General features: G+C 39.3%; 1 protein-coding gene and 1 pseudogene across 1 annotated transcript; one reads left to right on the top strand and one right to left on the bottom strand.

Moving 5' to 3' along the window:
- Positions 1–48,735: 48,735 nt before the first annotated feature.
- EFHC2 (EF-hand domain containing 2) lies at positions 48,736–226,913 on the top strand. Its single transcript, XM_015247248.3, has 15 exons — positions 48,736–48,806; positions 79,775–79,963; positions 118,132–118,282; positions 127,831–128,054; positions 130,917–131,168; positions 135,515–135,628; positions 136,011–136,149; positions 142,313–142,478; positions 150,568–150,710; positions 153,145–153,341; positions 155,980–156,110; positions 196,322–196,513; positions 198,218–198,310; positions 209,586–209,691; positions 226,423–226,913. Exons 1-15 carry the CDS (start codon positions 48,765–48,767, stop codon positions 226,522–226,524), a joined length of 2,241 nt encoding a protein of 746 aa, XP_015102734.2. The 5' UTR covers positions 48,736–48,764; the 3' UTR covers positions 226,525–226,913.
- LOC140692000 (putative deoxyribonuclease TATDN2 pseudogene) lies at positions 103,457–110,096 on the bottom strand (annotated as a pseudogene).
- Positions 226,914–244,968: the final 18,055 nt, after the last annotated feature.

Below are 244,968 nucleotides of genomic sequence, written 5' to 3'. Positions count from 1 at the left end.
TGGGATATTTATCTTTTTAATTGCTGTTAAATTATGAGTTCTTTGTACATTCTGAATATAAATTCCTTCAGAAGATATGATTTGCAGATGTTTGCTCCATTCTGTTTGGTTGTTTTTTCACTTTCTTGATAGTGTCCTTTGATGCACAAGTTTTAAATTCTGATGAAGTGTCACTTATCTATTTTTCCTTTTGTTGCTTTTGCTTTTGGTGTCATGTCTAAGAATTCATTGCCAAATGCAAGGTCATGAGAGAATTACTCCTACATTTACATCTAAGAGTTTTACAGTTTTAGCTATTGACTTTAGGTCTAGGATTCATTTTGAGTTAGTTTTTCTGTGTGATGAGAGGTAGAGATGCAACTTTATTCTTTTACATGTGTATATCCAGTTGTTCCATCACCATTTATTGGAAAGAATATTATTTCCCATTGAATTGTCATGGTACCCTTGTCAAAAATCAATTGACTATAAATGTGAATGTTTATTTCTGGACTGGTATTCCGTTGGTCTCTCCTTATGACAGTACCACATTGTCTTGATTACCGCAGCTTTGTGGTAAAATATTGAAATTGGGAAGTTTTGTTCCTCCAACTTCGGTCTTCTTTTTGAAAAATTGTTGTGGCTATTCTGCATCTGTTGAATTCCCATTTGAATTTTAGGATCAGCTTGTCAATTTCTGCTAAGAGGTCAGTTGGAATTTTGACAGGGATTACATTGAATCTGTAGATCAATTTGGGGAACTATTTTGATCATAACAATATTAAGTCTTCTGATCCATGAACCCAAGATGTCTTTTATTTAAATAGTCTTTCATTTCTTTCAATGATGTTTTGTAGTTTTTGGTGTATAAGCTGTGCACTTCTTTTGTTGAATGTATTCCTAAATATTTTGTTCTTTCTAATGCTATTGTGTGAACAGTACTCTTGAACCATAAACATAAGGGCTATATCCCAAGAATGGCAGACCAAGAGCTGGAAGGAGTCGAGGCATCCTACACAGTTGAGGACCAAAGAGCTTTGTTTCATCTACACAGACAGTTATGTAAGAGAAAAATAAACTTCTATCTCTGTGTCATTTTGTGTGATCTGTCACTCACAGATGAACTCATTTTAGTAAATCTAACCCATGATGCCAATCATTCATTTATTCACTCATTCAACAGTTATCTACTGAAGATATGAAATGTCATAACATTGTGCTAGGCCCTGAATGAGGTGAACAAGACATGTAAATACCAGCTTTTTGAGAACCTCTCAATGACACATAAACTCTAATAAAATTTTTTGAGTAATTACAAGGTGCCATTTGTCCACTCAAGTGAATAGCACAGACTGTGTTTGCCTCCACAAGTCAGAAAAGACAGGGGAGAGAGAGTGAGAAGAGAAGAGATCTCTAAGGACTGGAGTCTTAGAGGAAGATTTGAGGGAGGAGTCTTGAAGCAGTGGAATTTCAACAAACAGGAGAGGCATATAGATGCCTGAGCATTTCAAATGGAATATTGGGTGAGAGGGAGCAACGTTAACAAAGCCCAGAAATGGGAGTGAGGATGGCAGAAAAATTGAGGGGACAATGGAGAAAGGGGCAAGGACCCATTGAGAGAACCGTGAATACCCAACTGTGCAGTCTGTGGGCAAGGTGAGGACCCTCCTTTGGTGTGAGCTGGACTGGTTTATTTAGTGGCATATCAAGGGTAGAGTAGTGGGGGCATCAGGCCTTGAGTACAAGCAATAAGTGGGTACATTGTCTTTAGGGAATTTAAGAACAATATTAAAGTGGCCTAGAATTCGGTTTGCTTTCTATTTTCACCTTGCACTGACAACTCTAAATAACATCACTGTTAACACACTCCTCCTTCCCAAAATCTTTTGTCAGTCTAGGGCAAGCTGTCCAAAGAAATATAGTGTAAGCCACATATGTTGTTTTAAATTTCCCAGTATTTACATTAAAAATAAATAAGTGAATTTAATTTTAATAATATATTTTATTTAACCCGATATATCCAAAATAGTATTATTTCAACATATAATCAATATAAAAATTATTAAATATTTTATATAATTGTTTTCATGCTAAGTGTGTATTTTCCACTTACAGTACATCTCAGTGTGGACTAGCTACATTGCAAGTGCTCATCGTCACATGTGGCTAATGGCTACTGTACTGGACACATTTAAGGTATAAACAAAAGCTTTGGCTACAGTTGCATTGTAATAATAAGTTAAAAGCTCCAAATGAACACAGTGTTATTACTTATTTAATAAACATTGTATTCTACATGGAAGTCAGCTTGGAGGACTCCCCGTTATATAGTCAGTCCCAAAAACGTGTGGATTCACGTGTTTGTGTTTATTTCCCCTACTTAATCAGTAATGGTTTTTTAGAAAAAATAAAATTACATGAGAAAAAATACAAACTTTAACAATAATTATCTGTTAGCATAACGGTTCAGTATACTAGGATAAGCCTATCCTGGCGTGTCTAGCATGTATATTTGTCATCTTTATCTTCATATAAAAAAACTAGTGTTTTATTTTGTTGTTCCTTTTGATTTGGCGTGGTATTCTCCAAATCAATTTTTGTTCTTCCTTTAAAAAATTCTTTCCTTCTACTTGTTTCATTTCTAACTTCTTGAGTTACTTTTTAGCCTTTCATCTTTTCTTTTTCCCTCTGGCTTTATTGAGCTGTAATTGATATATAGTGTAAGTTTAAGGTGTATAATGTGTTGATTTGACAGGCTGATATATTGTAAAAATGATTAGCACCATAGCATTAGCTAACACTTCCATCCTGTCATATGATGACCATTTCTTTTTTATGATGAGAATATTTAAGTTTTAGTCTATTAGCAACATTCATGTATATGATATAATATCATTAGTTATAATCACCATGTTGTACCTTGGATCCTGAGAATTTGTTAATCTAATATCCAATATCTCTTCCCCCTCGCCTCCCGCCAGCCCCTGGCAACCACCATTCTACTCTCTGATTATATACGTTTGGCCTTTTTGGATTCCACATATAAGTGAGATCATATAGTATTTGTCTTTTTTTTTGTCTGACAGAAGAGTTAGTTTGTAATGGTTCATAATTATTAGAGCTGTTTTAGGAATAGATTTTGTCTCTAATTCCTGTGGTATTGCATATTTCTGAGAATAAATAGTAGACTAAAAATAAGGAATGATAATATCACAGTGATTGTAAACCAGAGGAAACAACACGAGATGCATCAATTTTATCATTCTGTGTTAACCACTTGGAGTTTGTATTTGTTTTTAAAATTTAAAACAGGGAAGCAGTGTGCAAACTGTGATATTTAATATTTTTGCTGGTAAGTGAAAATTTTACTTCATACATGAAAATTTTTTAGTTATTTGAATAACATTGTTAAGGTTGAAATGTGTTCTTTTAAATCATTAGTTGTTCATTTTAAAACTAAAGAAAGAATCAAGGAAATTATGATATTTTCTCATATAGAGATGAGTGTGCTAAAAGATGATCCACCCTGAGTATCAAATTCAGTACATGGCTGTATTAGTCTGAGTTCTCCAGGAAAACAGAATCAGTAGGCCATACACACACACACACTATATATATATAAATATAAAATTTATTATAAGGAATTGGATCATGTGACTATGGAGGCTGAGAAGTCCCAAGATCTGCAGTCAGCAAGCTGGAGACCCAGGAGAGGCAGTGGTGTGGCTCCAGTCCAAGTACCAAGTCTTGAGAACCAGGAATGCCACTGGAATAATTCCAGTGTGAGTCTGAGGTCTAAGGCAGGAGAAGACTGATGTCCCAATTTGAAGACAGTCAGCCAGAGAGAGAGAATTCTCCCCTACTCAGCCTTTTTGTTCTATTCGGGTCTTCAACTGATTGGGTGAGGCCCACCCACATTAGGGAGGGCAACCTGCTTTACTTAGTCTACCAGTTCAAATGTTGATCTCATCACAGACCCACCCAGAATAATGTTTAACCAAATATTTGGGCAGCCCGTGGCTCAGTCTAATTGACATATAAAATTAACCATCATAAGTGTAGGTTGCTGGTTTTACCAGAGAACATTTCTTTACACATTCCTCCTCTCCACCCTATGCATACCCCCCTGCCTTTTTTAAATAAACAATACTGTGATCTCCACCCACATCAAATTATGGGCTGTGTCCAAGTTAGTAAAGCACATTTCTTATTATTGCTCTCTAAAGCAGATTATCCACATTTGCTCTGAGAACCTTACTCTTGGTGAACTCACCCCATCCACCACAATTGTGACAACTCTCATTCGTATGTAAAGAGAAGACTTAATCAGAGCAAAGGCATGCATTTCAGTGCCCTACAGAAAATGTACAGTCTTAACGCGAATGTGTTCCAGTGAATGATTCTAGCCTAGAGAATGCTTCTATTGAAGCTAAGAAGATGAAAAGTAGATTAGGCCATTTGTCAGTTCTGTGACTTGAAGGACAGATACCATTTTGTGAATCAGGAGTTTGATAAAAGACATTCTGGTTATGTGAGCTTGGATATTTTAAAGGACAAATCTTTTGGCCTAAAACCAAAGCATATATAATAAAAACCTGCTATAACATGGTTAGTTTATGGGATGGATGTCACTCTTATCCTGTATCTATATTAATATGGAGGTGGTCCTGCTATATGACTGAATAAGCATATTCCCTCTGGAATAGAGTAAAGCCTATATGCTCTCCTGGAGTTTCCTTTCCATTCATGAACTGTTTCTTGGCTCTCAATAAACAATACAGGCTTTATTTTGTTTGTGTATATATCTGACTTTACTAGTTTCTTTTTTTTTTTTCATTTAGTTATCTTGCACCATCATTTATTATAGTCTTATATACCTATCTCGAGTGGCCTTTATTACGGTCTCTAACCTACAGATCTTTATATAGATCCTTCTCCCTCAAAAATTGCTGAAACCATAAAAAGCATCAGAGTGTAGGTACTCATATCACACCATAAATCTTTATTTTTTATTCCTAGGCAGATGGAATTCCAAACTATTTTAGATGACAGTTTGGTATCTGAAATGATTAATCTCCCCCTTCTTTACACATAGCTATTTGTATGAAGCGTAGTCTTTAAATAGACAAGGTTATCAATAGGTACAAACCTTAATGAAAGAAGAACTCATTGCAACATGACTCCCTTCTTTGGGTCTGTGATCTTATGATCTTTCAGATAACCACTCTCTTCAACCAGAAAAAAATTGTTCACTTGCAATAGGCCCTTGGGCATAATATGACATTTATGATGTATAGAGTGTGCATTTCATATTTATTTCTCATGTATTTCCTTTGGTTAAAAACTAATATGCAATCTACAATATCCAAATAAATGATTTGACATATTTTATACAACACATGTTCAAGCAATTAATTTTCTCATGGAAATGTCATACCATTTAACTCATAGTTATGAGCCAAATATTTGTGCAGTAGTTCGTAATGAATATATGCATAATCACAGATTGCCCTACTTTCTTTATTCTCAAATATAATTTAAAGGGACAGAATCAGGGTGCACTGGACTTCACATTATTTAATGCTTGATGCATATTAGGCTCTCAATAACTCCTTATTGGATGAATAAATACATGACTGGACAATTTGGCAGATTTTATCAAATCCTTTAAGTTTTGGGTTAGTCTTATTGGAGCCTTATTATATTACTAACATAATTAACTGTGTATGTTTTGAAAAGACTTGTTTGCCAAAGAGTACAGCAAAAAATAATTATGGATATATGTGAATAATGATGATGTAAAAACCAATTTATATGCATCAAGTAGGGAACATCTATATCAGTTAGATTATTTCCAATGGCAGGTGACAAAAAACAAGGCTCAAAATGGCTTAAAAATAAGGAAATCTATTACCATGCCGAAAAGTAATGCAAGCTCCAGGCACCGTTCGAGCAGAGATTTGCTTTCTTTCTTTCAATTCTCTTGGCGTTGTGTGTTTCCTTTGTCTTCAGTCTGACTTCCCTCATGGTTACGAAGTGGCTGCCAGTGCCAGCAACACCTAGGACAATGTGCTTTCTTGCTCATGTTCAGTGGGAGAGAGCAAGAAATTATCTTCCCCCAACCATAGCCTAAAAGTCTTTTCCTACAGTGTGATTGGGTGGAATGAGGTCATGTGACCACACTTGCTTGGGGAATGCCATGCCCTGATTGCCCTTAAACTTAGATTTCTGAACCAGTAGCTGGTAGGAATGATGGGATTACCTTGAATAGCTGAGACTAATCAAGACCTATTCCTTGAGCTGAGGAAGGAATCAGTTTCTCCTGAGTCAACTGGGCTCTGGGGAAGTGAGGAGGATGTGTAAACAGAATTGGGTTCTGTTAGGAAGGAAGAAGGGGGAGATGGATACTGTGTATGCAAATAACAGTGTCTACTCCAACATCACACTTTAGACATTGCTTACCATTATTATTTTTCTTTCTTTAAAATGCCTTTATTAAAGACTTGATTTTTCTACAGCAGTTTTGGGTTCACAGCAACACTGAGAGGAAGGTGCAAAGATTTTCCGTATACCAACTACCCCCACAGATGCCTAGTCTCTATTATCAACATCCCCCACCAGAGTGGTACATTTGTTACAACTGATGAGCCTACGTTGATACATCGTTATTCCCCAAAGACCATAGTTTACATTAGAATTCATTCTTCTTCTTGTACATTCTGTGCATTTGGACAAATGTGTAATGGCATGTGTCCATCATTTAGTATCATACAGAATAGTTTCACTGTCCTAATAATCCTCTGTCCTCCACCTATTCATCTCTGGCTCCATCTTCACCCCTGTGGCACCACCCTTCCTCAAAAGAGGAATTGAACTAGTCAATCAAGGAGAGATATTCCTATATCTCCACAAAAATGAGAATTGATTCTCTCCTAAAGATACATTCCTCAGTGAATTAAGAAAATGAAGACAGAATGGGAAAATGTAGTCAGTCTTTGCCAAATTTTTATTCTTTTTGAAAAAAAATTTACTTTGCTCTTGATTGGTATCTATCAAGACCCCATTATGCTTTCGTTCATTTTTACCTGCTTATTCTCTTTCTCTTTCTTTCAAAAGTGATCAGCTTCTTTGTATCATCTCTGAAAAAAAATAAGTCTAAGAATCACCAAGAGAAATCCATTATCACCTCTTATAGGTTTTGCACTTTCTTTCACAAAACTGATCTAGGGGAAAAAAGAGAGAGAGAGACCTGCCATCCCCGTTGATGCTTATTGAGAATAAGGTGGCATATCAGTGGCATTCTGTTTGGATCTCAGCTTTCTCACAGTTATTTAACTTTTTCTGAAATTACTTAGATTAATACCTCGGATAGAAAACTCTGCACCGACAGCTTGGATATCACGATTGATCAAATCTGGTTTAAGAGGTACAGAAGTGGTGGGTCATCGGCCCACAAAAGAGCAGGCTCATTGGCTCTGGCCACTTGGGACAAAGGGACAGAAACCAATTGAAAAGTCTGCTGAACCAAACACAGGGACTTTGGGAAGAAAACAAAACAGACTTCCAAGATCCATTCACTTTCTGAGCAACCCAGTACTAACTTGTGGGTGAACATACTAGAGAAATGGGTGTGGCCTGTGGCTTTCTGGAAGAATCATTGCCTTTTCTTTAAGGTCCTGCTTTACATAACCACTGTCAAACATTAGGGAAGGCAAAATCTCTTATGTGGAAAGAAGAGTGTGATTGCCTTTTAATTTTTTAAAAACTCCTCCATTTTATTCTATGCATATGCTGTATAAAACTTTACCTGTGAAAAAAGGGGCCATTCTTATGTATGATTTCACATCCTGCCTTTTTTTCACATTTAAGCGTTTCCCCCACATTATTAGTCTTCAGAAAAATAATTTTTGGGGGTGGGGGGGCAATAGTAGACATTTCTTTTTTTCTTCCAGTTATATTGAGATATATTTGACATAGAGTGCTGTATAAGTTTAAGGTGGGCAGCATAGTGATTTGACTTACATACATCATGAAACAATTATCACAAGGTTTAGTGAGCATCCATCATCTCATATAGATACACAATTAAAGAGAAAGAAAAAATTTTTTTCCTTATGATGAAAGCTCTTAGGGTTTATTCCCTTAACTTTCATATATAAAATTCTGCAGTGTTAATTATATTTACATTATGTTATATTATGTTATATATTACATCCCTAGTACTTATTTATCTTATAACTGGAAGTTTGTACTTTTTGACTACCTTCGTCCAATTCCACATCACCCCCCAAGCTCCCATCTCCAATAACCACAAATCTGAATTCTTTTTCTGTGAGTTCGTTTGTTTATTTGAAGTATAATTGACCTACAGCACTATGGTAGTTCCTGGTGCACAACAGAGTGAGTCAATATTTCTGCACATTTCCAAATGATCACCATGATACATCTAGTTACTATCTGTTCCCATGCAAAGATATTACATAGTTATTGACTATACTCTCCATGCTGTACATTTCATCCCTGTGACTCATTTATTTTGTAACTGAAAGTTTGCACCTCTTAATCCCTCCCACCTATTTCACTCATCCCCCCCACTCCCTCCTCTCTGGCAACCACCTGTTTGTTCTCTATATCTGACTCTATTTATGTTTGGTTATGTTTATACATTTGTTTTGTTTTTTAGATCTCACATATAAGTGACACACAGTATTTCTCTTTCTCTATCTGACTTATTTCACTTAGCATAGTAACTTTGGGAGACATCCATGTTGTTGCAAGTGGAAAGATTTCATTCCTTTTTATGGCTGAGTAATATTCCACCGCATCTTCTTTCCTATTCATCTGTTGATGATCTATTGATGATCTCTTAAGTTTGAACACATTCTAAAAACCATGCATTTTTACTCCCTTCAAACACTTAACTATTTTTGGTGTCCTACTTTACAGTGCTTTGTTTTGTGTATCCTTTAACTACTTATTGTGGGTGTAGATGGGTTTACTACTTTTGTCTTCTAACCTTCCTACTAGTTTATAAATGGTCGATCTGCTAACTTTACCATGTATGTGCCTTTACTAATGAGACTTTTCCTTTCATAATTTTCATATTTCTAGTTGTGGTCTTTTCAGCTTAGAGAAATATCTTTAACATTTCTTGTAAAGCCAGTTTAGTGGTGCTGAATTCTTTAGCTTTTGCTTGCCTGTAAAACTCTTTACCTGTCCTTCAAATCTGAATGAAAGCCTTGCCAGGTGGTATATTCTTGGTTTGTAGTTTTTTTCCTTTCATCACTCTAAATATATCATGCCACTCTGTTCTGGCCTGCAAAATTTATGCTGAAAAGTCAACTGATGTTCTTACGGGAGTTTTATTGTCCATAACTAGTTACTTTTCTTTTGCTGCTTTTAAGATTTTCTCTTTATCTTTAATTTTTTGCCATTTTAATTATAATATGTCTTGGTGTGGACCTCTTTGGGTTCATCTTGTTTGGGACTCTCTCTGCTTCCTGGAATTGGATGTCTCTTTTCTTTCCCAGATTAGAAAAGTTTTCAACTATTATCTCTTCAAATAACTTCTCCGATCCATTCTCTCTCTCTTCTCTTTCTGGGACTTCTGTGATATGAATGTTAGTATGCTTGATGTTGTACCAGAAGTCTCTTAAACTGTCCTCATTTTAAAAAATTCTTTTTTTTTTTCTTCTTAGCTTGGGTGATTTCCACTACTCTGTCTACCAGTTCCCTAATCCATTCCTCTGTATCATCTAATCTATTGCTAATTCTTTCTAGTGTATTTTTTATTTCAGTTATTGTATTCTTCAGCTCTGTTTGGTTCTTCTCTATATTTTCTAACTGTGCTCATCCATGTTTTCCCCTGTGTTCATTGAGCATTTTTATGATTATTGCCTTGAACTCCTTATCAGGTAGATTGATTATCTCCATTTTGCTTTGTTCTTCTGCTGGGATTTTATCTTGTTCCTTTGGAACATATTCCTTTGTCACCTCATTTTGTTTAAGTCTCTGTTCATTTGTATGTATTAGGTTGGTCAGTTACGTTTTCAGATCTTGGGGAAGTAGCCTTATGGATGACACATCCTATGTGGCCAAGCAGCACACCAGAGTTACATGGTTTAGTGGTGCCTGCCATGTGGGCTAAGGGGCCCTTCTGTTGAGGTGGGACTGAATACTGTGGGTGCATTGTTATGTGGGCCTGGCCTCCAGCTGGTTGGCCACCAGGCCCTGCTTTGTGCAGAGACTGCTGGCCACTGATGAGGCTGAGGCCTGGGTAGCATGGAGGGCCCCTGGACTGATGCTAACCAGCTGGTGGGCAGGTAAGCCCCTGGTGGTAATAAGCTAGAGGGAGGATTCCAAAATGGCACTTGCCAGCACCAGTGTCCTTGTGGTATAAGGAGCTCCCCAAATGGCTGCCACCAGTGTCTACGTCACAGGAGGAGTCCCAGTTGCCTCCTACCTCTCTGGGAGGCTCTTGAAGATCAGCAAGTGGGTCTGACCCAGGGTCCTTTCAAATTATGGCTTCTGCCCTGGGTCTTGGAGAGAGTGAGATTTTGCATGCCTCCTTTAATAACATCGTCTCTGTTTCATACAGCCCTCCAGCTCTCCCATATGTAAATCCCACTGGCCTTCAAAGCCAGGCGTTCTGGGGACTCGTCTTCCTGGTGCAGGACTCCCAGGCTGGGGAACCTGGTGTGGGACTTGGATCCCTCACTTCTTGGGGAGAACCTCGCAACTGTGATTATCCTCTTGTTTGTGGGTCACCTACCTGGGGGTGTGCATCTCTGCCCCTTCTACCCATCTCGTTGTGGTTCTTTATCTCTATCTTATCTCTCTTTTTTATTCTTTAAAGTATTTCTTTTAAAATATAGAAGGGAAGATATAGCTCAGTGGTAGAGGGCATGCCTAGCATGCCTGAGACCCTGGATTCAATCCCCAGTACCGCCATTAAAAAAAATTAAATAAATAAGCCTAATTACCTCCAACCTCCCCCCCCAAATAAATAAAAATGAGATATAATTTAGAGACTGTAAAATGCACATATCTAAAGAATACAGTTTGATGAATTTTGACAAATCTGAACACATCTTCTTCAAGACAAAGAAGATTTCCATCACCTCCAAAAGTGCCCTGCTGTCTCCTCTTATTCAATTCCCTATCTCCCCACAACCACTCTTCTGATTTCTATCACCATAGATTCATTTTGCCTATTCTTGAACTTCATATAAGTGGAATTATATAGTATATGCCCGTTTATGTCTGGCCTCTTTTTTACTCAGCAGTTATTTTGAAATTCACCTATGTTGTTGTGTTTATCAGTAGTTCATTCTTTATCATTGCTAGTAATATTTCATTGTATGGATATATGACAATTTGTTTATTCACCAGTTAGTGGATATTTGGGTTGTTTCCAATTTGGGTCTATTATGAATCATACTACTTGTAACATTTTTTTTCCAAACAAATTCTAGAAGGGGTGAGAAATGGTAAGAAATGATAGATGGGTCAGTGATTCTTCATTTTCTTTTTGAAGAGAAAATACAGAGAAGCAAGGAGATGCAGCTGAAAGACTGGGGATGGAGGGGTGATGACAAATGAAACAAATGGAGCTTTGAGAAAGAAAATCCACGGGGAAAGTTCATTTAAAAAGAGAAAAGAGAATTAAAATGAGCAAGGATAAGAAGAAGCAATCAATCAAGATTGCAAGCACCAATCAATCAATAAACGAGGAACAAGAAAAGCCTATAAAAATCAGAATAAGTAAAAAAGAAATCGAATCATGAAACTTCTATTTTTAATGCAGTTCTTTGAGAGCTCCTGAAATGAAGACAAACAAACTTTTGAGCTTTCTCCACATGGACTTCGGCCCCTCGTGTGTTCTTGATGCTCTAATGCTTTACATGAACGTTTTCTATGGGCAACACTCTTTCCCTTGCTTGCCGGAGCAGAAGAGCGTTCAAAGTGGCTTTGATCAGGGCAGCACACTCAGGGCAGTCTGTCAGGGAGGAAGCCAGGAGGCTTTTTAATTTAAAAATAAGTGCTGTTTTGTCTCCCCTGTTTCCTTAATTGAGGCAGAAGCTGAATCTAGGACACAGCCTGGTGGGAGATTGGCCATGGCCCAGTCACGTGGAGACTGGATTCTGAGCGAGAATGGGATGGTGAGGATTTCAATGCCTTCAACCAGAGACGGAGGAAAGCAAAGACAGGCAAGATGGTCCAAGATGGCTGCAACTCTTTTTTATCTTAAAGAGACTCTGCAGACCTGAGAGGTGAAAATTTCTTTTTTACTGTGATGTTGCTGACATTTTGACCTAGGAGATTTGTTTTCTCTTGAATCCAGAGAGGAAGCACAAAAGGAATGATAAGAAATGTCAGGCAAGAAGGAAGAGGAAACACACAAGGGATATTGAAGACATTGCTGATGGAGTTTTATAGTGCTTTATGGTACTCTTACCCTGCCCGCCCCACTCTCCCGGACTTTCAGATGGGTTTGAAGTGAATTTGATGGATAAAAGCATGAAAGGAGGGAGAGGAATGGGCTATGGCTGTGATCTACAGCTATTGAAAGGTGTTAACACAGAAGACGGATTTATTTGGTCTATAAATCCCAGGGGGACATAACCATGAGAAATACAGTGTGGTTTACAAAAATTCTGATTGAAAAAGAGGAACAATTTCTGGATGTGAGGACTATTGGAATACAAAATAAAACGAAATACTATATGTTAACACACTTAAAGGGGTGAAAATGCTATGCAGATTCAAAACATGATTTTTATTCAGCCCTTAAGGGAGATGGTGGTAACTCCACCATTAAAACACACCAGAGAAACACAGGCCACAAACACTCTGGGGACCAGATGAGACCACAGCATATGCAGGGATCCCTTGGGGGAAGTGAAATATTCTGTCTGCTTCCCCCAATTCCCAGAAGGTTACCACTTCTATTTGATGGGCTTTGTTTCTTCCCTGATGTAAATGGCTGCTTTTTTTGAAAAATCTCAAGTGATGTATGTGGCTGGGGACCATCTGCTTGGTGTCAGGTGATGTTAGGGCAGACATTAACCTTTCAGGAAACTTGGTGGATTTTCATCTCTTAGATGTTACAGCGTATTCCTTGCAGGAATCATTAGGGGGCATTTCCACATTCAGTGTTTGGGAGAAATTGGAACTGTGCTTATGAGTTTGAAAAAGAATTCTCTTTGGGAAGCCACTTTCAAACAGAAAATACAGTTTCCTGTTCCATTGTATAGCCTAGGGGTGGGAGTTGGGGGGCTCGCAGTAATAATAATCTCATCCACTGTCAAGTTCATCTTCTATTCTGGGCCCTTTGCACCTGTTATCTTGTTTAATACAATAACCCTCTGAAGAAGGATGTTATAAATGAGTAAACAGAGACCCTAAGATAGTATATAACTTGACCAGAGTTACCGAATTAGGATATAGACAGCTCAGGATTGGAATCCAGTCCTGTGCTCTGAAGCCTGTGCTTGCCTTCCCTCATCATAAGGCTGCAGGGAATATTGTTGCTTTTCTCCATGCACTCGATTTCAGTGTCTGTGTTTTCATGTGGATTCTCCCAGAAGCAATTCTGAGACAAGGATTTGGAGGCAGGTAGCTAATTCTAAAGGTGACCCCAGAAAACACTGGTAGGGACGTGGAAAAGGGAGACAGGGAAGGGAAGGTAGCCAATAAATGGTCCATTATTATTATTTTTTAAATAATTTTTAAAATAAATTCTTTCTTACTAATTAAATTTTTTTTTCCTCTTGACGGAGGCACTGGGGATTGAACCCAGGACCTTGTGCACACCAAGCCTGAGCTCTACCACTGAGCTATACCCTCCACCCACTAAATGGTCCATTATCGAGCAAGTTGCCACTGTAGGTGACTGGGGCTCAGTCCTGCAGGGGAATTTGGGAAAATGAGTTATCCTGCCTGGAAAGCAAGGAAGCTGGTGCATTTATGTATCCTCCACTCCTGAGTGTCTTTGGTTGAAGGTTGCCGTGGTAGGGGTGGGGCATGAATTCCTAGCAGGCAAAGCTGGCACTGATGGCCAAAGAATGCCCTCCGTCTACAAAAGGAAGGTGCTGGAAGTCAAGGTCAGGCTGGTGTGCATGGAAGTGTAAAAGATGAGGACAAGTGAGGAATAGATGCTTGGGGACCATGGACCTCCCTGGTGTCCGGAGTGCCAGCTAAATTGGTGTTCAGCACAGAGCCTTAAATGATGCTGATCTCCTGGCTCTTCAAGGGCTCAAGTATTCCCCTCTGCACTCCTGTATGAGAGTGGCAGAGAATCTGGACACCATCTTGCCAAGGGGGAGGGCCACTGTGTTGTGCCAAGAAGGAACAATGGCATGACTTTTCTTACCAGAGAAGTCTCTCTTAGACTCATGATTGCCCAGAAACCCAGTGATGTGCTCACCACCTATAGAGAAATTATAAAAACTAAATATATGACAGTTACTGGAGAGGCTGGAGATATGACAGAGGATCTGCTGATTCTTCTAGATGCTGTGTTCCAGCCATTTTTTTTCCCTGGATGTTGCATAACACCCTGCAAGGCTCTCTCAGATCTCTTAGCAATTAGCTTGTGTCATTAAAATCTTATCTACAATTTACTCTCCAGTCTAAATTCTGGCTTCAAGTTCTGCCTGATCTGTTCTTCTCTGGGCACCTGAGTAGTTCAGAGGCCTGTGATATAGATAAACCCCCATAGAGGACCTGATATCCCAAATCACACTGAATATTTTACCGAGCGGGTAAAACTTTTTTTTTTAAATTTATTTCTATTGAAATATAGTTGATTTACAATGTCGTGTTAGTTTCAGGTGTACAACAAAGTGATTCAGTTATATATATATGTATATACATACATATATATATACACACACACACACATATATATAGCCTTTTTCAGATTATTTTCCATGATAGGTTATTACAAGATATTGAATATAATTCCCTGTGCTAGTAGTGTGTATATGTTAATCCCAAACTCATAATTTATCCTTCTCCCCTACCCCTTTCCCCTTTGGTAACTATAGTTTGTTTTCTATGTCTATGAGTCTATTTCTGGTTTGTAAATAAGTTCATTTGTATCATTTTTTAAAGATTCCACAGATAAGTGATATCATATTATATTTGTCTTTCTCTGTGTGACTTACTTCACTTAATATGATCATCTCTAGGTCCATCCATGTTGCTGTAAATGACATTATTTCATTCTTTTTATGGCTGAGTAATATTCCATTGTGTGTGTGTGTGTGTGTGTGTGTGTGTGTGTGTACCACATCCTCTTTATACGTTCATCTGTTGATTGACATTGAGATTGTTGCCCTATCTTGGCAATTGTAAATAGTGCTGCTATGAATATTGGGGTGCATGTAGCTTTTCAAATTATACTTTTCTTTGGATATATGCCTGGGAGTGGGCTTGCTAGATCATATGGTAAGTCTATTTTTAGTTTTTTAAGGAATCTCTGTACTGTCCTCCATAGTGGCTGTACCAGCTCACAGTCCCACTAACAGTGTAGGAGGGTTCCCTTTTCTCTACACAAGAGGGTAGGACTTTAAAATGAATTCCTGAAAGCTAATGCTCCTTTACATTGAAGATCAACCTTAGAGGCTGATAAGCTGTTACTGTTAAATAGTTTGGTCAGCACTTCTATTTTAGCGACAGACACTTTGCCCTGAAAGGAGCCAAAGAAATAATGGGACTCAATGGCAGGACAAGAGGGTCTGCCTGAAGCCATCAGAGTCACCCTTGGGGCATAGACATAGGACACTTTGAGAAAAAACAAATTGTCTACGTTTCTTGGAATGTTAAAAAAAAAAACCCTGAGGATGCTAGCATTTGAATATGCAAATTAAAATTAACATTCCCTGTGGATAACTTTGTATGACTTGTCAAAAATGAGAAGTAGAGGAGGGTACAGCTCAGTGGTAAAACATGTGCTTAGCATACATAAGGTTCTGGGTTCAGTCCTCAGTACCTCCTCTAAAAATAAATAAATAAACCACCAACCCCTGGCAGATTAAAAAAAAAAGTTAAGGTGTGTTGCTTAAAGATCTGATTTTCTTCCTAATAAAAATTGAAATCCTTAACCGTACCGGGCATACTCATTGAGTCAAATACTCTTTGGAACTAAGTTATACAGTTGTAAACAAGGCATCCTGGTGATTTCTTAAATTCTTCCAGGACATTCAGGAAAAGTTTTAAGTCATTTCCTTAGGGAACAAAGTCAACTCTTGGTCTGAAAATGGCGCAAGGTTCACATGAGCAGGAAGTAGTTGTGGCCCTAGGAGAGATCTAATCTATGAAAATGATGTTTCTTTTTACACTATGTTCACTCCTACATGTATCATTTTGTATAACAAGGATCATGCTTTATGTATTGTCCTATAACTTGTTATATTTACTGAACAATATGTGGGAGATCTTTCAATGCCAATCATGATCAATTCACATGTTATTGGCTACCTAGTATTCCAGTTGGATCAGTGGAATGCTATAGACCAAATGTGTCTGTTGAAATCTAATCTCCAGTATGATAGTATTTGGAGGTGGGGTTTTGGGGAGATGATTAGGTCATGAGGGTGAAGCCCTCATGAATGAGATCAGTGCCTTTATAAAGACCTCAGAGAGCTCCCTGGTCCCTTCTGCCTTGTGAGGACAAAGGGAGAAGATAGCCATCTATGAACCAGGAAGCAGGCTCTTACCAGACACTGAATCTGCCAGCACCTTGATCTTGAACTTCCCAGCCCCCAGAACTATGAGAAATGAATTTCTCTTGTTTACAAGTCACCCATTCTATGATATTCTGTTGTATCAGCCCCAACAAAGACTGATTTATTTACGTAATTGATCCTGTTGTAATAAACATTTTGGTTGTTTGCTTTTCCTCTATGATAAATAATATCTACCAGAATTAAGGACTTACTATGTTCCAGGCACTGTTCTAAACATTCAAATGTAATAACTGATTTAATCCTCACAGCAAAACTTATGAAGTAAATTTTATTATTATACCCATTATTGATGAGAAAACTGAAGTGAGAGAGGGAAGTAACTTGCCCAAGACTGTCCAGGTAGTAAGTAGCTGTAGCATCTACATTGGTTATCAAACTCAACAGCCATTTCCAACACCATTTCCTTCTCCATCTCCATCGGTAGACTACAGAAGCCCAATTCTGCTTTCCCAGCTTTCTTTGCAGCTAGGAGAGGCCAATGAGGCATAAGCAGAGGTTTGGTGGTTGCTTCTGGCAAAGACTTTGCGTGGCTTATCATCTTCAATATGGAAGAGACGATTTAAGATTATGAAGCCATCTCACCATCTCTCAAGCATAAGTGAAAGGCAAAGGGAAATGCAGAGATGCCAGATCTGACATTGCAAAGCCTGCAAACCAATGCCAGGACTTGCCTGTTTTTAGACTTTATATAATGTGAGAAAAATGTACTAAATCTTTAAACCACTGCTGGTCTGCTTTTCTGTAATTGCAGCCTAAAGCATTCCTAGCTGATACAGTAGTGGGGCAGGAATTTGGGCCAGACAGGCTGAGTCCAGAGCCCATATTCTTAATATCTCCATGATTGTGTACAATTGTGTATCTAAATCATCTGGGACAAACATCTTTGCATGCACATATCACTTCTGCTGTTTTATTAAGGAACAAAAGTTGACAGAGTTACGTGTCTGATTTTCTGCTTGTGTCCAAAATCCAACAGATAAAGAATGGGGGAGGTGAGGCTCAGCAGCAGCACGCATGAGAATGATTGAAATAATTTAGTATAAAATACATTTCCTTGGCTTAGCCATGAGACACTGAAAATGTTGACCCAACCTGACGTGGACTTAGAGAATCATGATGTCTCCGTTGAAGTGTGGCATTTAGTTCTGACAACACTAATTAAGAAATATCGTGATGACAATATGCTGAGTGAAAGAACCCTAACACAAAAGGATACTATCAGAGCAGATCCTCTGAGAAGAAGACACCAAGGCAAGAGTAAATGTGTGAGGACTTTATTAGGGGAAATGACTACGACAGAAGCAGGGAGGGAGATGGGCAACCCTGGGAGATCCGTCAAGGGGCTGTGATGTCGCTGGTTTGATCTAAAGGAAGGCAAGAGGGCAGGGAAGTGGGCAAGAGCATCCTAGACTGTCTCTGGAAGTTTCTGCAGTCTCTGGAAGGTTCAGCAAGGCCCTTAGGATGTCCTCAGACCAAAGTCAGCTGTTTCTTGCAAGACTGGCCAGCCTTAGTGCCACGCCTGCATCAGTCATTGGCTGAGGCAGCCAGTGGGAGGCGTGGCCTCAGTGCAAACACCACGATGGATTCTGGGGCCCTTGGTCAGTGATGTGCTCCAGAGTTGGACATCTGCAAGGCGCATTCTTTCTCTTGCCTGCCATTAAGTACGTAATGTATGATCACATTTATACCAAGTTCTAGAATAAGCAGAACTAATAAATGATAGAAGAAAATCAGAAGAGTGGTTTATCCTAGGGGCAAGGACTAACTGGAGAAGTATAAAGAAACTTTCTGTCTTGTATCTTGACAGGGATTGGACCTACACTGGCATATCCATTTGTCAAAATTCAATAAATGTATGCTAAAATTTTGTGCATTTCATCATACATGAACTTTATATCAAAAGAAAGAAATCTGTAAATAAATTTTAGACTCTAGCTAATGATACGTACACTGAAGTATTTTGGGGAGGAAGTCTGCAATTTACTTTGAAATGCATCAAAAAATAAGCTAGAACTTCACACCCAGTAGGATGGCTACTACAAAAAAAAAGAAACTAACAAGTGTTGACAAGGATGTGGAGAAATAGGAACCGTTGTGCACTGTTGGTAGGAATGTAAAATGGTGCAGCTGCTATAGAAAATATTATGGAAGTTCCTCAAAAAATTAAAAATAGAATTACCATATGATCCAGCAATCCCACTTCTGGATATATACCCCAAAGAACTGAAAGCAGGATCTTGAAGAGATAATTGTACATCCATATTCATAGCAACTTTATTCACAGTAGCCAAGAGGTGGAAGCAACCCAAATGTCGATGGATGGATGAATAGATAAACAAAATATGATATATACATGCAACTGAATATTATTTAGCCTTCAAAAGGAAGGAAATCCTATCACATGCTACAACATAAATGAACTTTGAGTACATTATGTTAAGTCAAATAAACTCACAAAAAGACAAATACTATGTGATTCCATTTATATGAGGTACCTAGAGGAGTCAAATTCATAGAGACAGAAAGTAGAATGGTGATTGCCAGGGGCTGGGAGGAGGGGGACATGAGGCATGGTTTAATAGATGTGGAGTTTCAGTTTTGCAAGATGAAAAATTTCTGGATAGTGGCTGCACAACAATGTGAATACACAAAACCACTGAACTGCTAAACTCTGCACTTCAAAATTGTTAAGATGGTAAATCTTATGTATGTTTTCCACAATTGAATTTTTTTTAATTAAAAAAAGATGGAGCAGTGGTTTGAAAGAGGGATGAATAAATGGACGAAATACAGCTAAATGTTAATGGTAGAATATGGATGGTGGGTACATGAATGTTCACTGTAAAATGCCACTTTGCTCTATGTCTGAAATTTTTCATTAAAAAATATGGGAGAAATATTTTGTCAAACTGGACCATCTTTAGACAGGAAAGAGCATGATGAGGGAGGGGAAACAAAAGTATCATATGGGCAATAGCTGAAAGGACTGTAGATGTTTAACGTGAAGATGAGAAGACTGGAGGCCATGCGCCTTTCCTCCAGGTTGTGAAGGACTGGTGTATATAAGGGGGATTTGGCTTTTCAATCTGGCTCCAAGGGGTAGAATCAGAACCACTAGATAAAGGTCTCAGAAGGACAGAAGTATACAGTTGACCCTTGAGCAACACAGATCTGAACTGCATGTGTCCACTTATACGTGGATTTTTTTTCAGTAGTAATACTACAGTACTACATGGTCGTGGTTGAATCCAGGGATGTTGAACTGTGTATATTCAGGGCCAGCTATAAGTTATACTTGGATTTTCAACTGCATGGAGGGTCAGCACCCCAACTCCTGTATTAATCAAGGGTCAACTGTACTTATTAATTGTTCGATAGTAATTCTGTTTAAATATGGGATCGGGTAGTTCCGAGTCCTTGGCAGAGCTCAAGTATGTGTTGGTGAGGAGAGAGACAGAGCACAATTGAATAAGACAATTGTCTGCTAGAAATCCCCAGAGCAAACTGGGACAGTGGCTCCCCCTTCTCCCAAGGGAAGGTGATGTCACAATGGTATGCAAGTTCCCTAGTCAGCTGGCATCCAGCTGCAGGACGCTGTCTCTGTTAGGAAGGCCTTTCTCCTGATCATGAGGGTACCATAGTCACATGCTTGGTTAGATGCTCCCTGAGAGAACAGCAGGAAGGGGGGATTCCTGCCCTGGAGCACAACCTGTGATGTATCTAGCAGTTTCCTAGTGTCTGGACTGTGTTCCCACCTGTGCTATCAAGGTGGAGGAAGAATGTAAAAAATTGCACTCTCTAGTTCCTCCCACCTGGGAGAGAGTTCCAGCAGTCTCCCCGTCCATTTAGAGATGCTCTAGGATTAGTAAATAGATTTCCTTCCTGTATAGTCTAGGTGCCTTTCAAACCACTGTTTTTTCACTGTGCCCCAGGGTGGGCCCCTCAATGATATCCCTCTCTATGGCAGGTTGCAGTGTTGGAGGTGAGGTTCTCACTGATGCTCTGTCTCCATCTCTCCTATTTGTGTCTATGTGGTTCCTCTATTGCTTGTTGTGCTGAAGCTGTGCAATCATTCCTCATTTTTCCCTCAGGAGGAATTGCTCTGTCTATAGGTTTAGAGTCATTGTGCCTGTGGGAGGAGGTGAGTCTTCCTATGCCACGATCTTGGATGGGAGCTCAGCGCTCCATTTTCTGATTTGATGATGCCTGCACCCCCAGTGGAGGATGTGACCAGGAAAGAAAATAAACCAGGAGAGGGTAACATCTAGAGAAAGTTCATTTCAGAAGAGAGCTGGAGGGAGGAGGAAAATCTATTTATTCTTTAGATTAAATTGTATCCGTTCAATTAACTTGGTGGGGTTTCTGTTTCCTGTCTGGACCCTAAATGATACAGCCAACATGTTTAAAATTGCAGTACACTTATAGTACTCCTTATTTCCCTGGTTAATCATGCTCCTCCCACCAGAAGGTAAACTCCATGAGGACAGGGATTTTCTGTTTTCTTCATTGCTGTAGACATAATGCCTAGGTTGGTACCTAATACATGGTCAAAAAATATATGTTGAATGATGTCCATTATGTGTAGGAAAAGTAAGGTTTGCATGATTCACAAGTGTAACTGGAAGAATAGAATCATTCTTTTTCTTCCCACTGGACTGCAAATGCAGTCAAAGGCAACCTTTGGGTAAGAAGGTAAATAAATCTTTCTGATGGATTGTTCCAAACATTTTGATCAGGTCCTTGTGTAAGTAATTAAGGAAGCAGCAAGTAAGATGAGCCGCCAAGGACTCATCAGCAGGGTAGGGTGGCACTTCTTTGCTCCTCTTCCCCCTAGAGAGCAACAAATAAATGGAGAAGTTGTTGAGGGTCAAGGAATGTAACTAAGTATTACTACTAGTTACTACTGCTGAAGGGGAGCAGAATTTGTCAGTGCAAAAATGCCTCTTTGGATTATCTTGAGCTGGTTATTTTTAAGAAAGAGCAAACGTAGGAGAAAATCTGAAAACCAAATAGAATTTACTCTCTGAAAGAGACATTTACATTTGTGAGAGAAATCTCCATTTGTCAAGGTGTCTCCCTCTATATCAGGAAGAGAGGGATGAGTAAATCTCTAGGAACTCTTATCAATGGAGAAGGCAAGGACCTAAATCTGCATGACAAACTTATCCTTATTTACTGTGCTTTTCCTGATAGCTTCCCATGACCTTGTTAAAGATAGCAAGGAGGATGTTATATGTCAGGAACCCCTGCAATGTGGGTTTTCAATAGGGGTAAGAGATTGGGCTCAAATCTGAACACAATAGGACAAGTGGAGATTTATAATCAAGGAGCAGGGTAGGGGGTCAGTGGATGGAAAATTACTAAGAGGAAACATCAGGGGTACGGAGGATTCTGGCTAAACTGACTTGACAGGATTCTCACCTTCAAACAGGCCACAGTGGTAAGATATCGAGGGTGGGGGATGAGAAATTTGATCAGATGTTGGGAGTGGAGATTTTTGCTAAACTGACCCAGCAGGATTTTTGCTTCTTGAAGATTTGCTTTAAGAAATGTGGTTAATCTACCTTTATGTGTAATTCAAATCTAAGTCTAAGTGACACATTCCTGGTGAAAACAGAGGGCAGAGATTGATTATCCTCCATACTGCTGTGTTTCCTGTGCTTGGAAGCTATTTTAAACACACACACACACACACACACACACACACACACACACACACACAGGAATACTACTCAGCCATGAAAAAGAACAAAATTTTGCCATTTGCAGCAACATGGATGGACTGGGAGGGCATTATGCTAAGTAAAATAAGTCAGATAGAGAAAAAGAAATATTGTATGATATCACTTATATGTAGAATCTAAAAAATACAACAAATTCATGAATATAACAAAAAAGAAGCAGCCTCACAGATATAGCGAACAAACTAGTGGTGACCAGTGGGGAGGGGGAAGCAGGGAAGGACAATATAGGGACAGGGGAGTAGGAACTACAAACTATTAGGTATAAAATAAGCTACAAGGATGTATTGTACAACATGGGGAATATTTTATAATAACTGTAAATGGACAACAACCTTTAAAAATTGTGATCACTATGTTGCATACCTGTAACATATAATATTGTACAGCAACTATATTTCAATGTAAAAATCCCCAACTTCCATTTTTTCTTTCTTCTTAGATAATTAATCTCAGTTTCTAAAATTGGTCCTTTCTTTTAAATCTTTGGCCTTTGAATTCTAGTAAATTGTGTTGACCCTTTAGGTTAAAGTTTCTTTTTGAGGGAAGTTACAGAAAGATTCGATTGCTTGTCTGAAAGTTGTTAAAGGGGTTAAACAGTCTTTTCGCCTTTTATGTCCAATTCCAGGTTCCTATCTTACTGAGAACAACCTTACTGTATTGTCTATTTACTTTTTAAATTTTTTTCAAAAATATTAACATTCTTATTGATAAATTTTCAAGAAAGTCACCTGGAGTATGGGGTCAGGATGAGGAGGAAGCAAGTGAGGCATTTAGGCCCTAGGTGGTAAAATATGGTTTTGACTGGGGGCCTGGAGATGAAATAGAAAAACTCTTGGGTTCCCTTCTGCTTTGTACACCATCACTGACTTATTCTTTTGAACCAGAAATGTTCACATCACACGTGTTGACTCTGGGGAAGAAAAAAAAAAAAAAGAATTGCTTCTTGAAGACTACAGGGCCTGCGAATATTAAAGGAAGAGTTTCTCCCACAGATTGTGGCCGACACAGCTCTCTCCAGTAGAAAGTGAATTAACTCAGAGCATCAGTCTCCTAATTAGAAAAGCCAAAGCAATGGTCCTCAAGAGAGGAAGGCATGGAACAAAATCACCCAGGGAACTACACTTATCACTTCTGCCCATTTCTCTACTCTACCCTCCAGAGTCTGATGGGGGTGAGTATGTCAGGATGGCCCGCAGGAGTGGGTACAGGTGGTTTTGACAAGTCTCCGGCAACACAGAGGGGCAGCTCTCTCTCACCCAGTTGGGAATCACTGGGCAAAAGAGATCCAGTATTATTTATGAAAGTTTGAAATACATTTTATTTTTTTGTTGAAACAAATTCTTGTTTTAAGTGAAATATAGTTGATTTACAATGTTGTGTTAATTTCTGGTGTACAGAATAGTGATTCAGATATATATATTCTTTTCACATTCTTTTCATTATAGGCCATTATAAGATATTGAATATAGTTCCCTGTGTTATACAGTAGGACTTTGTTGTTTATCTTTTTTGTGTATAATAGTGTGTATCCACAAATCCTAAACTCCCAATTTATCTCTCCCCACCTCTTTTCCCCCCTGGTAACCATAGGTTTGTTTTCTATGTCTATGAGTCTATTTCTGTTTTGTGAAATACATATTATTGACTCTACTTCTAGGAACCTATTATTCAGAAATGTACACTCATTCGAAGATAAAATACAAGGATGGGAATTACAGCACTTTGTAAGAGCAATGATAGTAATAATAAAAATAATAATAGCAACAACAACTTAAAAGTCCATAGGTAGAGGACTGGTTCAAGGTATGATTTAGCCATACTATGAAATTCTATACCTTGGTTGGAAAGAACAAGGTAGTTCTTCATGCACTGACATGGAGTGGTGTCGGAGCCAGCCGACAATCGATCAGGTCCAGAAACCTGTGCTGCAGGACTGAGAAAAGGAAAGACGTAACAAAAAGACAGCAAGACAAGAAAAGTTGGGGTTGAGAGGGTCTCACTCTAGCCCGCAAGACGCTAGGTCAAGAGTGGACGACGAGTTTATTTCTTGCAGTTAATTTATATGATTTTAACCCATTAGCTCATACATTCCTGCATGTAGGTAAAGGTATTGTTTTAAGGCACATTAACAACGTGTACTAAAATCATTAACTTGTATATTGTTACAGACATCGTTATTGTTTACAGTTCTTGTAAAACTAAGATTAAGAGTTCCTGGAACCAAGATGATAAGCTAAGACATTGTTCCTCTAGGCTAACATCGTGACTCGTGTATATTTAGCTCAGGTGATTGTTTTCTAAGAAGATCACTGATTTGTGTGCCGATCATCTCTCTCCCTCTGAAGGTCCTTTGTGACTTAGTAAGTAGCTCAAGGATATTTCCTCAGGCATTAGCACACCTGGTGCATTCTTTAGTAAAAGGGGTGGCGGGACAGAGATTGTTCTGACTCAATTGACCTTTGAGCCGGGTGCCCCGCACTGTGGGAGTTTAGGCCCAAGTTTTGTGCTCGGCAGCCTCAATCTCAGAGCCTGGCGCCCTGCACTTTGGGGTTTTACGCCCAAGTTTTGTGCTCGGCAGCCCTCCGTCACGAGCGGCTCCCCACAGAGTGGTCTTCAAGGAATATATCTGGATGGAAAAAGCAAGTTGTACAGCACTATGTATAATGTGATATTTTTAAAAACAAAACACAGAGAACAACCAAATCGTGCATATATATGTTTATAAGTGTATAAAAAAATTCTAGAACAAGACACACACGTTCTTAACACTGGTTACTTACGAAGATGGGAGTAGAATAGAGTTGAATTTTCAGTTTTTTAAATAGACTTTGGCACTCGACCATCTTTTACAACTCACATTTATTCACAATTTTTTTCTTCTTTTTTTTTTTTTGTCCAATGAAAAAGTTCATTTAAAAAAAAATAGCTAAACAAGTCTCTTTTGCCTCCCATGGTCATAAATCTCCTCTCCATCGCGGACTCTTTAGTTATCTTCACCATCACTAGCTCTGTTCATTCACACCCACACCCACGCAGCCACCCTGAGCATTATGTGACACATGAATAAAGGGAAGTAAACAAAAGTTTTAGATGTTCCTTAGGAGAAGGAAAAAGGGAAGTGTTGGAAAGCACCTCTCGTGTGACTGGCCACTCTGCTTGACGATGTGTATGTATTCCTCAAGATGATCCTGAGAGATAGCATTTTATAGATGTTGTCCAAGCCAGTCAGAGTCTCTGTTCTGAATACAGCTTAAAATACGGTCTTGAGTTAGGGATCAGTAATTCTATCCTTAGGTTGGGCCCTCTTGAGTCTCCATTGGGATTAGTCAACATCTTCCTAATTGGACTTAATGACTTCTGCTTTAACCCCTTCAGTCTGCCCCAAGAGATGTCTATATTTTTTTTCTAGCATAAACCTTATATCTCTTTCTTACTTAATAATCTTCAAGGATCAAATATTGCCCACAAGACAGCATCAACATCTACAAGCATGGTTTCCAAGTCCCTTCATGATCTGCTCTCTGATAATCTTCTCACTTCTACCTCCTGTCACATGCCTCACCCTTCCGCAAGCTAGTTTTACTAAGCTACTGGCGATTCCTTGAACGTGCTATTTGTTTTCATTCTTTGGGTCTGATGGGATTCAGAGCAGGCCACCCCAAAATATGCCACTTTGGCATTTTCATTATTTTGAATTAAAGTTACTTAAAATACAGCTGGTACAAGAAGGCCACTCTAACTCTCCTTTGTCCCCTTGAAATCAGGAAATAAATCTCCCATGTGAAAAGTACCCTCCCTGTACCAGGAGGGGAGAACGCATCCTTATTACCAGAGACGGAATTCAGGGCCGAGAAGGTTGTATAAACAAAACTTGTTACCTTTTCACTAACTTACTACCTGAAACCCAGACTTCTTTGTCTTGTCAATTCTTCACACATTTATTATTTCTCTAAAAAGTGCAAAAGCTCACTGTTTTGGTCACTTCATTGAGTCTCATATTTGTATGAGCTCCAGTAAGTATGAATTAGATTTGTTTTTCTCCTGTTCATCTGTCTTATGTCAATTTAATGTTTAGACCAGCCAAAGACCTTAGAAAACAAGAAAGGAAAAGTTTCCCTCCCCTGTGGGTCCTTGTATATACAGAATATTGGAGGTTCTCTGATGAATTTCTACCTACCTTTCAAGACCTAATTCCTATGTCTGAAACCTTTTGTGACTCTCTTGAATTGCATCCACTCTACTTACTTCATGCTCTGTATACTTGATGTTTTATAGATATTTGTATGTTTTTAAACCGATTTGACTTTTCTATTAGACCTTTAAGTCCTTGAGGATAGTGACCTTATTTTCTTCATTATTTGTATACCGAACACCTAGAAGGCATGTCATATACATGAGGAAAATGTTTATTCCATGAATAAATAAAAATAAATGCATAATCTATTGGAACCAGTGTTGGAGGGATAAGAATTTGGAAAAGAACATATCCAGGAGGGTCATTATTTGAAATAATCTTCTAGGAGTGAAAAGTACAGGTAATTGATCTGTAAGATTCGGGCATCAGATGATATAGAAGAATTCTCAGGAAGTGAGGGTCTTATTTGAATAAAATGTGATTATCACTGATTGCAAATATTCCCCAGCTTGGGAAGCTTCGACTTTGCTTTGTATAGAATTGTGTGTTACATACATGTCATCCACACAGTAAACAAAGAAAGAGAAGAAAAAAACCAGATTAATAAGCAAACTCAGTACTAAAAATGTAATTCTTGTTTCATACCCAACAGACAAAGTGTGGACAGTAAAGAAAAAAATGTGACTGAAGTGAAGAAGAGTTGTTGCTCAGAGGTATATTTTTTGGTTCTCTCCCTGAGCACCTGCATAGAGAAAACTGATGTTAAGAGCAGGTGAAGTGGAGAGTGTATAGCTCAGTGGTAGAAAGCGTGCTTAGCATGCAGGAGGTCCTAGGTTCAATAATAAATAAAATAGATAAATAAATAAAACCTAATTACCTCCCCGCAAAATTAAAAAAAAATTCAAAGCTGCAGAGAGAATTAAATAATAATTAAAAAAAGAGCAAACCAAGCAGATTCCAATGGCTGAAGGATGATTTTGAAATAGAATATTGACAGTAGGCAACTATACTTTCTTGTAATGACTCATCCAGGTAAGGACTTCAAAATGTAGTAGCTGTAAAGGAAAGACTCCAGCCAACATTTGCAACTCAAAATGTTTAGGCTGACTCAGGTACGGTGATTATTTTAACACACACACACGCACATATACTCAAAACCCAAATATATGTTGATTCAGTTCTATTAATAGGGCTTGGCTTTAGGTCTTAAGAGAAAGGAATAGTGACACAGCCCAGGAAGAAAGGAAGAAGTACTTATGGGACAAATATTACCCTTAGCGCAGAAAACAGTTAACACAAAACGCCTCACTGCTCATCTTCAGAAAGGCCTGCTTACGGGACTGGCCCTTGGCTGGAGTCTGGGAACTTGGCTCTCAGGAGAGTTCCCACCATTTCCAGAACTGATAAGGGCGGCTCACGGTACCTAAACTGTTTGTGCAAACATTAAAGTTTATGCCGAACACCTGCTTGCCTTGTGGGAGTGTGGCATTTGGGTACGTGCCAGGTGAGGAATGCCTACATGTTCAGCCCCCAATAAAAACCCTGGGCACCGTATCTCTAATGAGCTTCCACAGTTGGCAACATTTCACGTGTGTGGTCACAACTCGTTGAGGACTCTTGGAAAGTTGCCCCCGGTCTCCCTTGGACTTGGTCCCATGCGCCTGTTCCCTGTGCTGATTTGTGCTTTGTGTCCGTTCACTGTGATAAATCTTTGCCGTGAGTACAACCATATGCCGAGGCCCGTGAGCCCTCCTGTGAATCATCGAACCTGGGGGTGATCTTGGGGACCCTTGATACGCCCTCAAACACCAAATGTGGATGTTTTATGACCTTACTTGAAAATCATTCTTAATACTCTCAAACCCTCTCCCGGTGTATCTCCGTCTTGGACGTGCCGCAAATAACCAGACAAAGCAGAGCCTGCTTTTCAGAACAATCTCATTGTTACATATATAGTTCTGGAAAATAAAATATAGTTAGAAGTTGAAATCCCCCCCCACAATTAAGCCAGCTGGTTCTCTCTAAACTTAAAGTGTCTGAATATGGTAACTGACAATGAAAAATTCTGTAGGCACGTGCAGCCCTCTGGGGATATTCTGTTTTGATGTCAAGGAGCCTGACTCACTTTTCCAAAATGTGAGATATCCTTTTCTTTCTTTTCCACCTGGCAAATCCTTGCTCAGCCTTCAAGATTGAGTTCAAATGTCACCTTCTTAGTGCAGCTTCTAAACTCTTCCAGGCTAAATGGGTCCTTCCCTTGTCAGTTTGCACATTGTATTTTGTGCCCACTGTTTCCATAGAATGATCACGTTACATTAAGTTTGTTTACCTCTTTCTCTCTTAAACTTTGAGGTTCAGGACTAGGTCTAACCAGCTACCAATTCCCAGAGCATACCTTAACGTGTGACAAAAAGCAGGTACCCAGAAACAACTTGTCACATAATATTAAATGAGTCACTCGGCATCTATTTGATTCATAGATGAATTTCACCGTATTTATGTTTGCAGGACCTTTCATTCATTGTGGTACTTCGAGCTATAATTGAGTGAGATCATGGTTTTGAAAAATTTCTGAGAAGTGTGTTTTACAGCCCTGCATTACTCTTATTATTGTTCGTCGTCAGCATCGTTGAGCATTTTTATTATTCTAAAAAAAAATATAAGTCCTGCCATTTTGAAAATGTGAAGTTAAGAATCAGTGTAGTATCTCTCGCTAGAGCCAGTATGGAGCCAGACAGGATCTCATTATAGACAGGATCTCATTTCTTATTTCATCTTATAAGAAACTGACAAGATACGATCACAGAGGAAGCGGCAAAGGACTAACAGTTGCACTACTTCAAAGCAAACCAGATAACAAGAAAGCGATATTGTCCAGTGTTGTTGGTCTCTTAAAGATCAGCAAGGACCTCCTACTTCCCAAATACAGTGGCCTTTTCCCCTTAAATTGTAGTGTCTGAAGCTGCTGCCTTCCTGTTTCTGGAGACTCTCTCTTTCCTTGCTTTCCAGGGCGCCACAATCTCTTATCACCCTTCCAGCTCTTCTGCCCTTTGTGCACTTTCCTCTTTAGCTTTCCATCCCCCTCCTACCCGTTAAGTGTGTTCTTTCACTCATATTCTCCCCATGGTGCACTTTTCTTTCTATTACCTCACTTGGAAAATAAGATAGTTCATAATTACTAAGCATTTGCTATTCAATTTAAGCTTCAAACTATTATTTAGGGAGTATTATTACCCCCATTTTAAAGATGAGGAAACTGAGGCACACAGATTTAGTAAGCAGTCCATGATCACATAGCTCGCCAGGCAGAGAGGCTGGGATTGAAACTCAGACAGCCTGGTTCCAGAGTCCAGACTCTTAACCTCTCCATCACTCTTTCTAGAAAGCATTAACAAAGCAGACCCTTAGGTTCAGGGTCTGGAAACCAATTGCAGTAGAATTCTGAGTCTGGAAGAACTGAGGATTGACTGTTTTCTCGTGAATTCCTCAAATGGATCTCAGAACCAGTTTACTTAAAATAGACACCACCATTTGCTCTGAGGTTGTGAGACCAGGTAACTGAAAACAATCTTGGTAACACGGACCCCAGCCTAGTTCCTCTTATGACTTTCCTATCTCTGGTACTGATGCTACTGTTGCCGGTGGATGCAACCTGTGTTCCAGGTTCTTGTACCGTCCCAGAAAGAATTCAGAGACAAGATGCAGTGATTAAATAAGTAAAGTGAGGATTTATTAAAGAATGGATGGTACACTCTCAAGGGGAGAGTGGGCAGGCTCAGCTGAGAGGCTGCCCTGTGTTTCTTTGGCAAGTGAGTTACACAGGGTGTGAAAATAATGGGCAGAATATTCATTGGGGAGGGAAGGGTTTGGGCTCGTATTCCCTGATTATCATCCCAACTCCACCTTCCCAAAGGGAGGAGGGATTTTTGTCCTTATTTAGTCTGGGTCGGAAGTGTCATGGCATCAGGGCATGATGGGTACTTCTGATCTGCAAGGCTAATTTTATTGAAATCGGGCATAATGAGCAAAAGGTTACATTGGGATACTGGGAATTCCTGCCTTTTCTCACCTTTCTTTGTCTGTCTCCAGGCCACTCATCATCTCCAAAGGGGTGACCACTTATCAGCCCAGAGGTTCCTGCTTTTCTTTCTCTGCCCAGGGACGCCTGTTGCTTACATGATGTGTGGTTTCCTGCATTTGGCTTGTGCCCCTCCTTTTTGCCCAGTTACTGCCATTTGGTCTGTGTCCCCCTTTCTCTGCTCATATCTAGCTATCTGCCTGCTCTGACACTACCATAATGGCGGAAGCTTCCCTGATGAATACCTGAGCTCTGTGAGTCAGTCCAAAGTGATCTCTTAACTGGTCATTTACCCCTAGTGTGACATAAACATCATGACCACTGTGTATTTCACTAATGCTGGACACATTGTCATCTTTTGTGAAAAATATTTGTGGAATGAATGAACACATTTCTATCAGATTGTAAGTTCCAGAAAAGTAGGGGCAGTGGCTCTTCTCTACTGTATTCTGTAGGTAAGTACAGAATCTCACTAAGTAATCCTTCAATTAGGTGCATCTATTAAATTCCATTGACTGGAATCAGTCTTTTCAGATGGGCACATTTTAGTGCAGTGAAAAGCTTATTTCAGGTTTTAAGAAATATTTGCATCACTTTGAAGGAGCTTATTAAATTCTAAAAAGAGCCAATTTAAAAGCCTTTTTATTGAACCAAGAGTGAAAGTAATGAAAACCAATTTTGCAAAGTTAAAAAAAAAACAGTGAAGCTCTTAATAATAATTGTTTTTGAAATCCCTGTTGCTTAACTCAATACATTTTGTTTCTGAGTCAAACTTTTCTTTCCTCTTGGGAACTCCTTAACCAGTCCCAAAGTTACATAGTAATTGAAGTTGTTAACTACTCTGCCAAATGCAGATCATCTACCTGGGAGTTTGAATCACTTTTAAAAGCTCACTAATGCTGCTCATGGTGCAGAAACATTCAGGGATGGTTCAGAAAATTCCTGCAGATTCACTTCAGTTTTTTATTTCCCTTCAGGTTAAATTAAAGTATTATTAAATTTCATACGTTTTATTAGATAGAGCATGTCTAGTCCAATTGTATTCTTAGGAAATTATTTCAGAATATCTGGACTGTTATATTCTCCATCACCATCATTGGCTTTATAGACACTAGATCTTGCTGTGTGGTGGGACTTTGGGGGATTTGCAGCTTTCTTCTTTGTAGTTTGATGTATTTCTTGACTTTTTTAAAAAAATAAAGAGCATTTCTCATTTTTATAAAAATCAATATGTCATTACTTGATTTAAAAAATTTACTTTCTGTGTTTCAGGTTCAGTTCAGACAATAAAGGCCTATTGAGCTTCTATGCTAAGATGCATCTGAGTCAGAGGCAGTCTCCTCCCTTATGGAGCTTTTAGCCCAGTTGGATGGAGGGAAAAACACATATATGGACAAAACCACGTCTGCAGGTGGTCCGCACAGGGGATTATGGGGGACAGAGGTGTTCTCTTGGAAGAGAGAGCCTGGGTATGACAAAGACAAGTAGTAACTGACCAGGAGGCTGGGGGCAGGAAAGGCAGAGGCCTAGAGATAAGAATCATCAGGGTTTGTGTGGCTCACGGCAAGTCTCACTGGGATTGCTGGTGAATAACGTGCTGTGCATGGTCGCTGTAGAAAGATCCTAGAAGGGTATCCACAGACCAGCTCAAGACAAGCTTCCTTCCCTCTTGCATTGTTGGTGAGAATGTAAATTGGTATAGCCACTATGGAGGACAATATGGAGTTTCCTTAAAAAACTCAAAATAGATTTAACCATATGATGCAGCAATCCTACTCCTGGGCATATATCTGGAGGGAACTCTTAATTTGAAAAGATACATGCACCCCAATATTCATAGCATCACTATATACAATAGGCAAGACATGGAAACAACATAAATGTCCATTGACAGATGATTGCATAAAGAAGATGTGTGTGTGTGTGTGTGTGTGTGTGTGTGTGTGTGTGTGATGGAATACTACTCAGCCTTAAAAAAGAATGAAATAATGCCTTTTGCAGCAACATGGATGGACCTAGAGATTATTACACTAAGTGAAGTAAATCAGACAGAGAAAGACAAGTACCATATGATATCACTTATATGTGGAATCTAAAAAAAATGATACAAATGAACTTATTTATAAATCAGAAAGAGACTCATAGACACAGAAAACAAACTTACGGTTACCAAAGGGGAAAGGGGAGTAGGGATAAATTAGGAGTTTGGGATTAGCAGATACTAACTACTATATATAAAATAGATAAACAACAAGGTCTTACTGTATACCAGAGGGGACTATATTCAGTATCTTGTAAGAACCTGTAATGGAAAAAAACCAAAAAAGACTGTGTGTGTATATATATATATATATACACACACACATACACACACACATATACACATACACAACTGAATCACTATGTTGTACACCTGAAGCTAACACAGCATTGTAAATCAACTATACTTCAATGAAACAATAAAAGAAAAAAAAAAGAAAAGCTTCCTTTCTATTCCAAGACATATATATATGTCCAGGCTTTATATAATTTCCCTAATAGTGGATTTCAAAGAATATCTACTGCCTAATATTGGCAGAAATGGAAACACAGATCTTTATCTGTACATTGAAATGCACTACAGGTACACAGTGTCTTCCCTTAGCCCCACAGCTATCTTATTTTGTTGCTTTGTCAATTTACCTTGAGCTTTCATTTTGCTGAGTTCTTCTAAAGCCTAAAATACTCTTTGGGAATTTTCTCCTATTCCTGGTCGTGATGTAGCATTCATTCAATATGTTGCTAGGTTCAATTTTCTAAGATTTTTTTTTTTTAGGATTTTAGCATCTATGTTCACAAGTGAGATTCACCCATAGATTTTTCTTACTTACTCTCTTGTCCTTTCCCTTCCTCCTTTCCTCTTTCTCTTCTTTCTTTCCTAGCATTCTTTTTGTCTGATATCAGTATTGGGGTTTTGCTAGTTAGCATAACAGAAAGTGAGTTGGAAACGATATTTTTATAAGCTCTTGAACAGTATAACAGGGACAACATCTGTTCTTTGAAGGGTTAGGAGACATCTCCTATTAAACCCACTGGGACTGGTGGCTTTTTAGCAGTAGATCTTAGATTATCGATTTTTTAAAACTGAAGTATAGTTGATTTACAATGTTGTGTTAGTTTCTGGTGTACAGCATATATATATATATATATTCTTTTTCATTATAGGTTATTACAAGTTATTGAATATAGTTCCCTGTGCTATATAGTAGGACCTTGTTGTTTATCTATTTTATATATACTAGTTAGTATCTGCTAATCCCAAACTCCTAATTTATGCCCCCACCCTTTTCCCTTTGGTAACCATAAATTTGTTTTCTATGTCTGTGAATTTCTTTCTGTTTTGTAAATCAGTTCATTTGTGTCATTTTTTTAGATTCCACATATAAGTGATGTCATGTGATATTTGTCTTTGTCTGACTTCCTTCACTTAGTATGATAACCTCTAGGTCCATCCATGTTGCTGCAAATGGCATTATTTCATTCTTTTTTATGGCTGAGTAGTATTCCTGTGTGTGTGTGTGTTTATGTGTATACACCACAACTTCTTTATTAGATTGTCATTTTTATTTCTTCCAAAGCTGTTGATTTATTCAGGTTTTCCACTTTTCATTTTTAAAGTTATCATATAGTAAGACTGACTTTTTCTTTTGGTTTATGGTTCTCTGAATTTCAGTATATGTAGATTTGTGTTACCCCTACCACTGTCAGCATACAGAACAGTTGTAATACTCCAAATTTTCTTGTGCTCCCCTTTATAGTCATACTCTGTCCACAACTCTAACCCCTGGCAAGCACAGATCTGTTCTCCATGACTAAAGTTTGGTCTTTTCAAGAAAGTCATATAAATGGAACCTTTGGTATGGAACCCTATACTACTTTCTCAGCCTCTGCTCTTCCTGTTTCTAACACAAAATTTCAAAATAAAGTGTCATTTACTGAGCACCAATTATGTGGCTGCTACAATATTAAGTGCTTTACACATATGTTCATGTAATTCTCACAACCATCTATTTTATAGATTAGAAACTACAACACAGAGAGTTTAAGGGGTTTCCCCCAAGATCACTCAGCTAGTAAGTAGCAGAGCTGGGGTTTGAATGCTTGTTTTTCTTGAAATCTTGTCATTTCTATCAAGTCACTTGACTTTGTTAAGAGCAGTAGTAAAGGGGTCTGTTTTCCAAGATTTATTCTTAGGTTCTCTGCTTTGCATTATTTATTTATTTATTTATTTATTTTAATATATTTTCATTGAAATATAGTCAATAGTATATAGCCTGCTTTGCATCATTTATAATCTCCTATCAGAGAACTCATTTTCAGTTTTAACCACCAATCTCTATGTAGTGTACTCCCAAATATTCTGTCCTCAGTAGTAACATAGCCTTGAAACTTCCCTGGCCACTAATATCAAAGATGTGGAACTGGACATTGCCTAATGGATTGTCAAGAGGTACAGTTGAATAGCAGTTAAGCGCAAAGACCTTGGATGTGGCCGGCCAGTGTTTGAATTCTACTTCTGCCACTTGTCAGCTGAGTAACGTGGACAAGTTGTTCAAATTCTTTGTGCCTATATTCTCATTTATAAAAAGAGAATATGGTAAGTTTGCTAGTATGTCTCAAACACACCATTTTTACTTCCCCCTAGAAGCACATCTTCCCTCTTTCTACCCCATCCCTTAGATTTAGGCTCTTTCTGGTCTTGTTGTCTGTAGAGACTTTTCATTAAGTGTTTTGTATCTATCTCTTTCTTTTCAATTCCTTGGCCACCACATTTTGTCCCATGTCTTGATTACTTTAAGAATCCCCCCTGCTCATTTTTGCTTTGCTCTCAAGCTTGGTCTCTTAATTTATCCAATCTTTTCTCTGTATAATATATTTTTGAATATTTCCTGCAAGTCTATGATTCTTTGCTATTAAAATTTTTTCTTTTTTCTTTTTTTCTGATGGTGAATCTCAAAAACTCCAACTCCTATACAACAGAGAAAATTAAAGACTGCCAAACCTCCTCTAGGACATAACCACTGTTAGCAATTTGGTGCACATTTTATTTGATATTATACATAACCATTATTAAAATTAGGTACATATTTTATTTAATATTATACATAACCTCTATTAACATTTTGGTGCTTATTTCCGCTATTAACAATTTGTGCATATTCCATGTAATATAATATTACATAGAATATTTTATATAGCCACTATTAACATTTTGGTACATATTTTATTTAATATTGTGTGTAAAGCTTTTCAGCATTATCACATAACCATATATGTTGTTGGCATATTTCCATGACATGGTAGTGTCATAGATGTATATCATTATTTTTTAATTGGTTTTTATTAAATATTGACTGAACACAAAGTAATATTTATGAAGCATATGTAAGGTATAAAGAATTTTCATACAGTGAACACTTATATTCAAATCACTCTGTTTCAGAAATAGAGCATTATTATCTTTGAATTCCTGTTCCCTTCCTCCTCAGTTGTAACCTTTATCGTGTATTTCCACTTATCACATTCTTGCTTTTTGTTATAGTTTGCATGTATGTTTGTATAGCTAAACAATATATTGTTCGCTTTTGTGTTTTTGAAATTGATATCAGTAGACCATTCTATATGTTGTCTTCTGCAGCTTGATTTTCCCCCTCCACTTTATAGCTCTTTTGGGATTGTGACTGGAATGACATTAAGGAGAATTGATATTTTCATGATACTGAATTTTCCAGCCCGTGAATGTAGTATATATCTCCATTTATTTAGGTCTTCTTTAATGCCTTTCAACGTAGTTTATCATTTTCTCCCTAAATGTCTTGCTTATCTTTTATTAGATTTATTTCTAGATATATATTACTTTTTGATGTTATTCTAAATAGTCTTTTAAAAAGTTCATTTTCTAGCTGTTTGCTGTTGGTAGATAGAAATGCAATTGATTTTTTAAAAAAATGAAACTGCTTATTTAAAATCTGGAAACAGTAAAGCAACACATTTATTGTTTATAAATATGTACAGCTGTAGTGATAGTCTATAAACGTGGTTGGAAAGATGGACACAAACCTCAGGATAGTGTTATTTGGACAGGCAGAGGGCATGGGATTAAGGAGAGGCAGAAAGGAAACATTAATGCTATCTATAATATTTTATTTCTTTTTGAAGCAAATATGGTTAAATATTAAGATTTGTTAAGGCTGCATAGCAGGTATAGGAGTGATCATTTTATTATTCTTTGTACCTTTTAGAAATGGGTCAGAATTTTTAAAATGAGATACACAATATTATATGCTCAAAATAAATCACTTTCATGATAGATGACCTCAGAATCCATTAATTCTATTGATTATTCTAAACTGGACCTTGTAGAGTGGGGGCTTTGTGCTGAACCCAAGCTCCTGATGTGATTGGTATGGTTTTTTTTTTTCCCAATGTGGTTGGGTTTTTTTTGTGTGTGTGTGCCCTATTATTAAACAGATGAATTAGCAATAAAGTGCCAAAGATTTTACATAAGAATCTGGATTTCTGAATTCTCTTAAAAAGTTAGAAAACCTAACAACATGATATTTTCATGAGGTAACAGTTGATTAGATATGAACACGCCTGTTTGTTTACTGACTGTTTATTATAAAAAATTTCAAACAAAGACATAGAGAAGAGACTAATGAGAGGCCAGACACTTATTGAAATTCAACAATTTATTGACTCAAGGCCAATTATGTTATATCTATTTTCGCTGATCTCCTGACCCCTGGATTATTTTGAACTCAATCCCAGACACCGTATCATTTCATCCATGAGTACTTTAGTATTTATCTCTAAAAGATAAGTACTTTCAGAAAAAAAAACCACGATATTATTGCCATTTCTAAAATTTTAAGAATAATTCCTTAATATCACCAAATGTCTAGTTGATATTCAAATTTCCCCCATTTTCTCAACTTTATTTTACTGTTTGTTCAAATAAGGCCCTTTCATGGAATGAGCTTGATATATTTCTTAAATCTCTGTGGTCTTGTAGTGAGACCTAGATCAGCACTGTCCACTAAAATTTTCTGTGATAACCAAAAATGTGCTATATCAGTGGTACCCAGCCTGGTAGCTACTAGCCATGTATGGCCATTGAGCACTTGAAGTGTGACTAGTGCAACTGAGGAAATGAATTTCTGATTTTATTTAATTTTAATAGTTAAAAACGTTTGCTTATAGCTTTATTGAAAGCAAATCCACATACCACAAATCTCACCTTTTAAAGTGTACAATTTGGTGGCTTTTAAGATATTCACAAGTTGTACACTGACCACCATTCATTCCAGAACATTTATGTCACCCCTAAAGGAAACCCGTTAGCAATCACTCCCATTTCCCCCAACCCCCAGCAACCACTTATCTACTGTCTTTCTCTATGGATTTGCCTATTTTGGATATTTCATATGAGGAAATTACATGATATATATATATAGCCTTTTGTATCTGGCATGTTTCACTTTGCATAATGTTTTCAAGTTTGATCAACTGATACATTAATATGTATCACTTAATTTATATAATTTTATGGCCAAATGATACTCCATTTTATGCATATACCATAGTTTGCTTGTCTATTCATGAATTGATGGACATTCGGGTTATCTACACTTTTTTAACTCTTAGGAATAATGTTACTATGAAAATTCATGTACATGTTTTTGTGTGGACATGTATTTTCAGTTCTCTTGAGCATACACCTATGGATGTAATTTCTGGATCATATGGTAACTCTGTCTTTAACTTTTTGAGAAACTGCCAAATGGTTTTCCAACTCAGATGCAATATTTTACATCCCCATCAGGAATGTATGCAGGTTCCAAATTTTCCCCATCTGCACCAACACTTGTTACTTTCCATCTTTTTGAGTATAACCAATCTAGGGGGTGTGAAGCAGTAGCCCATTGTGGTTTTGATGTCCATTTCCCAAATGACTAATGATATTAAACATCTTTTCATGTGTTTACTGGCCATTTATGTGTCTTCTTTTGAGAAATGTCTATTCACATCCTTTGTCCATTTTTAAATTGGGTTACTTGTCTTTTTTTGTTGAATTGTAGGAGTTCTTTATATATTCTAGATACAAGTCTCTTAGAAGGCAGATATATGATTTTCATATATTTTATCCCTTGCTCTGAGTTGTCTTTTCAGTTTCTTTTTTTTACTGAAGTATAGTTGGTTCACCATATTGTGTTAATTTCTGGTGTACAGCACAGTGATTAAGATATATATATATATATATATATATATATATATATATATCTTATACACACACACACACACACATATATATTCCTTTTCATATTGTTTTTCATTACAGGCTATGACAAGGTATTGAATATAGTTCCCTGTGCTCTACAGTAGGACCTTGCTGTTTATCTATTTTATGTATAGTAGTGTGTATCTGCAAATCCTGAACTCTCAGTTTATCCCTCCACTCCTTCCTTTCTCCCCTGGTAAATGTAAGTTTGTTTTCTATGTCTGTGAGTCTGTTTCTGTTTTGCAAATAAGTTCATTTGTGTCATTTTTTTTAGATTCCACATATAAGTGATATCATATGATATTTCTCTTTCTTTTTTTGGCTTACTTCAGTTAGTATGACAATCTCCAGGTCCACCCATGTTGCTGCATATGGCATTATTTTACTATTTTTATGGCTGTGTATTATTCCATTCTACCACAACTGTTTTATCCAATCATCTGTCAATGGACATTTAGGTTCCTTCCGAGTCTTAGCTATTGTAAATAGTGCTGCTGTGATTTCCACTTTCTTGATGATGCCCTCTGAAGCATAAAAGCTTTAGATTTTGATTAGATCAATTTATCTATTTTTCTTTTGTTGCTTGTGCGTTAGGTGTCATACCAAGAAAATCATTGCCTAAACCGGGTTCAAGAAGATTTACTCCTATATATTCTTCCAAGAGTTTCATAGCTTTAGCTCTTATATGTAGGTCTCTGGTCCATTTCAACTTAATTTTTGTATATAGTGTGATGACCATGTATTGGTGTGTAGCAGGGTTACAGATTCATTCTTTGAATATGGATATCCAGTTGTTTCAACACTATTTGTTGAAAAGATTACTCTTTTCCCCATTGAATTATCTTGGCACTCTTGTCAAAAATCAATTGCTCATAAATGTAAGAATTTACTTCTGGACTTTCAATTTTATTCCATTGATCTGTATGTGTATCTTTATACCACTGACACACTGTCTTGATTATTGTAGCTCTGTATTGTTTTGAAATTGAGAAGTATGAGTCCTCCAAATTTGTTCTTTTTCAAGATGGTTTTGAATACACTGGGTTGCTCACATTTTCATATGAATTTCAGATAGGCTTGCCCATTTCTGCAAAAAGGCATTTTAAATTATGATAGTGATTGCACTGAATTTTTAGATCAATTTAAAGAGTATTGTGATCGTACCAATATTAAGTTTTCCAATCTATGAAATAGATATCTTTCCATTTATTTAGGTCTTGTTTTAGTTTCTTTCACTGATGTCTTGTAGTTTTCAGTGTACAAGTCTCGCGCTTTTGTTAAATTCATTCTCCAGTATTTTATTCTTTTTGTAAATGTTAATTTAGTTTTCAAATAGTTCATTGTTAATGTATAGAAATACAATTGATTTCTGTATATTGATCATGTATCCTCCAGAGCAATGTTGAATAGAAGTGACAAGAGTGAACATTCTTGTCCTGTTTCTGATCTTATGGAGAGAGCATCCTATATTTCACTATCAGATGTGATGTTAGCTGTGTTTTTTCATGTAAGGCTTTTATTAGGTTGAGGAAATTCTCTTTTATTCTTAGTTTATTGAGTGTTTTTATCAAAAAAGACTATTGGATTTTATCAATGCTTTTCTGTGTCTTGAGATGATTATATGGTTTTTGTCCTTTTTTCTGTTAATATGGTGTATTACATCGATTCATTTTCAGATGCTAAACCAACTTTGCATTCTTAGAATAAATCGCACTTGGTCACGGTGTATAATCCTTTTTATATCTTGCTGGATTTGGTTTGCTAGTATTTTGTTGAGGATTTCTGTGTCTCTATTCATAAGGCATATTCACAGCTTTTCTTGTGAGACCTTTATCTGGCTTTGGTGTCACGGTCTAATAGAATGAGTTAGGAAGTGTTCCCTGCTCTTCTATTTTTTGGAAGAGTTGGTGAAGGATTGGTGCTAATTCTTTTAAATGCTCAGGATGAGGACTTGAAATGTGGATGTAACTCAAGTGAGCCCAAAATAATGAAGAGAGTCCATTTTCAGGAGCTCAGAGGAATGGGGCAGTGATATTCATGAGGGCATCGGGACAAGGGAGAGTTGAGAGGCAAGGCATCAATGGAGGAGAAAAGGAAGTTCCTGCAGAAATACTGTCAGAGGCACTCCCTCCTGCTGCCAAGGGCTCTTGCATCTTGTAGCAAGGCTCTAGATTGCAGGATGACCTCATTCCTCAAAAGAAATTCTCCAACTGGGCAACTGTTTCCTTTCTCAGAGGCTAGTGTGGGCTTGCTCAAAAGTGTTAGCTCTGTTGGCCTCCCCTGCGCTTTCTTCATCCACGGGTGTGTGTAACATGGATTCTTTGAACATCAATAACAGCGCTTCCCAGCGCTGGTCCTGACATGCCCCCAAGTGTCTTCAGTTATTGCAGGGGGTGTCTTGCAATTCTCAGAACTAGTTTACTTTCAATTTATTTTAAAAAGAGATCCATGCCATTTCAGATGTTTCTTTTGTGGTCGATGTATCAGGGGAGGAGGAATGGGAAGATAGGCGTCATGGGGGGGAAACAAAGCAAGAAGAAAAGTTGCAAGTTACAAGAGACTGAGAATCTCTGATCTGGGGTGTTTCGAAGTGTTCATCCTCTCCTAATCACTGATTTATCCCAATGTTTGGAAGTGGCCCTGGCACATCAGAGTAGATGCTTATAAATATTTGCTAAATGAAAAGCTATTGAATTAATGATTGTAAGATTCCATGTGTGTATGGGAGACAGTGCGTGGGGAGTATCTACAGAAGTATAAAACTGGAGGTATCGGGGTGCTCAAAGGAGATAGCATGTATGAACAGTCAGGGCAATAGATGGGTGTGTGGGGCAGAGTCAGGCCGTAGATTTTGCAGACAGCTCTAACTTAAGATAGTTCGTTCTGTTACTCCGTTAAAAAAAGTCATTCTTAGTAGAACTGCTCCCTGTAGAAGGCTAAAGCTTTCTGCATGTGGAGTGCAGCTGTGACGGGGCAGTGGCCAGTGTGTGAGCTGTGGCATATTGAAGAGGACACTGGACTTGGAATCAGAAGGTGGCAGTCCCAACTCTATTACTTGCCATATAGACAGGATCACCAGAAACATCTATAAACACACAAGGGAACAATCTGCCGTGAAGAGTTAGCCAACACAGGAAAGAATAGAATCGTTGATTAAGGACCCCAAACCAAGTACTTTACAAATGATCAAAGAGAAATTACAAGAGCAGATCCCACTTAAAAGAAAGAACATAAAGATTTAAAAAGAACAAATGAGACTTCTAGAAATAAAAGTGTATTTATTGAAATTAAAATGTCAAAGTATTGGCTGTAATCACTTTGAAAACATTTAATATTATTTGGTAACAGTGAAGATGTTCAGTTCCCTTAAAGGAGTTATAAGTACAAAAATATGTTAGAACAAAAATCCAAGCCTTCCTAAACACCAAAAGAAATTTATAAATTACAATAGAAAAGAAAACACATTGTGAAGAAAAAGAAACAGTAAATTTACATAGAATACACGATAACTACAGTATAAAATAATCTATCAGAGCTGAGATTAAAAAAAAATGTTTTATCAATAAATGTGAATGGGCTTAACCCACCTACTAAAAGAAAAATATTTTCAATACAGCTCACAAAGCAAGACCCAAATATGCAATGTATGGAGATACAGCTAAATGCAAATGATTCAGACAGGCTAAAAATAAAGGCATGGGCAAATGGAAATAACAAGTAAGTGGGAACTGTGATACTTGATAGCAAACAAATTAGAATTCAGGCCAAAAAATAATTAAACATGACAAAAAAGGATACCTTATAATGCTAAAATCCAATTTCACAACGTAGATATAACAGTTATGAAAATTTATGCACCAAATCTTTAAAAAGTAGAAACGACAGATGCAAGATGATACAGGTAGAAACAGATTGCTAACAGGAGACTTTGACAGGTCATTTTCAGTGCAGAACAGATCGAGTGGCAGGAATGTAAATAAGGATATAAGGAGTAAGCAGCATAATTAATACAATAGATCTCATTAATCTGTAATGAACTTTAGAACCTACTAATAAAGAGTACACCTTCCTTCTCAACTGCACATAGACTAGTTCCAAAAATCCATCAAATATTAGGTCACAAGGAAAGCATCAGAGAGTTCTATACAATGAAAATATTACAAGCTTTATTATCACAGTGCAATAAAACTAGAAAAAAAAAGTTTTTCCAACTAGAAATGTAAAAGTCTTGTATTAAACAGCTCTTGAGTGAAAGCAAAAATACAAGCCAACATTACAGAACATCTTTAAAACCAAACAAAGAAACAAGTAATGTAAACACTACATATGAGAGACTAGTGGTGTCTCTTTAGAGATCAGAGGAAAAAGTCATACACTTAAATACATATCAATAAAAATAAAATAAAAATGAGTGAATTGTATCAGCTTAAAAAGTGAGAGAAAAAACAGCAAAGGAGCCAAAAGAAAGCCCAAGGAAGGAAAAAATAAAGGTAAAAGCAGAAAAGAATGACAAGTAGGAATAGAAAACAGAAGGTCAGAGTAATAAATCAAAATTCTGGTTCTCTGAGAAAAGTAACAAAACATATAAACCACTAGCTAAATCAATCAAACAGCAAAAGGGAGAAACACAGCCACAACATAGGGAAGACAAAGAAAAAGTAGACAAGGATAGAGCAGAAAAAAAAATGCGGACTATAAATGGGAACAGAATGAACCAGACTGTTTTTCAAGTGAGTAGCATAAGTCACATAATCACTCAAAACAGGAAGGGAAGGCAAGAGCCGGGAAATAAACCTAAATCATTTTGGAACACAGTATTTTGACATTAAGACTAAAGAAAAAAAAAAAAACCTGAAAAGATACTCATCTCTAATGAGTAGGTTGTTTTCACAATGGCATGGGTTAGATATTCTGAAACTGCTTTTGGGCTTTTTTAGGATTGAGCAAATAAGTAAATATTTTGAGGTTAACTGGAATCAGGTTTCTTACTGTTTGAGAAGGGCATTGTAGATGTGGAAAGGGGGACTCGAGCACATAGTCTACTGTGTTGACTGGAATTGCATATATCAGTATAAACGCATGGGTTTTAATATATCTATTTCTACATATATCTACATCTTTATCTAGCTATCCAAAGACAGAAATGGAAAGAGATTTAACTATCTGTGCCTATCTATACCTACCTATGTCTATAGATACTTTGAATATCTTATAGTGACAGAGCACAAGGAAGTGCTTGAAAAATGGTGGAGACAATCAAAAGGACAGAGGAGTCAGCTTAGAGGGACTCCCACTGACCAAACATAGGACCATTTTAACATAAAAATAATTAATAGTAGTAACAGATTATAATCCACTGACTAAAACAAGAATCTGTACACCATTCTATATAAATGAATGAAGAAATAAATAAACAGAGAGAAAGAAAAGTTCTTCCTTGTAGTAGAATGCCAACTAATATATGTAAAAAGAATGATAAAATTAAGAAATCATCATTTGTTATAATGGGAAAGAATCTGGAAAAAAGTATGTATGTATTATGTATAACTGAATCGCTTTGCTGTACACCTGAAACTAACATTGTAAAATCAAGTACACTTTAATAAAAAACAAAATAAAAAAAGAAATCATCATTTGTTAATCCACACTACTATATATAAAATAGATAAACAACAAGGACCTACTGTGTAGCACAGGGAACTGTATTCAATATCTTGTAATGGCCTATAATGAAAAAGAATCTGAGAAAGGATGTGTATATATATATAAATATATATGAAACTGAATCACTTTGTTGTACACCTGAAACTAACACAACACTGTAAATCAACTGTACTTTAATAAAAAAAAAAAAGAAATCATCATTTGGCAACCACCATGGTAATGAATAATTTGGGCAAAATCATCAATTGAGGCTACTAGTTTAATGAGGAACTTGGTATTTACATAGTTCCAGATTATCTCCTCACAGAATTCTTTTGAATTTTACAGGCAAAAGAAGTCATTGCAGGGGAGAAACTTGACATACAGCACCTTAACCAGATGATCAAAGTTAACCTTACCGTTGATGGTTGAAATACACATTATGTACCCGCTCCCTTGATGAATGGGAAGGCCACAGCATTCATCTTGTGGTGCTCCTGCTAAAATGCTATGAGCAAAAAGTCATCAGGCTACTCAGGAGAAAACACTGGTCAAATCTAAATTGAAGAACATTCTACCAAAAATCTGGCCTAGTCCCTTCAACAATACCAAGGTCAGGGAAGATGAAGAAAGATGGAAGGACTATTACCCATCAAAGGAGAATGAAGGGATGTGACAACTAATCTGGGATGTTAGATGAGCTTCTGGACCAGGTTTTCTAAACTAATTTTATTCTTTGCTGAAAAGTACATTTTGGGGACAATTGACAATATTTGACTCAATAGTTTAGATTAGGAAATAGTACTTTATTACTACTAATTTTCTGATTTTGATGATCGTACTTCAATTATGTAAGAGAATGTCCTTGTTATTAGGAAATATACACTGTAATATTTAGTGGTAAAGAGCCATGACGTCTGCTTTTTCCTCTAAAATGGAAAAATTGGATCTATGAATGATAAAACACATCTGGTAAAATATGAAACAATTGGAGGAATCTGGGTGAGGGCTAGACAGGAGTTCTTTGTGCTATTCCTGCTATTTTTCAACTGGTTTGAAATTATTTCAATTTAAAAAGTAAGAAGAAAAGAAACATTTAGAAATATTTGTAAGAATATGAAGGATAATTTTTTTTTCTATAGGATTTTTTGGAATTCACATTCAAAGCACAAACTGTAATAGAAAAGAACAAATCTGACTTCATATTAGATCTGTTCCTTTTAACCCTGTGGTCTGTTTCCTAGGCTTAGTCTTGCTGGTTCTGCACCTTTTGTAAAAGAATGTTGCCTATAGCCTGAAACATACAGGACAGCCTATTCTCAAGGCTCTAACCTTTAAGAATATTAATACTTTCCCACTCATTCATATAGAGATAACAAGTTGCGGAATACAAAATAACATTTGTTTTGTTGGAGGTTTACAGAGACACCATGATCTGACCCATGTGGACAGCTGCAAGAACAAAGGCTTCCAAAAACAAAGAATTCCTGCACCAAGTAGTTTGCAACAACCAAGCATACCCTCTCTCCTTTTTCGTATAAAAGGAGCCTGAATTCTGACTTGGGGAAGATGGTTCTCCCGGACATTAGTCTGCCTTCTCCGAATAAAAGTCTGCTGGCTTTCTGAATAGTTGCTGTTCCTTGCCCCAACACCTCATCTCCCGATTTATAGGCCTGTCGTGTGGTGAGCAGAACGAGTTTTTACTCAGTAACAAATCCATAATGGGATAGAATGATCTATTTGATAGAGCAAAATGACATATTCATGTGCAAGAAAGAAATCTATAAATGGAAAAGACAAACCACAAACGATGAAGATGTAATTGCTATGCCTAGGAATATATTTTTAAAATTACAAATGATCACATAGAAAAACCAGCAAAAGAGATGAAGACAGGTCACAGAAGAAGGCAACAAGCATGTGAAAAGACAACCAACTGCACTAGGAATTAGGGAGAAACAAAATAACAATGGCATACCATTTCACATTTATTCAGATGACTGTTGAAAATTATACAATTTAATAATACCCATTGTTGAAAGGGTGAAGGTGAAAGGGAAAGTTCTTAATTGGTTCAAAGATTCTGGAGATTGTTTAGCAGATCTAGTGTAGTTGAAGCTGTGAACAATTCCACCTTTAGGTTTGTAGCCTAGATAATCTCCAGAGAAACAGAAGAGTTGTTCTCCGCAGCACTGTTGATAACTAGTGAAAAATTGAAAACAACCTCATTGTTATCAACAGACGACATCAACAGATGACAACAGATGGATCAGTAATTTGTGGTATAATCACACAACTGGTTTAAAATGAATGAAATAGATCTACATGTGTTAACATGCAGAAACCTCAAAAACAAAATCTTAGATGAAAAAAGCAGGTAGCAGAAATTTATAGTGTAAAATTTATAAACACAGAAAAACAATTATGTATGTTTTTTAAATTCTTTTTTTAAACTTCTTTTGGGGGTAATTAGGTTTGTTTATTTATTTACTTCTTCATTCATTCATTCATTGGAGGTACTAGGGATTGAACCCAGGACCTCATGTGTGCTAGGCACAGCACTCTACAACTGAGCTATAACTTCACCTGACCATGTTTGTTTTTTTTTTTTTAAGAATAAATGAGAAGATGGAGTCCCTGCCCTGGAAAAATCTAGGGGCATTTGAAGAGACCCAGGTAAAGGCATGATTACAATGCGGTACCACAAAAGCTACCATTAGAATGGACAACTAATACAGATAGGGGAGTAGAGAAGGTGGAGGAATATTTCCCCGTAATGGCAAAGCCTTCCACACCTCTCTCCCACAGTGAACCAAGTCCTGAAAGACAAGAAGGGGTTATCTAGGTGAAAGATAGAAAGGAAGGGTGTTTCTAGCAGACAGAGACATTTGCAAAATCCCAGAGGGGAGAAACCGCAGAGCCTGGTTTGGAAACTGCCAATAGTTTCTCAGAGCTGGAGTCGGGGTGGGGGGGCAAAGAAAGGGATGGAGAGCGTTCATCAGTGTCCCCTGAGACAGGCTCTGGTCCAGCTAAAAAGTTGGCCTGCTTCGTGAAGGTGGCTGGAAGGCTAAAGAATATTAAAGCAGAAGAGTAACAGGTGTATCATAAGTTATATAAGACAGTAGCTCTGGAGGCAAGATCAGTTAGTTGTTTTGTTTGTTTGTTTTAAAAGAAAACCAGACAAGCGATAATGGGATCTCGACTGAGACCGAGGAAGTGGGGCTGAGAGATACCAGTGTGTCCAACCAGTAGAGTAGGACTCAGGGAGGGATTAGTTGTTGGTGTAGTGAGAGGAGTCGAGGAGCTCCTCGCCTGGTCATCTTGGGTGCATGATGGAGCGACAGAGGCTGTATTTTGGGCCACTTGACCCAGTCCCTGGTCACCATGATTGGACCAGGAACAAGCATCTTACAAAGGTTTAGTTCAAATATAAAATGTGCAGAGGAAGGACTGAGGACGGTGGTAACCTCTGAATGGATTTTCTAGGTGGTGGTGATGGTGGTTGTGGGCGGAGATGGAACGGGTATGTGTGGCTTTGGATTCATCTCGAACGTTTTAATTACAAAATAAAAGCTTATGTAAATGTAACATTAACCGGTGTTACATTTCTGTGAGCACACGAGTGTCATATTATTTTCCGCACTTTTCTGTGTGTTTGAACTAAATTTAATAACCAAATGGCAAAAAAAGTGCAAGAATCGGAGGAGCTTAGTACATGAAAGGCTTTGAGCCCTATCAAAGGGTTAAACCGGAAAGCGGCGGGGGCGGGGGAATGGTGCGGTTGTCAGCCTTTGTGTATGCACAATGCGTGCGGATTGAAAAGCCTCGGGAGACCGGTACCCGGCAAAGTGGGTGGGGTGGGCGGGGGGAGGTGCGCGCGGGGAGCTTTCCGCCTAGCCCCGCCCCGGCCTCGCCCCGAGCCCCCGGCCCCGCCCCGGCCCCGGCCCCGCTCCGAGCCCCCGGCCCGCCGAAGCCCCTCCTCCTTCCGTGACACCGCCTCCCGTCTCTAGGTAACGTGAGGTGGGGGCGGGGGTCAAACAACGCGGCAGCTAGTTGGCCGCTGTTGGCAGGCTCCTCTTTTCGGAGCCTTGACCCTCGGACGCTCAGGGCCATGGCCCTGCCGCTGCTGCCCGGCAACCGCTTCAGCCGGAATGTGAGTAGTGAGGGCGCCCTAGGTCAGAGGTGCTGGCCGGAGTCTGGGGTCCCGGCGTAGCCACCTCCCCGGGCCCCTACTGGAGACCTGCTGCTACTTCGCCTTCCGTGGCTTGGGCTTAACTTGGACCAAACTTTGTAGGCTGACGGAACCCTTATTCTCTACCTCCCCTTCCCCCTCTCTCCAGCGGCGTCTGATGCTTTCCCTCCATTAGATGCATGAATAGAGTCCTTACAGGTGGCAGGACCCTGAAAGGTAGCCGATGGTAGTATTGATGCTAATAGTCATCTTTGAGAGTTTAAGGTGTGCCACCTGTGCTTTAATCACCTTAAACCGCATCAGATGCTCCCTGCCGCCCTTTGTATTAGGTATTGTTTTGATTCCCATTTTACAGTTGTGGAAACTGAGGCACAGAGCAATGAGTCACTCACTGACTGGAGCTAACACAATGTCAGTGGTAGGTTTGTCCCAGGCAGCCGGTCTTCACAGCCCAGAAGCCTAATCACTCCTAAATACCTGGCCTGAAAGACTTTCTGTTATTAAAGTGAAGAAACCTGGCTCTTTCAAGGCTTGTAGGGGGCAGATAAGTAAGGGTTCCACCTGCCTATAAAGTTTGATCCTAACTTTATGGAGAAAGGGACCCAAACTTGGAGGAGTTTTTTCTTCATTTAGAATTTGGGAGTGGTTCATTTCAAAACAAGATGAAGGTATAAAACAGCACAACAACATTCAGAATTCTTGAGCATGAAAGAACTTTTGCCAATAAGTAGCATCTTATTTAAACCACAGCAGACGGATGATTCAGGCTTTTGTTTGCACTGGCCTCTATTGGATTTTCCAGTTGTGTCTGTAGGAAGAAGGTAATTAATACACTGATGGGAAGGAACTAGATGCAACCACTCAAAGTATTTGTGTAAACCTGTGATAAATTTAGAAACAGGCAGCAAACTGAAACATCTCACTTTATGGATTCTGTCTGTATCCAAGTTGTTGGCCCTGAAGTATCAGTTTTCTTTGTAGCTTCAGGTACTGCATTCTGACCATCACAGGCTGGCTGACCACTCCAATTTGCTTCTTGAACACTGGTTTGTGCATTTCTTGGCTGATGAGTAGAGGTTGGCCTTCCAGCCTAGCGCTGCCCTTTGGTAAGATTAAGGCAGCCACACAAATAAGTAAGAAAGACCCCCGCCCCAAAAAAGGCAAGGAATACAAAATATTCCAGAAGTAAAGAAGCATGCTGTGTAAAAGTAATTGTAATAAAAATTGTACGTAGAGCCCACAGCTTTGGGCCCAGCAACACTTCAGATTACCGATGCCCACCTCCTATAGAAATACCACAGCTCTCACACGCAGTGATGAAGAGTGGGAAGGAAAAAACAGTGGTTGGATGAGATATTTTAAAATCTGCAAGGCTGTACTGAGTGTACTTTTGCTTTTTTTAGAAAAAAATTTTATTGTGAAGTATAACACATGTATAGAAAAATGCACAGTGGATGATCACAGAATGAACATTAAAAAAAATATTACCAAAGCATCGACCTTGACTATGGTTCCAGGATTTAGCAAGTGAAAATACATGTCCCAGATATTGCATGAGACCTACTTATATTAAAAGATTCTTTTGTTGTTTCTCTGAAATTCAGATCTAACTGAGCATCTTGTATTTTACCTGGCGATCCTACTTATGACTCTTTCTGGTCATTATCCCTTCCTTACTCTCCAAAGGCAACCACTATTGTTAGGTTTTGCTTGCTTTTGAACTTTGTATTGATGGAAATGGCTGCTGTTTATTCTTTTGTGACTTTTTTTTTTTAGCTCAACATTATGTTTGTGAGATTTGTTTGTGTGGCTGTCTGCAGAGAAAGTTTGTCCATTTTCATTGCTCTATAGTATTCCACTGTACGAGTATGACACTATTTATATACACATTTTACTCTTGACAGCGATTTTGTTTGGGGTTATTAAGAGTAGTTCACTGTGACTATTCTTGTTCATGCCTCTCAGTACAATTGTCAGATGCAATGGCATTTTTAAAAATAAAGTTCTTCTTTAACATACTAAAAATTTTTTAAATTTTTCAAATAGTATTTTTATATTCAGCATTGGTAGATGCTGTCACAGGGCTTATGCCCATTTAAGTTCCCACCAGCATTTTATGTTCCTGTTGCTCCGTATTCTAACACTTGATATTGTTAGTCCTTTAAATTTTAATTATTTTGATCAGTGGATGTAGTGAGAATCTTTATTTTTAATCTGCAATTGCCTGATTCCTAATGAAATTGAGCACATTTCACACATTGATTTGTCATTTGGATATTCTCTTTTGCGTCATGTCTATTTGTCTTTTGTCTAATTTCTATTGGGTTGCCTGCCTTTTTCTTCATGATTTGTAGGAGTTTGATATAGATTTTGAATACAACTCCTTTGTCACATGTTTTCTTGTAAATATCTTTTAGTCTGTGGTTGGCGTTTTTACTCTCTTAATGGTGTTTTTGAAGAATTTTTTCTCTAGATGAGTGCTTTTTGCTTCCTCTTTAAGAAATAGTTCCGTACACCAAGTTCATGACAGTATTTTCCTGTGTTATCTTCTGGAAGTTTTGTTGAAATTTTGTTATTTTTACCTTTCACATTTAGATCTATAAGTAGAATGCATTTTTTTTTTACTTTTTTGACTTTCCACGTTTTACTTTATTTTTGTGTATACATGTATTTTTAAATTGAAGTATAGTCAGTTTACAATGTGTCAATTTCTGGTGTACAGTATAATACTTCAGTTATACATGTACATAGATTTGTTTTCATATTCTTTTTCACCATAAATTACTACAAGATATTGAATATAGTTCCCTGTGAGTAGAATGCATTTGTGTGTGTGTGTGTGTGTGTATGTGTATGTGCGTGCATATATGAAAAGAGGTAGGAGTCAGGTTGTATTTTTTCCCATATGGATATTCAGTTAACCCAGAACCATTTGTTAAAGAACAAAATTCTGAATAAATTTGAAAGAGCTTATTAGCTTTATTCAGTGATTCAGGAATCAGGCTGCATCCATTCTAGCAGATAGAAAGGAGCTCTGAAGAGCTATACAAGGCAAGAGATTTTATAGGAAAGTTGTACTAGGCAAAAATCAGGTTGGTTATTTTAAGGTTACTTTCCTTACAGGGGATGTAGGGGTTTATCAAGCAGATTACCTAACTAAATGCAAATCAGGAGTTTATAGTTGACTGGTTTAAGATTCTATTTCTAGGAGAGCTGAAAATGTAACTAAGTTTCAGTTTGGTGACCTGAGGCTTAGCATAAGCAACTCTATTTGGGTCCTGTTGTCTTTAACACAGTTTTGGAAATGGCCATCCTTTCTCCACTTCTCTGCAGAGTTACCTTTGTCATAATTCAAACATCCAAAATATATGTGGGTCTGCTTCCAGACTCAAATGTATTTGTAAGATTATTCACTTACTTTATGCCTCAGACCAATAGGGGGGAGAGAGAGAGAGGAGAGAGAGAGAGAGAGTGTGTGTGTGTGTGTGTGTGTGAGTGTGAACGAGGGAATGACAGTATACTTATTAGATACCTTGGGCTGACATTCAACAAATCAGTATTTATATATTGAGTATCCTAGTATGTGTCCAAATCAGGTGGCTACATGAAAAAAATTTTTTACACTAGCTTGGTACTAAATCTGCTACGCGTTGCCAAAAATTAGCATTGTTTGAAAAACTTGCACTTAGTTAAAATATTGGATGCTCTCTGGCACAGAATGGTCAGAGTCAGTAAAGCCAAATCTGGCCTTTGTATCCCCACTTCCCTTCGGCCTATTTGCTTGCTGAATTAAATTATCAAGCGAGAAACCTTGGCCTCCTGGAGATAGCTTAATTACTGGCTGTTGGGGCTGAAAATTATAACATGAGCTAACAAACTTTTATTGCTTTTTCTTAGAAATTAAAAACAAACTTGCTTCTCCTCTTAATTAGCTTCTGGGAGTCAGTCATGAGCAATAGATTGTTTTTTGTCCACAGCTAGGTGAGGTGCAAACTCTACTTAGGTCTCTGAGATGCAAGAAGTGTTGTACTTTCTAAAATATAAGCATTTGTACCACTGATGACATTAAAATTATTTTGATGTGAATTAATTGAAAACCTTCAGGAAAGATCATAACTAAATTCCAGACACACAGTATCTTTTTCCAACGATTTACAGGCTGGATTTTATTGAGCTAAGAGAATCTCAGGCATATTGTCAAAAATGATAGGATATTAAAGTTAAATGGGACATTTCCAGCTAAAGCTGAAAATCCTTTCTGCAGCATTTTAGACAGATGGTTGTGTAGCTGATCCTGAATGCCTCTAATGAATAATGAGGAACACACTTTCTGTTTTTTATGGCGCTACCTTGCCACCATCTTAGGAGGGTTTGTTGTAAACAGCCCATCATCTAATTTATAGTGAAGCGACTGTTTCCTTAAGAAGATAAAGAAATTATTTGAATTCACAATGGTAGAATAAAATGAAAATGTAAAATCTGTCTCACAGAAATACCTTGGACTTTATTTTTTATCTAGACTAATATAAGTTTGCATATTAATATAGGAGAAATCGTTCTTTGGGAAATTTACCAGCAATTTAAATGATAAACAACTGAAAGAGAAAAACACTATGAGGAATACATAGTACACATCTTGACTTCATTATGTGATGTTAGATAAGTCAGTTTAAATCTGGCTCAATGACAAATATAATTATAAAACAATGATTTTATTCACAAGGTAGAGGGTTTCCCAACCTAAAATTCTGCCTATAGATTCCTGGCTGTGTTCTTGGTGGTCAATTACATGGCCTTAAAATAATTTGCACTGGGTCCAAACCCTTAACCTGACACCTGAGGCCAATGGAGTTTGCCATTCATTTTGTGAGATCAATTTAATGAATCACGACCAGCATTTAGAAAACAAACAAACAAACAAACAAACAAAACCGAGTGGAATAAAATGGAAAAAATCAGCGCATTATGCTTGGGAAGAGTAAGTATTGTTTCATGAACTTTTGTTTCCGTCACATGTACGTGAACTGGGTTGCCCTGAAGTCTACTTGTTCTCGTGGGTGTGGTCAGTATTTGAGAAGCACTCACTAGAGCCATGGCTACCAATTCTTGCCTCTGATTTAAGTTCTAATCTTCAACATCCTTCAAGGCCAAATCTAGTCTCTCACCCTTCAGGAAGCCTCAACAGAGCCTAGTTAGCCTTTCTCAGTGTTTATTTTGGTTATTGTTTTTGTTTTTTATTAAGGTAAAATTCACGTAACATTCAATGGACCATTAACCATTTAAAAGTGTACAGTTTAGTGGCTTTTAGTGTATTCACAGTGCTCTGCAACTATCTCTAACTAGTTTCAAGACATTTTCATCACTGCCCCAATCTTTTTACCCCAAAGGAAACTTTGAAATGATTTTCAGGTCTTGGGGAACTCCTGCAGAAAAATGATATTGATAGCCTATGGTAATTAGCATGATCTATAAGTTGTAGATATAATGATCCAATAAAAATGGTCTCTTGTGAGTAAAAATAATAGTTTTCTATGGGTTTGTAGATTTTGGCCAGTTTATTCACCTACTCTGTGTAGTTTCCCTTTTTCACAAAGGATATCAACTTTGATGCAAGAGGGAATGTACTAGAGGAAACCTCAGGGGTTTTTTTTTCTTATTGGAAAATTTCCTACTCGCTATTTCCCCCTCCTTTTCCATGATCCAAGTAGGCCTGAAAAATCTCTCATGGTTTCTACTATGGAGGGGGCTGGTAATGTATGCTATGTGGTGTATGGTATGAGCAAGAGTCGTTTTCTCCCTTATTTACAGCTAAAAAATGACTTTTAGCCATGTTTTCTTGAGAAACAGGTAGTTAAGCTTAGCTTACCTTTCTGTCCTTTTCATACATTTAAAAAATTCATAAGGCAGCATCATATATTAATGTTAAGTAACTTTTAATCCAAGGTGGAATTTACTTGTTCAGTAAGTGTCAGCAGCCTTAAGTGAGTAGGCTGTGGGGCCCAGGCCAAAGTTCACAATAGCTTGCACCTGGTAAGAGGTAAATGTGTGCATGTGCTAGTAGCGTGAGTACGCATTATGAACAATACGCATGCTCCAGCTGCGTGAGTCTGCATTATGAATACTACGCATGCGCCACTAGCATTCTATAAAAAGGACAAGTGCGCCACGCCTGGGGCGCGCCATCTTGTTGTACTAGAGTAAAGTATTGTTTCGCTCCGTGTCACCTCCTCGCACATTCTGTTTCGCGGCATGTCAGCTCCCCGCGCATTTTTCCAGTTGGGCAGCTCACGTCTTCAATCCTTCTCCAGCCCCCCGCGGCTGACAGTAGGCTCAGCTGATTTCATTTAAATAAAAGAGTGTAAGTTCATTTCAATTAGTGCTGTTTTCAACATGAAAATACAGACAATGTTAAGTAAGTAAAGCTACTAAAATCATTGATAGAGCAATATGAATAGAAATATAGCCTAAGACACAGTTTTACATGAGACTTAAGTGTTAATTTTTTTTTACTGACTGACATGATCAGGCTCAAATATAGGCAGTTATAAAATCATTATTTTTTTATTGAAGTATAGTCAGTTTACAATGTTGTGTCAATTTCTGGTGTACAGCATAATGCTTAAGTCATACATGAACATACATAGATTTGTTTTCTTATTCTTTTTCATTATAGGTTACTATAAGATATTGAATATAGTTCCCTGTGCCATACAGTAGGACCTTGTTGTTTATCTATTTTATATATAGTAGTTAGTATCTGCAAATCCCAAACTCCCAATTTACCCCTTCCCACCCCCTTCCCCCCGGTAACCATAAGTTTGTTTTCTCTGTCTGTGAGTCTGTTTCTGTTTTGTAGATAAGTTCATTTGTGTCATCTTTTTAAGATTCTATGTGTAAATAATATCATATGGTATTTGTGTGACTTACTTCACTCAATGTGATAATCGCTAGATCCATCTATGTTGCTGCAAATTGCATTATTTCATTCTTTTTTATGGCTGATTAATATTCCATTGTACACCACATCTTTATTCATCAGTCAGTGGACGTTTAGGTTGTTTCCCTGTCTTGGCTATTGTTAAGTAGTGCTGCTATGAACATTGGGTATATGTATCTTTTTGAATTGGAGTTTTATCCAGATATATGCCCAGGAGTGGGATTGCTGGATCACATGGTAAGTTTTTTTTTAGTTTTTTAAGGAATCTCCATACTGTTTTCCATAATGGCTGCACCAAATTACATTCCCACCAACAGTGTAGGAGGGTTTCCTTTTCTCCACACCCTCTCCAGCATTAAGAATGTGATTTTTTACTGCTTTGCTGTACACATGAAGCTAACATTGTAAATTGACTACACTTCAATAAAAAATAAGAAAAAAAAAGACTTTAAAAACTAAAAGTAAAGAATAAAAATTAGCTCTTCAGTATGAAACCTATGATTGTACTTTACCATATAAACACTCAATTCTGGGTCAAATTTGAGATAAGCACATACAGATTTCATTTTCAACTGAAATGAGAAGATTTCTGACCTTCCTCTTGATACCTATTAAATGAGGAAAGCTTTCCTCATACCTGTGAAAAGTTGAATACCACAGCAAAATGCTCATTGCATTCCTGTGAATGGCAAGATACTTGACTTTCACGTAAATTTGGAACTGGCCATAGGTGTATGTTTAACTTTAGAAGAAATTGCCAAACTGTCTTCCAGAGTGGCTATACCATTTTGCATTCCCCCCAGCAACAAATGAGTGTTTGTGTAATTTCGAATTCTTGAGAGCATTTGGCATGGGCATTGTTTTGGATTCTAGCCAGTCTCATAGGTGTGTAGTGGTATGTCATCTTGATTTAAATTTTTATTTCCCTAATGGCTGATGAGTGATGTTGAACATCTTTTCATGTGCTCATTTGCCATCCTTATATCCTCTTTGGTGAAATATCTGTTTGTGTCTTTAGTCCATCTTTAGTTGGGTTTTTCTTTCACTGTTGAATTTTGAGAGTTCTTTATGTATTCTGGATACAGGTCCATTGTTGGATATGTGGTTTACAAATATTTTTTCCCAGTCTGTGGCTTGGATTTTCATTCTCTTGAAAAAGGCTAGAAAATACGTATACATTTTTAAAGATAAAATACCATGTGAATCCAAATTGATATTTCAAATGCAAATTAAAGATTATAGGATTTTTATTTTACTCCTTTGATTCTATACTTAATTTTTACTTAGATTGAAAAAATTTTTTTATTTAAATTTTTAAAAATTGAAGTACAGTCAGTTACAATGTGTCAATTTCTGGTATATAGCACAATATCCCAGTCATGCATATACATACATATATTCATTTTTGTATTCTTTTTCATTAAAGGTCATTACAAGATATTGAGCATAGTTCCCTGTGCTATACAGAAGAAACTTTTTAAAAATCTATTTTTATATATAGTGGCTAACATTTGTAAATCTCAAACTCCTAAATTTATCCCTTCCCACCCCCTTCCCCCAGTAACCGTAAGATTGTATTATGTTTGCCAGTCTGTTTCTGCTTTGTAGATGAGTTCATAGTGTCCTTTTTTTCCTTTTTTTTTTGCATTCCACATGAGTGATATCACATGGTATTTTTCTTTCTCTGTCTGACATCACTTAGAATGACGATCTCTAGGTCCATCCATGTTGCTAAAAAATGGCATTATTTTATTCTTTTTTATGGCTGAGTAATATTCCATTGTATAAATATACCATAACTTTTTTATCTAGTCATCCGTCGAGAAAATCTTGAATCATAAGGACATTAGCATAATTACTTGCTTTATGTTACCATAAATAAAAATACATATCTGTATAATAGTTTTTGATTAATAATAATGACATCATTATTAACAATTTGAGTTTTGAAAATAGTTTAATATTTCTTTGCAGTTCTGTTTTCAAGATCTCTCTCCCTAGGATATATGGTCAAGTTATTGGGTTTTAATTTCATTTAAATGATTCCAGACAGTATAGTTAAGTCACCAAGTTGATACCCAGTTAAATTCATTCATTTCATTTTGCTTTTGCTTTTTAACTTAAAAAATTTTTGTTTTATTATAATGTAAAAGTAAAACATTTATGTGGTTTCAAAGTCAAATTTACAAAGTGAGGTGCAGACAAGTCTAGCTTTTCTTCCTATCCCTTCAATCTTGTTCCCTCCCTCTATAAATAAGAACCAAAAAAAAAAAACTATTTAGTTTAGGGTTATCCTTCCTTTTTTGTGTTTGTTTTTTAAAACAGCAAATTCTTAAATATGTTCACATGATCTCTTATTAAATAAATGGTAACATGCTCTGTTTAGTCTCGTGCACCTTTCATTTTTCCTTTTAACAGTTTATCTTGGAGATTTCTTCATAGTAGTTTACAGAGCTATCCTCATTCCATTGGTATGTGTATTCCATTTGTAGCTACATAGTACTCCATTGTGTGGACATAACATATTTTGTTTAACTCGTCCCCTTTTGATGTATAGTTGTGTTATTTCCAGTCCTTTGCTATTACAAATAATGCTGAAATAAATAGTCAAAGTTGTGCTTCAAAAGAAACCATCAAGAAAGTGAAAAGGGGGGAGGAGATAGCTGAAGTCGTAGAGTGCATACTTAGCATGCATGAGGTCCTGGGTTCAATCCCCAGTACTTCCATTAAAGAAAAATAATTAAATAAATAAACCCAATTACCTCCTCCCCCCATAAAAAAAACACAGTGAAAAGGCAGCTACAGTATTTTACAGGGAGAAAATATTTGCAAAGCATGTATACGATGAGGGATTTATATCTAGAACTCTCAAAACTCAACAATAGAAACACAAACAGTCCAATAAAAATGTGCAAAATGTCTGAGTACACATTACTCCAAAGAAACTACACATAGCCAATAAGCACATGAAAAGAGGCTTAACACCATTAGCTATTAGAGAAATGTAAATTAAAACCACGATGAGATATTACTTCACACCCCCTAGGATGGCTGTAACAAAAAAGACAATACCAGGTGTTGGCAGGGATGTGTAGTAATTGAAACCCTCACGCATTGCTGATAGGAATGTAAAATGGTGCTGCTGCTGTGGAAAAGTCTGCAGTTCCACAGAAGTTTAAACATAGAGTTAACTGTATGACATACCCAAGAGAAAAGAAAACATTTGTCCACAAAAGATGTATATGAATGTTCATAACAGCGTTATTTATAATAGCCAGAAAGTAGAAAAAGCCCAAATGTCCATCAGCTCATGAATGGATAAGCAAAATATGGTATATCCACACAATGGACTATTATTTGGTTGTAAAAAGGAATGAAACACTGATTCATGCTACAGCATAGATGAACCTCAAAAACATTATACCACAAGTGATAGACAAAAGATGACATATATACACACATATATATACACAAAAGACTGCATCATAAATATTTTGTGATCTCATTTATGTGATATGTGCAGAATAAGCAAATCTATAATGACAGAAAGACTAATGGTTGACTAGACTTGTGTAGGAGAAGGGAGGAAATGGGGAGTAAACTCCATGAAATCATATTTTAAAGGGATGAACTTTATGGTAGACACTTAGGTTGCTTCCATATGTTGGCAAGCATAAATAATGCTGCTATGAACATTGGGCATGTATCATTTTGAATTAGTGTTTCCATTTTCTTTGTATATATAGCCAGAAAAGGGGTTAATATCCATAATATATAAACAGCTCATGTAACTCAATATCAAAAAAACCCAAACAACCCAATTTGAAAATGGGCAGAAGACCTAAACAGACATTTTTCTAAAGAAGACATTAACAGATGACCAACAGGCAAATGAAAAGGTGCTCGATATCACTAATCATCAGAGAAATACAAATCAAAACCGAGAGATACCACCTCACACCTGTCAGAATGGCCATCGTCAAAAAGACCACAAATTACAAATCTTGGCGAGGATGTGAAGAAAAGTGAGTCCTTGTACATTGTTGGTGGGAATATAAATTGGTGCAGCCACTATGGAAAACAGTATGCGGTTTCCTCAAAAAAACTGAAACTAGAACTACCATATAATGTATAAATTATACCTCAATGAAACTGTTGAAAGAATAAATAGCCAAAGAAAGGAGTTGGTAGTGGGAAATTGCTGGACAGACAAGCAGTAAGTGATTACTGTGCCAGATCACGGGATGGTTTTGATTTAAAGTATTCCATTTCTTGTTCCCGGTAACTATTGAAATGTCCTTGAAATGACATGATTTCAGACTGGGTCACTTCTTGAAGCTGCCATTCGTACTTTGGATATGACATAAAACTCCTTTACTATTCCTCAATGTTAATTTGCATTTCAGAAATTAGAGTCACTTTGCCTATTCAAGGGTCAAACACCTAACTCTGGTCATTTTTGTATTCTGTCCTGAACTTTATAGCTGTGTCACTTAGGATACTTTTGCATATAAGTAACAGAATACCTAACAGTGGCTTAAGCCAAATTAATTATCTCATATGGTAAGAACTCTAGAGGTGTGGCAGTTTCAGGTTTAGACAGTGGCTGATGAATATCATAAAGGACTCAGATTATTTTTAATCTCTCCATTCTGCTGTCTTCAGAGTGTTGCTTTTCTTTCTTAGGCTTGTGACCTCATGGTTGCAAGATGGTTGCCTCAGTTCCAGACATCACAACTTCCTACAGTCATGTTCAAGACTAGCAGGAAGGCTCTTATATCAGAAAACAAAGTGTTTCCCAGTAGATTTCCGCCTTCCATCTTACTGGCTAAAATTGAGTCACATGGCTGTCCTTTGCTACAAGGGAGATTGGGAGCTTGATTTTTCACCATCTATTTTTGGAACTGAGACTGAGAAAAGGTTGCTAATAATGGGTGTTGGGAGCCAGCAAAGTTTGTTTGCCACGCTAGCCACAGACTCAATACCTGTGAGTCTAGATGCCCCCTCCTCAGCCTTAGCATGCCTTTCTTAAAATTTTTTGTTTGTGTTTTTTAATTATACAAGTAACACGAGTATATTATTGTAAAAAATTCAAACAATACCGTTCTTTCTTAATGATCTTCTTTGTCATAATGGAAAACAAACCTAACAGGTCCAATTAAACCAGCAAGCTCACTGCCTGTCGTTTGAATATCTCCACTCAGCCGTTGGTTTACTCGCCCCCTTCCCCAGCAGCATTCCCATACCTCTTCCTCTTCCCATTCAAATACTCTCCTTCCCTTGAACCTTGGCTCTAATCCCCCCTCATTAAAGCCTTTGCTGGTCATCTCAGCCGGAGCCATCTCTCTGGCTACATAACCCTGGACACTCATGTTGTACAGACCACTCATTGACTGCCTTATTGCCTGTGTTGTGTTTTGCATTCTTTATGTGTGATTATGACATTCCTCAGCTGACTGAGAAATTACAATTGATGCTGTTTGGGTCACCCTTCCTTAGCTGGGGCAGGCCCTTACTTAATAGGTGCCTGTCGATTGCCCCCATCTATCTGTAGCAGAGTTGCCTAAAAATTACTGGAGATAAACACAATTTGGGAGAATCATCTCCAGAATGCTTCTCACTGGTATCTTCTAGTGCTGCTGTGGAACAAAATATTTCTTATTTTAGCAACAGTGAATATAAAGGAGGAAGAAACTCATTTGCTTCTGTGGCTTAAATAGGTTAGAAGCCTCTCAGGATGCGTGGCTTATATGAAGCAGCCAGGACAGTGTGAAGATGTCACCGTGCAAATTGTGACAAAGCCTCTCTGTGGCCTATTGTGCCATGCAGTGAGACGTTTCTCTTTTCCCTCTTGGCATCCAGTTTGGCTTTTTCTGGAAGCAGCAGATTTCCCTGAGCTTTCATCAGGCAGGACCCTTTAAGAGACCAGTTTCCTGAGAACAAGATTCCACATATGCACTAGTGCAAATGTAAAGGATTTTCTTGTGCCATTTCCCGAGGGGTTTATCCCGTTCCTGCAGTTGTTGAAAGGCCAGATCCAAATTTGTGTGTGTCTGGGGAGGAATTCCCCAAAGCAAAAGAAAGAGAGAGGTGGGCATTTTCATTCCCTCATTATCCAGGCCCCGGGATGCCCAAGTTGACCTGGGAACTGCACTGTGACAAAGTGACAAGCTTGGCCAGTTGAAGGGCAAACAAATTCTTTACTTTCCTGTGTGTTTGGCATAGTCACAACTGCTAGAGGAGGGAATAGTCACAACTGCTAGCGTTTTGGGGGAGATCAGGTCAATTCACATGCCTTAATGGTTAATTTAGACCACCTTTGCTTCTTTGCATGAGTTTGGTAATTGAAACAGAGATGCTTGTTTTGCCATTTATAGGACCATTTCCAGCTCATCTCTGCGAGACTTTAGTGATTCATTGCTCATCTATATTCATGTTCATATGTAATACCTTATAAAAGGCACCTGAGTAGAACCTCTCCTAGTTACTGAGGAAATTAAACCCTCTCTTTCCTTTTATTGTTAATTGAAATTTTTATGGAGTTAATTGTAGATTTACATGCAGTTATAAGAAATTATACAGAGAGATCCGATGTACCCTTTACCCACTTTCCCATTGGTAACATATTGCAAAACTAGTGTAATAGCTCAACCGGGATATTAACATCAGTATAATCTATTGATCTTATTTAAATTTTCCTGATTTTACTTGTACTCATTTGTGTGTGTGTGTTTAGTCTGTACACTTACTTCATCAGTGTAGATTACTGTGACCATCATGATAGTAAAGATATAGAACATTTCCATTATCACAAGGATCCCTTGTATTGCCCTTTTATTACCACACCCACTTCCTTCCCATCAACTTCCACACCTGCCCCGACCCTGCCATCCCCCACAACATCCCTAAGTCCTGTTCTCCATTTCTAAAGTTTTATTACTTTGAAAATATTTATGGAGTCATAAAAGTATGTATCTCTTAGGATTTTTTTTTTCACTTGGCACAAATCCCTGGAGATTTATCCAGGTAGTTGTGTGGATCAATTGTTCATCCATTTTTATCGCTGAGTAGTATTCCGTGTATGTACCACAGTTTCTTTAACCATTTACCTGTTGAAGGATATCTGGGCTATTTCCCGTTTTTGGTTGTTATGCATAAAGCTGCTCCAAACATTCATGTACAGGTTTTTGTGTGGACATATGTTTTCATTTTCTGGGATAAATGCCCAAGAGTGCAATTGCTGGATCTTAAGATAATTGCTTGTTTAGTTTTATTAAAAAAAAAAAACTACTAAACTGTTTTTGAGAGCAAATGTACCATTTTATAATCCCAGCAACAGTGTATGAGTGATCTACTTTTTCTGCATCCTAGTCAGCAGTTAGTGTTGCCACTGTTTCTCATTTTAGCTGTCTGATAGGTGTGTAAGGATACCTCGTTGTGAATTTAATTGTCACTTCTCTGATGGCTAATGAGTTGAATATCTTTTCACGTGCTTATTTGCCATCTGTATATCCACCTTGGTGAAGTGCCTTTTTATGTCTTTTGCCTGTTTCTAATTGGATTGTTTTTTAAACTGTTGAGTTTCAAGAAATCTTTTTTGTTTTTTGAGTTTTGAGAATGCTTTATACATTCTAGATACTAGCCTTTTGTCTAAGATGTGTTTTCTCCCAATCTATAGCTTGTCTTTTTCTCCTGTTAACTATCTTTTGCAGAGCAAAAAAAAAAAGTCAAATTTTGATGAGCTCCAGTTTATCCATTTTTTTCCCCTTTTATGGATGATGCTTTGGTACTAAGTCTAAGAACTCTCGGCTCAGCCCTAGATCCTGAAGATTTTCTCCTGTGTTTTTTCCCTAAAATTTCTGTAGTTTTACATGTTCTATTCAACTCTGTGACCCATTTTGAGTTAATTTTTGTGTAAAGTGTGAGATTTAGGTCAAGGTTCATTTGATTTTGCCTATGAATAGCCAATTACTCCAGTACCATTTGTTGAAAAGGCTATCTTTCCTCCATTGAATTGCTTCTTTAAAAAAATGTTTATTGAAGTGTAGTTAACTTTAAATTTTGTTTTTTTTTTTTTCTTGGAGGAAGGAGGTAATTAGGTTTATGTATCTATTTATTTACTGGGAGGTACTGGAGATTGAACCCAGGACCTTGTGAATGCTAAGTACATGCTCTACCACTGAGCTATACCCTCCCCGTGAAGTGTAGTTGATTTACAATGTTGTGTTAGTTTCAGGTGCACAGCTAAGTGATTCTATTATGCATATAAATATATTCTTTTTCAGATTCCCTTCCATTATAGGTTATTACAAGGTATTGAATATAGTTCCCTGTGCTCTACAGTATGTCCTTGTTGTTTATCTGTTTTACAGTAGTGTGTATCTGTTAATCCCAAACCCCTAATTTATCCCTCCACTGGATTGCTTTTACACCTTTGGAAAAAGTCATTTGAACATATTTGTGTGTTTCCTTCTGCGCTCTCTATTCTGTTGCATTGATCTATGTCTATCCCTCTGCCAGTGCCACACTATTTTTATTACTGTAGTAATATAGTAAACCTTAGTATCAGGTATAGTGATTTTTCCTACTTTATTTTTCTTTGTTGAGATTCTTCCTTGTCTAGGGCCTGTACCTTTGTATACAAATTTTAGAATAAGTTTGTTTGTATCTACAAATAAGTTTGCTAGAAGTTTGATAGGATTGCATTAAGCCTCTAGATTAATTAGAGGAACATTGGCATCTTCACTATGTCTTGTCTTCCTATTCATGAACATGATATGTCTCTCCATTTCTTTAGGTCATCTTTGATTTTTTGTTCATCAGCATTTTGTATTTTTCAGCTTACGACCATGTACCTGGTTTGTATTTTATTTTCTTTGAGTGGTTGTAAATGACATTGTGTTTTAAATTTCAGTTTCCTATGCTCCTTGTTGGCATATAGAAGTCGGATTGATTTTTGTGTGTCGATCTTGTATCCTGTGGCCCTGCTGATCTCAATATTAGTTTTAGGATTTTTTTTCCGGTTAGTTCTGTGGGATTTTTAAAATATAGACAGTCTTGTCATCTACATGTAGAGACAGTTATATTTCTTCCATTCTAATCTATATCCTTTTAACTTCTTTTTCTTGCCTAATTGCAGTGAGTAGAACTTCTAGTAATATGTTGAATAAGAGTGATGAGAGCAGACATTCTTGTCTTGTTCCTGATCTTAGGGGAAGAATATTCAGTCTTTTGCTATTAAGTATAATGTTAGCTGTAGGTTTTTTGTAGATGCTCATTAACAAGTAATTCCCCTCTTTTCCTATCTTGCTGAGAGTTTTTTTAAAAAGTCTTGAATAGGTATTGGATTTTGTCAAATGCATTTACCTGTATCAATTGATATGATCATTTGAATTTTCTCATTTACTTGTTGATATGGTGGCTTACATTCGTTGCTTTTTGAATGTTGATCCAGCCTTGCATAATAAATCCCCCTTGGTCATAGCATGTAATTCTTTTTATACATAGCTGGACTCAATTTGCTAATTTTTTTGTGGAGGATTTTTGCATCTATGTTCATGAGAGATACTGGTCTGTAAGTTATTTTTGATTGAATTCTCTCATCTGGTTTTGGTATCAAGATAATACTGACCTAATGAAATGAGTTGGGAAGTGTTCCCTCCTCTTTTATTTTCTGGAAGAGATTACATAAAATTGGTGTTAATTCTTATTTAAATATTTGTTGAAATTCTCCAGTAAAGGCAGCCAAGTGTGGGGGTTTCTTTTTGACTGTTAGTTAAAAATTCAAGTTCTTTAAAAGTTATAGGACTATTCAGATTGTTTTATCTTGATTGAGTTTTGGTAGTTTGTGGTTTTGAGAAATTGGTCCATTTTCTCTAAGTTATTGAATTCATGTGTATAAAGTTGGTCAAAATGTTCCCTCATTATCTTTTTAATGACTGTGGGATCTGTGAGGATAACCCCTTTCATTTCTGGTATTGGTGATTTGTGTATTATCTCTTCAAAAATTTTTTTTGATCTTGGTAGAGATTTATCAATTTTATTGATTTTTTTTTGAAGAACAGGCTTTGTATTTGATTTTTCTCTATTTTCCTCAATTTCATTGATTTCTGCTGTGATCTTTTTCTTCTTTATGTTTGCTTTTAGTTTATTTTATACACCTTTTTCTAATTTATTGATGTAGGAACTTAGATTATTGATTTGAGACCTTTCCTCATTTCTAATATAAGTATTTAGTGTTATAAATTTCCCTCTCAACACTGCTTTAGCTGCATCCCACATATTTTGTTATGTCGTGTTTTCATGTTCTTTTAGTTCCATCTTTTTAAAAATTTCTTTTGAGATTTCCTCTTTAACCCATAGACTAGTTAAAAGTGTGTTGTTTAATTTCCAAGCATTTGGAGATTTTCCTGCTGTTTTTCTTTGTTGATTTCTAATGATTCTATTATCAAAAGAGAATATAATTGTATGAGTTTAATTCTTTTAAAGTTGTTGAAATTTCTTTTATGGCCCTATTAAATAAGGTCTGCCTTGGTGAATGTTTCATGCACATTTGAAAAGAATATATATTTTGCTGTTGTTGGGTGGAGTGTTCTGTGTATATCAGTTAGGTTTTGTTGGTTGCTGAGAGGATTGTTGAAGTCCCCAACTAAACTTGTGGCTTTGTCTAGTGCTCCTTTCAGTTCTGTCTGTTTTGCTTCATGTATTTTGAGGTTCTGTAGTTTGGTGCATACACATTTAAGTTTCGTTGTGTCCTCCTGGTGGATTGATTCTTTTATCATTATGTAGTATCCTTCTTTTCTCTAGTAATTTTCTTTGCTCTGAAGTCTAGTTTATGTGGTACAGATACAGCCATTACTGCTTCTTTAAAATTAGTGTTTTCCTGGTATATCTTTTTCCATCCTTTTACTTTCAACTGATCTATAGTATTGAATTTGAAATGAGTTTCCTGTGAATAGCATATAGTTTATCATGCTTTTAAAAATCCACTCTACAGATCTCTGTCTTTTGATTCATACATTTAGATCATTTACATTTAAGGTGATTACTGATTTGTTAATGCTTATGTCTGATATATTATTATATGTTTTCTGTTTGTTTCTGTTTTCTTACCTTCCTTTGGGTTCCTGGAACATTTTTTTTTTAAAGGCTTCTATCTTGATGTTTTTGAATATATCTCGTAGTATAGTTTTCATAGTGGTTGTTCAGTATATATTAATGACTTATATAGACTGTAGTCTGTTACTATCAGTGTTTTACCATGTCAAATGAAGTATAGAAACCTCACTTCCATTTAGATCCCTATATTTCCCCCTTTTAAACATCATTGTCATGAGCATCAGATTGTGTTATAATTTTTGTTTTAATTCTTGATCTTGTGGCATCAGGGACAATTGTTGCAGATGTTCAGATTCCAGTCCTAAAACACTCTCAGCACAAGTATGCAATCATCACCCCCTCCCACCCTTGGGCATCTAACATCTGCTGTCCTCACAGCTATTGGAAAACGCTGCCTCTGTCCCTGAAAGCCTTTAGCAATTCATGCAGTATGGTTGGAAGCTGCCCTTATATCTCACCCTTCCACTCTGACCCAGGAGTTTTTGAATCCATAGGTCTTACCCTGAGTGGGCCATGATTCCTACAGCCCGCAGATTCTTTGCTGGGGAAGAGGGAAGTCAGATGTGTTTGTTGTACTGTGTTGTAGGTGCTTTGTTTTTTTGGTGCCACTTTCTGTGACCATCAGCTTTCATCAGATGCCAGTGTGTTATTACAGGAGTGCTGAACTTGGGTGTTACAAGGAGCTTACTTCAGCCTATGTATGCCCGACACACACACCTCCATCTCATTGACAGTCTCTGGTTTTACCTTGATGTTGACTTTCCTCCATAATATCCATCAAGAAGGTACTGGGACAGATCATGAACTCCTGGTCTCCATCTTTAGATGTACTGTTCATGTGTATACAATTCACAGCTGCCTTTAAGCTTTTCCATTCTTCTAGTCTTATCAGTAGAATCAGTTACCCTTCTTCAGAAATTCTAGAATTAATTTCAAATAGAATCCCTTAAGTCAGTGAAAATGATACATTTTACTAATATTTGTTGTGCTCAAAGTTTGAGAAGATACTTATTTTTCTCAATATGTAAACAAATTACCCTTTAGATCACTTAATAATCTTATTCTGTTTTTAAAAAGGTATTAAAGCACAGGTTTAGAGACAAAATGCATTTATTTTTAATGGCTTTATACTGCAAGTAATGGAATACCTGACCAATAGAAGCTTAAACACGCAGGGATTTTTTTTTCACCAAGCAGGAAGTCTGGAGGTAGGTGGCTGCTGGCATACACTTTAAAGGCTCAATGCTGAGCCAGCATCTCTGCAGTCCTCCCCACCTTCCTGCCATGATCCCAAGGTGGCTGCTGCAGCTCCAGGCATTATGTATACATCTCAAGGCAAGAAGAGGTGAGTTAGGGGCAGCATCACCTGCATTTGTCCCTTGGCTCAAGAGGACAAAAGCCTTTTCCAGAATTCCAGAACAGACTTCTAAAAAGGAGGCTGAGGAAACAAGTGGAGTGTTTAGCCTTTTCTAGCTTCTAAATGCGGACTAGCAACAGAGAAGGAATTTGAGAATGGATGTACTAATCAGCTACAATGAACCAGTGATGTTAACTGACTTTGGGGAAAGTCTTTAGACTTCTTTTTATTGATTGGTGCTTTGAATTGAATTATTTAGTGAAAAAAAATCAGCACTTTCTGAGCAAGGGGCCGCACATCTTTCTAGATCTTATTGATTTAACTTTCGTTTTCACTCTCCTGATTTAAATACGTTATTTAATGTATAAAACCAATCTTGTTGTATTGAATTGATGGCTACGAACCATGAGCACCACATTTTTCCAGGTTAGGTTTGCAAAGAGAGGAAAATTAGCTTAAACGTGTTTGAAGTTTTCTTTGACATGACTTTTTTTATTTTTACATTTGGGGTTTCCTTTTGAGTGATTTAGCTTTATTAATAAGTAATGATAGCTTTCATGCTCTTACAGTCCTGAGCTCTAAGATCCCACTCTACCCAAGGCAATTTTGTTGTTATTTTCTCTGGGAGGTTCACAGTATTTGCTGAATGACTTCTTTTTCTCTATAAAAGTGCAGAAAAGAAGAAAAGAGAAAATGAATTTTTAAAATAAATACGCTGTGAAGGGAGGGAAAAAAAAAAAACTATTCACAGAACAGAAGCAAACTAGTCCCAAACCTGATCAGGCAGGAATATCTAAGAATGATAGTTTCAGGTAATTCTATATCGTATTTTCCATCAACCTCAAAAGGAGTTAGAAAAGTAAATGTTGTTAATATATATGGAAATATTAAATATTAACTGGCTCTCTTCAGGCACCAAATTCTTAGTAACTTCTGGTGACTGTAAAAGAGTTTCTGTGATATTCTCTAATACCTATTTTGCTTTTAAGGGATTGAGTTCAGGAGCAATTATTGGATTTGTTCCCTCCCTTCCAGATTATGGTGGTCATTTTCGTTATTTGTCAAAAGCAAAAGTAGTGATTCATCTCTGACGAGTTAAACAAGGGGAGAGCTATTTCTTTCTTCTAAGAGGGCACAAACAATGCAAGGCTTAATGGTTAAGGGCTCAGACTTTGAGTGTTCATCCTGGATTCGCTATTTATACTAGTTGACTGACCTTGGGCAAATTACTTGAACTCTCTGTGCCTGAGTATCCCCATCTATAAAGTGGGGATAATGACAAAGTGTACTCAGAGATTTTCTCTGAGAATTAAAAGAATTTAATGCTCCCTAAAGCACTTAGAGGAGTGCTAAACATGCCTGCTGTTATGGCTGGGGGAAGGATATTCACATCCAAAGATAGGCTTCTGGCTCATGGTGGCCCTAATGAGCTGTCAGCTTCCTAGCAGGCACCTTATTTTTCTTGCCTTTGTCATGTGGTTGTCAAGCATCTGGTCTTTGGAGCACAGTCTAGAAAGAAACAAAGGGCCTCTGATGTGCTGCAACTCTGAAAGAGAGATTATAAATGGGTAAACAACTCTAGATGCTTATGACTATAACCTGCTTCTCAGTTTGGGTTCGCTTTACGGTTTCTCTAATGGCCCTGACAACTTATTGATTATCCATTAATCAATCCAATCGTGTGATAAAATTACTCCTCTAATCTTTAGCAACAAGGAAGGGGCAGTGATACCAGCTATTAATTTGATGGGAAACATCAAGAAGAGTCTGGATTTGCTGTTGCATTTCCAGTAGTGGTGCTGTAAGTGGAACCCAAGGAGTTGAGATATCAAGGAACATTGGATCTGGGGTTAATATGTTCCTGATTTTATCATTTGCTAAGACATTTGCCTAGTTTCTTTGGACCGAGACTAAACACCATTTCATAGTCACTAGAGCAAAGGGCAGGTGGACCTGTGATCCTAAGAGATTATAACGGCAAATCTCAAGTTTGCATATGTGTGTGTGTGTGTATGTATGTAGGGGCAAACATTTGAAACAGGTGCCCTATGGACTTTTACATCATACCAAACAAATCCTCCAGCAATTAGTTTCTAAAGTATGGAATTTTGAATTGAAACTTCAGTCCATACCCTGATAGTGCATCAGTGGAATTTTACATGCTGTGCTGATGACAATAAGAATAGAAATTGACATTACTGAACTTTAAAGAAGTGTGTGTTGTTGTTTGTGGTTTGGGTTGTGTGAATTTACAACTCACAAACCAGGAGTTTTGGAAAGGTTTTGGTAATTGTTCTTGTTTCATGTTAAAAGTATTCAAGAATATGGTCTGGCTGACTTTATTTTATTTATCAAAGAATTGGAAATATTGAACTAGTATCTAGCTAATACTCTGTGTGGAGAAATTGCTTATCAATTTATCAGGAACTTGATTGAACTACCTTCTGAATTTTACACATTGTGGTTTCTCTTCAGTTTTCAGAACATTGGTAGATCATATGTTTAAAGGAAAAGGCCTCACTGTGTGGTATGGTTAGTCATTGTCACTAGCTAGATGAAAATGTACTGACAAGAGTTCATAACAGTTGTGTATGTGTATGGTTAGGGGAAGCAGGTGCACCACCTTTGTCCTTTGCTTCTTCCAGTCCCTTCTCTTTCCCTTTCTACTGTGGTGGTGACTGAGAAAGGATAGGCCAACCTTGCTGAGGGCACTTTTGGCTCAATCCACTGCTTTAGTTTCCTTCAGAAATCTCAGAAATGAGAAACTCAGCCTGTGCTGTTATAACCATACTTGGGAGCTGCAGCAGTATGTCAGCTAAGGAGCCAGGTGATGGAAGTACTTTGTCTTCCTTATTGCTTTTTCTGCCCCCCCCACCCCTCCCACCTTCCCAAGTGGAAGTGAGGCTGGCATGAAACTTTCAAGTCACCTCCCATCCCTCTTCCTTTCTTGATATGTCCAATCACTGATGTTGGTTTCTTTACCTGATGTCTGCTGGAACAGTGCTGCTCTAAGTGTGGTGTGTGTTTGTGATATTGGGAACTTACATAGCAATTTGACATTGCTGTGATATCTGAGGGTGTAATCAGTGAGCTTGTGAGCTTTTATGTCTTTGTTTTTATTTCAGTGTCTTTTTTTTCAAGGTTGCTAATTAGTTGACTTTATTTTTTAAATTATAAACTTACTCAATTTCTTATAGTTAATTTTTATTGTATATGACAAAAGTATCAGTCTCAAATGATTTGGGAAAAGAAGCTTTCAAACTTGCCCTTCCTCAATAGTTAGAAGGCCCCTGGCCTGTAGGACGTCCCTCCCTTCCTGTTCCCACTGTCTTCACCCTTCGTGCAGGCCTTTCTCACCCTAGGCCTGCTCAGCTGCACTAGCAACCTTGTCTGCCTACCTCTCACCTCTCATCCCAATCCATCATTTTTTAAAAACTGAAGCACAGTCAGTTACAGTGTGTCAATTTCTGGTGTACAGCACAATGTCCCAGTCATGCATATACATACATATATTCATTTTCATATTCATTTTCATTAAAGGTTATTACAAGATATTGAACATAGTTCCCTGTGGTATACAGAAGAAACTTTTTAAAAATCTATTTTTATATATAGTGGCTAACATTTGTAAATCTCAAACTCTCAAATTTATCCCTTCCTACCCCCTTTCCCCAGTAACCATAAGATTGTTTACAAAGTCTGAGAGTCTGTTTCTGTTTGTAGATGAGTTCATAGTGTCCTTTTTTTTTTTTTACATTCCACATATGAGTGATATATGGTATTTTTCTTTCTCTTTCTGGCTTACTTCACTTAGAATGACGAACTCTAGGTCTATCCATGTTGCTGTAAATGGCATTATTTTATTCTTTTTATGGCAGAGTAGTAGTCCATTTTATAAATATACCACAACTTCTTGATCCAGTCACCTGTCGATGCTCAGTATCATTAATTATCAGAGAAATGCAAGTCAAAAATACAATGAGGTGTCACCTCGCACCAGTCAGAATGACCATCATTCAAAAGTCCACAAACAATAAATGCTGGAGAGGCTGCGGGGAAAAGGGAACCCTCCTACACTGCTGGTAGGAATGCAGGTTGGTGCAGCCATTATGGAAAACAATACGGAGATTCCTAAAAAAACTAAAAATAGACTTACCATATGATCCACCAATCCCACTCTTGGGCATATATCAGGAGGGAACTCTAATGCGAAAAGATACATGTACCCCAATGTTCAAAGCAGCACTATATACAATAGGCAAGGCATGTAAGCACCCTAAATGTCCATCATTTTTTTAAATGTCAGGTGCAGAGAGGTGAATTAATTTTATTCCTCTGTTTCTGGTACAGTTTCACCGTTGATCTGTGCAAGGTCTCTCTCTTATGTATTTTTATTCTTCATCATTCCCAATCCCTAGTCTCATTCCCTTTCCACTTTGCATAGGCTTGCATACATGTGTCTTTGATGTACATTCTTGAATCTGTATATGTAAAATATGTAGCATTGTTTTTTGTATTTTTAAAAAAATACGTAAATGATACTGTGTGCTACAGATACCAGTTTCACCCAATAATATGTTTTAAGGATCTGTGTTGCTGTATGTACATCTGGTGATATGTGTCCTCCCCAAATCCATGTGTTGAAGCCTTGACCCCCCCCCCCCCTGCCAAATCCCTACCCACCCCTAACATGATGGTATTTGAAGATACGGCCTTGGGAGGTCGTTAGGTTTAGATGAGGTCATGTGGGTGGGGCCCCCATGATGAAATTCATGCCCTTATCTTGTGCTGTCTCTCTCTCTCACTGCCCTGTGAGGTCACAGTGAGAAATAGGCATTCTGCAAGCTAAGAATAGAAGCTTCACTGGGCAACTGAATTGGCCAGCATCTTCATCTTGGACTTCCCAGCCTCCAGAACTGTGAGAAATCAATTTCTGTTGTTTCAGCCACCTAGTCTGTGATATTTTGTTATGGCAGCCTGAGCTAATCCATCTGGTTTATTGCTTCAGAGCAGTGACATGAAGATCTGCCATAGTGTACTTACCCATTAAACCATATTTCCTTTTTTTTTCCTCACATATACATACATATATATTTTTTCTTTTCAGATTCTTTTCCACGGTAAGTCTATTTTTAGTTTTTTAAGGAACCTCCATCTGTCCTCCATAGTGGCTGCACCAATTTACATTCCCACCAGCAGTGTAGGAGGATTCCTTTTTCTCCACAGCCTCTCTACCATTTATCATTTGTGGACTTTTGAATGATGGCCATTCTGACTGGTATGAGGTGATACCTCATTGTAGTTTTGACTTGCATTTCTCTAATAATTAGTGATGTTGAGCATCTTTTCATGTGCTTATTGGCCATCTGGATATCTTCTTTGGAGAGATGTTTATTTAGGTATTCTGCCCACTTTTTAATTGGGTTGTTTGTTTTTTTGCTATTAAGCTGTATGAGTTGTTTGTATATTTTGAAAATTAGTCCCTTGTCAGTTGTGTCATTTGCAAATGTTTTCTCCCATTCTGTAGATTACCTTTTCCTTTTGTTTATGGTTTCCTTTGCTGTACAAAAGCTTTTAAGGTTAACTAGGTCCCATTTGTTTATTTTTGCTTTTATTTCCATTACTCTAGGAGCTGGTTCAAAAAAAATATTGCTGTGATTTATATCAAAGAGTCTTCTGCCTGTATTTTCCTCTAGGAGGTTTACAGTATCTGGTCTTGTATTTAGGCTTTTAATTCATTTTGAGTTTATTTTTGTATATGTTGTTAGAGAATATTCTCATTTCATCCTTTTACAGATAGCTGTCCAGTTTTCCCAGCACCACTTATTGAAGAGACTGTCTTTTCTCCATTGTATATTCTTGCCTCCTTTGTCATAGATTGACCATAAGTGCTTGGGTTTATTTCTGGACTTTCTATCCTGTTCCATTGATCTATGTGTCTGGTTTTGTGCCAGTACCATACCATTTTGATTGCTGTACCTTTGTAGTATAGTCTGAAATCAGGAAACATAATTCCTCCAGCTCCATTCTGCTTTCTTAAGGCTATTTTGGCTATTCGAGGTCTTTTGTGTTTCTATACAAATTAAAAATTTTTTTGTTCCAGTTCTGTGAAAAATGTCATTGGTGATTTGATAGGGATTGCATTGAATCTGTATATTACCTTGGGTAGTATCACCATTTTACCAATATTGATTCTTACAATCCAAGAACACAGTATATCTTTACATCTGTTTATGTCATCTTCAGTTTCTTTCATCAGTGTCTTTTAGTTTTCAGAGTACAGGTCCTTTGCCTCCTTAGATAGGTTTAGTCCTAGGTATTTTATTCTTTTTGATGTGATGGTAAATGGGATTATTTTCTTAATTTCTTTGTCTGCTATTTCATTGTTTGTGTATTGAAATGCCACTGATTTCGATACCAATCCACAAACCAATCAATGTGATACACCACATTAACAAACTAAAGAATAGAAACCATATGATCATCTCAATAGATGCAGAAAAAGCTTTTGATAAAGTTCAACATCCATTTGTGATAAAAACTCTCCGGAAAGTGGGCATAGAGGGAACAGAGGGAACATACCTCAACATAATAAAGGCCATACATGACAAACCCACAGCTAACATTATTCTCAGTGGTGAAAAGCTGGAAGTATTTCCTGTAGTATCAGGAATAAGACAAAGATGTCTACTCTTGTCGCTTTTATCCAATGTAGTATTGGAAGTCCTAGCCGCAGCAATCAGAAGAAAAAGAAATAAAAGGAATCCAGATTGGAAAAGAAGAAGTAAAACTGTCACTGTTTGCAGATGACATGATACTACACATAGAAAATCCTAAAGAGGCTACCAGAAAACTATTAGAGCTCATCAATAAATTTGGTAACATTGCAGCATAAACCATATTTTCTTATTCATTTCATCAACATAGATATCTAGGTTGCTGCCAACTTCCCCAAAATACCATTGCACATTCTCATATATATCCATTTATTGGCTACTATGAGATTTTCTCTGAGATATCTACCCATCTGTGAGATTCTTGAATCATAGGGAGTACACATGCCCTGTTTTGCTGAGTAGTACTGCATTGCTTTCCAGTATGACAGTTAACTCTCCCATCAGCAAAACATTAGATAGGGTTCCTATTTCCCCACGTTCTCTCCAACCTTTGATGTTGTCCAGGTTTCTAACTCTTGCCATTCTAAAGGCTATAAAATGGCTAGTTAGGCTTTTTTATAGCCTTTAGAATAGCCTAAATGTGTATCAACAGATGAGTGGATAAAGAAGATGTGGTATATTTATACAATGGAATACTATTCAGCCATAAAACCTGACAACATAATGCCATTTGCAGCAACATGGATGCTCCTGGAGAATGTCATTCTAAGTGAAGTAAACCAGAAAGAGAAAGAAAAATACCATATGAGATCACTCATATGTGGAATCTAAAAAAAAAAAAAAGAACATAACTACAAAACAGAAACAGACTCATAGACATAGAATACAAACTTGTGGTTGCCAAGGGGGCAGGGGGGAAGGGACAGACTGGGATTTTAAAATGTAGAATAGATAAATGAGATTATACTGTATAGCACATGGAAATATGTACAAGATCTTATGGTAGCTCACAGAGAAAAAAATGTGACAGTGAATATATATATGTTCATGTATAACTGAAAAATTGTGCTCTACACTGGAATTTGACACAACATTGTAAAATGATTATAACTCAATAAAAAATGTTAAAATTAAAAAAGGCTATAAAATGATTTTTAGTCTAAAACATTGCCACCCCAGACAGTCTTTTATTATATTTTATCCTTGTTCAAGGAGAACTTCAGATGTATATGGTAATTAAATATGAGGCTTTCCATAATATATACCTCCTTACATTTTCTACTCTATCTCACCCTCTTCCAAACATGAACTTGTCCCTTTTACTTAGACTTGCTCCTCTCTTGTCCCTCACACTAGGCACTGTCAGCTCAGCTGCAGTGCATCACTCGTAAACCTACCCAGAACACCCTTGGCTCTCCTCTAATTCATCCCATTCCTCCAGGCCTGCGACAGTATCCAGCTACCTGCAGGACCTCAACACAACTTCAGCCCATTGGTTTATGGCTCTGGGCAGATAAACTTACCAGAGCTTGGAGTCAATGAACTTAGGTTCAGATGCAGGCTCCACTAGTTACTGTATAACCGTGGATGTGCTAGTCTACCTGTCTCTACCTGTCTCTGCATTGGTTTCCTCATTGGTAAAATGGCAGTAATAAAGCCTATCAAATAGTTTTGTGATTGTGAAATTAGGTAGTGTATATAAAGCCCTTAGTAAAGGGTCTAGCATATAGTAAGTGATCAAAAATGGTAGCTGTCCTGCTTGCTTTATGTATCTAAATCTTGACTCATCAGCAAGATAGTGGGTTTCTTCTTCAGGGCAGGGGCTGAGTCTTATGCTTGTTTTAAGTGGTGTATCTGGCACAAAGCTAGGAATATAGTAAATGCTTAAGAAACATTTGTTGGTTTGACCTGAAGTAAGTTTGTGATTGTCCGAAGTTACTTGCTTTGAAAAAAGGAACATTGTTATGAAATTCTGTTATTCCACCGTTCATTTTAACCAGTCCAACTTGCGCTTTGTTATGGTGACTTGTGGTAAAGTGACTGTGTGTGTGTGTGTGTGTGTGTGTGTGTGTCAGGGGGGAGTAGGGTGGTGGTAGAGGTTGTGGCAGTGGATTCTCTATGGGGCAAGCCAGACTGCAGGTCACCATCCTAACCACAGCCTGTAGCTTTCCTTCCACTGCCTTTGACCTGAGCTGTTCATCTGCCTGGGGAAGCTGTTGTGGCCCTGGCTACCTTAGGCAAGGATGCTCAGGCCCTTCCCCATTCTTCCGGGCTGCATTCACTACATGAGGAAACGACGCCTTGCCTTTTCTTTTCTTTTAACAGTGAGTATTTAATTTTTATTGTTATTGAAATGTAACTCACATAAAACATCATGTTAGTTGCAGGTGTACAGTGCAATGATTGGATATTTGTATATATAGCAAAATGATCACAGTAAGTCTAGTTAGCATGCATCATCACACAGTTACAAGTTTTTTTTCTTGTGATGAGACTTTTCAGATTTCCTCAATTAGCAACTTTCAAATGTACAATACGGTATTATTAACTGTAGTCACCATGCTGTGCATTACATCACCAGGACTTATTTATCGTATAACTGGGAGTTTGTACCTTTTGACCTCCTTCACCCATTTTGCCCATCCACCCCCCCCCACATCCTCCACCTCTGGCAGCCACCAATCTGTTCTCTGTATCTGTGAGCTTGGTTTTTTAATTTTTATTTTAAGATTCCACATATAAATGAGATCATGTGATTTTTGTCCTTCTCTATCTGACTTATTTCACTTAGCATAATGCCCTCAAAGTCCATTCATGTTGTTGCAAGTGGCAGGATTTCATTCTTTTTTATGGCTGAAAAATATCCATTTTATATATATATATATATATATAAAAACATAAACACGCACATATATATATATATATAAAAACATAAACACGCACACCACATTTTCTTTATTCATTCTTCCATCAATGGCCACTTAGGTTGTTTCTGTGTTTCGGCTATTGTAAATAATACTGCAAATGAACATGGTGGGGTGCACATATCTTTTCAAGTTAGTGTTTTCATTTTCTTTAGATAAATACTGAGAAGTGGAATTGCTGGATCATATGGTAGTTCTACTTTTAATTTTTTGAGGAACCTCCATACTGTTTTCCATAGTGGTTACACCAATTTACATTTCCACCAGCAGTGCACGAGGGTTCTTTTCCCTTTTCTCCACGTCTTCACCAACACTTGTCATCTTTTGTCTTTTTGATGATAACCCTTCTAACAGGCGTTATGTGACATCTCATTGTGGTTTTGATGTGTATTTCCCTGATGATCAGTGATGTTGAGCACCTTTCATGTACCTGGTGGACATTTGTGTGTCTTCTTGGAAAAATGTCTATTCAGATCCTCTGTCCAGTTTTTAATCAGTTTTTTTTTTTTTGCTATTTGAGTTGTATGAATTCTTTATATATTTTGGAATATTAATGCTTTATCAGATATGTTATTTGCAAATGTTTTCTCCTATTTCCTAGGTTGCCTTGAAACAAAGTATTTTTGAACTTCCTTTCAGACTTCCCTGTTAATGCACCATACTTTGCAAGAGGTTATTGCCCTGGCTGTATACAATGTTGGCAAACTGTTAAAGTTCAAGCAGCAAATTCAGGGCTCTGGTTACCACTGGAGAGGGAGTCAAGGGGCAGGAACTCTAAGAGAGGGCTTTAATTGTATCTGAAATGTTCTTCTTTTTTTTTTTAATACAAGGCTGTGGCATTCATTATATGATATCATATATGATATTTATTGTATCATATATAGTATCATATTATCATGGATATTATATTATCTTGAATTTCCTGCTTATCATTTCCATGCTTATATTATCCATAAATAATAGTTTATTTTTGAATGTTTCCAGACTTTGTATATGTGAAATCATCAAATTTTATATGCCCTTTTTACTACCTTTTTTTTTTTTCCCCCTGCTGGACATTTTTTTGAGACTTGTCCATATCGATGCATGTCATTTTAGACCTCTGCATTAATATTCCATGGTATGAAGAGAACACAATTGAGGTATCTTTTCTGCCATTGATGGACATTGAGATTATTTCCTGGTTTTCACTCTTACAGACACTGCTGTAACAGAACCCGATCTATAGCTTTTCGTGCACAGGGGCCAAAGGTACTCAGAAGCAGACTTACTAGGTCTTGGGACATAGACACCTTTCACTTTGCTAGGTATTGCCATATTTTTCCTCAGAGGGATTTTTCTGCTTCACTTTCCTACTAGCTGCAGACGTGAGAAGGTGCGAGCCCACAATTTTACTGATCCTTGGTAGCATTATAGGGGTTTTGCTATCTCTGCGCAGATCTTCAGAGAAGATGCAAGGGGAGTGGGGAAGAGGGGAGGGCAAGGTTCTCCAATTAGGCGGAGAATGTCAGCACTGAGGAATTTCCCGTGACATTTACTTTAATGAGGCAAAGATTTTATTCTCTGTTTTGATGAAAATAATATTTAGACTTCTCTGGGAAAACTGTTACATTTGTGCTCTGATGTAGAGGAGTTTCTTTTTTTTCCCTGTTTGCATTCTTGGCAAATAAGTAGAATAGACCAATTAGCAAGCTAATGTCCTAAATGTTCACTTGCAGTAATAGTTATTTTTAAATGTTTTAAATAGCATGGAGCATTGGGTTTATTCTTACTGCTTTTCAAGGTTTTGAATTTATTAAAATGAATTTAAAATGAGACATAACTATGGTAACGGTTGATCATAATTCTTTGCCACTCTAATATGCATCTAGTAATGGAAAAATAAATGATGGGAAATGTGTTTACCTTTTAAAACAAATTAAGACAAATCATCAAGAGTAACTTTGGCCATTTTCTGTTGTCTCTTGTGTTCACAGGTGGGAAAGGAGAAATTCCACAAATCTCAACATTGGGGCTTTTGCAACAATGTTAGGATGCTGGTGAGTGAAGATAAACCAGGAATAGGTGGAGAACTGCTTTTTGGACAAAAGATAAAGCCAAAGTATAATGTATTTCCTGAAGAAATGGGAAATGACTTGCCATCCTGGGTGGCTTTTGATAAACAGGTAAGTCACATGACATTGGGAGACGTGCATCCTTAAAACGTTACATGTACTAAACATTAGATTTGAGAAAATAAGAGTCCTCTGTGTAAATAAATGTAAATGTGCTCATCTGAAATGACACATTCTAGAACAAAAGTACCCTAAACAGAGTTACCGCTGCTATTTCTGACCGGGCCTGTTGGTTGCAGGATGCCAGATGTTCATCGCCTTTCTTGGCTAGTGCTTATTAACCTTCCTCTCATTTCCTGCCCTGGACAGGAGGATTCTGTCCTTCTGGAGACAGTAGAGTCTGGTCATACTGCCACTTTTGTGTAGTGGTTGCCATTAACTAAGTGATTTTGTTTGATTCTGAATGTGCCATTGAATAGCAACAGAAAAATGCCTTCTCTTCTTTTCTCCGTCCTAATTATGGTTCCCTATCCCTGAGGACCAAAGGGTGACATGGCAGGAATTGTAGATGTGAAGGAAAGAGGTGCCGTTATTAGACAAGAGTCTGCACTTTTTAGTATGTGTGTTTGTACACGTAACACAGGCACATATACTGGCACATTGACAGTTGAAGAAGGCAATCCATTTGAATATCTTAAAAAGGGACTCAGATGATAGGGTTTGAAAAACCCAAGGTGACTAGTTATTTCCTATAAGGCAGCTAGATGGACACACTGTATCATGGCCCCATGGTCTGTTGTCCAAAAAAGAACTTGTTACTAGATTATTTAGGTCCTGTAAATTAAAAATAACTAAGATAAAGAATTCAAACTGTAGTATGCTAAATTTCCAGGTGATTTTTAGCAGCCTTAATAACATGGGTTGGTTGGCAATACTTTGACTCCAATTAAAATGTCTTCAGATTTAGCAGAAGTGACATATCCCATGTCATCTGAGTTAGGGTCAGCCAGTTAGAGCACACATTACTTTTGGAGCCCAGTTCTGACACTTACGGAAATCTAACAGACTGGGGAGAAGCGTCTTTCCTGGGAAACCATCTGTACTTTGAATATGAACCGTTCTCTCTCTTTTTTTGGATTATCTTCGGTACCTGGCTTAGTGTTGGACCCAGGGTTCAGTAACAGTTTCTGGACTGACTTACTTGGATGGATCATGCTCGGTGTCCTGTTAATGTCAGTCTTATAGGTGTTTGTACATCATCATTCGAGAGTATTTAATTTGCAAGGATTAATAAAGATTCTATTTTTACTTCTTCTGTCAAAAAGGATATTGACAATAGTTTAAACTAATCCACCATTGAATAAATAATGTAGGCCACAATATATTAAACTATTCTCTTGCATTTAAAGTTGAACATTTAATTTTATTTCATGTTTTTCTCAGTATTTAATATGTGCCTTTCAACCCTATTTTACAGCCCTTTAATTACTTATAAAATTATGTAGAATATTTCATGAAGTTGGGATAATTTTAGCTTCAAACTACTTGAGAAAATGAAGAGCTTGCTCATTTCAGGCCCAACTAAATACAACATAATTCTTTCAGTTATTTTGTTGGTCAACTTCAATTAAATATTCATTGAGCTTTAAATGAGACACTGAGACTATGAAATATTTACGTGCTCTGATGAGATTGGGAACTACAGACTGGATCCTGGTTAATACCCAGAGCAAATTATAAAGTGCTTTCTGCATTCGCAGTTCAACAAAATAAGTCAACACCTGTTAATCATTTTTCTTGAAAATGAGACACTTTCAACTCGTTGCCAGTTTTTCCAATAGCTTTTAATCATAGCAATATATCTAGGGTTACATTCTCAAGCAATACAAAGTAGAATTAAAGGCGGTCCCTTGGAAGGTGTATTAGTGTTACTCTTTGCACTAGATGCTGTTGGTGTGCACACAGATCCACGTTAGGGGTCAGGCGCCCATCCCCCACAGTGGCAGCAAGTGCTCTAGCCACCGCCTCACACCCACGACCCTCTATGGAGTGTTGCTCTTGGCCGTTGGGCATTGCATCACCCAGAGAGGTAACCTGGGAGGTTACATTGGCCCCTTCACCACAAGACGGGGTAGCAAATGGCCGACAATTTGTCAAGAGTGAAAGGCTGAGCTTCTTTAAGGTGGGACAACTCTGTGCTGTGATTTCGGCTCACAGCCCCTTGTGTGTTAGGCCTGCGCCGAACTTTGGGTGCGAATGCATTCCTGCTCGGATGATTTCCCTTCTCTTGGCTGTTTCCCTCACTCCCTTACAGGTTTCTCCCAAGAATGTGCCCTTAATCAATGACATGCGCTGAAATCCTTGTTGCAGGCTCTGCTTCTGTGGAGCCCAACCTGAGACAGCTTTCCAGTTTTTATCCCTAATTCTAAAAGTGACAAATCAGATCGCTCTGCTCAGGCAGACCATCTGACTACAAGCAGAGAAGGTGTCTGCAGTCCCCGCAAAGAGCCAGCGTTTATCATCCTGCACGGCCTTCGTGGCAGACGTTTCTAGCTGGGGATCTTTTCTTCACTCTCCCCTTCATTCTTAGGGAGAGAACGCCAGTTTTATTCAGGCTGGAGTTGTGTCTGCTACAAGGTGTTCACCTCCCCAGGGCTCCCTGCAGCTCGCTCGGCCACTTGACTCATTTCAGGCCAGTGACATGTGAATTAAGGTTTATCACATGGGGCCCCTGGGAAGGTTATTTTTCTAATTCAAAGAGTCAGACTCAGCTGATACGTTTTTCCTGCCCTTGGCCCTGCCTTCATTTTCCTGTCTGGATCTAGGACGTAGTTCCTTGGGGGCACAGTAGCCATCTTATGAGTCCAGCAGCGATAAAGGGGACCCAGGGCCCTGCGGGCACCATGCAGCCACTGTCTCCAACCTGGGCTCTCTCTCCCTCTCTGGACTTCTCATTCAGTGAGAAAAACCAGCCCCTATTTCAGAAGCTTTTAACCCAGGGAGGCCTTTGGAAATGTGTGGATGTGTTTTGGGTTGTCCCAATGACCGGAAGTGGCACTGGACTAGGGGAAAAGCCAGCGAGGCACTTGTCTTAGGTGCAGAATTTAAGGGGCACCCCAAAACTCAGTAATCAGCTAGATAGTATTTTAATGAAATATCTTAAAAACGAATGCCAAAATTCACGATGAATGAAATACCAATGTGTTAAATGAAGACAGGATCAGTCATTGCCATGTGGAGCCATATTGGAGCCCAAGGCAAAAAGCAAAATCAGTAGTACTGATTCCATCTTTGTTTAACGTGTTGATATTTTGTTCACCATGGATTTTTGGCTTAATTGTGATGTTTGAAAGTGACTGGACCAGGGTCAGATCGGATCCAGAGGTGCTGCTGCTGTCTGTTAGCTGAAGGCCGACCGTGTATTTTATGTCCTGCCACGTGGGGAGGGCAGCCCCACTGGGGAGAACATTCAACCTGAAATGCCAGTACTGCTCCCTTTGAGAAAACACAATCCTTAATTAAAACCCCTGGTATCGGGAGGATTTATACAAATAGCCAAACATAATTTTGCCTGATCCTGCACCTACCACCCAAAGACTAGTTATTTCATTGAATTCATTTAAATACAAGCAGGCACATGGTCACTCAGCCAGTTAGTTCCAGCCAGCCTCCCAGCACCTCTGTCAGGCGAAGCAAGCATGGGTCATTGTTCTCATTCTGTAAATGAGGAATCATTGGCAAGAAGTGGGGCAGGGGCCAGGGTTCTGAGGCTGCCTGCTGGAGGCACCGAAATGAATTATCTTTGTGATGGTGGTTCTGTCTCTCTACCTCTCTGAGCCTCAGTTTCCTTGACCTTAATGCAGGGCTTGATTGGCTGGTTGCTAATGCCCTTTTACCGCTAGCAGTCTATGCCTGAGACTTTAGTCTGTGACATTTAGACTAAAGGCACATTCAGCTTGTTTATCCTTGAACTGAGCCCAGACCCTGGATCTCCTGGCCTGGGGCTCTTTCTAATTACATCAGGCACCTACTGCTTCATTATTGATTGAAGTTTGGCATTTAGTAGTTTACGATATGCTGCTGTTGCTGTGGTATATAATCTATCATTAAGCTGCTTTTTTAGAAATTCAGACTAGTTAGAAATACTCAAAAACTCAAATGACTGAATGAATGTTTTTTAATGACTTTCATCTGGATGTTAAGCATCATTTGTATAGACTCTACAATTATGCTCTCATTTCTTTTCATTTGTCAATGGCTCCTAGTTAGCCTAATTTGTTTGCTGATTTGCAAATGACTCTATTATTGTAAGTGGCGGGATAAAGGTTGATCCTAGGGGGTATGCATGCATTTAAAAATATTATTTCATTTTTTCCATCTACTAGAAACATAATTATAATCAAAACTACTGACCACAGAATTAGAATTTTGATAACTTTGCATTCATTGACATTAGATTTGTGGTGAGCTGATTGTTTCTTTGGTGCTGTGCAGATCTCTATATTTTGAACAATATAAAAAGAAAAGTTTAAAATATAACTTGATTTCTTGAGTCACCTTGATTATTTTTTTTTAATTGAACAACTTGGTTTATTACTCATTGCAGTGAGAGAAAACAAATATCCTGAGTGACTGGGATGTCTAAGTAAGTAGGTGTTAGAGAAGTCTTACTATAAGATTTGGGCTTGTATTAGGTAATTTTGGAGAGAACTTAAGAAAGTGAGGCCTTACTCTGCATTGGGTGCTGTTGGGAAGTGGGGATACTTCTGTGATGGTCTATCTTTTTTTACTGAAGTATAGTTGATGTACAGTATTATGTAAGTTACAGGTGTACAATATAGAGATTCACAATTTTTAAAGGTTATACTACATTTATAATTACTATAAAATATTGGCTATATTTCCCATGTTGTACAATATATCCTTGTAACATTTTATACCTAATAGTTTCTACCTCCTACTCCCCTGTTCCTGTATTATCCCTCACTGGTTCCCTCTCCCCCCTGGTCACCACTAGTTTATTTGTATCTGTGAGTCTGCTTTTTTTTTTTTTTGTTACATTCACTAGTCTGTTGTGTTTTTTAGATTCCACATACAAGTGATATTATACAGTATTTATCTTTCTCTGTCTGACTTACTTCACTTAGCCTAATACCCTCCAAGTCCATCCATGTTGTTGCAAATGGCAAAATACCATTCTTTTTAATGACTGAGTAGTATTCCATTGTATATGTGCACCACTTCTTCTTTATCCATTTATCTGTTATGGACACTTAGGTTGTTTCCATGTCTTGGCTGTTGTAAATAATGCTTCTGTGAACATTGAAGTGCATGTGTCTTTTGGAATTAGAGTTTTCATCTTTTCCAGATATATGTCCAGGAGTGGGATTGCTGGATCATATGGTGACTCTATTTTTAGTTTTTTAAGGAACCTCCATACTGTTCTCCATAGTGGCTGCACCAGTTTACATTCCCACCAACAGTGTAGGAGGGTTCCATTTTCTCCACATCCTCGCCAACATTTGTTAAATTTGTGTTCTTTTTGATGATAGCCATTTTGACAGGTGTGAGGTAATATGGTAAGCATGTGCTCTACCACTGAGCTATACCCTCTGCTGCCCCCAGTAATATCTCACTGTGGTTTTGATTTGCATTTCCCTGATGATTAGTGATGTTGAGTATCTTTTCATGTGCCTATTGGTCATCTGCATTTCCTCTTAGGAAAAATGTCTATTTAGTCTTCTGCCCATTTTTTTTTTTTATGATTGTGAATTTATAGAGACGACAGACTAGAGTGAGGCTACAGCTGTAAGTGGGAGAGAAGCAGCCGTCACTCCTGTGAGCTAGGGTAGGGGATATTTGGCATTTTGTGGCCTGGACAATGTTGATGTTCTGTCTGTGTTCAGACGTAGCTATGGAGTGATCTTTTTTTTTTTTTTTTTGTCTTGATCCATTGTAGTCACAGAGTGGCCTTGTCTGAGGATAGTATTCTCTGAAAGTGTTAATTTTCAGCAGGAGAACACCAAGGCTTCGCTGTGGCTGCCAGACCAGCTTGTTGCAGCACCAAGGCCAGCTAATAGTGCCAGGCTGGCTCCTGATATCAGAGGCTGCTCTTCTCTTTCTTACCCAGTACCAGCTAAAATTTTGAATTTTCCCGCTGGGGGATCAAGGAGCGATCAAGTCTGGTAGAATTTCATATGATTGGCAAAGAGCAATACACGACTCTAGATCCCTGAAGTTTTGCCTAAAACCAATTAGGAATGTTACAAAATATAATCAGAGTATATAAAAAATACAATGAGAAATTTGAAAGTAACTTGAAAGTGTCAGATATTTATACCTTTAAATCATACCCAAAATGTCAAATGAAAAATTTTCCATAGGTTTATGTAATTTTCAGATTGTCTGAATCCTGTTAGAATCACTTCATGAAAGACACCAATATGTATAATTATAGCACAATGTAATTGCAATACATTGCCATTTAAATCCCATATTTTACGTCACAATTACATAATCTTTAGCTATTTAGTTTTAAATATGAAATCAGAAGGCTTGCTCGAAATCAAACACATCATATCCCAAATTCCCAACTCTGCATTCTGCATTTATCACTAAAACCCAAAATTACATTCTTTAAATTCATGTTAAACTGATAAAGTTTCTAATTTCATCATACATTATGGCTCTCTCTAATCTTTTGAAATTCAAAAGGCATTTAATTAAAAAAAATCCCCAAATTTGGAATGAGTGTTTTTGGAATAAAAAGAATGAGGTTCATAAATGAGTCTCTTACTGAAGGAGAGAGAGTTCTTCCTCCTCTCTTTTCTAAAACGAGAGTTTAGTTATTATGCAAAATTTTAAGACATTCCCCTCAAGGTTAAACTTCTTATGAATAATGAGACCTGTGGCTTATTCTCATTAGCCCAAAGTTAAAATTGTCTATTTGATCTTAAACTTGAGTAGATACCACTACACACTCATTAGAATGGCTATAACTTGAAAAGACTGACAATACCAAGTGTTGACAAGGATGTGGAGAAACTGAAACTTATACATTCCTGGTTGGAATGTAAAATAAGACTGCCATTTTGGAAGACAGTTTGGCAGTTTCTTAAATATATGCTACTATATGACTCAGTTAATTTCACTCCTACCTATATTTCTAAGAGAAAACATATGTTCACACAAAAACTTGTATGTGAATAACTGTAGCATCATTATTCAAATTGTTATTGGCCATTATTATTGGCCAAAACAGCCAGTACTCAAATGTCCATCAACTGATGAATGGATAAACAAAATGTGGTCTAGCCATACAGTGGAAATTGTTCATCAGTAAAAAGAAACTATACACTACAATGTGGATAAACCTCAAAAACATACTAAGTGAAAGAAAGCAGACACAGAAGACTTCATATGGTATGATTCCATTGCTCTGAAATCCTTAAAAAGGCGAATATATCACAGAAAGCAGATCAATAGTTGCCTGAGGCTGGCAGTGGGTGAGGGAATTTTTGAGGAGTGATGGAAATATTCTAAACTGGATCGTGGTGATGATTATGGAGCATTTATGAAAAGTCACTGAACTGTATACTAACAAGAGGTGAATTTTATGGCATATAAATTATAGTTTAATATGTTAGTCTTCTAGGACTGCCATAACAAAATACTGTAGACTGGGTGCCTTAAACCACAGAAATTAATTTTCTCACGGTTCTGGAGGTTAGAAATCCAAGATCATGGTGCTGGCGGGGTTGGTTTCTCTTAAGGCCTCTCTCATTGGCTGGCAGATGGCCACCCTCTTGCTGCCTCTTCATGTGGTTGTTCTCTGTGCACACCGATTTTTGTTTGACCGTAAAATCTCTTGTCATGTGTAACATTTTAGTTCACAAATTAGGAACTGATAATTACTGTTTGATTTGTTGAGTTGTATTTCAGGCTGATTTATATTTTGTTCTGAAGTTTTAATCTATAAGAGTGATGTTTGTTTATGTACTTCCCCCCTCTGAATTCAGACCAGCTGCTGCAGGCTTATTGGAAATATCTAAAAATCGTTTTACCTTACTGAATTTCGTGTTGGCAGGGATCTGTCCTATAGTTAAGCCCTGCCTTTTGTAACCCTGATGGTGGGTGATGGTCCAAATACTGACTATATAATCTGTGTTCTTTTTAAAGAAATATTTTTGGACTTACAAGAAATCACAGAAATGGTACAAGATAGTTCCTGTGTACTCTTTTCCCAGCTTTCCCCAACGATAACACCTTCTATAACTGTAGTACATTATCAAAACCAGGAATTTGACATTGGTATGTTACTAAACTTTCGGATCTTAATTGAATTTCTCCAGTTTTCACATACACTTGTATTTCTCCCTTAGTTTATGGTTCTGTGCAGTTTCATCACATGTACAGTTTTGTGTAACCACCACCACAATCAGGATACAGAATGACTGTATCCCTTTAGGATTTTACTGTTTGAGTCTTTATTGTAATCAACTGTACTGAGGTATAATTTGTATATGATAAAATGTGCCCATTTTAAGCATACAGTCCCGTGAGTTCTAACAAGTGTATACACAGGTAACCATCACCCTAGACGCCAATATGGAACATCTCTACCACGTTAGAAAGTTCCCTCATGACCCCTTCCATTCGCCCCTCTTCCATTGCTCTGACTTCCATCACCATAGATTGGCTTTGCCTGTTCTTGAACTTCATATAAATGGAAACTTACACTGTGTCCCCTCTGGAGTCTACCTCACTGGGATTTAAGATTTGAGGCACAGCTTTGATAATATGTATGCATATAAACAAAGTGCAGCCAACTCATGTAATAATTCACCTTGGTGGATTTCTGGGTATTTATGTAACCATTTTTTCATTCTCTGGATCGATATCCCTTTATTTTTAAACATGCCGGGTTTTTTTTTTTTTCAAATAAATTATCCTCCTAACCCCCTTTAGAGGTTTTTAAACGTTTAGAATTGTTAATTTCTAAATTTCAACATGCTAGAATTGTTCCTATCCTTCTACTTATTTTAATTATGCTCCCCTATTTAAATACCTGTTCTGACTATGAAATTCATTGTGCTGTTTTAGTGTGGTAATAGTTCTTTTAATAAAGAGGATTCTTCAGGGACACATGCCATTATCATAAACGTTTTATCAGAGGTATAAATAATTGAGGGCGCATGGCTGTTCATTCTAGGACATCAGAAATGAGGAGGTGGCGGGGAGGGCATGAACTCCACATTATTGAAGGGGAGGCAGAAATGCTTATCTTTGTCCAATGTTGTCCCATTTCCTTTTCTTACATCCCATCTCTCAACCTCCGTATCCCTTCCCCTGCCATTCGTTTGTCCTCTTTTTCTATTTCTTTTTCCCTTTCATTGAACTTGGTCTGTCTCTTCATCCTCATTCTCTTTACTTTCATCCATTTTTATTCATCTTACATCATGTGCACCCTGTTTAACTTTCTTCCCTTTCCCTGCTTTGTCTTCCTCTGTCCCAGGCCTTACAATTGGTGACTCTTCTTTTTAGGAAAGTAGAATCATCATCATAATCATTATCGTTGTTATTGCCTGGGTCTTCCCCCTTTCCTTTAAATCTAGGCTCGGCCTCAAGGTACATGTGTCTCCCCAAATGGAGTACTGTCTGAAATGAACTCTGTACATCGGTTGAGGTGTCCCTCGGGAACATGGTCCTCCTGCAACACTCCCCTGATGGGAGGCTCTCTGGTGTAGTGGAGAGAGTAAGGGTTTCAGTCAGACAGATGGGTTCAGAACCTGGATTTACCATTTATTAGCTGTTTCATCTGGGCTAGGTTCTTAATTCCCTCATCTGTCAAGTAAGAATAGCAAACCTATCTTAGAGTTGCTGTGAGCACCAGATGGACAACGCACATCAGGTACCTAGCTCATCATAGGTAGTCATGGAGAACGCTCCTCCTCTGCTTAAGACTTGGCTGATTTTCTTGCATGGGATAGGGAGGGCGGTGTTTGCTGGGAAAGTGAGGTATGAGCTGGGACTCTCCCAGACATCACCTGTGCTGCAGGATTCTTGTGTTTTTCTTTGGCACGAATTCTGCCATGTTCCAGAAGAATCAGTTTGAAGATGCTGCCATTGAGACCAGTGAGTTCTCAAAAGTAGCCATTGAGCTATCGATGCGTTGCTCTTTCCAGTTGTTCCTCAGTGTTCCATTTATGCTGTAGGTATTAATGTAGTTTTTAAAAAGTCTTCTATTGTTTAAATAAGAGATTTTTGTCATGTCTCTTATGTTTTAGCAAATTCACTTAATGGGCTTTTAGGGGAAAGGTGATAAATAACTACATTTATTATTTTTTCAGTATTCTGAACTAATAGCAGTCAGTAATAGACTACTACAATTGTATTTACATTCCAATTACTCTGAACTCAAAAGATTTTACATCATTATCATTTAGGTTTTAGAAACTTCACGTAGGCCCTTTTATGTTTAATCAAAATTTTATTTCCTTTGCACTATACCCTTTTGTTCCCCTCCTTTTTATCCTGAAATATGAAATCTGTTTTTGAGTATATTTCATTTTATGTCTGGCTCTACTTGTTGATTTTTTTCATCTACTATTTCAGGGCATTTAAAAAATTTTTAAGTTCTTTATCGAAGTATAGTTGATTTACAGTAGTGTATTAGTTCTAGGTGTATAACATAGTGATTCATTTTTTTGGATTGTATTCCATTTAAAGTTATTATAAAATAATGGCTATATTTCCCTGTGCTGTACAATCTATCATTGTTGCTTATTTATTTTATACATAGTAGTTTGTATCTCTGATCCCTTATCCCTCTTGCCCCTCCCCCTTCCCTATCCCTACTCTGAATCTGTGAGTCTGTGATATTCATTCATTTATTTTATTTTTTAGATTCCACATATAAGTAATAACATACAGGATTTTTCTCTGACTTATTTCACTAAGCATAATACCCTCTGGGTCCATCCATATTGTTGTAAACCACTGAATTTCATTTGTTTTTTTATGGCTGAGCGGTATTCCATTGTATATAGATACCACATCTTTATCCATTCATCTGTTGATGGACACTTGGATTGCTTCTATATTTTGGCTTTTGTAAATAATGCTAGTATGAACATTGGGGTGCATGTGTCTTTTAGAATTAGTGCTTTCATTCTTTTTAGATATATACCCAGGAGTGGAATTTCTGGATCATGTGGTAGTTCTATTTTTAGCTTTTTGAGGAACCTCTGTACTGTTTTCCACAGTGGCTGCACCAGTTTACATTCCCACCAACAGTGCACAAGGGTTCCCTTTTCTCCACATCCTCACCCACATTTGTTATTTGTAGACTTTTTGATGACAGCCATTCTGACTGGCATGAGGTGACATCTCCTTTGTGGTTTTGGTTTGCATTGCTCCAGTGATTATCTGGACACATTTTTACATTTGTGTTTAAATGTCAAAAATAAAACTATTTTCAGTTCTGGTCTAGTCGGCTTTTACAATCAGCTTTATTCATTGAAGCTTCCTTCGATTCTTACTGATAATGTAATAAGGATAGTATTATTCATGTGTGTTCCCAGCTTGCTTCTTTTCCCCACGCCCTGCCTGCTGAACAAAAATTTGTCTTTGCTCATTCCATTTTCCCCCTCCTTCATCCTCTAAGGACTCTACTGAATTTTTCAGTTGGATTCTCAGGCTTTTGGAGGTATAGGAAAGGGAGAAGGGCTGGACGGAGTTGGCGGGAAGGGAGAGAGGGAGAGAGATGTCACGGCCAGAGCTGATGGTGAGGAAATGTAAGGGTTGTAAGACTTGAAAAAGGGAGGAAAGGCATTTTTTGGGAAATGGAGATGTCGAGCATAAATTGGATCACCTTTAGAGTTTCTTCAGAGATCTAAGATGAGACGGACTTTTTAATTGCTGTTGGTTGCTCAGTCTTTTCTTTGAATATATTACCAAGCTGAGCCTGGTCCACATTGGCTTATTTGAGTTACATCTAAATGTTAACTCACTCGATATATTTTTGTTTATATTTAAATAAGTAAGAGAACCACCATTATCCTCTGTCACCAGTTGACCCAAGTCCTCTCTTGTTTCCCTCTGAAATGCCCTTTCCTCAGTCTCCTTTCCAAGGCCACTCTGCTCTCCTAATTCATATCTTTCACCCAGAGAGCAGCCTCTTCAGCGCCTTCCTTGCCTTCAATCTGATTCCCTTCCTCAACTGCCCACTCGGATACAGAGTTAACTTTATAAAATGTTTAGACTCCTTTGACCTAACTTTGCCTGGCTGGGGGACCACCTGTCTCATTTCGTCTGCTCCCCCTTCCCCACGCAGCCCCCAGCCACACAGAACGACTCACAGGGCCCACATCCTGTGCTCTTGTAACTCCGCACGTGCTGTTCCCTCTGCAGAGAATGCCCTTTCCCATGTGTCTGCCTGTGCAGTTCTTCCTTCATCTCAGCCTTGAAGACTCATTTTGACACGTCACCTCCGCTGTGATGCCTTCTTCTCGATGCTCTCAGGTGGTTTGGCACTTGCCCCTCTACTGGAGCATTTTCAACCCCCTGTTAGAATAGCCCTGTTACTCTTTGTGCCCTTCACTGAGCAAGAATGTGGTGGAGATTTTGTGGCAGTTCAAGAGATTATGGTTAACCTGTGGCCTCTGAAGCCAGGCAGCATGACTTCTAATCCCAACTGTGTTAGTCTTTTACCTTGAGACCTTACCCAAATTATTTAACTTCCTAAACCTTGACTTCTGTTAAAAAAAAAAAAAAGGACCACAAGATTTCCTATTTTATAGATGTGTTGTGAGAAGTAGATAAGATAGAATGTGAAAACACATTGCCTGACCCATTATAGCTACTTAATCAATGCTGGCTATTTTCATTTTTTTTAACATTTTTTATTGATTTGTAATCATTTTACAATGTTGTGTCAAATTCCAGTGTTCAGCACAATTTTTCAGTCATTCATGGACATATACTCACTCATTGTCACATTTTTTTCTCTGTGATTTATCATAACATTTTGTGTATATTTCCCTGTGCTATACAGTGTAATCTTGTTCATCTATTCTACAATTTTGAAATCCCAGTCTATCCCTTCCCACCCTCTACCCCCCTGGTAACCACAAGTCTGTATTCTCTGTCCATGAGTCTATTTCTGTCCTGTATTTATGCTTTGTTTTTGTTTGTTTGTTTTTGTTTTTTAGATTCCACATATGAGCGATCTCATATGGTATTTTTCTTTCTCTTTCTGGCTTACTTCACTTAGAATGACATTCTCTAGGAGCATCCATGTTGCTGCAAATGGCATTATGTTGTCGGTTTTTATGGCTGAGTAGTATTCCATTGTATAAATATACCACCTCTTCTTTATCCAGTCACCTGTTGATGGACATTTAGGCTGTTTCCATGTTTTGGCTATTTTAAATAGTGCTGCTATGAACATTGGGGTGCAGGTGTCATCCTGAAGTAGATTTCCTTCTGGATACAAGCCCAGGAGTGGGATTCCTGGGTCATATGGTAAGTCTATTCCTAGTCTTTTGAGGAATCTCCACACTGTTTTCCATAGTGGCTGCACCAAACTGCATTCCCACCAGCAGTGTAGGAGGGTTCCCCTTTCTCCACAGCCTCTCCAGCATTTGTCATTTGTGGATTTTTGAATGACGGCCATTCTGACTGGTGTGAGGTGATACCTCATTGTAGTTTTGATTTGCATTTCTCTGATAATTAGTGATATTGAGCATTTTTTCATGTGCTTTTTGATCATTTGTATGTCTTCCTTGGAGAATTGCTTGTTTAGGTCTTCTGCCCATTTTTGGATTGGGTTGTTTATTTTTTTCTTACTGAGTCATATGAGCTGCTTATATATTTTGGAGATCAAGCCTTTGTCGGTTTCACTTGCAAAAATTTTCTCCCATTCCGTAGGTTTTCTTCTTGTTTTATTTCTGGTTTCCTTTGCTCTGCAGAAGCTTGTAAGTTTCATCAGGTCCCATTTGTTTATTCTTGCTTTTATTTCTTCTAGGAGAAAATTTTTGAAATGTATGTCAGATAATGTTTTGCCTATGTTTTCCTCTAGGAGGTTTATTGTATCTTGTCTTATGTTTAAGTCTTTAATCCATTTTGAGTTGATTTTTGTATATGGTGTAAGGGTGTGTTCTAGCTTCATTGTTTTACATGCTGCTGTCCAGTTTTCCCAACACCATTTGCTGAAGAGACTGTCTTTATTCCATTGTATATTCTTGCCTCCTTTGTCGAAGATGAGTTGACCAAAGGTTTGTGGGTTCATTTCTGGGCTCTCTATTCTGTTCCATTGGTCCATATGTCTGTTTTGGTACCAATACCATGCTGTCTTGATGACTGTAGCTCTATAGTATTGTCTGAAGTCTGGGAGAGTTATTCCTCCAGCCTCTTTCTTTCTCTTCAGTAATGCTTTAGCAATTCTAGGTCTTTGATGGTTCCATATAAATTTTATTATGGTTTGTTCTAGTTCTGTGAAATATGTCCTGGGTAATTGGATAGGGATTGCATTAAATCTGTAGATTGCCTTGGGCATTGTGACCATTTTAACAATACTGATTCTTCCAATCCAAGAGCATGGAATATCTTTCCATTTTTTAAAGTCTTCTTTAATTTCCTTCATCAATGGTTTATAGTTTTCTGTGTATAATTCTTTCGCCTCCTTGGTTAGATTTATTCCCAGATATTTTACTACTTTGGGTGCTATTTTAAAGGGGATTGTTTCTTTACTTTCTTTTTCTGTTGATTCATCATTAGTGTAAAGAAATGCAACTGATTTTTGAACATTAATTTTGTAACCTGCTACCTTGCTGAATTCTTCAATCAGCTCTAGTAGCTTTTTTGTGGACCTTTTAGGGTTTTCTATATATAGTAACATGTCGTCAGCATATAATGACACTTTTACCTCTTCTTTTCCAATTTGGATCCCTTTTATTTCTTTCTCTTGCCTGATTGCTGTGGCTAGGACTTCCAGGACTATGTTGAATAGGAGTGGTGATAGTGGGCATCCTTGTCTTGTCCCAGATTTTAGTGGGAAGCTTTTGAGTTTTTCACCGTTGAGAACTATGCTGACTGTAGGTTTGTCATATATAGCTTTTATTATGTTGAGATATGTTCCCTCTATACCCACTTTGGTGAGAGTTTTTATCATAAATGGGTGTTGAATTTTATCAAATGCTTTTTCTGCATCGATTGAGATGATCATGTGGTTTTTGTCCTTTCTCTTGTTGATGTGATGTATTACATTGATTGATTTGCGTATGTTGAACCAGCCTTGTGTCCCTGGGATGAACCCCACTTGGTCATGATGTATAATCTTTTTATGTGTTGTTGGATTCTATTTGCTAAAATTTTGGTGAGGATTTTGGCGTCTATGTTCATCAGTGATATTGGCCTATAATTCTCTTTTTTTGTAGTATCTTTGCCTGGTTTTGGTATCAGGGTGATGGTGGCTTCATAGAATGAGTTTGGGAGTATTCCCTCCTTTTCAATCGTCTGGAAGAGTTTGAGAAGGACTGGTATGAGTTCTTCTTTGTATGTTTGGTAGAATTCCCCAGTGAAGCCATCCGGTCCTGGACTTTTATTTGTAGGGAGGTTTTTAATTGCTATTTCTATTTCCTTTCTAGTGATCGGATTGTTCAAGTGTTCAGTTTCTTCTTGATTCAGTTTTGGTGGACAGTATGTTTCCAGAAACTTGTCCATCTCCTCTAGGTTATCCAGTTTGGTTCCATGTAGTTTTTCATAATATTCTCGTATGATATTCTGTATTTCTATTTTGTTTGTTGTAATTTCTCCATTTTCCTTTCTTATTTTGCTAATTTGTGCTCTCTCTTTTTTCTTCTTTGTGAGTTTGGCCAGAGGTTTGTCGATTTTATTTACTTTTTGAAAAAACCAGCTTTTGGTTTTGTTGATTTTTTCTATGGTCTTGTTAATCTCTATTGTATTTAATTCCTCTCTGATCTTTATTATTTCCTTCCTTCTGCTGCTTTTTGGGGCTTTTTGTTCTTCTTTTTCTAATTGATTCAGGTGGTGGGTTAACTTGTTTATTTGAGATTGTTCTTCTTTTTTGAGGAAGGCCTGTATCGCTATAAACTTCCCTCTTAGCACTGCCTTTGCTGTGTCCCATAGGTTTTGAGTGGTTGTGCTTTCATTATCATTTGTCTCAAGGTATTTTTTAATTTCAGCTTTGATTTCCTCATTGATCCATTGTTTTTTCAATAACATATTGTTTAATCTCCATGCTTTTCTTTTTTTCTCCTTTGTTTCTCTGTTGTTGATTTCCAGTTTCATGGCATTGTGGTCAGTAAAGATGCTTGAGATAATTTCTATCTTCTTAAATTTGTTGAGGTTTCTTTTGTGTCCAAGGGCATGATCGATCCTGGAAAATGTTCCATGTGCACTTGAAAAGAATGTATATTCTATTTTTTGGGGGTGTAATGCTCTGAAAATATCCACCAAATCTAGTTTTTCTATTGTAGTATTTAATTTCTCTGTTGCCTTGTTTATTTTCTGTCTGGAAGATCTGTCTAGTGATGTTAATGCAGTGTTAAAATCTCCAACTATGATTGTATTTCCCATCAATAACCCCCTTTATCTCTATTAGTAATTCTTGTATGTACTTAGGTGCTCCTATATTGGGTGCATATATATTAACGAGTGTAATATCTTCATCTTGTATCACTCCTTTAATCATTATAAAATGTCCCTCTTTATCTTTCTTTATGGCCTTTGTTTTAAAGTCTATTTTGTCTGAAATCAGTACTGCAACACCTGCTTTTTTGGCTTTTCCATTTGCATGGAATATCCTTTTCCATCCTTTCACTCTCAATCTATATGTGTCCTTCTCCCTAAAGTGGGTCTCTTGTATGCAGCATATTGAAGGTTCTTGCTTTATTATCCAGTCTGCCACTCTATGTCTTTTGACTGGAGCATTTAGTCCATTAACATTTACAGTAATTAATGATAGATGTGTGTTTATTGCCATTTTGAACTTATCTTTGCAGTTGAATTGGTATATCCTTTGTTCCTTTCTTCTTCCTTTTGTGGTTTGGTAATTTTCCTTTGTATTATCATGGATTTTATTTAATTTTTGTGACTCCCTTGTAAATTTTTGACTTGTGGTTACCCTTTTTTGTAAATCTATTAACCTATTACTATAACTGTTTTTATTAAACTGATAATAACATGATCTCAAACCCATCCTACTGTTAAAAAAATTTTAAAAAGAAAGAAAAAGAAATTCTATATTTCCCTGCCTCCCTCTCCCACTCTCAGTGATTTGTATGCCTTCTTTTATAATTTCGTGTTTTCTTTATTTGTAATTCATGAGTTATCACCTTTCCAGTTGTGAGTTTCTCATTTCTGTAGCATCCTGCTGCTTTTCTATTTAGAATAGCCCTTTCAATATTTCTTTTAGCATGGGTTTAGTGTTGCTAAACTCCTGCAGCTTTTTTTTGTCTGTGAAACTCTTTATTTCTCCTTCTATCCTAAAGGATAGCCTTGCTGGATAAAGTATCCTAGGCTGCATCTTTTTTTCATTCAGGGCTTTGAATATATCTTGCCACTCCCTTCTGGCCTGTAGTGTTTGTGTAGAGAAATCAGCTGAGAGCCTTATGGGGGTTCCCTTGTAATTCACTCTTTGCTTTTCTCTTGCCGCCTTTAGAATCATTTCTTTATCCTTGACTCTGGCCATCTTGATTATGATATGTCTTGGTGTGGGTCTATTTGGATTCTTCCTGTTTGGGGCCCTCTGAGCTTCGTGTACTTGGATATCTGATTCCTTCTTTAAGTTTGGGAAGTTTTCAGTCATGATTTCTTCAAAAACCTTTTCAATCCCCTTTGATATTTCTTCCCCTTCTGGGACCCCTATTATGCGAAGATTGGGACGCTTTATATTATCCCATAGGTCCCTTATGCTATTATCATTATTTTTTATTTGCTTATCTTGTAGTTCTTCTGAATGGGTGCTTTCTATTGCCCTGTCTTCTAGATCACTAATTCGTTCCTCTGCATTAACTAGTCGGCTTTGCACAGCTATTAGATCATTCCTCATCTCTGTCAATGAGTTTACCCATTCTACTTGGCTCTTCTTTATAGCTTCAATTTCATTTTTGACATATTTTATCTCTCTAAGCACTATCTCTTTTAATTCCTTTAGCAATTTGATCACTCCTTTTTTAAAATCTTGATCTAGTAGGCTATCGATGTCTATTTCATTGATCTTTCTTTCAGGGGATTCCTCTTGTTCTTTTATTTGGGAAAGGTTTCTCTGCTTCTTCATCTTGCTCATACCTCTCTGGCACTGTGGTTTATGGAGTATCAGTTGTGTATTTTGGATCTTAAGGATTTTATCTATCTAATGCCTATTTAGGAATTGAACTTAGGAAAAAAAAGAAAAAAAGAAAAAATAGATTTTTAAAAGAAGGGAGAAAGAGGGTTTGAAAACAGTGTATAATGAATAATAGAAGAGCGAGTTGAAGCAGAGTGTTAATCGGGTTGAGACGTCTTTTTAAAACTTTTTTTAAAAAAAAAGGGGTGGGGAGATGAATAGATGTGTTTGAAACCTGTGTCTAATCAATAACAGGACATCAAAACCCAAGAGAAATAGAAATGAATTAAGAAGTAAAAATTAAGAGAGTAATTGAAAAATAGAACAGGTAAAAACAGATTTAAAAAAAAAAAAAAGGGGTTGTCGGTGTTCTCCTGGAGTCTGTGTGCTTTTAATGTGAAGTCCTTCTTTCTGTCTTCATCCTGTTTTGGAAGCTCAGCTTGTTTTCATAGGCCCTCCGCTGGCGCCCTCTTCTGTGCTGCTCCCAGCACCTGTCGGCAAGCAGATCGCGCCTCCTCCTAACACGGGGTCAGATGCAGCTCTCCTCTGCTGCGGGCGGGCGGGTCACTGCCCCTCCAGATGCCGCAGTCAGATGTTGCAGACTGGCCAGGCAGGAGGGTGGGTCGTGCCCCCTCCCAGCACCTCGGTCAGGGGCTGTGTTCCCGCCTGACAGGCGGGGGGCTGCTCTCCCTCCGCCTGCGCGCCGGTAGCTTCGCTGCTCTGTGCGGCTGCGCGCTCCGCCCTGGCCGGCGCTCCGCCCTGGCCGGCGCTCCGCCCTGGCCGGCGCTCCGCCCTGGCCGGCGCTCCGCCCTGGCCGGCGCTCCGCCCTGGCCGGCGCTCCGCCCTGGCCGGCGCTCCGCCCTGGCCGGCGCTCCGCCCTGGCCGGCGCTCCGCCCTGGCCGGCGCTCCGCCCTGGCCGGCGCTCCGCCCTGGCCGGCGCTCCGCGGGTGGGCTCGGGGAAGACCGAGGGGCAGCCTAGTCCCTGCTCGGAGCCAAGACCCAGCTCCTTGTTTGTCTTTGTGGAGCAAGTTCTCTGAGGGACCAGGATGGAAGGATCCTATCTTCCCCGGGCTGTAGGCCCGTCTCAGTCTGGCCCTTGAGGCTGCTGAGCCCTTCGGTGCGGATGCAGGTTTCGCCCCTGCCCCTGCCTGGGTGCTCAGCGCCGGAGAATATGGCGGCTGTGCCTGGGCCCCGCCTCTCTTCCCCTGAAAAGTTTCCGCGGGTTTTCAGAGATGGGGGTATGCACCCTTCCCCCGAGAGCACATCAACCTTGCTGTTTTATGGAGGGCCCAGGTTGTTCTGCCCTGTGCACCCACAGCCACGGCGCCCAGCCCCTACCAGTCCCCCGGGGCTGCCTCTGTGCAGCCGCCCCCGTCCTCCGCCCGGCTTGTGCAGCCTGGCCCTGCCCACCGCTGCCGGCCGGCGTCTCAGGCTGGGTGTCGGGGGGATACTCTGTGCCCGTTTAACTTAGTTCTGTCAGACAAGGGCTGCTCTGTACAGATCCGAGCCTCGGAGGCTCCCCCTCCGTCCCGCTGGCCTCTCAGTTGGAGAGGGGAGACCCAGCGAGCGAGCGCCAGTCCTCCTTTGCCGCTCCCTCCCCGCGGGACCCGTCCCGCGCTGCTTTGCCTTTTGTTCTTTCTTCTTTCCTTTTCTCCTACCAGATTTTTGGCGTCTTTATCTTTTGAAGAGGGCGATGTTCTGTCGGAGTTCCGCAGGTGCTCTGGTTGGCTGAGTGGGTCTGTAGATGTGGGTCTTGGTGTATTTGTGGGAGAGGGTGATTTACGAGCGTCCTTCTACTCCTCCATCTTGCCTCTTCTCTCCCTATTTTCATTTATTTTTGAATTTTCAGAGCCTAGCACAGTGCCTGACAGATAGCAGGTGCTCAGCAATGTATACTGAGTGGATTTGTAAGAATATTATTGAGTCTTTCCTAAAGACTTTTTGCTTTAGTGCCAGTACATTATAATTCTTTGGAGGTACCCTACCCCGTTTTGCAATTATTTGCATATAGTCTCCCTTACTTGACTGTGTAATCCTTGTAGCTGGATAGATATTTTATTGAATGTTGTGCCCTCCACATAGAGCTTTGAACTTAGCAGGTGCTCTGTAACTGGGTTGGTCTGTGTTACTTTGCTTTTGATAAAGGAGCCTTTCTGTATCAAGTATCCATTTTGTGATCTCAGCTGTTGATGCACTTGTGGGAAGTAAATAATATACTTTGAAACCAGTAGGATAATCCAGTGTACAGGGGAGTCCTGTTTATTGAGTAATTATTAGATTTACAGAATAGATTCTTTTGATTGGAGGAGAACAGAAAAGGCATCGTATCTAAGCATTTTCTTCTGACTTTTAGGTGGAGTCCAGCCTTTTAAAATACGTAATATTTAAAAATGATGGCATGAGAGAGTGTTTTTGCCTCAGTTCTCATATTATTCCCTCCAAATATATATATATATATATATATATATATATATATATATATATAATATTTGGTAAATTATGTATGTGTGTGTACATACATATATTTACCAAATATTTTTCCTTTATCTTTTATAGGTGCTGTTTTTCTTTTGCATCTTTAATATTGAATATTTGAATATTCATTTTTCTTTATTCAGTTTATGAAACCCCATGATTAGCAACATGACTTTGGTTGGATAGGTTGACCCCTTCTTCTAGACCTAATTATTTTTCCGAGAAGTCTGATTTTAAGCGGTGGGTCTGAAGCTCCTCTCTTAGTAATATCAAGTGTTTTTAAATTGCCTTGCTCAATAGATTCCATAAGGATGTGAAAAGACAATTTTAGACGTGGCTTTGACAGTATTTTTAAGCTTCCAGCTTTGCATCCTACACTGATTTATATATTATTCAGTATTTTTATACATTCATTTTCTCTCCAAAGTGCTGTTATATATACATAATTGTCTTAATCCTTTAAATAGTGCTGCACTGTCCTGTGGTTAGCAAGTGTTGATTTTCTGATTTTTGCTAAAAGGTTAACCAGGGAACAAAGAGTTTAAGTGGTTTGTACCAGTTATATGGTTAATTAGTGATAAAGCTGCAAGAAGAATATTCTAGCATGCCAGTCACATCTTTTTCCCCTTTTATACATCATAAAATCAGGTCTTTAGAAGCAGCAGACAAGTAAACATAAATTTGATGAATGCCTTTGTTGTCCATATAGGTGCATTCATCTTAAACCCTAGATTTAGTTATGAAAATTGGAGCATAAATTATAAATAGATTTATGAGGGTAATATTTTTATTATACAAAAAATTTCTAGAAATCATCTTTCTGTAATTTGTATTTTTTGTCATTTATTAATTGAACTTAACTTTATTGACCATCTCTTGTGTGCAAAAAGCTAAATGAGATTCAGATTCATATAACTTGAATTTTCTAAAATAAGATGTGCCTATTTAAACCCAGTATCCATAGGAACATAAATTTATCAAAAAAAAAAAGTGAGGGAAAAAAAGGAGAATTTGGAGTGAGATTAAACTTAGGCATTGATATTTAGATGAACCTCTCCACCTTCACAATCCCAATTAAAATGATTGCAACATTTTTAAATATGGAGAAAGCATATTAGTGTTGAAGGCCAGGGAGGAGGTCCATCTTCATGCTACAAACTGAAGAATTTCCACTAGATATGGTGCAGCTGAAATCACATTGACAAAATATCTCAAAACCAACTTGCAACTTCCCTTCCAGGGAAAGTGACAAGAATCGAGTTGGGGGGTTAGGACAACCTGTAGGGGCTTGCACTTGGCTTCCTTTCGCAGCTCTTGATGGATGAGGAGTGTCACTAGGTGGCCCAGGAATAGTCACACTGGGGGAAAAAGCAGGCCCCACACGAGGGCATTTGTCTGACGCGACAGGCAAGGCACACGAAGGGCTGGCTGTACATGCTCTGTTCCTGGAGTGGAGGTCAGGTCAGTTTATAAAATGTCTGTATGGCCAGATTTGAAGTTTTTCCTGCAGGGGACTCTCCATGGCTCCAGCTCCCTCCCTGCTTCTCTTAACTCGCTGTGTATGAATTTCTATCAACCAGCTTCCCACTGAGAGGGGAAATCAGAACATTTGAGTGGACAGTGACTGAAGGGGAAGAAGACCTGCCCACCCTATTTTTAGAAAACCACCAGCCTGGATAGACTGTTCTTTGTTCAAGAATGAACAAAGAAACCCAACATGAGGTTTCTGAAAAGGCTCTGCAGCATAAATGGAGGAGAATATAGTATTTAAGAGACAGAGGAAGAAAAATATTTATTTTAGAAGTATGTTTTCTAGAGGAAAATGAAGATTTGGGAGAACAGTTTGCTTGATGCTTTCTGTTGAGTGCAAGAGAGGATACAAAACAAAGTAAGCAGTTAAAGCAAACTGATGTAAAGGCTGGAAGGAGAAAAGAGAACAAGAGAAGACATTTCAAATATTGCTGAATGAGACTGCAGGGGAAAAGGTGACAGGAGCTCGCTGAAGGCAGAAACGTGAGGAAACTAAAAAAGAAATGCATTATATGTAGTAAAGAAAAACACTGAAACTGGAGATGAGTGATAGAAAAGGCAAACTTGAGAAATTCTCCCCAAATGCAGAGGACAAGATCAGATATAAAAGCAGTGAGCTAGGTAATGAAAGGCTGGGCAGAGGCTGGAGCTCTAATACATAGACAATTGTTCCTCAAAAATGAGAAGCTAGATTAAAAGCAATCGAATCAGTTAAGCATGCCATAAGAAAATAATAAAAACAACTTTCTCCGCTATGAAAAGACCTATCTGCAGACCAAATGCTTCCTGTGTACCAAAGAAAATAACAAAAAAAGAGACCAATAATTAGATAAGAGTCTGGCAATTTTTATGTTAATTTCAAGGAGAAAGTAAACCAGGCATCCTGACAGAAAAAGTAGTTTAACCCCCAAAGAAGGAGACGTTGACATCAGAAGTCTGCAGTGTTAAATGCCAGAAGACAATGAAGCAGTGTCTATAACTTTTAGGGGGAAATGTTTGTGACCCAGAAATTGTAGACTCAGCCAAGGTGTTATTTATTAGTGAAAGCACCGGAAAGATATTCTCAAATACATACTTTCTCACAAATATGCCATCCACATACCTTTCCTGAGAAAGTCGCTCGAACATGTACTCCATCCAATTATAAAGCAAATTAAACAGTTCAGTCATGAAATAAAAGGATTAGTGGTGAGCAATGGAAACAAACTTATAAATAATTACAAAATATAAATAAAGTTGAAAGCAGAATGTAAGCATTTAAAATATTTATTGGAAGATAAAAGAATAACAAACAATGATAACCTGCCAAATACAAGATAGGGATATAAAAATGAAAATACATTCTTTGTGTCTATTCAGGTGAGTTCCAGTAGATGTTGATTTTGAGAACTGAGCCTTGAACTGACAATGCTTTACAAATTAAAAATAACAATGAATATGGTTGACATCTTTCTCAATCAAGAGGAAGAAAAGCTCATTATATCATCTTTCTCTAGGACCCGTAAAAATTGCTTAACTCTGCTTCATATATATATAATACTTGGTGTTTTTAACTAGGTTTTTTTTTAAAAAAAGACTTTAAGTCTAAAAATAAAATAAAATAAAAAAAAGACTTTTAAGTCAAAATACTCCAGAACATGAACATTGGCTATAGATGGGTGGTGGGATTTTGTGGCATATAAATCTTCAGTGAGTATGGGCATGAAAACATATGCATTTTTAAGAAGGATATATAATTTGACATAGTCAGGAAAACATGACTTTTTAAAATATATGTAATTTGACATAGAATCGCAATTATGTTAAGGAAAGACTTTAACAGGACAGTGGGTTCTAGGTAGTAGAGATACTCTACACTCCTTTCTGTTCCTATTTTCATATTTTTGAAATGCATATGTATTAATTTTTACAATGAGAAAGTAAATTCATTAAAAGAAAAAATCCTATAGATACAGCAGAGTTATAATTAAGGCAGATTTATAGCACTGAATGCTTTGTTCTTTCCTTCCAAATTAAAAATAAACCAAGCATTTAACTTTAAGGCATTTAGAGAAGGCACCTAAGGGGGAAAAAAAACCGCACATCTGAGAGATGAAGGAAAAAATTAATACACTTAAAAGCAGGATTTTTATAAATCAGTAAACAGATAGATTTGAACAAGTATTCAAAGAGCTGAGTCTAATAAACAACAGAATTAACACACTTCTAGCTTGTTTGCTCGGGAAAGCAAACAAAATTACACAATATATTTAAATCAAATTCAGACGAAGTAAAATGTACTACTTATGCTACTTATGAAGTGAATATTATAGTAAATATTAATTAACAAAATTTTTTCAAGGTGTACAATGCTGGAATTGGCTAATAACTATGGAAGTATTAGAGAAAACTTCCAAAGAACTACTACAGTTGTTAAAGTATGGTCTCTAAGTAGTAGGACTGTGAACTTTTTTCCTCCACTTTGTGCTCTTTAGTAGTCTCAAAACTTCTACAATAAGCAGGTACTCATTTTGAAGTCAGATGTGAATAAAGACCAACTAAAAAAAGCAGAATCCCCCATCTCCCAAGACAAAGTGGGCAGTTTGTTCCTTTTGAGCTTTAAAGGTAGAAATAAGCTGCCTTTCTCAAGTTTAAGTGAGGCGAGATACTGACGTGCAGTGAAAGGACCGCCAAGGTTCAGGGAGCCCGTTAATGGGCCTGAGAGGTCCGGTGACTCTGGGCTGACCGATGGCCCGGGGACCACTAACGGCAAATTGAATTTTTAGATCACCGGCTGCCTTCACGGCTCTCTGATGCCTCCAGAACGGGAGAGTAGACGCACCAATTGCCATACAGACACACGGATTCTTGGATGCTAAGTAATTATTCTTTGAGATTCTGTGGAGTATCTATCACTATAGTAGAAAACTGTTGACAAAATGCTCAAACTTTACACATCTGGATCACAACTTTTGTTTTTGTTTTATGGGGTTTTTTGGTGTGTTTTTGTTTTTTGTTTGTTTGTTTTTTACTAGTAACATGAATAGATGAAATGTTCTTTACTTCATGAAATAAGTCAAGGAAGATGGTAATTTTTGCCTTAGGCCACTCTGGATATTACTACACTCAGAGGAGACTATATTTGCTCACTCCCATTCCTGAAGAAATAAAGCTAAATGATGGCAGGGCTCTCTCCTGCAGGTCAGAAGCTCTGCAGAGGATGGTCTGTGCATCTGCCATCAAAACTGTAGGGTGAGAGGAGCAGGTAAGAAGTGTTTCTCCATATGAAAAGGAGATCTTTACTTTTTTGGAAAGGAAACTTACTTTAATTATACTATGTGTAACTTACTTTAATTATAATATGTGTATCTCCTGTTTATCTTATTGATCGTGCACTTTAAAAGGCAACCGTTCGTTCACATCCGTTTTTAAAATGCCCACTTGGTGATGTCACTCTGCTCCGATCAGATTAATAACGTTTTGTTCTCCATGGATCTTAGGTTGTGAGAACAGTAAATGAAAGAGGATGTCAGAAGGTGACCAGTAGAGATAGGTACCACATGTGATGAGGGCATTGCAAAAGCAAGAGTGTGACTAAGGTCACGTTTCCCAAGCTCGTGTTTCCAGAGAACTTGAGTGCATTGAATTGTGCCTCAAGTTAATCAAACTAATCTAGAAGTAACTTTGAGAAACACCTTCTTGGGTATTTGTGGCACACATTAGCATATCACAGGACATAAGAGATTAAAAAAAAATCTGTGGAACTTTGTACAACTCATTACTTACCAAAAATGTGCCCAGGAACCCTCTTTTCTAAAATCCTTTCTTGAAAGTCCAGGTCTCCAGGGACACGCTATGAGCAAGGTCTATTTAAAATGTACATTAAATGGAAAAAAAACTTTCTTAACTCAGAACATTGGCTTAATTCTTAAAGATTTTCTGTCTTGGAAAATATAATCAAATCGCATCTTCCACATTGTATCAACTTCCCTTGTTCTACTAAGGAAAGTGAAGCAGTTCAGCTACAGCTTTCTCAGACTTTACTCTTCTCAAAAGACTGGATTCCCAGCAAAGGGGCAAACCTATGGTCTACTCAGTGTTATTTATAGGAAATAGGAACTGTCAAGTTCCTGGTGGGGCTTGATCTTTTTTCCCCCCTTTCTTTTATTACAGATCACATCTCAGGGCAGAGTATTGGTGGCCTTTAAACCTTCCTTTGCCTTATAAATTAAAGAAGAGTGCTAGAACTGTGATGGCTTATTATCTGTTCTCTTACTAATATCTGCCCCCTTGCCCCAATATTATCATTTACTGCCAGATGTCAGTGAAGTCAAGTATCCATGCATATGTTAATTCAAGAAATCTTTGCTGAGCGCCTGCTCTGTTCCAGGCACTCTTCTAACTTCGGGTGTATGTACAGTATAAACAAGTATGACAAGCTTATAAACTTACAATCTAAGAGGAAGAGATAACGAATGAACACATGTATCAGTTCACAACACAGTCTCTGACAGGCCTAAGCAATATGATTAAATCAATCTAACAGGCCAGGGATTTTTCTTCCTCCCAGGTGAGCGAGCCCTGCAGACTGGTGGTCAGGGAGGGCTGCTCTGTGGAGTCGGCTTTTGAGCTGAGACCCAAATGGTGAGGAAGCAGTTGATTTTTGTAGATCCACATAAATGGGCACAGAAGAAACTAGAGAAGTCTGGAAGATTCTAGGCTTCTTTTCATCAGTTTAGTTTTCGAGAGTAAAAGAGATTTCCCATTTTGAAAGTGGAATGTCTCCTCCAGCAGTGAGACTCCGGGATTTTAGTGTGTGCTTTGGCTGGCAAAGTCAAATTTCCTCACTTGAATGTCTTCCTTAAGATGTGGGTTCATTTTAATTTCTCAAGGAGGACGGCTGTTTGCCAAGTGGGCAGCTGAAGCTCTTCTGTTTCCATCCTTCTGGAGAATGGTATTTCTAAGTGTATACATTTGAGCCTTGTTAAGAATTAGAGCATTCTGAATGAAGAGTTGCTATTACGTGCTAGTTAGCGGAAGAGCTTTGGAATTATACGAGTCTTAGGAGTTGAGTTCAGTTCAGATTCAAAACTCGTCTCAGTGGTTCTAAAATTCAACAGATTTGGCTCCTATCACACTAAACTCCCCCAGACACCTCCCCCCTGCCCTGGCACATTATGACTATTAACTAATTCTTCTCGAAATTGGTTTCTTCTTAGATGAAAAGCTACTGTTGGTTTATCTTTAGAAATACAAATTTACAAGTTGAACAGTCACTGACTTTACAAACTTAACAACAAACTATATGAGTTATAGAATTCCTATAATAACAAAAACATTTGGGGAATAAACGGAACAAATCACCTAGCTCACTTTCAAAATTCAACATTCCTTGCTGTCTTTTTTCTTTAAAAGACAGATAGGAGGGTGACTTTATTTGCTAACTACTCAAAAATGCAGGCTGCAGAGAACGGGGTTTGGATTAGCAAACTTGAGCCCGATGGAACTCTTTCTTATTTTACCGGCTATGCTGGCTGGCACAATCGGGCTTGGAAGGCAAACCCCTGATGACATCAACCAGCAGTTCCCCTCAGCCCTCCTCCCATCCCAGTGCACCGCAGCCTACCAGTCACAAGAAGTCTTCTGAAGAGGTTTTGAGGAAAACATCTTGTCCTGGTTTTCTCTGTTCCACGGGGCTTGCCGAACATATCCTTGACAGGCAGAGTTCAAACCGAGTCTGTTGTCAGGCTGCTGGTCTCCCTTTCCTGGAAGACTCCTGACTGTGCCCTCTGTTTAAATATTATAGAGGTGAGTAGTGTTCTTGCGTAAGGTGGCCAAGATGTGGGAGACTGGCTGATCTTTGATTTTGGCAATCTCCCGAATGGTATGCAGGGCCAGGCCTGGGTGGGCAAACTGGCACAGGCTCTTGGGAACACCACGAGGGAGGAAGTAGGGAGCATCTGTCTCCACGATGATTCTCTCCAGCGGGATCTTCTTCAGAGCCTCCCGTACGTCCCAGGCAGAAGAGTAAGTCAGGACAGCCGTGAAGCCCACAGACATGTTGGGGAAGTACTCCAGAAGGGGCTCGATGACTGAGTAACTGCCAGTGAAGCAATGCCTGTGGATCTTGTAATCAGGGGGCACAATTTTTTTCATGATGCTCAGCAGATCTTTGTCAGCTTCTCGGCAGTGGATCACCATGGGCTTCTTTAGAGACATGGCCAGCTGCAGCTGTCTCTCAAATATCTTGTGCTGCTGAGGGACAGGTGTGGTGCACTTGTAAGAGTAATCCAAGCCAATTTCTCCAAAGGCTATAGCCTTGGGGTGCTGTAGGGCTTGCAAAATGCTTCTCTCTTGATTCTCATTGTAGTAACGTGCAAAATGAGGGTGACAGCCGAAGGCCCCCCAGATCAGATCCTCTTTCAGCAGCTCCTCCCATAGGCCATCCCTTAGTGTGCGAGGATCACAGAAATCAGAGATGCAGCCGTGAAATTCCTTAGGGAAGGAACGGCTATAAATTTTTCTGAACTTTTCAAAGGTTCCTTTGAAAGACAGCTTGGAGTAGAGCATGTCCAAGTGACAGTGGGTGTCGATGAAACCCTCCTGCCGGCTCTGCTCCCATTGGCTTTTTGGCCGGGAATAAGACTTAGAATCTCCCCAAGGACTTGACGGTAGCTCCTCTCGGAGTTGCTGTGTCCACTCCTTCACCTTTGCTTTTGAACTTCTGGAGAAGCAAAGTGAATGAGGATTTGGAGACTGATCTTCCCCTGCCGCCTTCAGGTCTCTGGACCAGTCTGGGGAGCGCACTGTAGACCTGAAGGAAAAATCCCTCCAGAGGCTCTGGCTGCTCGACACTGCGTGGAAGCTGCTGCCGCTGCTGCTGCCCAAGGACGGATATAAAGGAAGCGTGGAGCTGCTGGTCCAGGAGCTGCCAGGGTTCTGCCAAGGACCACCGTACAAATTAGGCCAGTACGTGGCCTGGTCAATTGTGAAGGATGAAGGCGCTGAAATACTGGAGAAGCTGGGTGGGAGTGGCTTCTCCTGAGGTAATGTGAATGAGAAAACGTCACCCACATCAGGCCAGCCACTTCCTGAAGAAGCGCGCTCAGTTACCACACTCCTTTCTGTGTGCTTTTGGTTTTCTGAAGGATAGTCATGTCTATCTGGAAATTGCAGGGCTGGAGAGACTTTTTCAAAAAGGGATACCCTTCGGCCACCGAGTAGCGTCTCGTGGGGTTTGTCCCCGGGATATGTCTTTGCTCTGCTGTCAGAGAAATCGCTGATTCTGATCTTCTCCGCTGTGACCTCTGGGGCTGACGTTTCCTTTATTTGAGGAGAAGCAGAGAAGGGAAGAGCCCAGGCCGGTCCATCAGGGCTGGGATGCTGCCCTGTGCTCCATGTTGTACTAGTGGCCTCCTCTTCTGGCCTCGATATTTCCAGGATGCCCTCAATCGCCTTCACTAAGCTCATTGAAGAGTCTTCATCTTGCTGTCCATTGCTCTTTCTCCAGCCCTTGCTTGCTTCCTCAGTCATATTATTTTGACCCTCGGCTGTGGCTACAAATTCAGAGTCTGTGGAGTCACAGGAACTTTGTTGGAAATGAACCTTAAATCTGTAGGCGTTCTCGTGAGAAGCCATTTCTTCTAGAAAGAGGTTGGCGGAGCACGAAGGGGATGGCGCTGAGGGGATTCCACAGACGACAGGAACCCCGAGTGCTCAGAATCAGGCAGTCTTGGGAGGCTGCTCCACCCACACCCGAGCCTGAAATGGGAGGAGGAGGAGCGGGAGGAGGACGAGGAGCAGGACGAGGGCGAGGAGCAGGAGGAGGGCGAGGACGAATTTTCCTGTCAGGATGAGCCCTAGGAAACCTCGGCTTGAAAGTCAGAAGGTCCTCTTTCTGGGCTTTCAGGCACCTGGGGACGCCAGTCCCTCCCGATGCAGAGCTGTAAGATGGCCGACTGAGGGGAGGAGGGGCGCGTCACCGGACTCCCCAGACGCTTCCGCGTTTGCTAGGGGCCCGTACCGAAGTGCCGCTCCTGTGGTAAGCGGCCTTGCGCCGCCCACACGGCTGAGGGACCCTCCTCCTTTCTTTCACTCACCCATCGCCGTTCTCAGTGTTTCAGAGATGTCAAAAGTCCGTCCACTGGGTTTGTGACCCCAAAGCGACTCGGAAAAGTCACAGAGATCCAAGGCGTACTAACGCTCGGTATGGCGTCCGAGCCCTCAGTGAGCTTCTGCGACTACCGAGCACTTTCTTTGAGGGCACAGGTCTACTTCCGGGCCATCAAGCTGCTTCCGGGACTAGAAATGTCGATTCGGTTTGGACTATACGGCCCTCGTGAGATGTCACGACAGGCTTTGAAAAGGCTGCCAGGTGCTTTAGGGACCCCACACAGGGTCCCCTGAGGTGGACCGCTGGTCTAGAGGTCCAGGCTGCCGAGGGTGTGCAGGAGGGCAGGGCCGAACCCAGCCATGGAAGGGGAGGGGGCAGATGCCGCTCACCACGCCCACCAGCCCAGGCCACCGGAAGCATCCGCCCCCCGCCCCCCACCCCCCAACCTGGAAGCACCCACCACAGGCCGTGGCCCCCCCTTCTGCCTTTACCTCAGGTCGGTGTCTGCTTACCCACAGCTGCCCCCCGCCCCTCGCGATCCTACATCCCGACCAGCCCGCCACTGGAACCGCCACCATGGCTTTCTTTTTGTTCCTTTATTCTCCTTAGTCTTTTTGGAAAACATAGTTATGGTTTTTAAAACATAGTTTAAGTATACATGCTTTTGAAAACATAGTTATAACTGTAGTATATTACCATTTTCAGTCCTGTGTTTTTTTTTTCTCTCTTCGCATTTCTGTGTATCCTAAGCATTTTTCTTATTGCCGCGTAGTTTTTCAAAAATACCATACTACTGTCTTCGTCATATTCCACGGAATACATGGATGTGCCGTAATTCACCAAGCCCTTCCCTTGTTAGATCTTTTAATTACACTCACGCTAGTTTTTTTCCGTAATAAAAAAAAAATGCTGCAAAGAACATCTTTGCACATATGTTTCTCCATATTTTGGTTTGTTTCTTTGGGCTACATGCCCAGAAATGGAGTTCCTGAGAAGTATAGGAATTTTAGAATGGCTTCTCATAGCACCACATTACCTCAGAAGAACTGTAATAATTCAAACTCCCGTTGGTAATGAATAATCCTACCAGGCTTATTTCTTAGGAGAAACAAACAAAACTGGTGCCTTACTGTTATTTTAATTTTCAGTTATCTGATTATTTTTTACAGCAGACATTTTCCTTTTTCTATCGACCTTCTCATGCATTTTAAGTTCTGTTTTCATTTCTTCTAAAGGATCTTTTCAAAATTAATTAAAACTTTTTTATAAAATAAATTAAAACTTTTGTCATCTTTTCTAACATTTTTTATTTGCATGTTTCTTGTTTTAATTTATATTTCAGTGTATTGAAGTTGTAACTTGTTTTTGTAGTTAAATTTTAATATTTTTCTTCCATAATTGTCTCTTTTTCTCCTAAGCCTAGAATGGTCATCCTCCCTTTCAAAGCTCTGACACATATATAATTTTTGCGGCGGAAGGTAAAATGAATTGATTTGTTTTATTTAAGTGTAAGTTGGAGTTCACCTTTGTGGCTTTCCATCTTTTTTAATATCCTGTGGGGGGAGTTATATAAAGTGGTGATTTTCTTACCTTGAAAGTTTGAAAGAATCCATTAGTAAATCATCTTGGTTGGAGCATTTGTTGGGGCAATTCTTTGGTAATTTTTTTTCACTTTTACTTGGTTATTTATTCATTGTGTTTTGATAATTTACAGTTCTTACAGAAAATTGCTTGTTTGTGGTTTTAGATTTTATTTTCATAAAAGCTTGAATAATTTATTATAATAAGAAAATTTATAACATAATTTGCTACATCTCTATGCTATGCACTATCTCATTTCTGGTTTTATTTACTTATATTCTTTCTTGATTATCTTTGCTAGTGTAGGGGAGCAAAACTTGCCACCTCAAAACTTTTCTCTTTGGCATGCAGATTATTTTGAGCCGAAAGCAATCACAGCCCAAAAGAGTGAGGAATAACCTTTGACCTTCCCCCTAATTGCCTAAAAGAATTTAAATAGATTTAAAAAAAAGATAAAAAGAAAAAAGAATTTAGATAGAGGACCTGTTCTAGGAAGGGAGCCATCACCATAGATAACTATAGCATAATATGAACTAGGTGTGGTAGACAGGGAGGAACTTAGCAAAGTGTTTTTTAAATTCCTTTCTGTGTCCCATTGTTTCTGCCTGGTCCAGCCAAACATTTGTTTACCAAACATTTGCTCTTTTTCATCTTCCTGTGTATTGCCTTCCTCCCCTTTGAAGTCCCAAACCCCTATCCCCTTCTCCTCTCAGACAGCATATAAGCTTCAATTGCCTGACTTTTCCTTAGGCCTCATATTCTTACGGAGCCTCTATATGTACATAATGAAATTTGTTTTTTCTCGTGTTAACCTGCCTGATGTCAGTTTTAATTCTTTAGGCCAGCCAGAAGAATCTAGAAAGGTAGAGGAAAAACGTTTTTCCTCCCCGACACTAGAATCTTATCTATTTTATTTATTAAAAAAAAAAACTATTGGATTTATTTATTGCAGTTTTTTCTCCTTTCAAATTTATCTACTTGTGCTTTTATTCTTTTTTGCTTTTGACTTGTTTTCCTTATGACAAATTTTTGCACTTTCAAAAATTTTTGTTCAACCCCTTGCTCACTGTGACTGCATTGCAGAATTACTCGTGAAGCTTTAAAAAAAACCATACTAATGCCTCTCTTAACTGCCTCCAAGATTCTGATTTAATGTATTTAGGCTTGGGTATGGTCTTTTTTGTTTTTGTTGTTTTGGGGAAGTTCCTAATGAGAAGCCAAGTCTGAGAGTCACTGAGTTAGTACATTTACCTGAGTTAGCTCTCTTTAAATTATCTTGTGTAATAATTGAGATCTAGTGATCTACCCAAGATTACAGATTTGCCCCTATCTTTAAATTTTATTAGATTCTACATTTATCTTTTGTATTTTAAAATTTATTTTCATCACAATGATTATTAGGGGGGACAATATTTGTTTATAGTTACATGATACATTTTTAGTTGTATTACTTTGTGATCAGTGACTGATTTCTGTATTTTAAATTTATTAGAATTTTTTAATAAATTAGTCTAGGCAGGGAAGGAAAAGTAATTTTCCCTTTTCCCATCTCAGTTCTTAGCTGAGATGTCCCCTGTGATGAAAGACAGCTTAGCAGGAGAAAAGCAAACAGAAGTTTACTAGCATGTATACCTCCTGTATACATGGGAGATACCCAGGAAGACTGAGTAACTCTTCAAAATAGCCCAAGCCACCACCTTAAACACTAGCTCCAGCTAAAGGCAAAAGATGCTGGGGGTGGGGAGAGCCAGTTATGGGAGGTTATCAGGCAAAGCATGGGAAAGGAGGGTATAGTTGTTATGCAGATTTAATTCCATGCTTTCTCCATTGATAAGTTTCTAGAGATTTAGTCATCCTCCTCTTCCTGGTGTAGAGAGACACAAGTGGAGATTTTCCTTGTAAGAATAAATGTCTCTTAGAAAAGGGTAACTTCTACTCAGATTTCAGAGCTTCTTTCTCTGCTATTTCTTAAAAATAATTAGCTCAAGATAATTCTTATGCCAGAGAGGCATATTTTGCGGTGTTATATTCTGCTTTATATTATTTATATATTTTTTATTATTTATATTTTATATTAAATATTATTTGTTGTATTATTTATTTTATATTATTGATGTTCATTATTTTACTATATAATATCTAGTATAAAATAATTTTATTATTACTTATATAGTATAAGTAACTTATTTACATTCTGTTTAAATGATAAATTTCTTTAACTATACCATTGTCATGTATAAAGGAACCATCCTCTTTATGCAATACAAAATTCATTATGGTTTATTTCCTTAATTCTAAGATTCTATAATTATAAGAGAAACCATTAATTTAATAACAGCTTTTTCAGGAAGAATAAACAACACTGCATTAAATGTACACAAATTGTTATTGTCTACTAACCTATAAGAGCATGTATTTATCCTTACTATTATGTACCTTCTTCTTTAGTACCTCACAATTTAAGTCTGAGCCTTTTTCATCAAATAGAACCTCAACGTTTTAAACGTAGACTTACGATACTGACCTCTTTATAAAATGTTGAGCTTTATTGAACATCACTGGTGCTTCTTTCTTTCCTAACAGCTGCTTTAGAAATTCAGCCATGAGGTTTTGGCACTTAGATGTTTGGTTCCTGAGTAATAGTCTTTATGACTCATGCGTTGGTCATACCAACTTCACTATCTTTTAAAATTCTGTGATTTATTCTGAGAGATTAGGCTTTTGTTTTTGCCTTATGATTGCATCGCCTAGCCTGTGATGGACAGTCTTCTATACACAATTATTTCCGTGTCAGTGCTGCATCAGACAGTAATCATTTTGAAAACATTCTAAGTGAAAGTTGGGAATCCAAAATGATTTGTTAAAATCTAGCTATTTGGGATATGCACTGCAAAGCAAAGCACTCAATTGACATGAAAATAGAATTAACTCCTTCCCCACAAGGCTAAATTTGCACCTTCCATCAAGTCACAACTTCTTCCTTCAGATGCATTCCTGACTGTTTCGAGCTTCTTTTGGCTTTAATTATAAAAAGATTCTGATTTCAGAAATATTCACATTAAAAAATTTCCTTTCTAATGAGGGAATATCATATATCTATTATTTAATGCTAATTGATTTCACATTTCCGGTCCTCTTGGCTAGCATCAAAAATCCAAATGCCTCGGGGCTCAGGCAGGTTACCTCATATAATACAGTAGGGCTTGTAGAGGCCTGTGGGGAATAGAAGATCACACAACCTGCCAAATGACATTTACATCCCGCTCGCAAGAAAATTACAGCTTGTTACATCCTCTAGGACCTTATTTATCTAGTCTCTGCTTGACATCATAAATTATGATGAAACCTTGTATCATAGTTATGTTTCTATAAATTTTCATTTTTAGCAATTTTGTTTTTAGATCTTTCTCTCTGGATTCTCTGGTACATCAAGTTCCATTGCAATTACTTCTTTCATCTTTGTGAGATCACTTTTAGTCTATTTGGTATCTCTTCCTTTGCATTCTACTTTGCCCCGTTTCACAGTTTCCCCTCCCTCTTCCTTTTCTGTCTTTCTGTCTCTACCACTCTGACTTGCTCTCTGCCTTTCATGCTGAAGTTCGTCAGCCCTGTATTCTCGGGGGACCAGAACGTGAACTATCAGTCTGTCCCTCTTCTAGAAATATTGAAGCCTAGACTAAAATAATGTCTTTCTTTCTCCTTGTTCCCATTTAGCATCTTTATTTTCTTTGAATGCATCATTTCTTTTTGATAAATATTTAATGATTACATACATGACAGTGTTGTCCACTGATCCGTGGCAGTTTGGTCATGCATCAATTTATATCAGTGGCATTCAGTGCATAGAGGTAGGTGAGAGATATGAATATTCTCACCACACTTTCCTACCCAATTAAAAAGAAAAAAAGTTTCAGATAGACTACTATTGTAGGAACAGAAAACTATTCCCTTCTTCCCTTCTAGAGTCTTTGGCTGGTCTAATAATTAAATTGACATAAGACAGATTAACAGGAGAAAAGCAAATTTTATGCATATGGGAACCCCATACACATATGAGACTCTTTGGCAGTCAGGAATGGAGGCTTATATACCAATCTGAGCTAAGGAGAAGTGGGTAGGGGTCCAGGGCTTCAAAGGGTAGGAAGATGAGAAGAGCAAGTGTTTGGTAAACACATGTTTGCCCTGTGATGCTGGTAAGTCTTTCTGATATAAAACGTTTTCTCCGGTAATATATCTCTCTTCCTGGTGCAGGTTTCCTATGTAAATTCTTTTAGGCAGTTAAGTGGGAGGTAAGAAAGTTCTTCCTGCCTCTGCTGGGCTCTGACTGTCTTTAGCTCAGAATAATCCACATGTCAAAGTGGCACATTCTAGGGTGGCACATTTTGCTCCAACTCACTACTGTTACTGAAAGCTTGATGAAGCCCAGCTCTCTTGTCCTCTGAGATGTTCCAACATCATCTTTCCCCCCCTACTTTTAAAAATTGAGGTATAATTCAGATAACATAAAATTTACCATTTTAGTGTTCAGTACAATTCAGTGATCAATATCTTTTTTAAAAACGAGGTAAAATTTACATAACATAAAATTAATGATTAGCCATTTTAAAGCATGCAATTCAAAGGCATCTGGTGTATTCACAGTGTTGTACAACCATCACCTCTGTCTAGTTCCAGGACATTTTCATCACGTCAGAGGGAAACCCTGTACCCATCCAGTGGCATCTTACCTGGAATGTTCACTCAACACAAATATGACAACATTCTCGTAGTGGATTTAGCTAACTTTCTACCTGGAATCAGGCCAGATACATTCCCCAAGAGAGCAGCTGAAGATAGGACCATTTTGGAATGAAGCCCCAAGGTGCCATTTTGAAGGGTATAGATCTCTGGGCTCACTAGATTCCTAGAAGCTGTTCTGGTAAAGTCAGAGCCTGGTCAATATTTGTAATTGATCCATTCATTTTGAATACAATTATTTCACTAACTAAAGCTCATTTCTCATATTCTTTATGGTGATGAATAAATCCTCTTCTGTTGATCAGAGATAAATGACTGAGGCATTTTTGTCAGCCACTTCTGAAGTGTGGGCTTCCGACAGAAATTTGCTAAACAATCCTGGAGCGTGTGTTTCTAATTAGGGTAACTGGCCACCCCTAGAGGGTAGATTGCACCTAACAGACTTACTCACATTAATCATGTTGTCTGTGTTGCTTTAACATGGTGTTACAACATATGCACAATTAACTTTTGCAACTTGAATTATAAAAATTGAACCAAAAGGAGAGCCAAGGAAATGTTAAAATGGAGCTCTTATGAAGCCTGTGCCCCAGGTCCAGCTTGAAATGGTAGCCTAAATCTACTGTTCCCTCCATTGTCCTTAATTACCATGTCTTTCTAAGTGTGTGTGAGCAGGTCGCTGTGTTGAAAGTGATTCTAAAGGTTAAAGATATGTATTATTCATACAACATGGCACCCGAACCTATGGAAGCTAATTCAGCTGATCTTCAGCTGAAGTTGCAGTCTTCTGGTTCAACATGGGAGAAAAATGCACTGTGTTATACATACCGAGAGGCACGGTTTTCCAAAGTAGTTAAGGAATTTTCAAGGATATCTTTGACTCTGATTTTTTTACTGTAACTACTTTAGAATCCACCTCTCCTAATGTCTACCCCTCTCCCACACCAACACACCCAATAAGATAAGACTGGGTCTAGCACTGAGCTAGGCTTTTTGAGGTTACTGAAGAAGTATAGGGTGGGGTCTCCAGTGCATTGGAAGAATTTCAGCCCTGCGTGTTTCAATTGCCTCAAGGCAAGCAGTCAGCAGGACCAGAAGTCAGAATAATTTTGTCGGAGAACCAGGGTAGCTTTGTGTTATTTTTAATGAGAAAAAAATGACAGACTCATATTTGTCTTCTGGAAAAGAATATTATTTTCTCTCTTAACACATACAGAATCCCACTGTGAAATTCCAAGGACAGGCGCTAGTTCAATTTATGGTAGAGCTGAATGATGGATTTATTGCTTGAATATAATTTCCTCATTCTGACCAGAGTGATGAAAATATAAAATGATCTTTATATATTGTAACCTAGATTGTATATCCATTCTCACAGCTGATGTGTAGAATGTCTTCTTGCAAAAATTTCCTCAATTTTTTCTTTACATTAACAAAACATATACAGGCAGTAGCTTTATTGATTTTAAGTTTGCTGAATTTTTTTTCACTTCTTACTTTCTGTGATTCCAACAGGTATTATCTTTTGATGCCTATTTGGAAGATGAAGTGCCTGATAAAAGGCAAGAAAACTATAGAATTAGACGCTATAAAATCTACTTCTACCTTGAAGATGACACAATTCAAGTAAATGAACCAGCATTGAAAAACAGCGGATTGCCTCGAGGTATCTAAAGCAGAGTTATAGTTCTTTTACTTCTAACTCCTGCCTGTATATACTGTCTTTCTCTGGCTTTTTAAAAGACCCCATACTCCTTTTGGCAATGGTGAGTATAAATGTATTGTTAGCTCGTAGTTATTGAAGGTGACTTATCAGCTTTCTACCCCACCACCCCCCACCGCAACAGTGGCCACTCACTCTTCTGTGGCAGCCTTGTCTCCTTTCCCATGCTGCCAACTCTCCTGTGTCTTTGATTTTTTCCTCCAAACTCTTTGGTCTTTCCACCATGACCATATTACTTCCTTCACAGTACCCTCAGCGGAAGACAGAAGACTGTTCTCCACCGCCACTTCCAGATTGGGATTCTCTCTCCTTTCTTGAGTTCACTGCCATTTGCTTCAATCATCTCTCATCCTCATCCCTATTAAGCATACACTGTGATGGTGCTTCCAGAGAGGGCCATTGTTCCTTCGCCCCACATGTGCCAGTCAGCTTTATCCACATTCCCCTTCCACCAGATAAGCGTTAACTCTGTCATGTGGCCTCCAGAGATGCTAACCCTCGCTTGCATTGGTAGAAGCGTGGCAGAGACGAAGGGAGGTGACTGATATCTTCTGTGTGTGCTGGGAGTCCTTTACATGGGATTCCCATGTAATGGAGTTCTGGAGTTTATGGAGTTTGTAATGGAGTTTATGCTGAGTTCTGGCTGCCTCGTGGGGCAGCAGCCATGATGGTGAAAGGACTGGAAATTTGTCATGTGTAGGGCAGAGTAGTGAAAAGGGATATTTGTCTGGAGGGGAGACTCAGGTGTGCCTGATAAATGTCTTACAACATCTAAAGGGCTGTCATGTGGAGGAGGGATGACCTAATTTTCAGTATCCTCAAGGACAGGACCTAGGGAGTCGAAATTCAGGTCGATAAGAGGAGTAATTTGCTGGCACAGAGGTGCAAGCAGAGAGGTTCACACACTTAAGAGAAGGTACAAGTGGATGGAAGGGCCACCCTGCCCAGATCCTGGGGTATGCAGGGGTCCTCTTGCTCTCTTTCTGTTGCATTGACCTTTCCTGATAATAGCGTGGTTTGAAGACCAGAGCTGAAGTTCAAGAAAGACCACAGGCAAAAGGGGCCTGAGGCTCATGGCACACACTTACTCTATTGGAAAGATGTAGTGACCAGTGGACCTGGCCAGAGCTGTAGCTTGCCAGTAAGCCTGCTGAATAGTCATGGCCTTTATTTGCGTTTCTTAAGCAAAGGACATATGGGGCCAGAATGGGGGTCACCAATGAAGGAGTGGCCGGATTAAGGCCTCATGAATATTGAGTACTCATGAATATTTACTGCCTCATATATATTTAGTGTTTCAAGAATATCTAGAGCCCAGGTGCCTCATGTAGATTTAATACATTTTTAAAATTAGTTATCTCTTGGTCCTTCCATCCCTGTCTTTCTATGATTAACATATATATGCTCCAAGTACTATCAAATTATTATTTAAGACATCTTACAATTTTCTGCCTACGGTGAATAAACTTTGCTTACTACTTATCTGGGCCCAGTGCCTCCACATTAATATACCACCATGGGTTCCAGGGGGAGAAACAGCAATTTTAGGACCTTAGGTCTCTGAGTATAATGTTATGATGAATCACTATGCAAAGGACTTCCTTCAGTGCTTGTGAGATTGGGGTTTTTCTTAGAGCGTGGCTTCATGATGTCTGGATGATTAATTTGGAGCCAGTCGGCATCGTCGTGAAATGTTTGTTGAATGCTTGCTCCATGCCAGGCACTGTGCTGGGTTTTGGGAAAACGAACAATAGAAGTAAGGCCCCTTATACCCAATCCCAGGTATACCTCTTATACCCATATACATATAGGCATGCAGGTTGGAGAGGAAAGGAAGCCAGGCAACTAGTCCTAGAGTTTTGCGATTATTCAGGTGAGAAATGCTGAGGATCCAAACCAGGACAATAACAGTAGGAACAGAAAATAGGGGAAAGATTTTAGAGACGTTTGGTTGGCAGCTGATGGGCCTTGGCCAGCGATTAAATATAGAGAGTGAAGAAGGGGAGTATCAAATGATAAAGTACCTACTTTATCATTATCTCATTTAATCAACCTGTAGACCATCTAAAGTAGGTCATCATCAGCTTTTACAGAAGAGAAACAGACTTAGAGAAATCATTCGTTGCATCTGAACCTTAACTGATTGCTTCAGAGCTCAGCTGTGGTTGAGAGGCTGGTTATGTTACTGAAGTCCAGGAGCATGGAGAAAGGAGCAGCACTGGGGATGGAGCTGCGGTGTGGTTGTTTGGGTCATGAGGCTTTTGAAGTTGTGTTGGGACATCGGTATGATGGTGCCCCCTAGGCAGGTGGAACCTTGCGATGTGTTTTAAAGGCTAGAGATGTGGCTTGGGAATCAGGAGTGCCCAGATCATGACCAGAATCAGTCCATTCTACCATGTTGGAAGAGAGCCGCTATTGAGGTGCTGGAAAGAGGAAGAAGATTCGATTTAGTGTTACCTTACTAGTGGAGGGAGAAGGTGAAAATTGGTGTGGGGAGGCAGTATGAGCTGTTCTCAGTATTCTGTGCACTGATTGACAGACCATCTACTCCCTGGTCCTTTTATTTGGAGAACTTGTGGCTTAATGATAAAACTTTTAGGGAATATGGAAATGCCTTGATATTTAAGAAAAGGTTTTCACAAACTGTTAAGATTGAAAGTGTGACATTTTATTTTGTAAGGGGACAAGAGGTCTTTTTACTTTTTAGGGTCATTTTAAACATATGTAATGCAGTTTTTAAATATTGACAAGAATAGATTAGAAAATGTTTAAATAATTATTTCAAAACATGAAGAAAATTTATAGCTTTTAATTTCTATGAACATCTCTTTTACCTAAGTGCATTAGTTTAGGTAAGTGACATTATTGCTTTAGCAAAAATTTTTCCTATCAATTTTCACTTAAATTCTTTACTCTGATATTCCCTAACTAATCTTTGCTTATTTATTTTTTGATTACCTTCCCCAAATGACATCACATTTATACAAGTGATGGACTGGAGGTCATAGGACATCCCGAACTTGCATTAGTGACTTGCACTATGTTTTTATTGTTATTACTTTTTAAGCAAAAGTTCATATCCCTTTAGCTCACTGACCCCTGTCCAGTGAATCTTAGTTTTATTAAACTCCAAGAAGAAAAATGAAATGCAGCCTCTATGAGAAACTTGGAAAGGGTTTTATTAAGACTTTCAGATTCTCTCAGCCTCTTGATTTCAAATCTCACATAGGCAGATTCCCAAGGCAAATCAAAGATAGAATAATTTATTTGAAAATGATTTTTATGTAAGTAGGAGGCAATGTTATTCATAAAGACTCAGGGGAGAGAAAAAAAAAAAACCTCAGAAAAAGACAATGTTAAAGTCTCTTTTGAAACTTTCAGGATTTCTGATTGGCTCACTGTGACAGGACATTTCCCTGAGCGAGGATGCAGCTCACGGGATGGGTACAGAATACATCATAATCACGATATGTAACAAGGCGGATTTGTCAGCAGAGTGGGGATGCCGGGTGGGCTATAGCAAATCCTGTGGAAAGCAAACACAAGTAAGCACTCTGTCATCAAGCTTTGTTTAGAAAGAAACCAGTCTCTCTTGAAATATTTAATACGACAATTACTTGTTCAGGAAGGTCTGTTACAACAGAGGATACTTTGGAAATTCATTTAAATGCCTTCTCCAAGCTTTCCTAAATTAAACGATTGGGAAAAAGGAAATGAGCTTACTGAGTCAGGGGCTCAGACCTCTGTGGGGTGAGGTAGGTAGTGTTTCTTTCAGTCGTGTCTTGAGTGGCCTGGGAGGGCTTTCCATGTGCCTCTGGACCCTCGGAAGGGGGTTAGGGGTCACATCTAAGTGCCACGCACTGATGGTGCTCCTGTTAACTTCCATAGGGTTTCAGTACTTTCCAAATGAACTGTGAGGTCAGAGGCACCTGTTTTTGTTTTTGTTTTTGTTTTGTTTGTTTGTTTTTTGTGGAGCTGGCCATTCAGAAATTAGTGCACCTGGATGAATTATAGCCTTCCTTTTAGTTGCCTCTCCTATCATGCAATTTTTTTTAGGGAGGGCAGCATCCCTTAGCATGGTGCCAAACTAGGCATTTGGTTTTGTGCAGCTTCTAATCAGAACAGCAGATTAATGCATCCTTGTTGTGTTACAAGTGAAGTCACTATTGTTCTTCAAGACTTGCTTTCGTTTCTTGCCAGGACAGCATTCTCTTTTTGATTGGATATATTATATTTATAGAGTTTGTTGCTGTTCTGCTGGAATATAGTTAAAACAGTGTTTCACTGAGCCAGGAATGTCAGAGGTTAATCCCAGTAGTTTTACCTCCAGTTGTCTGACAAAACGATTGTTCGTCAAGTACCGCCAAGTCCAGGCTAATCTATGCTAAAGAAAGGATTACCATTCGAAATGTGCCATGATTTTCTGGTAAGGTCTGTGCCAGTTGTTCTCAGTGGAGAGTGAGCATCGGAACCTCCTGGCCCACCAGCCAAATTTCTGATTCTGTAGGCCTGGGCTCAAGAAATGGCTTCTACTTGATTCTTAGTGCATCCTTGGTTAAGAATACTGATCTCTGCTAGTGACTGGTTTTGGCCCCTCAACAAGGTAGTATTTCTTATATATATAGTAGTAGTATATATATAAAGTAGTATTTCTTATATATTATTTATATATATATGTAAGTTTTTATGTGTATATGAACTGTGAGGTATTTATATATATAAATACTTCAAGATAATCTACCTGAATTAGGGAAATGTCATCACAAAATAGAAGTAACACACTCATATTGGGCATATACTGTATCTAAGTATGCGTCCCATAAAGTGCATTGGTAGGACAGTAGTAGGGTTGCCAGATGACACACAAGATACCTGGTTAAATTTGAGGTTTTTAGTATACCTATGCCCCAAATATTGCATGAGGCATACTAAAAATTATTCATTGTTTATCTGGAATCCAGATTTAACCAGGCATCTAAAATTTCAATTTGCTAATTCTGGCAAGCCCAGAGGGTTTGGGACCTTGGGGAGGGAATTGTCCCTGAACAGAGCTGAGTAGAATTTAAGAGTGGAGGTAAATTACTGGTCTGTGAAGATGGGTGCTTGGTGCATGGTGCCTGCTCAATAAATTTGTTGAAGAAAGGAAGGAAGGGAAGAAGGGAAGGAAGAAGGGAAGGAAAAGTGATAGACAGTGTCTATAATACAATGCAGCCATCATAAGTGATACGAGGTACTTTGAGGGATCAGAGGCGAAAACGCCAGTATCCATTAGAGAAGAAGGTGTTTGAGTGATACCTCAAAGGTTTCTCCAGATACAGATGAAAGAGGAAGGCGCATTAGTCAGAAAGAACAGCATGAGGTAAAGAGTTGTGAGGCGAGCAGTTGGGAGGTATTTGGGAGCAGATCATAGAGTGGGTAAGGAAAACCAGCCAAGAAGGTAGAAATGCGAGAGGCCGCAACACCCACCGTGCTGTCATTTGGGACTCATTCAATAGCTAGAGAGAGAGGCATAGTATTATTGTTTCTTATTTTCATCAGAGATATGGAATTCAGCATTTTTTTATTCTTTTGCTGCAAGACAGGTATCAGGCTAGCTGTATTAAAAAAGTTATTCTTATGAAACCCAAACTCCAAAGATGATGTTTTATAAAAATTAAAATGGAGTAGTAACTTTAGTGAGGGAATAATAGTGAACACAAGAGGAAAAGATAGCCTGTCCTGTCTGATCACAGTGAATGGTCTTAGTATTTTTAGGATACAGAGTTTAGTAGACATTCCACTTGTATATTCATTCACCGGAGACATACCTGGCTCTAGACATGGTCGTACCTCTGGTCTGCAGAGTTACTAAAATGAACTAAATGCACTTAACATTAAGATAATGTAAGAGGTCACAGTCTTAATTCTTGAAGGTGAATTCCTAAAAACCGAATTTAGTGGTATGAGCAAAGATCTAAAGCAACTCCCAATGGAATGAAATGAAAACACGTTAAACATAAATGGATATATCATCATTTTGATCTGAACCACAGGGAAATGATACAAAGTTAAAGCTTGCAGAGTGTAATTAGACAGCAAGACCTTTAAAAAGTAAGAGAGATGTAAAATATGAAGATAAGGAAGAGCTTAAAAGCAGACACCTGATGCCTGGACATCTGCCCAAATTGTCTTTATGGGCCAGTTAAGAAGATAAACATCTGAGCATTTAAAGGGCAGTGCTTTTTGTTGTTGTTTTTTCATTTTGTAATGTTACTTTTATTTATATACCTTGATGATCTTGGGTGCTCTTTAATGAGTGCCAAAGACATGGCATCCTACATATTTCTGTGATATTCCAGAACAAACTCCCGCTGGTGGCGTTTCTGCCATTTTTCATGGAAGACTATAAACATTCAAATACCAATAAATAGAAATTTCAATCCCCTCAAAGGACACAGTTGAGCGATCCCCCAAATATATTTTTTGAAAGCTTTCATGTGTATATTTCACACGGCCCACGTTAGTTTTCTGATTAACATGGATTTGTGACTTTGGATTTCTTATTAAAATTCTCTTGTTTAGTGTTAGACCTGCCTTCTCTTTCCATCCCATGAATGGTCAGGACTCTCTTCTGTCACCACAAAGAACTTCCCTGGGCTCCTGAGAGCCGTCTAGTGAGAGAAGTGTGGGCCCAAAGATAAGGAAGAGTGTAGAGGTCTCAGATATGCAGGCTCCTAAGGGAGGGGTGGGGGGACAGGTGATACAGTGGTGTTGGCCCTGGAGGGGGCATTGCTGCCGCTGGCAAGTGAGCCCTTCCCAGAAATTTACCCTTAGGGAAGAGAGGGGCTGTTCTATTGGCAGAGCAGCTCCATCATCTCTCTCTGATTCACGGTTGCTGGCAGCTCTCCGCTTCTTTCTGTCCTGTTTTGCCTAAGGCCTCCCCTTCCCCCCTCCACTTAAGTAATTTGCAGCTATAGTGCAGTGAAATACAGTTCAGTGCAAACTGTGGAAAGTAATGGTATTAACTTAAAGCTTGAAAATCCAGATTTAAGATCTGTTTCTGCCATCTGTGAGGGCGTGGCCTTGGGCACATCACTTAACCATGTTGAACTTTGGTTTTCTCAGCCGTAAACTGAATATTTATATTTCATGCATGATCTGCTTCATGGGATTATTGAAGATTAAATGAGAAAAATATATGAAAACATATCCTAGGGCTATGATGATGATTGTGATGACTATTATTTAAAAGTTCAGTGGGTGGGCCAGGTCTTCCCACCTAGAAAAATATAGGATTCCTATTTGAAGTCTTACTGAACAGAAATCAGCCCTGACTTACTTATTTGAATTTTTATAATGAAGTACAAATGTAATATAGATGGAATTCCTAAAGAAGCTCCTGGCTGTTGAATAAATCTTATATATTTTAAAAACCATCACAATATAAGTATTTTTAAAAAGATATATAATGGTTCGTGAAAACACCTGAAATGCCCATGCTTTTATGGGTGTTTAAGTATGCAATTTGCTCTAAATGTCTAATCTTGAATGATTAAATAATTTGCATACTGTTTTCAGTGGCATGAATTAAGGGCTAATTGAAGTATAATTTTTTGCAGTAAAATTATATCATCTTTTATGTAGTACATTAAAAAATATTCTAGGCTAGTTCTAATTTTGTAGTTTTATTATTTTAATTTAATGTACCAAATAATTAAAAACTGCTACAAAGAAAAGAAGATGAAAATGATTTTAGTTAATTTCCCCTCAACAGAGTGAAAAGATGATTAGTAGGATAATGGAACAGAGCTCAACACAGTTCCTGGCACATAAAGATATTCATTAAATGTTCCTTAATGAATAAAGAATGAATAATTTCTAAGTATTTCTACTTTGGGAAAAAGCACCATTCTCAGTGCTATACAAAATATGAAGATTACTTGACATCTTCATACTGAAATGCCTCCTTACAGAGGTCAAACAAGCTAATTTTTCTTGACTCATTAGACCCTCAGTTTGCTCTGCTTACCTTTCCTCCTTGTCTCTTTGCTCCTGCAGTAGTCTCAGGCTTTAGTCAGTTTACAGATGCTGAGAGATGATTGTCTATGGGTATATTGCATTTTTGTGGATCCTGCAAGCACTGACTGCTCTTTGTTCCGGACTGTCTTCTCAAGGGTGTTTATATAGTACACAGCTTTGGAAGACAAAGACAGTCTCTCCTTCTGGAGCAAAGTGCAGGTTTGCTCACAGCTTCGGACGGTGGAGCGGGTGTCTCCCTCCAGAACAAAGAGCAGATGTTTACTGTCCAGTCTAATAAAGGTAATCTCTCCCTCTGAGACAAAAGGCAGGAATGCTTACTTCCCATTATGAAAGATGTAGGTTCTTGAAGCTCAGGGTTCCTGTCCTATAATGTAACCCACTGCGTGTGCAGAAGTTACTTGGCCCTTGTGTCACCCTGTGGGAATTGGGGCTCAGGAAACTGGTACAAAAATGCTGATGTTCTGTCTACTGTTTACTGTGAGTGATAAACTGCCCTTTGCCTCTAACCAAAGCATCTCATGTGTTCTGCCAGCATCCGTGAAACTGGCAGGTGAACTTGTTAGCTTACATGTAGGATAAAATCTCAAACCCTGAACAATTCTTGATAACAGGGTTCAGCAGTGTTTGGGTAAGTTGGCTGGTATGATGTGGTGTAGTTGGTTGGTACACTCATCTAGTTAGGGATGGCTAATTACCATCTGTGGATACTTGGGGACCCTGGGTCCATGTTCTCAAGAGAAGTGAGTGGGCACTATAGGGCTAGAAGTAGAAAATGGGATGAGATCCAGAACCTTTAGCCCAGAGCACGGGCTAAAACTGATGCCTCTGATTATCCTCACTTTGTGGGGGTGGTTGGGTGGAGGCAGACACAAGCTATAGAGGAAGGAGGGAGAAGAGTTTTGCAGAGGAAAGAAGACTCCAAGAAGCTTCAAAGCAGCATTAAATCATTCGTGCTTATAGATGCTGTAAATCATGGTGTTGGCATCTACCATAGTGAAGTTTATTAGCTGATTTTTTTCAACCGAGTGAGTGCACTTCTGTGAGCACTCTGCTTTGGGGCCTTAGTTCCTTGTTTAGTGTGCTCACTTTGAGTGCTAATGGGTGAAAGCGAGCGGGCTGGTTTTGGGAAAAGACATGATGGCAGTGTCTGGTACATTAGGTTACTCTTGTTTATCCCCCTTCCACCTTCCCTCCTGCCCTAGCCTTTATGGTTTATGAAAGTTCTTCCCTAGCACCACTTGGGCAACTCTTTAACAACATGCAGGGCTGATCAAATAACTCTGGGCCTCAGTCGTCTCAGCCCTCTCTGGCACCCTCAGAGTTTGAACATGCTGATGCCACTGCCTCCAAGAACCAGCCCTTTGCCCACTTCACTGAGGTGGGAAAGGCTTCAGGGTTATTAGAAAGATGTTCTGGGATCTCTTTCTGGTTATCCACACGATGAAACAATTGTGTTTTATTTCACACCCTAGGAACTTCTATCCGGCGTCACCGGATTTCTCTCCCACCTCCGGATAAGGATCAGTTTTATACTGTGTATCATTTCAATGTCGGCATAGACGTTGTCTTTTATGGCCGGACATTCAAGATTTATGACTGTGATACATTCACAAAAAACTTTCTGAAGAAAATAGGAGTCAAAGTAAACCCGCCGCGACAATGTCCAGAAGATCCTTACCTGAAGTTACGGAGAGAGGTAGGTTGACCTGTCCATGAGTTATTGTCTTCAGGATGAGAATCCCTGCGGAGTGTCACTGAAGGATATTGGTAGTCCTGACGCAGAAGTGAAAGGACTTGGGGGGCCATGGTCCCTGGGATTGTCCTGTTTTCCTTGGGGCTAGAGGGAAGGCTGGGTGGTGGCTTCGGTGCAGGACTCACTGTCTGCCCTCATCCCCACTTGTCTCCGTGGAGAGCCTCCCTTCCAGGCAGTAGGAGTCTTCAGTGAGCCGCCCACATGGGATAGTTTCTAAGAGCCCATGATTGGTTTTGTGGTCACTGACAGTGTAAGAGTGGAGCCCACTTACCTGGCTTTTCTTTTCCTATTTTAGTTGCCTGATTCTGGGAAAATCTTTGCTTCTGTGCTCCTGATTTGCTGAACCACGCTTTGGGTGCACCTTTTTTTTTTCTTTCTGGGGACTCCCAACTCCCTTTATGGTGATATCAGATGCAGAGATGTTCCAGAGCGAGAAGGGCCATGATTCCGGTGTACCTCCATGATGACAAGATGCTGTCTTCAAAGTCTGATCCCAATTAATAGCAGTAGTGTAGTCTTTCCAAATGCCCAAATTTTATGTTTTACAAGGAGACTCTGACGGGCATTGCCCCAGAAGGGCAAGTGTCATGTGGAAGGTCACATACACACCCGTCTTCTTGCTGGGAGTTGCTCTAATCTCTTGCTTCTTGCCATGATTTTTCATCATTATCATTTGTTTCTCTTTTCTCTTTTTATTGAAGTATGATTATATACAGTAAAATACACAGAAATTAAGTATACAGCTTGATGGGTCTGAACAAATGCATGCACCCATGTAATCCACAACCAGAACCATAATATTGAATATTTCCATTCCCCCATAGAGTTCCCGCCTGCCTTTTTCCAATCTATCCTTCTCCCCATCCAGGGATAAACACTGTTCTCATTTGTATCCCTATAGATTAATTTAGTCTCATTTTGATTGTTTCTAAATCTTGTAATTAATTTCTTTGCAGAAAGATAATATAAAATTTAGAATAAAATTCTCCTTTGATTCTGCTTTGATCTCTTGTTAAAAGCTGCATGTAGGATCATTCATCTCTTCGTGCCTCCTAGCCCCAGCAGAATTGTCCTTCAATGTTGTAGGCATGCAGCCCTCCTGAGAAATACATATATATTGTTGATCCTGGACTATCCAAGGTGAAATCCCTGTGTCATTAAACTTGTGTGTATTGGTGTGCAAGGAGATTTATGGCCTGGCTTCATTTTAATTTTTTTTTTCTAAATGCCCTAGATGAAAGGGACTCCATAAATACAAAGTCTTTAGAACCAGCAGAGAGAACCTAAAAGAAGTGAATCTGTATAAATTACGACTCTTTGCATCTAGCTACGCTCTTCATTGACACTTGGTATTATATGACAGTGATAGTGAATGATGATGCACTATATGAAATACATAGAACGCTCTGTGATTTCATAGGTTCATAAAGAAAAAAAAATCTTTTGTTCCGGGAATCAAGAATAATTCCCAAGAACAGTCAAGAAATGTTTTAAATAGTTTCCTTTCAGATTAGGAGAATCATTTTAGCATTTATTCCCTCAGAGAGAAAGCTCTTCAATAAATATAGAAATCTGTGGAAAATTAGGAGTTTAATAAGAGGCTTTTATATTGACTTTTGTGCATTTACTTCTCCAGTGTTTGCTGCCTTGAAATGTAAAGTTAAAATTAAACAATTTAACTTGAACTGAAAAAAAGCCCCAATGGTATATGGTCAATATTGCATTTCTTAGAGGCCTTATCATTGCCAAAGAAACCTTTTTCAATGGCTGAAAATAGAGATCCCATAATTTCATGTAGATATCAAGGATGGGACTGAAGAGTTTCTGGAAGGCCATGATGTCTCCCCCACTGTCTGGGGATAAGTCTGCACCTAGACTGCCCTGGACAGAGACACAATTTTGAGAATTTACAAGTAAGATTACAAAACCCGACATGGGGCTACATCTTCCGTGGTAGTGAGCACTTCCTTTTATAACGACTGCGTGAGGCCACATGAGATAGAGGAGGGGCAGTTTTGCTCCAAAGCAGGTCTGAGAATATGAGGATAGGGAAGAGTTGTGCCAAGAAGACTGCAGAGGCAGTGGTTCCTGGGTTGGGGTATGGAGCCCTGGCAGTGGTTCTGTGCTGATTGGGAAGCTCTCCATGGCATTTGAGTTCCTCAATATCTGTAAAGCTTTTGAGCAAAATAAAACCTTGAATATATTTCTTCCCTTTTCCCTTTAAAAAATCTTTGGGTGAGTTAAGAAGGATAGGTAGATAGGAATTATCAGTGAAAAGAATTTTTTGGTTGAAATATAATTAACGTAGAGTCAGATGTATACATCTTAAAAGCCTACACATAGACCAGATTTGAAAAATGCATGCAATTTAGTAAACAACATGAAAATCAAGATAGAGAATATTTCCATCACCCCAGAGAGCCCTCTTGTCCCCCTTTCCGATCAATCCTCTACCCAGAGGCAGTAACTATTCTCATTTCTGTCACCATATATTAGTTTCATCTGTTCTTCAACAAGAATTTTAAGTCTTTGAGAAAAGTCAGTTTCCAAAAAATTATAGAGGTATTTTTTAGCATATTAAAATAATGTTTAATGCAAAGCTTCCTGATACTTGATTGTCTGTATTTCTAAGGTTGAAACTGATTACATATGCGTATCATGTATGTTGTTAGTTGAAATTTTAAAAAGACCACAGAGTAGTCTATGGAAGAGATACCTAAGATATCTTTATGTTCCTTTACTGCTTGCATCCCAGAAATGACTATGGAAAATCTCAACTATCACTGACCTTTTCTCCATCTGCAGACGCTGGATTGCGTGGAGCCCTTACGTCCCTACGAGTCCTTCGACACTCGGAAACAGTTCCTCAACTATGATAGGAAGGTTCTGCGTTTCTTCTGCCTGTGGGATGACTCAGGCTCAATGTTCGGGGACCGTAGAGAACTCACCCTGCTTTACTTTCTGTCTGATGATACTATCGAAATCAGAGAAACGTTGCCACATAACTCAGGAAGAGATCCTGTGACAGTGTTCCTCCAGAGGAGAAAGCTACCTAAGGTGAGCGATGGGCAGAGGACCGCTTTCCGAGTTTGCTTTCCGAGTGGGCTAAAGACTCAGGTCACTCACTGTCTGGAATGTCATGTGTTATGACTGCGTGATGACAGGTTACCATGTAGTAGTGCAAGTGTTTAGAAAGCTTCCATTTTGTGCCCTCTATTAATATACATCTATGAAAGTAATACAGAGGATATGACAAATTGGAATTGGAGTATTCAGAGCTTAAGGCAAGTAAAGGAAAAAAGCCAAATGCAAGAGAACTACCTTTTCATCATTTAGTTCACAGTGAGCCTTATGAAGGTAAATGACTCTCTGGTTAAGAACTGCTCGTGGCCTTGGGCAGGGCACTGGCCTCTGTAGCCTACTGAGGAGACCCCAGCCTATTGGTCTGGGTTGTGAATACACACATAATGCATGCACAAAGACATGCACGGGCATGTGCACACACAAGTATACACGCAGGAGGGAGTCTTCTGAGGGTAGCCACTAGTCACCAACTAGCCACTGGCTAGCAACAGTGATAGCTTTTGCATTTTACTATTTAAAAAGAGGTGTCAGACTGATTCTACACATATTTATGGCTATTAGAGAGCTAATGTAACTTGTGTATGGCAGAAACAGCACAGAGACAGAAGGCCTGGGTTAGAATTGTGGGTCTGCCACTGAATAGCTGTGTGACCTTGGGCAAGCCATTAACCTCTCTGAGCATATTTCCCTATCTCCAAAATGCAATTAACTAGGCTTCCCTCCTGAGGTGACTATAAAGATTGAGTGAAATAATATAGTAAAAAGCACTATCAAAAGACCTGTAGACACCTCTGAGGACGTGTGAAAACATCAAGGCCTATTTCCGGCTCTATGCAGTATTTTGTTTCTTATTTGGATCAAGTATTTTTCAACTTAATTCTTAGTGCTACTGGTAAGATTACTGTAATGCTCATTTCTGAGGCAAACCACCCCTGGTTATTTGGTTATCGCAGGAGACTCTCCCAGATTCTCTGAGGCTACTGCCAGAAGTCCTGCTATGTCGCTTGCTTGCAGGGGGTGGGGCAGGATTTGTCCCAGAGTGAACCCTGGGGTATTCACAGCGAGTGGCCAGGAGGTGCCAGGGGAGCCTGTTTTTAGAATGGCTTTGAAAACTGAGTAGAAAATAATAATGGCACACCTGACATTTGCGGCATTCCCTGACATCAGTTGCTTCATTTATTCATGCATTCAACAAATGTCTGTTGAGTGTGAACTGTGTGCCTGCTCTGGGGTTACAGTAAGAAGGAGAATAGAGTGAGTCCTGCTTCATGGAGCTCCCATTCTCATGGGGGAGAGATACAGTAGCAGTGGGTGTTCCCTTGACACAGCATCCTTTGAGAAAGCCAAAGAGTACTGTTGTTGAGGTTAGATGAAATAACTGAGAAGATAAATTCCTAGCCCCAAGTCCTGCAGCTAGGAAGTGGCGAAGGGAGAGTTTGCGCCCAAATGTACTATTTTTCTATGTGACACGGCTTACTTGTACTCCATACATCATAAGTTCACACATTTAGACTTAGATTTTACATCACACATATCAGGGACGATTTTGATTTCTCATCTGTATGGAATAAACCAGTCACTATCGGTTTATATAAGTTAGTTAAGATATTTCCTGCCTGGACCACCTCAGTGCATGTGGAACTGAGGAGTGGCCTGGCCTGCTCCAGGCCACAGTTTGTGTTAGAGGCCGACTGCACCCCATGGTCCCGGCTACCTCACCACACCGCCTCTCTCTGCCAGCAAGTGCTTCCTTGCTCAGGAGCAGGCAGGGTGCTAAGTGAGTAAAGGGAAAAAGGCAGGGTAGGGTGTCTTCCTCAGGGTGTTTTGTAGTTTTGTAGCTTAGTGAAGAGAAAAGGTGACTTGCTGATGAGGCAATTGGAGAACCACCGTAAGTGGTTGAACCCAGCAGTAGGTGCTATGGAAGTTTGGACTGGGGATAGGCCAGTAGGATGGGAGAGGTCAGGGGAAAAGATGGGGCTTTATCAGGGCCTTGAAAGATGGGTGGAATGTAGACCAGCCCACAAGGGGTGAGGAAGCATGGGGAAAGGTGGCTGGAGTATGCAGCCTGTCCTTGAGATGGCAGAGAAGAACTATATGGTGCCTCTTACCACGTGTGCTCCTCAGCAGGACCATGTTTGTGGTTTTTTTGTTTTTTTTGTTTTGTTTTTCACTTTTTTTTATTGAGTTATAGTCAGTTTACAATGTTGTGTCAGTTTCCAGTGTAGAGCACAATTTTTCAGTTATACATGAATACACATGTATTCGTTGTCACATTCTTTTTCACTGTGAGCTACCAAAAGATCTTGTATATATTTCCCTGTGCTATACAGTATAATCTTGTTTATCTATTCTACATATACCTGTCAGTATCTACAAATTTTGAACTCCCAGTCTGTCCCTTCCCACCCCCCTCCCCACTGGCAACCACAAGTTTCTGTTCTATCTCTGTGAGTCTGTTTCTGTTTTGTATTTATGTTCTTTTTTTTTTTTTTTTAGATTCCACATAGAGCAATCTCATATGGTATTTTTCTTTCTTTTTCTGGCTTCACTTAGAATGACATTCTCCAGGGACATCCATGTTGCTACAAATGTCATTATGTTGCCATTTTTATGGCTGAATACTATTCCATTGTATAAATATACCACCTCTTCTTTATCCAGTCATCTATTGATGGACATTTAGGCTGTTTCCATGTCTTGGCTCTCATAAATAGTGCTGCTATGAACATTGGGGTGCAGGTGTCTTTTTGAAGTAGGGTTCCTTCTGGATATATGCCCAGGAATGGGATTCCTGGGTCATATGGTAAGTCTATTCCTAGTCTTTTGAGGAATCTCCATACTGTTTTCCACAGTGGCTGCACCAAACTGCAGTGTAGGAGGGTTCCTTTTTCTTCGCAGCCTCTCTAGCATTTGTCATTTGTGGACTTTTGAATGATGGCCATTCCGACTGGTGTGAGGTGATACCTCATTGTAGTTTTGATTTGCATTCTCTGATGATTAGTGATATTGAGCATTTTTTCACTTGTATGTCTTCCTTGGAGAATTGCTTGTTTAGGTCTTCTGCCCATTTTGTTATTGGGTTGTTTGTTTTTTTTTCTTATTAAGTCATATGAGCTGCTTATATATTCTGGAGATCAAGCCTTTGTCAGTTTCATCCTTGGCAAAAATTTTCTCCCACTCCGTAGGTTGTCATTTTGTTTTGCTTATGGTTTCCTTTGCTGTGCAGAAGTTTGTAAGTTTCATTAGGTCCCATTTGTTTATTTTTGCTTTTACATCTATTGCTTGGGTAGACTGCCCTAGGAGAACATTTTTGAGATGTATGTGAGATAATGTTTTGCCTATGTTTTCTTCTAGGAGGTTTATTGTATTTTGTTTTATGTTTAAGTCTTTGATCCATTTTGAGTTTATTTTTGTGTATGGTGTAAGGGAGTATTCTAGCTTCATTTGATTTACATGCTGCTGTCCAGTTTTCCCAACACCATTTCCTGAAGAGATTATCTTTATTCCAGTGTATATTCTTGCCTCCTTTGTCGAAGATTAGTTGACCAAAAGTTTGTGGGTTCATTTCTGGGCTCTCTGTTCTGTTCCATTGGTCTGTATGTCTGTTTTGGTACCAATACCATGCTGTCTTGATGACTGTAGCTCTATAGTATTGTCTGAAGTCTGGGAGAGTTATTCCTCCAGCCTCTTTCGTTTTCTTCAGTAATGCTTTGGCAATTCTAGGTCTTTGATGGTTCCATATAAATTTTATTATGATTTGTTCTAGTTCTGTGAAATACGTCCTGGGTAATTTCATAGGGATTGCATTAAATCTGTAGATTGCCTTGGGCAGCGTGACCATTTTAACAATATTGATTCTTCCAATCCAGGAACATGGGATATCTTTCCATTTTTTAAAGTCTTCTTTAATTTCCTTAATCAGTGGTTTATAGTTTCCTGTATATGAGTCTTTCACCTCCCTGGTTAGATTTATTCCTAGGTATTTTATTACTTTGGGTGCTATTTTAAAGGGGATTGTTTCTTTACTTTCTTTTCCTGTTGACTCATCGTTAGTGTAAAGAAATGTAACTGATTTTTGTACATTATTCTTGTAACCTGCTACCTTACTGAATTCTTTGATTAGTTCTAGTAGTTTTTGGGTGGACCTTTTAGAGTTTTCTATGTATAGTATCATGTCATCTGCATATATTGACAATTTTACCTCTTCTTTTCCAATTTGGATCCCCTTTTTTTCTCTCTGTTGCCTCATTGCTGTGTCTAGGACAATGCTTGTGTTTAACGGTCATCCCCCACATCTTGACTTGGTTTTTATCTTCCAGTATGGCCCCCCTGGAGTCTATCAACCAGGCCAGTTAGCAGATCAAACAGTTCTCAATATGTATGGTGGCTATTCAGTGAACCGAGTGTACAGATACCTGCTGGATAAATACAAGGTAAGGACCCTCACATTTTATTACTGTTGCCAATGTGACTTCCCTGGAACCTAGAAAGGAGGGTGAGTTACATATCCTTCTCCTGGGAGATTGATTGTGAATGAAATCAATGAATGTGTAAATGTGTGTGTGATACTGCTGTTTATCAGTAATAAACATGCTCAAGTGCACATATAAATATACACATTGAATTGCCATTTGGTAGCACTATGTAGCTTAAAGAATGTTTTAAAATGTTAATATTGAGTGGTTGTCTTTTGATTTAAGAAATTTGCTTATAAATGATATAATTTTTTGTTAATTATCTTTTTTCCTTTGGGAGGGAGTGCCAAGGTCTCTGGAGGGTCTCTGGTGCCAATGTCATGTTCTTTTGTTTTCTTAGCCAGAAAAATTAGAGCAAGAGTTTTACAAAGATAGTGACCTGTCCATAGGAACCACCATCAACGTGTGGGGAAGGAAAGTGCTCCTCTGTGACTGTGACAAATTCACGAAGACTTATTATAAGACTAAATATGGAATTGGTAAGTGATACATCTGTCAATTAGAAAGTAACATTTAAAACTTAGATCTTTGTTCCCTAGTTAGGATTGATTGTGCTTTTTTGAGTTTCAGATGCTAAGCTCATAAGAGTTACCATTTATTGAGTTATTTGCTAACTACCGGGCATTTATTGTCTTATTTATTCCTGACAAACAACTCTAGAAGGGTAGGCTCATTATCCCCACTTTAGAGGTGAGGAAACCATGGCTTCAAAGGGGCTTACTTGTCAAAGGTCACTCAGCAAGTAAAGGGTGAGTCAAGACTTGAACTTGTCCGCCTGATGCCAAAGGCTTCCATTTTCCTTGGTAGCTCTCTGCCTCACTAGAGTATGGGTACATGCTTTGGTCAAGCCATTGAAATGGAAATCTAAATGCTTTTCTTTTCACTGAATTCTTGCTTACCACGGTGGATATACTTATTTGAGTTCTCTTGGGGGATTCTCTGGTGCCAGTTTGCTCAACCTTTCCTGGTGAGGCTCAGCCAGGTTTCCAGCTTCTCTCTGCTTAGCTGTCAATTCCATTCAGATCAGGTTAGTCCAGTTCAGAATGAAAACCGGTGATCTATTCAGCAGCTACTGGACACAGGTCATTGCAGTAGACTTAGGAGTTATGGAGCTGTGTGAGGACTTTCTAGGCTGGAAGGGGAGCAGAGACCTACAGTTATGTTACACGGTGTTATGAGTCGTTGAAGCAGCTGGAGGATCTGATGTGAAACCTGAAAAACAAACCCCTCCGTTTGTGAAACCTGCCAGCCAGCTCTGCCCTCCTCCTCGGCTCTCTGCCCCAGACTCCAGGTGCCTGCCAGTACTTGGCTAAGAGGGGATGGTGCAAGTCGCTGACCTCCCAGATTGGGATTTAGAGCTCGGGTGTGGGAGACTGACTCCCATAGTCCTCTCTGAACCTTGGAATATTCATATGAACACACTTCCCTAAGTGATCACAGCCTCCTAGAAGACAAGGTGCTTTGTCTCTGGGATGAGACGAGGCTCACCTTACGTGTCTCGGTGTCCCTACTGCATAGTATTCCTGGCCTCCTGGGAATCTATATTGTGGGAGAAGGCACACAGAGCACACAAAGGGGTTGAAATAAAAAAGACTTTGTGTCACTCTTCGGTTCATTAAGAGAATTAGTTCCACCACCTCTGCATGCCAGCTTAGTCCAAATGTGTGGGCCCACGGGGCCAAATTGGTAGCCTCTTCTTGTATTATTTCCTAAAATTAGTCCTCTTTAGTGGACACCGTTGGGCATATTTGTTTTTGGGGCTGAGGGCAAAGGCAGCCAGGACTGTGCAGGTGGTGGCTGCTGTAGAGAAGCTGCCAGTGACCGTTAGATGGTTTGGAAGGATAATTTGGTCTTTAATAAATGTAAATGCCTGTTTAGAATCAACAAGTCTTCAGTGTAGACTTGAAAATTTGAAAAAAATTATATATATATATAATGAGCAGAGAATATATGTATATATTATATAATATATAGTTGTATATGTATAGTAAGTCACTGAAACATTTACCTGTGTCCTACTGAAAGGTGACCCTAATACAAAGGATGTGATAAAGGTTCCAAAATATCATATGATCCTTTAAATATTAAGTCCAACATTTGGTTGATATTTGTCTGTCAGCTTGATTTTGAGAATATAAAGTTTGCACGTGGGAAAATAAACATAGTGCGGGAGAGACATGGTACATTGCTAGTCACTCCCTGGGTTTGTAGGGGGCTTTCAGAGGCAGAGTAAATTCACTGGTGCGCTCTAGATCTAGTGGTCCTCGGCAAATGTGTCAGCTTCAGGTGCCTTGTGGTCCCTTCAGTTGAGCTCTAGTGCTTAATTTCTTCCTGCTCACTTCTTTTGTTCACCCTATAGACTTACTGTATTATATAGAAAAAAAAGTCATGTGTGCCTGTAAAGCTGATATAACATGAGCATTATGCATTTAAACAGAAAATTATGCAAATGCAAAATTATGATGCATTTTATGGTCATGCTGACTTTTTATATTTCTCATAACATATATTAAAATATCCCATTTAACAGACACTATAATTACACAACATTTCTTGAGTAACAACAGTTTACTTAATGTAGCTAACGACTGGAAATTATATCCATGATTCAGGGAGGATGGGAGTGAATCTTCACATTTACTTTTTCTGACTTTTTGGTAATGTTAAATTATTACACTTCGTGTTACTTAGGTAGTTCTGACATTTTAATTTTGTTTGTAATTCATCTGGTTCTAAAAATTCGTAAGACTGACTACATTTTATACATTATATTTCGGTATCCTTGAAGCCCAAACCAGGACAAAGTCCTGGCAATCATTGTAGTCACGTTTCGTTCCTTGTCAGTGACTGTGGTCGGCAGAATACCTGGCGTCTCCACTCTGCAGCACCACAGGAAGGAGCCGACAGCTGCCAACCACACGGCAAAAGCCCTCCCCGAGAGGAAGCCAGGGGGCGATTTCGAATGCAGTGTGCAGCCTTGGTGCTTTAGTACCTTCCCTTACCTAATGCCCCAACATGTTTTGGGGGAGAAAAAAGTGGCAGACGGGCTAAGAGAAGGAGTTGGCTCTGGTCCCAAGAAAGGTGCATGAGTAAGCTTTCTATTTATGGAGAAGCAGAGAGCTTGATAGAATTCCAAGAGATCTATGTAGCCCCGTGTAAAACCCAGTCTGACTCCTAAAAAGATGAGATTCTTTTGTGCATCTCAGGATTCTAAAGAGGAGGTCAGTTCTTCCACAAAACAATCCAGTGTGACTCCCCCCGTAGGCAGCCTGGCTATCCCGCTAGCCCCAGCTGGCCTGCTGGGCTCGAGCGTGTCACTCCCTCATTATTTCACGTGCATGAGTGCGGACTGGCAGATGGAGGCCTGTTGGACTTTCCTGTAGCATGAAGGTTGGAAAAGGCTCCAGGGGCTCTAGCAGGTGTTTCTTTCACTGAAGGGACAGGGATTTGAATGTAAACCATTCTTACCTAGAATTCCTGTCTTAGGTTATTCTTTGTCTGTAAGAGGACTTAGCATCGATTCTTAGTGGCTGAGACACCCAAACTAGTAACAAGACCATTCATTCCCATTGTCTTTGAATACTTATTAGGCTGTACTGACATTAAGGATGAGCAAGAAACTTAAAGCACCTCTAATTTTGTAGAGTCATTTCTGGCCCTCTCTGAACTAGAAGCAGCAGGGCATCCAAGATGAGAGTTTAATGATCATTTGAGCAAATCAGCCATCCAACGGTGCAGGGACAGGGGTAGAATTTGCTTCTGGTCTCACCACATGGCCTTGATGGACCTAACAATTTGGCCTTTTCTTTTTTTTTTTTTTTTAACCTCTCCTATGAAGTAAAGAGGGTTGAGGATTAGATTTCTAATGGGATTTCTAAGGGGATGGATGATTTCTAAGGGGTTTCTAGCTATAGCTAGAAAATGATGTGATTCACTAATTATTTGACCCCAAAATGAACATCCCACCAAACTCATTTGACCTGGGTATTGGGTACAAGCAGAGGTGGATTTACCTTAAAGTTAATTAAGCTTAAGCTCTAGGGTTCTTTCTTTGCAGGGGCCCCAATTCCAAGGCCCTGGGCCTCATTTTGTCTTAATTATTTGGCATTCTTGGTCTTGAAGAGCTTCTCCCAAATTATATAAGCTTCAGGCCTCCTGAAACCTGGGTTCATATCTGCGTTGCTAGAACATCAGAGATGAACATTGAGATAATTAAAGGCTTTTCCCAGCATCGTTTCCAACTGAGATGGTGAATAGTAAATCACTGGGAAGGAGTATTAAGACTTAACCTTTTAAAGATCTATCACCTCTCTGTAAATTTGTTGGAATCTAGTCAATTGTGGATGGACATTCAATATATATGTTTTTACAAATCTCCTGGAATTAGAGGAATCAAACTGTTTGAAAGACAGTTGTGTCTCAGGATCCAGCAGAGTGTCAGTGTAAGAAGATATTTGAGAAGATGCTTTGTGAAAAAAAATGTATACTTTTTCATCAGATGTTTTTGTTAATACCTGAAACCTGCAGGATGCTGGGCTGATGGAAAACCAGAGACAGGAAACTTACTCAGGTGCGAATCCAGACCACTGTGAATATATGCAATTACCCAGAGAAATGAGATCTTGAGTCAGGATATCCAAAAAAGATTGTGGTGTTACAAAAATCAGGCATGGTAGAGTGGAACAGTTCTCGGCATTTACACACTAGATGGCACTGTGGGTGCAGAGGAAAGCTCTAAATTGATTCTTTTGTTACTTAAATCTGTTGCAAAAATTATGTAGTTGAGAAAACAACACTGTGTTATAAAACCTGTAATTTGGGGTGGGGGGAGGTATAGAATGCAGTCTTAATTACTTTGAGATTCAATATGTGTCCTCTTTTGGTTAGACTACTTAGATTAGTATATAAAGTTGTATGGATATGTCCCCTGTTAGGAGAAACTGATCATGCCCCGATTTTCTAATAATCACGTTGCGCTCTCCCTGCCGTCCCTATGGTCCTTTCTCTGAAATGAAGGTACCAGTTAGTGGTGTGTTTCATGTAACAGTTCACAATGATAGGGTCTGCTGCAGTTCTGCCTAATTCCAAGATGTGAACTTTCCTCTTTATTACCAAAGCTTCTCTTTAATTGCCCCAAAAATAGCAGTAAGAGAGGCTCCCTAGTCACTTCCATACCAACAGTCTGGCTGTCCCCTTCCCCCGAGCCAGTGAGAAATAGTTGATGGCATCCTCTTTGCCAGTATGTCTTCTGTAAGCAGTTTCTGTTAGGCTGGAACAATACTCTTTTGGTGATTATGCTTGCGGGGATTTCACACAAAGGCTGTTAGGAAGTCTAAGGAATGGGAAGGTTGAAAACATTTTCAAATCAGAGGTAGAAAGAGCCTCAAACCCTTAGCCTTTTGATTAATCTGTATGAAGACAAAAAATCCCTCAGTTTTAAGACTGCAGTTGCCTTGGAGGACAAATTGATGCACATTTTCAGTTAGAGAGACATGCAGTCAACCTGTACTTTTGCTTCTGTTAGAACTTTGGCAATGGAAAAGGAAATCTTTGCTTATGTAAAACTCCATTCAGTCACAAATGGGAACACCTATGGGATACTCAACATATGGGAAAAAGTAGAAATTAGATTCTGTGGGTTGTTTTGTTGCTTTGTTTCGTTTTGTTTTACAAAAGATCCTGGCATCATCTTTGCTATTTGTGCTGGGATACACACAGGTGACTGGGATCTGCTGAGGCAATGTGTTATCTGCTCTGGAGCACGCACTTGCTTCTCAGAGAGGAGTACCTCACAGCTCCCAGGCTGTGTCTCCAGCTCTTTCTCCATGTCTCCTTTCTCACAGATGATAAATGAATAAAGGAAGTCCACAGTACTAACCACTTACCACTCCCATTGAGAGAGTAGGCAGTGGCTGTTTTAAAAGTTCTGTTTTTTTGGTTCGGGTTTTATTTATTTATTTATATTTACTTATTTGTTTTGTGGCTCCGTCACATTTCAGTTCAGTTGCAGTCTTTCTTTGGCCAGTAACAAGAGCAGCCTGGAGCAGCGGCTGGTGAGAAGTTTTGTTTTGTTTTTTTTAACTGAATAGTAAAGTGCCAAGGCCTGGAGTTGAGTTGGAGGAGGGGAGAGGGCTTAAAAAGTGGGCGCAGGAGGAGGTGCCCTCAGATGGGGAAGGTAAAGGCAAAAAAAAGTCAGAAGTCAGTCCTGTTTGGAAAGGAATTTGATTAGTGAGTGTTGACTAAAGATAGCACAGGGCTACATTACAGGTTAAAATATGGAATGGGTGGTGTAAAGTTCCAAGTTCGAATTTTCATATCATTGGAAAAATCAGGGAAAAACAAAAACTGTTCTAAAACGGGGATGTGATGACAAAAGATAAATGTTTACTTATTCGACACAGACAGTTTCTTTTTTTTTTCTTTCTTTTGAACCATTGGCGATTATTGAGTGAGTTCTGTGGTTTCTGTAAACATGATTGAAACCTGCCCTCACAGGATTTCGCTGTGTTTTGTTTGAAAGAGTTTAAAATAGTCCACAAAGATCTCCATGTTCGTCTTGAAAACATAACAAACCTTTCAAAATAGCCATAATCAGGGCAAAAAAAAAATATTGATGTTTCATTTGCCTTTGTTTTGTTGTAGAGAACTTTACCTCGATTTCATGCAAGGCCCCATCTCCTCCAAAAATAGAAAGGAAATTTCCACCTTATACCGGCTTTGGTTCTGAAGAGGATTCTCTCCGCTCCTGCATAGGCCTCATGCCCACACCTCATCAGAGGGACTTGAAGAAGTTCATGGAAAAAGACAGGTGCTTGAGGGAACCATTATTTGAGTCTGATCTTTCCCAGATGTGTTCGGGGTTTATAATATTGTCCTCATGACAAAACAGATGATACTTAATTTATCTCACTTCAAGTCCAGGGACATGTTATATAGCTTTTTAATGAAGTTGATTAATATATAAGTGTTAACAGGTTCTTCAATGCTTATTTTATTTATTTTCTTCCAGCTTCATTGAGAAAAAATTGACATACAATATTTGTCAAGTTATAAGTTTAAAATGTACAGCATGATGCTTTGATATATATATATTGAAAAATGATCACCACAGTAAGATTAGTTAAGATCCATCACCTCACATAGTTAGAATTTTTTTTTCTTGTGATGAGAACTTCTAAGATTTACTCTCTTAGAAACTTTCAGATATATAATACAGTATTATTGACTGTAGTCATCATGTTGTGTGTTACGTTCCCAGAACTTATTTATCTTATAGCTGGAAGTTTGTACCTCTTGATCCCCTTTACCCAATTCCCCCAACCTCCTCACCCCAGCCCCTGGCAACCATGAATCTGATCTCTATTTTTATGAGTTTGGGTTTTTTTTTTTTAAGATTCTACATATAAGTGAGATCATGCAATACTTGTCTTTGTCTGACTTATTTTACTTAGCATAATGCCCTCAAGGTCCATCCATGTTGTCTCAAATGGCAGGATTTCCCTTTTTATGGTTGAATAATACTCCGTTATGTGCATGTGTGTGTATGTATGAGATATATAAACATATATATATATATATGTTTCTTTATCCATTTATCTGTCAATGGATATTTTGATTGTTTCCCTGTCTTAGCTATTGCAAATAATGCTGCAGTGAACATGGGGGTACTGATATCTTTTTGGAACAGTGCTTTCATTTCTTTTGCATATATATCCATAAGTAGAATTGCTGGATCATATGGTAGTTCTATTTTTAATTTTTTGAAGAGACGCTATACTGTTTTCTATAGTGGTTACACCACTTTACATTCCCACCAATAGAGCAGAAGTGTTCTCGATTCTCCACATGCTCACATTGAGTGGTTATCTTAATGTGTCGCCTGGAAACCCTTCAAGCCATCTTATCCCCAATTTTATATTGCCTTTCCATGTATATGCATATATATATGCCTTTCCATATACATCTCTCCTCAAGATGGTCCCTAGGAAATGGTGTAGATTAGAGGTCAACAAACTTTTTCCGAAAGAGTCAGATAGTAAATATTTTTGGCTTTGCAGGCCACACGGCCTCTGTCACAACCACTTAGCTCTGCCGTTGTAGCATGAAAGCAGCCACAGTGGGTAAACAAATGTGTAACTACATTCCAGTAAAACTTGTTTATAGACATCGACATTTGAATTTCATATAATTTTTACATATCACAAAATACTCTTCTTTTGATTGTTTTCAATCTTTTAAAAATGTGCAGACTATCCTTAGCTCACAGGCCATACAAAAGCAGGTGGCGGAATGTATTTGGGCCCAGAGGCTGTATACAGTTTACCTACCCCTGGGATAGTAGCTTTTGTGATTTGTAAGTGTTTTTTAGAATGTTATTTGGTAATTACTGTGGTTTTACTTTGAGAGGTTTGGTTGAATTCAGTAGCCATAGATTGCTCACATGGTGGACTATAATTTCAAAAGATGGACTTTCCAAAGTGTTCCTAAGATATATGAGGAAAGATGTACCCCTGAGTCATGTGTATAGATAGATGTGGGCACTGCTCAGGGCTGTTTTTTGCTTCTGCAGGGAAAGCAGGCCGTGGAGAAAGAAGCTGATGGGGGAGAGTGGTGGGAAAATGTTGCAGATGCTTGAATAGGATGTGAGCTAAACGTTGAAGCCCTGCATGAGCGAAATAATGGGTCAGGAGAACCTGTGGAGGAAGATGATAAAAGGGAACATGTAGTAAGAGCAGGAGAGGAGAACAGGGCAGCATCCTGAATCTGATCAAACTGAATGGCATCACATGCTGTGGTAGAATATTTTGAGGTACAGAGGATAGTTTTGCTGTAAATTGTAAAAATGGTGAAAATATGTTCAGAATTGTACAGAACGTCTAAAAGGCTACCTTTGTCGTGACATGCTGTCCCTTGTCTTTTAAGAAATAACCTTTTGTTTTTAAGGACTTGGGAGTTTTGTCTTTAAGTTGCAGAGTTGATGCTGCTCAAACTGTGGTCCTCATACTGGTTGGAAATACAAATTCTTGTGCCTTGCCCCTGACCTCCAGAGGCAGACTCTCTCGGGGTGGGGCCCGGTCCTGTGTTTTAACAAGCCTTCCAGGGGGCGGTTCCATGGTGGGCACCAGGGTTTGAGAACCACTGCTTTTGATCACAGAAGAGGGACCCAAACTCATACTCCATGTTCCCTTAGAGAGAGCAGTGTTTACAGCGAGATTCGAGGGCAGGACTTTTGGTGGCTACTTTTCACTAACTGCTGTTTTTAAGGGCAGCCACCCGAAGGAGGCGGGCAGGAAGAATGTCCCTATTGTAAAAGGAGAGGGAATTTTTCTTATAAGTAAACAAGATGAAACATGATCTAGGATGTTGCTTCTGGAACCCAGGGGGAAAACGGTTCCTTGTGGGTAATTGTCTTAGTCTCTCTTTCTGTCTGCACCACGTCAACTTGCCCACAGAGCACTGACTGTAGACAGCATTCTACGTTCTGGTCATGCTGTTGTGGCTGGAGGACGGTGGTAGAGGCACGAATGCCTCTAATTTCTTTTCTTTCTGTCCACTGCTCGTTCTGTGCCAGGAATACAACTCCCTCAAGCTCCTCCCACACAGTGACCTTGTTTCCATGGAAACTGGCACATTCAGCTGGAGACTTATACATGAGTTTGAATAACCCAAGGTTTTAAAAGCGTGAGAACCTAAGGAAGATGATGCTCACAAAGCATACAAAGAATAGTTTCTAAATGCAAATAAATAAACCGTGAATTGAGACGTGCAATACTACGTAACATGTGTTGATTATGTATATTGCTGTTGAAAGTTTTTCCTGGGTGCTCACTGTTACATGAGGTTAATAGTGATCTACTGTGAGTCGTTGGAGGAGATAGTTTCAAATTCAAGCATATGAGGTTTTTGATGGAATGAGGACCTTTATTGTCTGGGGAAAAATTCACTGGTGGCCTGCTGGGCAGATTGTCTAGTCTGACTTGGGAGAACCCGAGTAATAATATCTTTCTTGCTGCACCTGGCTGAATTAGTTACTTTGTCCTCCATGTGCTCACAATCCTCTGCTGATCACACCTCTAATAATAATATTACTAATAAAAAGCAATTTGTGTTTATGGTGTGCTAACTACTTTACAATACTCGATCTCATTTAATCCTCAAAACAACCTCATAAAGTAGATACTATTATTGTACCCATTCTTCACATGAGGAAACTGAGGCTCAGAGAGGCTATACAATGTGCCCAAGCTCACACAGCTAATCTTTAGTTGAACTAGGATTTGAACCCAGGGAAGCCTGGCTCCTGGAGTTCACCTTTCTTGCCACAGAACCTGTACTTAACACAGTGTGGACCAGTTACTTGTTTATATCTAGAGCAAGAGCTCCTTGAGGGCAGGGACTGGCTTTATTGCTTCTCTCACAGTTAGAGCAGTGCTGGCTGTATACTTGGGTTCAATCAGTATTTTGTCCAATAAGAGAAGGAATGATGAATAAATGAGTAAATAGAATGAACATTCACCCTTTTAGTTCTTAATGAATGACAGAATAGACAGTTATCCCAGACTTGTGTTATTCCTAATCAAATAGCATCTAAAAATTCATTTAATCTTAACCTCTGACTTATTTCAGATATTGTCCATCTGCTGTCTCCTTCAGTTATTTCCCCTTTAAAAAAGTTTTTCCCCTCAATAAAAATAAACCTTCACACCTCTTCTAACCATAAGATTATGGCTGTCTTTAAGGTTTTCAGTAAGTCTGTAGCCCTGGGTGAGCCATTCATTTTCTTAGTCAACAAATGAGTACCTGCTATGTGCCAAACACTGATCTTGGGGCTTGGCATACATCAGTGAACAAAGCAGACACAAAGCCCTGCCCTCATAGAACTTACATTCTAGCTGGAGAAGGCAGGAAATAAACAATAAAGATAATACAGAAGTACATTCTGTAGTATATAAAAGGTATTAAAGTACTATGGAAAAATAAAGAAGGTAGTAAGTTGCTATGAAAAGAATAAAGGGGAGCTTGGAGTGTGGGACTGAGGATCACCCATTTTCTATTTTAAACAGTATGGCCTGGATGGACCTTACTGAGGAGAGGAAACATTTTCTAGGCAGAAGGAACAGTCAGTGTAAAGGCCCTGAGCAAGGAGCAGGCTTGGGATGCACAGGGAGCAGGCAGGAGGTCAACATGGATACAAAAGATGAGTAATGGGCAGAATAGACAGATTAAGAGAGGTCCTGGGTGATCAGATCTCATAGGGCCTTGCAGATCATTGTAAGGATTCTTTTGACTGTAAGGGATGAGAGGAGCCATTGGGAGATTTGAGCAGAGGAGTGACTTGATCTGATTTACACAGTAAAAGAATCACTCCAGATGCATTGTTGAGAGTAGACTGTAAAAGGGCAATGGTGGAAGTAAAGATGAGTCAGGAGGCTACTGCAGTAGTCCAAGAGAAGTTATGATGGCTCGATCTGGGCGAGTGCCATGGAAGTGATGAGAAATGGCAGATTCTGGAAATATTTTGAAGGTTGATTCAATAGGATTTCCTGGCAGATTGGATATGATGTGTGAAGGAAGAGGTAACGACTCCCAAGGTTTCTCCAGCTAGGAAGATGGAGTTGCCATCTACTGAGATGAAAAGACTGTAGTTAGAGTAGATTTGGGGCAAGAACAGAAGTTGTTTTGGAACAAGTTAAGTTTGAGATGTCTATTAGTTATCTAGTGATGATACTGAGTTGCCAACTGGATAAATGAGTCTGGGGTTCGAGAGAGAGGTCTGAGCTAGAGGTAGAACTTTGGAAATCATCAGCATGTAGCTAGTATTGAAAGCGTGAGACTAGAAGAAATCACCAAAGGAGTGAGTATACACAGAGAAGTGGGTGACCAGGTTATTCCTTGTTATCCCTGGGACACCCCAAATTAAGAGCTTGAGGAAACAAGGAGGAACCAGCAGAGGAGAGTGAAAAGGAGCAAGCAAGGAGGTAGGAGCAAAACCAAGAGAATATAGGATCCTGGAAGCCAAGTGAAGCGAGAGTGTCATGGAAGAAGGGGTGATCGTTTGTACCAAGTGCTGCTGATTGGTGAAGTTAGACATAAAAATGAACCATTGGAATTGGCATTTGTGGAGATCATTGTTGACCTTGACAAGAGTAGTTTAGGGAGAGCAAACCTAATGGAAATGGATTTAAGAGTGAATGGGAGAAGAATTCAAGACAGTGACTATAGATAACTCCAGGCTGTGTGTAGAAAAAAATTAAGACATAGCTGCTGGACCTGGGAATTTGTCATTTGTTTTGAGACAGTGGGAAGAAACACATTTTAAAAAAAGCCAATCAATAATACAAAGTCTATACATGCTAAGTTGGGTGCCATGGATAACAATTGGTGCAGAAGGCGTGAATAGGAGGTCAGCTGAGTGGGCAGCCATGGTCAAGATGAGCTCTACTGATGGGGGCCCAAATGGATGGACAGGACTCTGGGCAGGCATAGAAAAAGATGAGGGTGTACCCTGGGAGAAGGGATGACACCAAGTGAAGACTGGAAGTAGAAACAAGCACAGTGTGGGGCACTAAATGAAGTGGCCTGTGTGACTTGACTAGGGTGTGTATTGTAGGTAGTCATGACAAATAGCTGTCTGTGTATGTATTTGAACCTGACTGTTGATGGCTCAGAAAGCCAGATTGAGCAGTATCGGTGGTATGATCGGAAGCAGGGAAAACGTTGAAGTTTTTTTGAGTGCTGGGAGTATTGTGATAAAAAGAGTTGTTTAGAGAAGTTTAATAATTAGCTTATTAGTCAAGGAAATAATCTGAAGATACATGCAAGTGTTTTTCAAAGTGTGCTCTGGGGATAAGTTCACCAGAATCTCCTGGGGAGCTTTTTAAAAATGCAGGATTCTGGAGATGCAAGCTAAACTACTGAATCCATATCTCTGGGGGTAGGACTCTGGGTTCCGTATATTTAACAAGCTCCCCAGGTGACTTTCATACACAATAAAGTTTGTGAACTACTGGTCTAAAGATTTTGTTTGAGTAGATTACATTCCTGATTGATAAGCTCTCTAGAAAACTAGACTTAGGTGACAAAAAGGTGTATTAAACATGAGAAATCCATACTTAATGTACACACTTACAAATTTATAAAAGTTTTAAGAAACGAAATTTGCAGCAGTATACATTTGGCCTGACATTAGACCTCATTCAGTTGTTTCAGTGATATTTGAAGCATCTGTAAAAGTTATGGGTCTTTCATGAGAGAGGGGTTACCAAATCTGTTTGTTACTTATAAATCCAATTATATACCAGGGAATATGGTTGACAAGATATAGCGGCTCCCCCCACCCCCTCCGCCATGCAGTGTGATGTCTGTCTGAAGCCTGGGAAACTAGGGACTAAGAAAATAGCTCTGGAGATCTGGCTGTTTTACTTGAGCTGTCCTGGGGCTAGCCTTCCAAATTGTTACTTTCCATTTCACTTGAGGCCTCCAGCTGGGAATCACGGTGCCATGCTCTTTCAGCCCGGCTTCCTTGGACAGTCAGAGAAAGGGGTGGAGAAAAGCACCGTTTGCCTCTGCAGATCAGAAATAAGCTTTTTTGTTCCTTTTTAAATCACTGCGACCACAAAGGAGAGAATGAATTTGAACATAGGAGAATCTAAAAGCAAGGACCTCCCTACCTAGAGTTGTGACAGGGAAGGGCCAAAGTACATGGTTTATTTTACTCTGTGCCTCCTTGCGACAACAATTTTGATTATCAAAGACCTCCCAAAGGATTTCGTATTTGCCATGCAGTCCACCTTTCACTAGCTGGTATCCACAGACTGGCTTCTGCTGACAGACCATAAATTAATTTCTTCAATGACCAGGCAATTGATTTGGGGAACTTTTGATTCTAGAATTTGATCTCCTCTTCAGTCTACTAGACCATTCTATTCATGCATAGAATTCTAAGTGCAAAATCCAATCTATACAGATTTTTTAACAACTTTGTACAAACATTTATTGAGTACTTAGAATGTAAAAAGTGTTATGTTAGACAGCGATTAATAACATGTGGTCCTTGCCTTCAGAAAACAGACTTGTAACGGCGACTTAACAGTATGAGTGACAAGTGTTGTGAAAGGGGAGGTCTATCATATTTAATATAGCATTTGAAAGGGGAAAGGTAATTTTTTAAAACTTTTTTTAATTTTTTAATTTTTAAAATTTTTTCTTGCTGACACGATTGGTGTGATTGTTGACCAGCTTTATGAGTAGGGAGCAACCATTTCATGCAGATGATTTGAGCAGTGCGTTTATGACATTTGTTGTGGGTACATTTTCCCAGTGTGTTACCCCGGATATCAAAACGATAAGTAATATTTTAATCAACTGAGAAAATACCTCTGCATTATAGATTTAGAGACCTAATAAGAAGATGGTTGAACTTTTTCAGCCTCCGAGAGTTTATGCTACTGTCTTAAAACCATAGCACACCTGGGGGATGGGAAGTGGGTAAAATGGATGAAGGGGGTCAAAGGTGCAAACTTCTAGTTATAAAATATTTTAAGTCATGGGGATGTGATGTACAGCATGATGGTGATAGTCAATAATGCTGTAGTACATATTTCAAAATTGCTAAGAGAGTAGATCTTAAAAGTTACCATCATGAGAAAAACATTTTTGTAATTAGGTGTGGTGATGGATGTTAACTAGACTGATTGTGGTGATCATCTCACAATATATACAAATATCAAATCATTGTGTTGTACACCGGAAGCTAATCTAATGTTATGTGTCAATTATACCTCAATTTAAAAAAACCAGAGCATACCTTTTGCAGGGTTTTTGTTGTTGTTGTTACATGCATAATGTGTGGAAGATTACTTGTATAATGTTATAATCCTCATTTTTCTTCCATTTAGCTATGGCGACATAAGCAACAGGCTCCGGTTTTTTGCAAAACTAATTACAAAAAAACGTGCTGAAATGGACAGGCTGTTTATTATTTCCTATTTTTTCAGTGATGACACAATTTCAGTGTTTGAACCCATAGAGAGGAATTCAGGTAAGAGACGTCACCTTTTGTAGCAATTTCCTCAGAACAGTTAACTGTCTCTTCATGTTGAAAGTTAGGGACTGTGATCTGATTTTTATAGCCTAGATGATCTAAGATAGTGGCTTTCATTTTTTATTTTAACCACTAAAGTTCATTTTACAAAGATCTCTTAAATGGGAGCCCAGACATATAAAATGATAAAAGAGGAACAGTTTTGGTTGGCTCAGAACTGGGGGGCTTGGGATACCTCCTTATGACACTATCCCCACTTCCTCTGTGGCCTCCAAGGCACCTCTGTGGAATCCAAGGGCTGCAAAATCATGGTCCAGCTACCGCCAGTTCCACTCACAGCCAGCAAGACAAGAAGAAATCTGTTTTCTTGAGAGTACCACTTACACAATTTTTGTTTAGTTCTTAAGACAAGAATCCCAGATTAACAAATTTAATCTTCAGAGTCTATTTCCCTCTGGCTTTTCTGTCTGTTGAGGCTGCCAAGGTTCCAGCTCCCAGTCCCAGGGAGTGCCCCTGTGCAGTGCACTGATATGGTAGCCATGGCTGAAGAGAGCCATTGATTTTGACTTACAAATGATGGAGCTGTAGGGCTCTGTTCTTTGTCCCAGCATGTTTAAAACTTTTATCTGTGCTGAAGACACACGTTTGGGAAGAATAATCAGAGGTATGCTGTTTAACTGGCTCTCTTAAAAAATTTTAAAAGCCCTGTCTTGTACCATTTGTCAATTTCTGTGATGTAAATACCGAAACCGTGGCCAATTTCAAGCAACCAACAGTTTAACAACTGACTTGCAAAAATCCCTGAAAATTTAACAGTCAGCCCTTACAGGCTGGTATGAGCCGGTCAGGGCACCAATGAATAATGAATAATTTGTGTAACTAAGGCTCCACAGTGATTTGAATAATGGATCAAATCTTAAAATATGAAATCAGATAAGGACGAATAAAAAAGTCACGCTCCTAAAGGCCAAGAAAAATCAACTCTGTGCATTTAGAATGGGGACGATGCGGCTAAACACATTGCAGCATTCGTAAAACAGAACGGGTGATGGCAGTCAGCTGCAGGCTTGCTAGTAGTAATAGCAGTCCCGATGGAGTACCTACTGTTATCCTTCTCAGACCTTTATGAGGTTAAGTTTTGTGTTAGTCCAGGTCCTCCAAGAGGCAAACCCCACGATGAGATTAAATATGCAAGAGATTTATTAGGGGAAATGCTGGTGAGGGAAAACATGGCAGGAGCCAGAAGAGGCCAAGAGAGTCAGCAGACAACGGTACATGTGGGACTCCTCTGAAAGACAGAGGAAAGGACAAAAGGGGAAGGTCTTAGACTGCAGTGAACCTCTAAGAAAGCTTTGGCAAGGCTGACTGGGAGTCCTGGAGCCAAAGTCACCATGGGCCTGCCTTGGTATCCCTGCCTTGCTCAGTCACGCGTTGGCAGCCGCCTGTGAAAAGCGTGACCTCAGCACAAATCTGGCGATAGAATTCAGAACCTAACAACTATGTTCCCCACAGCAGACACTCTAAGAAGCACATCTTCATGGCCCCCCCACAAATATTATCCCCATTTACCAGTGAGAATGCAGAGAGGTTCAGAGAGATGAAATAACTCCCAAAGAGCATCCAGCAAGCAAGCAACACAGCCAGGATGGACTCCAGTTCAATTTGGCTACCAGGTCTCTGTCTTTCCAGCACTGCTGGTTTCTGAACGTGGTAGGAGTGTGATGAAGCTGATCCCGAATGCTTATCTGACCTCAGGTTGTATTCATAGGTTTGAAGATTTCAGTTCAGTATCAGTTGGAAGATACTGGACTCCCGTGTTCAACTCTGCTCACTGCTTTCCAGGAGGTCAAAAACCAAATAATGCCCAGAAAAGAGCAGATAAAATGGTGAGAATTCTGGAGAGTAAGAAAAATGAGGCATTGCTCAAAGAAGCAAAGAGATTTTACCTGTAGAAAAAAAGAGAGGAACTCCCACAGTTATCTTCAAACAATTAAGTAAGGTCCTTTCCAGAAATGGGGCATCTTACATTTTATCCGTGTGTCAAATAGGTGGAAATCAGCCCAGGTGAGAAATTTTCTACCTGGTACAGTTCGGACACGCCCTAAAGCTGTTCCTGATGTCCCAATTCCCAGGATGCTGCTGGATGTATCGCCAGTACTTGCTAAGTGTTTATTTAAGTGTTGGGATTGGGAAGGGAGTAGAGCGAGGAAAGGAGAGACTGGAATGGCACACCGCTTTTTTTCTTTACGCACTCACCTAGGAAGTCACATTTCTTTACCCACTGCCTCACTCTTCCCTTAAGTACTGTAGGCAGTGTGAGTTCATAGCTAAGTTGTATGGTCTGTGTTTGAGCCTGAAGTCACTCTGAAGGCAAGTTGTCTGAGTCTTTGGAGAACAGAGTCGACTCATTAATTTGTCTCTTTTCCTATAGGGTTTACGGGTGGGATGTTCTTGAAAAGAAGTCGTGTTAAGAAGCCTGGACAAGAAGTCTTTAAAAGTGAACTGTCGGAATACATCAAGGCTGAGGAGTTGTATATTGGAGCCAAAGTGAACGTGAATGGCTACCTGTTTCTTTTGCTCAATGCCGATGAGTACACCTTAAAGTACATGGAGAAGAATTCGGATAAGGTGAACTTACTTTGTATAATTAATTCTTGACTTGCCTCTCTGCAGTCTGTGTTTTTCTTGCTCTAGGCCTTTTCTTCTTCCTCTTGCCTCCAGTTTTACATTTACATTGTGCATTCACACATGTGGGTATGAATAATGGATCCGCACGACTTGGCCACAGGTCCTGCGTCCCAGAGGCCAGGGCCCGGTCTACTCTGTTTACGTGCTGGGTTCTCCGCCGCCCAGCATCACGGATGCCAGGCACAGGCAGGAGGCAGGCCTAGGGTTGAATCAAGTTTCCTGGGTTTTCTGCTGACGCTGACAATGTTTTCAGAAAGAAATTCAGCAACTATCGGAAAGGAAGACAATCTGGTGCCACACACTGTGCCATCCCAGTTAATTGGCACAGGCCTGCCGAGAAGGCCAAGACCTGAACAAACAGAAACCCCAAGGGAACCTGATAGTTGCTGGGGTTGCAACTTCGCATAACAGGAGCCACCTGAGGCCTAAATGAGACTTCAAGGACAAATTGGCAACAGTGAGCTCAAAGAGTGTTTTCATTTGAAATAAGATGGCAGATGGGTACTGTTACTAAGAAGACTGTTATAGCAGTGCTGTTCAGTAAAAATAACACGTGGACAGTCTTGATTCTAAGTGGACTAGTTCGGTGTGCAGACGTGTATATTACAGAACCATTGCCTAATACTGAAAAATCTATCTAGAAACAATTTTAAAAGTCTGCTTGTAAATATTTATGTGTCAATTATCTATCTGTCTATCTAATCTAATCTAATCTATCTATCTGTCTGTCTATATACACATACACATACACAGTGCTAATTCCATTTCATTTATATATAAAATGCTCAGGGGTGAGTTGCTAAGATAAGTCTCTCTGTATATCACATTACCCGTTCCAGTTTGGGTCCTCTGAGAAGCAGCTACCAAGACACAATTAGACACGCAAGAGATGTATTGGGGGAAATGTGAATGAAGGATAAAGGGAGAGGGAGCAGGAGCGGGTGAGGAGACTGAGATGGAGGTCTGACCCCTGAGAAAGGAGATGGAAGGAAGGAGGGCAGGATGGGAAGACAGACTGTAGCAGAGAAGTCTCAGGTCAGGCAGGAGGGGCCCAGTTCCAGTGCCACCTCCATGCTCAGTAATTGGATGGGAACAGTCTGGGGCGAGTATGTCCCCTGGAGGATCTCTGAAATTCAGCTGCAGTGATCCCGAAGGTACGGCAGCTGGGGGCTGTCAGCTAACAGCGCTCCTCTCTGGTCTCTCTCGATGGCAGCCCTGGGCACCCTCTGGGGCCACCACACCATCTCTCCATTTAGCAGCGTTAGGAACTTGGGTTAGCGTAAAACCATGACCTGGGAGCTCTTCAAAAGCACTGAATTCAGGTGAGAGGCTCCATGATAGGGCAGTTAGATTTCTGGAGACCAGTAGGCTTGGCTAGGAAACCGGACTTCTTATGAGCTGAGGAGCCTTAGTCACGTTTCTTCCCTGAGCTTCACTTTCCTCTTCCTTAAAATGGAAGTAACAACAGTGCCTATTTCAGAGAGTTGCTATGAAGACTTGGTGCGATTATGTGCTAAGTGCTTAGCTCTGTGTGACCCATAGCAAACCCAGTCAGTGTATGATTTACAATAGCTATTATAAATTAGAGCTCCATTTTCAAACACAGGGCAAACCTGTACTTTAACAGAAAATGTATATATGTATACACACACACACACACACACACACACACACACACACACACACACACACGACACAAAGGGCTTTTCTCCTTTCAGGAAGATAAAAGCAGGGTAGGACGTTATCTGGTATCAGCATCCCAAGTGAAAACTGCATTATTTTAAAACCACCCTTAACAAGGGCACTCTAAGCAGAGAAAGGTTAGTATCAGTCTGAGGAGTCTTTTCAAAAGACCTACGAGATCCTATCATGGAAATAGATGAAAGGAAATGCAAAAAAGGGAGGGAATGGGGGGCTGCAATAGGTACCAAACCCCCTGGTGGAAGACAGGGAGCTTTATGCTAAGTTACCCTCAATGTTTTTATTTTCCTATTTAGTCTTCTCCTTTGTTAGCTCTTTGCTGTAATTATTTACAGCCTTATGCTTTACTGGATTGAATAAGTTTTCTTATAGAGTCAAAAACCAAATCACAGTGAAGGACAGAGGAACTAGAGGCTGCCTGGAGGGTTGCATTAAGGGGCCTGCAGTGTGTATAAGACCTTTGACACCCAGCCTTGCTCTGTTCGGTGCATCGCCTGGTGGCCAGCAGTTCCAGTGGGCTCATTCTAAAGAGCTAGAGAAAATGGGGGTCTCATTATTCAACTTTGAGTCCCCATTCTCTCCATTAGGGTTTCCCAACATATAGGGGTTAAAGGGAGGAGGCTGAGGTGGAAACAGGGAGTTCTTTTCTGATTCGTGTGGCTCGTTGTCCCTTGGATCTGGTTCTGTGCTAATGTCACTCATTGTCCTAAAGCCTTAGATGAAGACATGCAAACCTAGTCATGTCTTCTCTGTGTTGGTCTCTATGGAAAGATAGACCCAGCCAAGTTCAGGTTCACAGTGTGAGGTTGCTTTGCTGGCCATCAGAAAGATTGGGCTCCCTATCTTAAGTATCTTTCCTTTCTTTTCCCCCTTCTAGTTTCCTTTCAGCAACATTGAACTTGCCCTACAAAAAGTAAAAGAAGAAGAATCAAAATCCAGAGAGCTCAAGCAGGTATTTGCAGCTGCGGATTGTATGCACACGAAGATGGTAGATTATAATATATTCAGGTAAGCCATATTCTGCTAGCAGTAATCTCTCTTTGCGAGGTTGTCCAAAGAGCAGAAAGAATGATTTCTTCCCCAGCGTTTCTTAACGGATTTACTACAGACTTTGTATTAGAAATTGGCATTTCTCTGCATTCGTATTACTTTATGGTCAGCTTTTGCCCGTGTCTTGTAAATTGTATACATTTGCATATAAAAGAAGTTCATAGGGGAGAACAGAGAGACACACATTGTGCTGTGAATCATTGTGTTGTGAATCACACATTGGTGTTAAGGATCATGGGAATGTCTGAAAGGGTGCATCCGGGTGACAAAGGCTGAAAACAGTGCAGCTAAGAGCATCCTTCTGAAATCAGAGGAACAAAGGACGGACATCTTCCTAGGAATGGGATCCAGTTGGAAAAGACAGTGGGAAGTTCACCGGTTATCAGAGAAAAGGTGATACACATGCATCTCTGTGTATATGCGCTCACACACATCTGTGTATTTTGAAAGACAAAAAAATGTAGAAATCAAGGGGAAAATATATAACCGTAGATAGAGAAAATCATTATTCATGATTTCTTATAATATTTCTAAGACTAAGCTGAACTCTAGGACTGCCCAGTGACTGACCGAGGCAAATTTCCAAACAGCGGAAACACAGGGAAATTCAAATTCAGGCTCTGGTACAATTGTGAGACTTCTTAGCCTGAAAACAAAGTGAATGGAGCGTTCAGGAGAATGTAAATTAAATCATGGATGGAGGACAAAGAGGACTTTCTCTTTAGGCTGAGAATTCTGGCTCCTGAAAACAATAGCAGCTGAAAGCTATATAGGAAACTCGGCTTGATGCAGTCAAGATGTGGCTGAGAAATGAAGACATGAGCCCAGGAGAGGGTGAGGGGAGGTCTGACTTTGTGGCTGAAGTTGCCTACTGCATCAGTACCTGGTGACCTGAGCCCACCACTAGGCCCGGAGTGTCCCCAAAGCTCATTTGTTGTTTGAACAAAGCTCTTTTGTGTCTCCAGAATGCTCTTTTGAGGGCAGCACTCAGAGGACATATTTTTATTGTTTCGAATGCCCAAGCTTCTGGGATCAATAAGAATTTATGGTTCTTTGTTAGTGTTCAGAGTAGTATACATGTTCACGGCCGTTTGGAAAACAAATGGAGGCAGGGTAAAGAGCAAAGACAATTGCTTAGGCCGTGGGCTAGTGGAGAGCTGTGGAGGAGAAAAGACACTTCCATCAGAAGTGGGGGAGTGGTTTCGTTTTATTAATTTGTGTTCTTTTACAAAAGCGTCCGTTCTCCCAGTACTCTCGCAAAGTCTATTGGAAACACTTTAGTGAATTAGTGGGGCTTTGGGGGAAGCACTTAGGCCAGGCAGGAGATCCAAGGAGGAAGGATTGCTCTACGGCTGGAAGCCTGACCCTAGTCACAGGCGGAATAAAGGCCGGCCACACCGTGTGATTGGAAGGCGACCGGATGCTCAGAAAGAACCAGCTCCTGATAATTAGGCCCTCTCTTGGTCAGAAATTCTTTATGGTGGAAATCAGATCAGGCTGTACCCAGCTTGAAAAAGCCTTCAGTGGCTGGCCATTGTTCTTACAGTAAGATCCAAACATGTCATTGCAGCCTTGAGGGCCGTGGCTCTGTATTTCCAGTGGTATCCCTTTTCCTGCAGCCCTGTCCTCTGACCTTACTGGCTGTCACTCAGTTTCTCAAACACATCCAGCTCTTCCCCTCCTCCGAGCCTGTGCACACGCAGTTCTGTCTGCTCGGAGAGCCCACACCACCATCTGTCTCAGGGCAAACTCCGGGACTCACTGTAAATGCCACTCCCTCAGAGGGCCTTTCTGACTGTTCTCCCTAAAGTAGACCACTCAGCCCCTTGTTTATATTTGTCACAGCCCTAGCACAACTTGCAGTTACTTTGTTTAGATACCTGGACTTGGCATGTGTGTGCTTGGGTGTGTCTTCTGCTGTTAGAATGTGAGCTTTCTGAGGGGCAGGGACCTCCATGGCCCAGCTCACTGCCCTCAACCTGGCATCTAGCGCCGGGCTCACTACGTATCTCAGCTCCTGAATGGAATGATGAGATGTGAGAATGCTTCTTGGGGGTTCTAGTTTGGAGGTGGTGACCTTCTGTCCAGATGAGAGTGTAGAGCAGGAGTCAGGATGCCCCAATGCATGTGATACGCCCAGTGTCGGGCACTGGGCCTCTGTGCTTGGCCCACAGCTGTGGGTCCCTAGCTCTGGTCTTCAGCTTTCTTTTTCGTGCCTTACACTCTTTCCTGGGCAGAGGCAAAGGAACTACATAGCCAGTTGCTGTCACACCACATCCTAATTTAAATCTGTGCTTGGAGCCTTTACTAGCTCATATTTGTCTTTTTTATTTTTTTCATTGACGTATAGTCAGTTTCATATTTGTCTTTTATTTCTGTGTGTATGTTCTGATGCTTCTCACCAGAACCTCACCTCTTTGAGGGCAGGGACCTTCTCTTCCTCGTTTCCTGCTTTTTAGCCTTACCACTTTTCACAGTGCCTGGCAGATAGGAGGGTGTTAATAAATATTTGTTGAGTGGCTGCATTTTATCCAGCCCTCAGTGCTTTGGCTGTCAGCTGACAGCTGAGTTCTCCATTCAGCTCCTCAGGCTCAGACCTTTTTCCTGAAGCATAGATCTGGAAATACACATGCCTCCGGGACATCTCCCTTTGGATGTCCCTTAGACTTCTGGGCATCCCATAATTATGTTCCCTAAATTGACCTCATTTTCTTCCCCCATAAAGTTGCAGCCGGGGACCCTATCTTGGTAAAGGCCACTGTACTTGTCCCCAGGGCCTGGGCCAGGGTCTGCCTTTTCTTTCCCCTCTCTTGACCTCTCCCAACCTCTGAAAATTGTACTTTTTAAACTCCCTCTCTTCATCCCCAGCTTCACTGTTGCCATTCAACTTTTCTTCTGTTCCCTTGGACTCTCTTGAGAGCTGCATAACTCATCTCCTTTTCTTACTTCTCATCCTCCAAAGCTGTGCCAGAGTGACCTTCCCAAAATCTGATCATGTCATTCCTGTGCTCTAGGACAGCTCCCAACCATTCAGTGTTTTGTGTGAGTTTGGTCATGATCTGACCCTTGCCTGCATCTCTTGCCTTCTTCCCATCTCACTGAAAGAATTGTAAAAGTGCCCGTTTATCGAGTACTTCCTATGTGCTATACATCGTGCTAAATGCTTTTCACATATTACCCACTGGTAGCCCCTGTTGAGTTATTTGTTTACTTCCCTGTCTCCACAGTTGGCGCCTGCCAAGTACAATAGATGTTTGTTGAATAATTTAATGAATGATCCTATTTCTCAAGGAACATTCTGTCTAAAGTTTGCAGCAAACAAGTAAATAATTGATTACCTTGCACTGGGGAAGGGTGATCAGTCTCTGACTATAGGGGAGTCAGGGAGAGCTTGACCCTTGCAAGTCAGATGACTCAGGCAACTCACTTCCCCTACCTGCACCTCACTCTTTTGCCCGTATAATGGTCTCTAAGGCCCCTTCCAGGCGCTGACATTCTGAAACTCTTAAAATGTAGGTTTAGAAATACACTTGTAAAATGTTCCCTTTTTAAATGTGTGCATTGAAATAGTAGAGTGGGCAGGCAGGGGCAGGACTGCAGTGTAGGCCTCAGGGCTTCACCAGTGTGCTCCTGGTTCTCCCCCCGGCTCACATGCCTGGCACTCTCGGTACGTACCAGGGGACCCATGGCCCGGGCTTGCTGCTCTGGGCAATGGTCCAAGCCCTGGGCATTTCCTTTCTTCTCAGAGATGTGTAACTCTTCTCAGGGAAACCCTGCGGATGGGAGCTAATAAACTGTCTCTATGTAAGATGCCACGGTTGATAATGGATAAATGATTAACTTGTGGGCCTTCCTGAGATATTTGCCTCAAAATTGACCTGAAGGAGTGCAGGGGCAAGTGGAACCAGAAGGCAATTTGATGAGACAGGGTTTCTCTCCTGCCTTGTGGGGGTCACTGGTTCTGCCTCTAGGCTGGACCTATTTCTCTGGGACCCTTTCATCATGGTCTGTCACATTGGCCTAAGAGAACTGTTGGTTGTTATTGAAGTCAGTGCAGAGAGCCTTTCTCAGAGCCTCGATACCTAATGGGCAGATTTCAGCAGGGAACCAGCCAGGGGCTAGGTTAGCAGGGCTAGTGTTTTGGGCAGTTTGGAACGTGGGCAAGGCAAGTCTTCCTGATGTGGGCCCTGGACTCTGAACCACAGCTGACAGCAGCAGTGAGAGCCGCATGCCAGGGAAGACGTGGCCAGTCCCTCCCTCTGGTCACCTTCCCATCAGAGATGACACCTGCCCCGTGTAGCCTGCATGTATTTTGGTCTTCTGTGTTCACCTCTCTTTCCCACCTGAGTACAACCTTAGAGGGTAGGGCCCATGCCTGGTTCACCCTTGGGTCTTTCCCAGATACCTCCAGCACCCAGTGGCTCAGGCCTCAGTGAATGCAGGGAATTATTACACAGTTCTTCTTCAGACCCCCATTAGCAATTTCAGGGTCAGGAGATTTCCTGTGAGCATCCATGTAACACATTCCTTCTAAGATTTAGAGCCTTGAGGAAATAATGCTTTTTTATAAAATTCAAATTCTTCCTGAGAGAGGTAGTATATAATGCAGTAAATAGATCTGATTTTAGACTTGTAGACTTGCATCCAAATCTCAGCTCTGGCATTTGATGGCCTTGAGTAAGTTGCCGAGCAGTGTTTTCACCTGCAAAATGGGAATGCTAATAATACCTACTGTGTAGAGCTGTTGTGATGAATAAATCTGATGATGCGTGTAAAGTTCTTATTGAAGCACACTATAGTGCAGAGTGGACACTAGAAAATGAAAACCCATTATCCCAACAGTTGGAATAGTTCGAAAAAGTCACCAAAAATAGTGGTAGGAATCTATGTCCTGTTTTTGGTATTTCAGCAAGTTGTGTGTTTACTCTTGATGAAATCATTGAAAATATTCTTTTACTAAATGAGGTTGGAAGAAACCCTTTAAAAACTTGGAGTCCATGAAGGTGGAAAATAAACATCGTTTCTGGTGGACCAAGGTTGGGAAACAGTTATATAATCCACTCCATTACTGTCTTTACTTTAAGGAAGAAGACTGTAAATTTAGTGCTTAGGACATTGTAATGATCTCATCCTGATTTATCTCAGACAATTATCTCTCCTTTTACGTGGTTTTGCTCTGTCTTGTTTTGGACAACTCTGTGTACATTGTTTTTGGTGTTTTTATTGTAAGTCTGATATCTTTTAAAGAAACCACGAGTCTATGAATGTATATGAACAGAAGCAAAAACAAATTCCAAAAGCACTCAAACATGTACTCTCATCATGAACCAGACAGACACGTTGACAGTGTCCATACCGTATCTTTGAGATGCGAGCCTCAGCATCTGTTTTGGAAAACAGCATTTGAACGTTCCTAAAACCATTAAATATAAATAATGCGATGTCATAGGAAAAGTGCTGGCCTGGGAATCAAAAAGACCGAGATCTTTGATTTGATTCTGTCACTGCTTGATAGTGTTGTTTGCATTGGTGAGGGCTTAGTTTTAAAGAGCAGAATCCTCTCTGGCTAGTTAAGCAGAAAAGGAATTTATTAAAAGGATCCTGGGTGGTTCACAGTATCCTTGGAAGGGCTGGAGAAACAAGCTTGAGGCTAAATTCTAGGAGCAGTGCCCAGAACTGGGCTGTAGAACTTGTTTGATGAGAAAATGGCCTCTGTTAAACTACTGCATCGCCCACACTCGCTGCATGTGCACTGCTGCCAAGAACGTGATTTTTTTCCACCACCACCGCTACCACCCTTTTGGCAACCTTGTATCCTGTGCTACCCCTGAAAGCTGGCCCCGTCTGACACCAAATGTGGCCTACACCTAGCTGGTTTTTTCTTGTCAATCCCTTCCAAGTCAAAGTCTCATGTAAGCTTCCCTGACTGGCAGAGCCTGGGTCTTCTGCATGTTTCTGACTGCAAAGAAGGCTGGGAAATTGAGCTCTGACTTCCATGTTGGGGTGAGGGAGAATATAATGTGGTAACTTCCTCAGATAGAGATGGCTGAGTTAAAAGGTACCATTTCACTTGCCGTGACAACAAATGGAAGCCAAGATGAGCCAAACAGGGGGCATAAAATGTCAACATCAGGGACTAAACTCCTTGTTTGTAACCAAACCAAGCAAAACCACTTGCCTAGTTTTAGTACTTTACAAATACTGTTCTGATCCACCCAAGCAGCTAAACAAAATACAAAGTCCTCCTCTGTATGCCACTACTTTTGCAATCGCTAAACTTTCTGAGTTTAAATTGCCTTAAATGAGGCATTGGATGAGCTTCAAGTTCATGGATTGATAGCTGGCAATTGGAGTTTGTTTGGCTTTTGTTTAGTGTTTTTAAAATTAGGAGTTTAAACGTACAAATCTTTCTGATTCCTCTTGAAAAATAGAAACTGGGCCTACATTTCCCCAAGTCAACAATCAGTTGGGGGTGAGTGCCAGCTGCTCTCTTCACACTGTGCCTGTTCTCTGTATTTTTCCCCCAGTCTCTACAATTCCTTATTGTCTATACCTTTTCCTGTTTATCTTACCTGCATACCCAACTAGGAACTTTACCAGGTAACCCTTGGATTAGATCATTATAAGGTCCCTTCCAGCCATAAAATCCCATTATTTGGTGTAGTGGAAATAGGCATTTAGAAATCACTGTGTAATAGCCCAAAATAGAACTGAAGGCTCATTTTTAAGTTAGAACCCAAATGTGATTGTGTATCTAAAAATTCAAAAGACTCATTTTAAAAATGGTTAGAATTATTAAGAATATTCTGGAAAGTAGCTAAATATAAGAAAACTACATAAAAACCAATAGTTTTACTTTATACTAGTAATAAAAGTTAGGAAATGTTATGCAGTGGGGGATACTATTCACTATAGCAACAAAAATTATGAAATACCCGGGAATAACTTGGACAAGAAGTGTGTGAGACTAAAACGAATATAAGTTCACGACTTTATTATATCTCTGAATGGGAAGACACTATTTAAAAAGTTCTAATCTGCCCAAATTAATCTAGATTTGTAGCAGATTATAATCAGAATTACAATGTGGGTTTTTGTTGTTGCTGTTGTTAGATTTTTTTAAATTTAATTTTATTTTTTGAGGTATAGTCAGTTTAGAATGTGTCAGTTTCTGGTGTACAGCACAGTGCTTCAGTTGTACATGAATATACATATATTCATTTTCATATTCTTTTTCACCATAAGCTACTACAAGATATTGAATGTATTTCCCTGTGCTATATATAATATAAACTTGTTTATCTGTTTTCTATATAGTAGTTAGTATCTGCAAATCTCAAATTTCCAGTTTATCCCTTCCCACCTCCCTCCCCCCGGCAGCCACAAGTCTGTATTCTATGTCTGTGAGTCTGTTTCTGCTTTTGTTAGATTTGGTTTTGTTTTGGAGGATTAGGGGAGAGAAATTGGCTCATTGATTGTGAGGTCCCTCAGGAAAAATCCGGGATTGAAAAAAGAGTTGAAAAGGAAGTATATTAAAGTCTAGATTCTAGAATTTATTTAATTTATCGATATTTGAAAGCACTGTAATGTACTGATAGAGGAATAAACTAAAAAATCAGTGAAACAATATAGAGCCCATAAAAAGACTCATTTTTATGAACTTTATTGTAAGGTATGGAGAAATTTTCAAATCAGTGGGCAAAGAATGGATTAATAATAAAGGTTTTAGTGACAACTGATTGGGAAACATTTAATACATTTTTATTTTGTGGTACGTAGGGCACAGTTTCCAGAAACCATAAAGGAAAAGTGGACTGTATTAACTACAGGAAATTTCCTATTTCTCTGTAGCAAAAAATATGATAAAAAAAAAAACTTAAAAGACAAGGGGCATTCTATGTCTGTGAGTCTATTTCTGTTTTGTATTTATGCTTTGTTTTTGTTGTTTAAATACAAAACAGAAATAGACTCATAGAATACAAACTTGTGGTTGCCAAGGGGGCAGAGGGTGGGAAGGGATAGATGACATTTCAAAATTGTAGAATAGATAAACAAGATTATACTGTACAGCACAGGGAAAGATACACAAGATCTTATGGTAGCTCACAGAGAAAAAAATGTCTCAATGAATATATGTATGTTCATGTATGACTGAAAAATTGTGCTCTACACTGGAATTTGACACAACATTGTAAAATGATTATAAGTCAACAACAACAAAAAAAAAACAAGGGCAGACTGAGAGATAATATTTACAACCACTATAAGAACCAGGGGATTTACATTAAGGATTTATGAAAAACTCCTTTAAAATCAACGGACAGGAATGGGTTAAAGACAGGAACAAACAGTTCTCAAAGACATATAAATAGCCTTTAAACCTATGAAAAGAAGTCCAATAATTGTGCAAGCTGAAACAACAATGAAATATAATTTCCACATATTATATTGATGACATTTAAAAAGAATAATATAACTGACTCCAGATGAGCACGTGTGATAACAGATACTTTCACTTTCTATTGATAGGAATTTAAATTGGTTCAGCATTTTGAAGGGCAGTTGGCAGTATCTCTCTAATGCTTAGACCCTTTTACCTAGGCATTGCACTTTTAGAAACTTATTATTCAGGAAAAACTTGACAAGTGGATTGTAATAGATTGTGTGTATGTGTGTGCATACATACAGTATTTATTGCAGCAAACTTTGTAATAGCAAAAATTGGAGGGGAAAATCAAATACCCAACAATAGGGAAATAGTTGGATAAATCCTGTTGTGTTGGTTTGAGGCAGTACTATTTAGCCATTAGAAAGAATGAGATAGACCAAATATGCATACCTGGGGAAATGGTCAATGTATTAGTCAGGATTGGTCAAGTAATGCTGCATTAACAACTAACCCCCAAATCTCAGAGAATTAAATCAACGAAAGTTTATTTCTTGCTTACTCTGTGTATCCATTGTTGTTGTCAGGGGGGAGCTTTGTTCATAGTAGCCACTAAGGGACTGAAGCTGACAGAATAGCCACTACCTTGAATATACCAAAAAGAGAAGAGAATTTTGAAGGGTTAAGCCCAATAAATTTTCCACTGGGAGGAAATACGTGTCATTTACACTCTCAATTCAATGTCCAGTACTAATTACATGGCCCCACCCATATATTCAGAAGAGAGGGGGAAACCAGATGTTTGGTAAACAGCACTAATGGCTACCATATATATGTCATGCTGTTTTGTAGATAAAACAAAATTCAAAAGTCTGTATAATATGGTCCTATTTATGCCAGAAATCTAAAGGTTATATGGGCATGTATATTTATATAAATATTTCAAAGATTGTGTATCCTTTGAAGAAATCCTAGCAGGCTACACACCAAGCTGCCTCATTCTTTGATATTTTTTTAAACAATGAGCAATTGTAAAAAAAAAAAAAATTAAAAAGATAAAAACAAATAAAGCTCAAGCAAATAAAACCAAAAAGCTTGGACAAAGAGCACTGAACATTTTTTATTTCTTGCTTCAGTTTCCAGAAAGAACTAATGGCAAATGCTGGCAGAATGTTCTGAGCAAAAGTCAAGAGTCTCAGAATCATAGAGCAGGGTATGAGTTTGATGCTCTACTCTGGTTATTGATTAGAGTTATTGATGTGCTTACTTAAAATTCTTATATTATGGGCCAGAATATTTTATATTTATGTTACAAAATTCCAGAGCTTTGAAATTAACTTTGGGATGGAATAGTAGTTTTTGTACTTTTCTTATCAAAATTAGCAACAAAGTCTTCCCCACTTATTTTCCCCTCAACATTTTAGGAAAATTTTGAAACATTCGGAAAATTAGAAAGGACTGAACAGTGAACACTCACATACCCACCACTTAGACTGTATCATTAATATTTTACTATATTTGCTTTATCATGCATCTCTCCATTCATTCACCCTTCTATCCATCTCCAGTAATCCATCTTAACTTTGCTACATTTCAGAGAAAATCACAGAAATCAGTTACTTCTCTCTAAATATTTCAACGTGCTTATCATTTATTTACATTTTTTTCCTTTTGATGTGAAATTTATATTCAATAAAATGCACAAACTTTAGGTGTACATTTGATGTATTTTGACAAACACATACACCTCTGTAGCCCAAATCCATATTAAGACATAACAACATTAACATCCCCCAGAAAGTTCCCTCACACCCCATCCTATTCAGTCCTTGCCCACATCCCCCATTCAAGAGGCAACCACTTTTTAGATTTTTTTCATTGTAGATAGTTGTTTCCTGTTCTAGAATTTCACTTAAATGGAATTATGCAGATGTATTCTTCTGTAGATTCTCTTAAGTATGATTTTGAGATTTATTGTTGAATGTATCAGTAACTCACTCCTTTATATTGCTGAGTAGTATTCCGTTGTGTGAGTCTACTACAGTTTGTTTATTCTTTCCCCTGCTGATGTATACTTGGGTTATTTCTAATTTCTGAACATTCTTGTACAAATATTTTTGTGACCATAATGTTTCTCTCTTGGTTACATAACTATAAATGGAATTGCTAGGACATAGATATATGTTTAGTTTTTTAAGAAGCTGCCAGAGCCTTTACCAAAGTGGTTATACCAGTTTACATTCAATGTATAAGTTGCTTCACAACCTTACCAACATTTGACATTATTAGGCTCTTTTAATTTAAGCTATCTGGTAGACATGTAGTAGTGTTTCACTGTAGTTTAATTTGTATTATTCTGATGACCCATGATGTTGAGCACTTTTCATGTGCTTATTGGCTATTTGTATATTTTTTTGTGGTATCTTTTCAGATCTTTTGCCAGCTTTTATTGGTTCTTTGTTGTATTATTACTGAGTTGTAGGAGCTCTTCATATTTCTTGGATACTAATCATTTGTCAGATACACATTGTGCAAATGTGTTTCTCCCAGTCTGTGGCTTTCCTATTCACTTTCTCAGTGGTGTCCTTTGATGAGTACTGTATGTATTTTAAATTTTGATGAAGTCCAAATTCAGTCTTTTAAGGTTATTGCTTTCTGTAATCTGTTTAAGATGTCTTTGGCTACCTCAGAGGCACCAGGATATTTTCTTATGTTTTTCTCTAATAGCTTTATGATTTTAGCATTTACTTTTTAAGTCTATGATTCATCACAAATTAAATTTTGTATATGCTGTGGGATAAGCATGAAGGTTTATTTTACTTAAATTCTTATAATGCTTATTTTCTATTATAGGCCGGAATATTTTATATTAAACTTAAAAAATACAGAGCTTTAAAATATAATTTTGAAATGGAAAAGTTTAAGAATTTTTCAAATTCTTATTAAATTAGTGACAATGCCTTACCCATTCATTTTCTTCTTATTCTTTGACATAGTTTTGACTATTAAAATTGTAGATTCTCCTTTGCAAAAGAAACTGAAATGCTTATCTTTTATACTTTCAACAATTTCCTTATGCAGTACATTCCCACTTCTTGAGAACTGAAGCATCCTCACTACATTAATATCCCAAAGATAAAGAAAAACTCTTGAAAGAAGTCAGAGGGGGGAAAAAACACCTTACCTGTAGAGGAGCAAAGATAAGAATTACATTCTACTTCTCCTCAGAAACCACGCAAGCAAGAAGAGAGTGATGTGAAATATTTAAAGTGTCGGAAAAAAAAAAGCCCACCAAATTACAATTCTATATCCTGTGAAACTATACTTTAGAGGTGAAGGAGAAATAAAGTCCCTTAGCATGTTAATCATAGTCGTTTTAAATTCACAGCTTGATGATGACAACATCCCTGCCATATCTGAGTCTGGTTCTGATGCTTGCTCTGTCTCTTCAAAATGCATTTTTTGCCTTGTAAATTTTTCTTGAAAGCCGGACATGATGTACTGATTAAAAGAAACTGGTAAATAAGCTTTTGGTGATGTCGTGGTAAGGTGCAGGGGGAAGGGACGGGTTCTTTATCGCTGTGATTAGGGCTCAGTCTTTTTAATATGCCTGTGTCCCTCAGCTTTGAACTTCTTAAGTACCTTTCAGTTTCCTCCCCACCCCTCTAGGTGGGACAGAATGGTTGGAGGGGGCTAGATTTGGATATTTCCTTTCCCGCATATGGAAGGCTAGAGGCGGCTGAAGTTGAGTATTTCCCTTCTCCCAGGTCGGTTAGGCTCTGATAACGCTTAGTAGGTTAGGCTCCGACAAAATGGTTTCCCTTGAAAGCAAGCTTTATTAAGAATAGAATGCTCTTGTATATTTCAAAATGGTTACTTTCCCCCTCTGCCAGAAACCACAGGGGATTCTTCTTCTGTATTCTCTGTGAGAACCTGGTTTAGCTTCTGGAGATAAAACTCAACTACAGTATGGGACTCCCTTGAAGACTGGCTTCCCATGGAGCTTTTAATCTCTTAGATTTGTCCACACAGAGCCTCCAGAAATTCATCAATTACAATTCAGATTTTCCTACCCTGCTACTGGTTCCCACAGAGGTTACTGCTTGTGGGTTTCTGCTCTGATAAGTCATGATTCTCTGTATCTGCCTGTCTATCTCTCTTTCCCATTTGAGGGACAGTGGTTTGCCCAGTGACCTCCCTTCTTTGATGGATCTAAGGAGAAATGTTGACTTTTCAGTTTGTTCAGCTTTTTACTTCCCAAATTGTTTTTAAAGTGATTGTATCATTTTCATTTTTATCAAGAGTCTTTGAGAGTTCCGGTTCCTCTATGTGCTTACCATACTTGGTATGGTCTGGTCTGTTTAATTTTAGCCATTCTAATAGATGTGTAGTAGTATTTCATTGTAGTTTTTGTTTGAATTTTCCTAATGATTAATGATGTTAAATATGTTTTCATGAGCTTCTTTGCCATCCATAAATCTTCGGTGAAGCCAGAGGGGATTCAGGTCTTTTTCCCAAACATTTTTTGAGTTTTTTGTGTTCTCGTTCCTGTTTTAAGAGTTCTTTATTTATTCTGGATACAAGTCCTTTATCAGATATATGATTGCCAAATATCTTACATTTGTATATGGCTTATTTTATTTCCTTTAAAAAGTGTCTTTTGAAGAGCAAAGGTTTTAAATTTTGATTAAGTCTAATTTATCAGTTTTTGCTTTTATGGATCATGCTTTTGGTATTACAGCTAAGAAATCTTTGACTAATCCAAGGTCACAGAAGAAAACTTCTGTGTTTTCTTCTAGAGGCGTTACAGTTTTAGGTGTTACAATCAGGTCTACGATCCACTTTGAGTTAATTTTTTGTTTGTAGTGTGAAGTAAGAATTGAAGTATTATTTGTTTATATTGTAGATATGCATTTTTTAGCACCATTTGTTGAAAAACAATCTATCATTTCTGCACTGACGTGAATTTGAACTGTTGTTGAAAATCAGTGTCCATATGTGATGGGCCTTTTTCTATTCTGTTCCATTGATCTATTTGCCTATCTTGTCACTGATACCACACTTTCTTGATCACTGTGTCTTTTTAATAAGTGTTGAAATCAGATAGTGTTAGTCCTCCAACTTTGTTTTTCTCTTTCAAAGTTATTTTGGCTATACTAGGTCATTGTATTTCCTTTGGAACTTTGGAATCAGCCTGTCAGTTTCTACAACAAACCCTGTTGGAATTTTGATTGCAATTGCATTCAATCTGTAGATAAATTTGTGAACAGTATTGAGTCTTCTGACTCATGAACATGGTATATCTCTCCATTCGTTTGGGATTTAATTTGTCTCAGAAATAACGTATAGTTTTTAGGGTACAGGTCTTACACATCTCTTGTCAGATTTATCCCTGAACATTTCATATTTTTGATGCTTTTATAAATTATATTATCGTTAATTTAAATTTCCAATTGTATATTGCTAGTATATAGAAATAGGATTGATATTTATATATTGATCTTATAACCTGATACATTGCTAAACTCACCTATTTGTCCTACTAGCTTTCTTTTTCATTCCATCAGGTTTTTTTTTTTTTCTGGTTCTGATCTTTATTTATTTATTTATTTATTGGAGTATATTCAGTTTACAATGTTGTGTTAGTTTCTGGTGTACAGCATAGTGATTCAGTTATATATATATAATATATATACACACATATATATATCCCTGTTCATATTCTTTTTAATCATAGGCTTTTACAAGGTATTGAATATAGTTCCCTGTGCTATACAGTAGGACCTTTTTGTTTATCTGTTTTATATATAGTCATTAGTATCTGCAGATCCCGAACTCCCAAATTCCGCAGGTTTTTCACATTGAAAGTCACGTCATCTGTGAATAAAGACAGTTTTACTTCTTTATTTCCAAACTAGGTTCCTTTGATTTATTTTTCTTGCTTTATTGCACTCACTAGAAGTAGCAGTACAATGTTGAATAGAAGAGGCAAAAGAGAACATCATTTTCTTGTTCCTAAAATTAAGGGGAAGGCATTTGATCTTTTAACGTTATGTAATGTTAGTTAAGAGTTTTTGGTAAATCTCTTTTATCAGGTTGAGGAAGTTCCTTGTTATTCCTGTGTTGTTGAGTGTTAGATTTTGTCAAGTCCTTTTTCTACATCTATTGAAATGATTAGATTAGTTTTCTGTTTTAGTTTGTTAATATGGTGACTTACATTGATTGATTTTCAAATGTTAAAGCTTACATTTCTGGGATAAACTTCACTTGGTCATGATGTTGTTTTCCTTTTTATAATTGTTGTATTTGATCTGTGAAATTTTTCTTTTTAATTTTATTGAGTTATAGTCTGTTTGCAATGTTGTGTCAGTTTCTGGTGTGTGGAAATTTTGTTTGGAGTTTTTGCCTCTATTTTCATGAAGCCTCATAGAATGAGTTGTCTTCCTATAATGGTGACCAGATCACTCTACCTGTTGGGGTTTCATTTCCTTATTTGTAAAAGGAAGAGGCTGGATTGGTAATCTGTTTTCCATTATAATGGAAAATGGTCTTTTCCATTATTCATATTTATTTTCCCATGATTTACATTTATTTTTATTTAATTTTTAAAAATTATTTTGCATATATTTCATATATAAAAGTACAATAGCATAAGCATATTATTATTAAGTGATAAATATATAGAAAGAGAGAAAGGGTGACTGTTCAAAAATATTTTAATAAAGTGGTGCTGCTTGATCAAACAATTTTGGAAATACTGCTGTATATAATTCTCTTGACAGGACTAAGCTTTCTTATACACCTCAGTCTTTCCCACTTGGGACACTTTGCTATTAGTCTTTGAGGTTGTGTTGGACAATTATATAAAATTCACTTCATCCTTAAAATAATCCTACAAGGCACTCATTTGTCAGCTCAAGGTCACAGAGGTAGTTAAGGACAGAGCTGGAATTCAGAGCTAAGTCCGTTTGATTCCAAAACTGATATTCTTTCTTTCAAAACTTAAACGGTAATTTAAAAAATTTTTAATATGCCAGAATGTGCTGAAAGACACTATATACCCACTATTCAGAATGAATGAAAGTTAACATTTTCTACATTTTTCTATCTCTCTTTTAAAAATTAAGTAAGAAGTGGATATATAGCTAATGCCTGCTTCCCTAACATCTCTTTTTCTTACCAGTATCAAGATGTATGTGTAATCCCCACGCTTAATTTTTTCCACATACATATGTATCCATAAACAATTTATAATATTGTTTGTGCTTTTAAAAATGTACATAATGGGAAACACCGTATATATCCTTTTGTGACTTGCTGTTTTCAATCAGCATATGATTCTGAGTTATTTCCCATGTCAGTACATGTAGCTTTAGTTCATTTATTCTCATTGTTTTGTAGTATTTCATTTTATGAATAAACTGCAGCTTGCCAATTTCTTATTTATTATATTAGTTTTCTGTAACAAGTTACCACAAACTAAGTGGCTTAAAACAACAGAAATGTATTCTCTCACAGTTCCTGAGGCCAGAAGTCCCAAATCAATATCACTGGGCCGAAGTCAAGTTGCTGGCACGGTCATGCCCCTCTGGAGGTTCTTTGGGAGAATCTGATTGTTGCTTTTTCAGTTTCTGTGACTGCAGGCATTCCTTAGCTTGTGGTATTACTTTAGTCTCTGCTTTTTCCTTCACATCACTTCCTCATCGTGTGTGTGTGTGTGTGTGTGTGTGTGTGTGTAATCGCTCCCACTCTCTGTTAAGGATACATGTGATGGCAGTTAGAGCCCACCTGGATAATCCAGGATAATCCAGGGTAATCTATTTCAAGATTTTAAATTAATCACATTGGCAAAGATCCTTTTTCCAAATAAAGTCACCATCACAGTTTCCAGAAATTGGGACATGATATCTTTGGGGATCATTCTTCACTCTCTTATACTTATGAACAGCTATTTTGCTATTACAGACAGCTGCAAGGAAGCATCCTTATACGTGTCTCTGTGGATATGTGCTAGTTTCTCCAGAATAGGAGCCTAAAATTGCTGGGCTCTAGGCTGTATGGTGAAGTTGAGTATCTTCAGCTTCACTAGGGATTGTTACATTTTTCTTCAAAGTGGAAGCACCAATTTATATTTTCATTTGTTGCGTATTGCTCATTTTATTGCTGGGATTTAAGTGTTACTGCTTTGTTCTTGATGCATTTTGCATGTGAGTCCTCTGTTGCTTATGTACATTGCAGATATATTCTGTGTCTGGGCTTCTCTTTGCACTGTGTGGCTGGTGTCTTTTGTCATATGGAGGTTTAAATTTTTAATTATAAATGACTTTATGTACTTTTTTTCCTTTATGGTTTGTGAATTTTGCATTCTCTTTAACAAATTATGAATACCGTATGAATTTCCAGTTGTTCCAGCACCATGCATTGGGTTTACCTTTTTTTTTTTTGTGGCAGAATTCTTTTTTTTTTTTTTTAACATTTTTTATTGATTTGTAATCACTTTACAATGTTGTGTCAAATTCCAGTGTTCAGCACAATTTTTCAGTCATTCATGGACATATACACACTCATTGTCACATTTTTTTCTCTGTGATTTATCATAACATTTTGTGTATATTTCCCTGTGCTATACAGTGTAATCTTGTTTACCTATTCTACAATTTTGAAATCCCAGTCTATCCCTTCCCACCCTCTACCCCTCTGGTAACCACAAGTCTGTATTCTCTGTCCTTGAGTCTTTAGATTCCACATATGAGCGATCTCATATGGTATTTTTCTTTCTCTTTCTGGCTTACTTCACTTAGAATGACATTCTCTAGGAGCATCCATGTTGCTGCAAATGGCGTTATGTTGTCGGTTTTTATGGCTGAGTAGTATTCCATTGTATAAATATACCACCTCTTCTTTATCCAGTCACCTGTTGATGGACATTTAGGCTGTTTCCATGTTTTGGCTATTGTAAATAGTGCTGCTATGAACATTGGAGTGCAGGTGTCATCCTGAAGTAGATTTCCTTCTGGATACAAGCCCAGGAGTGGGATTCCTGGGTCATATGGTAAGTCTATTCCTAGTCTTTTGAGGAATCTCCACACTGTTTTCCATAGTGGCTGCACCAAACTGCATTCCCACCAGCAGTGTAGGAGGGTTCCCCTTTCTCCACAGCCTCTCCAGCATTTGTCATTTGTGGATTTTTGAATGACGGCCATTCTGACTGGTGTGAGGTGATACCTCATTGTAGTTTTGATTTGCATTTCTCTGATAATTAGTGATATTGAGCATTTTTTCATGTGCTTTTTGATCATTTGTATGTCTTCCTTGGAGAGTTGCTTGTTTAGGTCTTCTGCCCATTTTTGGATTGGGTTGTTTATTTTTTTCTTACTGAGTCATATGAGCTGCTTATATATTTTGGAGATCAAGCCTTTGTCGGTTTCACTTGCAAAAATTTTCTCCCATTCCGTAGGTTTTCTTCTTGTTTTATTTCTGGTTTCCTTTGCTCTGCAGAAGCTTGTAAGTTTCATCAGGTCCCATTTGTTTATTCTTGCTTTTATTTCTTCTAGGAGAAAATTTTTGAAATGTATGTCAGATAATGTTTTGCCTATGTTTTCCTCTAGGAGGTTTATTGTATCTTGTCTTATGTTTAAGTCTTTAATCCATTTTGAGTTGATTTTTGTATATGGTGTAAGGGTGTGTTCTAGCTTCATTGTTTTACATGCTGCTGTCCAGTTTTCCCAACACCATTTGCTGAAGAAACTGTCTTTATTCCATTGTATATTCTTGCCTCCTTTGTCGAAGATGAGTTGACCAAAGGTTTGTGGGTTCATTTCTGGGCTCTCTATTCTGTTCCATTGGTCCATATGTCTGTTTTGGTACCAATACCATGCTGTCTTGATGACTGTAGCTCTATAGTATTGTCTGAAGTCTGGGAGAGTTATTCCTCCAGCCTCTTTCTTTCTCTTCAGTAATGCTTTGGCAATTCTAGGTCTTTGATGGTTCCATATAAATTTTATTATGGTTTGTTCTAGTTCTGTGAAATATGTCCTGGGTAATTGGATAGGGATTGCATTAAATCTGTAGATTGCCTTATCCTTTTTTTGATGGGAGGGTGTAGCTCAGTGGTAGAGCACATGCTTAGCATGCACAAGGTCCTGGGTTCAATCCCCAGTACCTCCATTAAAATAAAGCAAATAAATTAATTAAATAAACCTAATTGCCTCCCCCCATAGAAATTAAAATAAAAAATTTTCTAAGTCTACCCTTTTTCCCCTCAATGGTTTGTATTGACATATCTGACATATTTCATGGTCCACATGAATCTGTTTCTAAGCTCTCTGTTTTGTTAAATTTGTCTGCTTGTCTATCCCTAGGCCGGTACCACCTGTTTTAATTTTGACCTTTGTGGATTTTTTTTCTTTTTATTGAAGTATAATCAGTTTATAATGTTGTGTCAGTTTCTGGTGTACAGCATAATAGTTCAGTCATACATGTACATACATAAATTCGTTTTCATATTCTTTTTCATTATAGGTTACTACAAAATGTTGAATATAATTCCCTCTGCTATACAGTATAAACTTGTTATATATCAATGTTCTATATAGTAGTTAGTATCTGCATATCTTGAACTCTCAATTTATCCCTTCCCACCCCCTTCCCCCTCTGGTAACCAGAAGTTTGTTTTCTATGTCTGTGAGTCTGTTTCTGTTTTGTAAATAAGTTTGTCTTTTTTTCTTTTAGATTCCTCATATAAGTGATATCGTGTGGTATTTTTCTCTTTCTGGCTTACTTCACTTAGAATGACGATCTCCAGGTCCATCCATGTTGCTGCAAATGGCATTATTTTATTCTTTTTTATGGCTTAGTCCACCTATTTTAATTTGTTACAATAGCTGTAGCATCATGGTAAGTTGTGATGTATAGCAGGGTTCTAATTTTTCTTTTCTGACTATTCTTAGGCTTTTAATTTTCCATATTAATTTTATGACCAATTTTTCTAGTTCTTTAAAAAGCCAGATTGGATTTTTGACTGAACTTCTGCTGAATTTAATTAGGGGGCAGAATTGCTGTCACTATGAAATAGAGATTTCCCACCCATGAATATAGTGTATCTTGTTTTATAATACTGTATAGTTTTGCTGCCATTGCAAATATTGCCTTTTAATTTTAAAATTACATTTTCTAATTGGTTGTTGCTGGTGTATATGAATACTGTTTTTTTTTTGTATGCTGATCTCATTTTCTCTTTTGAGTCCTCAGAGTCTGTAGTTTCTTTTGGATTTTATTTTAGACCATATCATATGAACTGCAAATAATGACAGTCTTGCTTCCCTTTTAATCCATATGATTTCTTTCTATTTTTCTTATTATATTGACTAGGAGCTGCAATGTAATATGTAAGGTAACTAGTAATGGCAGATATCCTTATCTTTTTCCTGACTTTAAAAGAAATATTTCTAATATTTCACCATTAAGTACTTTGCTTGTCATAGGTTTTTGGTAGATGCAGATAGTTTATTTAGGATTTTCACATCTTTGTTCATAATGGAAATAGGCTTATACTTTGTCTTTCTCATACTGTCTTTGTCCAGTTTAGATATCAGTGTTTTATAATAGTCTCATAAAATAAGTTTCAGAACATTCACTCTCTGTAAAGGTTAGGTATTATTAGTTCTCTGAAGGTTTTGTAGAAGTGTGTGAAAAACCAGATAGCCCTTCCTTTTTTCCTGTGGGTGGATATCTTATTCCAGATACCTGTTTTTTCTTGAGTTGGTTTTGAAAATTATTGTTTATCTCATTTTTAAAATTCATCACCTTTTTTTAGCCCTATTACTATTTCACTAGCATCATTTGATTAATTTTTAAAAGGACCAGATTTTAATTTGTTAATTCTTTTTTTTTTTTTTGCTTTGTCTTCTATTTCATTAATTGCTACTCTGATTTTTATTTTTATTACGTCCTTCTATTTTCTCTGTGTTTATTTTCTAATTTCTTGAGTTGGACATTTGTTTCACTGATGATCGGTCTTTATTTTCTAAGAAATGCACTTGAGGCTTTAATCTGACTTGTAAGTACTACTTTGGCTTTAGTGTGTTTAGTGTTTATTGTCCTTCATATGTAAATATTTCCTAAAATCGGCCAATTAATTATTTGTTTTTAAATATCTAAATGTGTATGACGTTAACTTTCTTACAGTTCTTTTTTCTCTTTTTGTTACACTTGGAGAATATGATGCATGATAGCAATTCTTTGATATTTTTGAGACTTGTTTTGTAACTCTGGGAATGAATAATCTTGTTTTCTGAAATGTATTTATTTTTCTCTTTTAAAATCTAACTGGGTAAATTCTAGATTTATAGTTATTTTCTCTTGACCTTTTGAAGATATTATTCTATTGTCTTCTGCTCTCCATTGTGGTTGTAAGTCTCTTATTAATATAATTGTTCCTTTGTAGCTGTATGACTTTTTTCCCTCTGGTTGCCTTTGGTTTTGATTTTTTGCAGTTTCATTGCAGTGTGTCTTGGGATTATTTGTAATTCTTTAATTTGAGAATTTTTATTTTCCTCTTAACTACTTGTTAAACTTCTTTTCCGTATCTTTTAACCTCCCATTCATTCTTTTCATTAATTTTTAATTCTTTGCTGCATTCTTGGAATTTTCCTTAGATCTGTCATCCAGTTCATTGTTTCAGTGGCTGTGCCTTCCAATTCCTTAAGTGCTATTTGGTTGTATGTGTGTGTATGTGTGTGTATGTGTGTGTAAATATTTCTGTTCTTTTCCATGGCATCTTGTACTTTTCTTGGTTTCTCCACTTTTAGCACTTTTATAATTTTAAACATAATAATTTCATAGTCTGTTACTGACTTTTGTTCTGATGTCCCAAATTCATGGGGTACTAATCCCTCTGTTACATCTGCTGACTCTCACTCCTGGTGGATTATTCCCTTTTATGTTTTCAAAGCTCATCTTAAACTGGATTTTCTTCCCCCACTGAAGTGTTCCTGTGCTGCTTGGGTGGGCCTCTCAGAGTAGTTTTTGTTTTTTATTTTGTTTTAAGCCTTTTTATTTTGAACTAATTGTAGACTTAACAGAGAAGTTCCAAAGTAGTAGGGAGACTTCCCATATGCCCCTCACCCAGCTTCTAACGTTAGCATCTTACCACAGCGCTATTATCAAAACCAGGAAATTAACATTAGGACAATATTATAAACATCTTATTTGAATTTAACCAATGTTCTTTTTCTTTGCCAGGATCCCATCTAGGATCCCACATTGGATTAGTTGTTTCTATAACAGTTTCTCAGTCTGTCCATGTCTTTGATGACCTTGATATTTTTGAATCCGTTCTTTGAATCAGTTATTTTGCAGACTGTCCCTCAAGTTGGATTTTTCTGATGTTTTCTTGTGGTTGAACTAAGATTATGCATTTTTGGCAATAATACTACAGAAATGATGTGTCTTTCTTAAGTGCATCATATCAAAGGGCTCATGATGTTGACATGTCTCATTACTGGTGATACTGACCTTAACCACTTTATTAAAATGGTATTTGTCAGATTTCTCTATTTTAAAGTTACTATCATTGCTTTTGCAGTGAATAAGTACTTCAAGGGCGATACTTTGAGACTATGCAAATTCTGCTTTTCATCAAGCTTTCACCTACTAATTTTAGCGTTCAGCAGTAGAACTTCCAGAGTATTGATTTTGCCTCTCCAGGCTGGCTTATAAACTGAACTTAATTTAATCGTAATTTTGAAGTCAATTTATTGCCTTGGAGCTTTCTGTAGTAAGTGGGTAAAGTATATTTGTACTACAAATTCTTATTTGGCAGAATATTGACTTTTGAGTTCTATTAGGTAATCTATCTACTCTCGTTCCTTCCTTCCTTCCTCCTTGCCTTGTTACGCAAAGACTCAGAGAAAAGGTCCATTGTCATCTCTCCTGGCCCATGATTAGAGTTTATTAATCCTTCTTTTACTTCAATTGCAGCCTTTTACAGTTCTAGCTTTATACACAGGTTTCATGTGTAGGAATTCCAAATTGCTATTCTCCTTGGCCAGAGGCCTTGTCTCTTGCACCTGAGTGAGCATTAAAGTCCAAGTTCTTACCTGTTGATGGTGTTCAATCCCTACTTCCCCCAGGTGCCACCCTGTTAGCTTGTACACCTTCCTCTCTGGCTGTACCAGCTACCTCTTTGCCTTGGTACATGGGACATTTTCTCTCCTTTTTTGCAGGCTCAGCCAGGAGTTTGAGTTTTAGCATTTTGCCACACATAATTTCTCTTCCATGCCATATGGACTCTCTAAAATTACACTGGACAAAATATAGATTAGACACATTATTGGGGAATGTCACATCATTATTAATACCTGTGCTGAAGTGGAGTTGGCTTTGCTCTTGTAGACCTAGTTAAAATCAACCCCACTATTTAAAAATCTTAATAACTCTCAGGCTTTTCTCTTTATTTTTGAAGCATATCCACTCTTACAGGCTTGAGTTTTATGGGATGCTAGAAAAATTCTTGGCATTTTAGAATAAATAAACCATATAATGTTGTGCCAAAACAGATAGACTATTTCTTATGTTTCTAAAGAGTGGAAAAAAGACCAACTCTTTTTCTGAGGTTTTATATATACATATATATTTATACTGTGCTTCTTTTATTTCTTTTTCCATGATTATATTCTTGTGGGAGCGGGTAAATCATTAACAGTGAAACTACTATTTCATCCAAACTACAGTGTTCTAATGGTCTCTTTTCTAAATGAAGTTTCTATGATTAAAAGCAAGGCAACTGTGTAGTCATTAGTTGCTAACAAATGACCAGGTTAGTGCCACCCAGGCTTTCTTCTTTAATTAGAGTCCAAATTTTGTTTAAAAAAATGAGAACAGTAACTACATGCTAATTTTTAGTTGCTCAGAGGGAGAATTATAATGTAGAAAGTATGATGTGAAACGAGAGAATACTACAAAGCAGGAGGGGAATGACACTTGGGCCACCATCAGGCAAGCCCTACCTGGCTGTTTTTCATTCAAGTAAATTTTGCAACCCGAAGTACTGGTATGGAAGCTGTGCCTTGCAGTGTGGTGTGTAACCATGTACATTTACCATTCATTTATTCAGTAAACGTATATTAGGCACCTACTCTGTGTCAGGGCCCATGGTGGGTGATGGAGTTTCAGAGATGAATGAGCTGCCTTTGGAGAAGGCCAGCTTCATCAATGAACCTCCATCAACCACCGTGGGACCTGCCACTGCTGTTTCTGGGCCACCCAATCCATGTCATTCTCTTTTCACACCATTTTGGAGGGGAGCTCTCTTTTGCTGTTCAGCTTTCTCCTACCCCTGAAGATATTCCAGTTTACATTTCTTGTCTTAAAATGTGCCTGATCACCCCAACTCACAGTAATCCCTGCCTCTTGGATCTCATTGCATTTATGGCTGGTGCCACTCAGCACATCCTTTTATTCCCTCATATTTGTTTGTTGAAGAATAAATGAATGAATACATGCATGAACAAAGGCAGTGACCTTTGTTTGGATTTAATTTTCATTCACATAGTAGTTAGGATCCTATTGAAGGGGGTTTTTTAACTGATTTTGGCCTTTCTTGAAGGACAGTTCATTCTACTGCCTACTAATAATTATGATAATAGCTAATAACTTGAGTTTGGAGACTTGAATCAAAGGTGGCAGAGTAGGAGGACATGGACCTTATCTCCCCCACACACACACAGATCAAAAATACATCTACGTGTGGAACAGTTCTCCCTGAAAACTGAAAACTAGCAGAAAGACTCCTGTACAACCACAGCTGTAGGAAAGATGCACACAGAATCAGGTAGGAAGGGAAGAGAAGTGATTAGGTCAGGACTTGTGCCCCTGGGAGGGGGCTCAGAGGAAAAGGGAGATTACACAGGTAGAGACCCTCCCTGGGAAGTGAGCCATTTAAGCCACATATGGGGCACCTCAGCCCTGAGGTCTGACAAAGGGAAGATGAACCCCGTTACCTGGTTAGAGGACCAGTGGGACTAACAGGAGGGCTGTGGGAAGGCTGAGCTCTGCTCAAGAGGAGTGCAGTAACTGACTGGTTTCCTGTGACCACCCTGGCACGTGCCCCAACCTGAGCTGAGTAGACACCCCAGCACTGCTTGCCTTGTGTTGCAGCTCCACACTGGAGCAAGGGCTGTAATGACTGAGGAAAAGCCTGGCCATGAGACACTGAAGTGTCTAAACCCTAAGCAGAATCTGAGCAGGTAGTGGGCAGCCATTTCTGGTGATCACACAGGTGGTGTATCAGAGTCCGTCTGGATCTCTGACAGCAGCCACACACTCTGACAGCCTGTGCCCTGATGCTCACTGAACACCTACACCAGCCCTTCTTGCTCCAGCAGTGCTCCCCTCTGGGGTGAGGGTGCTGGTGCTGGGAGGGGGAACAACACACACTTAAATGGAACTAATCCTGCTCAGACCTGACCCTCAGGGTTTCTGCTCCAGCCACTTGGGGCCTGACCCTGCTTCCCATAGGATGGTGATGGCAACTGAGCAGAGGAGAAGCCCTGCCTCACACCTGGCTCTGCCCTAGCCCCTCCATCTCCAGCCCCACCTCCTATCAGAGTGACAGCTGCCAGCGCACCCTGAGGAAAGATGTGACTGTGTTCCCATCGAATCCAGCTCTCCCACCAAAGCTGCTGGGTGCATGTAGACTGTATAGGGATGCCCCCCATGAGGACATCCCTTCAAGACCAGGATAGGTATCCATTTCACCTAATTTCTTAGAGACAAAGAAAGGGAAACAAAATAAGAAGACAGAGGAATTTGTCTCAGTTGGAAGCACAAAAGAAAACCTTTGGAAAAAAACAACTCTTGAAACAGAAATGAACAATTTACCAGATGAAGAATTCATTATTAGTAATAAGAATGCTAACTGAATTAGGGGAAAGAATAGATGAACACAGTGAGAATTTTAAACAAGGAAATGGAAAATATAATAAAAAAGAACACAAATAAATGTTGGCGAGGATGTGGAGAAAAGGGAACCCTTGTACACTGTTGGTAGGAATGTAAATTGGTACAGCCATTGTGGAAAACAATACGGAGGTTTCTCAAAGAAATTAAAAACAGGGCTACCATATGACCTAGCAGTTCTACTCCTGGGTATATATCTGAAACAAAATCACTAATTCAAAAATATACATGCACCCCAATATTCATAGCAGCATTATTTACAATTGCCAAGGTATGGAAGCAACCTAAGTGCCTATCAACAGATGAATGGATAAAGAAGATGTGATATGGATACGCATGCAATGGAATACTGCTCAGCCATAAAAAAGAATGAAATTTTGCCATTTGCAACAATACGGATAACAAAGATGCAAAAATGGTTCAATTATTTGCAAATCAATCAATGTGATACACCACATTAACAAAAAGAAGGATGAAAATCACATGATCATCTCAGTAGATGCCGAAAAAGCATTTGACCAAATTCAGTATCCATTCATGACCAAGAGAGGACGTGTCTCAACATAATAAAAGCAGTTGATGACATACTCACAGCTAACATCATACTCAATGGTGAAAAACTGAAAGTTTTTCCTCCAAAATCAGAAATAAGACAAAGATGTGAACTCTTGCCACTTTTGTTTAACATAGTATTGGAAGTCCTAGCCATAGTAATCAAAGAAGAAAGAGAAATAAAAGGCATCAAAATTGGAAGGTAAGAAGTAAAATTTGCTATTACAGATGACGTGATAGTGCATATAGAAAACCCTAAAGTCTCCACCCAAAAACTATTAGAACTAATAAATGAACTCAGTAAAATTGCAGAACACAAGGTAATATACAGAATCTGTTACTTTTCTATACACTAACAATGAACTTTCAGAAGGAGAAATTAAGAAAACAGTTCCATTTACTATCACGTCAAAAAGGATAAAATATCTAGGAATAAACCTACCTAAGGAGGTAAAAAGCCTGTACTCAGAAAACTAAGACACTGATGAAAGAATTTGAAGGCAGTGCAAACAGAGGGAAAGATACACTGTGTAAACAAATCCCCTTTAAAAATCCCTTAAAGGGATTGGGAGAATTAATATTGTTAAAACAACTGTACTACCCAGTGCAATCTAGAGATTCAGTGCAATCTCTGTCAATATACCAAGGGCATTTTCACAGAAGTAGAACAAGTCATTTTAAAATTTGTATGGCAACACAAGAGATCCTGAATAGCCAAAATATCTTGAGAAAGAAGAGCAGAGCTGAAGGAATCATCCACCTTGACTTCAGACTTTACTACAAAGCTATAGTAATCAAAACAGTATGGTACTGGCACAGAAACAGACACGTAGATAATGGAACAGAATAGAGAATCCAGAAATAAACCCACTCGCATATGGTCAATTAATCTACAACAAAGGAAACAAGAATATAAAATGGAGAAAAGACAGTCTCTTCAATAAGTGGTGCTAGCAAAACTGGACAACTACACGTAAAAGAATGAAATTATAACATTTTCTCACACCATATACAAAAATAAACTCAAAATGGAGTGAAGACCTAAATGTAAGACTGGAAACCATAAAACTCCTAGAAGAGAACATAGGCAGAACACTCTTTCACAGAAATTGTAGCAATATTTTTTGAATCTGCCTCCTAAAGCAAAAGAAATAAATGCAAAAGTAAACAAATGGGACCTAATTAAACTTAAAAGCTTTTGCACAACAAAGGAAACCATGGACAAAACAAAAAGCCAGCCTAATGAATGGGAGAAAATATTTGCAAATGATATGACCAGTAAGGGGTTAATATCCAAAATTTACAAACAACTTATGCAAGTCAATATCAAAAACCAAAGATCCCAATTTAAAAATGGGCAGAAGACCTGAATACATATTTTGCAAAGATGATATACAGATGGTCACCAGACACATGAAAAATTGCTCAATGTTGCTAATCATCAGAGAAATGCAAATCAAAACCACAATGAGATACCACCTCATATCTGTCAAAATGGTTATCATCAAAAAGTCCACAAATAACAAATGTTGACGAGGATGTAGAGAAAAGGGAACCCTCGTACACTGTTGATGGGAATGTAAATTGGTGCAGACACTATAGAAAAGAGTATGGAGGTTCCTCAGAAAACTAAAAATAGAACTACCATATGATCCAGCAGTTCCACTGCTGGGTATATATCGAGAAAAAAGCAAAAACACTCATTCAAAAAGATACATGCACTCCAGTGTTCAGCTGCGTTACTTAACAATTGCCAATATATGGAAGCAACCTAAGTGTCTGTTAACAGATGATTGGATAAAGAAGATGTGATGTATTTATATAACACACACACACACACACACACACACACACACAAACACAAACAATGGAATATTAGCCATAAAGAAGAATGAAATTCTGCTATTTGTGACAATGTGGTTGGACCTAAAGGATATTATGCTTAGTGAAGTAAGTCAGAAAGTCAGATACTCTATTCTGTCACTTTTATGAGGAATCTGAAAAATAAAACGGAAGAATGTATATAACAGAAGAGAAACAGACTCTCAGATTTAGAGAATTGGTGGTTATCAGTTGGGGAGAAGAAGAGGGTGAGATAGGGGTATGGGATTTAGAGACATACTAGTATGTATAAAATAAATAAGCAACAGGAATATATTATACCATACAGGGAAGTATAGCCATTATTTCGTAATAACTTTAAATGGAGTATAACCTATAAATATTTAATTACTATGTTGTGCAATTGAAACTAATATTGTAAATCAACTCTACTTCAGTAGAAAAAAAATAGCTAGCATTTATATGCTACTTACGCCATGGCAGGTGCTGTACTAAATGCTTTCTATACATTAACTCAATTAATCCTCACAGCAGTCCTAAAAAGTACATATTATTCTTATACTCATTTTGCAGATGAGGAAACTGAGGCACAGAGAGGTTAAGGAAGCTACCCAAGATCATGTACTAAGTTGCCAAGCTGGGATTTGTACCTGGCACTCTGGCAGTTACATCAGCAGTTAAGATTTAGGGTAAAACTAGCTCCGTTTGACTCCTCATTGTGCCTCTCTCATGCTTTCTGGACTTCATCTATGGGATGAGAATAATTCAGGAGATTATTGAGGGGATAAAAATGAGTTAATATACGTTCAACAACAAGCCAGTAAATACCCAGTTACATTTATTCTAGTCACTTCCCCTCCCCATTGGCCACGTGAACTTACACATTCTGGGTCTAGAAAGCATGTGTGTGCTCCTGGATGGTCCAACCTTGAGATCTTTGCCCTCATTGAAATCTTCTCTCTTGACTCTACTCTTTCTGGAAGGCTCTCTTCTGGAATGAGCGCAGTTGAGGTAGGATTAAAAAACAAAACTTCCTGGGTATATACCTCTTCAGTTTTTCTTCTAACTTAGAAATGTGGTTTTATACTTACTTCTGTCTTGACTTGTTTCAGAAATGGGTTTAAGGTGAGTCATTAAGATGCAAACAATTCTATAACATAAAATGGATAGACAAATAATAAAAGTGACAGAAAAAAATCAAAGTAGGAAAGAACCGTGGATCCCGGGTGGAGTTGGCACATAGAGTATATTTACAGACTCTGAAGTCACGGGCATTTACCAGAGGTCAGCCACAGGCTGGCTCCAACTGTCCTCAAGGTCAGCGCAAAATAGGAGACCACGAGCAGGAAGCAACAATGAACCCATTGCTTAGGGGAAGAAATCCTAATGCAGAGCCCAAGACACATTCTTTAATGGCCACTCACAGAGAGAGGGCACTTTGCTTGCTGCATGGTAGCCACAGGGCAGCCAAGGACATAAGCTTCAGGTGGTGGTTTCTGACAGCATTCCTGGGACCTAAACCACAGCATCCCACCAGCCTGCTGTTCAGTCAGAGCATTTCTGCTGAGGACATCACGTGCCATTGCCCGGGTGCCTAGCTGCCTGAGGTCCCGCTTAACCTGGGGTGTGGAGATGCCTCTCGCTAACCTCCGGATGAAGGAAGAGAGGAGAGGAGAGTGCAGGGAGGTCGGACCTGGAGGAGAGGATCAATCAGCTATTGCCACCCTTTGGCTGTTTAGTAAATGACCCCCAAATCTCAGTGGCATGCAGCATAAGCATTTATTGAGCTCACACATCGGTGGGTTGTCGAGGGTCAGTTGCTCTGGGCTGGGCCCAGCTGGGGCATCTCAGTTCCACGTGTCTCTCATTCTCCTCCAGGGAGCAGTGGGCTTACTTGAGCACATCCTTCTTAGGGTGATGGCAGGAGTGCAGCCAGGGAATAAGAAACCTGGAAGACCTCTTGAGGGTGAGACTCAGAACGGACACACCTTGACTTCCGCATGACCAGAGCAAGGCCTGTAGCTGACCCTGTCATCCAGGAGCAAGAAAGAAGCTGTGCCCCCTTTGAAAGGTGAAACAGCAGAGTCACATGGGAAAAGACGCAGATACAGGGAGAGGTGGAGAGCTGAGGGTAGGAATACGATATCCCACAGAGGAGATGGAAACGACTGTGGGAAAGGCTCCCCGCCCCACCCTGAGAGGCATGGCCTTCCTTCCCTTGTTCTGGTTGTACCTGCTGCCACCACGCTGGTGACTTCAGCCTGCAAGACGCTTAGGCATGAAGTCGCTGCAACCACGGCTAGTCACTGTTGCTGCGCATCAGGGCACACTGGACCCTGGAAGTGACCATTGTGTGGCTTAGGAGGGACTGTGCTCCAGCACCTGCCGGAGAAGCTCCCTCCTGCCTGGAGTGGAGAACACAGCCCCTGAAGTAACAGGGAAGTTGGGTTTGTGACTGACAACCAGCTTCCTTATTTTGTTTTGTCTTAACTGATTCCTGCTCATTTTTCCTTTATTTTTTATAGAAATGTCAGACTCTTAATAGACGAGCATATTTACCTTATTTTTGATTTAGGGCCAATTAGGCTTTATAGATGAAGCTATCAGCATGTGTATTTCTGGTATTCCTTTTAAAACTGCTATTTTTAGGTCTGATGTTCTGTGGTTGCACACGAGGATTCATTACATAACTTTAAGCACAGGGTGTTTAAAACAAGGAGCCAGGAACAAGTTCTCATTATATTATCTGGACTGAAAATGATTTCTCACTGACATTGCAAAGTTTAATAGTTCCAGCCACTAACAAAATGTAGTCAGGTCGATTGCCTAGGTTGTGTCTGTGACATCCGATTCAGACAAGTGACTTAATTCTCATTTCAGTGCTGTCCTTTCCCAAGCTCAGAATTCTTCATAGAAGACCAAAACAAATCAAAAAATAGGCCGGGATGATAAAATGGAAGAAATTTTTCTTCTTCGTATTCTGACAAGGAAGTAAATCATTGTATTTATTGGTGGACTTATATTTTGTCCTTTCCCGAGTTCTTTCCTGGCATAACAGGTCAATTGAACATAAGCCAAACAGTCTACGCTGGGGCTTGTGTGTGATTAAGCGGTCCTAGGGAAGGGCCTCTGGAAGGTTGTGCAGATTGTGAGCTGCACAACTCGGGACACCAAGCATGGAGAGGCCTTTTGGAGTCCCTCCATCGGTGGTTGGGATACTGGGACAAGGCTCCCAGCTTTTTCTCTGCTACTTAGTCTCTTCTTTCCCTACCAACCCCCCAACCACAAATATGGCGTCTTGGTCTCCAAATCAAAAGCTTGTCTCCTTCCCTCCCTCTTTCTTGTTGATTTGGCCACATTTATTGAAGACAGGCATGATTGGATCCCTCCTTTCCTTAACTGACCCCCCAACACACACACACACACACACACAGATACACATACACCCCATCTGTGACAGAGAGCCTGTGGAATATGGTTAAGTACAGCCCCACACCAAAGCCCAGATTGCTCTAGAAACCTCTTTGTAAGGGTGCACAAACAGAGAGAAACTAAATCGCTCGGTGTAGGAGAATCCATGCAGATTCCAAAAGTGATTTATTGCATGAGAAATTGATTTTGTTTATTTGTTTTTAGAACTTAGTTATGGTCACAACCAGATGTATGCTGGTCTCAGGAAGAGCAGGCCATTTTGAACAGCAAACAGACCAAAACAAGGAAAGAGTTGCATTAAAATGTACAAAACACATATTTTCTGAATTAAAAGTTAAACAGGAGGCACTAATGGGAGACTGGACACTGTAGAAAACTCTGTAATAAGCCAAAGAACTATCTTTAGAAACACCCTCAAACAAAGCAAAATAAGAAAGAGATTAAAATGTTGAGAAGGAAGACAGCAGAAATGCAGGTGGAGAGGGAATTGGACAAACGGGACTGAAGTTATCATCAGTGGTCATTTTTAAAGAAAAGTCCTTTTCTAAGCAAAAAAAAAGATATGTTGGAAATTGAAAGATTTCACTCTGTTCCAAGCAAAAAATGAAAAGGGATCATTAGATATACCTTGGCAAAAATGTAAAGGTCATATATAAGGAAAGAATCTTATAAGGAGCATCAAAGCAAAGCATACACAAAATAAAGCTTAAAAACACCACTGCCACCAGCAGAACCAATGACCTAAAAACCAAAAAGATGAGGCAATGCAAGGAGACAGTGGAGTAAATCCTCAGTGCTTTGAGGGTAAACAAATTGGGAACAGCTGTTTTTTGTACATGGCGACAATAGAAATGTTTTTAAATCTTCAAGAAAACAAACTATAATATAGTTTCTTTACTAAAGTTTCTTTAATAAATTACTTAAAGTAAAATATTACTTTAATAAATTACTCCAGAACATGAAGAGAAAATCAAAATGAAGAACTCAAGTAGTACACCTTATCTCGAAAAATTGAAACAGCATTGAACATAAAAACAGGTTTTACACACACATACACACACAAACACACACACACACACACACACACACACACAAACATAGCTACACGGTTATACATCTAAATGCAAAGATAAAACATTATTTCAAGAGGTGAATGATAGTTAGAAAAATTAAAAAGGAAGATAATATGGTCTATACCAGAGATAAGATAGCCAAATAGAGAGAGTGGGGAAACTAAAGGCTAAATTCCTCACATTTCATCTTGAGAGTAAAATCATATTTCATCCTTATCTTTGAAAATTGGGTAGATGTAAGTTTAAAATATTTTAGGGCATTTTCAACTTAACCAAGATAGAATTCCAAATAGAATTGCAGAATTGAATAATCATTTCACAGTGTATATGGATGTCAAATAATCACGTTGTACAGTTTTGTCATTTATATGTCGATAAGGCTGGGTAAAAAGAAGAAATTCTGGGGAGTGGAACTAGAGCTTGGGGTGGTGAGGAGACTCATGGCATAACTTTTTATGCTTTTTGAATTTGTACCATGATGCATTCATTTTATAATTTTAAAACCTATTATTAAGAAAAATAAATAAATACAAGCATAGAACATAGTGTTCCTTTTTAGAAAAAAAAAATTGCTAAACCTAAGAGCAAACCTAATATAGTCTTTATTGTAAAAGACAAGTAGCAATAGAAGATAATTACAGCAATACATGAAAAACTGAAAACACACGGCAAGAAGATGGGGGGAAAGTCCTAGGAGAAATCTTTTCATTTATTTTTTAAATTTATCTTATTTTATTTTATTTTTATTGAAGTATAGTCAGTTTACAAGGTTGTGTCAATTTCTGGTGTGCAGCATAATGCTTCAGTCATCCATGAACATACATATATTCATTTTCATATTCTTTTTCACCATAAGTTACTACAAGATATTAAATATAGTTCCTTGTTCTATGCAGTATAAACTTGTTGTTTATCTATTTTATATATAGTAGTTAGTATCTGCAAATCTCAAACTCCCAGTTTATCCCTTCCCACCCCCTTCCCCTACCAGTAACCGTAAGTTTGTTTTCTATGTCTGTGAGTCTGTTTCTGTTTTTTAAATAAGTTCATTTGTGTTATTTCTTTAGATTCCACATATAAGTGATACCATATGGTATTTTTATTTCTCTTTCTGGCTTACTTCACTTAGAATGACAATTTCCAGATCCATCCATATTGCTGCAAATGGCATTATTTTATTATTTTTTATGGCTGATTAATATTCCATTGTATAAATATATCACAACTTCTTTATCCAGTCATCTGTTGGTGGACATGTAGGTTGTTTCCATGTCTTGGCTATTGTAAATAGTGCTGCTGTGAACACTGGGGTGCATGTATCTTTTCAAATTAGAATTTTCTCCAGATAATATGCCCAGGAGTGGGATTGCTGGATCATAAGGTAACTCTATGTGTAGTTTTTTTAAAAAAAAAAAATCTCTTAGAAGTCCTGACCATAAATGTGAACTTCCTGATTGCCCCTGGAGCCATTTGGCACATTCCATCTTCTTGAGGTTGGCATATGCTCACCTCTCTTTTACTTTCCCATTTAATTCCTTGAGCTCCCATGGGCCATGTTATCAGGAATTCCTCTTGAGGAATGATCAGTATATTCTTCCGGAGACCTCTTCACATCCCCTTCCTCCTTAGTTGTCCAGGAACTCCAGGAAGGTATCTTTGACCAAGGAGGGTCAGACCACTGTCAAACACCACGGCTGTGGCTCCTTGCTGTCACAAGTCTGCCCATAGGAGACTGGTTCTGCCAGGCTGATGGATGCCACCAGGATGACTTAGCTGGGCAGAAGATCACCAGCGAGGTTTTGCTGTTTTAAGTTAGGAGAGACGTGAACATGTCTATAATCTGTAGCGAAAGGATCAGTTAGGGACCAGAAATTGAAGACATAGATGACAGACTGGACAACTGATGGATCAGTGGGCAGTTAAAGATGAGAAACAGTTAAGTATGGGTCAAGTCCTAGTTACGCCTTTTCCCATTCTCCACAATGGAGGTTTCAAACTTTCTCACTTTTAAGTTCCCAACCTCACCATTTTCCTCCCACCCATCGCAGAAAATTTCACCTCCAGGTTAAGAGAGAGTATTAAAGTCGTAAAATGCAAACCTCCCCCATACCCCTGCATCCACAACTTTGCGTTCCTCCTTTCTCATCTCAGTAGAAAAGGTGTCCCCTCTGCTGTCCAAAGCTAGCTTCCATGATAGCCCTGTCTCCAAGACGTTGAACAAGGGACCCGGGGCCTATCCTCAGCCAGGCACATCCAACCCTAATTGATGCCTCTCAGCTCATCCTCTTGCCCTGTTTCCTCTGCCCCAGCAGCCCTCACTGGCATACCTGCACTCACATTGCTTCCTGAGTGTCTGACATCCAGCTCTCTGTCCATAGTGCTCTCTTGCTTGACACCCTTCAAGAGATTCCCTTCACCTGTGGAAGAAAACCCAGATGTCCCGTGTGTGCCTTTCATGACTGGGCTCCACCTGCGGCTCTCTAACTTGTCTCTTGCTTCACTTCCCTATGTTCTAGTCATCCTAAGAATCCTGACCATCTGGGTACAATTCTTGGCTCCACCACTTCTGGCTGGGAGCCCTTGGGCAATTTGCTGGAGCTTTCTGGGCCTTAGTTCCTCATCTGTAAAATGGGAATAATCAAAGTTCCTACCCGAAGGGTTGTTGTGGAATTGAATGAGTCCATGCATGGGGAGCAGTTAGATCAATGTCTGACAGGCACCAAGCACTTGGTCAGTGGTGTTATTAATACTTTGTGTAGCTCCTAAGGTGTACCATCCACTTGTTCTCCTTGTATCTCTAAGGATATGGCTGTTTCTCCCATTCCTCCCAACCTCCTTCTCCTCCCCACCCTACTTTTCTGACTAGCAGATTGTCTTTCGTCTTCAAGGTTTGCTCCATTACCACCTCTGCTATGGAGCCTTCCTGGATTTTCCCCTTCATGTGTATACATGCCAGACTAGATGAAGGCTACTTTCTCGGAGCTGGCTGTATCTTTGTTACAGCTCTTCTTATCCACATTCTCTATATTTAGAAATGTGTTCCTTTTATAATGGAATTAAGCCAATTAATTTTATATTTTAAGGTGTGTGTTCAGAAAGAATTAAGAATCTGATTATATTTTGTTTGATGTGTTTTGATATGAGTAAGTCTTGAATTACAAAATTGATTTTAAGTCCAGAAGAGCACAGTCTGGTCTTGTGTTCAGCCAGTTGTGTGACCAGTGGGCTTATATGAGGTCGCCCTCCATGTAAGGCTCCCCGATTATCACAGGGTTTAGCATGGCCTCTAAAACGTCTGGCAACCAGTGAGAGAGTTAAAAACAAAAAGCCAAACAAATGAGGTTTGCTTGGAGACAGATAATCCCTGAACACAGGATGGGTGTTAATGAAAAGGACGGTGGTAGAAAATGAATGACTTCGCTTGTAAATGAAATGAATATTCATTCCTTTCTGCCCACATTGCAAGTTTTAAGCACCATCGCTCAGACTTCCATTTGCTGCTACCAGAAAAACTTGACATGATGTAAAACACCAAAAAAAAAACCCACAAAAAAAACACTGTTGTCTTATCTTGTTTAAATGCATATTGTACCAAATTGTAGAATTATAGATAAGCATTTCAAAAGGTTCTAAAATTGTACCTCTATGAAAAATATTGTTGATGATATATAGCAATTACTCTTAACTGCATGAGAATATCACATTTCATTCGGCTATACTTAAAGGGCCCCAAAGTCAAGTACACGAAGACATACTGAATTTCAAACTAAATAAATCAGAATTATCATGTATATCCCACTACATGTCAAAACAGGAAAAGCCATAGCATTTAATTTGAAATGAAGATTAGAGCAGTAAGAGAGAAAACTAGATGCTGCTTACATTTATTTGGAGTTAGAAAACAGGGTCAGTGATTTTCAATGGAAATGGACTTCCGTTTGAGAAAATATGTCAAAAAAATCAATTTACAAAGTGGAGAAATTTGGCAGTAATTATTATACTGTCAAAAGATTCTTTAGTTTCCAAAGGATTTATTTCAGAGTTCAGGGTGCTTGTTTGTCATTAACAGCTTGACAGAAATTAGAGAGATTTAAAGCTAAGGTGTTAAGTGCCATTGCCAATGAAAAATGACCAAAATGAAGGTAGAGTATCTTTATATATAATAGAGACTGAAAGGGGGCATCTCACTTGAATTTGAAGAATTAAGCATTTGTCCAGCTTCTCAAGTATATCCATTATATAAAGGAAGGCACACCTGGAGTTTATTACTTTATGACTTCAGACTTAATCCTGAATTTGACTATTCAAAGTAAGTGTACCATTTCCCGTTTACATTCTCAATAAATTCCATGATTTCAGTCATCAAAGACATTTCACATTTTTCCAAGATAAACTTGCTTCAAGGAAGAAACTCTTCCAGTTTAATACAAAATGAAACTACCTCCATTGTGGGATGGTGAGAATAATAAAAATTGCTCTTGTTTATGAACATTCATAGTTCCAGGCACTATGCTAATTGCTTTTCATACCTTACTAACTGAACTCTCATTTGTTATTTATTCAGAAAACTATTTATTACAGCATGTGTACTGTGTGCCAGGGGCCCTTTAAGGTGTTGGGGATTCAACAATGAACAAAGTAGACCAATAGCCCTGCCCTTTGTGGAACTTACGTTCTAGTGGAGGATTAAAGATAATAATACAGAGGGGAGAGTATAGCTTAGTGGTAGAGCACATGCTTAGCATGCACAAGGTCCTGGGTTCAATCCCCAGTACCGCCATTAAATAAATAAATGGATAAATAGATGAATAAACCTAATTACCTGCCCCCTCCCCCCAAAAACCAATAAATAAAATGAATACCACTAAAAAGAAGACAATATACAGAATAAGAAAATAAAAGATACACTACATTGGCATATGATGAATGCCACTGAGGCAAAGAAAGCAGAGAAGAGGTTAGGGAATGATGCCAGGCTCATAGGAGGAGGGGTCACACTTTTAAAAAGGATGGTCAGAGAAGGTTTCATGGAGAAAACGATACCCTAGCAGAAGAGAAGATGCGCTACAGGAGATGAAGGACCAAACTGTGTAATCATCTTAGGGAAGAGCATTCCGGGCAGAGGTAACAGCAAGTGCAAAGGCCCTGAAATTGTTTGAGGAAGAGCAGGGAGCATGGTATGGGAGAAGGAAACTGCACTGACTGCTTCTTGGGGGTGATGAAAATATTCTGGAACAGATAGAGGTGGTGGTTGCATAACAAGGTAAATGCACTAAATGCTAGTGATGGTAAATTTTATGTTAAGTGGATTTCCCCACAGTGAAACGAGATGGAATGTGCTGCTTTTGAAAAGATTCCCCATTCTTGGGGAAGCCCATTAAAGTCTGACAGAGTGGAGTGGGTCCTGAAGAAAGGACCCGTGGCAAACACGGAGCAAAGTGGTGGCCGCCACTTGAGGTGTGCAGGACAAGGCTTGCACTGCCCAGTTGGGCTCCTCGGTGCCAGGTCCTACCTGGTGTGGGTGCGGTGGCCAGCCCGGCAGCCGCTTTGGGGCCCCTGGTGTCCTGCATGACTGAGGGCAGCTTGTTTGGAATGCCCACAGAAAGCCATGGAAGGTGGTGGAATACTGAGCTGTTTAAAACCCAAGCACACAGAAACCCAGCAGATATAAACTTTAACTGCAGTGAGGTCAGGATCATTTCAGTTTATCCAGTGAAAAGGACAATAAACTTTTATGACCCTGTGGGGCTAGAGTAACTTTAGTTAGAGGTGCGTGGAAAGTTTCTAGTTCTTGCTGCACATGCGCTTTTCCCTTGTCCTTCAGAACGTGCCACTTTTTCTTCACGCCATTTTCTACCCTCAAAAGGGAAGAGACTTCACGTGTTGGGTTTGGTTTTTTTTTAACTGACGATGGAGGTCATATTTGATTATTACAAAAATTTAGAAAAAGGCATTTTATATATATGTAAAACAATCGTTTTTATACATATATATAAAGAAACCTCATCAATCAGGGATAACGCTATAGATGTTTTGATATGTATCCTTCCAGTCTTTTTTTTCCTTCTGCAAATACGTATATACCAGTATCTTTAGTTTCACTCTGGTCATACAACATTTATCAGCATAGCACTGACATCCTTCATACCAATAAATACCAATCAACAGCCTATTTCTCATGGTTGTGTCATGTTCAATTTTATGCACGTGTCATGGCTGATCAGTCCATGACCAGTGTTCACAGTGAGCCAAGGGCTTTCCTTGGAGTGGTTCCTTCATGGTCACTTAGCCCTCTGTCTGTGACTCAGGATTTCTGAAATTACTCTCTCTTACTTATTAAGGCAGGTCAGTGATAGCCCTTAAGGCAGAGGTCACGAATGGTAAAGGGAATAGAGGTCTGTAAAAAATCAGCTCAAAACCCACTGCCTTTAGCTTTCCCTAAGCCCTGCTCCATCTGCTCACTCTGTCTCCTGTGTCCCAACAGAAGAGGGATAGCATAGTAGGCGGAGCATGGGCTTTAGAGCCGACTGCAGGGGTTTGCATGCTGACTTCATGATATTGGACGTATTCCTTAACATTTTTGCCTCTGTGTTCTCATCTGCAAAATGGGGGTAATAGTATCTGCCTTTTGGACCAGATGAGATGATCAATGCCAGAAGGACCTGGCAACACAGGACCTGGCACATAGCTAGTACTCAACAGGTGGCGAGGGTTATTATTACTACTCTGTTGATTCAAGTGGCCCTCCCCAGTTTGTGGCTAGAGAGCTCATCTGGATGCTTGGACAGCCCAAACACTCTGATTACAGACTGAAAAGTTCAGATGCCAAAGTGAGTGCAGTGTTTTCCATACAGTGAGCCCCCAGCCAATGTTACTGTGATTGATCATCTAACCCAAACTGACTTGCTACAATTGTGGAGTCCTCTTAGTTGAATTTGGCTTTCATTTCCCATCAAAAAAGCAAAAGCAAAACAAAATGAAACAAAAACCGGAGGCCTTAGTACGTGGATACAGGTGAAATGCAGCTTTTTCAGACAGGTCAGCGTCATAGCTGTGGGTTAGCCTATGCTCTATCTAAGAATATTCTTACTAGAAGAACCCAGATCTCTCAAATGATAGTGAAAATGACGAGAGATCTCTAAAAGAACCAAAAACCATTATTCTAAAAGACCCATCTATGGCAGAAGAACAAATAAAATCTTGTATTCCCTCATTTATTTGGGATTCTTGGGAACTGAATTTTTTCTGGTAAGTAGATTTTCTAGATGGTGGAAGCTTGTTCATTTAACCACCATAACAGCTTGCAGCTTTACCATTTTGATGTAATTCTTTCTAATACGTGTTGCATGGTTTATAGCTTTCATATCTTTCATATAGAGAATATGTTGAAAACATTTCAGCCATGTGCCTTCTAAAGACTCAGACGACTGCACTTTTACACAGCTCTTTTCACGTTTTTCTCACTGGTAGGGTGTGTCAGTTTTTACTTTTCACTACAGAAATGTGCACAATTGCTTTCCCCATCTCTAAAACACCCTTCTAACTTACTGATTTATGAGTTTTTTACCCTGGGAAACCAGAACCCCAAGCCTGTTACTATTTTGTGTAAAGTAAGATTAATAGACATTGAATGAAATCATGTATTAAATCACAGGATTTTTGACCATTCAAGGACTTTAAGAATTTACTTCCTAGTTGTTGGCTGTTATCTGGTAGAAGTTTGTCTCTGGGCAAAATGCCATTTTATTTATAAGCTATAGTGCTTATGGTTTTCCATTCTAGCACAAGTTAAGTGGAGAAATTAAAGAAAAATAATAATTTGTTCTGTATGCAGTTGGTAAAGTGGGATTTGGATATTTTTAATAGAAGGAAAGGTAAAATAGTCTTAGATATAATTTCATGAGTGTTTTCCATTTTCTTTACAGAGACATAATGATGACTCTAACTGTCGGGAGACTCACAGACCAAGAACTTATAACCATTGCACGTCACTACCAGGTGCCTGAGGACCCGTGTCCAGATATCCTAATGGCAGAGGTCCACGAGCAGCTCAAGAAAAATGGTTTTGAGAATTTCGAAAGACTCATTGCTACCTGTGTATACCAAGATCGGGAAAAGTAAGCATTTTATTTTATTGATGCTAATAAGTCATTTACGTTTCTGTGAACCAGTAATGAAGGAATTTGTATTTTATCAAAAAAGAGCAAGAAGAAAATTAGCGTGCCTCCTCATACTCCACTATTTTAGCAAAGCCACCTTAAATCATTTTTGGAGATTATCTGGGTGCGGATATTTCACAGTGATGGATGGTGAGCTCTCTTTGGTGATGGAATAGGGGAGGCCCTGCATCTTCAAAAGAATAGGGTTGCCCCTTTCCACTTTCTTGTAATTGGTTTCTAGAAGCTTTATAATTGAAACACAGCAAATCAGTGTTAGAAGGTTTAATTCTGAGATGTCTTTTTCTCACATTATTTTAGTGATAAGTGGGATTTGCAAATAAACTTTCTGTAGAATTTCTTTGCAGTGATTTCTTCTTGAACATAATGAAGCTCAGCATAATGATAATCTATTTCTAGTACATTTACCATGGTTGTATTGAGCTTTATTGAGTCATTGTTACAAACAAGGAGCCCCATCTTAGTATGTTTTGGTATCCATCTTACCCTCAGGCCTGATATAGTGGGGGTTGGGGAGCAGGCTACTCACCTGCAGTGAGAAAGTCTTAGTTTCAACTCTAGCCTCTGATTTTGTTGCTACTCACCACTGCCATCTCTTTTCCTCATGACCCCTCCCTTTATCCGCAGTCCTAAAGTCTGCACCCAAGCAGCCACCTGCATACCTTAAACATCTTTGAAGTTCCCATAGTTTATCTTAATAGTGAACATGTTTTTTTTCCTTGCTAATCCATAATACACCCTTGTTGAGTTTTTTTTTTTTTTTTAAATAAAGGTGGTATTTTTCCTTGAATCCTTAAGCTTCTCTGAGCCTCCTGAGGCCCAGGCGTTGCATGACCCTGGCCCTGCCTTCCACCCTGATGATACCCCTGCCCTGGGTGAGAAGTGTGACCCTCCTTCACTAAAGGAACACCTCTTGGGAATAATGGGGCTACTTGATCAGACAACTCTGAGGTCCTTCCAGATCCAACAAGCTCTGGTTCTAGACAGAAACATTCTTTTATCATTTTATAATCTCCAAAGAAAGAAACCCACTTTCTTTCCTGATGGTTCTAATTTTGCCTGAGGCCTGGAAGAACACTGGCTGAGAGACGACATTGGACGAGTATTTCTGTGCCCCCAGCAGGCTGGGGAAAATGACTGTTGGGCGGCTCTGGAGAAACCATCTGACAAAATTGAGGTGAATGTTAGGGCCCCAGTGGGGGCTTCTAGGTTATAAGATTTGGGTCCAAGGAAAAGATTAGAAAAACACCCTCAAGTCATATAATTCTTGTGTTGGAGCCCCTAGATGCCTGTCAAATTAAGAGATGTTTTCAAATATCAGAACCATTTTTGACCAGTGGTCAAGAATGCAGATCGATTACTTAGAGCAACACTAGTGGCTTCAGCCTTAATAGGCTGTGCTGTCACCAACCAAGAATCTCAGTCTTGATGGAGAGGCCTTTGTAAGGACAGAATCTGGTGGCTGCTGAAATGGACAAAAGTTGGCAAAATGCAGAATGACCGTTTTTCCTTGCTGTGACTCCAGTACCATGTCCACGTTTTTAGGACACATCTGTACTTTCTTTCCTGTAGCATTTCTTTCCTGTAATTGTAACTCGAGACACACAAAGGATATAAAAGCCCATTTACTTTGTTTTAATGCAGGAAAAAAGTATTACCCAGCAAAGACATCAGAAGGCTGTGCAAGTCTGCCAGGTTACCTTTGGATGATGATCTTCTAGCATCCTTGCTGTCCAGGTAAGCCAGAATTGCACCCTCATGGGCACTGTGGTGCATGGCTCTGTTTCGGGGACTGTTCCTGGTTTTACATCTACCTTTAAGTGCCCTTGATTGACCTTTATTGTTTTGATTATATTATTGATGACACCTCCATTTAAGTGATACAAAAGCAAAAGTTAGTCATGATTTTGAATGTTAGCTAGAGAGCCTATTATGAATTATTATTTTGTCTTTTCAACATTAAGATACACTGATATGCACATAGATTCCTGGGACAAAATGAAAATGTACAGCTTCCTTGGTTATGAGAATATGATGTAAAATTTGGGACAGATTTTTCCAAGCGCTAGTTCCCAATGGCTAGAGACATGCAGTAAGAGGACCTAGCAGTGTTATCAGCACAGAGCTCCATCCTGCTAGAGCACTGCATGTAAAATGTAGAGATGATGATGTTGCAAAAGGAAAGCGCAGTGAGCTGCTTTCTAAAACACCTCACTTCTTGTATTGAACTGGACTTTTGACTTCCTGGCAGCACCCCCTCCCCTCCTACGCCACCCAGACTCCGGTCATCTTTTATGCTTCCCAGGGCACGACTCCAGCGCCTCTTTTAACTTACTTATCTTGATAATTCTGACATTTGGGGCTGTGTTCTAGGCATTGTTATCATGGCTTTGAATACATTACCTCATTTACTTTGTGAGAACAGCTTGGTGAGGTCAGAATTGTTATCCTCCTATCTTACATGAGATGGCTGAGGTTTAGAGAGAGAACATTTTGCCCGAAGTCACATAGTCTGCAAAAAGACAAGCTGTGACTTAACCCCTGGACCTTTCAAATGCACATCTTCTGCTACTAACCAGTTTGAATCATTGTCTACAAATAGCCAGCCGATTAGAATGTCCTGACATTTTTACTTCCTTCCTCCTGCTTGCATCCACTCTCTCCCTTCCTTTCCCACTGTCTTCACTCTTGTTCTGACCCACCTTTCCTCTTGACTATTGCAAGGCCTCCCTTATTGGACTTTCTCCCACCAGTCTCTAAATTTTTAAATCCATCTTTACATACAGCAGCTGAGTACCTTCCAAGAGCAAAAATATCATAGTGTCACTCTTCTATTCACAAGCCTTCTGTACCATTTCTTTGTTTTCTAAGGAATGACCAAACTCCTTAGCTTTGAGCCCCTTCACCATCGTGGGGCTTAGGTTTGTTATTGGAGCATTCTTCTCAAGCAGGGGCCAGAGTGGGGAGTCCTCACCTGAGATAAAAGGAGAAACCAAAGGAACAGATAAAACTAAATCCCATGTGGGAAAACTAGGGTTCCAGGTATCAGGAAGGCAGTGAAGAAGTGGCCAATCCAGTTGGATGTGTGTGTATGCATTGGATTGACCTGGAGTTATCTCCTAGCCTATCAGCTCTATTTACTTTGACCTGCCAGCAGCAGTGTGCAGGATAAATAGGCCATCCTGGTGTGAAGGACCTGAGATGAAATGGGCAGACCTAGGAGTCAGGTTTGTCCACAGTTCTCACGTTCCCCAAGCTCCCCTTCCCGTTCCCGATAGTCCAGCCAGATGGGCCATTTAGCATTTCACATGTTTACCTCCTGCCTTCCCACTTTTTTGCCTTTTCTCTTGCTATTTCTTCAGTAGGACATAGCTTCCAATTTTCTTCACCTGCCGAAAGCTTGCTCTTCGTTTAAGACCCATTTCAAATAGCACCATATCCATAAAGCCCACCTCTGCTTGGCTGGCAGTGGTTCTCTCCTCCTAAGGATTCTCACAATGCTGTTTATGTTTCTCTTTTTGGCTCTTACCTTGTAATGAAGATCTGTGACTAGATATTTGATTGACTCAGATACAGAGACCTGCTCCTAACCTGTGTGATTTACTGCCTAAAAGTGACCAGTGGGTTGTCACATCTTGACAATTTTACCCCTACCTTGTCTCCTATGTTCTTTGAACCTGCTTGCTAGCTGTGTGATCTTGTGCAAGATTTTTCACCTGCCTGAATCCTCGATTCCTTGCCTCTAGAATAAGATAACAATACCTGCTTCCTCGTGGTTCTCAGAGTGAATTGAGACAGCATACAGAAATTCCCCAGCGCCGCAGCAGCTGGGACTGAGTGTTGACTGGGGATTAGGAGAGAAGTGTCCGTCAGGGACCACAGACCACACAGTCTGACTTAGCAGTGAACTGGAAGAAACCTGTGTCCTCCTACATAGAGGAAGCCTTGTTTTTAAACAGTTGGATCCGAACGCCTTTCACACATTAAGCTGTCTTCCAGTCAGGAAGCTGTGGATGTTTATTAGATTATCTCTTGATGGCCTTGAGGATGAGTTGTCCTGGAAAGTCCAGTAATGTGGGAGCCTGGCCTCTGGAGGACCTAGAGGTTTCTTATCCAGTACCGAGGCCACCAAGTCATCATCCTCTCACTCTCTCAGCAGACTGTTTTGTCTTTGCCTTGACGATTTGACATTCAAGGCAGAAAGAGTATTCCCCAGCTTGCTTCGGAGTCGTCTCAGTCTTAGAACACATCCGCCTGGGAGCCCAGCGCCGCTCCGAGGAGGTCATCCCTCCGAGCTGCCGAGCAGACCATGTTCAGTCTAACTTTGCCTCTAATTGTGCAGTGACCCTTCTCCACACTCGGGGGAAACTTCAGACTAATCAGATTAGAAAATGTCTCATTCCCATTCCCCTCTCCCTCCAATATGCCCTGCCACGATTTGGGTCACATGCTTGGTGTTTTGCATCATCTCCGCAGATTCCTTTCAAAGACTGCCCTAATTCCTAATGGGCCCATCAGCCTGCAGCTTAAATTTATATTCTACATTCTTATTGTTCCCCACAGACTCCACAGGGCTTTCCAGAGCCTTGACCAGACTCTCTCTCTGCACAGCCCTCCTGTGGCATGCTAAACCGGAGCCCCTCTGACGTCTGCGGCCTCCCATGGGAGGCAGGCATGGAGTTTGTTGACTTGGTTCAGTGCACACGCTGCCCGAAGGCAGTTTTACCTGCCTTAGGATGGAGCTGGGCAGCTGGTGAACAGCCGTAGAGCCCGGCTGCTGTGCGAATTTAGATCAGGAGACGGAAAACAGTATGGCTAAAGATTTTGATGCCTTCTTTCACCCGGTGATTGTTACCCATGCATTTCTCCTGACCCTGTGTTTTGGTACTAAGATTTTTCCCTCTACCCCATTTCCATTTTTCTTGTGACTCAGTTTGGTCTTTTCCTTATTAGCACAACTCACGCTGGAATTAGGACTTCAGAATCTTTTTACATCCGGTTACCTCAGGCCCCCGTCGGCTAGTGCTGTGGTGGCCGGTGTGAGGTCACCTTACTCACCAAATGAAGTCATTTCACTAATGCACAGAGCATCAGACTTAAATGTTCTATGTAGTGGTAGCTATCACCCATTCGTAATAAGAGTGACACTCTGTATTGACATAGTGCCAAAGGCCCTAGAATATTCTGTAAACCCTTGAGCATGGTAAAAGGTGCATTTTAGTTGATGGGAGGCATGATTCCTCATTTCCTAAGTGCAGACATTGAGGTACAAGGAGGCCCTCTCACTGAAAGAATGTGCTTTGGCTCAAAATGAGTCTCTAATAGAATTAGAACGACATCTCCCTAAGATACTCTAAACCTTCGCTTCTGTCTGAGCTCCTCAGGGTAGGAACTATGTCCCCTTCATCCTTGTGGTCCCAGAGCCTTGTCTAGTGCTGGTATGCTGGGTGGGGGTGGGGGTGGGGGAGATGTGGGCTGGATTTCTACCAGACCTGTTTCTGAAGTCCGGCTCTACTGCCTTCTGCCCATGTGATCCCTGTAAATGGACTCAGCCCCGCTGAGTCTCCATCTGGTTATTAATACTCCCTCAGTACTAATCCACAAGAAATTCTGGCTCTCAAACTGACAGAGGTAGAGAGGATGCTAAGGTCATTCCATTCTGTGTTCCTTGTGGGACTGGGGAAGTAAAGAGGCAGCCTCCTCCCCTAATTGTGACCTTCCGAATCGGGACTTGCAAGAGCTGGAAATTCAAGTGCAACTCTTTCCCTAGCAGCTCTGCCCCAAGCTAGTCTTTCACAGCTGGCTTTGGGCTCCATGGAATGCCTTAGAACTGGCCTCCCAAGAGAGCTGGTGCCTCATCCAGAAATATCAGTTAAAATGGAAAAAGTTAACAGGGCTTGAAAATCATCTCATTATACTCTACCCCACGTCTCCCCTGGCCCCTCTCCCAGAGGCATGGTTTGGACTCAAGTGGTTTCACCCAGCAATACCTGGCAGTGAAGCTGACAGGCGAGGGTTGAAACCCTGTGGTTTGGTGCACCAGGGAGTTTTCAGAGGGAAGCTCCCCCTCTACCCCACTGCCACACACACAGATGCTTCCCACCTTTTCAAATATAAGGTGATTTGTAGCTTAAGAACATTTTTCAAAATTCCGAAACCAGGGGGAAGGGTATAACTCAGTGGTAGAGGTCCTGGGTTCAATCCCCAGTACCTCCATTAAAAAAAAACAAAATCTTCTTTAAAAAAAATCCTGAAACCATTCAGACCAACAGAGCATTGACTGTGTGTATGGTCCATACTTGGCAGCTGTGACCTGCCTCATTGTGGAGATCTGTCCTGGGATCCCAAGTGGAATTTAGGGGCCTGGCTATTTGAGGTCACAGGAGCTAAGTCACTGGCAATGTGGGCAATGCCATCTTGCCAACTCCTAAGTTTTGGTGACCGTAGCTCCACTTTTTTCCCCTCACGTGTCTGCTCTTTAAGACTCTGACCAGGTGTTTCAGCGTGCACCCCTGGGGCTGTCGGGCAATGAACTGAAACGATACACGACTAAGTGAGTCAAAAATGTGTCTTCACTGCCCTCCCTCCCAGCCCTGGTCGTGCAGCCAGCCCACCCCTCTAAGGTGTGAGATGGCTTTTGCAGCAGAGGGGAACCCGGGTTACTCTTCAGCAGAATACAGCTGCTGCTGCGCCTGCTACACACCCCCTGACCCCGATGGTGGAGATAAAGCAGCCCAGCACTTACTCCCCGTGCCAAGGAGACGGGTGGCTTCTGCAGTTTTCAAGCCATTCATCATTTTGGGGAGGGGAGCAAGTGCAGCCGTCAAACGGCACGTTAGACTCATGTCTAAGAACTCCCACCTAGCAAGGACTCAGGCTTGGGGGTCATTATCATCTAGAGAGGAGCCAGAGAAATGACCTTCCCTCCCTCCTTTTCCACAAACATGTCCCTTCGTTTGTGTGAGGAAGGAAATGGTGGCTTGCCCAAGTATCAAAGGGAAAGAAGAATTTATGGAGGTTTTAGGAAAACACTTTAGCACTGTGAGCTGGGGCTTTAAAGAAAGAAGGCTGACTTTTTAACAAGCACAGAAACACTTAAGAGCCAGAATTAGTGCTGCCCTTTAGGGCAGTCACCCTGGAAGGCTGTGCGCTGATTCCAACAATGTTGCCATAGAAAGCTCCTCTTTGGAACTGCCTTCACAGCCTTTTCAAAAGAATTTCCTCCGGAGTGGCAAATCTTTGTCCTTTGACCGTGAATCAGTCTTAGCAAGAGTCAGGTGTCATTTGGCGAGGGGCGAAGTCGGAGATTCAGATGGACAACCGAGATGCTCACATTTTTGATCAGAAGCACAGAATGACTCTGAAGTAAGGAGATACATTTTTCTGTATGGTTCACAGGCTTCTCCAAAATATTTTGAAAGGACGGATAGGATTTGGTGAATGACGACTTATAGTCATGAGACAGGGCAGACAGCTGGGGAGATAATACTGGGGAAATGTGGGCACTGACCTACTTGTCTTCACTCCGCAGACAGGCAAGCCTTTGTCCATCTCTGAACTGCTTCCCCTCATCTCCTTCCCTTCCAACCTGGACTGTTCTTAGAACTGGAGCTCCTCTTTAGATCCTAGTCTTCTCCCTCACAACCTCCTCTCACAGTGGCGCATTATGAGGCATAGTGTATAAGAGCAAATCAGAGCAGGAAAAATCTCACTGGCTCAGTGGTCCAGGGGAGGACGCTCTGTGCTGCATTTCGGAGCAGGGAGGAAAACCAGGAGACAAGTCCTCATCAACGTGCTCCCAACTAGTGGTGCTCCTTCCTTTCCACGCCTGACTTAGAGTAGTTTACTCCCTTGGAAAGCACGTTTCAGGGTCTCTCCTCTGCTTTTCCACTTCTTCATTTTTATTTATTCAAACGGATACATGGCTTATAGCAAAAAGATAATCGAATTGTTCTAAAAAGCTTATTCCAACAACAGCACTGTCCAGCCCCATCTCTCCCCGCCTCCCAGACCCATTCTCAAGAAACAGCCACTTTCAGCCCTTCGAGCTGTTTCTGTAGACCTTTAAATAGCGTGCCCATACTGCTATTTCTGGATTTCTCATTTTTAGATCCTACTACTAACTTCCTGTTATGATGCTTGAGAATTTAGCCTAATATTGATTCCCATTCCTGGTGCTCTTTCTGGATGCTCTTAGGATCTTCTCCTTATTCCGGAGAAGTTCATGATGAGGCCTTGTGGTGCGTATGTGTGTCTGTAGGCTCATTGTGCTTAACACTTCCGGTCTAGAGACTCTGTCCTTTGGTTCTGAGAAATTTTCCATTAATTCTTAATCTCCTCCCCTCCATTTTCATTTTTCTCTTGTTAGAACTCCTGACATTAGGATCTTGGCTCTCCTGCACTTTGGAGTGTAATTTGGGAGTGTATATTAATGTGGGAAATGGGGGAAAAAAGAGATTTGGGTGCTTCTGAATTTGGACCTTTTCTCTCCCTGATTTTTTTCTTTGTCATTGTGACATACTTACTAAGGGATTTCTTTACCTTTATATTCCAGCCCTTCTACTGCACCTGGTTTCTGCTATATTTTTTATTCCAAGAGCACACCTTTAGTTCCTTTTCTGTAGTCTTCTGTTCTTTTTTTCATGGGTATAATACATCCTTTTATCTCACATCTTTCCCTCTGCTACCTGAACTATCTTGTTCCCTGACCCCTTTTTTTTTTTTTTTTTCAGTTGCTGCTTTGACTTCCGTCCTTAATGTTGGAAGCTTTTTGGGGAGTGGGTGTTGTTGACTGGTGGGTTTCACTGCATGAGTGAGTCACCTCCTAGCCTGCGTTTGCATTAGGGAATCCCCAGAAGCTGCCATCCAGAGCTCTGTCTGGGGCTATTCAGAGCATCAGAATTCTGTCTTCTCCTGCGGGGGTAGGAGGGATGGTGGGATGGGGAAAAGGAGAATTGAAGTACGGCCACTGGTGTTCTGGAGACAGGAAAGGGGATGGAAGAGGGCTGAGAGGCCCAAGGTCAGTGTGCGATGTTCTTCCCTGCCCTTCATGGCACTTACCTCCCCAAGACTGGGGCTTCTGTAGCTGAATTTCTCTGGAGAACAAGCCTCACTCCTCTACAGAGAAGAGTAAGTACAGTGTAGAAGATACAGCTGCTCCTGCTTTATTCAGACTTTTAAACAGGCCTTGTTCTTGGTCCCACACTGCATCCTTGCCTCTGTTGGCACCTGGAGTCTGAGATTGCTGAGCCTCTCAGGAGTTTTACAGGCCACACTGGCTAATCTCTAAGCACCTCCTGCCTCTGCCATGGACACTTAAGAGTTCAGCTTCCCTACTTCAGCCCTGCCAAGTCAGTCACCCATCCTCGGTCTGATTTCCATCTTGCAAAAGATTTTGAAAGTCTCTTACCCAGTGTTGCCCTTTTTCCAGCTACCTTTGTCATTGAGGATTATTACCTATTTTTCTTTCTTTATTGTCATTTTGGTGAGATTTTGGTGGGAAAGGGAGATAAATATTTGTGAGTGACCCGTCATGATCTTACTGCAACTCTGTCCACCTCCCAAGAGCATAGAATTCTTCCAAGAAGCATTGGCTAATTTTATCCCTTTTAATTGAAAGATTTCCTTGTTCTTTTCTCCCTTGCTCCTTCTGGGGGGTTCCCAGATCCATTGAACTCCTCCAAGACAGAACTGAAAAGAAAAACTTGGAGGATTATACCACATTAGCTCAACTCTTCCCTGAGGCCTTGCTTTGGGACTTTGGAAAGATTAAATCTTTCATATATTTTTCCTCACAAAGATTTTATACGTCATCTCTGAGCTGTGTACTCTTTCATTTATGGCTTTTGATCCTTCCCAAATATCATTTGATTCAGGAATATCCTTTCCAGATATCTTTTGAGGTGGGTAAATGGTTAGATGTGTTGAGTCTGACATATAGTGAGTTGAGCAGGGAAGAATGCCGGGGGCCTAAGGTTAACAGGTAAGCATGAGTAAATATCAGACGTATGGGTAAGAAATCTGATATTAGGACTTCAGTGGTGACTTCTAGAAATTTTCTTGTATGACCCAATAAAAGGAACTTCAGGAAGGTCTTTCTGAGGAAGCACCATTTGAATCGAGACTTTCCAGACAAAGGGACCAGAAGGTGCAAGTGTCTTGCATTGCTGGTAACAATCTTGGTATGCTCAGAGAACAAGACAGCTAGGGTACCTAAAACATTGTGAACAGGGAGAGTTTTCAGATTGGATCTGAGAGGTCAGCAGGGACCAGATTATGTAGCATTTTAGAAACCCTGATAAGGAGTTCGGCCTGTGTTCTAAGTGGACTGGAAAGCCATTGGAGAGTTGCAAACAAGGAATAACTGATCTGATCTGTGTTTTAGAAACATCATTCTGGTGGAGGGTGGTCTGCAGCAGGGTAGGAGTTGAAGCAGCAAGACCAGGATACAAAAGCTCTTCCTGTAATCCAGGTGAGAGATGATGGTGGCTTGGAATTAGGGCAGACTAGAGGAGATGGAAAAATTCTAAATCTGTTTGGTAGTCTTTTGACTAGTTCCCAAATTACTGGGATGTTATACTTCTGAAGCGTCTAGGATTCAGTGAGTGCCTCCTGTCTTTGATGTAATGGGAATTTACCAACAATTAAATTCTGTATTTTACGAACAGCTAGAGAAACTTCTTTCATTGGTGATCTCGTCCAGTCTCCCAGTCTGGTGGCTCTCACTACCGTCTAAATGCTAATGACTCCCCCATTTCTATCTCTAACTCGAACCTCTGCCCTGAACTTCAGACTCTTATACCCAGCTGCTCACTTCGCATCAAAATGTAACATCCAAAACCAAACTCCTGATCTTTTCTCCCAACCTGTAGCTCTTGCAGTCTTTACTGTCTCAGGACGGTTCTGTTTTCCCAGTTGTTCAAGCAAAACCCTTGGAGTTGTCCCAAATCCATTCCTATTCATTCTCTCTCTGCCTCTCTCCCCGCCCTATACACCGTATACAATCCTTCAGGAATCCTACACTCACAGTATATTCAGGCTTTACCACTCCTCACTGCCTTCCACTGCCACCACTGTCACCTAAACCGCCATCATCTCCTTTGGATCACTGCAAAAGGCTGCTAATGGCCTTTGCCACTTCGGCCTTGCCCCTCCATTCTACTTGCAACATATCAGCTAGAATGATCTTCAGAAAATAGAACATAGAGGTCATAACTGCTCCGTACAGTATGCTTCGATGGCTCTTAGTGGTCCTTAGTATAAAAGTCAAAGGCCCTCCATGATCTCATTCTCTGACCTCAGCTCCTGCGCAGAGAATTAGGGAATACTTTTCTTTGAGGCACCATGTTAGAGGAAAGTTTCTTATAAAACATCTTTAATTGAGTTTTAGTTCTTCTCCCAAAACACACACAAAGAAAAGACATAATTGTCCTGCATTTTGGCTACAAATATTTCCATAAACAGATCATGTCCTTTGAAGGAGTTCAAATGACAAGTGAGCCAAAATTCAAAGAAAAAACAGTGGTAGGGGGCAGCATATTGGAGTTGTATCCCAGAATCCTTGGCCAAAGAAAGTGTACACAAAAGAATTACTGAATTCCCTTTCCCCTCTTCTGAGTCCTGTTTATTCTGCTTTGTTTAGGTTGATCAGTCTATAGATGTGACTTCATCTTGTAACATTTAATTTGTTGCTGCTAATTTTTATTAGCTTATAAATATGAGCTATTATTTTCTGAATGCTTTGAGAAAAAAAGAGAAACGCCTTTTGACTGATTATAAGTATGTTCTTCCTCTACTTCTGTTACCACTGAGTTTTCTTATAATTAATTATCCTCTGTTCATCCTGCACCTCTCTTGCTGGTTGGAGGGATGTGTTGAGTTAAGAGGTCGAGAGAGAAGGGCAGGAGCCCGGAGCAGGGTGCTTGGAACAAGGCCTTAGCGACTACCTTCGTCTTTTTCTTCAAGAAATTGTGTTATATACCAGTGTACCTTTAGCCTTAAAAATTGGCAGAATTTGGTCAAATTCCGAATAGGTAGCATTGAGGTATTACAATAAGAAGTATTTTGTTTGTGTTTAGGTCATTATAGCAATTGTCTTGAAATTACTGGATCTTAATGGCCTAAACTGTTATGGTTAATGATAAATTTATGTCAGTGTCCATAATTAGGAAATAGTAGTCAAATAGATTAGTTATTTGTGACCTACAGTTTTATGGTACAGGATAATCATTTGTTTTTTCCTTCAAAATGAAAACGAGCTTAATTTTTTCTGATTATAAATTTAAAACAATTCAGATGATACAGAAAAGTCTAAAGAAAAAGCAAAAATTATCATCTCTTCCAAGAGATAGCTGTTCTTAATACTTCAGTGCATTGTTACTAGATTTTTTTAAATGCCATTTTATTCAAATATAAACCTAAAGTAAGATCATAACTCTACGTACCATTTTATAACCTCCTTTCCACTCAGCCTTATATCATGAACATATTTCCATGACAGCACATATGGATCTAAATAACCCCTTTTAATGGCTACATAATGAATAATAAAAATGCCTTTTATTTTTCCTGAAAATATATTACTGGACAAAATGAATCTAGACTTGCTTTAAAGATTTAAAAAGCACACAATTTAAGAAAAACAAGGACGTTTTAAAAATTTTACTGACATACAGCATCAACCATATTAAATTAAGAAGACCTTCAATGTTCTTAAAATAGAGCAATGGTCTTAGTTACTGAATAAATTGTTTCTATGGCAATTATGACAAATATTTGTTGAACACCTACTACGTGCCAGCATTGATTTAGGTGCTGGGAATACTTTGGTGAATTAGATATAGGAGGTCTCTGCTCTCAAAGAGTTTACAACCTGGACGATTAGAAATAGGTAATCAACTAGGAAGAGGATCAGATATTAACGCATACCTGATATATTTTCGTGGTGGATTTAAGCTGACATTTTGGTCCTGAATTCTGCAGATTGAGTCAAATCATGTAATTATATTTTTAGGTTTGAAGACAGTGAAAAACAAATAAATTACGAATCATTTTTCTGTGCCCTGAATTGGAGAGTGAATCCGATGCCCGAATTGGAAGCAGTGTCACCCAATAAAGAGGTAAAGTTAACACCCGTTTTAAAAACCAGCTCTGGCTACCTCCCTCGCATTTTTAATATCCTTTGTCTTAAAATCATTTTTCAATGTAAAATACTGACATCAGTGCTTATGGAAAGAGTACTATGTATTTTGGGGTATTTGTGTTAAAGACTAATTCACTTTCCACGCTGAGTGAACATCTGCTGTATAAGAGCATGACTTTTCTTATGCAGCTGAATATTTTTTAACCTAAGTCGCATCCAATTATATGGAAAATAGGATAATAGGTTACAGTTATAAATAGATACACACTCTGTTAGCAAGGGAGTCTGGCAATACCATCATGAGCCACAAGAGCAAATCTCAAATGGTGCATATGTCAGGAATCCCCAGAGTATCTGTGGCCGTGCACACCGGTTTGCCTTGGGTAAAAACCATATAGTGTGGGGATACAGATTGCATAGCGGAGCCAAATTTAAAACAAAAATCCAGTGAAAGAATGCTTGGTTAGGGAAAACAAAGTTCATGTGATCAGATGGTGCTCTCAACATTGTGGAATTGTCTGAATTCTCAAAGAGCTCTTTGGACCAATTGTCTTTAGGGAGTGGGTGGGTGGGTGGGGGTTTGTTTATATTTTAACATGCTCCAGAAATTGATTTTCTTGGGAAAGTCCCTCGATAAAGCAAATGTCATGGGGTTGACACTCCCAGAAAGGAGGCATTTATTCCTCCCGGTCTCTGCTGACCAGCTCATTCTGGCCTGAACTGGTCCAGGGCCCCTGGGAGTTCCCTCAGGCACGCAGCTACTCTGGAGTGTCGGGCAGCCTTAGAACTTCCAGATGATCGGGAGACAGCGGTGGCCTTTGGAGTCAAACAAAGCTGGGGTTGAAATCTGGCTCTGCTGCTTAACTTTGTTGAGTGACTTTGGGGCGGTTACTTTACTCATTCATTTATGAATTTAATTCTCAGACAAATCATGGTTAAGTATTCACTGTCAGCAGGTTGTGTGCTGTGTGCTGGAGTCTAGAGACAGTCATTATTGCTGCCTTTGAGGGACCCACTACTGATAAGGGAATCAATACACTCATGATCAGGGGTATGGCGTGATGCAGCCTAGATAGGATGTAATGGAATGAGGAGAAAGCTGCTTATATATCAGACTGGGAGCCAGGGGGACAGGCAGTCTTAGGGGAGGTGATGCTTGAAATTTCAGTGATGAATAGTTAGGGTTAGCAAGGTAGGAAAAGTGGCATGGTATGTATGCCCAGGGGCATTTCCAGCAGAGGCTCTGGGACAGCATGGCTCTTGTGCAGAACCAGAAAGGACTGGTGGGATTGGAATGAAGGCACAAAAAGGGGAGTAGAGACAGATGAGGCCAGAGATTCGTGCAAGGGTGAGGGCTGAGTATTGTCCTGTGAGGTCTGGAGACCATGGACAGATTTCAAGGAAGAGAGCAGCATGATCACGTGTGCCCTTTAAGAGAGCTTGCTCTGGTTGGATGGTGGGTAGATTGGAGAGGGGGCAGGGAGACAAGTAGATCCCCTTAGGATACTTTTGACCTCCCACCGTCACCATAATAACAGCAAACAATTAAAACGTTTACTATGCGCCAAGCATTGTTCTTAAGATCTCAAAATCTATTAGCTCATTTAATCCTCATAGCAACCCTAGGAGCGTAGGTACTTTTATCATTTCCCTTTGAGAGATGAGGAAGTTAGAGGAATAGCCAGTGACTGTAGAATCAGAATTTTAACTCAGGTCTTTTTTTTACTGCAGAGTTTTTTTTTTTTAATCTCTTAAATATAATCATTATTGAAGATACTGGATTTCATTAACTAAAGTCCAAGATACCATCACAAAGACAAATACTGTCCTGTGGTAACCTTGTAATTCTTATGCATGCAAATATTTAATTTTTACATGTAAAAAGAAAAATGATAGATGGAGTTCATATTCTACCTTTTCACTTCGTGTTGGCTATCATCCATTTGTGCCCCCTCCACCCTGCTTTGAGTCCTAGGCAGCTGATCTTTGGGGGCTGCATCGATGGGTCCTCTAGCCCTCTGGCCTCCAGTTGGGTTAGCCAGTGGGATGCACAGGCAGGAGAGTGGAGGGTGGGAGAACAAAGAAATCATCTCCCTCCCTGACAGTCACAGTAGATTGACTGCCCCCTGCTACCAGGGTCCATAGCACCTATCTGGAGGTTCTCCTCATATGGCTGCCTTCTGACCCTGGCGACCACCTGCACATGCGCCTTCAGCCCCTGGTGGTGGGAATGGCTCCCTGTTGCTACAGTGCCTGAAGGATTAGAGGATTCCATGTTGGTTTTCTTTTCTAAACACTTCCCACAACTTTGTCAAGAGTTGCTTTACTAAACTCTTCTCAATTTACACACTTTGCACATGTCCTCTATTTCCTACGGGAGCCTGAGTGATACACATACTTATTTTTGCTAGTTAGCAACTGCCTTTCCTTTTTTCCTTCCTTCCTTCCTTCTCTCCTTTTCCATCCCACCTAATCCACCACCCAGACATTTACCTACATGTTGAGAGTTACAGCATTTAATGCATAAAAATATAATCATATCACATGCATTTTATCCACAGTGTGTTTTTCTTAATAGTACACCACAGGACATTTTTCTAGCTTAATATGTGTAGACTTAAGCCATTCTTTAATACTGTAGTATGGATACAGTATAATTTATTCATCCATTTCTCTACTGATAGGCATTTCAGTTATTTTTAGACTTTTGCTTCTGAAAACATGTGGTGTCTTATTACTTTAATTTTTATTTTCCTAATGACTGTTGAGTTTGAATGAAACTTAATTACCTTTTGGTACTACAACCTACAGTTTCTAAGAAAGACATTTTTTCATAGCAACCCAGCATGCCCGTACAGAATGGAACAATGCTATTCTACTAGATGTGGTGCTGTTTGATTTTTTTCTTTCCTTTGTCTCTTCCTTTCTTTTTTCTTTCCTCCCCCCTTCTTTCTTGAATATAGTTCCTGACCCATTAAATTGATTTAACGACCTATAAAAGGATCACCAGCCACATTGGAAAAGGAGCCACTGAATGGAAAGGCCAAAGATCCACTTTCCCTTTAACCACCCTCTCCCCCATTTCATCTCTCACCTCCTCTGTCAACAGGGACAGTTAGTGAGCCATGGACCTCTGGTGCTTTAGAGAGGCGATATGGAGTAAAAGGTCTGGAATCACATAAAACTGAGTTCAAAACCTTAGATCTATGACAAACTGGTAACTTCGTGTAAGATAGCCTTTCAGAGACACTTACCATAAACCTGTCCCATAGTAAGGGCCTAAATGTTACCTATTACTATTATTTATAAAATGGACATGTCTTACGTCCTCAAGTCAGGGGGCTGGGCGTTGAGCAGTCAAACTTCCAAGGCTGAGATCAGTGATTCTACCCTTAAAGAGAAGAGAAGAGGAACGTAGCATCAGAAAGGGCATGTGCTTCAGCAGTACGTACGTAGGCTTTTCCAGTTGGTACTCATTTATGGTGAGAAGAACTTTACTCTTAGGGTCCCTTATCAACTCTGCTGCACAAACATAGAAAACAAACTTCCGGTTACCAAGGGGAAAAGCGGGCTGGAGGAGGAAGGATAAATTAGGAGTTTGGGATTAACATATACATACTACTATGTATAAAATAGTTAAATAAGGACCTCCTGTATAGCACGGGAATATCTCAATATCTTGTAATAACCTGTAATGCAAAGGAATCTGAAAAAGTACATATATAGCTGAATCACTTTGCTGTACACCTGAAGCTAACAACATTGTAAATTAACTATATTTCAATTTTAAAAAATGGTTAAACTCTGCTGATCAAGCCTAGCAGCAGTTCAGTCCGTGGGAGACATTTGAAAGGGGCCATTCTTTTTCAGCCAGTTTTAAAAAAAGGGGAAAAAAAAAAGGAAGAACATAGTTATAAAATGGCACCTGATCAATTTAACCAATAATGAGAACTTAACTAGATTCCAGAGTCTGAAGCACTCTGGCATTCCTAAGCATGTTATTGTTTCATAAAGGAGATATAAGATAGCTTGGGAATGTTACCAGTGAGTCTCATGTGAAAATATTTAGTGTGAATGGGCTGAGCATACTATTTCATCATTCATACAGTAGAATGAGTGATGAAAAGTATAGCGTCTCCTGAACCATGTAAGTGTACTTAAGTGTTAATATCTAATAATAATGCCCTGAGACACTCTGGGTCAGAGCCTGTCACAGGTTGGGTTCTCCGGGAAGCAGGTGTTTAATGTGGCAGGACTGTCCTTAGGCTCAATACCTGTGGCAGGGAGGGGAAGGACACAGGACGGCCACAGAGAGAAGTTGAACTGTGATGCAGGGCCAAAGACAGCCTTGGCTGGTCCACGGGGAACTCTGGAGCTAGAATGACCTTTCAGAGCTGTCCTGAGTTGGGCCAAAATAGCCTGGACTTTATCCCTGTGGGTTGGTTTAGAAAGGACTATGACCTTGTGTAGCGTGGCTCTTTGTAGCCAAGACAGCTCTGTAGCTAATGCAATCCCTGAAGGGGTCTCCCAGCAGGTGGGCCACCAAGTCCTTCCTCACCGGGATTCTGGATGGTATATCATATCTTGGCAACCAACCACTCTTTTTTTAAATTGAAGTATAGTTGATTTACAGTGTTTCAAGTGGACAGCAAAGTGATTTAGTTATATATATATAAACCTATTCTTTTTCAGATTCTTTTCCATTATAGGTTATTACAAGATATTGAATATAAGTCCCTGTGCTATATAGGAGGTCCTTGTTGGTTCTCTATTTTATATATGTCAATCCCAAACTCCTAATTTACCCCTTTCCCTTTTGGTAACCATAAGTTTGTTTTCTATGTCTGTGAGTCTCTTTCTGTTTTGTAAATAAGCTCATTTGTGTCATTCTTTTAGATATCACGTATAAGTGATATACGATACCTGCCTCTCTCTGACTTCACTTAGTATAATCTCTAGGTCCATCTATGTTGCTGTGAATGGCATTATTTCATACCTTTTTATGGCTGAGTAATATTACACACACACACACTCACTCTCTCCCTCTCCCCCCCTCTCTCCACCTCTCTCCCTCTTCTTTATCCAGTCATCTGTTGATAGACATGTAGGGCAACCTACCACCCTTGATTGTTCTTGATACCAGCTGGGGGCCTGGCCTGTGGCACAGCCTTCTCCCCCACCTGCTCCTCTGTCATTGTCTGATCTTTCCCCCATGGCAGGGAACTGATAGGAGAGGAGGGGTTGTGCTAGAGTTGTCAGACCAGATGTGTAGGTCTGTGGGCCCCAGCTGGGCAAAGAAAACCTCTCCCTTGGAGCTTTGGGGATCGCCAACACTTGGGGAATCTGCCTTAGCCAAAAAATTCCATGTGGGACTTCAGGACAAGATCCACCAGGTTGTGAAGGCAACCCAGCCTTAAGTGTGACATGGCAAGTGAAAGTTCTGTGGAGAACAAGAACTGGCAGGCCGAGCCCCTGTGTGGCAGCAGGGCCCAGGTGGAGGCCAGTGGTGGGGCAGTTGCACACCACCTCCAGTGAATGACGTGGGCAGGCTGACTCTGGCTGAAGGTCCAGAGATGCCACAAACAGCTCTCTAGAAGTTATCAGCACCAGCTACCACTTAAAACCTGGATGTCTTTACTCTTGGACTGAAGGTTGTCCTAAAAAGGGTCTCTTCCCTGAACCGGGGATCTTACTGAGAAATGAAAAGAGACTTCTTAACTAATGAAGGCTGAGCAGGTCTCAAGACCAGATTAAACACCAATTCTGTTTGCATCAGCATTAATGGATAGGATGGATGGCAGGGGTGGGGACTTGGGACACCTTCCCTAGCTTGATTAACTACAGTGCATGGGAGCAGGGAAGGACAAAAAAACAAGGAAGAGGACCATGGGCTTCAGCCAAGCAGAGGCTGAGTAGAGGGGTGGTCTGATACACAAGATGTGGGATTGGAAGGGTGGGGCATCGGGGGCTCTCTCCAAGACAGGGAGCCCAGTAATGGGGAATCCTGAAGGTAGCACTATTCAGCAAGCAGAGGGAGCCAGTCAGCAGGCCTGAACCAAGCTTTCAGCCCTGCCCAGGGGACAGAGTAGGCTAAAGTCCCTATGTCAACAAGGTTCTAGCAGGAAACACATGGGACACTTAGAGGAGTCGTGATATGGACTTAATGAAGGAACTATTGACAGAGGAGTAGGGAGGGATACAGGAACCAGTCAGGGTAATGGAGCATTCAGGGCCTAGCCAGAGTGGAAAGCTTTTACCATCCCCAGGTCTGGAGAAGCAGGGAGGGACTGGTGTGACTGGAACCCAAGTGGAGGAGCTGGAGCAGTGGCAGCAGGTAGAGGAGCCAAACCATGGCTGGGCAGGGAGGGGGAAAGTGGAATCAGTATCTTGATCTCTTGCTTATTCCCATTGCCTGGACTTGCTCGGAAGCCAGAGGCCAAGGAAGCTCAAGATGTGATGTGATGTGTAGAGGTCAGCCTCCCAGGGCAGAGAGCTTGGTGAGAGGGACAGAAAATGGATCTTTAGATGCAAGTGGAGAATGACCCCGCACAGTCTGTTACCAGAATAAAAACTTGGGCTCAGGTGAGCACCTCCCAGCCAGGGTATAAGGCCCAGTCCAGACAGACAGACAGACAGCTGCTGGAGCTTGGTCTGCTGGCTGTCAGGACTGTTCCCCCGACTCAGGTGACACTCACCTCCGTGGGGTGGTTACGTAGTAGCAGCTAACAGGACTGGCGACCAGCAACAAGCAAAACTTACCAAGAGGACTGTGGCTCCTGCTAGTCCAGCTTAGATTAATTCTGCTGCCCTTCGGTGAGAGGTTTCCCTGTGTGGACGGGTGGAAGCTGACCGTCACCCACCATGACTGGTGACGGGGGCCTGGGGCCCGGATTCTCAGGAGCTCCCTTGGCTGGGCGTCTGCCTGGCCCCCACAGCAGCCCGTGCTGAGCCATCGGGGCTGTAATGTAATTCTCACTCCATTATGTGACTATCTGTGGTCTCAGCATGTTGCCCCCGGCGCTGTCACGGCCTAGAGCCCCCATTTCCATTCTATTGTGCTTGCTCACAGATGGTTGCTGTAAAACTGGCAAAAAAGAAGTCCCGCTGTTTCGAGCCTGCCTGCTTAATCTCAGAAGTCACGTTTTAAAAAAATAACACTAAATCGGTTCTCATATAAACTTTTAACTTGCACGGCATGACTGGCGTCTTATCTTCTGACGGTTCTGAGCAAAATGGGATGTGGCTTCACTTTATGAGCACAGGTTTCTAGCAGTTGGCTGTTAAAGTTCTCTCGTCACAACAGGATGTAGCCCCGGCAGTGGGGCAGTAGGGGGCAGTCAGGTACATCTACCTGAGGATACATCTTTGGACAACCTAATTATTGAGGATCTCCTTTTGGTATTTAGAGGGTAAGATACCGCATGACATTTTATTGTCCCAGCAACCTTGTGAGAATAAGTGTCATTCCCAATGTATAGATAGGAAGCTAAGACTCAAAGGCATTCAAGATTATATAGTTAGGGGCTAGTGCCCACTCTTTAAATAAGCAAAGTTATTTCCAATATTTGAAGTTAATGTAACAGTTGAAATAAAAGATTATTAATCATTCTCATTAGATTTTAAAAATAACTGGTAAACACATATACCCATTACATAACACAAAGCAATGACCGAATAGGAAACGATACTGCCGGAATCCACTGTGATTTAAGGGGCTGGATGATGTCAATTTGCATTGTTTGAATAAGCCTATCAATCAAGCTAAAAAATAAATCTTTGTCTCCTTTGAAAACTTTACTTGCCCTATAATGCAATTTCAAGAAGAGGTTTCTTGTTTAAAAGTTACAACTGTGTTTTAGCTACACTCAAACAGATAACAACTCTATTGAAGCCAGCCTTGTCTAGGGCAAAGAGAAGTAACGGTGAAACATTGACATGGCAGTAGGGATGGGTAGGAACGTAAGCAAATCTCCTGGTTTGATAAATGAGCTTTTCCTTATGTCACCAGAATGCTCTTGATTTATCTCAACAAGCATTTGTAAAATTTCTTCCCCAAACTAATTTCAATCTGATCTACTGAAATTTAGTTGTTTTTATGATTTTGTCAATTCTATTCATTGCTGGGTCATGTCAACCTAGTAGAAGGAAGAAAATCCAAGAGAACTACCATTTGAATTCCCCACACAGTACTGGATTTTTCTACAAATTCGTACTTATTTTCCATTAAAAAAGTCCTTCTTTTCTTTTTTTTGAGCGAGTGGAGGGAGAGTAACAGTGAAATCACTAACATGACTCTATCAGCCTTACATTTGGGAGGAATAAAAATAACCTTGTTTCGGTGAAGCGTGGAATTTAATTGGCTCCTGATCTCTTCCCCTCATGCATCTGGTGGCCAGTACTACAGTAGAAAATTTTAAACTAGAAGGAGACATAATCCAATTAAATTTCCTTTTAAAAATGTCAAAGCAAATAAATCCAGGGCCTATGAGCTCACACACAGCTTTGCTGTTCTCACTGGGCAGCTGCTGTTTACCGGGTTTCCATCCAGTGCCATCTTTGCTTCCCATTTCAAGGCTACGTGCTTTTACATTTTACAGATCGACAGCCACACTTTTTCACCACTGATGAATGAGTAATTTAGTGCCAGCTTCTTTGACATCTTAAGGAGCTCTAGTGACAGCCAGATTGAAAGATGTCATGGGCCCTCTTGCAGACAATGATTTCCAGCCATTTTAGAGTCCTGATTTTGCACTGTTGCTGAATTTCACTCTGCATTTCCTAATTCTTCCTTCGTCCAGAAAATGCTGTCTGGCACATGTTGTTTATGCTCTAGATTAAATTGAGTTTTGTTTTGAGATCTGGGTACCATCTCTAAGAGTTATCTGGAAGTCACACTGGAGACTCTGGATCCATCCATAGTTTGTCAAGAAGTTGCTGTGTTCCAAGCTGTACTGTCACCTTCTTAGACATTTTATTATTTTTGATAAATGCAAAATTGCAGAGTATCTTTTGTTTCACTTCTTCTGGAAGCTGACTTGAAGACAAGGATTTGAGTGTAAATAGTTTTTTGGAGGAAATGAAGGGAACTCGAGCAAGGGAGTAGGGAAGTGAGAAATGGAAGAGAAGGAGCCAATACAGGGCAGATTCTCAAACCAGTAAAAATGAATGACTGGGGCTCAGTGCCTTTGAAAAACACAGGGATCCAGTGTCTGTCTGATATTTACCTCAGAGTTAGTTACCCCACCCAAAGTGCAAGGAACCTGTGGTATTCATCCATCAACTCCTGTAGGTCATTGTTTGAGAGCTGCTCCTGAAGTGGGGGGAATTAATTAATTTCCAGGCACAGGGGCAGCCAAAGCAGGCCTCAGAGGCCAAAGGGAAGCCCTCTGCAAAGACATGCAGGTGCTGGTGCTTATAAGTCAGGCTGGTGTGCCCCAGAGTGGAAAGGGTGCGAGATTCAGTTTGGGAGGCGCTGCTAAACATAGATATTTAAGATGCCAGACATTCCAAATGTGCACCGTTAGGCGGGCTGTTTTACAGAAACACAAGCAGGCTCGTCCTCCTCCGGAACGGGAGGGATTGACTGCTGTGGAAGAGCTCTTCTGTTGTAAAATTACTGTGCAGTTATTACCACCTTAAACTCACAGGCATAGCTGGGCAACAATACGATCTGGAGTCTTCTTCGAATTTTGTAGTGTGGGATGAATAAAAGATCAACGAGGACAAAGAATATTTTAACTCACTGCCCAGTCATAAATATTATGGAATGTTGGGAACATTTGCAGAGCAGTTAGAACAATTAGGCAGTGGTAGTATGGGGATTTCTCATATTCCCAAAGACCTCCATTTTACAAAGAGATTGGCCATGAGATTCCTTTAGGCAGATCCGATTACAGGCAAAAATTAAGAAGAAGATACTTTTTCCCTCTACTTTACTGATGCCCCAGCCCCTGAGTTTCTTTAAGTAAGTCTTATCTCTCGCTTCCTCTACTGCCTTTGGATCCCAATTTGATTCCTGTTAGTCCATTTAACCTAGTACCTGTGAAAATCACCCTAAAATTGGTGATCAGCTACAATTCTGGTACCAAGTCCAGTTTGGTTTTTTTTCCCCACACCAAGCAATTCTCAACACCAGTTGGGTGTCCTACAGTTCAACCCAATTCTGACACTGTCTATCTGGAAATAATAGCCTCAGATCCCACACGCTAAGGGCTCAGTCCCACAAGACTGCCTCCCTTCCCTCAGATGCCAGTCACAAGTCCAGGTTATCACCTGGGCTTCTGACCATCTAGCTGTGGATTGGAGGTTCCCATGACCTCCTTCTTGGGTATGATTAATTTGCTAGAGCTGCTCACATAACTCAGAGAAACATTTTACTTACTAGATAAAAGGACATAACTCAGGAGCAGCCAGCTGGAAGAGATGCATAGGGCAAGGTGTGGGGAAAGGGCCAAGAGCTTCCATGCCCTCTTTGGGCTCACCACTCTCCCGACATCTCCACGTGTTCACCAACCTGGAAACTCTCCAAATCCCATCCTTTTGGCTTTTTGATGGAGGCTTCATTATATAGGCACAATTGATTAAATCATTGGCCATTGGTGAATGAACTCAATCTCTAGCCCCTCTGCCCTCCCTCAAGATGGGGGGCTGAAAGTTCCAAGCCTCTAATCACATGGTTTTGTCTCTATTGGCAACCAGCCCCATCCTTAGGTGCTTTTCGAAAATGTTTCATTAACATAACAAGAGACTATCACTCTCAATCACTTGGGAAATTCCAAGGGTTTTAAGAACTCAGTGCCAGAAATGGGGACAAGACCAAATAGATATTTCTTACTATAAATCACCATATCATGTTGCCAAAGTATGGATTTGGGGTTCCTCAAGCAGTGCAAATATGCCTGTAGCATTTATCAGATATTTAGGCAGAAAAAGTCACTCCCACCCGGAACCTAGAGAAAAGTGACCAAGGGAAATAAACTTGAGGGGAGTGGTATTGACTTTAGAAACAGGGCACAGTGGGGCTTGAGCAGTCAGGAAGGAAAGCACTGTGTGAACCATGCGATTTTCATTAGCAACAAGCTAGACGTGGGCAAAATGAAACTCAAGTTAATTATCCTGCGATTTGAAATTAAGGATAATTTAAGATGAAAAACTAATGTAGGGGAGCAAAATTTGCCACCCCAACATGTGTCTCACTTTTCCCCCAGAGATGCAGCCACTTTGGAAAGTGACCAGGATTAAAAGAAATGGACTCCTGTTATAGTTAGTGGGGGTGGATAATTTCCCCCTACCCTACCCTTCTAGATTCTTTTGCTTGGTCAAATAAAATGATGTTAAGACAGATTAACAGGAGCAAAAAAACCCAAAATTTAATTATTACGTACAGGGAATCCATATAAACATGAGAGATTCCAAAGACAGGCAAAATGAGGTATATATGTCATTCTTGACTAAGAAGCAGGTAGGGGTTTGGGACTGCAAAGGGAAGGAAGACAATTCACAGGAAGATGAAAAGAGCAAATTTTTGGTAAACAAATGTTTGCTGGGCCAGGCAGAAACAGTGGGACCCAGAGAGGAATTTTAACAAACAGACTTTGCTAGGTTCCTCCCTGTCTACACCCATGTAGTTACCTATGGTGGCAGCTCCCTTCTTGAATAGGCCCTTTTTCTAAATTCGTTTAGGTAGTTAAAGGGGAGGTCAAAGCTCTTCCTGAGTCTTTTGTTTCTTAAAAATAATCAACTTCTCATGCCAAAGAGACACATGTTGGGATGGCAAATTTTGCTCCCCTATATTAGTTTTTCATCTTAAATTATCCTTATTTTAAAATCTCAGAATAATTAACTTGAGTTTCATTGTGCCCAAGCCTGGCTTGTTGCCAATAAATTTAATTCTCATCTCCAAATTCTTGAGTTATCATTATTCCAGTGTAAGTTCTTCTATTTCTTTCTCTTTTGTTGTTAGGATTTAAATCATGATTCCTTGCTCAAAAAGCAACTTTTGCTGCCTAATAAGGTGTGAGGAAGGATCTTCTAGTACTGACCTGTTTCATAAGAGAATCCATTCCCCAGATAATTGCACTGTAATGTTATGAGTTGCATAATGTACTTTATTATTTTTGTACTAAAAACTTTGGTTAAAAAAAACCCTATCAGAATAGTGATTCTGAATGCATATAGTTGCACTGTATTTTTCTATAACATGATAAAATTTAAAAATACAGTCAGTCCTCTGTATCCATGGGTTCTGCATTCACAGATTCAACCAACCATGGATCAAAAGTATTTGGTGAAAAAAAATTCCAGAAAGTTCCAAAAAGCCAAACGTGAATTCGTAGCACACCAACTACTACATAGCATTTACACCGTTATTTACAACTATTTACATAGTATTTACATTGTATTAGGCATAATAAGTAATCTAGGGATGATTTAAAGTATACAGGAGGATGTGCATAGGTTATGTGCAAATACTATACACCATTTTATATAAGGGACTTGAGTATCCTCAGATTTTGGTATTTGCAAAGGGTCCTAGAACCAGGCCCCCATAGATGCCGAGGGACTACTGAACCACTCACAAGAGTGAAAATTGCTTTAAGTTTTGTTGTGAAATCTTTCAAGACATGTTGAATAGTTGAATTGAATGACTACTGATCTCAGCCTTCACTGATTAAAAAGAAATATATATGTGTGTACATGTACGTATGTATATACACACACACAAAATTTACATTTTGTATATGCGCACACACAGACACACAATGATTTACCTTTTTGGGGGATAGGAAGGACATTTCACTAAGTTCCACGTAGTATGAATTGCACAGGACGCGCCCTAGGAGTTGGTTTAGCCATCATCCATCTGCACGGTCATTTCCTTCTCTACACAGCTCATTATTGGCGGTTTGGGCTTAACCTCTGACATCCAACAGGAAGCATTCTTGAGAGAGAAGTGTAGCGTCACCTCGAGAATCACATTTTTTTTCTACTTAACTTTTCCTGTTGAATATGATGGGACCAAATGTAGCCTCGTAGGATGAGAGCTAGCTGCTTCTGAATAGGTCCACGTGTTTCCTGGGAGTGGAGGGTAGCCCAGCAGATAAGCAGAGCTCTGGAGCCCTAATATTGGGGTGACAGTCCAAGCTTCTCCCCTTATTGGCAATTAGACTTTAGACAAGCTACTGAACCCTTCTCCTGCCTCAGTTTCCTTTTCTGTAGATGGTGGGTATCATAACAATACCTACCTCTTAGGGTTTTCTCCTGCTGACCTAAAAACAAGTAGACTGCCAGGTATTTCTCCAGGAAGATGGGTTTATTTGGGATCAGCAGAGAATTGGCATTCCGGGGTCTGCCACCGTGGTGAGCCACGTGCAAGTTCCTGCAGGGCGAGGGGAGAACACTTTTACAGAGAGGAAAAGGCAGTGGGGAAGGCTGTAGTCAGCAATGAGGCCATGGCGTTTCATTGGCTGAGTCCTTGCCAGGAAAGGAACCTTACTTCTTCAAGAACCATTGAGCTCTGCTGTCACCGCAGGGCATGAGAGCGTCCCCTTCTGGTCTCCTGACTGTTTAATTGAAGTTTCTGTTGATCAGTTTTTTTAATTCCAGTAATTAAATAGCTTAATACCTGTAAAACACTGAAAAGAGTACTTGTCATACAGTGAATATTCCAATACATTTGCTCATCGTTATCATCACTACTAGATGATTATAAGATTCCTATAATCCTAAAACAGTCTGCACGCAATTAGTTCATCATCATCAATCATACCTTAAATTAAGGCTTTATGCCTTAGCTAGAGATGCCAGTACTTGGTGCTATTCTGATTCGGCATCAGTGTTATTAGTTACCATGGTATTACATGTCACCCATGTTTCAGTGACTTCCGCATCTTTGCACAGTTCTGGACTCTAGCTCTGCTCTGCAGAACCCCATTTTCCAGGTGTTTACCAGAATCTGCACCTTGATGTCCTATGAGTACCTCAAATAAAAATGTCCAAAATTGAACTTCATTTCTCCCTCTCATCCTTATTTTTCCACTGAAAAATGTTTAACACTCTACTTCTTCCTGCTTTCCTTATCTTGCTTATAACATTGCCCTGGGTTGAATATTGTCCCCTCAAAATTCATGTCTACTGGGAACCTCAGAATGTGAACTTATCTGGAAATAGTCTTTGCAGATATAATGAAAACAGCTACTAAAAGTTAAAATGAGGTCACAACTGGATTAGGGTGGGCCGTAAATCCAGTAATTGGTGTCCTGATGAGAAGGCCATGTGAAAGAGCGAGATAGAGGCGGAGGGTAGTGATGTACCTACAAGCCAAGGAACTCAAAGGATAGCCAACAAGCACCAGAAGCTAGGAGAGAAGCATGGGACAGTCACCCTTAGAGCCTCCAGAAAGAACCAGCCCTGCCAACACCTGCCAACATCTGGTTTCCTGCACAGTGACAGAATACATTTCTGTTGCTTTAAGCCTCTCAGTTTGTGGTAATTTGTTGTGGCAGCCCTAGGAAATTAATACAGGCATCATCAACTGTTATCTAAATTTAGAAGTCTTAGACCCATCCTTAGCTGTATTTGTTCATAAGGACGCCAGTCACATTGAATTAGGGGGTCTGCCCTACTCCAGTACAACCGCATCTTGGCTAATTACCTCTGCGATGACCCTGTTTCCAAATAAGGTCACATTGAGATCCAGGGCGTAGAACTTCAGCATATCTTTTTGGAGGGGACACAGTTCAACCCATAATGTATCCCCTTTTCTTTTATCACTGCTTCACATCAGTCACCTTCTGGGCATTGTATGTTCTGTGGGAGCCAAATCTTTCAGATGTCACTCTTGCTCACCCCAGCCTAGCTGCCCTGGTTAGACAGTCACCACCTCTCCCCAGGATTACTGCAGTAACTTCCAAAGTGGTGTTCCTCCTTCATCTCATTCTTCATGCATCCACTGAATTACCTATTTCTTTTTTTTTTTTTCATTTAAAACTTGTTTTATTCCCCAACTCTGTATTATAAGCACTTTCATTTCAATAGTTAGTCCCATAATGTTTTTTAAATGGGTAAAATATCATATCATTGCATAAAGTGAAATTGTCTAACCTAATATTTATTGTTGGACATTTTGGTTGTCTTAAATTTTCACTATTAGAGACAATATTAACAAACATCCTTGAAGTGAAATGATTGTACATATGCTTAATTATTTCTAAATGATATATTTCTATAAGTAGAATATTCATTTCAAAGACTTTTCGTAACTACAGTGCTAATTAATACCTCATCAGATTTCTCTGGCTGGGACCCCCCAGTGACTTTCCCTGGCCACAGCACAGAGTATCACCTAGCACAGAAAGCCCAAGGTTGGCCCCATCTTTTCCTTCCCACTGCCTCTCTCACCACTGTGTACCCCCGATCCACTGAGCTGCTCACCCTTTCTTGAAAATAGATTGTTAGGTCTCCGGGCCTTGCCTTACGCTGTTCTCCATGCCTGGAACACCCTTCATCCCTTCAGTCCCCTACTGAAGTGCTCCTCATCCTGTAAGGCCCCGGTGAAACATTACTCACTCAGCTTGCTTCACAGTCCCATCACCTAGAAGTATTGAGCCCTTACCTGTGTTGCCATGACTCCTTGTGACTCTGGATACTAATGTAACACTAGGGAAAAAACAACACCTCTTATATACAACAATTAACCTTGACAATAGCACTATAAGCAGCCATAGTTATGGACTCAGCCCCCTCTCCTCTGCCACTGATATTAATTCACCATTACAGCATAAATAAAACGTGTGCGTATGCATATTGTGCATCTGTGTATACAAGAGTTTTGAAATCTGACATGTTTATTACCTCTAATTAAATTTTGTTGCAATCCACCTTATCAAAATAATTCTTAAGCCTCTTTAGTGAAGGTATTTATTTCCTAAAATTAGCAAATATATACACAGTTGTTTCATATACAGTGTGTATATATAAAGCATGTGTGTACATATTTTTATACATATGTGTATATGTGTAAAGTAGCTTCCCCCTACCCAAGAAGATGCCATGAGTGATTCAGTGCTCATCTCATTGGTAGATTGATGCAACAGTAACCCAGCAGCCAGTACAGCTAGCAGTTTGAGTTTTAAAAACTAGGTTCTTCATAAAGTGAAGGGGGAGCTATCACTGCAGTAATGCTGCGTAACCGCCCCCAGTCATCAGTGGTTCACAACAACACACGTTTATTTTTCTTGTCCACGGGCCTGTAGATCTGCTGGCCTTGCTCTACCTGTGTCATTCTGGGACCAAGTAGCACCTCGGGCCATGTTCATCGCATGGCGACGGCCAAGCCAAATCATGCCCGCACATCAGGGACTCTGCTTGTCGTGTATCTGCTAACATTACATAGGACGAAGCCAGCCATGGGGCAAACGCCGAGTCAAAGGGGTAGGAAAATCGACTCCATAGGAGGTCCTGCAAAGTCACATGGCAAAGAGAACAGAGTATTATTCTAACACAGGGAGGAGGGCAAAGGACTGCGCACAGGAATCCAGTCTCCCACAGAGTCCTTATGATCTGAAAGTGGATGGTCGAAACGTCTGCTTTGAAAATAAACTACTTACCAAGAGCTCACGTGATGACAAGGAACAATCTGATGTTGCGTTTACGGGACTGCACTTTGCCACGTCGTTCTAATTATGTCCATCTTTGTTTTCTTTCCCAGAGATGTGAAGAGGAGTGGCTCGGGATGCCATCACCTATTCCTGCGAAATGCATTAACTATTTAAAGCTTTTAAAGGATGTGTTTGGCTTAGAGGAGGAGTAACCATGCAGCTTTGGTTACCTCCCTTTGATTTCCTGCTCTACTTTTGCCAAGTCTGTTTCAGTAGCTATAATTCCATTAAAAACAAAAAGAAACAAAGTTCATATTGAATTAAAATCCCATAGACTGCAATTAATCTCCATTTGTCATGTTAGTTTTTCAGAACATCATACGATATTGCTGATGTATCAGCACTATTAAAAATGCCATTTAAAGAAAGGAACATTTTTATTATATGATTTATTAATACCAAGAATCTTACTGTAACTTTCTAGCCAACATGATTCATTACAACACAAAAAGAAACTGACTTTTGACAGCTATATATGACAATATAAAATCAAATTATATCAGCACAAAAAGTTATCTTATTAAACATTGTTTGAAATCTTTTTGACATGTGTTTATTACTTATATAATTAAACTTCGTAGCAACCCACCTTTTCAAAATAATCCTTAAACTTCTGTCGAGTGAAGGTATTTGTTTTCTGAAATGAGCAAAGTTATGGGAAGAACTCCCCCTACAACACACACACAAAATTAGGGAGAGATTGAAACATATGCAATGTTTAGATAGTCAAAGGGCATTAAAAATATAAAGTTAGCTTGTTAACATAGGAATATGTCCATGTGTATATAATTACAGTATGACCAAAAATGTATGATGTCTGAAATATTTAAGGATGTGAATGCTGAAGATTTTGAGAGAGCTCTTGGTTCATTCTCCACACACAAATAACCGCCCACCCCAGGGGTTTTCATATTCTAAGACTCCAGCGCATTTCCCTTTTGCATTTCTCTATTTTTCTCTTTCTTTTAGGACTCTACATTATGAGTCACAGCAGAACTTTTGTCACATAGTGTATATCTGATTACACCTCCTAACCATGGACCTCTGGGAATTCATCGTGAGAAGGTTGTCAGTCCACCCCATCCTTCAGTGTTGTGTGCTGGGTATCACAAATCCAGTTGGCTGGTGTTCTCAGAGACAATGAAACCGTGTGGAGAAGGGACTTGGGTGTTGACTTTCATGACTGCTCTGAAGGGAGGAAGAGGAACTGATGACATCTCAAGGGTCCCTTCCATCTCATTATTCTTCCTCTCCACATTTACAGGATTTGGCCTAGAAATGAGCTGGTCTCTTGGCACTCAGATGTACCAATTTGCTCGACAACAATGGCTCTTTCATTTTTTTAAAGAATGGAAGTTAACCAATAAACTATTTCTAGATACAAACCTAGGATAATTCTATATGTGCCATCGTTAAAATAGACCCCATAGGATTTTCCAGTAAACTAGAACACTCAATTTATATCCTAGAACCATTTACCCATAAAATCTAATTTTGACTTCTTGATTTTTGTCCCAGGCTTTTTCTTTTTCTTTTTTTTTTTAAGACAACTGACAGTGCCAAGCCATTTTGTCACTTTAAGATTTTCCACTCCCCAGAGAGGCAAGCTTTTAGAAGGATGACACTTTCCTGGAACTTTTCAGGCTGACACATTTGTCACTTACCTATTCCGTTTCTTCAGTCAGTTGTCTTTCCCTCAAGATTTTAAATCTGTAGATAATTTAGCCCTTGAACAGCCTTGTAATATAGTTCATTTGAGAAGCAGGAGGGGGAAAAAGGAAGGAAGCAAGCCAGTGATCTGCTCCTGAGTTTGTAGGATGACAACTGCTTGTTGGGTTGCATGGACGTGTCACCACCCTGCTTATCCACAGTCCGAGCCCACAGTTAGCAAGTAAATGGTCATTATAGAAATCATGCCAATAAACATGATGCACTGCAGCCATACAGATACTTTAAATAATTATTCTTTTTATAACTAAGCCATATACTGAAGGAGATTTATAATTCAGAGATAATATACCCATTAGTAAAGTTTATGACCCAATAAACAGCTCCCACTAGTTAATAAATGGCAAAGCCATAAAAACAAAGACTATTAATTTAATAGAATTTCTGCACCTCCCTCTTGCTGGTGGTCTCAAGGCACTGAAGGGAAATGCTATCTTAGGAAAAACATTTATTCCCGTTATGTAAATATCAATGAATTGTCTTACAATCCATCTGGAAATCTCCCGGCCCCCACCTCCTTGGTCCCAGGTGGTCCTGAAATGCTGATGCAGTCTGCTTAGGTTTCAAGCAGTAGATAACTCTGGTTTTCAGCACAAATAAACCCTGTGACTCAAATCTTTGGGGGATGTGGAGAAGATGGCTGTAATTTCTGTCTCTCCTCTACCCTCTGAAGAAGAGAAATCCCAACTATTAACCATTATTCCAGAGTAGTAACTTCTAAGCTTCACCATCTTTGCGTACACTTAAGTTGCTAGCTGCCTCTTCTCTTTCCTCTGAAAAAAAGAAATCCCTACTCTTACCATTGTTCCTGGATAATAATTTTTAAAGAACTTTCATAACCTTTGTATATACTTGTATTTTTAGCTGCTAATATTTCTCATTTTGATGGAAAAGCAGGTGCTGCCGGTGGATGTCAGGGTGAGTTGAAGGTTAATATAGGCAATCCTTTTGTACTAAGAACTAATTGTTTTTTTTAATATTCCTGGAACCCTGGGAATGATTGATAAAGTCATTTGAAAGCCCCAATCAAATCATGTCTTTTCATAAGAACCTGATGAAAAGCTGTTGAAGTTCACATTAAATGGTTTGCTGAGTCATTGTTGGAAAGTGGGGATGTCAGCAGATGGCTAATTTCCAGTGTGGGGTTTTGGGGGGTTTCTTGTTTTGTTTTTGCCTTTTCCCCCCACTTTAAACCCAACTGAACTGTTTGGACTTAACCGTTTGAAAAGCAACATGTATAGGTCTATCGGTTGACTTTAATGCTTACTAAAATAGTTGAATTCTTATAATAGAGAGAAGATAAAGAGTGCTGTAACTTAAGTATTATTATCGTTTAAACATTTTGCCTGCTTTAGTCTATTTATTGCCCCTGATCCAATTAACGTCAAACACACCATTCTTGGTCTTTGTTTGAAGTTTGTTTTTTGGGGGAGAGGGGGGGTTGTATTGCTTCCAGGCTTTATGGATAGCTCAGTCATCAGTTTAGGATATTTAAAGTGCCCTTCCTCCTTTCAAATAGCAGGGAATTATCGACGAACAAAATGAAACCTCTCCAAATTTAAAAAAAAAAACAGTCTTGCCTTTCCAATTTGGATTATCTTAATTTGAAGATTGCTTCACAGCCTTTTCCACTTGTTCCATACGTGATAATTTCGCTGGAAGTTTGGCAGTTCGAGTCTTCTCTACTAGCTTAATGAAATACTAGGGTTTCCCACAAAATATTTATGATGCTTAATAATGCAGAGTCCACTGAATAATGAATAGTCACGTTCCCAATTATATGTAGATTCTTTTTAGCTAAGAATATAGATTCCTGAATTCTGAATAGCCTTCAGAATTGGTCTGTAAATGGTCTTTCAGACAAACAGCTTCCAAAATGATATTAGACATACACTCAAGTGATACTTGTTTGGGCAAAAGTCTGAATGGCTTCGAGTTAAAAGCAGGTTAAGACCTTTTTCCAAAATGAGTCTCTTCAAGTTTGAACATCTTCAGAAACACTGTGCTTTTCAGTTCCCCAGAGAATGTGATGGGTAAAAACAGAAAACCTACTGAGGCAAGATCACTGAAGCTATTGAGCACATAAACCCGGAGTGATAATGGAGCAAGCATCATTGTTACAAAGTAGCGCTGACGGTGCAGTTAGTTTCAGAGACATTGTAATTCACCCCCCTCCCCCGTCACCTTCTTACCAGGTTATATATGGGTTTAAATAAACATTTTCATTCAAGTTCAATAAGTTCCCCAGACCAAGAGTTTGAAGACAAGAATGTACATCTTTGCATTTGTTCCTGGTACCCCCGTAAAATTCCTTCCAAGGGGACTTTCGAGCCCATTATGTGTCTGGTGGGTGGCACGGGAAGCCAAGGGTCAGCGCTGCTGCTCAGAAGCACCTGGAAACGGCTGAAAAATGTGGCTGATGAAAAACTCCACAGTGGCTCTGCAAGGAGAGAATTAATGACTGGCTAGAATCAGTAGGAGCCTTTACTTCTAAATACTCATTAGTTTAAAGCAGTGAGGCCTGATGTTATGCAAGTTATAGAGGGAAACGGGGACCGCCCCTTCCCATTGTCTATTTTGAACAGAATATGCACATTTAACTCAGTGGTGAATGGTTCAAACACATCAAACCAACAATTCATCCATCTCCCAGCTTCCTGAGCACTGCTTCGCTTCTGTGTAAAGCCAACAATAGCGGAAATGCTTGTTATGACCCCACTGTAATATTAAAATCCAGAGGGACTGATGGCTGGGTGAAAAACACAAAATATATTCTCCTTTAGAAACTGTTCCACCAAAGTCGTCTCTCTGTGTTTTCCACTTTCCTACTTCCCCTAGAGGGGAACAGCTGCCGGAAATAGGAACTTGATAAAAATTACTTTTGCTGGCTTTTTTTCTCCCTTGCTACCCCTGTTCTCCATTCTTGCTGTGAAGCCACTCACTGAATACAGAACAGGAGATGACGAGTAATTTCAGACTGCCACAGACAGAGAGTGGCAAGAGGCAAGGGAAGTGGCAAGAGATGACAGTCACAGAGGGACTCGGAGGAGAATAGGGACCACCTGGTGTGTGTAACTCACATTTAAGAGTTTGAACTTCATCCTAAGGGCATGAGAAACGACTGCAAGATTTTTAATCTGGAGAACGAAAAGATCGTGTCTGTATTTAAAAAGCTCTGGCTGCTGTGTGCGTGTGAACTACAAGAGTGGGTTTGGCAGCGAGGAGTCTGACTAGGAGGCTGTTGCCAGGGAAGTGATGGGTGGTTTGGATTCATGTCATGTCAGTGAGGTGGTGAGGTCGATGAGGAGTGGATAAATCCAGGACACATTCAGGATGTTGAAGATAAGGGAGAAGAAATCAAAATTAAGATTGGGTCATTTTGGCAGCCGGGTAGGTGGTGTTGCCATTCATTGTGCTGGGATATACCAGGGGCAAATCGGGTTGGAGGGGGAATGAAGAATTCTGCCTTGGGCTTGCGGATTTAGGGTGCCTGTGGAACAGGTAAAGGGAGATGCTGACAAAGCAACTGGATTAACAGGTCTACATCTCAGCAGAATGGCCAGGGCTGGAGAGGCATGTTTGAGAGTCATCAGGGTGTGGGTGGTTAATTATGAGCTTAGCTAAGATTGGCTAAGGGGAGTGTGCTGTCTGAGAAGCACAGTGCCTAGTGTATTACTTACATTTTTTAAAGAGCTTTTTATTGACATGCAATGAACTGTGCATCTTAAAATGTACAATTTGAGAAACTGACACATCCATCTACCTGTGAAGCATCATCCCAATCAAGATCCTGAACCTATTCCCCCAAATTTCCTCACGCTCTTTGAAATCTCTTTCCATGTCCCCATTGTCGGGGAGGAAAAATTATTTTCCATCTACCATTCTTACCATTCTGAGTTCTTGGCTGAGACCCCCTGTAATAAAAGATTAAGAGAAAAAGAAACAGAAAGTTAACATGTACACCTCATGTATGCCAGAGAGGGATCCAGAAAAAAATTACTAACTTTCCGAGGTGATTGAAGCCACCACCTTAAATACCATCTTCGACTAAAGACAAAAGAGAAGTGTTTTGGGGGCCGGAGAGGGGAGCAGTTTGGGGAGGTGACCAGGAAAAGCAAGGTAAACAAGGGTGAGTTTGTTTTGCAGATATAAGTCAGTGCCTTCTTCATTAATAGGGGTTTCTTGTGATTTTGAGCCATCCTCTTCCTGGTACAGAGAGGGAGATGCCCTTATAAATGGAGATTTCTATTATAGATGTAAATGTCCCTTACAAAAGGGTGGCTTCTCTTTTCAAAGCTTCTCCTGAGTCTGCTGTGATTATTTCTCAAAATAATCAGCTCAAAATATTCCTTATGCCAAAGAGGGTGGTGTATTCTCACCATCTCCCATATCACTTAGCTGCTTTCTGTCACTGCAGAAAAGTTAGTGTTCTCCAGAATTTTATAAGTGGAATTATATAGTGTGCACTTTTTTTTTTTTTGGTTTCTTTCAGTCGGTGTAATTATTTTGCAATTCTCCCATGTTGTTGCATGTACCAATATTTCATTTTATTTTATTTCTAAGTAGTATCCCATTGTATGCACATACCACAGTTTAATTCATTCACCTGTCTATGGACAGTTGGGTTGATTTCAGTTATTACCTATTACAAACAAAGCTGCTATGAACATTCGTGCACAAGTCTTTATATGGATATATGCTTTCATTTCTCTTAGGTAAATACCTAGGAGTAAAATGGCTGGTTCCAATGGTAGATACACGTTAAGTAACAAAAAATCCAACAAAAGTGATTAAAGATCAAATTGGCCTTATTAAATAATTCATGAATTGGACAGCATCTCATCTAGCAAATAGAAAGGAGCTCCACTGAGCTGTAGAAAAGGAAAGGTTTTTTTAAAGGCAGGAAAGAGACAGGAAAAGGAAATTATTAGCAAAGAATGCATCGTTTCAGGAAGGTTACCCTCCTAAGGGAAACAGAAGGGACCTGTCAGGTAGATTACTACTGAGGTAGTCTGTGCTGACCAGGTGATTCCTTCCAGGTTGACTGGTTAAAGGTTACATTCCTGGGGGGTTGAAACTGCAAATAGTTTGGGTATTAAAGTCTTGGTTTGCTGACATGGGGTTTAGCACATCATTTTGGGCCCGCTGTCTCCTTTTTAACAATGTTTAACTTTTTAAGTAACTGACAAGGTGTTTTCCAAAGTGATTGTACCATTTTACTTCCCTTCCAGCATTGTATGAAGTCCCAGTTCCTCCACATTTTTGCAAATACTAGGTATGGCCAATCCTTTCAATGTTAGCCATTCTAATAGATGTAGAGTAATACCCTATTATGGTTGTCTATTTTCTTACTGAGCTTTGAGAGTATCCTATAAGTTCTAGATTCAAGTCCTTTATCAGATATGTGACTTCTAAATATCTTCTCCCAGACCGTAGTGGTCTTTTTATTCTCTTGACAGGGTCTTTTGGAGGGCAAGTGTTTTAAATTCTGATTAAGTCTATTTTATCAATTTCTTTTTTAAATTGTGCTGGTGATGTTTTATCTAATCCTTGCCTAAACCAAGGTCACGAGGGTTCTCTCATGTTTTCTTCTAGAAGTTTTTAAGATTTTTCATTAGGTCCATTTCTAGTTAATTTTTGTTAAGATGTGAGGTATGGCTCCAAGTTTCTTTCTTTGCATATGGATATCCAGTTGTTACAGTACCATTTGTAAAGAGACTACTGTTTCTCCACTGAATTGCCTTTGTACTTTGCTGAAAGTCAGCTGTTGATATAGAGATAGACCTATGACTAGACTTTCTATTCTGTTCCATTTATTTATGTTTAATCTTTACACCAATATCACACTGTCTTGATTACTGTAGCTTTATAAGAAGTCTTGAAATCAGTAGAGTTAATTCTCCAGTCTTGCTCTTCTTTGCATAGTCATTTTGGCTATTCTAAATCTTTGTATTTCCATTTGAATTTTAGAATAAGCTTGTCAGTTCAAACATCCTGCTAGGTTTAAATTGGAATTGCACTTAAGTTACAGATCAATTTGAGGAAAATGGACATCTTAGTAGTATTGAGTCTTCTGATCCATGAACACAGTATATCACTCTATTTATTTAAGGCTCCTTTCTTAGCAATGTTTTGTAGTTTTTAGTGTACAGGTATTGCACATATTTGACAAATTTCTCCCTAAATATTTCATACCTGTTAATTCTAATATAAATGGCAGTTTCTTTAAATTTCAATTTCTGATTGTTGCTAGAAGACAGACTGATTTTTGTACAATGATCTTGTATCCTTCAAACAAAATAAATACATTTATTATTTTTGTGACTTTTTTGGTAGATATATTCTTTACATAGACAATCCATATAAATGATCACAGATGATCAAATTTTCCATATAGATATTAGTCTACAAATAAGGTTTCACTTCTTCATTTCAAATCTGGATGCCTCTTATTTCTTTTTCTTGTCTTGCTACACTGGCTAGTACTTCCAATACAATGTTGAATAGAGTGGTGAGGGTGGACATCCTTTGCTTGTTACTGAACTTATGGGGGAAAGCATTGCTTTTCACCATTAAATATGATTTAGCTAAATCAAAGGTGTCTTTGATCAGTTTTGGGAAGCTTCCTTCTACTCCTACTTTGATGAGAGATTTTTTCTTTTATCAGGAATGGATATTGGATTTTGTCAAATGCTTTCACTGCATCTCTTGAGATGATCATAATAATTTTTGTTTAAATTTTGCTAATTCTATGTTTAGCTTTTTGGGGAGCTGCCAAATTGTTTTCCACAGTGGCTGAATTCTCACCAGCAATATACGAGGGTTACAATTTTTCTGTTCTTGCCAACACTTATTATTTTCCATTTTTAAAAAGTATAGCCATCCTAGTGGGTGCGAACTGGTACCTCGTTGTGGTTTTGATTTGTACTTCCCTAATTACTAATGACGAGGAACATCTTTTCATGTCCTTGTTGGCCATTTGTATATCTTTTTGGAGAAATGTCCACTCAAATCTGTTGCCCATTTTAAAATTGGAAATGACATTGACTTTTGAATGTTAAGCCAACTTTGCAATACTGGAATATAACTTACTAGGTCATGATGTATTATCTTTATATATTGCTAGGTTTAATTTGCTACAATCTTGCTTGAATTTTTTTCCTATGTTCACAAAGACTTATTGATCTGTAGTTTTCTTGTCATGTCTTTCTCTAGTTTTGGTTTCCTGGTAACAACACTGGCCTCATAGAATGAGTTGGGAAATATTCCTTCCTTTGCAGTTTTATGGATGAGTTTGTGTACAATTGGTATTATTCTTTCCTTAAACATAACCAGTGAAGACTGCAGTTTTCTTTGTGGGAAGTTTTTCTTAAACTACACCCTCAATTCCTTTAGTAGATATAGGGCTATTCAGGTTATATATTTCTTCTTTGGTGAGCGTTGATAGATTGTGTTTTAAAGGACTTTATCCATTTCATCTTGGTTGTTGGATTTATTGGCTTAAATTTGTTCATAGTAGTCACTTATTATCCTTATAATATCTGAGGAGGCTTTAGTGATGTCACCTCTCTCATTCCTGATATTGGCAATTTCTCTATTTTTTTTTCCTGATCATTCTGGCTAGAGATTAATCAATTTTATTGATCTCAAAGAAGCAGCTCATGATTTCCTTAACTTTCACTAGTGTCCTGTTTTCCATTTCAATGATTTCTGCTCTGTTCATTATTATTTCCTTTCTCATACTTACTTTGGGTTTAGTTTGCTCTTTTTCTAATTTCTTAGTGTGAAAGCTGAAGTCATTGATTTGAGGGCTTTTTTTCTGATGTAGGCTTCTAGTGCTGTAAAATCCTCATAAATACTGCTTCACCAACATCCCGCAAATTTTGTACATTGTGTTTATTTTCGTTCAGTTACTCATTCAGTTACTTTCTTATTTCTCTTTGATTTCTTCTTTGATCTACAGGTTATCTAGAAGTCTGTTATTGTTTCAAATATTGGAGGATTTTCCAAAAGATCTCTGATGATCTAATTTAATTCCTTGTGGTCAGAGAACATACATGTATGACTTGTATCCTTTTAAATTCACTGAGACTAGTTTCATGGCTCAGAATATGGTCTATCTTAGTAAACACATCATATGCACTTGAAAATGATGTTTATTATGTACTTCTTTAGTGAATATTCTATAAATGTCAGTTAGATCAAGTTGTGCAAATCTTCTATATCCTTATTGATTTTCTGCCTACTCGGTCTAACAATTATTAAGGGGAGGGTATTAAAATTTCTGCCTATAATTATGATTTTGTCTACTTTTCTCTACAATTCTTTCAGTTTTTGCTTCATGTATCTTGAAACTCTGCTATTAGCTGTATAAACATTTAGGACTCTTATGTCCTCTTGATGAATTGACTATCATTATGAAGTTTCTTATCTTTGGTAATGTTTTTTTGCTCCAAAATCTACATTGATAGTAAGGCCACTTTAGCTTTCTTTTTATTGTTATTACTGTGGTATATTTTTTTCTGTCTTAAAACTTTTAACCTATATGTATTTTTACATTCAAAGTACCTTTCTTATAGGCAGCATTTTGTTGAGTCTTGCTTTTTTTAATCCAACATGACAATTGCCTTTTATTTGATACATTAAGATTATGTGCATTTAATGTAATTATTGATTGATGAGATTTAAGTCTATCATCTTGCTGTTAAGTTTCCTGTTTGTCCATTTTTCCCCTTGTTTCCTTTTTCTTCCTTTTGGATTATTCCGTTTTTTTTTTCATTGTTTTATCTCATTGTGGATTAGTAGCTACTGTCAGAGAGGAAAAACTTTTATTCTACCCTCTTAGGTTTATAACTTGAGGGCGTGCAAATTAAAATGAAAAAGACAGATTTTCAAGAGGGAAAAAAAGATTTAATTACAGACACACAAAGACATGTGAGTCAAATTGGCCATTAGGGGCTTATTTACCATCAACAGATGAGGAGGGGCAGAGAGGTGTTTCTGGGAGAACAAATGACTTCTTAGAAGGTATGGTGGGGGGAGAGCACTTACAGAAAAACAAAAGACTTTTTTTGGGTAAAAAATAGGCACTTAGGAAAATAGATAGGAGACATGATAGTTTTATGATAATGTCTGGGTGTGGTGCTAACTTTTCTCTGAAAAGTGAAGAATACAGAGTTGCTCCTTGGGTGGGAATTTATGACAGTTGGATTCTTTGGGGAAGGCTCTGCTTTTAGGCAGATAAGGATTTTCAGGAAATCAAGTGGCTTCATCTCAAAATACTTCTTATGCTACAGTGACTTATTCTGGACCACTTCACTGTAACTCTGTAATTTGTTATTTTACTGGTTGTTTTAGGGTTTACAGCATATACTTTTAACTTAGCACAATCTACCTTCCAGTGATGGTACAGTGTAGAATAATCAACACTTGAACAATGCTGGGGTTGTGGTTATTGTCCTCCACACAGTCAAAAATCCACGTATAAGTTACATTCAGCCTTCTGTATTCATTTATGTTTCTGTATGTTATGTATTCTCTATTATGTTTGTTAATATTTGCTGTATATATGTAGGTGCTCCTATGTTAGATACATATATATTTACAATTGTTATATCTTCTTGTTTGATTGATCTTTTTATCACTATGTTATATCCTTTTTTTTTAAATTGAGTTATAGTCAGTTTACAATGTTGTGTCAAATTCCAGTGTAGAGCACAATTTTTCAGTTATACATGAGCATACATATATTCATTGTTGCATTCTTTTTCACTGTGAGCTACCACAAGATCTTGCATATATTTCCCTGTACTATACAGTATAATCTTGTTTATCTATTCTACATTTTGAAATCCCAGTCTATACCTTCCCACTCCCCGCCCCCTTGGCAACCACAAGTTTATATTCTATGTCTATGAGTCTGTTTCTGTTTTGTATTTCTGTTTTGTGGTTTGTGTTTTTTTTTAGATTCCACATATGAGCGATCTCATATGGTATTTTTCTTTCTGGCTTACTTCATTCGGAATGACATTCTCCAGGGACATCCATGTTGCTGCAAATGGCGCTATGTTGTCATTTTTATGGCTGAATACTATTCCATTGTATAAATATACCACCTCTTCTTTATCCAGTCATCTATTGATGGACATTTAGGCTGTTTCCATGTCTTGGCTCTCATAAATAGTGCTGCTATGAACATTGGGGTGCAGGTGTCTTTTTGAAGTAGGGTTCCTTCTGGATAGACGCCCAGGAGTGGGATTCCTGGGTCATATGGTAAGTCTATTCCTAGTCTTTTGAGGAATCTCCATACTGTTTTCCACAGTGGCTGCACCAACCTGCATTCCCACCAGAAGTGTAGGAGGGTTCCCTTTTGTCCACAGTCTCTCCAGCATTTGTCATTTGTGGACTTTCTAATGATGGCCATTCTGACTGTGTGTGAGATGATACCTCATTGTAGTTTTGATTTGCATTTCTCTGATAATTAGTGATATTGAGCATGTTTTCATGTGCCTATTGATCATTTGTATTTCTTCCTTGGAGAATTGCATGTTTAGGTCTTCTGCCCATTTTTGGATTGGGTTGTTTGTTTTTTTCTTATTAAGTCGTATGAGCTGTTTATATATTCTGGAGATCAAGCCTTTGTCAGTTTCATCTTTTGCAAAAATTTTCTCCCATTCCATAGGTTGTCGTTTTGTTTTTGTCATGTCTTGCTTTGTTTTTTGTTACAGTCTTTATTTAAAAGTCTATTTTGTCTAAGTATTGCTACCCTGGCTTTTCTTTCCATTTGCATGGAATACCTTTTTCCATCCCCCTCACTTTCATTCTATGTGTCTTTAGATCTGAGATGAGTCTCTTGTAGGCAACATATATATGGGTCCTGTTTATGTATTCATTCAGCCACTGTTTTTTGACTGGAACATTTAGTCCATTTACATTTAAATTATTGATTGATTATTGATAGGTAGGTCCTCATTGCCATTTTGTTAATTGTTTTGGGGTTGTTTTATAGTTTTTTCATCTCTTCTTTTACTCTTTTCCTTTGTGATTTGATGACTATCTTTAGTGTTATGTTTGGATTCCTTTCTTTTTTGCGTGTTGTATCTATTACAGGCTTTTGGTCTGTGGTTACCATGAGGTCTGTGGTTACCATGAGGTTCATACGTAACAACATATATATATGTTGATGATCTCATAAGTTCAAACACATTCTGAAGACCCTGCATCCCTCCCCACATTTAATATTTTTTGACATCCTATCTTTACAAAAAAGATATTCTACAACCATTTATTGTGGATATAGGTGATTTTACTATGTTTGTCATTTAACCTTCCTACTCGCTTTATAAGGGGTTTATTTACTATCTTTATTGTATGTTTGCCTTTACCAAGGAGACTTTTTCTTTTGTAATTTTTATATTTCTAGTTGTAGTCTTTCTTTCCTACTTGGAGAAGTCGCTTTAACATTTCTTGTGTACAATGCTGAACTATTAGTGCTGAACTAGTAGCTTTTGCTTGTCTGTAAAACTCTATCTGTCCTTAAAATATGAATAGTAGCCTTGCCACGTTCAGTATTCTTGGTTGTAGGCCTTTTCTTTTTGTCACTTTGAATATGTCATGCTACCCCCTTTGGCCTGCAAAGTTTCTCCTAAAAAATCAGCTGACAGTCTTATGGGAGTTCCCTGGTACATAACTAGTGCTTTTTTCTTGCTGCTTTTAAGATTCTTTGTCTTTAATTTTGCCATTTCAATTATGATGTGTCTTGGTGTAGACCTCCTTAGGTTCATCTTGTTTGGGACTCTCTGTGCATCCTGGACCTGGATATCTGTTTCCTGCCCCGGATTAAGTAAGTTTTCAGGTATCATCTCTTCAAGTATGTTCTCTGCCCCTCTCTCTCTTCTCCTTCTAGAGCCCCCATCATGTGAATGTCAGTATGCCTGGCATTGCCCCAGATGTCTCTCAAACTAGCCTCATTTTTTTTAACATTCTTTTTGCTGTTCAGCTTGGGTGATTTCCACTACTCTGTCTTCTAGCTCACTAATCCTTCCTCTGTGTCTTCTAATTTACTGTTGATTCCTTCTAGTGTATTTTCTATTTCAGTCATTATATTCTTCAGTTCTGTTTTTTTTCTCCTTTATGTTAAAGTTCTCACTGTGTTTATTCTCCTGAGTCTGTTGAGCATCTTTATGATCATTACCCTGACCTTTTTACTGCATAGATTGCTTTATCTCCACTTCATTTAGTTCTTTTTCTGAGGTTATGTCTTGTTGAACTTCATTTGGGATATATCCCTTTGTCTCCTAATTTTGCCAAATTCTATGGTTTCTTTTTTTTTCTATGCATTAGGTAGACTGGTTACGTTTGCTGATCTTGGAGAAGTGGTCTGACATGAGAGACATCCTGTGGGGCCCAGCAGCACACTCCCCTCTGGTCATCAGAGCTATCTGCTCAAGGGTGCCTCCTATGTGGGCTGCACGGGACTTTCTGTTGTGGTGAAGCCAACTACTGTTGGCATGCTGGTAGGCAAGGCTAGCTCCCAGTTTGGTTGGCTGCCAGCCCACTGGTAGGTGGTGCCAGTTCCCAACATGGCTGGCTATAAGGCCCACTGGGTCCCAGGGCTGGTGATGGCCTCCTGGTGGGTGGCGCTGGATCTGGTGTGGCTGGCTGTGGAGCCCAAAAGGTTCTGCGGGCAGGCGTCAGCCCACTGGTGGTAGCGATTGTGTTGGCCCAGTGCTGGTCCTAGGCTGCTGGTCGGTGGGTAAGTTTCCAGTGGTAATAGGCTAGAGAGATTCCAAAATGGTACTTGCTAGCACCAGTGTCTTCATTGTAGATCGAGCTTCCCCAAATGGCTGCCACCAGCATCTGTAACCTCGGGGCGGTGGTGGGGGGGAGGGGGTCCCAGTTCCCTCCTGCCTCTGCAGGTGGCTCTCCAAGAACAGCGAGTGGTACTGACCCTGGCTCCTTTTAAATTACTGCCTGTGCACAATCCTTTAAGAGGTGAGCACTCACACTTTCATGTATATAAATGAGCCCTGCTGATCTTCAAAGCCAGATGTCCTGGAGACTTGTCTTCCGGGTGCAGCAGCCCTGGGCTGGGGAGCCTGATGTGGGGCTCAGACCCTGTCTCCTTGGGGAGAACTTCTGCACTTGTGATTATTTTCCCATTTGCAGTAGCCTACCTGGGGGTTTGGGTCTGGACTATACTGCATTTGTTCCCCTCCTACCCATCTTGTGATTCCTTCTTTGTATCTTTAGTTGTGGAAAATCTTTTTTGCCTTCAGGTTGTTCACATAGTTTCTCTGTAAATAGTTGTGATTTTGGTATATCCGTGAGAGGAACTAAGCTCGGGGTCTTCCTCCACCACCACCTTGGTCACCTTATCTGCCTTGGATTTTGTCTTTTGAAAGGTCTTTCAAGTTCACTAATAATTTCTTCTGAAATAATGTAATCTGCCATGAATTCAATGCATCATATTTTTCATCTCATGTACTGTTCTTAGACTTGGGTCTTTTCATATCTCCATGTCTCTATTCAACATGTTAAAATTTTCCTCTACCTTCTACCTAAAGAATACAGTTGTAATAATGGTTTTAACGTCCTTGTCTACTAATTCTATCATCCGTGCAATTTCTATGTCAGTTTAGAGTGGTTGATTTTTTTCCCCATTATCAATAATACCTTCCTGCTTGCTATATTATTAGATGCCAGAAGTTTCAACTTTCACTTTGTGGGTGACAGATATATCTGTGTTCTTATAAACACACTTGAGCTTTGTTTTGTGGGTATGATGAAGTTACTTGGAAACAATTTCATCCTTTCCGGTCATGCTTTTAAGCTTTGTTAGACAGGAAAAGAACAGCCTTTAGTCTAGGGCTAATTTTTCCACAATACTGAGGCCCAACCCTTCTGAGCACTCCACCCAATTCCCCATCATTAATGAAGTTTTCTACTCTGTAGTGTTGGGAGCAAGAATGTGGTAGGCAGAATTCTACAATGACCCCCAATGGCCCACACCTTTATATAATCCCCTCCCCACTGAGTCTGGGTATGAATTTTATGATGGGTTAATCATTCTGATGACTGAGTTATATTATACTAAATAATTGATGTTTAAAAAAAAAAAAAAGGCCGATTACCCTGGATGGATTTGACCTAAACAAGATGAGCCCGGAAAAAGGACTAGGTCCTTCCTGGAAGAAGACTTTTGATGCATGCGAGGGAATCAACGTGAGGGAGATTCTCTCTCATTGGTATTGAAGATGGAGAGGGCCATATGGCAAGGACCTGCGACCATCCTTTAGGATAAGAGCAACCCCTGCTGACAGCCAGTGAAGAAATGGTGCCTCATTCCTAACAGCCACAAGGATCTAAATTCTGGCAGCAACAAATGAGCTTGGCAGTATGTCCTGCCCCAGAGCCTCCGAAAAGGAACCCAGCCCATCCAACACCTTGGCATCAGCCTGTAATACCCTGAGCAGAGGACCCAGCTAACCCATATTCAGACTACTGAGTTAAAGAACTGTGAACTAGTAAAATGGGTATTATTTTAAGTCACTAAGTATGTGGTAATTTGTTATACAGCAATTGAAAATTAATGTGAGGAACTATATTCTTGGCCTCATGTAACCTCAAGATTTTTTTCCTCTAATTCTTTTGGCTGATTCTTTCCCTGGCCTCAAGTATTTACCTCACATGCATACACTGAGCAATACTCAACAGAAGACTTAATTGGGACGTTCTACAAATATTTAGCGTTCTATCTCTGTGTATTTCTCTTTTCCAACAGTCTGCCTTGAGAATGTTTCTCCTTGACCTCTCTGAAGTCCGAGCTTTGTCTACTCAACTCAGGGAGGATGCTAGCCGCTGCCTGAGATCCTTTTCCCTACATTTATGAAAGTGTCTCCAGGCTGTAAGCTCGGAAACAATAGGGTTAACCTCATTTGTTTCCTCTCAGAGATCACTGCCCTTGTTAATGTCTAATCTCTTGAAAGCTACAGTTTCACCTGTTTTGTCTATTTTGTCGTTGTTTCAAGACAAAAGCAGATGATGTACCTTTTTAAAGGTGTATTACATAATTATATAATTTTTAGTTGGTAAGTGCTCTAATTTTGTATGTAAAAAGTAAGCATCCTCACCTCATACCTCTCAGAATGGCTGTCATCAAAAAGGACACAAATAACAAAATGTGGGTGAGGATGTGGAGAAAAGGGAACCCTCATACACTGTTGGTGGGAATGTAAATTGGCGCAGCCACTGTAGAAAACAATATGGAGGTAGGTTTCTCAAAAAACTAAAAATAGAACTATTAGATAGCCTGGCAATTTCACTTCTGGGTATACATCAAAAACAAAACAAAACAAGACAAAACAAAACACCACTAATTCAAAAAAGATACATGCACCCTAATGTTCATAACAGCATTATTTACAATAGCCAAAATATGGAAGCAACTTAAGTATCCACCAACAGGTGGTGAATGGATAAAGATGTGGTATATATAGACAATAGAATACTATTCAGCTATAAAATAGAAGGGAATTTGGGAGGTGGTGGCAGCGATAAAGGAAAAGGAGGAGATGGTGGTGGAGGAGGAACAACCCGGCCCCACCCACCAGGCCCCATGCTCACCTGCCTGTGCGCATGTCAGTGGCCTACCATAGGCCTCTGCACATGGCAGCGCTCTGGGTTGGAGGGAATAGCCTGCTGGGGCGCCAAGGGAAGATGGGGTGGCAGCCTTGGAAAGTGTTTGGACTGTGAGCCATGTAAGAACTCTGTTCTCAAGACCCATTATTTTAACATTTGGAAGAGACATGTCCAGAAGACACACACTAGACTGAAGGAGGAGTAGGGAATCTGAAGACTCCATATGATATCAGAGCTATTTTTCAGCAGCCTTCTAAGTTTCCTTTCTCAAAAAGTAGAGACTCATACCTTGGAGACAGGTGATTTTCAGGTTTAAAGTCTTTTAAAGGTAATTTGGATGACTGGATTAAGATGGCGGAGTAGAAGGACTTTGATTTCACATTCTCTTATGAACACAACAAAATTACAACTAACGGCTGAACAAGCATTGATAATAAAAAAAAAGACTGAAACCTACCAGAAAAAGATCTACATCTAAAGATATAATGAAGGAACCACAAGATAATGGAGGGAGGGGATGGTACACTTGTGATATAATCAAACCTCATACCCCCCTGGGTGGACGACTGACAACCTGCAGAAAAAATACATTGCAGAGGTTCTACCCACAGGAGTGACAGCTCTGAGCCCCAAGTCAGGGTACCCAGCCTGGGGGTCTGTCATCAGGAAGAGGAGTCCCCAGAGCATCAGGTTTTGATGGCCAGTGGGGCTTAACTGTAGGAGCTCCACAGGACTGCAGGAAACAGAGACATCAGTCTTAGAGGGTGCACACAAAATCTCATGCACACTGAGACCAAGGGCAAAAGCAGGAACTTCATAGAAACCTGGGACAGACCTACATGCTGATTTTGGAGGGTCTCCTGGGGAAGTGGGGTCCAGCTCTGGCTCACCCTGAGGACATAAAAGCTGATGGCAGATATAATGGCGAGTAATCATTTGCATGCACTCTCCTCAAGGCTGCCATCTTGCTTGAGTCATTAGCACCAAGACTTGACCCCACCCAACAGCCTGTAGGCTCCAGTGGGGGATGCCTCAGGCCGAACAACTAACTGGGTGGGAATACAGCCCCACCATCAGCATACAGGCTGCCTAAAGACTTCCTGAGCCCACAGCTGCCTCTAGACACACCCCTGCCCACCAGAGGAGTAGGATCCAGCTCCACCCACCACTGGGCAGGCACCAACCCCTCTCACCAGGAAGCCCACACAAGCTTCTAGACCAGCCTACTC

The sequence above is a fragment of the Vicugna pacos genome, chromosome X (assembly GCF_048564905.1).
Source record: "Vicugna pacos chromosome X, VicPac4, whole genome shotgun sequence".
Lineage (NCBI taxonomy): Eukaryota > Metazoa > Chordata > Mammalia > Artiodactyla > Camelidae > Vicugna > Vicugna pacos.
The sequence above is the reverse complement of the archived record's forward strand: the minus strand, read 5'-3'. Positions and strand labels throughout refer to the sequence as shown.

Excerpts from the sequence above, each read along its gene's own strand:
- EFHC2 (XM_015247248.3), top strand. The coding sequence starts at position 48,765 with ATGGCCCTGCCGCTGCTGCCCGGCAACCGCTTCAGCCGGAAT. Across the intron at positions 48,807-79,774 it reads GCAACCGCTTCAGCCGGAAT|GTGGGAAAGGAGAAATTCCA; the intron begins GTGAGTAGTGAG and ends TTGTGTTCACAG. Across the intron at positions 156,111-196,321 it reads GTAGATTATAATATATTCAG|AGACATAATGATGACTCTAA; the intron begins GTAAGCCATATT and ends TTTTCTTTACAG.